Below are 230,846 nucleotides of genomic sequence, written 5' to 3'. Positions count from 1 at the left end.
GTACAGTAATTTGGACTTCAGCATGGAATAGAAAAGGTATCATTGATATCATCGTTATAATCAGAAATTGTGTCATTTAGTTTACTATATGAAACTTAATAGTGCGAAGCTTGTGGATTTTTTTTTTACCGCCTTCTTAGTTTTCTACTAAAATTACGTACTGCTTATTGATAAATTAGTTTCCTTAAGTTTAGTGTGTGAGGAAAATAAAATCTATACAGGTTTGTTATAATTTTTATAAAATAGATTTGTAGCAACATATGGCGAAATGTTCGCTCGACCCTCCTAGAATCAGGTTGTTATTATTACAGATAATAATAAAATATATTTCTGGGTTGATTGTGTCGACTTTGAACTAAATCGTCCATATGATCCACGAAATAATAAAGGTAACTATCATGTATAAAATTTCCCGAATAAATTAAATGCATCGCTTTGGATAAGCACAATTGTACATAACTGGGTGAGGGGACATGGAATTAGAAACAAGTATGTTCTGTATTTATGTTTTAAATTTTTGGGAAATGAATATATTTTGCATGCTATTATCTTGTGGGACTGAGGTCCACAATCCATTTTCCTTTCTTGTTTCTGCGGAAAAGTAATGTTCTTAGGTAGACTTTTCAAATGTAAAATTTAGCATCGATTTGCTGTCGCAATTATTCTTAAAATTCTCAGAGTAAATTGCTAGTGAGGCTTTTGGTAAGTGCAAAGGTCCTTAATTTCATCATCTGGTATTAAAGCCCATTTCATTCTGATCATTTCAGACAAAAAATAATAGCACTCCAGTGTTTGAACCTGTTCAGAATTTGTCCGTTCAGTTAGGTGTTACGTTGAAATTCAAACTGGATCCATCTCTCCACATCAACTACTCCACGCTAATTCTGAAGCTGTGTTTGGAGAGACCGGATGCGTAAGTATTACATCATTCTCATTGAAATAGTAATTGAAACCACGTATATTCGCGATATAAATTATATCTGAAACTAATATAAAGTAAACTCTTAGGATCTGACCATTTAATTGAAGGGGGAGGGGGCATATATTTTGGGGGAAAAATACTGCGCTGAAATACTCTGAAGAAAATAAGACCTTGCTACATCCATTGTTTTAGTTGAAAAGATTTATCTTGGTGAAGGCAAATTGTATCCTGATCGGAAAGAAAATGCCAGGCTCAACGCTTCAGAAAATTAAATGGTCGCCCCCTTATAATGGAATTGGGCAGAAAACTCCATTGTGTTCGAAGTGATCAAAACAGAAATTGCTTCAAACAAATACTGAAATATAAGGTTTGCATAATGCTTTTTAATAACGACTGCTTCCAAGGATATATTGACGTGACCAATATATAACATGCCCGTAGTAAAAGAAAATATAGGAGGAGACGGAAGAAATAGTGAAGAGTAAGGTAAAACCATAGGGAAGTTGATCACTTGTATTTTTCAATCTTCAGACTTGACTAATGTGACCACACTCAATCTGTACAACTCTTGTCATCTTTAGACCAATTGGGACGAAAAATACTGGACGGGAATCATATGGTTTAAAAAGACAGCTTGAAGACCTATCATTTGAAGCATTGTTTTGTATTTCCTGGTAGACTTTCATGTAGACTCTGTATTTTGGAACAAAACAAAATTCGCAGTTGGTTAGTGCTTCCGTTATCATCATTGCTTCTCACATTCGTGTAGCAAGTGATTTTGTGTAGATTCGGATAATGTAGGCGATTACCAAGCAGTAGTTGACTCAACCATGTCAAAGTTTTTCTTTCGTTCTGTTTCCTTTTCAGTTCCCCGCTGTGTATATGGTCTGACGTATTTCCGGTTCGGTGGAGTGACTTTCAAAAGTCAAAGACATGGTGTAATGATTGGATTACAAGAGAAAAGACTCTTCCAAATATAACGCATAGTACTTCATCATGCCCCTGCGTGTTATCTCAAGCAGAGCGAGATATCGGACGCTTTGATATAGACCCTTTCTGTGATAAAACTAAGGATGGAAATTCTTTGAACTGTCTTTATTATCAAGGTGCTGAACAGTGCATGCAGAGAAATTTGCAGTCGTAAGTATATTGCAATTTTATTCTTCCTGTCAAACAAATTAGATTCCGCTGAAACGAATTTAGAGGAGTGTTATTGTTGTTGTGGGGTTTAACGCCATTTTTCAGCACACTATAGGCTATACATGGCGGCCAGTATTAATGGTGGAGGAAGAACCCAGAAAATCCCCAGAAAGAACCACCGATCCTCGAGAAGCTACTGGCAAGCTTTCTCACATACCCACATTGGCCGAATCCGAGTCTCGAACCCACGCAGACAGAGGTGAGATGGCAGTGATCCGTAACGAAGAGCGCTATAGACCACTCGGCCACTCGTTCACTCGGGGCCCCTTAGAGGAGTGTGTTGCAAATAAGCAAATGTAACTCAGATAAACGTGACGTCAGTGATAACATAACTTCTTGTATGAATTAAGTTGCGTTAAAATGAATATGGTATCAACACCTTCACAAATCACCTATAAACTTGTAGATTCCGGCGTAAACATGGACAATCCATTAAGACATGTTGGTCAGCTGAGAGATTTCAAAGTAAGAAAGGACAAATAATGACCATATATGAATTTATTTATATATAAAGAAACTTTTATTTTGCTCTATGACGAAGTTTTCGCCATTAGTACAGTTTGCATTTGAAGCATCATACCTGAAACATTTCATTCAGTGTATCGAAGGATATATATCATCCAAATATATGTTCTGTTAAAAAGATGCTCCACTGCCTTTCTGAACGGATACTTGATGTTTAGTATCATTGTCTTTGGACCCGTTTAGCTCATTTACATAATAGGGTATACTCTTTGGAACACACAGACAACTAACTTTATGCTAGAACTTGATTACGTTAAATTGGGTACAGCGTATTACGTGACGTTGTCTGAGAACTGGAGTCGTCCATGCTAGTCCTGTACATTGATCGTGGTACAGTACTGTGTAAAGTTTCTAACAGTTGACACACTATTTAGCTTGCAAAATGATGTTCTGCCCAAAAAGAACCGTCAGAGTACCTTCGCAATATTAGTACACATGTTTGTCAGTGACGTTCTCAAAAAACTCCTCACCCGTGAACAGTTTGTTCATGCGTCCTATTAATCTTCACAAAGTACTCGCAAAGTTCGCAAAAGTATAGCCGACCAAGAAGAGTTGTAGTGATAAATCCGCAAAAGTAAAGCGCCTGGAACATGTTTAACATTGGGTAACTACAAATTTAGTTGCCTCCAAAAAGATGGTTTACAGTGGGATCCATTTGATCATTTCTTCATTCTATTACAGGCCGTCCGGTGGCGGGGAATCGTGTTGTTATGACACAAATGGAGAATTACTAGACATTCGTGCTGATTCTACCGGAGGATTTCAACAACGTTATCACTATAGAGCTCAGGGAGGAACTGATGACATTGTGCCTTATTTTTCTTATTTTGAAGAAGACTTTCTGCCATATCTACATTGTTGTCAGTATTCAGAAGATATGGACCTGTGTTCTAAATTTTTGGAATTCAGACCTCCTAGTACGTGCCAAGGTTATCAGCCACCAACTCCAGGTATGTACGTTTCACCTATACTCTGGATGTTGAAATTTCCGCCTCTGTTCTTTTTTTTTTTTTTAAAGATACGGGTTTAAAGAGACAAGTAGAATCTATAATGCACATAGGTGTGTGTGCGTGTGTGTTTTGATTTTTAACGTTGCTTTAACAATTTAGTCACATAGCTACGATGTCTGCAGTGTGGCAGTTTATAGTGATGTCTAGCACTGGGGCATCATGCCACAGACGTAGCATCATGTCCCATCCAGTCACATTATCCTGACACCAGGCCGAAAAGTTCCAATACTAACCTCTTAATTACACTGGTGTAAGATACAAAAACCACATCTGATGGTCAGGATTCGTGGACAAGAACGATGTCTTGCGTAGGGGGGAGGGGGCAGAAATATTTAAGTTCATTCTTGCATGTCCCATGCACAAAGTTTCGACAACTCACAAAGTATTTATAGCATATAATTGACTTATCGGCGACCATAGCGGTTGTATCGTTATCGAAAATATAATGTTTAAAAGGAGGAATTAGATATTTTGTTGTTTTCGTGGGGTTTTGCTTACCTTTCACGAGCATTTTCTCACCTATGTGAAACCTACATGGGGCGTTATTTGAAAATATCTTGCACGTAATTTTTGTATATCCGTTAAGCTATAATGATATATTCACTTTACTTTATTGATCCTTTATTCCTCATATAATTGTGCTGAAGTACTACTAACTGATGCTTGATTACTCCCCCCCCCACCTCTGTCTCTCTATCCTTTTTCCCAACACCTAAAAATATGTTTCCTATTGAACTGGTTTTAAAATTGGGGTAGGTAGGTAGAGATCGTTTCAAAAACATTATATATATATATATATATATATATATATATATATATATATATATATATATATATATATATATATATATATATATATATATACATACATACATACACATTCATACACTATAATGATTCGTACACATTAAAGTAAAGGGCTAATCCGGCTCATTTAGATGCACAACTCAGTTTTGGGAAATTTTAACGATAGTTTTATTGATTATTTTTTTTACCCTGGCGGAAAATTCTAGGGCCGGCAACGAAAAACAGCGGAAACATATTTTTTATGCACATTGTCTGGAAATTAAACCAATGTGAGAACAATATTATTGCTTACTGATTGCCGAAATGAAAGAAGAACTGTATATCCATTTACCCAGAATGTGATACTGCTTCTTGGTTGAAGCAAAAATCATTCAAAAATTATTCTGACATCGGATGAGTCTTTCATCGTATTTTTCCTTTGCAAATTAGTGTTTGGGATGATATTTAGTTTGCTTTGTTTCTTTAAAAAATGCATCAAATGAAACATGAAGTAAGTTCACTTTTAATTTGCCACATGTTTTTATGTTCTCGATTTAATACACATTCCTTTAGGAGACTTTCATGGCTGCCATTGTTTTTGCTGCATATCTTACAGGGACCGATTTGAATGCAGGTCAATTCAATGCAGTGAAACAGTTGATATCGTAGCACTTCATTGTACAAGATATTAGTTTTCATTGAACTAATATTATTATTGTTATTATTATTATTATTATTATTATTATTATTCGCGTCGAATATAAATTATAAGATAGCGAAACAAAGTTTTTTAAATCATTATACATTGTTTCCTTGCGCATTACTTGCTGGTATGTATGAATGACTGCATTACGTACTTGTTCCTCAGGAATTATCCGAATGTTTCGATTATCGGCAATCCTTAATTGGGTCTTGTGTGTGTGTGTGTGTGTGTGTGTGTGTGTGTGTGTGTGTACATGGGTCATTTCAAGGTACAACAACAGGTTTTATCCTGCCGAGGCCAATTAAAGTGCTTTGCCCAAGGACACACCACACTTGACGATCCGGGCTGATTCGATTCGATGGTGGTAATCGAACCCGCACCCATCTGGTTACGAGTCCAACGCGTTAACCACCAAGTCAGCTCAGCTCCATGTATACCTAATTTGGAACACGGAGTGACAGAAGCATTATGCATACGCGTCACTACTTGGCCCATAGAAGTGACCTACAATTTATAGATGTCAAGCACGTCTGTAACGTTTATATTTTATTGCTGTTCGACAATAAACATCACCTTAACCAAAAAATGAAATTACCCGGAGATCCCTTAGTGGCAAATAAATGGCATGGTTGTGACTTTCGTTTACAATTGCATTATGTAGAATCGCTTACAAGAGATCGATACATGATGTCTTCAGTAATTCAGCAGTACTAATATAAAAGTTTCGTTAAACAATTAACACGGTAAATAATGTCAAGTTAATTTCATTTATATGACAAACATGAAGATTTGAATATATGTGTTTCTTTCAAACTCTAAGGAGGAAACTATCCAACCTGTTCCGAATGATATAGTTTGTTGCAATAGTCCATATAGTGATGTAATACTCAAGTGTTATTTTTTTTTTATATTTCTTGTTAAATCTGCCTTTTCCTGCAGTCTTAATAAATCGTCGAGAAAACAAACTCTTTATCATGATGTGATTAGCTGTTAGACGTTAAAAGGTTACAGACATATTGATCGTCAATTTTTAGTTGGCGTCATTATCAGTTAAATATGCCGCCAGTTCGGTACAACACGATAATAACCAATATGTGAGTTCTTATCTAACTTTTGTTTAATACGGTTAAGCAGCTGCCTGGAACAATCATAATTAATATTCAGCATATGCTAACTGCCTACCATCAGACGACCGACAGATTTGATCTTAGGTCTTTCATGGATAAAACGTTTGAATATACATTCATAGAAGCGTGCTAAGTTTCCAGCCGCATTTTTTATTTGTCTTAACAGTAGCGTTTAGCTCTGCTGTTCATCGACCAGAAGGGCTTATGGTAGTCTTTTTTCCTTTGTCCGTTGTCTGTCGTCCGTCCGTCCTTTACTACAAGTTTATAATCGCCACTCCGCCTGAACTAATTGAAAAAATACCATGAAACTTTACACACACACACACACACACACACACACACACACACACACACTCTCTCTCTCTCTCTCTCTTTCCATGGTCTAGTTGTACCTCAATGAAAATGGTCTTGCTGGGACTTCCAGATACGGCCACCACAGCGGCCATCTTCACAAATCTTGTCGCTACTCATCCCGACTAGATGATCATAGAAACATGAGGTTTTACACACAGAAAAAAGCTCCTTATGATGTCTAGTCGGTTCTAACTGAAAGTAGTGCCAATATGTTATTCAGTTTTGAAAACCCTATTATTGCTACTCCATCCGAATCGATGGTTTTCACGGAAAGACTTTTTATTATGTCTAGCTAAATCTTTGTGAAAGTGGTGCTGTCTGATGCCCATTGTGACCACCACGGCAGCATGATCTTGACAATCGTATTATTGCTACTTCATCTGAATTGATGGTCGCATCAGCATGTGGTGTTCACGAAAATACTTCCTATGATTTCTTGATGGGCCTAAATAAGAATTATGCCGACCTGACATCCCAAATAGCCACCATTGCAGCCATCTTAAAGATCATGTCATCACAACTCTCCTTAAAAAAGTCATGTTTATATGGGTTTTTCGTTAGAGGACTTCGTATAATGTCATCATGTCATCACAACTGTCCTTAAACAAAGTCATATTGACATGGGTTTTTCACTAGAGGACTTCGTATAACGTCATCATGTCCAGTTGGTCTTAAATGAAAATAATGCTAATGTGACATCCAATATGGCCGCATCAAAAGTCTTGTTATTGCTTTTCCTGAATAGAAAGCCATATCTTAAAAAATGTTATCTCTACTCCTTTCCAAATGGATGGTATATCAACATGGGGTTTATACCAGTAACCTTCGTATGGTACCTAGTTGATCCCAAATGAAAATGGTGCCGATCTGATGTCAAATATTACTGTATTAAAATCTTGTTGTCAATATTCCTCACGAATGGATTATCATTATGATACAGTGTTTTCACCAAAACACTTCAAAACGGTGTCTACTTTGACCTAAATAAAAATGGTGCAGCTCTGACATCCAGTATGTGTAGAACAGCAGCTAAGATGAAAATCTTGTTATTGCTGAAGACTATCAGATGGTTCCATTACTCAACAGTTGAAAGGAAGAACTGGTCTTATCTTGAACTTGTGGAAATTCTGTCGCCCATTGAAGCATCAGTCGTTTCGAATTACTCCTGTATACGTATAGCACTGCCAGATACCATCCGACTTCAACCTTAAAATAAAAAAAAATGTTTTATCTTCTTTTGGAAACAAAATTTATAAGGTGCTCAATTGGACTCGTAGGTAAATATTATCTTAAAGTGTGAAAACCCGCACTGTTATAATGAAAATTGAACAAAATGACTTTTACCTTGTCTTATTTTAGCTTAGAACAAGCACCAGTCTCTTTTTAATATGAATATTTAAAATATCATAAACACTTTCTACAAAATATTGTCAAACATTTGCCTGATCGATATTAACATTTTGTAGTTCAAAAGCCTGCCTCTCTTTGGAAGAACACTCATTAAGTTCGTCCTTCAACTTTGGACTTGAGATATAGTACAAATTGGCAATGTACTTCGCAAGGTTAGATCGCCAAACTATCAGTTATTGTAGTTATTGGGTGGAGCCCATTTTTACATAGCTGTGCTTGCATCAGCATTCATAATGTATTACTTACTCGTGCCAGAGTATTTGTTGTAATTACAAACAGAAGAATACACACAGCACGGAAAACGTTTATATCATTCCTTCACAACAGGGTTATGATTTATGGATCTTTGTTAACATAATACTTTGTTTGAATAATTAATATATTAATTTTTCGAATAACATACTTATTCTAAACATCAAAGAAAACGATTTTAAAATTGTGAATGACTCTCGTCGATACGAATTTACTATTGTTTGCTATTTTAAAAAAACAAAGAATCGTTGCAAATTGTGTTGAAAACAAAATTACACCCAAGACTTTCTTTCCTCATAAGTATGTTTTCCCGAGTTTCTTAGTTCTTTTTGTTGCCCAAAAATGTAAGAAATACTTTTCACACAAAGAAATGGAAACCTTAAATAAATAAATCCACTTTGAACGGAAGTTATCAACTTGAAAGCATATCATATATGTTTATAAAGCTTGTGAAAACAAAGAACCCAAAATTATCTATTACATTACCTACAACTTGGTCATCACCCTTGAAGGATATAAATTTATATTTGACGAATGTCGCAACCCTGTTTTTTGTATGCCTGTACGCTCACTGAAGTTCTACCACCTCCTGCAGTTACAAAACCTTTTTATGGCGTGACCGTAGGGTAAGGAAGAAGCCTATCGATCTCGGGGCAACAGGTCAGTGGGCAAGGTCACTTTGACTGAAGAAAGAACAATCATTTCTCCACAATAACTTAAGTTCTCGATTACATGATTTGATCAAACTTTACGAATGGCTTACACATGGGGTAAGGAAGAATTCTATCGATTTGATATCAAACTTTATGAATGGCTTACACATGGGGTAAGGAAGAATTCTATCGATTTGATTTCAAACTTTATGAATGGCTTACACATGTGGTAAGGAAGAATTCTATCGATTTGATATGAAACTTTATGAATGGCTTACACATGGGGTAAGGAAGAATTCTATCGATTTGATATCAAACTTTGTGAATGGCTTACACATGGGGTAAGGAAGAATTCTATCGATTTGATATGAAACTTTGTGAATGGCTTACACATGGGGTAAGGAAGAATTCTATCGATTTGATATGAAACTTTGTGAATGGCTTACACATGGGGTAAGGAAGAATTCTATCGATTTGATATGAAACTTTGTGAATGGCTTACACATGGGGTAAGGAAGAATTCTATCGATTTGATATGAAACTTTGTGAATGGCTTACACATGTGGTAAGGAAGAATTCTATCGATTTGATATGAAACTTTGTGAATGGCTTACACATGGGGTAAGGAAGAATTCTATCGATTTGATATGAAACTTTGTGAATGGCTTACACATGTGGTAAGGAAGAATTCTATCGATTTGATATGAAACTTTGTGAATGGCTTACACATGGGGTAAGGAAGAATTCTATCGATTTGATATGAAACTTTATGAATGGCTTACACATGGGGTAAGGAAGAATTCTATCGATTTGATATGAAACTTTATGAATGGCTTACACATGGGGTAAGGAAGAATTCTATCGATTTGATATCAAACTTTATGAATGGCTTACACATGGAAGAATCCTATCAATTTGATTTCAAAAGGTTATAAATCAAGGTCATTGTGACTGAAAGAAAACTAGTCCAACATCACAGGACTGGACGAACTTTTTATGGATGGTTTGCTGTTGGGGTAAGGTAGAAACCTTTCGAGCTTAAGGTCAAAAGGTCCAGATCAATGCAACTGCAAGAAAAATAATGATTTATGCAACCAAAATGTGTGCTGCATTTATTTTCACTAAAGTTTGTGGATGACCTGCACGTTGGTTAAGAAACAATCCTATTGGTTTTGTGTTCAAAAAGTCACAGGTCAAGGCAATGTGACTCGAGGAAAACCCCTTTTTTTGCATAATATCTTGTTCTAGACCACGTACATTGACTAAAATTTGTGGAATGCTTGCATTTTGTGGTCAGAAGATCAAGGTCATGGTGGCTCATAGACAAATGGATGTTACAGAATAACATTTATTATAGTCTGGGTTCCTTGACCAAACTTTGGCTGTTTTACTCTTAGGTAAATAAAGAAACTATAGGTTCTGGATTCTAGAGGTACGAGGTCACGTTGTTAGTAAGTCCAATAACAAAATAATGGTTTCTGCACATTAACTTTAGTTTAAGACCGCATGCCTTGACTAAATGTCAGGTTCATTGCGATTTGTTGGTCAGTATCTTAATAGTCAGTCATGCTGAAACCTGCACAGAGGAATACTCAAGGCCGGGCGGGTGTATAATGTGTCGTTACATATATTGCCGCGCATCGACGTCATATAACGTGAAATTACGAGATATGAAATTGTAAATCTGTTACTGCTTTCTCTCTTGCGAACTGTTTTCATACAGTGTCATACACTGTGGACTCTACACACACTCCTTCAAACTCAGGAGATCAAGAAATCGCATTATGTTCAGTGTTCGCCCCCCCCCCCAATATGAAGTGAATAAAGTATTGGTGATGAACTAAAACAGACAACGGGTTCGAATCGGGGGTGGGTGGGTGGGTCCGGGTTTTCCGGATCCCCAGGCTAAATAAAAAAAAACTAATCACCCCCAACCCCCCAAAATAAACTTAGTCAAACAAACATGCAGTTACTTGTCACTTTATCATTTGACCATCGTTTTATTAATGCGCACGTTTATTGGGTATTATGCACACTTTGAATAAATTGACAAATAGACTTTTGATTGGGGGCCTCGAGTGGCCGAGTGGTCTAAAGCGCTCTCCGTTACGGATCACTACCATATCACCTCTGTCTGCGTGGGTTTGAGTCTCGGATTCGGCCAATGTGGGTATGTGAGAAAGCTTGCCAGTAGCTTCTCGAGGGGGGGGGTGGGGTGGTTCTTTCTGGGGATTTCCCGGGTTCTTCCTTCACCATTAATACTTTTGCTTTGGTGCTCTTTCGAGGAAAGCCAGTTCTCTTTTGATTATTTTTTTTTTGCCCCCCCCCCCCCCCATTCCGGCCCAACACTTGACTTAACCCGGCCCTGGACAAATTGATCGGAATCATACCTTACATATGGAAAGAGAAGTGGAATATCGAGGGTATTACTAGCGTGGAAACTATGTTTACTTAACACATTACATGGTATATTCTTTACTTCAGAAATGCTAATTAGAGTTATTTTAGGATGATAAACATTTCCTCATGCCAATGTGGGTATGTGAGAAAGCTTGTCAGTAGCTTCTCGTGGGTCGGTGGTTCTTTCTGGGGTTTTCCCGAGTTCTTCCTCCACCGTTAATTCTGGTCGCCATGTATAGCCTATCGTGTACTGAAAAATGGCGTTAAACCCTACAACAACAACAAAATTTCCCCATGACTCCGGGATACTGTACCTGGCTATAGTCAATTCTACCAGTTCCATATTGAACTACTGTCGTATGACCTCACAAAATGACACGTGAAATACTAGATCTTTTATTGCCTTCTCCATTTTACCGTTTCTTCTCTAGTGTTGTCTGGTAGGATAAAGTACTCAGTCAGACCTTCGGCTCGTGCACTATGCCCATCAGACAAAACTATTGGAGAACAGTTCCTTGGTAGAAGACAATAGTATAATAATATCATTTCAATGTGATGTAACTTGGTATTCGTTCATCCGACTAGGTGATTGGCTCGGCGTTTAACATTGCAGATCCATGTGTGTTTGTGTGATTAGGATTTTTAACGTAACTTTAACAAATTTTCAGTCATATCGCTACGATGTCTGCATTGTGGCAGTTTATAGTGATGTCTAACACTGGGGCATCATACCGCAGACATGTAGCATGATGTCCCACCCAGTCACATTATCCTGACACCAGGCCGACCAGTCCTAACACTAACCTCTTAATGTTGAGCGCCTAGCGAGGCAGCTGTTAGTACCATTTTTGTAAGTCTTTGGTATGATTCGGCTGGGGTTCGAACCCACGACCCCCGGACACTGTAACCACTAGGCCACCGGTGCGGTGCAGATCCTTTATCATGGACAGTATATACAATCATGAAACTGAACTGTGTTGGTTCCTTAAGATATGTTTCATATCATAAGATAATAAAATCAATCCCCGGATTATGCATAGCAGTGCTGTCCGACCCGCGGCCCGCGGACTGGTCTTAAATAGCCCGCCAGAGCTCGAGCAGCTGTATAGTTGTTGCTTTTCAATTTTCTGATGCGGCTCACAGTTTCAAGAAAAACATTTTTCAGTGACCCATGTTGTCAAAAAGGTTGGAAAGCACTGATGTATAGGATATTTCAAATAAAAGGAGAATAATTAGGGTTTAAAGATGTGACAAGAGGCTGGGGATATGGTTATTCAAAATCCAGTAGTTACGCCTACCGGTAATAGAACTCTGAACGTTGTAAAGTTGTGCATTCAAGATCTTACGGTTGCCATAGTACAATTCCATCTGCGGAGTGGTTCTTGCAATCATTACTTCAACTTTAAAGTGAATTTGACTTATTTCTTTTGTCCTTTTCCCCCTTCTTCTGTTACATCTTACCATCGTTTCGAATTGAGCGTAGAGTTAATCCTGCTGTGCCGATGGAAAAGATCACGTAACAGCTTTAATTTGCTTATAGGCTTTATATTACTTTTGAAACTATCTACTATAAAAATAATTTTACAAAATTGTAGCGAGAGTCTCTACCTAGTATTGCAGGAATGGCATGCTTTCTGCTTACGTTAGTTCGTAAAAAATGAGTTTCCAAGTGTGTAGCATGTTCCCATATAGTGGACATTTAGCGGTGACTGGTGGAAAAAATACACTCAAATCCTTATCACGTGTTTTAGACAGTGTCTGAAACATGTAAAATATTCAATATACGAGTTTCTCCAGTGGCCTGGAGTTGTCAATTTCAAGTTTGGTAACGACAGCGACTGCCGTGCTCATTTACAAACGATGGTTTCTCGTGTTGAATCGATCATTAAACTTTAAGCTGTTTAAATAATCCTTATATCCCATTTGTACCAGCATATATGAAATTAAATCACAACTAAACCAAACATTTTCAGCCCAAGCAGCCGGAGATCCCCACCTGGTGACTCTAGATGGAAAAAATTACACATTCAATGGTGTAGGGGAGTTTACTCTAGTCATGGATGCCAATAGAACTGTGACGGTTCAGGTTCGAGCGGAACAGGCCAAAGACAAAGAAGGTGTGAATATATAGCTACATATCTAGCAATTACCTCTTCCTCCCTCCCTCCCTCTCTCTCTCATTTTATATATATATATATATATATATATATATATATATATATATATATATATATATATATATATATATATATATATATATATATATATAGTTATTTACATGTTTTCAGATAGCGATTTTTAAAAGGACTAAGAGAAAAGTAGGAAAACAAAAGTTTTAAAAACATATATTGAAACAATTAAAGAACCTCCTATGAAAAAAATTGCAACTAAGCACGTTTTTTTTTTTGTACACCAACTCCTCAACGTTTCTGCAATGGAGATCTTAGTTTACTAGTCTGAATACCGTATATACTCGCGGTGTTCTGTTGGACTGGACTTTTAATAAGTGGACATATACGGTACGTTTCCAGGTTATTTTGTTACATAGCCTCACAAAGACAAATCATTGTAACCAAGCATAGATGTATTTCAGAAATCACTGCAATTTTGGTCCCATGTTTTTTCTTCAATCAAAAGCTTTATAACTACAGGCAAGCCACAAAACGCTACAGTATTTACCTCCGTCGCTTTGTGTGCGATAAACACCAGTGATGTCATAGAAATAAGGATGGCAAGCAACGGAGGAGCTGAAATATTGGTCAACAAAATACCTTTCGTACCAGAAGATTCTACCTCACAATTGAATGGTTGGTTTTTGTTTTATAATTTAGTTCTTTTTTAATTAACTGTTTTATGTTTCTGATATGCTTAACACAATAAGTTTTAAAGAAAAAATAATTTAATCTTAGAATCATTTTACGTGTTCTGGAAAAGGACCTGGATGAGTTCATCAGCTCGTGTCCAAGCCTATATTTTAACACAGTAAAATATATATAAACCATAACATAATATACAGCATGTTAGATTAAGGAAAATAATTGTTATTATAATATTATTTCTTGTTTCAGACTGAGTTCAATTTATTCCTTTGCTATATATTTTAAACATTTCTTGGGTATATTTTTCACATGTATGTTGTAGTTTAACTAGGGATAGACGGGTAGAGGTTTTTACATGATCGAGCTTCTCCACTATACTTTTTTCCGCTTTCGCCATCCCTCTCTCACCGATGTTTATATCAGACAAAAAAAAACGTTTTTTTTTTATTTTACTACCGCATGGGATGAGGGCAAACACAGGAAGATCAATTTTGTTATCTTAAACCCGGCCGGGCCAAGTATTTTTGAGTTGTGCAAAACCCGGCCTGGCCGGGTACCTTTTCATCACTAATTTTAACACATCATTTTTTCAAAATAACTTTCTTACTTGACCTTGAAATCAGAACGTGTTAATAAGTCGTTATCGAAATCTAAAATCAGGATAAAAGAATTAGCAATTAGAATGCTTTCAGTGTAATTAATAACCGCACTGCAAATATTTTTAAAAGTGATTGGAGTATTCTTTTTGTAGAATGATCACCAGAACTGGCAGATAAACAAATACCACCGGTTTGCATGTTCAGCTGATTGTTCTTCTTTTGATGATATTGAAATATGCTGCGTCTTTTTCCATAGGAATTTATTTGCAACAATCTGGCGACAATACGACCCTGTATAATGTGACTTTGGAGTCAGTCAGTTTTACAGTCTCTGTAGAAGTCACTCAAGATCTGCTGAACATAATTGTTCTTGTTGGCGAGGAATCATTCAAAGGTACAGTGTCACCGTTTTTGTTGGAAACGTAGGGATTAATTCCTCTCAGCGCTAATAGACTTATTGTTTGATGCGTGTGTGCGAGATTTATATTCGGGTAAATTAACAAAGGTTCTTAAATGTAAATTTAGGCCTCTAGTTATTATTGGCATGAGGAATTATTTTTTTTTTGCACACGGAAATCAACGCCCCTCGATCGCGAATTTAAATATTCACGAATACGATCAACGGCATACACGCGCAAAATAAGTGGTCGCAGAATATAGGTGTCAATTAAGTATGAATGGCACGCTTGTATGTAGGACCAAATTCCCATGAAATAGTCTTTACATGTGGTAAACGTAAAAATTATTGGTCTCTGGATCTTAAGACGTTAGATAGATGGTCCTTATTGAATACACAAATATGACGTTTCATTTTCAGCTTCTTTATCAAGAATGTGTCCTTGGAACATGATGTAGACCATTTGTCTACTATTGTTACAGGCAAAACTTGTATTTTGCTCGAATATATTTTGGGATTATTGTTTACTTGTTATATAGATTGCCCCAAACAAATACTTTCACATGACGTCAGAATAATTGGAGCCCAAGGCGAATTTTCTAGCTTTGTAGACCATTGACTTGCTAGTTCTTACGTCCGTCACAACAGTCTAACACTTACACAATGAAAACTAAAAGATAACAGAAAGAGGAAAAATAAATACAAAGTATAGAATGAGGGAAAAACGGAAAGATATCGAAACATTAGTTGCTACAGTGTAATGGATTAGTCAACGAATTAATTTCAAAATTATACAAAAATAATGCCATGAGCTGTGACAGCTAAAGTTTTGTTGTCAAACATATATGGAATGTAGCTTATTTTTTCATATGAATCAAGTATAGGATACATATCACGAGTTTTGTAGGATTAAATATCGGTTCTAGTCTCCAGTCAAACGAAATTATTTGTTTGCCCATTTAGTGAATACATTTCTAATACGACATGGACGTTCTCTATGCTTAAAGATAGCAAGGGCTAATTGTCAATTGTTTTTAAACAGGAAAACTTCGAGGCCTTTTAGGAAACTTCAACGGTGACCCATCTGACGATTTCCGGCTATTGAACGGCACTATCATTGCTAGTGATTCCAGTATGAGTGATATTCATTACATGTTTGGAGAATCATGTGAGTAAACTTAAATCTTTATTCAGCTAATAAGTTTTCTCTCAATGAAATTAGTTTAAATGGGAACGTTATCATTTTGTTTTCTGATTCTCCTTGGAGTGAAATTGGAAAGTGAATTTTACATTGATTACGCTCCTTGTTTGTATTGTTCTATGTAATATATGCTACATCGCAAATTAACTGTTGGTGTGATTACTTTCGCTTTCATTTTCACCAGGGTTTATAAAATTAACGGGAAACATAACCCCAGAAGTAGATCAAAAGGAATTGATTTATTATTTCTTAGAAATGCTTTCACTGTTTGCTTTATGGTTGGTGTTGTGGTTTTTTGTTTTGGGGATTTGTTGTTATTGTTGTTTTTATCAAGATATATCCAGTATCAATCAGTATTTTAGGTCATTATTGACTGATATTGCAGATGAAATCATCTGAAAGATTCAGTCAGTATTTAACATGTTCCTGCTGAAACGCGAACTTGATTATATTGTATTTTTATGTCTCTAATGTCAAAACCGATTTTCGTTGAATACCAGAGTTAGTGTCACCAATTCCTAATTTCGTTGTCGTTTATAACAGGGAGGGTGTTAGAAAATGAGAGCATTATTGCAGCGAATGGAGTCCAGACGGTAACGTCTTATCAGCCCCTTTTTATGGATGAACTTGGCGAGATGAACATCACGCGTACTGTTGTAGATTTGTGTGGAAGCAACCAACTCTGTATATTTGATTACTACGTCACTGGAAAGGAGTCAGTGGCACAGTCAACCAAAAGCTTCTCGTCTAAATTTGATGCTTTGAAGAAAGAGTTGAATGAAAAAGGTAAGCAGATACCCATTACGTGAAATCTCAAAGAAAATAGAACTCTTACATTTAAACGAAACACCAATCAACTTATCATTCGAAATAAACATCAATTAATATTCGAACTTTTTTAGATTGTATAAATTAATTCGATTTTGTTCGAATTAGGAATTTAATACCGTGGTAGCAACTCGAATATAATCAGATTTACTGACTAACAATCTGCAAAGGGAATGCAAATTGCTTCTGATGAATTATCTAGCAACGAGATAAACCCAATTCAGTTAGAAGCGAGTGTTTATTAAAATTGAGTAGATTTCTTTCCGAGAAAGTTACCATATCCCAACAGCTTTCTTTGATCTGAGAAAATGACAGAACCAGTATAATTTTTCTCTGTTATTTGCTACCCACAATGCTTATTTAATACCAGTTTTAACAGATTTATGGAGTTGCCTTTCTTGTACATTGAGTTGTACTGATGTCATTATCTTTGGAATTTCAGCGCGGTTTAATTCTGACGACTTTCATTACACAGGTTTTTCACTACAACAGCACATAATTACGAAGTCGGACAAATTAACGGAACAATTTGAAGCTGGAAATTTGCGAAACTTTTAAGCATGCAAATACCACCCTTTATAAGTATATGATTTTATAAAGGAATTAGTGCAATTTTTATATCACTCTCTTGTCAGTTGTCCGTTGTCCTTTCCTTCCCATACCTGTAAATGGCAACAGATCCGTCGATAGTTACAGCGTTGGAGCTTTGGCCAACTATTCATGCAATAGTGGAACTGAAATGGTTAGAGGGAGTGCTCAAAGGACATGTCAAGAAAATGGCACCTGGGGAGGTCAAGAGGTCGTCTGTGCTACAAACAGTAACTATTAACTATTTCTTTTTGCCTTATTTATTTATTGTAAACAGCTTTTCTATTCAGAATGATTTTTAATTATTTTATTTTACCGATTTACAGATGATAATTTCGTTATTATAAAAATGCACTCTTGATTTCTTTATATCAATACATAATGTGTTGCTACATCTGTTATTTAAAGAATTCTTTTGTCAAGAGTGTTTAATATTGCTTTAAATATAATAAACAAAATGATAATTATTGGTCAAGATAGGCTTGGTGCTAAAAAGCAGCCCCCCCCCGAAAAAAAACCTGTTCATTTGTTAAACGCTTAATCAACTTTTGTTATGTGCCCTACTCAAACCGGACATGTTATGTTATGGCATTAGTATTTCCTTCCGTCTGACCGTTAAAATGTACTTGTTAGGTCCATAATTTTGTAGTGGCTGGAGAGATTTTCATGGAAATCACCAGGCGGTCCGTCGCTTCCTGTTGCCCCTTGCTTTAATATAAGATTATGTCAAGGTCAGGTGTAATTATGTGGCTTGTAGCCTCCATAATGTCAAGGTCAGGTGTAATAATGTGGCTTGTAGCCTCCATAATGTCATGGTCAGGTGTAAATATTTAGCTTGTAGCCTCCTTAATGTTTGAATAATCACAGACATTGAATACATTTTTTCCCAGTTATATATCATTACAAGACGGTATGTTGCACTCCTTAGCCACGACCCTGTATTTAGGTCAAGGTCACAGCAAGGGAAAACTTAATTGTGTTACTTGTAGCTTTATCAAAGAATAATGTTTTAATCTTTGAGAGTATTTTATTGAGACTTCTGTGTGTCAGATACCGTGATCACGCGTCTTCTTGTTAGGGATATAACTTTTGAACCATTTGAGACATTATCTATCATGACTAGACAACTTGTCACATATTGCTGCCTCAAGGCTAAGGTCATGGCAAGGAAAAATAGCAATCAGTGGCCTCTTTACGGATATAAGTTTTGAACCAATGAAGATATTTTAATGAAACTGTAGTCTATTATATATCTTGACTTTTCAGTTTCTGGAATATTCACAGTCGTTCCCTAGACCGTAAGGTCAGGTTCACAACAGGAGATAATTTAAGTCAGTGACCTGTTTCCTAATGCATGTTATTAGATATTTACCCATTTAGAAATTCTGATGACACTATTCCCCGGTATATGTCTAATCATATATTAGTCAAGTCCCTACTTAAGAGGTCAAGGTCATTAGTATTGAAGAGGCTAAAGGACGAGAGTTAGATGTGCCGGTTGCTTGTTACATCATCTGTTCTGTATTGAAATTATGAAGTTAGAGGTGTATGCATGTGTGTGTGTGTGTGTGTGTGTGTGTGTGTGTGTGTGTGTGTGTGTCCCAATTGATAGCATTTTGTTATTTGCAATTACACTCTATATATCGTATTATATATGATCATGGTCATGATGATGATGTTACTACTATCATTATTGTCATCAAAACAGTTATCTTTTCGTCATTGTTGTTGTTGTTGTTGTTGTTGTGTGTTGTGTGTGTGTGTGTGTGTGTGATTTGGATTTGTAACGTAGCTGTAACAACTTTTTAGTCATATCGCTACGATGTCTGCAATGTGGCAGTTTATAGTGATGTCTATCATTGGGACATCATGCCGCAGACATGTAGCATGATGTCCCACCTAGTCATATTATCCTGATACCAGGCCGACCAGACCTAACACTACCCTCTTAATGCTGAGCACCAAGAGAGGCAGCTGTTAGTACCAGATTTATAAGTCTTTGGTATAACTCAGCCGGGGATCGGACCCACGACCTCACGCATCTGAGGCAGATGCTCTAACCACTAGGCCACCCGCGCGGTCATTGTTGTTGTTGTTACTGTTGATGTTGGTGATGTCATAGTTTATTTTTATATTTTCTTTTTTTACAATAGTCAATAAATCCGGTTCGGGAAATGACTACTTGACATACATCTACATAATAGTTGGATCCACTGTAACTCTGGTATTTGTCGTCATCATGTCACTTGTTATTGTCCGAATATGCTGCAAACGACGCAAGGGGATCCGAGAAGACAATACAGAGTGAGCACTAAGATTTTATTTATTTATTTCAGTTTCACAGATATGTATTTTCTCAGATTGTCTGAGGATAATTTGTCCCCGAAGAGATTTGTGCCTAACAGATCTCGGTTTTACACTCTTCTGAAATTTTTGTGGGTACTAATTACTAGAAATCGCAACTCTAGTTGCTGGATCATACACCTAAATTACTAGATTGTGTGTGTCACGTGATTTTCCATCAGATATATAATTTGCTTTTCTTTAAGCTTTGATGATCTGCAAGAAACATTACGTTTGATTGATTAAAGAAATGGAGCCGACCACCAGAAACTTCTAAGCTATATTACTATCAACATTTATTGCTATTTTCATCGGCATTGTTTGTTATAAAAAAAATGTTTACCATTTCAGAATTGTGATTCATGATATCTTCCCTCCTTCACTAGAGAACATTCCAATATTTCAAAACCCAGCTTTTATGGAGAGGTAATTGCATTTCATTCATTTATAAACATACCAGACGTATAGAAAAATCGAGTGACCTTTTAAAGTATATGACAATAATTTGGAATTTTGTTTAATAATTGCCTTGGTTTCATTTCTTCAGAAGTTAAAAAAATAGGCTTATGACATGTATTTTTTCTAAAAAGATTGTGACTAACCAGTCATATTGTAAATACACTTTTAATACTTTAGAATCTTTAGCGATCTAATTAAATGCAGCACATTGAGTTTTAGACTTGTATGAAATAGTCATCGAATCTATGTATTATGTAAATTCCAGTATGATAAGGTATTAAATAGTATGGCAAAATTCTCCTTAAAAGTGATATTGGGAGAAAATGAAGATTTCACATTGTTATTACTGTATGCATTTATTATTGTTTAATACTTGTTGTTATTACTGTATACATTATTATTGTTTAATACTTGTTGTTATTATTGTATTTATTATTGTTTAATACTCAAAGTATTTTCCCTGATTTTCACTTCCAGTTTGCAAAGGCTTTCTGAAGGCGGTGTTTTCCGGATCCCACGCCCCAACTATGTTGATCCCCAGATTTTCCAGGAGTACTTCTAGTCTCTTCCATCAGCTTCTAGGAACGATAAGCTCAGCCAACAAAATTTACATTTAGAAGTTTCATTATTTTCTTCCTTTTCCGATCAGCACTGTTTGCAGAGTATATGAAACTAATTATTACATAATCGCTGTTTTGGGAATCGCCGGAAAACTGTTTGTGTTCGGATGTTTAGATTCTGTATTCATAGCAAAATTCCGTTAAAAGGACGTGTATAGATTGCAACAACATCATCAGCAGAAATCGCTTTCAAGCGTGTTTTTCCGACTTTTGCTTTAAAAGCCTACAAGCAGATGCCAAGACGTGAAATTTTATATGTGTGACCATTCAGGGTTGATTTTGGAGAAAGATAAAGTCCATACTTAAACTAGTCGGATGTAAGCCTATCAAAGGCTTTTTGGTCATCCTACATTTGGACTTTTCCATAACATTGCAGTTTTGCAAATGTGCAAATTGTGCTCTATATGAACGCTTCCACTAGAAGGAGAGGGGAAACATATAAGTAAATACTGTTCGTTTAGAACGTTTGCTTTCATGGATAATATTCATTGGCAATGTTTATGATTTATGCTCTCAACAAGTATACATGCGTAGTTACAATTTATGTATATTTTGAATTTTTAATTGCAAAGAGCATGTATGGATATAATATGCACATTAAACTACGTTTGTGCATATTTCTAATGCGCTGTTTTGAACAGATTCATAAAATGGAAGCTGCGTTTGATTTCTTTAAATTTCACATAATTAATAAGCACATTGTACAGCATTCAGAAACAAGATAATTTCAAATGACAACATGTACACGGATATGCCACACAATGTAACGTAATTTACCCTTCAATGGTGTTATTTCAAGAGCATCTAGTCAATGCATTACTGTGTCTTTCATTTCAGTGGTGACATAAATTACCATATATTTTTAAAAAGTTCAAAGTGGAAGTGGACATGGTGGAAGAAATATTTGGAAACTGGAAATACAAATATTCAGGCAAATCGAACTGTACCTCGTGTAGTCTGAGTGCTTACATGTTTTGTATGCCCCATCTTCATCAACACTTGTTGCTGTTCATTTTCATGTTTATTCTGACATGGTAGGTTAGGCATAAAAACTACATAATGTTTTGTTTCAAGTCTGATGGAATGAACGGGTTTGATATGGTTGAGGGATACGTTGAGCAGTCAGGCAGAGACTTGTTCATATGCCATAGAAAAAAATCTTCCCTTCAACTTGGAACAAAACATGAATGCTGTTAGGTATTTATGTTATACCCCATCATTTACACTTTTCAAATAGTTGACTTTTCTGTCAGAATGGAATTCGCAATAAACTTTGTTTTATGTAGGTTCATTTTGATGCATCTATGAATATAAACCTTTTTCAAAATGCCTTAATATTTCCAGTCTGGATACATAACGCGAAACTACGGATTAAACGTGCTATCGAACGCCGTATCAACCATGTTTGAATACATGGATATGTAATAAGCCGGCAAACAGTGTCTTGTCAGCACTATTTTACGAATTTCTCTTCTTTACATACAGATGTTTTGTGAAAGAAGAATTTGAGTCATTCGTAGATATATATACATTATGCGTATGAGGAACAAAATATTCTTTTTAATAATCATTATCATTATGTTTGATAGTTATCATTCCCGGTTTCTTTCACTTTATTATCATTTTTCATCACATTTGATGTTCATTTGTATCTCGAAATAATCTACAAGTTTCTATACAAATATTTTTTATTTATTCGTTCACTTCAAATTTTGAATATTTGAGATCAATTGAATTCTTTATAACTATTTATATTATGTACTCAAAATGCATAATGTGGTACAGCAAGTAAATTTGACAAAGAGTATGCCTTGTATGCAATGTTTTGATTCACACCAGAAAGATGTTTCTTCTCTTTTTTTAAATAGTTTCTGACTTGTACTACTATGTTATGAATATCATTCACTTGTAAAGATGTACTGTCTTCATACACATAGCTAATATCGGTAAATTGTTATGTATGCACATTTTTCAGTGAATTATTTAATCATTTACAGACTGCTGAGGTCAATACGAAGTTTCATGACTCACTAAACGTCATACTGGCTAATACATATAAAGTTTACTAATTCCTAAAACTTTAATTGACCTCAGCAGTCTGTAAATGATATATAACTGTTTTGTTACATTATTTTTAAAGATGTTGATATTTAATTTTGCGTTGGAATTGTACAGTTTTATTTCAACCACAAGACGCGTAAGAGTTGATGTTATGGCGTCGCTTAAAAATCAGTGACGTCATACCATGCAACACAGGGCAATATCACATACCACGTGACATTGTGTCATCCAGTAGAAAAGCTCTCTTGCGTGAACTATGTGATAATTGCTTATTGAAAATGGCATTTTGCTGGAATTACATGGTGTGGATAGTTGTTGGTGATATAAACGAGGACTAAGATAATTGTGTAACAAAATCTCGGTACCGACATCTAAATAATGTAAGAATCAGACATATTAGGATAAAATTCGTGGATTGGCTGTAAACGGGTGATGTCGTGGGGAAAATGTTTATTGGGTCACATGGTCACCTTATCAGCCAATCAACAGCATTTATTTTCTTGGTACATTTCATTTCGTAGATACTCCTTACCCACGAAAAAAAAAAACAATCCTTCACGAATATGTTGGAATTTACTGTGTATTAAACTCTCTTTGTGAAAAAGCGCGAATCATCATACTGGCTTGTTAACAAATCTTACATACTAGTCGACAGAAATTATCGGACCCATATTGCTACTCAAGCATGAGGGGTTGCACATTTGAAAGAATCGAGATTCATTTCCGCTGTCAAACGAATACCAAAGATAGAATCAACATTTTTATTGGTAAAATATTTAATGTATGCTGAATAACAGTATTTACATCCATTAAGTGCATCAAGAGATTGCAAAACTAGGCAACATTAGTTTCAAAATCCGCTTTCGACCCACACAAAAAAGACCTTACTGTTGTAGTAAAAATGCTTTATATCTCTATACTTTTCAGGCCGACAACTCAAAGTTATTTCCAACAAGCGCCTTAATGACTCATTTTCGGACATCCCCATGACAAATGACGTTCCTTGTAATTGCTACAGGTTGTTCGGATGTATAGTTTTCTTGGGAGCATTTATCTTGGCGCAAGACAGTGGATGTTGTTCCATTCTTTCAGAAGCGAAACAGTTAAACATTGTTTCTGGCCAAACTCCTTGACATTTTAGGCCGGGTCTTTTTGTCAGATAAATGGGATCTTAATGATTTTAAGTTTCATGCATATTATACATTTTTTCATCAATTATGGGCTTTTCAGGTAAGTTTTCATTATCACATCATTAATTTGCTGCCAATTTTTATGAGACAAATCATGTATACAGTAATTGTATCACTGTGTTTACATAGTGCAATCATGCAATCAGATTAAAATCAATATTATCTGCACAAACAATCTTACAGTACCCACTCCATGTCAGTCTTCTTAGTATTAATAATTGGGCAAGTGAATATATCTCCATGGTGTTCAGTCATACATGGAGTATTTCGTCTAGTCCACATGTATCAGTTTTATTAGAAACTTTGACATTTGTTTCATTTAATGTATCAAATTGTTTCCCAAAGAGGCTTCACCGATGCAGAGCAACACAAAGACACAATTTGCTTCTTTCCGCATTCGAAGCTGAAGCCTCAAAAGAGAGGTGCAAGTCTCGTCCTGCCCAGGCGGGATCTAATAATGTTGTCCAAACGGTATATCGTCCTGACCTGACGGTATCAGCTGTATAACCTGCATAGAAAATTCACCGACATCAGTCTGGGTAAAATATAGTTGAAACTGCGCCCGGCTGTGGATTGTGTACTTCAGTCCGATATATTCTGAACCGATCCCTTAAGAAAATGTTGACACAATCGAAATGGTTACGTTATAATGTGCATCACGTACAAAAAAATATTTTTGGCTAACTTACAACGAAGTTATGCGAGCAACATTTTGTTTTCTTACTGATACAAATTTTGCGTTTACCCCAAAAGTGTGAATTCGCAAGCTATTTTTGTAACATTGATTTTAAGTTAGCCTAGTTTAAAGCTCCCAGCGCCGTCTAGCGTCCTAGACTTTGGGGCATTTGGTTTTCGTTTCACTTAGTTTTATTTCCCAGGCCAGCCAGTAGCATGTACGTGTTGCACGGTCGTTACATTATCTGGATGGTACCGGCTGCTGTAATGTGTGCGATTTTATTACGTTGTTTGTACTCAAACATCGGACCTGCACGTGGCGACTCAATGCATGTTTTGTAAATTCCAATATAACTTTTATTCGGTAATCATCAATTTGATCATATAAGAGTGTGAAAAATAAACGTTTCTTCTCAGTTTAAATGTGGGCTGGTACACTTTGGATTACGCTTGAATTCTCGAGCACAACCCATGCCCTCGTTTCTCGTACAAACGTTTGCAAATAGCTTTCAGTGGACAATCTCATTAGAGAGGTGTCATACTCGCTTAGATTTGTACAATGTCTACTGGAACAAAAGGGAAGATTTGCACATTCTAGGAAACGTTTACACAGTCCTGAAAACATTTACAGAGCAAACTGTCTGTGATCGTTTTACTTACATATACAGTAAGTTCACAAAATTATATATATATATATATATATATATATATATATATATATATATATATATATATATATATATATATATATATATATATATATTATTAAAGATTTCATTCAGGAATAGCGTTTTGAACTGAGTACACAACCAGCATGAACCGTAGTGTCTGACTCGTGTTCTCATTCATTTTGGTTTGCAATATATTTTCCCACTATCTGTCCGTGTTACATTCGTGATAGAAAACAAGCTATGGAATAATCATTCAAAATTAAAACCTCTCAATATATTACAGTTAGAGTACACAACATGTTAGTTTAGGAAACTGGTCTTTTATAGAACTATAAGAATTCAATATGTTTCTTATTTAAATGCACATTCATCATGGAGATAAACACATGTGTTCCATTTATGTTTTTGAAATGTCTGTTTTATAAATGTAACATCTTAATAAGTATTTTTGAGAATGCGTTTTCATATCAGTTGATATGTGTATATATGAGATAACGGTCTGCAAATATATATATAGCTGGTGTTGTTTGGAAGATGCATTAATGCATTTGTTGCAGTTTAGTATGTGAGCGTGGATATTCGAGCAGTTTATTTTATCTTTCGAATACGAAGAAACCTTTCTCGTTTTGTAAATCCTTAGTATTATACCAGAAATACTTGAATATTGGCTCTTTATTATAGGTAATTCTTGAATTGAATGCTTGCAAAGATAGTAAAGTATTTCAATGCGTTTATATACCATTCATTACATTTCTGTGGTAGTTCATAACGATGATTTCAGCTTTTCTTGTAGGCACTACTTCATCAAGTCCGATTTTATTGTTATTTCTTCTGTATGAATTTAGGGATAGTAATCGTTAACTTTATCTGTAGTTAGAACAGTTCCGTTATGATTGAAGCGTGTGCGTGGGAGTCTAGATTTGAGAAATAGATTTTGTATTGTTATTTATTGATCTGTAAATATCATTGCTGTATATGAAAATACAGAAAATGAAGTTTATCAGAAGATGTCTTTTGATTTTCTCTCTCTCTCTCCTCTCCTCTCTCTCTCTCTCTCTCTCTCTCTCTCTGCCCAGACCTTTTATCATGAATGCGAGTTTGCGATTACAAAAGCCTTTCCATATCAAAGAACTTTCTTAGCAAAGGTCCTTCTTTTACAAGGGACTTTCCATTAAAATAACATTTCCTTTACAAGGGACATTCATAAAAAAAAGACCTTTTCTTTGCAAGGGACATTTATACTAAAAGTCCTTTTCTTTCCAAAGGACATTGATACCAAAAGGCCTTTTCATTACCAGGGACATTCATACAAAAAGGTCTTTTCTTTACAAGGGACATTCATACCAAAAGGCCTTTTCTATACAAGGGACATTCATATCAAAAGGCCTTTTCTTTACAAGGAACATTCATACCAAAAGGCATTTTCTTTACAAAGGACATTCATACCAAAAGGCCTTTTCTTTACAAGGAACATTCATACCAAAAGGCATTTTCTTTACAAAGGACATTTCCCTAACAAAGGTATTTCGATTACAAAGACCTTTTCTTTACAAATGACAGTTCCTTAACAAGGGTATTTCGATTACAAAGGCTTTTTCTTTGCAAAGGATATAGTTCCTTAACAAGGGTATTTTGATTACAAATGCTCTTTCTTTGCAAAAGACATTGTTCCTTGACAAGGGTATTTCGATTACAAAGGACTATTCATTAACAAGGGTCTTTCGATTACAAAGGACTATCATTTACAATGGACTTTCCATTACAAAGACTTTCCTTTGATAACCCACTTTTAAATGGCCTAAAGTGTGTGTGCTAGTACAATTTTTATATGTCTTTGGTATGACTCGGTCGTGTTCGAACCTGCAACCTCCCGTATCAGAGACGGACGCTCTAACCACTTACGTCACGGCGGCTGTCGAATGGCCTAAAGTAAAAACTTAAACACGAATACACAAATTGTACTGCATCCACACCTTGATCTACCGTAACTTCGATACAAATTTGCATTTTCGTTAATGCCAACTACCAGCTAATGTAGATCATGTAAGGACCCAACCCGATAGGTTTGTACTACATGTATAAGACATCTGATAGCGACGCAAGTTTGTTTACCAACGTAAATAATCGTGTCATCTTGTTTACATTCGTTTTAAAATCATGAAAAAATATTTTTCAGAATTGCTAACCACACCATTCATTCACCCACACTATTACTTTTAGAATGAATCTTCATCATCATTCTAATGTGGGTATGTGAGAAAGCTTGCCAGTAGCTTCTCGTGGGTCGGTGGTTCTTTCGGGGGTTTTCCCGGGTTCTTCCTCCACCATTAATACTGGCCGCCATGTATAGCCTATCGTGTGCTGAAAAATGGCGTTAAACCCTACAACAACAACATCATCATCATCATTCATCTCCATATTAGTTATTATTTTGATATTTAAAATCAACTCTACTTAGTAATGCACAAGCAGTATAAATGCATACATTAGGAGAACGCCAATATGCTGCTTGAACCGCACGTGCATCACGGAATGCGCAAAGTTGTTTCGTTAGTATTTCATTTCCAGCCTAACCAGCGCTTAGACTAGAGTTGTGTCTTATTTTTATTAGGGGTATCTCAATTTTGATTCCTTTACTATATTTAGTTATCCTTTATATAGCAATATGAAGTTTTGAATGTCTTTAATTGAATTAATTTGCACGTCTGAATTGTAAGTTTGAATTAATTTGCTTTGGCCTTCGTTGGAACTATTTTAAAATACCACAAGGACATGTAAACAACAGACCATATAAGCTTGAAAGTTCTTCAAAATCAGTAAAGAACAAGTAGTAATGAAAAAGACCTGCTAATGTTTTACAAACAATGCCTCTTATATTCCTACTTTGCCGAAAGGGAATTGTTTCACTGTAAAGAAAGCTTGCTTATGTTTTGTTTTAAAAAAATTGAAGCATTACATTTTACGTTACTTTATTTTTTAAAATTCTTATCGAGATTTTTCATTATGATTAAAACAAAATGATGCACTTTGTGGCAGATTCATTCCTTGATATAATTATAAAGGCAATTTCTAAACCTTCAGGGTAGCATGGTGTTGGTTGAAATACACTTAATCAGATCTTTACGTTTCCTAGTTACTCTCTTGAATAACGGTATATCTGGTGTATTGTTAAGCGAATGAACGGTAACATTAATTTGATTAAATTCGCGAGTAAGTTAGACATTAATCAGACATTTGGTCAAAGTTTACTCCTCTATTTTTCTCCCCATGCTTTTCTGTTTAACCATTAAAATGGGACGTGAACCGACATACTTCTCCGATTATGAAAATGTTATTTGTCTCAACCATATATGTACATCGCTATAAATTGTGGATGATACTTAGATTCGATTGACAGAATTCCAGAGTAGAGTCCACAAGCCCCAAAATCCAAAAATCATGTATGGACGTAATAGAAAACATTCCAAGTCATAAAGCAAGTGAATATGACAGAACTGTCATCTGGTACTGTTACATATATCTGATTTAATTCATATTTATTTTAATTGTTTGTCAGTTTTAAATGTTTTATTCTATTATATGCTATTATAATGTAAATTTATTCACTGGAGATTTGACCTTGTTTCAGAATTTATAGCAACCTTCGTAAACAAGTTCTATTTTATTTTAAAAATGATTGGTTTTCGTTAGGGTCATTTTTGGTGAACGTGACATAAACACGATCATGTGCCCCCCCCCCCCCCCCCCCGTTCGATTTCGCAATTCAGGTTTTTCCATTATTACGCATTTGTTAGTTTTAATAGAGATGCTTAGAGAGATTTCTCAGTTTTGGACTTTTACACTGATGTCAAGTTAGTTTGTTGTAGCCAGATTTTGAGTTCAGATACTTTTCTTCAGATCAGTTGGATTTCAAAAGGATTAATTCTTTTTTTTATAGAAATATTTTGAGAAGTGCTCACACAGAAATTTTGGAAAGACATTGCTTATGAATTTGGATTTCCAACACCGGAGTGCCTATATTTCTATTTCTACAAGGAACTGTAGATAAGCACAGTACTGACTACAGCATACGTCATCGTTATCCATCTTGGATTTTCCATCAGGATTCGAACTTGAAATTATTAGAACTTTTATTACTAGGACTTTTGCAATTTAATTCTTGGATTAGTCTTTGATTATTTTTTTGATTTGATTCTTGAAACCGTAAGTTCTTCTCCTTCTTTTACTTTTACAGAATATTTCCAGGAAAATAAATTATTTGTTAAATTTTAAAAAGCTTATTGTTTTCACTCTTTCTGTGTTACTGTTTATTCGAGCCTAAACACGTAACAGTACTTAATGACACAGCTTCTACGATCAGTTAACCACTTTCTTCACTGTGTAATAAATCATTGATTTCTACGATCAGTAAGCCACCTTCTTAACTATGTAATTAATCACTTCTACGATCAATCAAACCTCTTTCTTCACTGTGTACTAAATCATTTATACGATCAGTAAGTCACTTTCTTCACTGTGTAATAAATCTCTTCTACGATAAGTAAGCCAATTTCTTGCGTGTGTCATACATCACTTCTACGATCAGTAAGCCTATTTCCTTCTACGATTATACAATCACTTTCTTCACTGTGTAATAATTATTTGAATAGCTGCTTCCTTGAGTTTGGAAGATTTGTTTTGCCTTTTTCGTTAAAATAGGGAACTGCACCGTACAAATTGTACATCAATATCACTTTGAAAATGTGTAACAAATATGAAAAGATCGTATTCAAATTTGTGTATAATTGTCTAAATTAAGATGCTTTAGCTTTCCAGTATCAGTCAGGATTCCGAACCTGTTATCCAAATACTTATCAGCTCATCGATGTTTATTATCTAATTTGCGCACCTCAAGACAACAATGAAATTATGTGAATGGTTTTCTGTGATATATATTTTTAAGACTCGCCCCGATTTATAACTCTGAAAATCTGAAACATCCCAACATTATACCAACGGTGAGCGGAACTATTATATCCGTCATGCAAAATTATCAATTATTGTAGTGTGCCAAATAATGACTTATTTGTTAAACGTGTAATTTAATCATTGCTGTTTAATTGTGGGAGGCACCTGAAACTGCATATCATTATTCGTATCGAGTACTACCATTATGTAGCTCGCCGCTTGCGTTAATTTATAAATCTTAATCAGCTATTATTTGCCTGCAACGATTGACCGGCTACTTCAAAGATCATCTCGACCATCTTATAATCTAAATTGTGAAATATACCAGAGCCGTTCTACGCTGTATTCAAGAAACTAGGGGATTTTCTAGATTGTATTCAAACGTACGTAAAAGAATCAGTCCTTACAATTGCAGTCATATCGCTACGATGTCTGCAGCGTGATGTTTAGCACCGTGGCATCATGCCGCATACATTTAGCATGATGTCCCACCCAGTCACATTATCCTGACACCAGGCCGATCAGTCATGATACTAACCTCTTAATGCTGAGCGCCTAGCGAGGCAGCTGCTAGAACCATTAGTATGTTTTTGGTATGACTTGGTGCGGGTTCGAACACGCGACCTTCCGCATCCGACGTGGACGCTTGTTTTCTCTCTTTACTATTATGTTTAATACTTTTCTATGTAGAGAGATGGCCATACCTAATTTGGAGAAATTGTTGCACGACACCAACTGCTTCATTAATACGGCAATATAAATATGTATCAGCTAGCTTCGTAATTGTTGAGCTTGTTCATTTTTAGCGCATATGATAGTAATCGATCTTTAATCGATCGCATCTGGAAGTTAAACGACGCTTTATTGTCTTCTCTGACAGCTATTATTGTGACCAGTATGCATGATTTAGCGATTCGAGTTATAGTAGTATATTTATAAAAATAAAGAAAAACAAATTGCAAGATTGTGTACGGTAGTCTTCTTATTACAAAATTAAACCCAGTAAATTTCTTTGTCTTGAGAATGAACAATTGCTGATTCGAAAATCCAGATTTCTCTTTTAAAAGCTGACTATCTTCTAAGGGATTCTAAAAGCAACAACGCTTCATGGTCACATGGTCAGTTGATGTCTTTTTATTATGTACGACACCTGCTTCTTTTATGATGGTTTGCCAGGTTCATGAAGGAGAGATTATCTAGTCCGTGATGCACGTGTTGCTTCCTTTATTTCTTTCCAATGGTTATAGATAACTAATGTGACGAAAACACTTCTTGTTAATCGACTTAGGAAGTCTACATTCTAGTGTCTATTGACGACCACGTGTGGAGGTTTCGTAACTGATAGGATTTTATAACCTACCTCAGAATATGGACTTAGGAAATCAACATTCTAGTCCTCGTTAAATATCGCGTGTGGAGGTTTCGTAAATGACATGGTTGTGTGTGTGTGTGTGCGCGTGTGTGTGTGTGTGTGTGTGTGTGTGTGTGTGTGTGTGTGTGTGTGTGATCTGGACTTTTAACTTAGCTTTAAGTTATTTATTTTTTATTTGCGGAGAGTAAAAGTTGTGTGGTAAAATTTGCAATGTTACAAAATTGCTAATATCTTACACTTTCTAATAAAGGTTAAGGTGTAACTCTGTAAGATATAGGGTAAAGATTCTGAAACCATAAAATTATAAGGAAAATAAAATCCTTAAAATATAGGTATCATTATTTTTTTTTAAAAAACATGTTGTTTATATTAATTGCATTATGTTGGAATGTCTAAGATTTTCTCAGGTGTCACATTGTCGGAAAAGTGCTACATCAAAGTGTAGAAACCAGTGCTCTCAACAATAATGTGCCCCAGTGTTAGAGTGCAGTGCCAGGGTACACAGTCTGGTCGGAGTTCACTCATCAGGAGATACGAATAGGACATACGTGTGCCCTATACGCCATCCACACACTACCAGCTCATCGCGTCTACTTGTAAAGAAACGACGCCACTCTGCAATAATGACTTTCATGTCATGAAACTCGTTTGTGTAGTTTTCATTCCATGTATTTGCCAAGCTGACACAAAATATGCTAATTAATACAATGCATAAAGTGACTTTATGGAATCTTCATTCAGATATGTGGGACAGAAGCTCAGCTTTGTTTGCTTTAAATGCTTTTACTTTAAATTGAATACCAATATGACTAGTAAACCAACACTAAAGGATGCATTTCCCCACATTTGATGGGAAATCATGCTTTTTTCGGACTTGGAATACGAATGGGTTGTCAAATGCAAGATTTTGTAATGCTTTCAGTGTAGAAAAAGGAACCTGAAAAATAACGAAATGTGCTTTTCAAAAATGCTCCAATATAGTTGAAAGATGTGATTATGACTATAACTTACATAGGAAAAATGGGGGCAGTATCCAGCAACCGGCTCGAGATGGTATTTTGGAATGTTGCAACTGCAAGTACAACCTTTTCTCCAGTTTTGGAACCGTCTGTATACAGGAACATATGATTACGATAGGAGGTTCGTAATTCGTTGAATATACTCCGAATAACGAGATAATTAATAATAGTTCATGGCCACGTAATATATATGCTCCTTCCGTTGCAAGTTAGGAGAGTTGGCAACATACGCCATTTTAAAGCTCAGGCCTTGAGGAATTCATAAAGCAATATTGCCGTTTTCATGAAGGTCAAGGTCATATACCAGAGGCATATGTCAAGATGTATATCCTGTTTCAGTAGCAGTTAGTGTAGACCAATCAAAATTTGTCTACGCAGTACCTTCAAAGATTCGTAAATATATCGTCTCTCCTGCGACGGTAAGGCTGCAACCACACTAAAACATGACTAAGTAACCCATTGTGAACTTGACCTGTGGCCACTTCATTCCTCTTAAAATATGTGGCAAATCTGTTAACATTAAAGGCATGGAAACAGAAGGTATTGCCGTTTCATATAGCCCTTAATAGTTTACCTCAAGAACGTAAACAACAATATATCCCGCAACGTTAACACTTCACTCCTGCATCCGTCTCTCTCAATGATGCATCGTGTACACTGGTGAATCTGGTTGAAGGTCCGATTTCTTTCGATAGACATTCGATATACTTATTTTCATAAAAAAATATAAGCGATTGACCAAGGTCACTGTCACCTTTCGACCTTCACACCAGCAACGATATTTACATCCAGTGTTAAACATATTTACTTTTTCTTATGTCAATTCAACCGTGGAAATATTAGACTTTACTGCTAGATTCAAACACTTTTACTGTTGACCACAAACCTACGGTATACATAAAATTTAGACAACAGCTGTCAGTGGCCTTGGTCTTTGGGCTCGTTAGTCGTCAGTCTACTTCTCCATAAGCGATGTATTTTGATCAAACTCAGATAATCATCCGCAAACGAAGACAGGAGATGTTGACTTTATAAAATACAACCAAGTTATATATATATATATATATATATATATATATATATATATATATATATATATATATATATATATATATATATATATATATATATATATATATATATATATAAATATATATATATATATATATATATATATATATATATATATATATATATATATATATATATATATATATATATATATATATATATATATATATTACACACAGTTATACCCAGATTCATGGGAGTTGGTGAAGTTATTTATCTTGATGTATACTACACCACCATCGTAAAAGTAGATCAATGTGACCCATATTTTATGTTTCAATGAATTGGTTTCAGTCTCAATAACTGCAAACACCAGAATAATCAAATTTTGTGATTGTAAGCATCTCTATTAGCGCCAGACCTTCAAACAAAAGTTCGTTGTGGCTTGCTTTTAACATTTACCTAGCTCGTGTTCAGTTTTTGCATTTTGCTTATGACCATATTTGGCGGATCGCCCCGATGGCTTTAGTGGTAGAGCGTCCGCCTCTGATACGGGAGGTCGCGGGTTTAAACCCGGCTGAGTCATACCAAAGACTTATAAAAATGGTACAGTCAGCTGCCTCGCTTGGAGCTTAACATTAATAGGTTAGTGTTAGGACTAGTCGGCCTGGTGTCAGGATAATGTGACTGGGTGGAACATGATGCTACGTGTTTTTTGCATGTTGCCCCAGTGCTAGACATCACTATAAACTGTCACACTTCAGACATCGTATCAATTTGATTGAAAATGTTTTAAAGCTACGTTAAAAATCCAAACACACACACACACACACACACACACACACACACACACACATGACCATATTGGTGTTTCATCTACTGCATAATACTACCTTATCTCAAATCACGTTCCATGTCGAGGGCATGTGTATTGATGACTTCGTCCTCACTGCGACCCATATTTCATATTTCACTGAGATTGGCTCAGTTTGTCGTTTTTATTGTTCAGGCTGTGATCACTAAACTAAGTGATTGTATACATTTCATTTTAGTACCACACCCGGACGAATCGGGCCAATGTGACCTATATTTAAAAATTTGTTACTAGCCTAGGTTAAGCTGGTGTATTGAGCTCATGACGACACTGAGTTCTTGGCATGCTGTCTGCGTACTAGTTTCTACAGAATCATGAACCTTGGGGATGCATCTTGATGAGCACTACTCCCTCATTTCATTTGTTGGTCAATATCGACCCCATTTTACACTTCACTGACCTAGGTCAAATTATACGTCAAATGTTATATTTGACGTTATTTCTCAGGATCTGTTCAAGCTAGAATCATGAAATTGATGATGATATATATGTACCCTCTGTCACTCTCACACACTTGTAATAAAAGAGGCTCATCGTGACCAATATTTCTTCTTTTACTGGCTTCGGTACAGTTTTTGTATTTAGTTCATGCTTTCACGAGCTCTGTTTGCTTACTGTTGTATGCATTCCATCCAACCTTGAATAATACAACTTAGTGAGTGGATGCACCTTGTTAAGTTATACATCCTTTTACCAAGAAAGGTCTCTGCGACCTCTATTTCATGCACGGTGACATTCTTCAATTTGTTGGTTTAAAGTTCAATTTATGTGCGCTGTTCATGTTCCAAACGTGAAACATAATCATTGGACGCATCATTGTTTCAACTATGCTCATAAATCCATAGAATGCGACTGTAACGTTCATTTTTGGCTTTAATAACACAAGTTAAGGGCTATTGGAAATGCACAGTTTAGTATAGGTGAGTGGTAGATGGTAGTCTGATTGTGAAGAAATGGCTAAAAGTTATGGTAATAGTTGTATCCCGTTTCTTCAGTTAAGTATATTGCACCATTTATCACTAATTGTGTGAAAGAATAACTTATATTTACAACAATTTCATACATTTTTGTCCACGGACTTTGATGCAGTGTACAGCAATATGGAGTCTGTATGCAGTGAAAATGAAATGCCACTGACACTTATGAATAATCCATTTAGTGGCAAGGAAAAGTGGATTTTAAATAAAACTTGGAGAAACTGAAGATGATCTCTTTTTCTGCACACACTGCAAATAAAATGGTTTCTTGTCAGTCCTGAACAAACTTGACAGTAGTTGCCAAAATAGAAAAAGGGTAGGGAGGCCTGTATCGGCCATAAGATGTATTTTATAATGAAGACAAAAACACAGTTCTCCATGCATTTTGGTAATAATAATGATGACACAATTTTAATTTAAATTATTATGATATTCCCCAAAATGAAGGGTCTGGAATATTCATATTCTCGGCCCATGTCCTTCTGTATATACTGAACTATCTATTGTACCACAACAGGTAATTTAGTTTTCTAAACTTTATTAATTATTGAATTTTGAGTTTAAATCTCTAACCACATTCTTGGTATCCTAATAATGGTTTCAAGGCAAAATGTGTGAAATTCAAGATTTTGATTTAATATTTTCTATTAATGTAGGCCACCAGTAACATTAAATTGTCCCATGGTATCCTTGTTTCTAAAGCATCCATGCCTCTGCCAATAACTGCACTGTACAACGATAAAAGATAATTTATCAAGCCCAGTGTTGAAATGTCATCAAAAAAACACCACAAAAGCTAGTTATTGATAATACATACAAATGTCACTCAATCACCACTAATATCTATATGCATAATTGTATGTATACGTGACAACTATTTTCCTATACGTGGCCCAGCCGAGATACCATACAATCCAGTGTAGAAAAGCACATTCACACATACATGAATACATGTCATATTCACCGTCCTTATACATGTTGCTCTTTGTTTGCGATTACTGACAATTGTGACAGCCACCAGAACTGAAAGTGTGTGTGTGTGTGTGTGTGTGTGTGTGTGATTAGGATTTTTAACGTAGCTTTTAGCAATTTTTCAGTCATATCGCTACGATGTCTGCAGTGTGGCAGTTTATAGTTATGTCTAGCACTAGGGCATCATGCCGCAGACACGTAGCACGATGTCCCACCCAGTCACATTATCCTGACACCAGGCCGACCAGTCATAACATTAACCTCTTAATGTTGAGCGCCAAGCGAGGCAGTTGTTAGTACCATTTATGTAAATCTTTGGTATGACTCGGCCGGGGTTCGAATCCACGACCTCCAGCTTCCGAGGCGGACGCTCTAACCACCAGGCCACCGGAGCAGTCTAGAACTGAAAGAAATACCATCTTGTAATGTATGTAACTGCTGATATGTCTCACCTGATTACTTTGTAACGTTGTTTAAATTTGTCTTTTTAAACTTTGTTTCACATTCTTGTTTTGCGGAAAGTGCCGTCTCACACCATTAGCGGAAATGCACACCAAAACTAGAAAAGTTCTTATATTTGCAAATAAATTCATGATACATCCCATCTATGCATACATAAAAGGTTAATTAAGATAAGCAGCTAATGACAAGTATCTTTCCTTATCATAAGACAGGTACTAAGAACGAAAGACTGATGATACTCGAAGATATAAACTTTGGCGGATTAATACTTACAGAAGTACATGCCGTGAAAGTTGTGATGAAAAGACGTAAAATGTAAACAAGCAAATCAGCCATTTTATAGTATGCATTTCAGGAAAGTTTTGCTATTCTCCTTGCTATTATAGCAACCGACCAGAACTGATCTTTGATAGCTACTGAATTGCGTGTATGCGTGTAATATGACTGTCAAACGAGGGACTGGGTTGATTGGAAGAAGACCGATATGGCAACCCCCATTGCTTGGCATCGTGATGTTTGCCAGGTGCTTTGTACACAAGGACAATGTGTTTGCAAAATGTAACATTCGTTGCATCTCGATGAGTCTTTCGACAACAATATAGCTACGATGCAATTGTTCAATACCATCTCAAGGCCGAGAACTATTACGCGTAAAATACAATATCATATTGCCTATTTTAGCTGAGATAAATACATTTTCAAAGAACAGAGTGTGCCTGAACGTTAAATAACGTTTTTAATAATATATAACTTTAAACTCAGTACGTACTATACGTGATATTTGACCATACCACACCCACCCACCAGTTAAGCCGATTCGTATTACCGATAGCCCTGAAATGTTTGTGTTTATGATTACATTGATTCATTCATGCTATACCTATATACACCCAAGCCTAATGAGAATGCTCTTTCTGACCAATGCAGTTGGAGATAGGAATACAATAGTACACGTTCCATCCTGACGACTATACATTGTATATTGCAATATGTTGCCCACAGCAGGTTAACTGTGTATTGTAAAGGTGAATGAGTATATGGATTATGCGAGCGGACTGCAGGCTGCATTATAGGGCCTTACCTGTAGTGGTTAATCAAGATAATTGTTAGAGCTGGGAATTACAAAAAACTTTGTACCGAGCTATACTGCGGTATTTCTGAACATACCGAGATACGTACCACGGTATGTAGCCATTATATTTGGGACCGACCATTTAATGTTCTGTAACAGGGGGCTGACACAGTTTATTTTTAAATCTCCGTCTATCAGGAGCTGTAAATAATATCTTGCTCTGACATATAGTAAAATAACAACATCTTATATCTATTATTGTATTTGAAAGAAAATAATAATTACCTAGCAGCAGGAAGGGCGAACCCACCTTTGTCTGAAAAGCGTCGAAACGTCGAAAATAAGCCTTCCTACAAATGATCGAAAAATACAAAGCATCGACAGATTTAAAAAAGCGTCGACACTTTACTGAGAAAATCTCTCCGGAATTTTTCCAATTAATATTACTCCATTGTCGTTGGTGATTTTTTCTAGTTTATTATGCACTTTGTTTACGCAATTACGTCTTAATTGAAGTCGCGCCTTCCCTGCTGCTATTAATTTATCCAAATATCTTATCAAGACCTACACGATATCGGGATCTAGGATCATATAAATTTATTGTTATAAATCCGTGCGGAGTAGCTTGCGCTCGTGAAAAGAAATTTCTAAATTTAATTATATCCATATCTCCGCTACACCAAGTTTGATGAATATTGCGCAACGTATGTGTGTCTACGCCATTAAATACAACTAAAACATTACAGTTATCCCTGATTACTTTCGGAATCTGTACGTATCGCTGAGTAACATATACCACATCAGTGTTTTTATGTCTTCCTCAAGAAAATATTCTAGCTGGATTTGATTGTTTGTCTAGCATCACATCATCGTATACAACTAAATTATTAATAAATCCATCTAGATCATCTACAGATGGTGCTTCATCAATATCGGTTATAAATTTAATGACATCGTCATCCAGTAATCGCGCGTTTTCATTAAAATCTTTAAGCACATCGTAGCATCTCTGATCATCAACTGATGGTGCTACCAAATACAACTTATCCCATTTCAACCATCTCATTATTAAATTAAGCAGTAATTGCGTCTTACCCGATCCAGATGGACCTATTATTATCATCCTAATCGAGTTCGGTAACGCTGGATGATGCTTGACCGGTTCTTGTTTCCTTGTCGCTGAGAAATCAATTATATCCATGTTATATATAAAATATTTATGGATCTATATTGTGCTAAATGTAGAGCACGTACTCATACAATCGACATAACAACGGTCAAAACAAAAAATAATAGATCGGCACTTACTGGTAAGTGTGGACGTTGTGGTACAAAGAAATTTAAATTTATTCCTGGTGATAAACAACCAAAATCAGATATTATTTGAAAAAAGAGCCAGAAAGCGAGGAGGTGATATTGCAGGCAAGTTAACAAAATTACCGGGAACTCCGTGGGCTAAATACCCTGGAGAAAAACATCTACCAGGATATAATTATTGTGGTCCTGGTACTCGACTTGATATCAGATGTGATAATCAGGATCAACCAAAACCAGGCGAGGAACCAATAAACGCTATTGATAAAGCGTGTCATGTTCATAATGTAGCGTATAAAAGTGAAAATCTACAAGACAGACATATCGCAGATGTGAAATTAATTCATGCGTTAAATTCTATAAAAAATAAAAATATAAGAGAATCATTAGCTAATTGGTTAGTAAGATCCGCGATGAAAGGTAAATTAGCGCCAAGTGCTGCTAATTAATTATAAATGGAAACGATTTATTATTCCCCAAGAGGATACTGGAAAGGTAACGCAGCAATTAGTAAACTCCCTGATGCAGCAAAAGTCACACGTGTTACCACTAAAAAATTGTTATCCAAACAGGCAATATGGCAAATTTACCTACCACCTTTGAAACAAATTCAGTAGGCGTATTTCGATGTCAGCGTCCCTAATGAAGTTCATCAAGCTGATATTCTGTTTTTACCACATGATACTGTACGTAGAAAAACGTACAAATACGCGCTAACCGTTGTTGATGTTGCAAGTAGATATAAAGAAGCAGAACCATTATTGACAAAGACAGCTGCTGAAGTAGCTTCTGCGTTTAAACGAATTTATCAACGCGGACCCTTGCAATGGCCACAGCTGCTACAGGTTGATCCTGGCAAAGAATTTCTTGGTCCAGTAACATCGTTGATGGAGCGATATGATGTCAAAATACGACGAGGACACACTGCAATTCATCGTGATCAGGCAATTGTTGAACGATTTAATCGAACGCTAGCTGAGCGGTTATTTGGATATCAATACGCGAAGGAATTTATTCAAGACAAGAGATCTCGTGAATGGATTGCAAGATTACCAAGTGTGATAACTGCGTTAAATAATGAGATTACTCGAACGACCAACATTAAACCTATTAATACAATTACAACAAAAAATATGCCAATACAACAACGTGATTTTTCAACGCAACCAGTATTAGGTAATGCCACTGTAAGGTATTTATATGAATCCTGTGAACTCCAAGGTGGTAAAAAAAGAGCGACTGATCCTATTTGGAGTGTTACCACACATAATATATCCACCGTGACAAGATCCTCAGGTAGACCAGCAATCTACAGATTAGATTCAACTGCTCCTCAACGTGGATTTACACGTGAACGATTGCAGATGATTCCTGAGGATACGCAATTACCACCGCGATCACTTAACTAGCACCCCTACGTCGATTACACTCAAGACAGGTGAACATGATATTTTCTCGTGTATGACCGCGACTGTTATCTTTTCTATCCACGGTAAATTGTCTTGGATTATTATTTGAATATCTCCATAACATCACACATTTACAACTTGTACAATGATTATTCTGTTGTTGTTTCAACGTACTGATAAATTCAACGTCGAGATCAAAATCGCGTTTATTTTTTTTATCAGAATGTTTATAACCAGCTAATTTTTTTCTTATTATATCATCATCAATATCATCACTAGTCACTGACTCGTCCAAGACAATTCTCCACAACTAAGATATTCTTCTGACTCGAGACACTGCGAGATAAACTAAGTTTGACCACTCGATACGATCATCTATAATCCAAACAACTGTATCAGAAATAGTTAATCCCTGAGATGAGTGAATCGTCATTGCATATCCTAGTGTCCACGGAGATTTGTTCAACGATAATGCATCTTCAACAGCGTTGATATCAACTGTGATAATATCATTTAATACTAAGTTCTGTTTCTCGGTCTGTCCTGGTATATCAACATCAATATTCTGCCGCCGTGTATCAGTTGGTCGATAACATAACGGAACTAGCAATGTTGGAAATTTTTCTTTATGTAACTGAAGTGTATCACGAACTATTTTTCTACTTGCCACTATCAAATCATTCGGTTTCCACGTCTGCAGAAAGTCGTTCATTGAAGTTTCTGAAATTATTCCACGCATTACTTCATATTGAATTTTATTCGGCTGTAGTCTGATTAATTTTTTAAATTCTCTTAATTCTGCATCAAGCGCTCTATGATCATCAATTATTTCTTCGTAATAATCAACGAAATATTTTAATCAATTATGTAGAGATAGTCCAACAAACGGTGGTGGTTGACCGCGATCGCCACACATTATTACAGCAGTATTTCTTGTTAATAACCAATCAAGAAATATTTTTAATGTTTCTGATGATACTGTACATATTTCACGCCATATTATAATCCTCGGAATATATTTTTCTCCCATCCTCGAAGAAGTCCATGCATCACCCTTCCATCGGAAGAAGCTATGATAAGTACATGATTGTACTCCTCATTGTTTCATTTCTCAAGCGAGTCTGTGTGTGGGTGTTAGCACGATCATATCTGAGTTCTGAAACAGTTCGATCGCTCGAGTGGTTTTACCCGAACTTCCAGGTCCGTTTAGATAAACCGTTTTATTTCTAGTTATTGGATCGTATACTGATGGTGCAGATGATAATTGTAGTGTTTGATGTTTTTTACAATAAATATCTTTAACCGCAACATCAGCTGATTCGGAATAATCAAGTATATTTTCATTTTTTATTCTCCACGAATCCCATGATGCACCAGTACCGATATGTAGTTGTTCTAGTAATCCTGAATATTTTTTATTGATATAAAATGAATCTGTAGCGACTCTGACAGCGAGTGTAGAAACTTTATTTATCATCGATAATAGATTTATCGAAACGTACGCGAGCATCGATGATCTTAAATGAGTATACTGAGGTGGCTCACCGTCCATATAACTTACACTTGTACCTAATTTAGTTCCATTTGACAAGAAAGCTATTTCTCGACTTATAAACGTGTTTCTATTCGTTGTATCAGCGATTATAAAATCTAACTCAGCATCATCCATAATCAGTCTCGTACAATGTCGTCTGTGATCATATGCTCCTCCTTGGGTGAACTTACCAATTATTTTTCTACCGAGATCTTTTGTAATTTTATTCTCATAATCGGTTATATCGGGGTTTTCATTATCAGAATATTTCTTTTGTTGTAGTAACCAAACTTCGGTTTGTTTCCGGTATGATATAATTGCTTCACTTACAATCAACAGTGTTAATATCGCACAATCAAGCATATACCGTAATAGTACTATTGGTGCCCACATTTTTTTCTGAAAAATGTTTTCCAAACCAGGTATAACAAATCGCATGGAGATCTATAGACATTTCAAATGACTCGATACAAGCAAATCCAGTTAAGTCAAAATCCGGTAATGGTCCATTTATCGATACTCGTGTCATCTCGTGCGTCGGATGACCGAATCGCTCAAAGTACACAGAACAATCTCCGTATCCAAGAAAACTTCCAGGATAACATGCAACCATATCAACCGAAATAACATCTTTATGATCGTATTTAGTATTCCACAATCCACCGTGTCCGTATTCGACACAACTCAGTAATATATCATTAAGAAAATCGGACCGAGTTGGTTTCCACGAATTTTTGTTTCTAGCAAAATGAGCCGCAACTGACGGAACAGTAAAACAGTTGCTCAGTAGTTCGTCAGTATCATCAGTATATTGCAGCGCAAGATTTTTCATTTTTTCGTGAAGAAGATCTGTTCGATAAATAACGCCATTCGGTCTTACAAACTGATCAAATTTATTTTTTTCTTCCATATCTGATTCGTCGTTAGAACTCTGAAACAGCCATACTGACACAGGATCGTTTTTACTTATCTCGTTAATAAAATCAAACATGTCTCCGCGGTAAAATTTAACAGTTCGATCTCGTGGAAACACTGTTACTGCGTTGGTCCACGTGTGAGCGTTATGATCAATGATATTTATCGGAGCTCCTCCTTTTTTATAATGTTTCGAATTATATAAAATCTCCCCTGTTATAGTTTTTACTGTTATTGGGAATTTTAGCGTTTTTTCCAACTTAGCAACATCATTTATTGTAGCTCCAGTATCCTTCACTAAATCAGCCCATTTATTTATTTTTTCACGTCGTAATTCGTCAGACCGTTTCCACGGGCAGCGTTTATAAAATGTTCTATTATTCGTTTAGCCACGCAGTTTATTTTTGAAAATTTCATCGGCGCCAGTTTATTAATGCTGGGTTTTTCATTTATCACATAGATTCCATAAATAACTGCTGTTACAGGATACGCTCGCTCATAATACGGTTTGTCAATACCAGCCAGCGCTCCTGGTTTGGAATTTCTACTCAGTATGACAGTTTTTTTTATTATTGTGGACAGGATCATATTTGTCACGGATAATCCAATTATCTGTTTCTGTTAACACGACAAATTTTATTCTGAAAAGATAACTTCCATCATCGAGCTGCTCAATAATAGCTGCCGCTCGTTTGTCATTCATCGTAGCGTCGATGATATCTTTGTCGCGTATAATCTTCAACGTTGACCAGACATGAGATGCACCATCTGCATGAAATTCTTTCTTGGCGTCGTGAATGTTATTGATCAAACTTTTATTTTTCTTATCAACTAGATATTTTACTGGTAAATCAGAAGATATCCTGTCGAGGTTGAATTTACTTGTTTTCCAAGGCTTGATTCTGGATAATCTCTCAAACTCATCCATGTTATATTTCAGACAAGTATTTAAATTAAAAAAATATTATATGTACAATGTCTCAACAGAACAAGTGCAAATGGTTGATGATCGGATCATTAACTCCCTGCAATAAATCCTGCAGGAAGGAATTTTGTGGACAACACTTGCAGAGTGTTCGTAGAGGTTGTTTAGGACCAATACCATGTCTGCGATGTGGTGTTGGAGTACGAGATAAAACACAGTTATGTGCGAGTTGTGGTGGTAAGAAATACAGAGAACTTAAAAGATATTATGATAAAAAAATAATGACCCTGACAGAGTCAATGACAACGCTATAAAATCCGTGGAGGATTATCTAACTAAGTTTTCAGGCAAATTATGATTTAAACAAATGATATTATTATAATGAACGGAGAGTTTGTGAAGCATCCTATAATAACAAACTACGAATCAAATCGTGATGGTATGATAAGACACTGTCGATTGAAAAAAACCAGTTGGTTTTGTTACTAATACTGGGTATCTAATGTTTACTGTTGGGAAGAAAAATTATCTCTGTCACCGATTCACATACGAGTGTTTCTTCGGAGTGATCAAAGATGGTCTTGTGATCGATCACATTGACGCAAATCCTCAAAATAATTCCTTATCCAATATGAGAATTGTCACTCAAAGTCAGAATTGTAGAATTGGTAATACTGGCTGTAATGATAAGAACGCCAAAGCAGTTTCATCCATAAATTTAGAGACTGGCGAAGAAATAATATTTCAATCAATGTATGCAGCTGACAAATATTTTGATATTAAAAGATTTTCAATACATTCTGTCACGGAAAATATAACCAAATCCGCATTCTCAAAAAATATAAACAGAAAATCACCATCCAATATTGTTAATGAGATAAATTATCATCACTATCAAGTAATTACGTAGAATTATATTAATTAACTATTTATTTAATTATTTATCTTTTTTGTCAGAAATCCTCACTCTTATACTACTTATTTTTTCGACTTGAGCGAAAGGGAGATAATTCTGTATATAGCTTTCTCCGTAGATTTCTGATTTTTACGGTCGTAATTAATCAATTAACCATCTACGTCGTAATTAATATCAATAATTATACTCGTAGAAAGATATTTATGTGTTTTTAGCTTACAAAATAGAAGAATAAACGTATTTTACATCGTACAATGTAGCGAGTTATTTTTAAATCTGTTACGAGAAATCGAGGCAGAACACGCTGTTAGTGCAGATATTTACAATCTGTTCAGAAACCGCTGTTATAATAAAGAATTATTTAAACTTTTCTGTAGGTAATAAAACGTTCGATGGTGCAGTGGTAGAAGATGTACATTTATTTTATCAAGGCAGAACACGCTGTTTGAGTGCAGATATTTACGATCTGTTACGAGAAATCGAGACTGAACACGCTGTTACATTTATATATTTACAGTGTGTTCAGAAACTGATCTGTAGGTAACTATAAAATATTTAATGGTGCATTGGGTGAAAAATATTCAATTTTAGGATGCTTTCGCTATTATGATAAAAGACTATTTTTTCAAGGCAGAAATCGCTGTTTTAATACAGAAATATATACAATCCATTCAGAAACCGCTGTTTTAATACAGAAATATATACAATCCATTCAGAAACCGCTGTTTTAATGCAGAAATATATACAATCCATTCAGAAACCGATATAATAACTTCTGAAACATATATTTGTCAGATGATTTCGTGGCCTATTGCATGCGTGTAGAATTACTGAACTCGAGGCCCGGCGATCGAGTCCCCATGGCTGACAATTGTCGGTGGTTACGCTTATTAGCGATTTTTATAATTAATTGGGGCCCCGCCAGTCCTCAAAACTCAACAGAAAAAGAGATACCCCCACCACCACGTCACCGGTGGTGGATACATGTTTTGTATCACCCACGGGCTGATTATGTGGAGGTGGGGTGGGGTGGTGGTGTCAAAATCTGTTGAGCGTAGGGAATGGTCCCATATATGTTTGCGCCGTCCTTAATTAAGATTGTCATTCATTCATTGTATATATTTCATGTACGCCCTGAACTCGCTAGAACACTCGATTAGGGGTTCATGTGGGGATTGTCATTCATAGTATATATTCTATATATGTTTGTGCCGTCCTTAATTAAGATTTATGTTTGTACTGTCATTCATTTATTGTATATATTTCATGTACCCCCTGAACTTGCTAAAACACTCGAATAGAGAGGTTCATGTGGGGATTGTCATTCATTGTATATGTTTGTACTGTCATTCATTCATTGTATATATTCCATATACCCCCTGAACTTGCTAAAGCACTCGAATAGAGGTTCATGTGGGGATTGTCATTCATTGTATATATTTCATAAATGTTTGTACTGTCCTTCATTCATTCATTCATTATACATGTTGTGCTGTCCTTGAAACATGCCCTCTTGAGCTCGCTAGAACACTCGACTAGGGGCTCGCATGGGGGGTCTGTGTTTTTCATATACCCTTTGAACTCGCTAGAACACTCGACTAGGGGTTCATAAGGGTATTATATGTTGTGTTGTGTATCCTCTGAACTCGCTAGAACACTCGACTAGGGGTTCATAAGGGGATTATATGTTGTGTCGTCATTCATTCATTCATTCATCATACATGTTGTGCTGTCCTTGAAACATCCTCCTGAACTCGCTAAAACACTCGATTAAGGGTTCACATGGGGATATTTTTTTATTTAAATATATATATACCGTATAATAATGAAAAACGAAAATATTAATTATTTCTGCTATTAAAAAATTGGAAAAAGATGGAATTAATATATCTGATGAACTAAATCCTGAAAAAATAATTTCTGATTTTGAAATTTTGCAAGAACGTAAGAACCAAGGAATACACACACTATCATCCGAATACAGGTTCATAAAACGAATTCAGGCTGCGATGTTTCAGTCGCTAGCTACTGAAGAAGATGATCAAGTGAAGGAATTCGTTCCTCTTTCTGCTGCAGCAGAAAAAATTAGATCGGAGTTATCCCACGAATACGAGGCAAAAAAAAATAATTAGTACTCGTATAAGACAATTAAGAAAAATTATGTCAGATCATGAAACGACCGAGCACGTGTAATATTTTATTTTATTTTATCAGAAATATTTTATTTTTTCTGAAATATTATTTTTTCTGAAATATTTTTTATTCTATCAGAAATATTTTATTTTTTCTGAAATATTTTTTATCAGAAATATTTTTTTATCATAAAATTTGATCATTTTACATCCTTCTGAGCACCAACTACCCCATCAAAATTACGAAATTGATTGATTTGCACGATTCTGAGTACCAACTACCCCATCAATTTCAGAAAAAATTAAAATATTTCAGAAAAAATTAAAATATTTCAGAAAAAATAAATATTTGAGAAAAAATAAAATGTTTCTGAATAATATATTTCTGATAAATAAAAATATTTCTGATCAAAGATCTATGGTCAAAAATCATTACGATAAAAGTCTTCAAGACAGAAATCATTACGATAAAAGTCTTTAAGACAGAAATCATTACGAAAAAAGTCTTTAAGACTTTACATGTAGGTTCACAATCAATTCCTCCCCAAGCAGGTCAATTAATCGTCCTATGTGGTCGGTGAGCTTGAAATTGATTCGTGACAAATACTGATTATGTGTACGTAGATAAACATGATTGGTTGGCTCTTGCACGATCAATCTCCCAGGAGATACTTGTGGTGTGAACGTGTATAAAATATATCCTTGTTGAACCTGATTTGACTTTCCAAGATCTATTTGATAGCTGCCATCGATAACGTCACAAACAAGATTGACTGCGATCGTTGATGTTATATTAACGATTCCTGGTGAAACATGTCTACCAGCTCCTTGTGGGTCGTTATTATGTCTGAGAACAATTGCTGGTGGTATCATCTTTCTCCATGCCTCAACAATTTCATGAAAGTTTTCGTTGATAACATGATTGAGAGATTTTTTTTAGTTCATCCACGTTATATCCGGGGAATTTATAATTCGGTAGATCAGCTTCTTTTATCGAATACGCGTTTAAAAAATCTTGTTTGTCCTTGCCGGTGTTATTAATTGTTACCTGGATTACTCGCGGTTGATATATTCCATGTCAGATACAAGCTGATTTAATAAATCCACGCGACCAATTATTTCTCTACATGAACTCGTTGCATCAAAGATACATTCTTGGAAATATTGCCGTAGTCGCTCTAGTTGTGTTTTGTATTCTCGGTTGATTTCCTCAAAATATTTAATGATATCATTTAGGTGAATAACACTACCCACACTCACCCCCACTGCATCTTCTTTAATTCTAAAATACCAGGATACATCACCTTCACTGTCGAATAAAATTAAGTAATCAAATATTGCGTCTTTTATATTAAGTAGATGTTGTTTGTATGATGGATTAATTTCATGATATGATTGCCTATCCGTGACATCATCAGACTTTTTCGGTTCTGGTGGTATTGGTTCTTCAGGTGGAGGAATTTCAGGCCAGCCTAGTACGGATCTTATCGATGATTGATAAATATCAACGGCGTAATCAGGTGAATGCATTTCAATCGTTGCTGATAAAGTTGGCTCATGAACGTTAATTGATATTTTTGCTTCTTTTCCTGTTATTGATTTTATTCTACGTTGAAGTTCTTCATTGATTTCCTCGACCTCAGAACTGCCGGTTGGTATTCCAACAACGACCCAATCAGGTGTTCCATCTGGTTTGTTTTTATTAGCAAATACAAGCGAATTATTTGCTGTTGTTCCATTAAATGATTTCGATCTGATGTTTGGCCAGCTGTAATATACTCGTAATTGTGCTAACGCGATTTCATTTGCACGAATCGCAGTTGGAAAATTAACACTAAACTCAGGATTAGTCGAGCTTACTGAGATCATTGTTGTTTTTGGTGGAGCTGTGTTTGTCACGATCTGCTGGAGTAGCTCTACTGATGTCATTATTAATACTCGTATCTTTAACACCACTATTATATATTTTAATTATTTCTGAAAACTCGAAATCAGAAATTATTCCATCGCTGAGGCTTGCTGATAACAATGAAGATAACTTCGAGTATGCGACCGTCGCTGTGTGTAATTTTATTATGTAATCGGATAATTTTTCATTCATGCAGGTGCATATTGTTTTGGCTACGATATTAAAAACACCTGCAATTGTTGTTGTAGCTGAAATAAAAATAGTTACGGCTACTGGTGCCATCATTGTCATTGTTGACAATATAACACCTGTTCCAGCAACAACAGCGGATACTGAATAAACAATCACGTCGACGATAACCAGTCGTCGTCGATATTTTTTTTACTTTTACCGTATATTGTTCGATGATATCTTTTAATTTTACTTGCCATTCACGCATTTGATTGTACCTTTAATGAGATGCATCGTCGATTGGGGCACTCATTATATTTTATGCAGTAACCAATTGAGGTGTTTCAGCTACAAATTCTATACACCACCAGTAAGATGTTGCAGTTAATTTCTTATCAGCTGCTTCCGGAATAAATGTTTCTTCGGTTCCCTTGTTTAATACAACAGACACAACTCCAAAAAACTTATCAGCTGAATGACGCCATGGATACGTTGTAAATATCTCAAATTTTGCAGCACTGAACACAGATAGCCTGTACACACCAGTGACTATTGCAATATATTTAATAGTTTTATTCTGTGTTGACCATGTCACAAATCCAGATGATACCGTGTATACGATGTTGGTAATATGCCTGGGAGTTATTCCAGGTGGAATTTTAATCAGACTAACTTTATTGACGATCTCAGGAATCCCCGCTACGATGTCTTCGAGTGTTTTTTTTAATTGTGTCGATGTTAGTTTTGATATCAGAGAGTTTTATATCAGCGGTGGGCGGAGTGCCAAAAAATTCCTCTGCGGTTTCGTTAATTTTTTTAAAATTTCTACGGAGATTTGTGAACGCGTTTACGTGAACATCATACTCGGCCCGCAACGTGGATAATTTACCATCTACGGTGTTATAGTTGGTGTCGACGTATTTTTTCGTTGCTGCGTCTTCGTCGGATGTTGGATCTCTCAAAACTACTATCTTATTCCCGTTCATGCTGAGTTCTCCCGTCATTGTGTCACCGGTGTTTCTTAAACGATTAGCAACGCTTCTTGCAATTTCATCTCTGATAGTTGTAAATGATATACTTAAGTCTCTGATTTTTTCCGCTGTCAGTAAACACAGGGATGTTATCCGTGACCGCACCGAGCACTCGTCGAACTATGTCATTCCATTTGATGTTACTCGTTTTTAAAACACCATATCGGTCCTGAAAAACAACAACTTCATCTCGGTCAACTCCAGCCAGGTTCATAATATCAGTGAGTTCATCTTTAGTCGCGTACTTTGACAGATCAATGTCATCGGATTTTTTCTTACTTTTTTACTTGTAGAGGAAGATCTTCCGTAAATATCAACCATTATGTAAGATCCTTGATCTGTTTAAAACACCTTGCGCGCAACGAAGCGGTTACTTGTATAATCATGCACAACTTTATGTGGCGGTTTGGATGATTTTGATATGGCGTTAAGTACATTAATTGTTTCACGGCCGCATATTGGCGGATCTGTCATTGTTTGTGTTGGTAGCGTTGAATACCAAACTTTTTTATGAAGTGGCTCGACATACTTGATAAATTCAACAGGTGGAGCTAATCCGTACGAATCGAAATAAACAATTCCACGTGGATCAATTGCGTATGATACCCAATGAGTACTTGGTCCTGAATTCGAGTCAAGATTAATAATACCCGTTTCGAGTTCATTCGCTTGTTTCGGTAATTGATCTCGCATAAAAACACCTCTAAAGGCAGATATTTTTAGTTGTTTAGCAGCATTAAGTAAATCAAAATTTGATGCTGGAACGTCTAACGAAGTGATCCTGGAAGCCTCAGACCTCTTCCCCAACGAGATCCTGGTAATCTTAGGCCGCGTCCCTTTTTGTATCCTTTTCCTGATGCTTTCTTTAAAGCCATTCCAGCAGCTGTTCCAACAGCATCTAACGCGGCCGCTTTTGCTACGACTGGAGCAGCGGCAGCTATTAATGCCGGTATTGCTGCAAGAAGTGGAAAAATACCACCTGTTTTAACCATGTCCTTGATGGCGTTCGGAGAAAGATGAAATTGAACTCCGGTTTTTGATTTCAGCGCTTTATTGAGATATTTAATCTGATTATTTGTCAACGATAATTTGTTTGGACCGCCACTAGAAATCTGATCTCGCTTTAGTGATATTTTTGTTCCGCATTTGTTGGCGTTTTATGATTGAAGTTTCTTCACCTGACCGGGAGTCAGAGCGACATTAACATGACTGTACAACATTTTTTTTATATAAATATCTTTTTCTAACTAACACGATTAAAGATTTTCCACTGGTGCATCAATGACTCTCATTCCACCGCTACCACCTTCAAGTAACATGGCTTTATCGCTGAGTATGACCGCGATTGCTCTATAATCAACACCACCTGTATTTAATGTTGCTTTAAGATGTATATCAACGACAGATTGTTTTGATAGATCAAGATGCTCCAGCGAAAAATAATAGATAGAATACAAAGTTCTGAAATCATGTTGTGATATTTGCAAACCGGTATCCACATTTTGATCACGTCCCATGAATGACATCAAACGATGATATACACGTCCTATATGATTTTGTTCATAATTAAGTTGTATATTCTCTGTTGGTTCTTGTTGTCCATTTATCCGTAAAGAAATATCTGTGATACCTAGTTTGTCAAATATCTTATGAGTACGTTCTTGATTATTTAATCGATTATATTCCTGCAACGCAATAAAAATATGCCGCGGTACAGAAACACCTTGTTGTGATGCTTTATGCCATGTAAACTGACCGTTAGTGTTACTTTGTATACTATCTGTGCTTGTTGTTAACATGACAACAGGGATTTACCACCTGTGTCCATGAAAGAAAGCAATTTTTGTTCTTCTGCGATCGTTGGAGTCATCACCGGCATCCACAAGGAAAATTTTGTTAATACTACTTTACCAGCATCACCAGCAGGTCTCCACAGAGCATCGTTATCATCACCCTTTCTTACAAAAACAACCGTGTGTCTAGCTCCAGAAATAACTTTTCTAACATTCCTACAAAATCCAAAAATATGCGATAGTGGAATTGTACATGAAAAACTTCTATTGGCTCCTAGCAACATATTTTTACGCGTTGCAAATCCCAAGTTGAAATCTGGATTAGAACCATGAACTATCAGCGCCACATCAGCATCATCGGCAGCGGCAGAGTGTTTTTTTCGGTCGTCTTATATTATACGGACTATCATCGGGGTTACCAGCATTATCTTTTACAAACATCATTGTGGGACCTGCTGATCTTGCATAATCATCAGAATATCTTGCCAATCCTATTATTGTTGTAGCAACGTCGACATCTTTCTGAATCGATTCAATATTTTTTCCATCAATCATATATGTGGCACTATCAAACAGTGCCATAATACCATTGTTGACAAAACCAACTTGTACTGCATCTCCGTAATTAGTATTATCCGTTTTCACAATTGTACCTTCTACCTCAATAAAAGCCGCAGCGGGTAAAAGGTATCTACCTGCGTCATGAACCTGTAGTTCAATTCTTCCACGTTGATCTGGTAATCGTGCGTCATAAGAATAAAACTGATAATCGCGTACAGACTCATCTTTAAGGACAGGTGCTTCCACGTCAAATGCTGTGTCGGACATGCGCTTAAACATTTTATTGTAATTATTTTCGTCTAACACGTTGATTACCGCGTTCGGGAAATTCCACTTCGGGAAGTTCCACTTCCGGATATTAAACTTGAGATATTATTTCCCGATTCACCGAGTCCCTGACCTGCTAACGCTGCCAGTTTTTGACTTGCAGCTTAATTTATTATTTTACTGACATCTGCGGGCATCACTTCAGTACTTGGTAATTTTACTGGTTGTCGTTTTCGTCGTATTAATCGTGCTAGTCTATCTTTGATCGCCGAGAACGCCTTACCAGCAACATTGATAATTGCACCAGGAGCTTTTTCACGAACAACATCGATAGCTTTCATCGATAATTGTTTTGCAACATGTACTACTTTTGGGGCTAATCTTCTAAATAATCCCTGAATAACATCACCAAGTCCATCTCTGTAAATTGCTCCGTAGACTGGTAGTCGTGAGTTTACTACTCTGACTGGTACAGGTCTACGATAATTATTATGTATGATCATCTTATCTTATTTATCATTTATCTAATCGCGGTGACTAATCATCAACGAGCTCATCAATAAGTTCCCGGTAAACATCGATATCCATGATGCCGCCGCGAAATAATCGCTGGCAAATATCAGCTGCTTCATTAATTATTTCTGGTGAATTATTTCCGGCACGTTTTCCTCCTATGAGAACTTATAACCGCGACACGTCATTGAGGATATTATCAGGACAAATAATATTACCTCCGAAACCACTACCAGTAGTAGGTACATCATGAAATTCTTCTTTTGGAGATTGTGATAGAGGAGGTTGTTTTTTCTGTTGTGGAGGAGGTTGTTTTTGTTGAGGAGGTTGTTTTTGTTGAGGAGGTTGTTTTTTCTGTTGTGGTGAAGGTTGTTGTTTCCTTTGTTGCTGCGGTGGTGGAGTTTGTGGTTTTTGCTGTGATAAAGGAGATTGTTTTTTCTTGTGCGGTGAGTAAGATTGTGTTGTTTTTAACGGTGTTGACAGATCTGCGGTTACAACAGGACTTGCAACGGTTCTTGCTTCAACATCTTTCCTAAATTGTGCAAATTCATCGTTGTACTTTGCCGTGACCCGCTGAATATCTTTATGTGTAGTAAACACCAACCATTCCCACCGATCATAAGTCAACGGTGATGAACCCGGTTCCAGGTAACGGTCACGATTAGCAAATTCACCTACAAGATCGACCGCGTTATCGTAATTTTTCAACTTGATATTTTTTGCCATATCTTCGCTGATTTTTGCTCTACCATGTCGGTATTTCGGCGGAGATTCGGCTTCAAGTGGCGTTTCTGGTGCATCTATGAAAACTTCTCCAGGCGGTCTTGTTGTAACTTCCCTGATAGCAGTGGCCGCCCTAGCGGCTGCTTCAGCTGATCTTTCAGCTGCGGCTGCTAGCCGCCTCGTTGCAAAATTTTTGTTGTTGAGCAGTACGCGCTAACGATGTAGTAACAGGTTTAAATAACTTTTTAGTGTCTTCTTCATATTCAATTTGTGCTTCCTGCTGCGCTTGTAGGTTTTCTCTAAATGAATCTCTAACTGGGAGAAATTTTTTGATTGCTTTTAATCGTTCTCGAGCTATCCTTGCAGTATGAGATTCCGGATGTGCCATTTTATTATAACAATTTTTTAATAGCAGCAGGAAGGGCGCGACCTCAATTAAGACGTAATTGCGTAAACAACGTGCATAATAAACTAGAAAAAAATCACCAACGACAATGGAGTAATATTAATTGGAAAAATTCCGGAGAGATTTTCTCAGTAAAGTGTCGACGCTTTTTTAAATCTGTCGACGCTTTTTATTTTTCGATCATTTGTAGGAAGGCTTATTTTCGACGTTTCGACGCTTTTCAGACAAAGGCGGGTTCGCCCTTCCTGCTGCTTATCTGGATATAATAGAAAATAATTATCTGGAGATAATAGAAAATAATTATCTTGAGATAATAGAAACTAATTATCTTGAGATGAAAGAAACTAATTATCTTGAGATATTAGAAAATATTTATCTTGAGATATTAGAAAATATTTATCTTGAGATAATAGAAAATAATTATCTGGATATAATAGAAAATAATTATCTGGATATAATAGAAAATAATTATCTGGAGATAATAGAAAATAATTGTCTTGAGATAATATAAACTAATTATCTTGAGATAATAGAAAATAACATAGCTCAAAAGAAATTCACAGCCGCCCTCCCATCCCCAAAAAGTAAATGGACGGAACCATTTAAGATGAATTTACTATGTTAATGTTAATCTTTGTATAACTTGTAACCTATAACCTGTAACTAAAGTGGGACGATTAAGCACACACTATTGCGGACACCCTGTGAAAGACATTGTTCAGACATTAGAGAACTTGTTGATACTGATACTTACACTATTATTGTATCAGGCAGAGCAACTTTGAGTTGGATGCCAAAAACCTAGTTAAGATATTTATCAGCGTTGGCCAGTAAACATAACCAGTTACTCAACAAACGAGAAAATATCTAGTGGACATGACAAAGTATGTAAAATTAAAATTACAAGACAATTGTTCTCCTGAAAATCTTGGTACGATTCGCAATCTTTCAAAGCAATATACGTTCTTAACAGTTACCACGGTACTCTGCGTTCTAAAACTTGCCACGGTACTCTTCGTTCTTTACGCAAGTAAATAGCTAAAATTGACGAATGTTTTGTTTTGTTTATTTTAATACCAAATCTTTCCAAACGTTACATTTGGCCCGACTATTTTTTGCATCATTCCATTTGGTGACACGTGCCAAATATGTAAATAAAGGATCATAATTATAATTATATTTGTAACATTCAAAATTAATTTGTGGCAAATACAATTATTTATAAGAAAAGTTGTGAAATATTTTGTCAGAAAATATGAAAATATACTGTTAATATCATTAGACTGGTAACAAAAATTTAAAATTATTTATAAGAAAAGTTGTAAAATATTTTGTCAGAAAATATGAAAATATACTGTTAATATCATTAGACTGGTAACAAAAATTTAAAATTATTTATAAGAAAAGTTGTGAAATATTTTGTCAGAAAATATGAAAATATACTGTTAATATCATTAGACTGGTAACAAAAATTTAAAATTATTTATAAGAAAAGTTGTGAAATATTTTGTCAGAAAATATGAAAATATACTGTTAATATCATTAGACTGGTAACAAAAATTTAAAATTATTTATAAGAAAAGTTGTGAAATATTTTGTCAGAAAATATGAAAATATACTGTTAATATCATTAGACTGGTAACAAAAATTTAAAATTATTTATAAGAAAAGTTGTGAAATATTTTGTCAGAAAATATGAAAATATACTGTTAATATCATTAGACTGGTAACAAGATTAATAACAAAAAAATTCCGTACATTCCTTACTGATGGAAACTGTCGAAGTACCGTTAAAGTGAAAAAGTACCGTGGTAAATACCAGGGAAAAAATATATCGCGGTAAACCGGGAAATGGTAGGACTGCGCACCTCTAGTACACATTGATACACCAACTATTTACTGTTGTACTTACTTCAAGGCTACTCAAAGCCTTTGACTTTTGTCCAGCAATGTCTGGCTTCTAGGGGTGGACAATAATAATAGCCTTTCAAGCAGATTGTTAAAACGATTTTGTAAAAAGAAATTATTTCAAAAGCATTCGTCTGTTTTTTTATCGACTCATTATTTCTACTTTCAGCACCGGCCATAGCAAACGCGGGGCCCGATTTGGACCATTTTGGTTGAGCCTACTGGATTTACGCGCGGGACCCCCTGTGAGCACGACATTTGGAAATAAGCTTTTAAACAAGTCTGATATGATATTGAACTTAAATTTTTCTTCCATCGCACTAAAATTACTTTCTCTCTAGATGTATTTTTAAAAATTACTAACGCGCGGGTCCACATCTGTCCAATCGGCCTAAGGCCGACCCAGTCTAATTTGTTATGATTATTTCGTTCGTTTATTTATTTTATTCCGTGTCACAAAAAGGTGGGTGGATCAGTAGGTAGGTAGGTAGGTAGGCAGGTACGTAGATAGGTAGGCAGGTAGGTGGGTAGGTAGGTAGGTAAGTTGTTTTACAATAATTTAGCACATTACTGACAATATAGTGTCAATCAGTAGTTACAATATCCAATTTTAAAATGATGAAAAGCTCAAAATGCAAAGATAAAAGATTGTAAAAACGTCTTTAATTTAAAAAAGGGAGGGGGGCTGAGATCGCTGTGCTCTAAATTTATTTCCTGCATGATAATGTTTACAGTTGCTACTGGAGACTAGTTAAAATAGAGGTAAACTATGTAATCATTGATCAGCATTTAACTGCATTACTCCTGGATTTACTTGGAGGCATCTTTTGAATACGTGCACACAAGTATGCACGAGCCTGAAATAGATGTATCACCCGATCTATTTCAAACTATCTGCCTGCTGAAAACATACAAATGGAGTTATCGTAGCTCAGTCATCCATCTCTCTTGACATTGTGTGAAAGGTGTTACCACAGTCATGCGTGCTTGCAAAATTGCGTCAAAATCCAGCTGAGCCTTCTTTTCAGGACCTTTAATTTTTATGAATATTTTAAGAAGCAATAAAACATAACGTGGAACACGCCAAAAAGCAACTGATCGTAAATACAAAAAAAGATGCGTATAGTGCAGTTTGCAAGACTTAAAACTGCGTATGTTATGTCACACAGTATTGCCAGTTCTGCCTCACTAGTTTGAAATATGGGATTTTGAAAATACCCAGATTAATTAAGTTTGGTTTTGTGGATTTAACGCCATTTGTAAGTACACGATAGGCTATATGTTGCGTCTAGTATATTTGGTGGAGGAAAAGCCCGGGAAGAACGACCAGCTCATCGGAAGTTACTGGCTGGGTCGAGACTCGAACCCACGCGGGTTGAGATGTGAGTGATCCGTAAAGGCGATCGCCTTAAGCCGCTCGACCACCTGGGGCCTTAAACCACTCGACCACCCAGGGCCCTTAGATGACTGAGAATCTGCACAATACATTTCTAAGAAAAATTACAAATCTCACGAAAAGCACGGTGCTGGAAAAATATATTAGAATAAAATATGAAACCAATGCTGACTGACAGAAGTGGGTGATGACGTACCCTCTAGTTTTGTGTGTCCTATTTTTGCACGGGATACAGTCATTTATCTGTACTCCCTTTTTTAATTGACAAAATTTTTTAACTATTTTGCACAATAAACAAAGGAAAACTTAAGAATTTAGTTTAAATTTTTTAAAAGTATTATGAATATACTTTTATGACCGATGTAGACAAAACATTCCCTAGAAGAGGAATATTTCCTTTCGTTTGTTTTTGTCATCATCTTTGTTTTGCTATTTTGTTTTGTTCTTTATAACAATATTTTAGTTCTGGTGCATGTTTAAATATTGTGTTTGATTGGCGTTCCGCTTTTATATAACTTTGTTCAGATAAGTCCAGTACCTAAACTTATTCTTTTCTCATTTTTTTATGCTACTGTTTGTTACGTATTTGAAATTTTAAATTGATGCATATCTACCATATTCGCTTGTATATTTTTACAGTGGAATTTTGTTACATGGTAAAGTGTTATTTTCCTGACATTGTTTAACACAGAATTCTATAATTATACATTAAATTGAAATTATGGTGCCTTTAAATTCTAGTTTACTTTATACTGTATGAATAATATATATCCAACCAAACAAAGAGGTTGATTCTCTCTCTCTCTCTCTCTCTCTCTCTCTCATTCATTGATTTTTCTACAAAGTAATCCCATCCTCCCTAGTATGAATACGCTAAATCAGCTAAAATTAAAATGTTATTTTTGTTTTTTCATATGTTACCCGCGTGTAGCTTGAGAAATATTACATGAATAAAGTTGTGCTGTGTTCTGTTCAAGACAGGTGGGCCAAAATCAAGGTGAATTTTGATTACGACTGCACAACAAATGCTCGTTAATATCAGACTTAATGAAAATGTTCAGACTAATATGAACATTAATGAAATTTTCAATCAAAATTTTCGAATGTTCTAGACTGAAGCTTTGACCAATCTCTGTCAGTTAAAAAATATAAAAAATGTTTTGTTTTCAAAAATATTAATACTACTTATTATCTCCATAATATACGTAAGAGCCATGTGTCCCCCCCCCACACACACACACCCCACTACCACCACCACCACCACTAAAGCATCCCATTGACCAGCCACATGACCTCGGGATGCAGTTCTGAAATACTCCTCACCTAAGATCTAACGAAGGGGTCAATTTGTCTGACGCTAAAACACCCCACAAACGTTAATCATCGTGCCCAGGCGACTGGAGAAAGGTGCATTGCCCAGGAACATGCCATGACGAATGAAACCGTCCTAATCTGGGCAGGACTCGAACCCACACCTTCAATGCGAAACTAACTATCAAGCAGCCTCGGATCCTCAGAATGTTCAGATAAGCGCATACTCCCTTAATAATAATAATAATAATAATAATATTATTATTATTTTTATTATTATTTGAGACAATGTTTTTGAAGTGTCTCCATTTAAAAAAGGGATATTGTTTCTCAGTATTAAAACATAATGATAAAGTTAATCTCGGTACAGTTAAGAACAGACAACAAAATTCTTTGCAGCGCGCGCGCGTGTGTGTGTGTGTGAGGGAGAGAGAGAGAGAGAGAGAGAGTTAATCCGCCATCGGACAAACCTAAATGTGCAAGTTAAAAAAAAAAATAGATCAAGTAAAACAAGCAATGTAAAATATGCATTCAATCCCCAATCCTTGGCAATGATATTCGAATACATAAGAAGTGCACCACTTTTAACGACTGCGTCTCCATACTTTCCTAAAGACATCAAATGAACCAGATAATAGGGAAAAGAAGATTACAGCCTTGATTGATAATGTTTGCTCTTCTTTTCTTTTCGCGACTGGCTCCGGTAGTATTTTAAGTTGAGAAAAACGAAACTTCAAGGAGACGAGTAAAAGCAATTAGAGACAGTTTTCACCGGATCGCGAAATGTAGTAGATTATGCGTGTTATTTTGGGCGTTCTCCGTAAACGCCTCAACTATGTACTGGAACAACAAAGAAAGTTATGCTGTGCGGCGAACCGTTCAGGTTTTCTTCCTCTCCACTGGGATTCATCACCGTATTTTTCTCTTTAAGAAACCCGAGCTTGCACTTTTATGTGTGAACTTCGTGTATTCTCATGTTAGTCGTTAATGATAGATTTACATTAGTTTGAATGAGCAAACTACGTCTTAGATAGTTTTACGTAAGATAACAAATATAAATACAACTTTAGAATAATCAACTACCCCCTCAAAAAAACCCCAAAACAACAAAGAAACAACCCCAAAACGAACAAAAAACAAACAAAAAAACAAAACAAAAACAAAAACAAACAAAAAAATCAAAACAAAAAAAGAAAAACACAAAACCAACATAATTTTTTTAAAAACACACCCACCAACCAAAGACGTCTAAAATGCACGGGCCGCTTGTTTAAAGTCAAGTTCGTTTAATATCTTGAACATTTCTAGATAACACAGCTTTTGGCACATTTTATAACTCTGTGATAAATTTTCACTGAAAATGAAGTCATAGCTGAAGATCAAAATAGAACTCACCAAATACATTAAACTACACAGGGCTGCTTCAAAGGGAAAATGTCTACCACGACATCTGTGGTACAAACAGCTGCCTCGCTAGGAGCTCAGCATCATCAAGGGGTTAGTGTTAGGACTGATCGGCATGGTATCAGGATAATGTGACTGCGTGGGACATGATGCTGCATCTCTACATCTCTGCATCATGATGCCCCAGTGCTGGTCATCAATATAAACTGCCACACTGCAGACATGGTAGTGATATGAATGAAAAATTGTTAAAGCTAAGTTAGAAATCCAAATAACACACACACACACACACACACACACACACACACACACACACACACTTTCATCCATTGCGTAAGTCTTCTACACTATAAAGACGCTGGATTACGCGATAAAAATGAAGAGCTTCCGAATGTTGCTAAAAATCCTTTCGAAATATAGGTTTAGTACTTTTAAAGGTGGAACCTTTTACTTATAGACATAAGTTGACGATTCGAAATCATACTGCACATCCGTAAATTATCATTTCAGTCAGCGTCGCTCTGAAACGGCCCCCATCAAGATGGGCGCTATCGCTTAACCGGCTTGAAGCTTCTGTTCCGTTTTTTAGTGCCGTTTTCATGATATTTGTGCTTGTTGGCTGTTTTCATCTTCGTTATTGTGTTTATTATGTATTGGCTGTTAAATTCGTATGTGTTTCTTCATCTCCTTGTTTTGGAAATGAGAATAATTAGACTTTTTCTCAGCTGTCTTGCTCCAATGTTTTTAACGAAACCGCCATCACGTGATACTTGCTAGTCAACCCGTTTATGCTATGACGGACCCTCATTAATTTCTTTAAATGATCACTCCTTGGCTCTCCACGCTACATTGTGCTCTAGACTAAACGAACTGGGACTGCATTCATCATTACCTAAATGTAAACAGAAGCGAAAAAAGAAACGTTGTTTCAAAGCTGGCCGGCGTAGAACAGGAAGAAGAATTCCAGTTATCTCCCTTATTTCGGCACAACCATATAAAACATTTTCGACCGTTAATTTAGATAACCTAATTCAAATCCCAATTAATTCGTCAACCTTTGTGTCATCTATCCAATAAATACCTCTGCGCATTGCATTATTCAATGCCCAGTCAGTAGGACCACCGGAAAAGCGCACAGAAATAGTTAATTTTATCAACGACCAAAATGTTGACATATTTTTTGTGACAGAAACATGGCTAAAAACATCAGGCGATGAACCCAAGTGTGCGGATCTAATACCCACTGGTTACTCCATCAAGTCGTTCCCCCGTAATTCTCGCGGAGGTGGAATTGCTGTCATCACAAAGAACTCCATGATAAAACATCTTAACTATACCACAACATTCAATTTCGACCACACATCGTTTGAACTAGTCCAAACCACACTCACACTGGAGCAAAGGTCAGTCCATTTTTTCTTCCTATACCGCCCTCCTCCTAGTAGAAAAAACAAGCTGGCTGACTCTCTCTTTTTGGAGCAGTTTCCGAATCTCCTGGACTATGGAAATTCGATAGGTGGCAACCTGATTATTCTTGGAGATTTCAGCTTTCACTTTGACTGTCCCGGAAATCCAAATACATCAAAACTCATAGATTCCATTAATGTTTTCAATCTCAAACAGTTAGTTAACCAACCCACCCATAAACATGGTCACATTTTAGACTGGATTCTTCATAGACCTGATGATGACATTCTACGGTCCTCCCTGGTATCCCATGACCTTGCATCAGATCATCTCTGCATTATATGCCATCTTGACGTATCAGTCCCTAACCTTCCACCTTTATCTGCTACTAAGAGAAACCTCCGTATGATAAATAGAACCAAACTAATGCACGACATCCAAGCTAACCTAACAACTTGTTTACCTCCTACCGCAGAGCAACTCGATAACCGTCTGCGTTCATTACTTGACAAACATGCCCCAGCTACCAAGTGCAGAGTATCAATTCAAAAGCGTTCTCCATGGTATAGCACTGTTAGGGACCAGCTTCGCACTGCTAAAAGAGACCGCCGTAAAGCTGAGAGGCTCTGGCTTTCCACCAGACTCACTATTCATAAGCAAATCTATGAAGTCGCTAAGAAGAATGTCACAAATATAGTCCATGCAGCGAAATCAGCCCACTACACTGCTAAGATCATGGAAAGTTCCAGCTGCAAAGAGCTCTTCGAGATTACTAACAAGCTAATGTCAAAAAACAAATCTACACCACTTCCAACGACGTTCTCTCCTGTCGACCTTCCCGACATGTTTGCAAATTTCTTCCGTGACAAAGTACAAACCATTAGAGATAAGCTTGACACCACAATTTCAATTGACTCGTCGTCACGATACAGTTGGGATACAGAATTTGAGCGGCAACCATTAGCAGCATTTGAACCTGTCTCTATGGATTTCGTACGTACAATCGTGATGAAGAGTGCACCAAAGTCATGTGAACTTGATCCAATTCCAACATCACTGCTGCTTGAGTGCTTAGATCCAGTATTGCCTTCACTAACTGATGTTATTAACACCTCTCTCTCATCTGGGGAATTCCCATCATTTTTCAAAACTGCCATTGTAAAGCCTCTGCTGAAGAAACCAGCACTGGACCATAACGATTTAAAGAACTACCGCCCAGTTTCTAATCTCCCATTCATTTCAAGAATCTTAGAAAAGGTTGTTCTATCCTAGCTTGTATCTCATCTAAATTCAAATAGTCTTTTTAGCAATGTACAATCTGCATATCGCCCTTGCCACATTACTGAAACAACTCTTCTGAAAGTAGTTAATGACATTCTCTCTGCGTTGGATAGCGGAAAGATTACAGTCCTCACCCTCCTTATTTGTCTGCAACATTTGACACAATAGACCATGCTATATTACTTCACCGTCTCCAGCATGTATTTGGCATTCACGATACAGCCTTATTGTGGTTCAAGTCCTACTTGGTCAACAGGACACAAATTGTATCTGCAAATGGAATACACTCCAGCCCAGTTGATCTATGTTGTGGTGTTCCACAGGGGTCTGTTCTTTTACCTGTTCTCTTCATTCTGTACACTCGGTCGCTTTCAAGTGTCATATATCATCATCCAGTGTTTCACCAATTGTACGCTGATGACACCCAAATATACCAATCTAGCCACCCAACTGAAGTTGATGCTACCATCCAAGGTGTAAAGAGGTGCATTTCTGATGTGAACTCATGGATGACTTGTAACAAGCTGCAGATGAATGATGATAAAACTGAGGCCATTCTGATCACAACACAAAGACTTTCTCATTCACATCCTTTACCTCAAACAATAAATATCAGCAACACCAACATTAAATTCACACAATCACACAATCAGTACGAAACCTAGGTGTTACTCTGGACAGTACTCTCACAATGCACCAACATGTCATGAACATATGCAAGGCTGCATATCTTGAGCTGAGACGCATCAGCTCAGTTCGCAAATATCTTTCAGTTGATGCCACTAAAACACTTGTGTGTTCATTAGCACTTTCAAGACTGGACTATTGTAACTCAGTTCTGCCTGGTTCATCTCAATTTCTACTCCAGAAACTTCAAAACGTTCAAAACACAGCTGCTCGGATCATACTTAGAGTACCACGATCAGAGCACACCTCCCCGCTGTTATGTAGCCTACAATGGCTATCCATTCGATCCAGAATCAAACACAAAATTTGTTCTCTGTGCTACATTTCACTGTCGGACTCCAGTCCAACATACCTTTCTGACCTCACCCATGTGTACACACCAGCAAGATACTTACGCTCCTCTTCTGACAATCGTATACTCATTATTCCCACTATAAAGACAAAGTCATATGGACAGCGTTCTTTTGCATACCAGGGCCCAGCAACGTGGAATGAATTGCCCACTGAACTTAGACACAAAGACACAGTGATCACATTCAGGAGGGGTCTCAAAACTCACTTATTTCGACTGCAAGAACAAACTTAAAGACCTAATAATGTTTCCTACCTGAAATATTCTCAGCATTTTTTATATTTTTTTTATTGCTTTTCTAATTTCGTGTTGTTTGTTTTTGTAATAATATGATTATGTTTTTTATTTTATAGGTGTTGTCTAATGTTGTAAAGCGCTTAAAGCTTCTACAGATTAGGCGCTATACAAAGTCCTCATTGTTATTATTATTATGTCATCTCGACCAAATGGTTAATCCAACGTCATGTCAACAAAATTCGTCAGTTTAATTTGTCTGTCCATAAGGAAACTACAATTGCATGAAAGTTATAAGACTGACACACTGTCACATTAGTCTACTGGCGTCGGATTCCGGTCAATGTGTATATTTCGTCGATTTACTCCCAAAAAAAGAACCCGGCATCACACACCATATATACAAATATTTTCGAAATGTTCCCTGTAAGACTTTTTAAAAAAAATTACATTTCCCAGTAAATGCTCAAGTAAACGCCAAAGTGTGATTACGGTGAGATTCGATTCTGAAAGCGTGATGTTTCACGAAAAACTTAGTAAACATGAGTTGCTTAAAGACAGTTAATCGAATTCCTAGCGAATTGTGTTGACCCTTCTCAGATGGACGTATGGCTTTGATGAGAATCTGTTTATGTACAACTATTGAAGAAATAAACAAAGGTTTGCGAAACTCCAACTGTCAGCTATATGAATTCCGTAAAAAATATTTTCCAGATACTCAGGAAAATTATTCTCCTTATTACAGATAATATTTATGTGAACAGATGCTGGGTCCATCGTGTCGCGGAGATGACAAAATCTTTACTCAATCAGCTGCCAGTCTGAAACAAAATAATGCAGTGGAGTTCATGATTTTCTTTCCCAGGTTAATCAGGCTAGAGATCGCCATCATTTCCAACACCAACTACTGGTTATAAAAAGACACGTAGCAAGAAACCGTTGCCTGCACAAAGAGGTGCTTTAGTGACGAAATATTTAGTTTAAAAAAGTTTCAGTTTGCAAAAGAACTAAAATGTGTGGGAAACGTAGAAAGATTATGTAATCGAAAAGACAAAGATTTCTGTCGGGTATCAATAGCTGAAGAAATCGACTAGACCAGCTTCTAAGCCTTCCTGCAAAGAATACATCAACCGATTGATGACTGAAATAAAACCACTAATGTTTTTTTTTAGCGCAGAGACTTTTTATTATATCTAACCTGCTACAGACATATCCGGCATTTAATACGTCAGATATTGGGAAGAGTGTAGGAATTTAAAGTAGATGAAATGAATTCTCGGCATTGCAAACATGTAAAAAAAATCAGCGTTTGATCTCGTCTGCAAAGAAACATCGATTTGTCAACAAATAGCCCAGCCGTCATAGAAACAATAACGGGAACTGTCTACGAGCCCTATTTAGTTGGTTGACAGGTTCGCAATAAATGTGTCAAGACGGATTTCACAAAGGCGATTTCCACCTTTGTATATTCTGTCCGACATTTTTTTTTTTTTTTTTTTTGGGGGGGGGGTCAACATCACTATTGTTAGAAGAGAAAAAATATTAAAATTATTAATCTTAAATGAACAGAAAAAGGCAGTTTCAATTTAGTAATTTTGTGGCAGGAAAGAAAATTTGCATTATGTTTATAGATTTAAGAGACACTTAGCCGAATTTGAAACAGTATGTTGTGAAATAAATTTTCTTTGGTTATGGTGATCATATTGGTTGACCAAGCGAAGGCAGATAAAGGGAAGTAACTCGTGTCCAAAGTTACTAATCTAGAAGTATCTATTCAAGTTATTTAATCGATTTCATTTTAGCGTTTCATCCATATCTGATAAGTATATAGTGGAATAAGTATATGGAAGGGAGGAAGAAACGAATCTGCCAATTGCAGACCTGTAAGCTTTAAAGAGAGAATATTTAAGGGGAATGGATATGATGAAGTACGAATGAGAAGTTTCCGTCCTTATAAAATCGACGTTGCATCTGATTATTATAGTTGTTTCTAGAAAATCAGTTGATGCTGGATGTGGAGGATACTCTAAGATTTAAAACTGGAACAGTCTACATTTAACACACGTTACATTAGCAATGCATTGTTCTGCATTCGTCAGACCGCTCCGGTGGCCTAGTGATTAGAGCGTCCGCCTCGGATGCGGGAGGTCGTGGGTTCGTTCACCATGCCGAGTCATACCAAAATACCAAAGAATTACAAAAAAATGGTACTAAGATCTGCCTCGCTTGGTGCTTAGCATTAAGAGCTTAGTGTCAGGACTGGTCCGCCTGGTGTCAGGATGATGTGTCTGGGTGGGACATTATGTTACATGTCTGCGGCATGATGCCCTAGTGCTAGACATCACTATAAACAGACACACTACAGACATCGTAGCGATATGACTGAAACATTGTTCAAGTTACGTTAAAAAAATCCAAAACCAAATTCTGCATTCGTCCTTCTTCCAGGCTACTCAGGTAGTGTTTTAATGGCGGTTTTAGACCACCGTTAATGATATAAGTCACGGACTTCTATCCACACTGACTTTGTGCTTATACTACAATAAATCACACGTGCATGCATGGGAAGAGGCGGACTGTAATTAGTGAAAGGTATCAATATGTGACAATACAAGACAACAAAGTCATGGGGAATAGAACGCGGTAACATATCATTATCCCCCCCCCCAAAAAAAAAAAAAAAAAAAAAAACGCTTTTATCACACTACTATAGTAGACACGTTTTTGAGATTGTCACATGACAAATACAATTTTTTATTTCAGACCACCGTTACTGATATACCTTTTTGTTTTACTCGACATTTTCTTTCCGTAAAACCGTTATCCCACATTTTCTTATCCGTGCTCGGAACTGTATGTGATTTTCGATCAAAGTCAAAAAAGTCTCGAACTCGGTCATGCTAAAAAGAAATTCTTCATTAGACAGATTACTAACTGTAATGAGACTTCTGTATGCTGCCTCGAGAAGTTCTGAATAATTAACACATTAACATCAAGTGTTTTAAACCCCGACTGACTAAATTCTCAATAGACAAAGTTTATACAGTAACCTAAGACGCAAAATATATTCACGGATGAGGGTCAACCCTCCGGTAAAACCAGAATATCTAGAACATCGTAGAAGCTATTTACGTCTAAAGTCACGGAGTCCCAGTCAGTCTGTAAGATTTTGGAACTACAATTTGATAGTTCACTGACCACTCGTCACCAGCAGGTACCTCGGGAGGTCTCCATATTCTCATAAGAATTCCATTTTAATGAAATAACAGACAGGAACTTCAGTGGCTTCAGTTTCACTAATGGCCCTTTGAAACAAACAGGAGATCTCATGATCTTTTTCCTGTTCTACGACAAGTGATTGTCGTTTGTCACCCTGATTAGAATAAAGAGGATGAGTAGTTAAACGAGGATCACTGTAATCAATAACTTCTAATTGATCCAAACAAGGAGTGAAAGTGACCTCATCAAAAGCCTGACCTATACATGTGTCAGCTAAAGAAATACCTTCCTTATCAACATCATTCTCAAGAGCTTTATTTGCCATAGCTCTGGTAACTGCACAAGCTGGGAATAAATCAGGGAATTCTTTTTCAATTGGATCGACTTTCTGATCCAAACAAGGCTTGTCAGTTACAAATGGATTAAACACAAGCTTGTCTCCAGCTAGGCAGTTGCCTGGTAATAAACGAATTCCCTAAACGGGTGAAACTTACACGGGCCCTGAGATTACGCCTGATGACAAATTTACACAATGAAGATGACTATTAACAAAGTCACTTTACTCCCTGAATAAGAACACTCTCATTAGAAGAAAACTTCTCAGATAACGCAAAATACCTGACAATAAAAGACTCTGAGAAGCTCCTGTGTCCCTTAACATTTAATTGGGATAGGATTGGCCGAATCCCCGAAGAGTGATATAGAACCCATCGATATGAATGGTTCATAATTCTCCATAATAAAATCAGACTGGGGTTCATTAGACCCAATAAATGTATTTCTTTCAATACATGACCGTGACCTTGATCTCTTAGAAATAAGAGCATTTGGAAAATGTCTGCTTTACATTTGTAGCATCCAGAAATAACGTGTTCTTTCTTCTTGCAATAGGTACACGTAGGAAGAGACAAGGATCTTTTATCAAGCTTATCAGAAGCTTGATGTTTTAAAAGTTGTGCCAGACTGAGATTTAGATGGGCTTGTATTAGGCTTAAATACTTGAATGCCAGAAGACTGTTAAGTGGAAGTCTTATTTACAAAAGGAACTTTATGAGTTAAAGAATACTCACCAGCAACAAGAACAACATTTTCCAAGGTTTCAATCTTATTTTCGTCAAGATAAGACTTAATGTCACTATGAACACAGTTCTTGAACTCTTCAAGTAATACAAGTTGTTTGAGACTTTCATAATTTTGTTCAACTTTCTTGGGTAAGCACCTTGTATCAAATAACTGCTTTTTTTCTCTAGCAAATTCGACATGAGTTTGTCCAGCTTTGCCGATAAGCTTCAGGGACTTACTCATACTCCCTTAAGATGCATTCTTTAACCACATCATAGTCACCACTTTGGTTAACTGACAGTGAATGGTAAGTATAATTAGCTTTACCAATAAATACACATTGTAATAATTGAGTCCAATTTTCAGCAACTTTTTCAAAACGAGTAAAATATTTGTCTACTTCTCTTTCTCTGAAATGGGGCACTAACCTATTATCCTTTGCAACATCAAAACTTAAATTTGTATTTGAAGTGGGAATGTGCAGTTCACTTGCCAGCTCCATTTCTTTTATTCTAAACTGATGTTCTCTCTCTTTCTTCCTTATCTAATTGTATCTGTTTTTCTTGTAACTGCATTTGTCTTTCTTTCTCTCTTTCCTGTCTCTCTCTCCTCTTTCACAAATTGTAACTGCATTTGTTGTTTTTCTTTCTGTAATAACATCTGTTCTTTTTCTCTCTCCAATTTCATTCGTTTTTTCTCTTTTTCCAATTGCAATTGCATTTATTTTTCTTCTTTATCTTTCTGAAGTTCCATCTTCCTCAACTCCAATCCCATCTTGTATTTTAATTCTAATCCTTTTAATTTTATATCAGAGTCTGATACAGACTTACTCATCGAAACCAAAGCACCTTTATCCTAAACATTCTTTTCTACCAAAAACTGGACCAAGATTGTTTTATTTCATGCTTCGTTAAGGAAGCTTTTGCCACATAAAGATCATATTTTCTGGCAAGTTGAATCAATTCATCTTTTTTGAAAAGATTCAATTGTTCCATGGTAGGATTTGAAAGAAAGATTTCCACTTTTGATAACAAAATTGATTTCAAAATCGTAAAAGAATACTTGGGATTGTTAAGCGATTTCAAAACCTAAGGGAATTCAAATTTCAAAAACTGACGTTTTCTGCAATATTTACCCAAAATTCAAATTCCCGGGACGAGCCACCAATCTTTTATGCTACGTGTTTAGGCTCTAATAAACAGTTACAAAGAAAAAGTGAAAACAACAAGCTTTGAAAAATTTAACAAATAATTTATTTCCCTGGAAAAACACTGTAAAAGTGAGAAAAAAGAAGAACTTACGGTTTTAAGAATCAAATTCAAAAATGATCCTAAAAATGACATATACTATAGTCAGTATGGTGATGTTGTGTCTTCAGTTCTTTGTTGTTCTACAGACAATACTATTCCGGTGTTTGAATTTCACAAGAAATGTCTTTATCCAAGAATTCTGTATGAGCACACAAGTATTTCCAGGAAAAAGAATTAATCTTTTAGAATGCAAATAATTTGAATAAAAATTAAAATGTAACTCCAAACTGGTCACAACAAAACGAACACCTTGACATCAAATGTTTTAAAGCCCGACTGACTAAATTTTCTATTAATAAAGGGGTTATACAGTAACTTAAGACGCAAAACAGATTCTCGGATGAGGGTCAACACTTCGGTAAAACCAGAGTTTCTAGAACATCGTAGAAGCTATTTACGTCTAAAGTCACGTAGTTCCAGTCAGCATCGATTTCACTATTATCAATCAAACATTAAGAATGAATTTAAAAAAAGAAGTTGTTTACTTGATTCTCGATCAAGTTCTGGAACGTGGTCAGCATTTAGATACAAAGTTCGGTGTTTACGACAAAACAGTCAGGTCAAACTAATTTCTGGAAAATATCAATTTGCAGTAAACAAAATTGCATTACTTTAACATGTAAATAATTTTTTAAAATTAAAACTTATATATATATATATATATATATATATATATATATATATATATATATATATATATATATATATATATATATATATATATATATATATATATATATATATATATATATATATATATATATATTCATCGTCGTGTCTGCATTTATGACTGACTGTGGCGAAAAATTCTCTGGTGATGGTGTATAAATCAACCTGAGATATGGCTGGAAAACGGAAATATGCACTTCAACTCCAAAACATCTCTCAAAACTCCATCCCGATCCTGTACTGTGTATTTTTCCAGCTTTTCAATTCCGTTGTTGATTTTAGCATTGATAGCTTTGGTGTCTTTATGGTTCAGGATTGTACTAGTACGATTGTGAATCCAAAGTGTCGCGATTTTAAATCCATCGTTGTCATGACTAAATATCAATGCGGCTGAAGAACAATATCCACTTTAACTCCTGAGGCACTGGAGTGATGTACACCGATATGATTGCTGAAATCCTATATTACTGAAGTTGCTTATTGTCTTTGCCTAGTTTGTATGTTCGTGGAATGATTGCCACATATTTTTCAAAATCACGATTGCGCTTGTGAAAGTTAAATTCGGGTGCTCGTAATTGAAATGAGCCAGGTGGACACTTCAGTAACGATATTATGTGTGAACCGATGACGTTCTGGTTCGCGACCATACTCGGTAGCAATATCAGATGCAATACATCGACGTTTTTGTTTAGCCTCGACCTCACGTGCAATTTCGGTTCGAAGGTCTCGTGGAGAAATCTGAATATTTAATTGTGTTGCAATTTCAAGAAGTTGTCTCACAGTCTTACGCGCTACAACTATAAGACAAAATAATGCTAGTATGTCAGCTTTTAACTCATTCGGCCCTGGAGGTTTTTATCGTTTTCGCTTGAAATGCGAGTAGGAAAGACATTTTGGGGACTATTTCTGAATAGATGGCAATACATCGACTTTCAACAGATTTTACATGAGACTAATGCCTAGTTGTATTATAATCGTCATTTTCCATTGGTTATTTTGCTTGCGCATGAGCAGAAGGGTAAAAGTTGGATTTTTATTATTATTTTTTATTATTTTTTTTTTTGCTTAATGGAATCATCATTTTCTTATGGAGACTACACTTTATTCCAAATGCCCACCTTATCCTAGTTTTTGCAAAGGTTCACCTGTCTGTGTGCAGTTCAGACTAGTTCAAATCTGATTTCAATATCACAATTAAGACATGGCCAAAAGATCTGAGGCCAAAAGGTCTAAAATCCGGACACAAAATCGGATTCCGTCCACGAGCGAATTTTAGGTGATAAAAACGGGTCCAAAAAAATAAGGTTTTCCCTACGTATTTTGTAATGCCACTAGAACGTCCAGATTTTTGGTATAATTGTAGAGCTATATCTGTCTGCATTTTTGTAATACCACCCACTTTGGTGTATCGTAAATGACCTTGATGCTGCAGAGCTCGGAAGTAGGGTACAGCCTCATCAAGCCTACAGGCGAGATTGGGGTCTGAATGACTTAATGCACCCCTTGATATTAGTATATTGCACTCACGTACAAAATTGCTTCATTTGTAGTACTATTGCAACCGGCTGTCGATGATCCATGACAAGCATTTGTGGTTGTAGTTGATCCTGTCCAACTATTAGTCCTAACAATATAAGTATGTGGGCTTTTATCGTTACGGTTTGGTATTCGTATTTCAATCTCTTGCGTGATCTGCTTCAGGTAAATTACAGTCTGCATGCTGCGTATAAGGAAAAAGCATTCTCTAACTGCAAATGCCGTCAATAAATTGTTTGAATTTGTTTCTACACTAACTGGATCAGAAACCGCAATCGCTTCAATCCTGGTTATTATTTCTTTTTCTTCTGCGTCTGTTTCCTCAACTGCGTCGGAGGTGTTTATACAATCATAAGTTCATCATATTTTCGTCGATGAAAGTAATAATAGTCGCGAAAGTACCAGTTAAGATATTATATTCACTTTATATTTCAATGTTGTTGTCATCATCCATTTCTTTATCTGTACTCAATGTTGGCGCAATTATATTTTCTTACACAAAGTCAAATATCGTCTTCTCGGGTTTTGTCTGATACTATTGGCTGGGTCTGCATAGTTGCTGCTCCAAAATAATTCCTAAGCTGATTCATTTATCAATTATATGTTTCATATTTGCTTGACAAAATCATATGACATCTTTTAGCCGTCTTTGATAAATCTCTATGATCCATTCAAACGGAATAGCGATTTCATCTTGTCAAAACACACACTCGACTGATCTGGTAATCTAATTACATAATTAGACAGACTCATATATTCTTTTAAAAAGGCTATACACACCTACCTGTGGACTTTTCGCCATTTACGTACCATGGTACAATTCTTTAATAAAACTTTTTTTCTGCCACAGTTGGTATTAAATGTTCTCTATTAGCATAAAAACATATTTTCAACAACAGAAATCATTCTTTGCAACAGAAAATACTCATACGCTGTAAAGAAATGTGTGGTATACCCACAATTATTAATATAGCACGGACTGACAACCTTACCATGTAAATTATTATCATAATAAACAATTGTATCTACTATAGTACTATGATATTGGTTTTGTTGGTTACTTATATAGCTTATAAGCAAAACATCACGCGGGACAGAAGGCCGTAGGAAACCGCCATTAACACACTACTAGCCACATACAAGTAATTTAGAATGGTGGACAAGTTCTGAATGTAACCGAAAAGAGAAGCTCCGACGTATGCTGAATCATCACTTAAATATTATCATGCTGTATGCAGAAAGGAATCTAAAATAATTGTTTCCAACTTCAAACTACATAACCATATGCAACAAGCACAGGTTACACTGCAACTATCAAAGCATGCCATCAGTTTGGGATTTTGCGATGTCTTGCTGAATGTACCATGCAATGGGATAGAAATTATTGTGGTTGTAATGGAACTCAAATTTTCTTGTTTCCTCTTGTTTCTTGTTTCCTCTCCTACTGACAAATCACCACCACAAAGATGGATCATTTCTGAAATGTAAAGAATGGCACCGTCTCTCTACTAAAAGATATTCTTAGGAGAAATTATAATTCTAAACTATAATGTTTTATTGTAGGACAGAGTGGCTGCCAAATTGTGAACGCAAGTTAATACCAAATGTAAAGCTAAAAATAATAGAAAATCTCATTTTAAGACATCACATCTAAGAAGTACAGTGATTTCGAGGCCAGGGATTTCTAACATAATTCTTTTTGTCTTCTTCGGCCAGTCATTGGTCTAGCAAGAGTATTGCTACAGTAAAGTTAGGAATATGCATTCAGTTTTAGAACATAAACCCTAGCATTCTGTGAACTTGGAAATCCTTGCACTCTGCTCTGTCTAAATAAACAATGAGTCTGTCACAGATGCAGTAGAACATTTTCATACGAATCATTATGAAACATATACTAAATACATGACATATTTCTGCCCCACCGCGACATTGAGAGGACGTGCAGCGTTACCTTTGGTAGTACGTCGGTTTGTCTCTCTGCAACTCCTTCAATAAGTGTTGCAATGAGGTTGGCGTTGTATACATGATGGTGGTACATCTATGCTAAAATGAAAAATTTCCTGTGCATGTAAATTTTCCATCGATTTTAATATGTCTTGCTGCAGATCATTCAGATTGTACTCTCCAATATGACGTCACGATCAGGCATGCAAATCAATAGCAGTCAATCAAGTCGTCAACTGAAACTGTGTTTTATCAGATGATAGAATATATGTACAAACATATTTTAAGGTTCTGTTAATCCTTGCTCGCATGGCTTTTGGCTGAAGCGATTCGAAGCTTTTAAGAAGAAAACTATTCTGTAGCAATGGATGATGCAGCTTTATAGTAAATACACAAATCAGACTTAGTGCAATGTTCTTTAGTCAGGAAATATTTAACTCGAACGGCAGCACAATAAATCGTATCTTTTTCACACTATTGTGTAATGTTCGAGAAAGCTTGTGAGGTAACATCCATAAGAAAAATATGTATTTATATCTTTCCACCAAAACGCACTATATAGTGTTGGCATTGCCAATACCCATTTTCCTTCTTCATCTTAATATTATTGGCATGGTAATGTAAACATTGTTAGAAAACGAAATCCATAGTCTGGTATCATCTGGAAAGAATGGTCGATTAGCTGACTGCATACAAAAAAAAAAAAAAAAACAACGTGTGTATCAGACACTCAGCGACCATCTTGGCCTCATTATAAGATTCTAGTATCGACCAACGTTTTACTGCGTTGTATTGAATTTCTAAGGATCCCGATGTTCATAATATATATTGCTGTTGAAGGGATCTTCCGGACAGAGAAGCATGCTAGTATGTCGCGTACAAAGATGCGACACTGTTATGTGGAGATACAATTCATTTGACAGATACGACAAAGTGTATTCGACCGTTTGACACACCTTTCATCTATCCTTTACAAAATGAATAACATATCACACATTCAACTGGATTTTTGGATGTGTTTACAGTTAGCGGCGGATGTTTTGATGTATTATCAGTCACTTAGCGCATCTGGAAGAACCGCCATCAGTGGAGTCCTTCAAAAGGTCTTCGACATATATCACAGTGGTTGGATATATACTCACATTTTACGTAGAGTAGATAATCTTCACCACCTCATTCAATGCAACTTCTCCTCAAGCCGAAATTTATTGTTGTCTACACTCTGTGCAATTACAGGACTCAGATTCATATAGAGTTGGTAAATGAAACGCAAGGAACCCATAAAGGCCTTAATTCCCTCATGTGTCATCATTCACTGGGCGAACATTGTAAAATCATTATTAGGCATATAAATACATATCTTTACAAAATCTTGTGTGCTCGCTTATGCTACCCGTAATACACATTTTCATCTGTAAAGCCTATTGTACGCAAAGAAAGAAAAATAAATAAATACATTATGAGTTTTACGGACGATATCATCAGTTATTAATCTCGCATGGACACTGGCCGGCCGCGGAATCCATGTTGAATTTCAATCCTTAATGGTGTCCTTCAGTGAAGTTCTATTACAGTGAAGTGATAATGCATTTCTGGATATGACGAGAGTAAATAATTTTTATATGGACATTTGTACAAAATACATTAATGTCAAATATCACGTTTTTTTTTTTTGATAATTTGAGTAAATTGTACTCAATGTTAAATTGTTATAAACCAGGATTTTTAAATCAACATCAGATGTTTTGTCTCCATTTATAATTTTCAGACGTTTAATTTCAATCGTGAAGATAAAAAATCAATTTTGAGTTTTTGTTGTCGTAGAATCCAAGTAAAAAATCAATTTCCCCTCACCCCCACCCTCTATCTCGCCTCAAATTTAAGCCTGTCTACTTGTCATTGTCGTCATCATTGCCTGTTTTATCTACAGTAGATTATTTCTGCAGAGAGGAATTGTATATATTTTCATTGGATTCACATTTGCTTGATATGAACTAGTTTAATTTTGGGGGATATGGAATATTCTATGTCTAAAATTTAGGGAAATATTATTACCATTTTTTTACGGTGGCCGAGTGGTCTAAAGCGCTCTTCGTTACGGATCACTGCCATCTCACTTCTATCTGCGGCGGTTCGAGTCTAAGATTCAGTCAGTGTGGGTATGTGAGAAAGCTTGCCAGTAGCTTCTCGTGTGTCGGTGGTTCTTTCCGGGGTTTTCTCGGGTTCTTCCTCCACTATTAATACTGGCCGCCATGTATAGCCTATCGTGTGCTGCAAAATGGCGTTAAACCCCACAACAACATAATCTGTATGATGTACCTAACTGTCGATAAAACTGAGAAAATTTGTGAAACGTATAAGACAAATCTCACTTTTTGTTTTACTTAAGATGTATTGTTTTGCAATTTATAATTTGTCAAGCTTAAACATTTCATTCCTTACAATCACCATTTTCTCCCACTTTTGTATACACATAATACATCTGGTAATGGAACAAACATTAACATTAGGAATTACACGGTATAATAATGGTAACCATGTGCCTTTTGTGGGTGAATTGGTGAAATGGCTTGTCAGAATTATAATCCCATGCACGTCATACCTCAGTTGCTAGCCAATAACAACACGACCTTCTGCAATTAAACATACTGAGTCTGCTTGTCTGTATAATATTGAGACATATGGCTAAAAATTGAAAAACATAAACAATGGCGGAAAAATGTTACCAGTGTGTTTCCAAGAATAATTTAAAGATTATATGGCTTATATTCATCTGGGCATTTAAAATTTAAGTGTATGACCTGTCAAGTGACAGAAAAGGACTATACTGTCTCATTAACGGCATTCAACAATCATTTATTTCTTGATTAAATGGTGCGACAAGTAAAGCCAGTCAATATCATTCGGATAAACTCTGACCCAGCCTCAGTGATATTCTGAGAAACCAAACAGATTTTATGTTATAATTGTGCCAGTAATTGGAAGTATATTTTTGCCAACAATATTCGGAGTACAAAAAAACGTTGCTGTCATCAATATTTTTGGTTAAATGTTGTTTCCTTCCTTTCTTTAAAACTGGGAATATAATAATATTTGTAAAGAATTCTAATCATAATCCAGTAAAACCTAAATGTTTTAGAAATAATCGCTTTTATGTCCTAAACATCCTCAGAGTAATTTCCATATAATGAATTTGTTTTCTTTGACGTGTTAAGGTCCAAATTTGACATAGGTAACGATTTCAAAATAAGTAAATGAAAAACTATATCCTAAAAATCAAATAATTGACGGCATTTTACAAGATGTAGATTGCACGTTTTTGAAATTACAGATAATTTTCTATGGAATGTTAGGTTATCCGATACGTTAACTGTTTTTTTTTTTTGGTCCTTTTATCGTTTTTTCTTCGTTTTTTGTGTGTGTGTGGGATTTAAGGCCATTTCCTGCACATGGTATACTGTAAATGGCCGCCAGTATATTTTGAGGAAGAAGAACACATGAAGATCCCCAGAAGAAAGCCCGACAAACGGGAATCTACTGGCTGGTTTTCTCACATATCTATGTTGGTTGAACTCAAGCAGACAGAGGTGAGATGTGTGCGCGATCTGTAAAGGCGTACCCCTTAAACCCTCTGCCACCCGGGGGCCCACGACACAGCACTGGAGCAAACACGTACACATTATCAAGTTATGTTTGGTGGTATAATGATAAAATATCATGCGTTTAATATCTTTCAATAGATTAAGGTATATAGGTTTTTGTCCGATATGTCTTTAGTGAGTAAAGACCATTGTATTTCTACTTTCTACTTCTAAGATATAATTATGGGGCGAAAGAGTATTGTTAACAAGATGACACTGGAATTAGTCCTTAAGTGGGTCATGTTCATTAATGCGGCGTACACCAAAGATTTAATTCCAGCACTGTCGTTGAATAATTGTAACCTATCAGCATCCACCCATTCGGCATTAGACAGCAGACACCACTGAAATGTTTCTATTCCAGAACGCCAGATATTTATATCTTTCCGCATGATACTTGAGACCTCTGTGTAATGAAACTGCACGTTTGCTTCTGACGTTACCAAATACAAACTGTTGTTAAAGATTTTTACTGGGATTCCCGATCCAGTTTCTTGTCCTAAAATGCGAAAAATTGGGGTAGTGCCATCAGTATTTTCTTCTGCACTATGAATATTTATCGACTGATATGTTCATTAAATGACAAAGACAAAAGATTTGTATATTTGCATTGGAAACAGCAAGGCACAGTCAACGGTCAATTTTGCTGGAACGGCCAAACAGCCAAAATCGAGACTAGATGGTGTTTGACAAGCTTAAGGAGGTGAGCTTGCGACTATCAGAGTTTCATGGGACGCTGTATATTAGCATCGATGACATTGATGACGATGGCAGACATCGCAAAGGTACCGAGATAGACATTGGGCACTGGGACCGCACAGAGCACCCTAAACGAACCATTGGTCAACTTAGGGTAATTGCGCTTTCGCTGTCAGAACAACAGTCGAATGTACTACTCTCTGTGGGTCTCAGACGCGACTGCTATTATAATGCTGACGTGGTATTTGGCGAAACGCCTTGGGCATAAACCTTTCCGTCGTTGTATGAGCAGAGGGTCACTCGTCTCACAAACACAAAAGTACGTGTTGGCACGCGTGTCGGTGACCTCAGAGTAATCAAGGAAACTGACATGTTCTTTGACATTGCGACAACAAGTTAGAGTCCGCACCCTCCCAACCCTCCAAATCAATTAAACTTTCATGTCACGCTACTTGCAAAGGAATTATAGTAATGTCACTATACCTGTAGCTCCAAGACCCACCAAATCACAAAAGTTATATAAAAATTATATTTGACCACTTAGAAGTGATTGAGTTTTCATTGCGGTTAAACGGCCATCAAGAGCCTTCTGAAGAAATAAAGCTTTACTTTGAAACCAACCATACCGCACGTGCATATCCCTATATGTGGTCGTATACGGACCAGCATCAGAGTAGTGACACTGGTGTGAAGATTTCACAACACGAATTCTGAAAATTTTACACGATTTATTACTTTTCATTGGAATATCTGAAGTTGTTCAGGCAATCCGTTGTAGAAATATATTTTCATGAACATGTACTGTTCGGTCTGTGCTAATTACAGATGTCATTCAGTGGTACTTTGCGATGAGACTGTTTTGGGAGGGTGCTAGTGGATGAATGATGTACAATACATAATTGAACGTGTTATGTATTCAGATAATAATGTCTCATTATAAAGTGAGGTCTCTCTTAGTGAAAGTCAGCTGGGAAAATAAGAAACACAATACAAATTGAATGTGGGTTCACACTGAAACTTTCTTTAACAAAATTAACAGGAAATGCTCCAGTGTGGTTGACAAAACACAATCCATTCATATTAGTCACACGGTCATGTAGGCATTCAACACCGACTATTTCAGTCATGGGTGTCATTTTTTAGAATTTGATTATACATACTTTTAAGTGGCAAGCAGTCACTTCATTCGGATTCGTATACATCCACATTCCTTCGGAAGGTCATTATTTTGACGCCCCGAGAGCTGAATACGGCAAAATCAATGTTAAAGTACGTATACTTTTTGGACGAAATGAACCTGAAGGTGTTTTCCAGTACAATCCGGACTGAATGTCGCATGCTGTGATGTCACAATGAAAGATACGCATACTGAGATACAAATTCGTACCACCCTTGATTATGACGATTCCACTCGACGCGCTCTTATTTTGACCCAAGTATAGTACATTGCCACCATTGTAAAAGTCCATAGCGAGAGATAATTTTCGTCTGAAAGTTCCTTGGTGACAGTTAAGGTGCAGAGCATTAAATATATAGGACTGAATAGACTTTTGTTAAAGAAAATTAGTGTTAAATTTTAAAAGAACAATTTATATTCCATTTAAAATTAGTAAATGCACATACATGACCTACGTGACTTGTACTATATAGATGATTAAAAAATACGAATTTATTTCTAAAGCTTTTTTATTTTTATACTTAATGTAATTCAGCTCACGCGCGCACACAGATACACACATACATCGATGAAAATCTGTAAAGAAGCCTTCTGATAAACTTTAAAACATGCAAAAGCATAGTCTTGTAATTTCTCAAGCAAGAACGCTATAATTTAGAATCCCAAGCTGCTGCGCACGATTTCTCATTATTTAGAATTACAAATTGTCGCCCAACTTAAATACGAAGATGTTGCGAGGCGATCATATCGACGCCATACGAATTAGACGTAAGTGACAGCCTTCCACACCAATGTCAACAAATTATATGCTAAATTATACGCAAGACATAATACACATAAGATGTAAGTGGAAAAGCCATGTGCTAAAATTGTGCAATCAGTCAGAAATGCGTGTCTGACATCATCCGCGCGCCATACATAGTAACCAAAATACACAGCGTGTATTCCCTGATGAATGAACGTTTAAATCACGTCAGTCGTAACACGTCTTAGTTAACTGAATAAACAATGGTACATTTAGACTTTAAAATTGCGTATAACATTCATAATGGTCTTAAACAACACGCTTTATGAACAGAAATGCATGTTGCGGTTGTGTTGCGAATGAAAATTGCTATGTCGTAAACTACAAAATTTTCAGATGAACCATACTGGTACAATGCTGTCGGCCATTTCTGCGCACTTAAGGTTTCCGTCACCAATATTGAAGCAAAATTCTTAACCGAATTCGACCGATCGACGAAAATAAAATACTGCAATGCTTACCATTTGAAAAGAGGTAATTGTCACCAGAATAATCCGTTCAAAATAGTATTAATTTTGGATGCACGGGATACCACCCCTCTGTTTTCATGACTCGCGATATGTCGGCCTATTCTGCGCATAGCTTTGAAAAGATGTAATATTTATCCATCGGGCTATGGAAATGAAATACATTACTTTAGACTATTTCTATCAGCATTTTAGTCGAATAATTAGGTCAGGTTTATAACTGGTTTTACAAAATTTATGAACAATGAAAAGGATGTAATAAGTTTACAGCGTCTCGTTTATGGGGAAAAATACCAAAGAATTGAGAAACAGATTATACGCCGGGTAATTTCTCGAGAATCCCGTTCTAACAGCAAGTTCACATTTTGAATAAAAGACCATTTTGTACGTGTGGGAGAGATTCTTACAAAATTGGAAACTTGGATTAAAATGCAGTATTGTTTTAAGGTATACATATCCATCTTTTATATAATGTATTTATTTTATGATTCTAAAAGATACATAGTAAATAGGATTTTCTGGGTTAAAAGTTCAAGTAGGTCATAAAGTGGGTCTTCATGTTGACATTTAGAAATCACATTTTCATACGCAGTTAGGGTAGAAACGTGGGATATTTTTTTTAACACTTTATGGATATCACTTTCCTTAATTAATGGAAAACCGTTCTTTCTTGATACAAATTGGATTTTCGACCAAAAATAAAACGTGATCCAATGTTTACAGGAATGTCGTATCGTTGCGCAGAATTACCCGACGCGCAGAATTGGTCGACACGGTGGTACAGTACAGTATATCACTATTCCCACCCTAAACAAAGTTTGGTTTCCAGATACTGAGTATAGCATTAAGTCTTATGCTCATTTGCATAAGCGAGTATTTGGAAAATCCTTTGCGTTTGATGAAATTCAGTAATTAAATAACAACATAAGGAAATCTTAAGATTCAGTATTAATCTTTAGAAAGCCAAATACTTGTCATCTGCAGATATTACATAACTATTATACATAGAAAGTTATCTGTTAAATATTCTGCTCTCTGATAAATATTACTACTCACCATTTTAGATCTTGTTTTCGTAGGAAAGAATCATGTTGACACACACAAAATGAATGCACTCCATTAGGAAAAACCATAGTCCTGATTATCCCCGCTGCTCTGTACCCTACACTGGCTATCCATTCGATCCAGAGTCAAACACATAATTTGTTCTCTGTGCTACATTTCACTGTCGGACTCCAGTCCAACATACCTATCTAACCTCACTCATGTGTACACACCAGCAAGATACTTACGCTCCTCTTCTGACAATCGTATACTCATTATTCCAAGTATGAAAACAAAGTCATATGGACTGCGTTCGCATACCAGGGCCCAGCAACATGGAATGAATTGCCCACTGAACTTAGACACAAAGACACAGTGATCACATTCAAGAGGGTTCTCAAAACTCACTTATTTCGACAGCAAGAACAAACTTAAAGACCTAATAATGTTTCCTACCTGAAATATTATCAGCATGCTTTTTATTTTTTTAATGTTTTTCTAATCTCATGTTGTTTGTTTTTGTAATAATATTATTATGTTTCTTATCTTATAGGTGTTGTCTAATGTTGTAAAGCGCTTATAGCTTCTAAAGATTAGGCGCTATACAAAGTCCTCATTATTTTTATTATTATTATTATTATTATTATTATTATTATTTAATGCATGTCATGAATTATATGAAAGAAAAGATGTTATAATCTTTAGAGATCCATCCATATCAGTTTAACTTGCATGCCATTGACAGTGTTTGATAGATATACGATTGGTCCATTTTTATGACATAAATGTGTTTGATAAATGTACAAGTGGCCCATTTTTTGACATAAATGTGTATCATTAATGTACAAGTGGCCCATTTTTGGACATAAATGTGTTTGATAAATGTACATGTGGCCAATTTTTGGCATAAATGTATATGATAAACGTACATGTGGCCCATGTTTGGACATAAATGTGTTTGATAAATGTACAAGTGGCCCATTTTTGGACATAAATGTATTTGATAAATGTACAAGTGGCCAATTTTTGTTTACATAAATGTGTTTGATAAATGTACAAGTGGCCCATTTTTGGACATAAATGTATTTGATAAATGTACAAGTGGCCAATTTTTGTTTACATAAATGTGTTTTTGATAAATGTACAAGTGGCCCATTTTTGGACATAAATGTATTTGATAAATGTACAAGTGGCCAATTTTTGTTTACATAAATGTGTTTGATAAATGTACAAGTGGCCCAATTTTGGACATAAATGTATTTGATAAATGTACAAGTGGCCCATTTTTGGACATAAATGTATTTGATAAATGTACAAGTGGCCCATTTTTATTTACTAAATGATGATAAAAGCTCATGAGAAAAAATTGACTATTAGTTTTAATAGTCGGCAAGTATTATAATATTAAAAAAATATTATGCATACAACTATATTTTAGAACTCTTGTAGTTCCCAAAATTAAACTGCATTGCCTTGGTAAGATGGAATCAGCATGAGCATAGTAAAGATTTAACTGCAGTCATGAACTTAAAAACACTTAAAAACAGTACTGTCCTCGTTTTACCTGTAAAAATCAAATTATGCAAATCAACCAAGGTGTGAGACTTGAATGTTGCCTGTCTGTAGCAATCTATGTTTAAAATTTTAATTTTTATAAACATTCAGTCTTGCTGAATAATAAATGTGCCGTATGTTTATTTACCTTAATGTAGCACAATTCTATTTTTATAACCTACACAAGACCATCATCCCGACCCCCGCCGTCATGAAGAGCAGTGAGCTTTTACAATAAATGCGCGTTGCATTTTCTCAACATAGAAAACAGTGTTGTGCTGAAAGACAGGAACCTGAAACATGCCGTTATTCCCGAGATGTCACGAAAAAAGTTTCAGTTCGAACGGGGATGGAACAGATCAATTTCAAAGAGTTCAAATGTTTAAATTTTGTATTAATTCTGATAACATCTCCTTCGTGGTCATTGTTTCCAAAGTATATTACAAATTAATGAAAAGAAACAGTATTGCTATATTTCGTTTCTCTTCATTCTACACTTTTAAGATTGCTGTGTACAGTGTTGTAATATGCGTAAGGTTTAATTTTAAACAAAAAGAATTTCCAATATTTTCCTCTGTTCTTGTTATGCTATTTAAGAAAACCATCTCAACAATTTACATTTTTCATTACGTTGATTTATACTTCTTTCTCAGTTATTTTCTCAAGACTAATAGTTCGTTTATAACACAAGTTTAAAAAGTTATAACACGCGTTCGATAATAAAGGTATGACAAGAGTTTGATACGTCAGCTGATCTGTAATGCTGACTATTTTAAACCAGAAAGTTTTTTAACAAATGGAACATGGTATATTAATGTATTCAGAGGAACTTAACAAAGCAATAATTACATTAGCTATCATAAAGATAAAGGAGTGTAATTAATGCAGATGGAATATTTGTTCATATTTGGGTGTAAATATCGTACAATATGCAAATTAATTAACATGCCCAATGACATTTTTTGTTTCTTTTTTTTTGTTGTTAACTTTTGAAACATCAGGTATCTGACGGTACATGCAATAACTTTCAGCATGATTTTTCTTTCCTTATGCTGACACATTGTAACAACTCTCAAAGTTGCTGGGGTCTTTAGACAACATTTCTGATTGCCACCAGAAATTCATATGGAACATCCTTCTTAAAACTAGTTTAATTCTGTTTAACTTTCCTTGCATCATATATGTAAGTTTAAAAGATCCAATTATTTCACAGATTCCGTCCTATTACTTTGGTTAGCCTTTTAAATCAATATTGATCCACGTGACCGGATGTAAAGTTGCAGACAATATGATTTAAAAAAGAGACTCTAAGAATATGCTCTTCAAATCAATAATAAATGGATACTCACAAATATTCATATTTGTTGTCTTCATCTATCAGTCACTCTTTCTATCTTAGCACCATTATACTCGTTCTTAACCAGAAATATGTTTATGTAATATACGTATACGAACACACATTCATTCAAGAATGTACATATCCATGCACCAGATGAAATGAGACAGACAGACATACTGACAGACAGTCAGATAGATGAGAGCCACAAATGTCCTATACGTGTATAGTGTGTCTAACATTGATATTTCTCCAAATTGTGTACTCTAAAAATTCTAACCGTTCAAGAAAATAAACTTAAAATAATCATCAAGGAGACTCGTACGTGCGCCTGTCTGTTCAAACGTGGAATTGCATTTGTGCATTTTGAAAAAGAAATATATCCTTCGTAGATATAACTCGTTATTTCATACAAATAGAAATGCAACAGTATAAATCAATAATAAAAGAACCTTAAGAAGTTAGAATTTTGTTCTCGTTGTCGTTCAATCTTCAATTTCAGTACCAGTGTTGACACAATGGAGACCACAAAGTCTGAAAGTACATTTTTAGACTATTACTCGAAAACACAAGCGATATTACAATAATAATAATAACTATAATAATAATAATATGGAGAATGATGACACTGAACATATGTTTGAAATGTGCGTAATTTATGTTTTATTTGGTATATCTTTTCCTCATGAGAACAATGTAGAAAAGCTTGAAGAATAGCATGGGAGATGACTGAAAAAATAACCAGACAAAATGGAAGGCTGGATACAAATTAGTGGGTTATCTCCCATTATAATAATAATAATAATAATAATAATAATAATAATAATAATAATAATATGATTAGTATCATTACTATTATTATAAATTATTATTATTATTATTATTATTATTTGTAATACAGACCACTGGCCCATGATACTTATTAAGACAGAGCTGAGAACAGAAGCTTATCTGCCATCTGGAATTCCAGCTAAGTTCAATATTATTAGTAAGTCTTTGTTTTGAAACAAAGAAAAGGGTTCTAGTCTTTTGCACCTTGATTTCACCAAACATGATATAAATCAAATGATGATAATAGATCTTAATGGAATGAACTCGATTATGATCGGCTGAAAAAAACTAATATATATATATATATATATATATATATATATATATATATATATATATATATATATATATATATATATATATATATATATATATATATATATATATGCAGTAAGTTTCTGATTACACAAGCGAATTGGAATTCATAATTTTGAATATTTTCATGTCTGTGCAGAAGATGCTTATCCTAATTATCCGTATGCAAAAATCGTTTTCTATATTCCGTTTTACATTAAATCTTTGAATATTTCCATATTTTCTGTTTCTATATGGTTAGTTTTAGTTTTCCAACAAACCAAATTTCTGAGCCGAGATTGGCAAAACTAATTTGTCTAAAAGGTTCCGTATGGCTAACAGATATAATATTGTAATTTGATAAAGATTTTTGTTTATATGAAATATTGCCTTATATTCTTGGCCTTTAGGTTTTTGTAGATGAGCTTGGCCTATATGTTTTCATAAAGGATTCTTGGCTTATACATTTTCATAACCGTTCTTCTAGTAGCAAAACAATACATCTTGGCCTATATGTTTTCATTAAACGATCCTTGACCTGTTTGTTTTCATAAACGATCCTTGACCTTTATGTTTTCATAAACGATCCTGTAGTAGCAAAACAATACATCTTAGCCTATATGTTTTCATAATCGATCCTTGGCCTATATGTTTTCATAAACGATCCTTGGCCTAGATCTTATCAAAATCGATCCTGTACTAGTAAAACAATACGTCTTAGCCTATATGTTTTCATAATCGATCCTTGGCCTATATGTTTTCATAAACGATCCTTGGCCTAGATCTTATCAAAATCGATCCTGTAGTAGTAAAACAATACATCTTGGCCTATATGTTTTCATAATCGATCCTTGGCTCATGTGTTTTCATAATCGATACTGTAGTAGCAAACCAATACCAAGACATACAAATTTAGAAACAATTTCTAAGTTGATAACATCCTATTTACAACGTATTTAATGTCACCAGTAGAAACTAAAGACCACTGTCACACAATTCTTTCAAATTGGAATCCTCTAATGCTATAATAAACATGTAAAACTGAGAAATTTTAATTTAGAACCAAACGTTATTGTTAAAAATATTTTACGGCAACTTGTGTCCATAGAAGAGTAACATAAAAATGCGAGATCGTTCAAATTCTGTTGTATTTTGAGTAAAAAGACAGTGAAACATTTTATATATACATATAAACAAACAAATTGACGCATACACATACATAACAAACCAGACACTATAGTATGTGTCAAATACAGGCAACCATGCATATTACATATAGGGAGATACAGAACGTGTCACAAATTGACGAATACAAATACATAAAAAAACGAGAGTTACAGTTTGTGTAAGATTGCTAAATGCATGCAGTAGGCGGTGTGTATGTGTGTGTGTGTGTGTAAATTATTATACGAACAATATTTGTGACATAGTGGAATCAAAGCAGTTATGGTCTAAATCTTACATCATAAGGAGGTACGCAACGTGAAGCGTTTATCAATAAGGGTCTTATCAACTAGGTATCAAATAGGTATGCATGGGTGACCATTTTCTTAAATATTTTCTACCGGAATTCTTTAAATATTTACTATATTATCAGTTTTAAAATATCTACTAAAAGTCCCAATTAATACTTCAAATGTTACTTGTGATTTCGAAAATTTTGATTGATGTAAGAAAGTAGATAACATTTGGAATATCAGCTCCAAATGTTATAGTTTTTACACATTTCTTATGACTATTAAATTCTTCTTTCATCCACTGTTCCAACTTGATGTATAAATGATTGACCTTTCTACGTTCAAATAATAAATGTACAATTGAAATATTCTCTAATTTGCAGCAAAATACATTTATCATTATTCAGTAGTAGGCTTTATGTAAACATTGATTTGTACGATAAAGTTTATGCAATGTTTTAAACCGAAAATCCTTCAATTTCAATTCATCGATGTAAGCAAATAGAGACATATAGTGAATTATTGTATCTGACATGTATAATATCAACCTGTTTATTGTAATTCTGGTGTAGACGTTTTTTGTTCTTCTTCCGTAATATGCTTATGAGCATTCAAGCTGTTTCATTATACCTCAGTCAAAGAAATGTTTCATACAAGTTTAAATGTTGCATACGGCGAGTTAGTAATATAAACCTAAAAAATAAAGTGATTCCTTTTCTGAAAAAATCTGAAATATATAAATGGATAATAAATCAGTCTATTCATTAACTGCACAGTGATGATCACAAACAAACTAAATCTATCGAAGTTATATGCGACATTACATTAAAAGAAAACAATGATCTACATTTTCATCCGTTATATGCCGTTAATCAGTATTTTCATTAGACATCAGACTGATCCAAAAGCATTCACATTCGTAATGGTCCAGTCTCTATTCCATTAGAGTTATGTCCCTTGATAAATTATCCCAATGGACGACCTTGTGTGAATTTCGACTTTACTAGAATTACCTTTTCTTTTCGACGTTAATAAATTCCTCCACGTAAGTTAACCAATCAAAAAATAGAGAGAGAGAGAACACTGATTCGTTACCTGGCGCAATACGGTATATTGCGTTACGAGCTATTTAACACTACACGCACGAGAAGTTAGCAGTGTAGAAACACTGCAGTCGAGAACATATTCGAATCAGGCGAGGGAAAACCGTGGGTTTCAACTATGGTCGCTCTATGTATGCTGATTTGTAGGACTCACGGTACTAATTCAACTCCAATAGTAAACATATAAAAGCACTATCAAATTCAAAATTCAATAACTTAAAATTTATGGGTGCTGATGATGAGACCTATAATTCTCTATGGACAACTAATCTTGGTGCAAGCTTATGCGTGGAGAACACCACATGAACCGCGGCATTTTGTTTATCTACATGTGCATGAAACACATGTAATTGACTCTGCACCAAATGAATCAGGTGCTACTTTCATTATTGAGTACTCCTAAGTCAAGCCTGTAAAAATACTAAAATTGCATCAATATAATTTTGTCTATATTTTAAAAAAATAAATATAGGATAAGCTCTCAAATTTTCATTATTGACCAATTATGGACCACCAACCCCGTAAATACTCTATTATTTGTTCACCCATTTCTAGACTGGTTCACAGTTCTTCCGTATAATTAGTTCCCTGTGTCCTATAACCAGATTTATTTTTTTTAGAAAAAGTTGTATTTTACTCATTGATATTGGAGCATAATTGTAAACAAGAATTGGCCATGCTTGTGCATGGATAATAGTGCATTAGCATTGTATGTGATACCAATGGCAATAGCTAAATTGCATCCGCATTACATGTTGCTGTGTTGCATTGTACTTATTAGTGGCTTATTCTTGCTATTACAATACATTTTTTTCTGCCTTTGTATCTTCATGTTATCTTTCTATGGCATGCATGCTACACAAAAGAAAAGACAAGCATGCTGACATCAGCAAGTATGACATCACCGGGTATCAAATTTCATGATGCATTGTATTTTCATCTCTCACTGGCTATAAGACAAGTTTTAAATATTTTAAATTTCAAAACTGCATTTCTTTTCTTGCTGACTCTCACAGAAATAAAATGCTGTGCATCCCTATTCATATCGATCAAAGAAAGCAAATAAGTGTGCCACATGACAGGTCAAAATGATAGAGGCCATTGCCCTTTTGTGACTAAAACAAATACGCACACGCATGAAGCATCAAGAGATGCTGACATTCCAAACTTATTTAAACTATCATCACATGTGATTCATCATCCCCAAATCTCAATAAAAAGGTATAGAAGCCAAAGAAAAGTTCCATAAGCTTTATTATACTGAAGAATTAAATAACAGAGTGCTACTTTTTAGTATAAAACTATGAGGAAGGGCGAGGAAGCAAATAATAGACAGAGTAATTTCTTCAAGCTTGGTAATGTTCCCCTCAACAAGGGGGAGAATGTGCATCAACCCAAAAGACACAGCCACTTGAGGTCTGTTACATAAAGACAACAAGAGACAAATTTGAAAAAGCTATCCAAAGTTCCTATAATGCTGACATTGATGTTGGAGACAGAAAGCCCATGTACAAACTGATGCGGCCCAAGCTAAGGATTAAGCTGGAGGTGGAGAAATATGTGGAAAACTTTGAGATGTCAAGACAAGTCCATATTTCTACGCAATATACAGACACTGAAAAACTTATCACTGTATAAACTACTTGTTATATTTAAGCAATAGAATTGAATTGCATATTAAAGTTGTCTAATACATAAATCTATACCTACATATACCCCAAACTCATAAAAAGCTACGAAAAAGTCTCAAAATCATTAATGTGGATACTTTCCACTCTAAGCAGTGTTAAATTACTTACTTTTTAATATAAAGCTGAATAAATTGCATAAATTATTGAAAAAAAGAGAAAGAAAGCAAACGTTGCAATCACTCAGTTACAGTCAAATGGGAGGGAGTACACCTTGATTTGGAAAACTAAGTAGCAAGCTCTAATTAAAAGCTAATGATTCATTACTATTACTTGATATTAAGTGCAGAGCAATGTTGGCTTTATAAATAGCTTTTGTTTCAAAAATGAAACCATATTTCTGATATGAAGCTTGCTTTCATCTATTCACAACAACATATCTGGTGAACAAAACACATATCGCTTAGTGCACACAGGATAAAATGCTGAGACGTGGTTTAATGTGTTCCGAGAGCACCAGTTCCAACACCCTGACTATAAAGGTTTTCTATCATGGGACTTGGTACATGAAGAGAAGAGGTCGGGTGTGGTGGGAGAGAACAATATGTTCACCATGCAGTTATACATCAAGAATATTTCAACTGTATGAAGAAATGCCGAAGAGAGGTTGGGAAAGCAAAACTACCTGTGTAAATAATGCAATACAAATAGGACTTTTGCAGACTTCTATTGGGAATGAAGGGTTGAACACATCCCTCCCTGCTCCCTCAACAAAATGGATGCAGAAAAGTTCCAATACTGTTTGCCAAAATATTGAATGTACCAATATGAGAAACATGCTGAACGTAGAAAAGGTGTCAAGGAGTTTAATTCTATGATAGAAAATAAGACAGATATAATTGATATTCAATGTGACTCGACATATAATAATGCAATTTACAGGTTGAGGCAATGCAGCATGTGCAGTTTTGTGCACAGTCCTTGATTTTTACAATGTTCTCTGCTTTGGTCTACTGAATGTGTCTCTAAAGTTAAATGATCCGTATTGATACATAAGTGATTGTGACGTAAGTGGCTTACATTTAAAATCTTCCCCCACCCCCTTTTGGGCAATTGTTGCACGTGTTAAATGGTATTTAACCACATAGGCCAATATGTGGGCACCATCATATTAAATTCTGTCATCAAGCCATACTATGCTCTTTTCCTCATGGCCTGAGCTATCTACTGCCACTGTCCATTGTCCAAGCAAACCCAACTACCATGGCATATTCGACGACTACTGCCTTTTTTGCTGTCTATTCGGTTACCGCTGCATTTGTTGGACCAATCCCTCTACTACCACTGCCTATGGTTGCCTATTAGAGTCCTGCCCATCCGAGTACATTAGGCGTTCGGAAAACGGTGTCTAGAAAAGTACACTGGGTCAGCGTGGCAGCGATGGACCAAACCCAACTATCGCTTACTACTTTGCCTACTTGCCTGTGTCCGGAAATGTCTAAAACTGCTACTTGAAATAAAAAACCTTGCTAGAAAGAAAATGTTTGGTTCAGCGAATTTCAGCAACTAACCGGATGAGCCAAAAGTGCTGCTTTGTATTTACTACATATACTTTAGTTGGCTTCATCACTGGAGTTATGTCATGTATGAATCAACAGATAACAAGCTTTCTACCTGATTTACACGCTCGAAATGCTTTTTTTTTAGCAGGCATGTGTAAATAACGTGACCTCGGTATAATTCTTTAACAGAGTTTTAAATTTCGCTGAATTGATATTTTTTATTATCAAGAATGAAATCGATAGAAAATTGACTTACAATAAGTGTGTACGTGTGTGTCTGCCCATCTAGTACCGCTGTCTGTGATCTTTATACCAGACGCAGAAGAATCTGTCGGGGTCTACATTAGGGTTTCTCCTTTTACAGTAGTCTGGAAAGTCAACTAGACCTTGACTTTAATAAAGCGTAGGCCTGATCCGCATCACTCCTGTGGCTCCTTCTAGAGAAAACCCCCAACAGCCACGAAAACCGCTTCATTATTCCTGCTCTCATAAAGTTGTTTTACCTATTCTGTCAGCATGGTTTGTAGCCTCGCTTGTCCATTCAAAAGGAAGGCTTCTAAAATAAGATAAACGTGTTTTCACATAAAAAAGACTAGGCTGCTTTTTTTCTCTCAAATATTTTGTGCACAAAACAGTAAAACAGCAAGACCAATATAATGGTTATTTCAAGAATTTGAACATTATAGATTAGTGGTTTAAATTAAAAATGATGAGCAATGGAGACTCGCAAAAAACCCACCCATTAATCCATGAATCCAAAATATTATATAGACGTCACTTAAACATTTAAAGCTAAACAAACTATCAAAGATATAGATACAAGTTAAATAAAAGATTCAGTAAATTAGAAATTGCTAGATTATATTGAAGAAATAAGACTTTGTGTATTACAATAATCATCCATTAATTCAGTACTTCAACTCGTTATTTAATTTCACTCGGATAAAATTAAAACAAGCATATATCAATGGTATAAACCCATGAAAATATTATCTTGAGATGAAGGTGACATATTTAATCCAGTTTTGTCATCAGCTTATATTACCTAGATGTTAAATATTTTATATTTTATTATACCTCTTAGCCCCCACCCCCATTGATTCATAAAAGTAACGAATTTATAACTATGAAAGTCTTGTCTTTCCGACAGAATTATAGCTAAATCATACATATATTCTAAACGTGGGCTCTAGCTGAATTGTTTTTTTAAAGCTCTGTTTTAACTAATAATTAATAGTTTTTGAATACTATACACACATACATGTATATATATATATATATATATATATATATATATATATATATATATATATATATATATATATATATATATATATATATATATAAAGTAGTAGGCTTATATACTATATCTGCTCTCGACTGTTACATAAAAAGTCTGTGGTGTTATTCATTGACTGGTGGATTTCTAATATGTTAGCAGTGTAGTGTTCGCATTTTGATGCTAAAGATTTTGAAGCTATATTTTACACTCAACTTTTGCGATAACCTCTTGATTTTTCATGTGACAAAAATAGTTATAGCTATGTTTGCCTAAGACGACTGCCAACATATTCTCAACAGATTATCATCTGTACAAAATCAATACCCTTTTCGATATAATAAAAAGAACTGAACATTTCACAAATTTCTTACACCAACGTAATCTGCGTCAACATACCAAAACGGTTATAGGATTAATAGCAAAAAGCAAATTAAGGGAAATAAGGAATCGGGTTACGGGAGTTTGACTGGAACAGGATGATGATGATGATGATGATGATGATGGCAAGGATGATAGAGGACGATGATGATGAAGACCATAATAGTCAAATTTAGTATGGTGACGATAACGAAAATTATCAGTAATACGAGAATATATTTTGAACAAAAGTTGTGTAAACGGTGAATTACATGTCCCTCCAATTCAAGTTATTTTGCAAAAACGGTCTTGATGACCTTGATTTTTGATTCCAAAAGTGAGATTATTTTCGGATCAGTCGGTTTGTGGAATAGGACTTGAATTATTTTGTGGAAACCGTATCCTTATTAGAATCCCTTTGATCATGACCTTTCACATTTTAACTTCAGCATCAGTGTCTGCCTTGTCCTAAATGCAAGCCACCAAAAAATAGCCAATGCATGTGTCACAGAACATAATTATGCTTGCGGGAATTGTTTTTCATTGTTCAGTTCCAATGACATTGAATTTTGACATTGTGAGCCCAATATCAAAAGGTTTGTTGCATTTCCCAGATACAAACTGCTTACCAAGTCTGGCAACAGTAGAACGACGGAGAACTAGTTCCATTGTGTGTAATCAAATTAGGAAATAGGCGGACAGAACATAAACAGCAGCTTAACATGATGCTTTTGGCTGGCGCTTGAAAGGAATATTGGTGTCAAAGGTTATCAGGAGTACTGATAATGATGAAATTAGTCATGCGCATCGCTTATGAATTGTTCAAGCTATTGAAAAACTGTTCAAAAATAAAAGAAAGAAGGCTTTTAACCTGTCTTTCATGAAAGTAATGTTGTTTCTAGATACGATGGCCTTGGCAACAACTTCCTATATTATGTTCCATAAACACAGTTCTATAAAGCTTGATAAAACCTACTATACCCAATTTAAAAAAGCAGAATTTCCTTTCGATATGGTTGGTATGAACATTACCTCAAGAAACATTGTACTATTATACTGGCAAGAACACCCTATACTGATAAACTATGTTTTAAAACATGGAAAAACACGTTTTGCAAGATGTTTCGTTCTGTAGCACTAAGGTTTATTTTTCGCTTAAGAAGGTTGTGGAAATCAAAATTGATTGACCAACCCTGTAATGTTAGGGGCAAACTTATGCACGTAGTTATCCTATTTCTTGCAGCATGCGATTCTGTACTATTTAAATTATCGCATTCTACCTCACAAGTGTCTCGCCCTCCGTTTTAGAAAAGATGAGCCAAACTAAAAGTTACTAAAAACCATTATGGCAGCAAGACTATTAAAGAACATCATCAAAGAAAACTTGAAAACGAACAAGACATTGCTTATAAACGCCAAAGCTTTTGAATGGTTAGCGTTAACCAATTGTTTTTTGCTGATGGCATAGTCAACGGTCAGTTATGGGGAAAAATTGTACCTAGAAACTAAACACTGGCCGATGTTCAAGGGAACACAACCAAGGATTTACGAAGACAACATAACATTTTGTTAAAATAGAAAGGGTTATTGGCAAATGAATTTAGAATCCATTAAAATAAATAAGGTTATTTTGTCTCGCTCTTATCACATTATCCGCACTAATGATACTTTCTCACTGATACTTAAACATATTTGATTAAAAGTGGAGCAAATACAAAACGAAAGGTTTTCAAAACAAAAAAAGATGAAGTAAAAAGAAAGAATTAATTTTGTCAGTGGCTTTTAACAGCATCCATGTTAATGTTACTGTTTACTTAATATTAAAATTCAAAGTAACGATATGTGCTAAAGTGTTAACAATCCAAGTGATATATTAATTTATTGGAATTATGACCCTCTCCGTACACAGTATGGAGAGAGAGAAGTCAAAACTTGACAAAATGACTTCGTCGAAAACAAGAAAGAGTCCAATGAGTGATACAAACCTTTAGGTTTTCCTTCTCTTAAAGCGCAGATGGGACGAATGAATTCGGAAAGTGGAGGACCTTCATTGCTGACATTATTTAGCTTTAGAAGAGTAACGTCATACTCTGTATAGAACTGCTTTAAGTACGCTGTCTTGTTTTCGCGGTCCTAGCTCTTCATCAGGTAGTAGCTGTGGTTGTAGTTTGAATTGATGAAGACATCAATGGGTTTGGTTCCTATTGCAATTCCTTGATTCTCATTCATGATTTTATGGGCACCCAGGTATATATTGACCTGTAGAAGATAACGAGAATCCTTACCAGATCTTCGAGGAAGTCAAAATCAATGCAAATAGTAGACTATGTCTTACAATAATGTTGAATTGAGTGTCATACCTACATTTACTGTAAATCCAAGTAAAGGTGTATTACTATGCAAATATTTATAAGACAATGGTATGGCGTGCTTATGAGAATTTTAATGATATGGCTTGCTTATAAGAATTCAAATGGTATGGCATGCTTATAAGAATTATAATGGTAGCATGATGTCCCACCCAGTCACATTATCCTAACACTAGGCCGACCAGTCCTTAACTAACCTCTTAATGCTGTGCGCCTAGCGAGGCAGTTGTTGTGAGCGTTTTTATAAGGTTTCGGTATGACTCGGCCGGGGTTCGAAACCGCGACCTCCCGCATCCGAGGCGGACGCCATAACCGCTCGGTCACCGGGGCGATCATATAAAAGGTATGAAAAAATGTATTTAGTTATCACACAATAGATACTGTGGAACTCCTACATTGATAACTGGTAAACAGAATTTCAAAATATGTGACTCTTTGCACAGAGATATTTTCTTGAGGTTACTGAAGAAATATTTAAGATGAGGCACGCAAGTTTAGGTGACAATCTGCATACAAAAATGAAGATCTTAAGGGAAAGGATATATAATGCGTAGTTTATCCAAGAAGAACAGTCTCTGCTAAACACATACAAAGTTGAAAACATCTTGAATATTTAAAGAATGAGCGCAGAATGTATGTTGTCCAAAAATGGAAAGATTAAGCTGAAACATTGAAAAGTTGGTACATATCTAAAAACATTATGCCATTATTTTAAATGGCAATGGAAGGATGATTCTTAAATAAGAATTTCAAAGTGCATGAAGCCTTTAAATGTTCGAATGATTAGAAGTTTTAGAATGTTGCAGCTGTGGGGAAAAGACGATGAAATCGAAAAACGATGGCCTATAAAATATGAAAAATAATGCCGCCAGAGAGAAAAAAATAAAGTACCTCCAAAACGTCACCAGGGTGCAAAAAAAAATTTTTAAAAAATGGTGCACATAAAACATGATAAGGCATCTACAGTTTACACAAAATACTAGATGTTTAATAAAAGCCATTGAAGAAGAAATGAACAGAAATAAAAATTTATAAAAATTAAGCTGATTGCAAAACTGTATCTCAGATAAGTTACAAAACAGACATAACAAAAACGATTACATGCCACACGTTTATATTTTGAACTAGATAAGAGATAATGAAAATTAAATGTCGATGGAATCATGAAGACATTTAAATTCTCTGGAATGGCATTCCACGAAAGTACAGGAATCGTGATATAGGCAACGCGTAACAGTTACAATCCTGCCACTACACAATCAACTATGCATTTCTCATGCAAACAGTTTTACCAATAACAATTTCAACAATCTATAATTCTTCAATGACAAATGATTACTTAAATATTAAGTAAAATCAGTCGAAAAGGAAGGAATCTCTACACTATATTAATAAAATAAAATTCGGTACACCTTTAGCAGTGAGCATATATACAGTTTGGATAAGATTATCTTAGCTTCTCGTGGGTCGGTGGTTCTTCACTAATTAATCAAGGAAACGGAAAGGCGAACTACAAAATACATGAGATGCAAACACAGTTTTCATCTGATTGGCTGGTAAAATTAGCACTTATGGCAATAACATAGGTCACCAGAACATGACCCGTAATCGGCCGCTGTCAGATCTTCATGTATGACAGAGGAGATCTGATTTATGTCAGATTGGAGCGTTTCCTAGTGTAAGTTCATTTACAGCAACAGCAGCTACAAGGATGCCCTGGAAAGCTTAAAATGCTGAAACTTTCCATGGGTTTGGCCCCATACCCATCTACATGCGGGATTTCGTCTCAAAGATCCATCCCATCACCAGATAAAGAAACTGAACACTATTTATAGATCTACCCCTGAAAGAATTATTTATATCGACACAAATGAGCTGCAATATTTTACGTTCTGAAATAGGTAAAGAACGGCAAATCTTTGTCTGACGTTTCAGAAATGCAAATAACGAGACCGCTTATATGAAAATAAAGAACATAATAACAAAATATGTTCACGCAAGAAAAAATCCATTTGTCCAGCATTCTGAAATAACCAATATATCACCGTGCCGATAAAATGAGTAAAACTGATGTTGCCTTGTAACATGTCTTGACGAAGTAGTGGACATTACTTATTAAGCCCTTTTTAACTTTGTCAAAAGATGCTGCAGTTGGACTAGGTGGAATACAAGGAGGAAGTAACAGACTTTTAAGAGAATTAGCTATCGACATAGCCACTCTTAATATTTGTCATTACCTTTGTTGTAGCCTGATCAGAAATGGTTATTCCCTTCTCTCTGAATAATCTTGTCAGTCTTTCTTCTAGGATTACGATATACCAGTTTATTTTATGCATTATTAGTTACTAATAATTGTTGTTAACTGACACTCTACATATTATACCAGTAATGTTTATATTATTCGAAATACCTTTGCAAAACTGATATCAACATAGTTACATACCCAACATGAGAAAATATCCATATATTTTAGAATGTTTGGGATCAAAAGTTCACATTCAGTATATCATATAGGATCTCATTGTATCTATAACACTGGTCTACAGCCAAAATGCTTCAGAAATAAATGAAGTCAAACTATGCTAAATATGGTTCATTGAGAACGAAAATGATGTTTAAAATTGTTGACTGACTCAAGTTTTAAAGATATGATACTGGTCAGTATATACGATCCTTGCCTTGGGAATGGCTGATGATAAAGTGAGTTATAAAGGAAAGAAATCTCAACTTAAACCAGAATGGACTAAAACACATCTTTGACTGGATACATGAATAAATCTATGACTGGGTTTGGACAGTACTTGCTTTTTAGGCAAAACAATAAATGATGCAATCTGAAACTGGTGTTGCATCAAACATGATATTATTGCATCATGTTATTCCTAGAAGTCATGGATGATGCAATTATAACTAAGCTACATCACTCTGCTGAATACATCCGCCCTAAATCCGCTCTAGAAATCATATAGTGTCGTGCTCTCTTACTTGTCAGTGTTTGAGTTTGCAAAGGGACACATTTCTGTTTAGCCAAAGTTAGCAGAGATGTCTCGTATTTGTGTTAACATGCAGATAACTCCTGCTATGTTTATGGTGAAGTGACTTTTGCATACAAAAGCGCAGTACTACCACCATGGTTAAGAAAGCCAATCACCCTTTATTTTGGCTGGAAAACTGGAGATCGGGACAAGAGGTGGGCCACACACATATGCTGCAACATTTGTGCAACAAATCGTCGCCAGTGGTTAAACAGAAAAAGGAAATCCATGCCTTTTGCAGTGTCATTGATTTGGAGAGAGACAACATATCATATCAGCAATTGTTAAATCTGCATGGTGCCTCCAATTGGGAAAGGTGTGTCAAAGACGAAAAAGTGGACTGTGCGTTATCCAAACATTCCATTAGCTATACAGCTCGTACCCCACGGAGAAGGACTGTCGGTTTCGGATACACCAGAACCATTGTCACTTGAGTCAGACGAGCAAGAGGAATACCTAATGGACATATCTGACACAAGTATTAGTGAATCAACCTTGAGTACAATTCAGATGGACTTGGATGAAATAAAGCAAAGTCTCAGAGGGAGCATTTCAAAAGCAGATTTCACATCTGCTATTGCTGACATGGTGAAAAAAGATGACCTAATAGAAATTGTCTCAACTATTGTGAGGAACTTGTTAGAGAATGTGAAGGAAGATCCGAGAAAGGAGATAGTTGTATAAAGTGAAAGGGTAGTAAAGGAGAGGACAGGAGAGTTGATGGATAGGGTGGATTCACTGGAATTCAAAAACCACCAATTGCGAGAAACATTACAAGAGGCAAAGAAGGAAAATGATAAAATGAGGAGTGACGTGAAAGATTCTGACAGGAGATCGAAGCAAGCAAGTGCGGCTTCAAACCAAATCGAACAATATTCAAGGAAGCTGAACATAACAGTTTTAGGGCTGGAGGAGGAGGAAAATGAAAGTCTGAGAGAGAGAATTCCGAAATTGGTGAAGGAAGTCACAAAGATTAATTTGGACAACAGAGACATAATGGCTGTGCATAGGATTCCAGGTCGACAGTGACAACCAAGGCCAGTGATTGTCAAATTCTGAAGTCTGGATTGTAAACTTCCAATTATCAAGGAATTAGACTGGTACAGGATGTGACCAGGATGAATACTGAACTTATCAATAAATTATCCAGGCGTCAAGAAATTGACAGTACATGGTACTTTAATGGATCTGTGTATGGTAAACCAAATCAGGAAAAAGGATACAATTTGACATATATGATGAAACTGATGAGAAAATTAGATTATAAGTGTAATATGCAACTCTGTGAACTTATGAAATTGACGGAATAGGTATGTGAACTTTCGTTTTGATACTCCTTTTTCTACTCTAATTTATTTTAATATTTTGTTTATAAGACACTTCTTTCTCTCACCAGTTTTGTCCTTAATTAATATATTTATTTATTCGCTCTTCCACTGTCATATCTCTCCCTAATAAATTCTCTCACTAGTTCATAAATCATCTTTCACTCATATACACTCATATACACATTTACTCAGTCGTTTACTCACCTTTTTCAACATTACTCTTCCACGATAAATTTCTCAGTCTCACATTCTTGCTCATACATTCAATCACCCACCACTTTAACCCTTCTTTTATTCATTAATTTGTAATTTATATTCTTATTAATCTGTGCCGTTTGGTTTACAAAGCTGTCTTAGCTCCGGAATGGTCTGTCAGAGGTACATAAGAGTTATCACAAATGGAGTTGCTTCACTTGTTGTCCATCGTATACTGTATCAATGTTAAACGCAGCCAAACCTACAGCATGTACTGTAACACCATGGATGATTTTAAAACGAAGGGATATTTTCCACTTGGTAAAACAAAAGAATGTATCTATAATATGCTTGCAAGAAACTCATAGTACAAAGAACGATGAAATATACTGGGGCAGTTGAATGGGGATACACATGTATATTTAGCCACTGCTGTAGTAATAGTGTTGGGGTTGCAATATATTTTAGAAATACTTTTGAATTTATAATTCATAGAGAAAGATGTGACAGTCAAGGGAAATTTATTATTTTAGATATTACAATTAATGGCAACAGAATAACCCTCGTGAATTTGTATGGCTATAATGATGATAATCCTAGCTTTCTAAGAAAGTTAAAGGAGGAGATTTTATTTTTTTGAGAACTCATCAGTTCTAATGTGCGGAGACTGGAATACTGCTCAAGACTTAGATTTGGATACTTATAATATTTTACATGACAAACACCAACAGTCTAGGGCAGCGATTCAAGACCTGAAAAACGAACTTGAATTAACTGATCCCTGGCGAAATTCCAATCAGGACTTAAAGATGTTTACCTGGAGGCAAAAATCTCCCTTGAAGCAAAGTAGATTAGATTACTTTATTGTATCGGATGACATTCATATGAATACAGCTGATGTGTGTATCTTACCAGGGTATAAGACCGATCATTCAGCTATTGTTTTGAGTGTGGCGTTTTCAACGTTTCCAAGGGGAATAGGATATTGGAATTTTAATGCCCAACTGTTGAGGAACATTGAGTATACTGATTTGGTCAAAAAGTGTATAACTGACACTGTAAATGAATATTATGTAGGGGGAAATAAAGATGGCTCTCTCCATGTTTCTCTTTGCTGTAATTACCAAATGTTCTTTGAAATTTTGAAAATGAAAATAAGATCTGAAACTATATGTTATACTATTAGGAAAACAAAAGAGAAACGGGGAAAATTAAAGAAAATTGAGCAGGAAATAATAGAAATTCAGGGGGGACTGTCGAATAACATAAATGGGGAAACTCTGGAAAATTTCGAGAGAAAAAAAAACAGAATGAGAGGAATCTAGGAAAAAATACATAGAAGGTGTTATATTAAGATCTAAAGCTAGATGGTATGAATTTGGGGAAAAAAGCACAAAGTACGTTTTAAATCTTGAAAAAAGAAACTATTTCAATAAGACATTAAAGGAAATTATTTTAGATGATGGGACAAATATATCTGACCAAATAGATATTTTAGAAGCTCAAAAACAGTTTTATATGGAATTGTTTAAAAGTAGAATTGCTCAGCTTGATGACGAGGCTACTCAAGAAACTCGAAATAGATTTTTTGATCACAATGTTAAACTTAGTTAAGAGGAAAGAGAATCATGCGAGGGTCTGCTTACAGTTAATGAATTCGGATTGTCTCTAAAACGGATGGAAAATGGAAAAAGTCCTGGCTCGGATGGATTCACTGTAGAGTTCTATAACTTCTTTTGGAAGTCGGGGGGGGGGGGGGGTATATGCAGATTAATAAATTACGGATATACTGTAGGAAAACTTTCAGATTTTCAGACCCAAGGAGTCATCACATGTCTACCAAAGGAAGAAAAAGACAAAAGATATTTTAAAAACTGGAGACATATATCACTTTTAAATATTGACTATAAGATTGCTTCGGGAACAATTGCAACTAGGATTAAAAAGGTTCTTCCATCAATAATCAGTGATACTCAGAAAGGATATGTGAAGGGTAGATTCATTGGAGAGAACACCAGACTATTATATGATATCATGGACCAACTTGAGAATGAAAACAGATATGGTTTATTATTGTTAATAGACTTCGAAAAAGCCTATGACTCAATTAACTGGATCTTTGTGAAAGAAGCTCTACAATCTTTTAATTTTGGTGATTCCGTTTGTAAGTGGTTTAAACTGTTTTGTAATGACTGTAATAGTTGTGTTATAAATAATGGCCATATCTCATCTTTATTTTTAGACTTGAAAGAGGATGTCGTCAAGGAGATCCCCTTGCACCTTATTTGTTTATCACTGGGGTTGAGATTTTAGCTATAACTTTAAAGCAAAATGTGGATGTACGGGGAGTAATCTTTGACGCCAGTGAATATAAATTGGGTCAGTATGCCGATGACGCTTTTATTCTTCTTGATGGATCTAGTTTTTCTCTTGAAGCAACTATGAATATCTTGCAAGGTTTCTTTCTATTATCTGGACTTAAATGTAACATAACAAAAACAAAAGCTATTTGGATTGGAAACAGGAAATTTTCTAATGAAAGACTATGTCCCGAAATGGGCCTAATTTGGTCCTCTTCAACCTTTACACTCCTTGGCACAGAATTTTCTCCAGATTTACAACAGATGGTGCAAATTAATTATATGAAGAAACTTACAAAAGCAAAACGAATTCTGGCAAGCTGGAGTCAAAGACATCTGTCAATAGTTGGTAAAGTAATTGTTGCAAAATCTCTTGTTCTGCCCATATTCATACATTTGTTTTCAGCACTTCCTAACCCATCAGCAAACGTCGAAGCAGAACTACATCGCACGTTATTTAAATTTGTATGGGGTGGAAAAGTAGAGAGAATAAAACGTGATATACTAGTATCCACAGAAAACGAGGGAGGACTAAATATGATACACATATTTTCATTCATTAGGTATAATAAGTTAAGATGGGTTAAAAGATTGTTGGAAAAGGAAAATGGAACGTGGCAGAACTTAGTCAATACAACTGTACTCAGAAATAAAAATGATATTTGGAATTTAGGGAGAAGGAAATTAGAAGAATTTAGTAAGTTCATTAAAAACAGTTTTTGGAGAGATGTAGTTTTGGCAGTATCTAATTGGAAAGAAGAACCGGAAAGTCCTAACGAATATCTATCCATGAGTATTTTAAATTTTGTCCCCCCTAAAATGATCTATCAATACAAATCCTGGACAGAAGCTGGTTTTGAATTTCTGAATGATCTAGTAGATGATCGTGGTAATTTAATTCCTTTTGAAAAAAGGAAACAAAAAACTCGAAACGATGATTTTTTGAAATACTTCTCCTTAATATCCAAAATTCCAAAAGCATGGAAAGATGCCATAAAAAACCATGTAGTACGTAATAATTTTGATAAACATGAGGATAAAATAATGAACTTGCGAAAACAAGATTCACTCAAGTTTGTTTACAAAGAACTTTTACAGGAAGCTAAAAGGCAACACACTGCGAAGCAAGAAACTTGGATGCAAGTATTTAATAAAAAAATAAGTAGTGAGGAGTGGTCTGAGATTTATAGCCGGGCGAAATGCTGTACCAAGGATACCAAGTTGATCTCTTTTAACTTTAAATTAATCCACAGAATAATCGCTACTAATGATTTTCTTAAAAGAATTAACATATTAGATGACAACAAATGTACTTTCTGTAAGAGTGAAAATGAAAGAATTAATCATCTCTTTTATGACTGCAGTAATACTTCACAGTAGTGGTACCGTTTTATTGAAGCTTTTGCACCTTTTTGCCCAAATATTGTACATCTGTCCCAAAAAGAAACATTCTTAGGAAGTGAACAACTGGACAGTTTGGGTAATTTCCTGCTTATTTTGGCAAAGTATTATATTTATACTTGCAGATTCAATATGAAAAATCCTTCTATTTTTGCTTTTAAGCAAATAGTTACAATGCATAAGAACATTGAAAAATACACTGCTAACGTAAATAAAAAAGAGGACCAATTTCTTCAAAAATGGACCTCAATAATGAACATGTAACTTGTCTCTGACTTGAGGGTAAACAGGAACAAAATAATGTAATATCACAAAGTCCATGTCACCTAGATTGTGTGCCATATGCATGTGTGTATGCGTGTGTGTGTGTTTTTTTTCTTTCTCTGTAGATTATATTTATTATCCCTAGATTATCTGATAACCAGAAATGTTTGATTGTAAGGTGACCTTGGGATGGTTCCCCGACCCATTGGTCAACCTATTACGGGGTTAATAAAAAAGAAAGAAAAAAAAGAAGTGGAAATGTAAGGTAAGTCTCAGGAAAAAGAAAAAAATAAAAAAAAAATATTAAAATAAATGTGTCCCAAGCAGATAATTTCTATGATCGTCTAATATTTGTGCCAGTACAAACATGGTACTTGGTTAGAAGTGGGTGTACCTGTTGCCCCTGATCAAGGTCGACCTGAGGGGCAATTTTACTACGAAAAATTCAAAATTCATTGCAATGTATATCTTCTTCTGTGCCAATTTTAAGTCACATGGGCAAAATGAAAAATGAAAATCAGCAAAGTGTTAAAAGGAGCATTTGCCTCTTGAGGAGTAACCCTTCATAATACACAACCCTTCATAATACACAACACTTCATAATACACAAAAGTATCGTCCTCAGCATGGAAAATTAACCAGTGAAAAAGCATATTTATTCCTACTTTCAGCTGTGATGGAGAGAGAGAGAGAGAGAGAGAGAGAGAGAGAACTGTGCAGACTAGCATGTATATATCAATGAAATGTCTATGTGGTTTTGAGCTTACACAAATACTTTGCCCTTAGATCTTCAACTTTTAGACAGATTAACCTTTCTACGCAAGTCCTGCCAAATAAATGTTACTTTGGGTTTGATGGGAAAATGATTACGCAAATACGGAAATAGACGGACAAACGGACACCAAATGACAGATAAATATTCATTTTTACAGACACCCATCTTTGCAAAGCAATACAAATCCAAAGGTATGTTGTCACATAACCACTAGTTCTTACAATCCAGCACCAACCCTTTTCAACCCAATGTCTCGGGGGTGGGGGAGTATGTTGCATGATATAGTATACCAATTAAAACATTATCTTACAATCAGGGATGAGAAGTTTCAGAGAATTTGCGGATTTCAGTTTCAGGGTCGTCTGGGTCATTTCTGAGATCGATGTAAATTTGCTGAGAAAATTTGCAGCAAGATCAATTAAATGATCACCGATTTACTGGAAGGTTCCGTGCCTGGTTATTGTTTTGAGGATATTATCAGTCGTGCGTTTCCTAATAATGAATTTCTGAGATCAGTCTAATCTAATCGGAATCACTTTGTTTGCTTCGACTATTTAGACATTTGAGTTGCACGAATGGTTTGATACATTTTACAATTTTGTAGAATCTATTCTAAAACCCTGAACAAACCCTGAAAATCTGGTTACATTACGAGAAGAAACATCGTAATGCTATTTTAGATACGGTGATATTTTCCGACATGCTGGCCTGTCTACTCAAGTCTTGGGAAACCCGTGGAGAATGTATAAGCTACAACAGATGTACGTCAAAAACTGAATAGACTAATATGTGAATAAATGGATAAATGCATACCTAATGACAGAAAACACCCACTTCATGGACCGACGTTCATCTTTACAAATCAATACCAGTCCTTAAAAACTAATGTTTAGTGGAAGGCTGTTTGTTATTGTAACTAACTGTTATGTATATTTAATTGGTATTGTGTGCTGGCGTTTGCCCCGGATTATATACTGCAAGGGTCATTTGTAAACAATGTATTACACAGATAATTTTTGTATCTGATTGTAGATTAAGTTTTATGTTAATTATTACATGTATTTAAACATGTTTACTTGGATCTGAGTTTAGGACATTCGGTTTCCCCTCGAAAATTCCTGATCAACCTGATGGATGCCGTGTTCTTTAGTGAAATATTAGTAAAAGACCTGCTCTTGTTTACAACTCAGAAGGTTCTGAAATTAACGTTTGATCCTCACCATGTTCCTCTTATTGTGTCAGGCTTTTATATTAAGGTAGTTTATATCATTATTATTTATTCCTGTCTTAACATTTGTAGTGATATCTGTCATTTAATTGTGTTTAAGTTAATATTTGAGATGATTTTTAAAATATAAACTATTCATTGGAATTGCAAAGTGTTCATCAATACTTTCGAACTAAATCACTATTTTGTGATTATTGTGAATTCATTTTTAAATATATTTTGGATTATATCATTGTGATATATAAAGACTATCTGCACATCAACACTATTCCGGACTATTGGTACATCAGCACTTTCAAGAGGGAATTCATTCGGAACACAACTGGACCTCATTCGGAATACTCTATACTTTTGTTCTTGTGATAAAACTTTTAGGACTATTTGCGATTTAATTCACAATACTATAAGTTCTTTTAAATGTTCACTTTTTATTCTAGAGAAAGATATTATTTGTTGAAATTTACAAAACTTGTTGGTCTCGCTCATTTTTGTTGCAGAGCTTAAGACCATAGAGTAGTAACAATAACATTCTACCTTTAAAATAAAAACTCGTTCGTAAAAACCAACACAGAAACTTACAGACCAGTGTCTATGGATGAATTATATGATTAATAACACACACGCTAGGCATATTACTATAGTTATAATCTATGTTTAGAACTGAGAAACCCTTAGAAATTCCAAATGTTCTTTTAGAATATATTTTTAGAACGTGGGATAATATTTAAAACGTATTTATTATGTTGTCAGAAAAGACAAAAGGCTCTTTTCACATACATCTTCAAATCGGAATTATCTAATGCTATAATAAATATGTAAACGAAGCGAGCGAAATGTTTGAATTTAGAAACAAACGTTGTTGTCAAAAATATTTATGGTAACTTGTGCCCATAGAAGAGTAACTTAAAAATGCAACGTAATTCAAGTTCTGTTTTGTTTAGAAAAAAAGATAGTGAAACATTTTACATACATATAGGCAAAGAAACTGGCGCATACACATAGGTAAAATGCCAAGAACTGTAATATGCGTCAAATACAGACAACCCTGCATGTTACATATAAGGAGATATATAATGTGTGACAAACTGACAAATACAACTAAAAAACAAAACTGAGAGTACAGTTTGTGTCAAATTGCTAAATACGGGCAGTATGCGATATGTGTATGTAAATTATTATACAAACAATATTTGTAACACATCAAAGTATATTTGTGAAATCAAAGTATTCCTACTCTCTCTCTCTCTCTCTCTCTCTCTCTCTCTCTCTCTTATATATCATAAGGATGTACGCAAGCAAAGCTTTTAGCAATAAGGGCCTTATCAACTAGATATCAAATAAGTAAACATATCCGACAATTTGCTCACGAATTTCCACTGGAATGCTTTACATATATATTATATTTTCACCTTTAAAAATATCTAGTAAAAATCCGAATTAAAACTTCAAATTTCAAAGGTCAATTCGAAAAGTTTGATTCATGTAAAAACAAATGTGTTATGACAGTAAGAAAGTAGATAACATTTGGAATATCAGTTCCAATTATTATAGTTTTGATAAATTTCTTATAAATATTAATTTCTTCTTTTATCGACTGTTCTAACGTAAAGCATAAACGATTTACCTTTCTACGTTCAAATAATACATGTACAATTGAATTATTCTCTAATTTGCAGCAAAATACATTTATCATTATCCATTAGTATACTTTATGTAAAAATGAATTTGTACACAAAAGTTTATTCAATGCTTTAAACTTGAAATCCTTCAAATTTCAATTCTTCGATGTAAGAAAATATAGAAAATAATTAATTATTTTATCTGAAATGTATAATTTCAAGCTCATTATTCCGTTTCTGGTGTAGCCTTGTCTTGTGTTTCTTCCGTAATATTCTTATCATCATTCTAGTTATATTTGCCTGTGATATCATTAAATATCAATCAAAGAAACGTTTCACACAAGTTTAAATGTAGCAATCGGCGAGTTAGCAATATATGTCTAAAAAATAAAGTGATTCCTTTTCTGAAGAAAAAAAAAAGCTAAAATATTTTATAGGATAATAAATCAATGTATTCATTCAGAGTACAGTGTTGGTCGAAACGAACTAAATTTATTGATGCGACATTACATTCAAAAAGAAAATAATGATCTACATCGTCATCCGTTTTTTGCCGTTAAACAATATTTTCATCCGAGATCAGAATAATTCAAAAGCATTCACATTTGTAATGATCCAGTCTTCAGTTCCGTTAGAGTTATGTCCCTGTATAAATTATTTCCAATGAGCGACCTTAGCTGAAACTCGATCTTTACTAGGATAGATGTTCCTTTTCATGTTACACTTCCTCCACGTAAGTTAACCAATCAAAAATAATTCGAGTGAACACTGATTCGTTACCTGTCGTAATACGGTATCTTGCGTTACCAGAGTTTGACACTACACGCACGAGAAGTTAGCAGTGTAGCAACACTGCAGTCTAGACCGTACCTGTTCGGCTGTAACTCGAATCAGGTGAGTGAAAACCGTGGGTTTCAACTAAGGTCGCTCTGTGTATCCCTATTCTTACCAATACAGATGATTGATTGGATTGACAAGTATACAAGTATTTTAATCTTTTGAGAGCTGTTAATACACTTTGATTCCACAATGATGCTTGAGTTCCATGGTTATTAGGATCCAGGCACTAATGGTCCACCTTTGTTCCATGGTTTATTAGGGTCTATCCAGTCGTTCGGGTCACTGCAGTTTCCTAAAGTATTCTGAATCCAGCCCGTGATTTTGTCATGCAATACGTTCAGATATATGTTGGAGCGAGTATTGCAATCTGCATTTTCCAAAGCGATCCCAAGTATGGCGAATTTTCCATCAATTTCCGCCATGTATGGGCCACCCACGTCGCTATTGCAGTAAAACCTATAGAAAGTGGAAAACGTCGAATTGAAAATTCAATTATGGCTCTTGCAAAACTATAATCAGCTATTGCCAGTGTTCAGGCCAAAAATGAATCCATTCCTAATTTTAAAAATTGATGCTCTTTTTCAAACTTTTCACCTATAAATTCCAATTTGGAGGGGTTAAAGCAAATAACGTCAATGATACCAATATTAAAATGTCAGCGATTTAATTTCAAACCCAAGCAGAAAAGAGATGGTGCAATAAACAAAAGTAAAATATGTAAGACACAGTTCATCTATTTGTCTTTTATCAGAAAAAACTTCCATCTAGCTCGAAATGCACACAGTGTCACAGGTTTTGCTTCTTCCTAAATTATGGAAACATTTATTAACTCAGGTTTTGGCCATGAATTTTACTGATCACTTGAAGGTTCTTATTTCTCTGAAGCAATACACATCAATTTGATTTGTTTGGTGATTATCCGCACTCAGAGTGCGCCGCTAATGTTTCAACAGCAATAGTCCATTTCATGCAGACTTCGGCGAACTTCGTAATTGCTCGGGAATTTTGATTTCGTGGCGGGTGGTCAGCTGACCGTAATAGCCACTCGATAGTTGGTGGGCAAAATATGGCGGCCGCTTCATCGTCAGTATCAACTTCTCTAACTACTTCAACATCGTTTATCGAGTTGAAAAATCCCTATTCAACAGCGATACTGCTGCAGATATTGACGAAATTTAATAATGGAACCATCCTGTCTTATTTTCTGGAAACTAGGGCGGATTTCAAAGCCATACGGGAGAGTAGCTTTGAGCTGTTTACATCTGGACATGTACATGTAAGTAAGGAAACGGTGTCGAAGTAAGCACATTTAATCCTGACAATCAAAGAGCAAGTAGTTCAAACTGTTTATATGCATTCGAAAGGTCACTATAATAAACTGAGTTTCATATGAGTTTATCATATTTCTTTTTGAAAGTCTGTGGATAATTTACATGTAAATTTCAATAATTTAATTAGCTCCACTTGCTGGATTTGGAAAAAGCCGACTATCGGCGTCACCGGTATTCGATCTCTATGATTTTCAAAGACATATACAAAACTATTTCTAATGTCACTATACTAGTACATGTAACACATTTTATGTCCAGTATGTATGGTTAATTGGATTTAAATAGATTTTTATATATATATAATGAATATGTCTAGGAAATTACAATATAAGCTTGTTTCAAGTTGCCCTCCCCCCTTATTTACATTGTAAATACAGGTATACAAATGATGACAATGTATTACATTTAAGTACTGGGTTGTGCTTATTTTTGAAACTATCACATTTATTGTTTTAAATTGTTTTGTGGGCAGGAGCTTACCCAATAACAAAACATTTTTTTTATTTGGGAGAAATAACCTGAAACATGAAAATTTTATTTTTGCCAATCGTAATGAACATTATTGTATGTTTATTGTCATCCACAAAAACATTTAAACGTGTGTTCTTTTGTTACAGCACATCGAGTGGAGCAAGATGAAATTGCAGTAGAATGCCGTTGTTTCTGCTCAGGTTCTAGCACACATGAAACAGTAATTATACGGAGTGATTCTAATGCTGAACTCAGTGGATGACATCATACATGCTACCTGCACATGTCCAGCTGGGTCTGATCCTAACTGTATGTGACAACATACCGCTGCACTGTGTGATGCACTGGAAGATTCTGTCAAGGTATTTGTGCTTCCTGAAGACATTACACCATTCACTGGTATATGTATCTTCAAGTTGAGACATAGTACTATAAATATTGGTACTCTAATTTACAAAGACATTATTTAACAATAACAGCAATGGTAGCAGAAAACATTTCATTCTCTTTAGCCTGTTTCCTAAAATTTTCCTTTTCTTTTTAGATAAACTGGAATAAGCCAAGGCTCGTTAAACTTCCAGTAGTTCCAATCTATGATATAGACTTTACAAGAAAACAGCATGGGAAAAAAAAGAAAACAGAACCTACCATTAAAAGGAGAACAACCGGAGACTTATAAGCTTAATAAAGTTTGCGACACTGAGAGCTCTTGTAGAATCATTCCTCTGTGAATTCGAGTAATGAAGTAAAGAATCCAACCCCAGTAAACAGCTGGTAATAAATACAGTTGCAAGTCAACACGATCCAGTTAAAACACTAGTCTCTGTAAATCCATTATATGATTATGTGGAAAAAGTACTAAAAAAATAGCACAGATTTATCTCGTTCAGACAGTATCACCACAAAATAAAACAGAGTTAAAGAATTGTTTAAAAGTCACCCAGGATGAACAACTACTTATTCAAGAAAATATTCTTCTACAAAGCAGATTGTCTGATTGGTTTACTTTTGAGACGACAGAGAATAACTGGGTCTGTTGTTAGTCGTATTTGTAACTTCTTTTTGTACATAAAGTCCAATCCCAACACAATTAGTAGTGCAGTACTGGAGCCATCTTCGTTTTCCTCAGCAATAATGAAATATGGATTAGATATGGAGCCAACAGTTATCAATCGGTATGTTGCTGAGAAAGTTAAAGAGGGTTCAAACATTTCTATTAAAACGTTGGGTTTAATGATAGATAAGGATCATGGGTTCATTGCAGCATTGCCTGATGGTGGAGATGAAGAAAATAACTCTCTTGTTGGTATTGTGGAATGCAAAGTAGCAGTAAATCGGAGCCACAAAACTGTTGGTGATAGTGCTAAAGAATCTGGGTACCCATTAAAATCAATGAAAATAGGCGAACATGGAACTTCAGTTGAAGTGTTTGCGTTAAAACCTAATTATGAACATTCTCTGCAGTCACTTGTGATGAATCTTTTTTTATTTATTATCTCCATAATAGGTTGACCACTGGGTTGGGGAACCATCCCAAGGTCACCTTATAATCAAACGTGTTGCTTTGTTGCCTTTTCTAAAAGATATTTATAAACAAACTTGAGCCTATCTGATGACTGCTGCCTGTGGCTGCCTATTCGGCTACCGCTGTAATTGTTGAACCAATCCCTTTCCTATTGCTTCCATTGGATGTCTATTAATAGACTACGGCTTATTCGCTTATACTAGGCCTTTGGAAAACGGACTTGGTAATTATACACTGGGTCAATGTAGCAGCAGTGAACCAAACCAAGCTACTGCTACCTACTTCGCCTATATGTCGGTCTCCGGAAATGTCTAAAACCGCCGCTGGAAATGTCAACCTCTTGCCTAGAAGAAATTTTTTGGTTCAGCAAATGGCCGCAACTAACCTGATGAGCCAAAAGCGCTGCTTTGCATGTACTACATTTATTCTTGCTGGCTTCACCATTAAAGCTATATCATATATGAATCAATAGATAACAAGCTCTCTACCTGATTTACGGGCTCAAAATGCTTTATTTAGCAGATATGTTTAAATAACGTTACCTGGGTATAAATCTTCAACAGTTTTAAATTTCGCTGAATTGATATTTTTTAAAACTTTTATTATCAAGACTGAAATCGATAGAGAATTGACTTATGATATGTGTGTACGTGCGTATGTGCTCATCTAATACCGTTGTGTGTGATCTTTATCCCTGGCGCAGAAGAATCTGTCGGGGTCTACATTAGAGTTTGTCCTTTTACAGAAACCTGGAAAGTCAACTATACTTTTGCTCTGATAAAGTGCAGGCCTGATCCGCATCACCCTTGTGGCTTCGTCTGGAGAAAATCCCCAACCAGCCACGAAAACCGCTTTATTTTTCCTTTTCTCATAAGGTTGGTTTACCTCTTCTGTCAACATGGCTTGTAGCCTTGCTCGTCCTTTCACTAGGAAGCCTGCTCCAATAAAATAAATGTTTTTTCCGTATTAAAAAACTAGGCTACTATTTTTGCAGATATTTTGTGCACCCAAGATACAGGTTATTTCAAAAAATTAAACATCAGTGACTAGTGGTTGAAATTAAAATTGATGAGCAACGAAGACTCACAAAACCCCCATCCGTTAAACAATCCATCCAAAGTAAATATAAACTTCGCTTAAATGTTTGAACCTAAACAAATTATCAAAGATAACAAGTTATCAAGATAGAGATAAAAGTTAAATTAAAGATTCAATAAATTAGAAATTGCTAGATTATATTGAAGAAATCAGACTTTGAGCATTAAAATAGTCATGTAATAATTTAGTACTTCAACTCATTAATTAACTGCACTGAGAAAAAAAATACAAGCATATATCAGTGGTATAAACCCATGAAAATATTATCTTGCGATAGAGGTGACATAATTTTTAATCCAGTTTTTCATGAGCTTATATCATTCAGATATTAAGTATTTTATATTTTGTTTTATCTCTTAGCCCACCCTCCCCATTGATTCATAAAAGTAACAAATTTCGAATTGAGTATAAATTCTTGTCTTTATGACTTAAATAAAGGTACTACATACAAATTTCCTAAATCATATAATCAAGCTGAATTTGGTTTTCTTTAAATACAAATTCTATTTGTTTTACATTAATTATTAATAACAAATTTTATTTAAAAATGTTCAAGTGACACTTATATTTAATTAAAAAGACTAGTAGGAGACAATATATTTGTTGTATCAAATTCAAAATTGTTATCATTTTCATACATTATATGGTTTTGGTTTTGTAAATTGTTGTATTTTTGTACACGGTTGCAATTTCCGTGTGATTTAAAAAAATAAATATATAAGAACTCATTTCTAATGCTTCAAGATGTTATAAAGCAAGAAACTGTGTTTTTCTTTACTCTTTTTTCTGGTTTTTTTCTTTCTAATTGGTGACTTTCAATTACGATACTGGATGATACTTTTGCACCATATGGGACTGTGTTTAAACAAATATTTGTCTCTGATTTTACCAAAGTTGCTTTTGCATAGAAGTCATAGATAACACTAATAGATTTAGCATATATTTTCGATTTCAGTATAACAATAACTTTAAGTGAATTCATCACGAGACTTGTGTAAGATTTATGTATTAGTATCTAAGAGGTTCAGATTTTGCATTCACAAATATCAAACAATTATCGAGTCCGAGAAAGAAAAAAAGATTCAATACTCTGAATTAAATAAATGATTATCAGGTCAAGACAGGCAAATTAAATTTCCATTGAGAAAAGTTCATGTTACACACACTGATGATCAGTGGCAAGCAGATGCCAATGATATAAAAGCTTGGAAAAATATAATCGATATACATTTATTGTAACAGTTATAGACGTATTTTCATGGCTGCACAATTAGACACACACGCACACTAAGAAGCATAACATAATTTTGAACACATCTGTAGAGAAAGAAAACAAGATGCATTACAATTGGATGAAGGAAAAGCATTCTATAACGAAGATGCAAATGCCTTTTTAAAGAGGAAAATGTTCATTTCATTTCTACATTTTCATAGCAAAATTCACCAGTAGCAGATATTTCACTAAACGCGAAAAACCACTATGTGGAAATATTTTAACAAAAAAAAAAGAGGAAAATAGAGTCTGGATAGGTGTTTTTCAAGATTTGTCGTTCATCTAAAGATATGATACCAGAGGAATCAATAAAACAGAAAAAAGGTTCAAACGTATAGATTAGTATTTTTGTGTACTTAAATCGAACAGTTGTAGAACACCTCAATGCAACTTTGGAAAGAATGTTAGAATTTTGACTTGTATCAATTTTAAGAGTAAAAGCTCTCATCTAAATTTTACAGAGTGTGATTTTAAAATAAATAGAAGAATATCAGGGGACAAACCGTGCATAAATTACACAATTTGACGCTGGCAAATGTAAGGGTACACTGTATGAAGCTTAATTATCGCCGTACACTAAACAGGAAGTATATTTAAAGTTGAACAAACTTAAAGAGTAAAATTGCCAATGGATAAAAATAGTTTCCAGTTAAATAGAAGGGATTTTGTGATATTTTAAAAGTTAGAAGCCCGTCAAAATATTACTTATTTCCTTAACATTATTATTCTAGATTATTAATGTTCGGCAAACATGGATAAACAGTTGCATAATCTAATATCCTATCGGACCCGTGAGATTTAGCTGAGCTGGTCAACCTTTTGGGGTTCCAAAGGGGACACCGTCATACCCATTTAACTTAGTTTAACACATTAACCCCTAGCGACGAGTTAACGTGGCAGGAGGTAGTAGCCTACTGCCTAGCTCTGTAGCGTCATGGTCATGCATGATACACTAAAGTGGGTGGTATTATAGAAAGGTAGACAGATGTAGCTCTACAATGATACCAAATAATTTGGAATATCTAGTTGCCCTACAAAATACAGATAAAAAACCTCATTTTTTTGGACCCGACTTTTTTCTACCCAAAATTCGCTTGTGGTCGGAATCCGATTTTGTGTCCGGATTTTAGATGTTTGGGTCTCAGATCTCAGGCAAACCGGTATGAATTGCAAACAGATAGACAAGCCTTTACAAAAAGTAGGATAAGATGAGCATTTGTAATAGAGTGGTCTCGATACAAAAATAATTTCTCCGTTTAGGGAAGAAGAAAAAAATCCAATTTTTACCATTCTGCTCATGCGCGAGCCAAATAGCCAATGAAAAGCGACGTTTCTAATACAACTAGGCAGTATGTTATTGAAAGATCACCTGGGATTTAGTGTTTTCGGATATATTCAGAAATAGCATTCAAAATGTGCTTCCTACTCGATTTTCAGGCAAAAATGACAAAAACATCCAGGGGTTAATGTGTTATAGAATTTCAAGCTATATTTTACACTCGACCTTTGCGATAACCTCTTGGATTGTCATCTGACAAAAATGTTTATAGCACAGTTTGCCTAAGATGACTGCCACCACATTATTGATAGATTATTATCTGTACAGAATCAATACTGTTTTCGATCGAATAAATATAAATGAACATTTTGCAAATTTCTAACACAAACGTACTCCGCGTCAACAAACCAAAAAGCGTGATAGGGTTAATGGGGGGGGGGGAGCAAATTAAGGGAAAGGAGAAGTCGAGATAGGGGAGTGTGAGGGGAACATGATGATGATGATGATGATGATGATGATGATGATGATAGCGAGGAAGATAGAGTACGATGACGACGACGATGAAGATGCTAATTATCTAAACGAGTATGGTGACAATAACATAAAAGGATCAGTATCATGAAATATATTTTATGCAGCAGTTGTGTAAATTACATGCCCGCCATTTCAAATTATTTTGCAACAACTGTCTTGATGACCTTGATTTTTGACAGCAAAAGTGATAGATGTTTTAAGTTCGGTCGTGGTTTGTGGAATAGGACTTGTGTTATTTTGTGGAAACGCTATCCTTATTAGAATCCCTCTGACCATGACCTTTAACCTTGTAACTACATCATCAATTAGTGTCTGCCTTGTCCTAAATGCAAGGCACCAAAAGTTACAGCCAATGCATGTGGTACAGACTATAATTAGACTTTCATGACTAGTTTTCCTTCATTTAATCCCAATTACATACATTGAACTTTGACATTTTGAACCCAATGTCAACAGTTTTGTTCCATGTCCCAGATACGACCTGCTACAAAGTCTGGCAACAGTAGAACGACGGAGAACTAGTTCCATTGTGTGTAATTAAATTAGGAAATAGGCGGACAGAGCATGAACAGCAGCTTAACTTAATGCTTTTGGCTGGCGCTTGAAAGGAAGATTGGTGTCAAAGGTTTCAGGAGTACTGATAATGATGAAATTAGTCATGCGCATCGCTTATGAATTGTTCCAGCTGTTGAAAACTAAAGGAAAGATGTGTTTTAACCTTTCTTTAATGAAAGCAATGTTGTTTCTAGATACGCCGCCTTGGCCACAAACGTCCTCTATCATGTTTTGTAAACACCGTTTTTTTTTTCTTCAAATTTGATAAACCTTACTATAACCGTTTTAAAAACTCACAAGATTGTTTTCAAATGGTTGCTATGGTTGTTACCTCGGACATAATTGATCTATTACGCTGGCCAGACAATTATATAATGATAAACTGGTTTAAAACATGGAGACAAAAGTTTTGCAATGTTTTTATTTGTCACTTAAGAAGGCTGTGGATATTAAAATTGACTGACCAACCCTGTCCTGTCAGGGGACAAACCTTTGCACACAGTTATCCGATTTGTGGCAGTATGATATACTGTACTTTGAATTAACGCATTATACCTCGTAAACATCTGCCATCTTTTTACAAAAGAAAACCAAAACTAAGAGAACCTTATGGCAGTAAGAATATTACAGAACATCATTCAAGAAAACTTGAAAACGAACAAGACATTGTGTTGTTGAAAACGTTAACGTTTACGAATGGTTAGCATTAACCAGCTGTATTAACTAATGGCTTAGTCCAAGGTCAGTTTGGAGAAATTAATTTTGTCTGCAAACCAATCGGGTGGAGTTCAAGGGAACACAACCAAGGACATATGAAGACAATATACCATTTTGGTAAAGTAGAAAGGGTTACTGGGAAATGGATTTAAAATCTATGTAGAGAAATATGGTTATTTTGTCTCGCTCTGATCACAGCATCCATGCCAATGATGCTTCTCGCTGACTCTTAGAAAATATTTTATTAAAAGTGAGGCAAATACAAAATAGAAAAGTTTTCAAAACAGAAATAAAGCAAGTAAAAAGAAAGAATTAATCTTGTCTTAGACTTCTTAACCATCCATGTAAATGTTAATGTTGCTGTTTACTTAATATTAAACTTCAAATTAAAGCAATGCACAGCGACGTCGAATGTAATGGAACAAAACGTTTCGCTAAAATGTTAACGATCCAAGCGGCAAACAAATTTCTTGTAACTACGACCCTTTCCATATACAATAAGGAGAACTCTTTCTCCATATTTCTTATTTTCTTATTGTTTTTTAACGCTATTTTTCAGCACATGATAGGCTATACGTGGCGGTCAGTATAACTGGTAGAGGAAGAACCTTGGAAAACCCAGGGAAGACCCATCGACCTACGAGAAGCTACTGACAGACTTTCCCACGTACCCACGCTAGCCGAGCCTTGGACTCAAACCCACGCAGACAGAGGTGAGATGGCAGTAATCCGGAACGGTGAGCGCTTTAGACCACTCGGCCACTCGAGGCCCCGAACTCTTTCTCCAACATGTGCAGCTGTTTGCCGATGACATTATATAACCGCTTACAGCTGGATCTACCTATGTATATACTCCAGCCACTGTATCTAATAGAGAGAGAGAGAGAGAGAGAGAGAGAGAGAGAGAGAGAGAGAGAGAGAGAGAAATGGGAACGGTGATTGATATGCGTTCGTTCCATAGGTCGTCTCTTATGTCCAATTAGATATTGCAGTCGAAAACAGGATTTTACGCCCATTCGACGTCCGTTACAACAGATCTCCCGATCCTAATATGTTTATCAAATCAAACAAACTCTACCTCGTCGGTTACAATGTGTTACCATGTTAAAGTATCTATATAAACTAGGTCAAAAGCTTCATAAAAAGACTTCGTCGAAAGCAAGAAAGAATTGAATGAGTGGTACAAGCCTTTATGTTCCTCTCCTCTTAAAGCGCAGATGGGACGAATGGATTGGGAAAGGGGAGGACCTCCATTGCTGGCATTATTGAGCTGTAACAGAGCAACGTCATACTCGCTATAGAACTGTTTGAAGTAATCTATCTTGTCATTGCTGTAGCTCTTCATCAGGTAGTAGCTGTGGTTGTAGTTTGGATGGATGAAGACCTCAATGGGTTTGGTTCCTATTGCATTTCCTTGATTCTCATTCGTGAGTTTATGGGCACCTAGGTATAAATCGATCTGGAGAAAATAATGAGAAACCTGTTCAAGCAAATAACCAGATCGTAGAAGAATGCTAAATCGATGTAAATTGTAAAATATATCTTGTAATGGTGTTGGATTGCGTTTCATACATACATATGCCATTAATCCAGGTAAAACTGCATTACACTACTATGCAAATAATTATAAGATTAAATAATGGCATGGCGTGTTTTTGTGGCTCTTTTAAGTAAGAATGATTAAAAATAATGCAGTGAAAATTTATTAAGAGACAAGGTACGTGAATCTATAGATTTCTAGTACCAGTCTGCACAATCTATAGATTTCTAGTACCAGTCTGCACAATAAATTAGCATGCAAATAACTGCAGTGATTTCAATTTTCCAGCATGGTGTTAATCACGTTGTGTACAATAAGGAAAACAAATCTCTATTTTTGCAAACTGTAAACAGCCCACCCATTATTTCGAAAAGAGGTTGGGAAAAGTAACATGTTCATCACGTGCTCTCGGCATCCAAATATTACAATCTACAACTATAGCTTTAAGTTGCACGCTTATTTGTCATTGACTGAATAGCAAACAAAACAATTAATTATAAATTTATAAAATAATTTATAAAAACTCAATGCACTTGTATATTCTGGAATCTATTCATGAAAGTGGACCAAGCTTTCAAAACCTGCACACGCAAGTGTGTAACCAATATTAGTGTTGTTCATAATTTCAAATCCAAATTAATAGACTGATCTGGATACTTTAAATGGTAAGACAATTAATGTAAACAGACGCTTGAAAACACGTATGCTATATCATTTTATGCTACTGAGAGAAATTGCTGCTTTCAGGCTGGCAAGTTTAGCTTAAAGCTCTTGCCAGAAATATAATCCACGTCTGCTTCAAAAAATATTATTTGTTAAAGATTGTATTGGCGCATGCGCCGAGCTATGTCAAATATTGAAGTTATTCTTATCCTCCTTGTTCCGTACAATCTTCAATTAAACAATAGAACTGAGTCGTCAGATGGTTCTCAGACCTGCAAAAATACATACATTTTAGAAATGAATTTAAATTCCTGATTTCAAACATCATTGGTCTCATGCTTTATTTATATGTTCTCGTGGGTGTATGTATGTATGTATGTATGTATGTATGTATGTATGTATGCAATCATGCATGCATGTATGTATGTATGTATGTATGTATGTATGTATGTATGTATGTATGTATGTATGTATGTATGTATTTGTATATGTATGTATGTATGCATGTATATAATTACGTCTTCTGGACTAGTAACGTTGCCGTCATCATCATGCAGACAGCGGGCGGCGGTCAGGAACCATGTATCGCATACGAGGGCACCACCGCAAGTGACTGGTTTTGAGTTCACAGATACCCTCGAGAACCATCCAAGCCATGGCCAGGCGCCCTAGAAAATAAAAGATTCGGGTAAACGTCTGCTACGTCTAAATTAATGTAGGCAGATTATCCTCTTTTCTAAATTTATTAATTTTATGCGAATTGTATAGAAATTTCTGAAACCTTGTACCATGAGCTGTCTACGGTTCAGATGCAAAGGTAATATTTTTAGAGTGGAGAAAACCGACTATATATTAATACGCGTATTAACTGCAGGGATTGAACCAGGGATCAAAACATGCCAAGCAAGCATGTAACCGCTGCACTTCCAGGGCACTATTGCCGTCTGTAAAGAACAAGCTTTTTAGGCAAAGAGCATATTTTAATCTCTTCTATCAAATTCAGATGAAAACAGCGACTCTTTTAACTAAAAACTTTGAAAATTATTTTTGAACAAAGCAAAAGAAGTATATAGAATGCATATTAATATATGGGAAGACACACATACTGAAAGTGACGGACGGGTATAAATAAAAAGAATGAAATAGAGTACCTCTTTGGCTTCTGCCACAGATGCAACTGTTTGGACGTCCCCTGCCTCCCCACAGAGTCTGAAATCTAACACGAAAATAAACATGTATCCACGCTGTATTTAATGGCGGATTTAAAGATTCTATTTGATCTGTTTCATATAGCCACCAAAGAGAGCGTGGATAAATCAAAACTGGAGTGGGGATGAGACAATGAGAGGAGTAGTGGAGAGACTGACAGACTGATACAGACTGACAACTTCATATGAGAAGACTGAATAGACTTAACAATATAATGTATATACCATTCTATGTTTTGGTTCTTAAGATGTTGGAGAGGGTCTCTCGAGACTTATGAAAGACTTGACGAGTTAAAAGTGAACTTAATAGATCTAGGTCCGTTGAACTGGTTTATCCCTTCTGTTGCCAAGTGATCGTTTCAAAAGCAATACTGTTCCTGTTATTCCTTGTACCTTTTCTTAAAGCATTATTTCGTTATTTATGTCAAGATTCATTAATATTTGTCTCGATGTTTATTATCCGCTGTTAGTATTATTTACTACTACTACTACATTCCTCGGATGCGGGTTTGAACCCCGGCTGAGTCATACCAAAGACTTATAAAAATGGTACTAAAACCTACGTCGTTAGGCGCTCAGCATTAAGAGGTTGGTCTTAAGACTGGTCGGCCTGGTGTCAGAATAATGTGACTGGGTGAGACATGATGCTAGATGACTGCGGCATGATGCCCTAGTGCTAGACATCACTGTAAAATGCCACACTGCAGACATCGTAGCGATGTGACTGAAAAATTGTTAAAGCTATGTTAAAAATCTAAATAAGACACACACACACACACACACACACACACACACACACACGCACGCACACACACTCTACTATATTCAATCTGCTATTCATTAGGTCCGTATGTATACCTTAGTAACACTGACGGTCAACCGAGAACATGAATCATTTTACTGTTTCCACTGTCTCAATACAAAGTAGACATAAACATCTGCATAATGTACTAAAATTTTACACCATTTCAGATCCCTCAGAACCCTTCTAAATGTAAACCTTTATACCCAATTTGACCTATCACCTTTTAAGCTCTTCAAGAAGTAAAAGGCATCGTCGGTGTCAATGACGGTCTAAGTGTCAATTCATGTGTGATCTTTATTTAAAGGTGCTTTTCCAAATTTACATCATCTTCGCTAGCCAAGGTTCCGATGTGATAGCCCCATCTACACCTTGGCGTATGGAACAGATATTTCTGTGCTTCGGGTCTATGAATTAAATTGGACGCGACGGCAAGCCACCGCATTCAATCAAAATTAAACACTGTTCCTACGTGATCGAGACAAGGAGAGCACACAGCTTGAATGGACTGATAAATAAGCAATCTTCCACTGCCAGCCCGTGTTTGTACAAATACTTTTTACTCATATGCACCTGTAATGACTTCCTTATGGTACATAGTCATACTTTCAATGTTAAACTTCCAAAGTATCCCTTTTGGGTCAATTGCCACCACCATGTTCGGTCCACCTGCAATGCACCACGCTATTGGTTAGTTGGCATTACATACCAAGGGAGGCAACTCATGAAATCCAATAGATGTTGCTAAGACAAAGCAAAAATACATCTATTCTCAGCCAAGATGTAGACAGAGTTAATCATATCGGAACCTTGGCTAGCGAAGATGAACTTACATATCACAGTATAACATTCTACTGCGGTAATCAAATCGAAAGGTTAACTTAAACCGGCATTTCTTCGTATAACATATTTCATAAACCTGAAAATGATCCAATATAATTTCCGCTGTAAGAGATCGTATCCGAAATGAGAATAAGTCCATTCTACAAAATGATTATGCCGTACGAATACTTTCCATTGCTTCCGGCACAAACATTAGGCCAATTCAATCACAAACTATAGGTTGTCATAATACGAGATGAGATCAAGAACACATCAGTGCAAGAGAACTTACCTTGCAGCCAAACGTGGATGCGATCTGCAGTAACTGTTTTTCGCGTAGACTATAAAAAGAGTCTAGTTCAACCAATCATGCTTTTCAAAATCAGTAATATGTCAACAGATTGCAAATAAGATGTTATTAAGTTGTGTTGACTTTATTACTCAAAACCAAGCTCAGATGCATAACTAGCACGGATAAATGCTATTATTAGCGTATTTACCACCAACTGTGAAGAAAAAATGCCGGTATTGATGTATTTACTACTAACTATTGCTTATGTGAATCACATTCTCAAATGGATAATGGATGCGGTGTGTGTGATTTGGATTTTTAACGTGGCTTTAACAATTTTTCAGTCATATCGCCACGACGTTTGCAGTATGGCAGTTTATAGTGATGTCTAGCACTGGGGCATCATGTAGCGTGATGTCCCACCCAGTCACATTATCCTGACACCAGGCCAACCAGTCCTAACACTAAACTCTTAATGCTGAGCGGCAAGCGAGGCAGCTGCAAGTACCATTTTCATAAGTCTTTGGTATGACTCGGCCGGGGGTTCGAACTCAGGTCGCTCTAACCACTTAGGCTACCGAAATGGTGATGATGAACGGAAAAGAAAGATTTTTCTGTCCTTGTTTTCATTTACACTAGTTTTATATCATGTAATAAAAAAAAATCAGCCGGCAACATCTTAACATCACGAAACATAACCCCAATTCAACCGAATCTTTGCGAGTCAAGCGAGTATCTGGATGAATTCAACTGCTTCAAAAAGTGTCCAGCTCCCGATCTAAACGAGAGCGCGATGGTTACGAGCGATTGTCTCTTGATGTTCACCTTCAATGCGTAAAAAATGCACACAATCAAACCCAACAAACTACCAGTGCACACCGTATTTACCTTTTTATTGTGTCAGAAATATGAACTTTTTCCTCACAAAACTCTGAAGTGCTCCACTTGCCTTTCTTGCTGCCATTATGTTTCTATAGGCTTCTACGCAGCATAGGTCCATATATATTATTCGCTACATTTTACAAACTCATACTAGGTAATTTTAGCAAGAATAGGGTATGCACACTGGATACGACGAACAAAGTCATGTGTCGGAGTTAACATATTTAGACACTACACTTATGTACGTAGCTAAAGACAGATAGGTAGGCATACATCCACATAACAAAGCAGACTTATTTTTCAGTAAAACTATACCTTTCTTCTCAGCTATAATATCAGCTACCTCAGCAAGGTCGTTAAAACTGTTGATTATGAAAAGATGCAGCTGCACTTTTTCTGACGCTATTTTAGATAGCTCTTCAATATTAACATTGTCCCCAATACCAAGCGCAAATATCTCATACCCATCTGCAAAAACAAATGGAAGAAAAGTGTCATGTATATGCAAGTAGTTAAGCAGATAAACAAATATATGATAGCGCCTTTTGTGCTTCTCTCCACTGGCCTCAGTGATTCTCTCGGTGTTTGCAAGATTCTTTCCAACTGTGAACAAAAATATCAACGTTTACAAATAAAGTTCTCCCTGATTTATTTCATTCTTTGCAATTACTACTTCCCATTATAAGAATAGCTTAAATAGTCTAAATGTATTCCTGAAACAATGCAAGGAATTAATTTATTCTTTAGTCGTAAATATAATTATTATGGTCAATATGTGTCAATACGCAGTTAATAACTTATATGTATTGAGGTCAACATTGTCCATCGACGTTGTTTGCTTGGTTTTACATGCCATGTCCAAGACACGTTTATTTAGTTCAAGGAGATAACCACTATGAATTAAGGGAGATATTGGCAAATGAAGAACGACTGTCTTTTATTTTCTCTATATGAGGAAAAAAATCTTTTGTTTATTAAACTTATTTGTTTTGCGCTCTATGCTGAGTACATGTACAATGTAGCTACCTGAATCACTAAGAGAAGTACTTATTAGAAGAAGCTGGGTTTATTGGTATTAACTAGACATAAGGACGAACAAACAGATTAAGTATTTTTAAAACATGTCCATTGTTCCAGCTGATACTATTGGTGATGTCAGTAATTGCCCTTGCTTAATAGTTCAAAGTGATGAAAAATACCTCTCTCTCTCTCTCTCTCTCTCTCTAAATCTCTCTCAGTCTAAAGGATTCTAAAGCTCTGTCGATTATAGAGTCTATTTCAAATGTTGTCACATGCAGACCAGGATGGTGTAGACTGGGTGGGTGGGGGTAACACTCGACGTGGTGACCCGACTCTTTAAACATGTTGTCAAAAAAATTAAATTCAAGTAAAGGCCAATTTAAATCAAGCAACATATCAGAGACCGATGCCAGTCAGAACTGAACTGAACTTCGCTAGCTGTTTGCTATGATTCTGACTACTGGCATCACAAACTGAATCAGACTGTTGGCATTCGAAACTGATACAGACTATTTGCATCACAAACTGATTCATGCTATTGGCATTTCAAACTGATACAGACTATTGGCATTTCAAACTGATACAGACTATTGGCATTTCAGACTGATACAGACTATAGGCATTTCAAACTGATACAGACTATTGGCATTTCAAACTGATACAGGCTATTGGCATTTCAGACTGATGCAGTCTATAGGCATTTCAAACTGATACAGACTATTGGCATTTCAGACTGATACAGACTATAGGCATTTCAAACTGATACAGACTATTTGCATCACAAACTGATTCAAGCTATTGGCATTTCAAACTGATACAGACTATTCGCATTTCAGACTGATTCAGACTATAAGCATTTCAAACTGATACAGACTATTGGCATCACAAACTGATTCATGCTATTGGCATTTCAAACTGATACAGACCATTGGCATTTCAGACTGATACAGACTATAGGCATTTCAAACTGATACAGACTAGTGGCATCCCAAACTGATTCATGCTAATGGCATTTCAAACTGATACAGACTATGGCATCCCAAACTGATTCATGCTATTGGCATCCTAAACCGATTAGCATTATTCTAACTTGTGTACTACGAACGAAGTTTCCTGCAGAAAACCATGCATTTTATTTGTTTTGCAGTGATATTATTGATGTGTTTCTATCATTTGGGATTAGACAACTCGAGCTGAAAAAGTAAGCACGAAAAAGAGAAAGCATATTCGTAATGTCTTTGGATAAGTTTTTACAGATCTACAGTCTGGAAAATTCAGTTTCATGAAAGAAACGTTCGATCACAGGAAAGTTAAGAATATGTTGGAAAACGAAAACACTGGATACTTTTCAAACTTGCTCAGACAAAAAGAAATCTCGAGTGTATAGGTTCAAAAGAGCTCTGTAGACTGAAATATGAAAGTGTTTCCCTCAAAATGAAACCAGACAATGGGTTACCAAATATTAATTGAGAGATACAATAACACTCATGACAGGTTAACAGACATGATGCCAGAAAGGAGAGAATTAGTAAAGGCACGAATTAATCTATTCAGTTACCACACAAAACATATTATGGAACGCCTACACTTAGAATAGGTGAACAGTTAGAATTTAAAAAAATATGTGAAACTTTGCAAAGAGATACTTTCCTAATTTTGCTGAAGAAGTATTTAAGATTTCGCAAGCAAGTTTATGTGATAATCTGTTTATTAACATGAACACCTTATGGGAAATGATATAGAGGGCATGATTTAACACAAAAGAGTAATATCTGCTAAACGCTGGATGACATATACAAAGCTGAAAATATCTTGAATACTTAATGAATGAACGCTTAAGAGTATATAGTCAAAACATGAAACTAGTAGAGTGAACCATGTAAAAGTCTGGACATCTACCTATCTGTCTATCTATCTATTTATGTGTGCATATATATATATATATATATATATATATATATATATATATATATATATATCCAACCCTGACATAATTCTTAATTATTTATATCAACACAAATGAGCTGCAGTAGTTTACTATCAGAAATAGGTCAAGAACTGTGAATAGCATTGCCTTGTCACACTTAAATATGTCAAGATCTGTGAATAGCCTTTCCTTGTCACACTGAAATAGGTTAAGAACTGTGAACAGCCTTGCCTTGTCACACTGAAATAGGTCAAGAAGTCTGAATATCCTTGCCTAGTCACACATTTTTAAAACAAATGGAAACAACAAAAACCTCTAATGGTACAGCAAATACAATAATATCAAAATATGTTCTGATAGGAAAGAAACAATTTGGCCAGCATTCTTGAACAACCATTATATTAAAGTATCAATTCCACCTGGTAGAGATGCTGATGTCTTGTAACACATCTAAAAAAAGCAATGGCAAATGCTTATTAAGTCCTATTTAAATTGGAGTAGGTGGATTAAATGCAGTAGAAAGCAAAAACAGGAAGTAACACACTCTTAATAGAATTAGCTGTAGACATAGCAACTCTTGATATTGCCATTATATTGGCTGTAGTTTGAGCATCCTTTGTCATTGAATAATATACAATTCTTTCGACTACAGTCAGACTACAGGATGTTTAGGCCAATAACTGTAATTTTGTCGTACGATCTCGCTTAGCACAATAACAATTACGACTTTTGTTGATGCATCGATATATATGCATATTTTGCCATTTCCACAGGCATCCAATGGAAGTAAATACTAGGGTTAGGCGGTCTCTTTGTTTCTTTTTTTCTTCAAAATTGTACTTCTTAAAACTCCATGATGTATTGTTTCAATGGTCTCTAGCAAATGTTCATGCAGGTCGGAATCTGCTATGTTCATTCTGCTAGTGAATGAAGCAGTCAGCGAGCGTTGACGCTGATCTGCCAGCTTATTACGAGGTGGCAGATAATGGTCGACTTTGTTTGCAGTTCGTTGTGCTCAATACGCAGACAACTCAAGTGTTTGTGAATTTTTATTACCTGGTTCTTTTTCAGAGATATTTGCATTTCACGACAAGAAGATACGTGATTTGCAATAATTCGTCCGATTGTGTTGTTGTCACGTCATATTCATTAAGCTTATAACTTTCATTCGTGGACTAATAATACATCTGAAATGGTATTGTCATTTTCTGAAATATTTTGTATCTCATAATACTGGCCGTTATTAGCTTCTTAACGTATAATACAATGTGTTTACCACGCTTCGTTGTCACACTCAGCGACGTCACATGGCAGGGTCTTTGAGTAATCCTAAGTCCTTCAATTTATGTGAAAACAAGAATCTTAAAGTCATGTTCATTTGACTTGAAAGTTATGAAACTCGTTGAATAATACAATATGTTTCTTGCTGCAAGCAGCCTGTGTACATTCGTTTCATAAATTTCGTGTCAGATTGACCCTAAAGTACGAACCTCTTTAAATTTCTAAAACAAAGCAAAAACAAAATGAAATTGTGCTAACCGAGATATTACAACAGTTCAAATCTCTAGGAAAGTTAACATCAAAGTAATATCTGCTTTCAGCAGGGCCAGCCAAAAGATAAAAATTCACTTCCTTCCGATTTGGCGCGCCATAAAGGCTTGCGCCCTGTGCGACCGTCTAGTTCGCCAACATGGTTGGGCTGGCCATGACACACAGTACTGTGTAGCAATGCAGGTTGGAAAGGAGTCGTTGGATACTGTAGGCTGTACAAAACGAGGTAATCAATGAATAATACTAACTGACTCTAGGGTACATCAATATATTTTGGAACCAACAGTTAACCTCAGATAACCAATGCAGCTAACTGAGGAAGCAGAAATTCACTATATCGGTCGTATATATCAATTGCTTAGAAATGATTTAAGAAAATTGGAATCTTTTTGAATTGCTTGACGAAATTCAACGAGTATCACATTCACATGCAGATCAGAAACAACATATCTTTGCCCAAAAGTTATATATATATATATATATATATATATATATATATATATATATATATATATATATATATATATATATATATATATATATATATATATATATATATATAATGAAAGAAACTAAACAAAATTAAAGTTATTTCTTAAACGGCGTCTAGGAGAAGAACATTATGACACTACTATTAAAGAAGAAAAGGGAATACCGATCGCTGCTCAAACTACAGCGAATGTAATGATAATATCAAGAGTTGCTATGTCTATAGCTAATTCTGTTAAAAATGTGTTACTTCCTCTTTTGCTTTATACTCCACCTTTCTCCAAGTGAATCATCCAGACAAAGTTCAAAAGGAATTTACATTGCCCACTGCATATTTCAGACCTGATAAATGGCAGCAGCAGTTTTACTTGGTCTTCATTCAAAAAAATGAAAAATAAAAGTCTTATAAAATTATTTTTGCCGGGTTGATCAAAAGCATACTGCTCCTACTTTGTGATGAATAGAAAGCGCCCAACAGAACTGTTCCTGGAGAAACCGGAAGCGGTAAGTATTCACATTTACATCGACTGCATAATTACCCATTTCGTGTAATAGCCGGTTCTTCGAATTTAAAAAGAAAGTAAAGATGCTAGTCAGTGACAACACAATGTGAAAGGTTTGAGAATAGGAAATAGGTAAGGCATAGAGAGAAAAGGGAGCTGATTGACATATCATCCCTTCACGTAGTAGGCTGACATAGTGTGATATGAAAAGTCGTTAAACAGAAACACTTGGGAGTTCTTAACCCGTCCGAAGATCGACTTAGAGTAGAGTTGGTTTTTACAATAAAAAAGAAACACAAAATTGCGTGATTTTAAACGCGATTCAGTTCTATATCCTAGTAATGGCCAGCAACTGATTAAAAGATCACGCGTCAGTTGAGCCTGGATGAGTTGTCATACTTATCGTTTCAAAACAAATGAAAGATTTCAGCATATCGTGTCTCTGTTATGTTACGCACTCAAGTCTCAAAAACGGAAACTTTTACGAGGGGAGAAATAAGACTTATTTTTCCTCTTTGCAGCTTATTTACTCAAAATGGAAGCAATTACAATACAAGTAAAGAAGAATTTAAACTCATCAGCTCAAGTAGCAATGGGGTGGGGGGACCGACAGAAATTTCTTTTTTACCCATCAATAAACCTCCATTGTGGAATCAGACGCTTTTATGAACAAGAGACAAACAAATTCTCTCGAACGACCTAATTTACACGAGACTCACAGAGCCACCATACTGTAATCTGCCCTGAACAAATTGCAAAAGGAAATGCGTGCGACTAGGTTGAATGACGTTGGATATCTGTTAAATCTTGGGTAATTGTTGTATTTTTTTTTTCCATTGCAATTGTTGGATCGCTTAGTGCGAAATTTGAAAGATTCAGAGGATTTTTCTTTTTCTATTGCAATTGTTGGATCGCTAAGTGCGAAAAAGTGTTTCTGGTTTGTTAATTTATAATCAAGCACACACACACCCTAAGTGAACCCCGGGTGCTTTAGAATTAACACCCTTTTTGGGGATCGGGAGGACCCAGGCAAGTTGCACCTGGGTTAGTTTTATTTTTATAAGTTTACAATTACCAATTTAAAGATATTACGTCTTTCTTCATAACATTGCGGGTACCAGCCACCCCCACCCCCACTATAATAACATCTGTTGCAAACGCTGACAATATGTCTATCGCGGTTTTTTACTCGAACTCATGAAGTCGTTTTCACTGGTCGATCGAAAGTTTGTCTGTACGCATTAATAAATCTGCCACCGGATTATTACAGATATACAGCGGAAATTAAATATGTAACTAAATTAAATAGACAGACATTAAACGTACACACGCATTTAGATCGTATAATTTATTATCAAGTATTCTAGTATTTTAAAATTTTTATTTAATGTAACAGGTACTGATTTCTCTAACTAGTATACAACTATCGATTTTACTTTGTAAAATCTAAGCGAGTTATTAATAGCTCATATGTATTTAGCGCACAGACACGTTACCATGTTGTGGGAAACCCTGCGTGTTATTAATAGCACATAGGTATTTTTTAGCGTAGTCCTCCACGTGACCAGGGCAATATCTAAACTGTGAGTATAATTGAAATTCAGGCAATTATCTGTTGCTGAAAAATTACGTTATGTTACTGTAACACAGTAAAATTTTGTATATCTACTGACATAGTGATATGTAATTAAATCGTTGTTGTTATAATAACAATGAGTGCTTCTGAGCTTACTATGGCATCGCATACAGCTAAATTAGCTCGACAGCGTCTAGATGCAATAAGGAAGTATCTTCCAGTCCGTGATTATGTAAAACATCAGCTACAACAACTCCAGGATGCTCATGTGGAATTTACAGAGGTTACATAACAGTTATTTAAACCAGTCCCAAAAGCCAATAAAGATATCCTTCCATCGTTGGATCAAGCTGCTAAATCAACAAACAAATAGCAAAAAGAACTAAAAAAAGATTCTCCGAGAACATCCAGCTGAAATAGCTGCTTCTCAATCACCATTACGTCAACCCATATATGATATCGAACTATTTCCTTACGAGGCTGACGATACAGACGATCAACCAGAAGTTATTCAACTAACACCTGAAGTTCAACCACCACTACTAATAGTTTAAACCGACATGATCGATAAATTTACTGAGGAAGGTATTAAGCTATCAGGGATAAAGAACAAATAGGTAACGTTGCCGTGTTCGCGTGGGAAGAAAGAAAAAATATATGATTCCTGAATATATTACAAATGTAACTCGTGTTGATTGGCGTCAATACACATATATATTTTGTTCGGTCTTGGTCAGATCAAAAGTGATGATGAAAATTTTAAACTTTTTAACAGGGTAGCAGATGTGTGTACTAGACAAGTGCAACTGGGAATGAAAAAACATGAAGAAAGGGAATGTGTGCTTGAAAATTTAGAAGAAGAGTGAGAATCAGTTGTAAAACCTAAATCTGAAGAAAAAAAAAAGAAAGAGAGAAAACCGAGTAAAATATCCACCCGGCAGCTTTCTTTAGAACCACAACCAGATTCTGACGACGAACTACCTAAATAAGCAACCGGAAGTGGCATTACCACTCGCGATAGACGTCATAGAAAACAAGGTGGTAATATGATCGCTGATTCGCCAGTGATTCAAGAAAAACTTTGTCCAAACAACATCCACAGTGAGTGATCAATTAGATCGGCGTTAACAAAATAACATGATTATACACAATGCCCAACGTAGACATGAAAACGTTAGGGTGATAAATTCGCGATTACTGGTTTATAAAATGATCTACTGAGATGAACTCGGCGATGGTATTAAAGGTTTATTTAGATTGATAGCGCCAAAAGCTATCCCAATTGCAAAACAATTAGGTATGAAAGCCATCGAAGTTGTTCTTCATAAGGGTATTTGCACTATTGATGATGAAGGCAGTATCACGATCAAGGACAGACTAGCACAATTAGTACGACCAAAACAGTAGCCAGTAAAACTGCCTAGCAACGAAGTTATGCCACCAAGTGTCAGCAAAAAATATAAATCAAGCCGCAAATAAACGGCTGAAAGAATTAGCTGCAGTGTCATCACCGACAAAACACAAGCATCCGCCGAGAGAGAACAAATATATCAGCAAGTCTAATAGCGGGAAGTGGTATGGCTCGACGGTAGTTTTAGACATTAACGAATATAAATAAAAATATTCAAGCATGTATCTGATCCAGCATTTGACATGGACGCACCGGTCCGCAAAGATGATTCAGGGCGTGATTATCAGTATTATTCTTATGATGCACGTGGACGAATCGAACTACAAGTGCAATATACAAACATATATTTCCTGCCTGCCGAGGCGTTCACTGAGATCGATGGTCAACTTTTAAAAACAGATAGAACAGCATACGGAATTTTAGATTGACTTGGTTTTTTAATGATGGTGCTATGGCGTTGTTTAACAGTGCAACATACATCATTGACGGAAAAACAACAAATTGAATCATGTTTCGAAAACGTTGACGTTGCCACGATGATCCTCGGCCTCGCAAAATTTTCAGATGATTATTCAAGGTCCGCTGCTCGGTCATTGATGTTTGCCAAAAGATACCACTGATTACCCTGAGAGCAATAACGTAATACTGAATGCGGCTGCAACTGAAGTTGCATCGATGAATGAAAACTTCAACTTGGGATTCTCAGCGCGTAGATCGATGTTAAAGGGCGCTAAGAATTTTATTGTGTAATTCAGCTGTCATATATCTTTGGATTGTGTAGAAATGTCAGAAAAGTTATTTTCGGTGCTAAACACACAGTGGTACTAGTTCGAAAACGCACAGACAACAGTTGATGCTGGTAAAGTGAGACTGACGAAACTTTCATTATGGATGCCAACGATGACGCCATCACTCGAAGAAAAGCATCAGCTGCTCTCTTTCATGGGCAACGTCGGCAAGTCAACGCTGTCAGGGTTGAATATGACCCCAGACAGTGCCCAGAGTAACGTTGTTGGGTTTTGTACATGGCAGATAGCATCACAGCAGGGAGCGTCAGCGCCACGACATATATTTATAGTGTTTAAGGAACGAAACCCAATGGTGTTTGATACTCTCAGAGTTAGTGAAGCTTCTCTGAGAATAAATGGACATCAAGAACCATCCAAAGAAGTGGTACAGCAGCTCAAGTTTCATATTGTCGCGACAAATCTGATTGTATTTTCTCACTGGCACTTGCCAATGGAACAAATTTAGCTGTATCGTTGTTCGTGTAAATCCTCCAATGACAATTCCGTTTCGCGTTCGAGTAATTTGATAAATCTGTACTCAACCACAAGTGAATATCGGCCCTCTTCACGTCGCTACTGCATCATCTCAAAATCTTCATTGATTTTTTTCAACATTGAGTTGAACCGCGAGACCATCTTGCTGTAATTGTTCGATCGTAGAGATAATCTCGTTAATGTTTTCCTGGTTCATTTTAACAAAGACCAATTCAATAAGACCAATTCAATATCATTTTCTGGATCGTGCAAGCTGATTTATGATGAATCCATGCGGGGTTTTCTGAGTATGTGCGAAAAAGTTTTTAAACTTACCTATGTCCATGTCGCCCAGACACTATGTCGTATGAATATTTCTAAGCGTATGTGTATCAACCCCGTTACAAGTAACCCAAAACTTACAGTTATCTCTAATTACCTTGGGAATCTGAGTATACTGCTGAGTAATGTAAATGACATCTGTGTTTTTATCTCTGCCCCGTGAAAATATTCTGGCTGGATTTGCTTGTTTGTCAAACATGACATCGTCATAAATCACCAGATTATTGATATTCCCATTAAGATCATCGACGGACTGAGCTTCAAGGATGTATGTTATACATTCAATAACATCGTCTTCAGTTGCTGCAGATTCATTAAATTCCTTAAGACCATTACAGCATCGTTGATCACCCACGGATGGCGCTACTAAATAAAGTTTGTCCCATTTGAGCCACCTCGTTGTCAGGTTGAGCAACAACTGAATTTTACCCGACCCAGATAGACAAAATAGCTCGAATGGAATTTGGTAACATTGGATGATGCTTGACCGGTGCTTGCTCACGTGTTGCTAAAATGTCAGTCACGTTCATATTGTACAATATAATATTTCTAATCATGAGTTTATATTGTGTTCGATCCAAGACAGTCACTGGTACAAAGGTTCTGAGAGCAACTACGTTGCAAAATAACATGCCAGCACTTACAGGTAAATATGTAAAATGCGGCACACAAAAATGTAAGTTTGTGACCTTGGATCGCTCTTCGATCCATGTTGGTGATATTGCTAAGGCACTCAGAAATACACCTGGAACGCCATGGGCTAAGCATCCTGGGGAACAACATCTTCCAGGATATAATTAGTGTTGTGCTGCAACTCGCCTTGATATTAGAATTGACGAAAGAAAGTCAACCCAAACCAGGCGAATTTCCTGTAAATGCGATTGATCAGGCGTGCCATGTTGATGATGTCGTGAACAAAACTCCAGGTCTACAACAACGACATATCGCCGATGTCAAGTAGACTCACACGCTGAATTCGACAAACACATAAACATATGAGAATTACTCGCGAATTGGTTGAAAATATCGGCGATGAAAGGTAAAATATTGTTGGGAGCATAGCTCCCAAAGCTGGCAATTAAACGTCAACAATTATATAATGGAGTCTATTTATTATAGTCCAAGAGGATATTGGAGAGGTAAAGCAGCAATTAAAACAACTTGCATATGCAGCATGTGTCACACGAACTGTAACCGCAGATTGTTTGTGAAGACAGGCCATATGGCAAATTTACCTTCCACTTCCCAAAACGATTCAACATGGACAGTTTGATGTCAGCATACCCAATGAAGTTCATCAAGCAGATGTCTTGTTTGTACCACATGATGTAAATAAAAGGCGCACATACAAATAGGTGTTGAGTGACGTAGATGTTGCAAGTAGATACAAAGAGCCTGAAATGTTATCGTCTAAAACAGCAAATGAAGTCTCAGCAGCGTTTGAACGAATTTATTGGCAAGGATGGAGTCATGCGATGGCCATAGTTGTTACAGGCTGATCATGACAAATATTTTCTCGGTGCAGTAACGACGATGATGCAACAACATAATATTAAAAGCAGACCTGGAAACACCACGATACATCCCTATTAGACAGTCGTTGAAAAATGTAATCAAACACTTGCTCAGCGACTATTTGGCTATCAGTATACCCAAGAATTATTGCAAGTTCAGGACAGATCTCGTGAATATGTTGTGAGACTAACTCATGTGGTGGCCGCGTTAAACAACGAGGTCACGAGTGGAATTAACACGAAACCTGTCGATACAATCTCGAAAAAAACACACACCACAACGAAAATCACCAGATCAGCTACAACAACCAGTGTTGGATAGTAAAGTAACAGTGAGGTATTTTTACGAACCTGGTGAACTTGATACTGGTTCAGCAAGAGCAACTGACCCCGTGTGGAGTGTAACAACACATACAATTTCCAGCGTCGTAACATCTAATGTGCAGCCAACAATCTATAGACTAGATCCAACAGGTCATCAACGTAAGTTTGTCCGTGAACAATTATAGGTAATTCTTGAAAACACAGTTACCACCAGATTGGATACACGCTAACAAGGGATAAACACTCTGAGGAAGAAAGATCCTCTGCTTTTGTTACATTCAAGACATGTCAGAGAGACATTTTTACGTGTGTGGCTGAGACTACTATCAATTCTGTTAACCGTAAATTATCTTACATCATTAGAAAAATATTGCCAAAATTATTATTGTGTTTCAGCAGGCGCAGTGATTATTATTTCGTTGTTTCAGCGTCGTGACAAATTCCACATCCATATCAAACTGGCGCTATTTTTATTTTTGTCATCTCTCGCATAACTTATCATTTTTTCTTCACGGCGTTAATAATTCCGGGTGACGCTGTTGTTTGTGACGACGGCTGTGGCAGAACCAATGCTGCTGCCATTGGCAACTTCAGCACGTAAAGAGCCGTGCGTAACTGAGATATTTTTGTTACTCTAGACACAACCAGAGAAACTAAATTTGACCATTTTGTGCGATCATCGACAATCCAGATATTGGTATCTGATATTGTTAATCCAAGAGACGAATGAATTGTTATTGCATATCCCAGAGTCCAGCACGATGTGTTTAACAACAACGCCTGTTGTACAGCATCTACTGGAACCTCGACGATATCATTAAGAACGAATTTTCGTTTTGTTTCCGTTTCTGAAGTATCAACAAGTATATTCTGACTGCGTGTCTGTTGCTCGTTATAATGGAACTAGTTGATCAGGAAATGTTTCATTGTGAGGCTCAAACAATTTAAGCTGAAGTGAATCATGGATGTTTTTTCTGGATACAACCGTTAAATCATTAGGATGTCATAGGTTCCAGAAATCAGACATTGGAATCGCTGAAATTACGGTACGCAGTATTTCACACTGAATTTTGTCAGGTTGTAATCTGTGATCGATGGACGAACAAAACTTCTTCATTGTGGCTAACATAGTTGATCAGCCATTCGTGTTGTGATTGACCTGTAAACTGAGGAGGCTGTCCATGATCGTCACACATTTTAATTGCAGTAGATTATGTTAATAACCAATCAAGAAACATTTCTAAAGCATATTTGGATACTGTACGAATCTAAGCCCAGATAATTATTCTCGGGATATATTTCTCACCCATTCTCTAAGGGGTCCATGTATCACCTCGTTGTCTAAAGAAACTATGATATGTACATGCGCTGACACCATGTTATCTCATCTCTCTGGCAAGCCGGTGAGTTGGCGTCAATACAATCATGTCAGAGTGTTTAAATAATTCTATCACACGTGTTGTTTTACCAGAACTACCTGGACCATTCAGATAAACAGTGCTATATCTCGTCATTGGATCTTTACTGACGGTGATGATTTTGGTTCTGATAAATTGACATTAAAGTAATAAATATCTGGTGTTTTAACGTGCGCCGACTCTGAATAGTTACGTATTTGCTCACGTTTTATTTGCCATGAACCCCAGTTGATACCATTGGTGTATTCTTCGATAGATGGCTCAATAAGGTCGGCCGCCATTTTTTGTCTCTCGGTTCCCCCAACTTGCTGCTGCTCAAGTCCAAACAATGCAACGTACAGTTACGAATCACCCTAACACGTGGTAAACATTTTATTCCTCAGAAGCAACACACAGCATGCTATACCAAATGCTAAATTGCAATATTTCTTTCTCAGTTAGCTCATTTGACATTCACTCATGTACATCCTACATGCTGTCGAAAATGAATAATTAACTAACATACCAGATCAGTGCCTTCAAAGAATCTTTTAATATTGTACATAAATGACGAAGCTTTTCTTTATTATTATGTAAGAATATCGATGATATACGAGTAGTGAAGTGGGATACCCTGGCGACAATGAGAATTAGCATTAAAAACACCCCTGGGACACTACAGCGGCAAGGGAAATTAACATGGGAATCTATTTTGGGACTGTTGTGCGACAAGGGGAAATTAACATGGGAAATATATTTTGGGACTGTTGAGCGACAAATGGAACAGGGTCGGGACCCTATTTTAATACGGTCCCGACCTAATGGATCTATGGAAATGGAACAGGCGAAAATTGAAACAGGGAGGGGTCTCTATCTTTTTTTTAAAAAAAATAAAAAGGGGTAGGCAATGAAAGTCAAGGTCTTTTCGAGATATTGGAGTGGCCATGAAAAGGGCCTTTGGTTTTCTTCTTCTTCTAATTTCTTCTATTTCTCCACCAGCTTCTTATTTTCTCTCCTACACTTTTTCTATTCTTTTCTTTCTTTTCTTCCTCCTTTTTCTTCTTTTTCTCTTCTTTCTTCTTCTCCCCCTCTTCTTTCTTCCTCTTCTCATTTTCTTCTTCCTTTTCAATTTTTTCGTTCCATACTCTCATCCTTATCCTTTCCTCTTCATCCTCCTTTATTTCTTTCAACAGATCACTGATAATTTCCTTTACTTTTCTTAAATTGTTGATCTCCATCTTCACTCGATGGGGACTATAAGAATAGTGATATCGTTTAGGTTAACTAACATTTGCTCCATCATACCCAAATTGTCCATGACGTCTTGAAATTTTTTCATTTTGTGAAGTTGGTTCGAAGCCATCCTCTTTTTCATTCTTTGTAGAATGGTGCGAACGACGAACACTATGAGTTCTTATACGAAAAGCGCGGACGTGAAGGAAAACATCACCCTAAGACAAAACTTATATTATCTAGATCATCACTTAAAACGCGCGGACGTGAAGGAAAACATCCCCTACTTTTCTCATTTCATATTATCTACTATTCACATACATACGGCATCCACGTAGTCTGCGAAAATGCCTTTCTGCGTGGGTCCCCCTTGTGGTATTGTTGTGTCTTGGGAAAGTGGCAAATTTCGTACACTTCTAACAGTTGGCATCCCATGTCCATAGCTTTGAACAATTCTACGCTGACCCACGTCCCCGTCAAGGCCCGTTCTTCCTGGGTGTGATGACAAGGTTGATCTTGGTTACACGTTTCGGCACAAGTACGGCACAAGGGAAACATCAGTTTGCCTTGGCAATGGTGAGGTAAGACGGGATGGTATAGGTTCGTGGGAGGCAAAACTTTGCACTTGATCAAACCTTCGTACTGTCGAATGTTTTTTAGGTCGATGTGTTCCGTCAGCAAATGTGGGTGCCCTGCAGGAAGTGACAATATTTGCACACGTAGGGATACAGCGAACACACGTCCAAGCATTTGATTTCTTCTCCATTCTCTTCCTCGACTTGGTACAGCAAGCATGTGGCATTGGTCTTTCCTCCGTACAAACTATCCCTCGGGTTCAGGGGTTCCATGAACTGGTAACTTTCCACGAGGCGTTTAAACTCGGGATCGGTTTTCAAACGGTGATCGTATTCGTGTTCCCATATTTCCACCACTTGGTATCCTTCCTGTTCTAACTTTAGGCGTCGCTGACAAGTGGCCTGGTACAAGTATTCCATGGTTCGTTGTAAAAACTGATTTTTAGTGCCGCGGTCAGGGTAACAGACGGGACATCCGTGAAACAAGCAACCGTTAAACTCGTACACGATCTTGGGGTTTTCTAAGTCCCAGCCATCGACCGAATGCGTTCCGATGGTCTTTTCGCCCCCTCCGTTGCGGCCATGCTGAATCCATTTGTCTTCCTTGTCGCACAAGTAATGTAACCAGCGTAGGGCTTTGACCGAGTATTGATGTTTGACATAGTTGGGTCGTTTGAGGACTGATGACAGCCACGGTGTTTTCAGGCATGAATCGTTGCCGATCCACCAAGGAACACGCTTTGGCAATGGTGCAAGCTTCTTTCAAACGATCGACCCCTCCGTGTTCCATGAACAGTTCTCGAAATTTTCCACAGCATCGCCGTAAAACGTCAACGTCGGAACGACAATACTTTAACATTTCTTCCTGAAAGTCGAAAGCGTCGGAGGCATGGACCTGGTACCAAGCGTAGAAAGCTTCTCGTTGTTCGGTACTCATGTTGTCGGGGTCGTAATAGTGAGCCTCAGGCAAATGGGGTAGAACGGCATGTTGATTGGCTTCCGTATTGAAAAAGTATGGAAAGTACCCTTTAGCCATTTCTGTCATTCCAAACGTTTTAGGCATTCGACTCAAAGGCATGGTCAAGTAACTCATCGAGTCTTTAAACTGCACTTGTCCCACTTGCATGAAAATGATTTTGGCTCCGTTTAAAGTGACTTTAGGACGCTCGGTGCCATGTTCCGTATAGTATCTCAAAAGAAACTGTCCATCGTATCCGGAGAAATTGTGAGCCATCACCGTGGCATGACGATGACAATCTCCGTAACGTTCGATGTCCTCTTGGCTCCACGTCTCGTCGATTGGGCCTAAGACCCATCTGGCGAAATCGACTAGCGAGTTCGGTCCCCGAAAGATTTTTTCACTCCCTCCAGGAATCTTGCTGCAGTGAGGGCAATGACTGAAAATATGTTCTTGAATGCACTTCTCGCACGCTCGATGAGCCACGCAGAAATTAGCAATGTGAATGCCAGTCTCTTGCATGCATTCGAAATCGAAAAAGATGAAATTGCCTTTCTTCTTGTGTCCATCCTCTTTCTCTGGTTGGGGTTGATATTTTTGCACGTAGCATTCATGTTCCAAGTCCACGATGTGGTGACAAATGTGCCATTTTTTCTTTCCTGAACATACGTGTGCCTTGGCATTATTGGTAAGTATGCCTTGTCCGCACGTAGGGCACAATCTCAGCAGTTGACAAGCACATTTCTTCTGTGAACCTTGCGTCTTCAAATGTTGTTGGTAACAGGCTAGACTGACAAACGTGCGCAGACAAGTAGAGCAATGCAGTCGTTATTGTCCTTCGCTCAGACAGGGTGGAGAGGCCAAACATCCTGAGCATTTCGATCCACGATGTTTGTGTTGCTCTCGATTATTATAACCATAGTCACATTTCTCACAGTAATAACCGTATCCCAGGAATGCGGTAATACTGGTAATGGTATCGAAATGGTCATCGTGATGATAGAGGTGAATGTATTTTCCATCTTTAAAGTCTTGGCCTCGAAACAACAGAGGTCCACGCACTTCTTGAGGGTGCACTTTCAAGGTGTAGCGTGGAGCTAAGACATCTTGCAATGTTTGCATTTCAGGAATGCCACAGGGTGTGTCTGTGGACAGGCCGGCTTGTTGTAACAGGAGTTCTACTTCACTTCGTTGTTTGGCTCGCTCCGATTTTTGAATAGTTTTCCAAGTTCATTTCCATTCTACCGTGTCGTTCTTGTTGGTATAGGTTCGTCCCACCACAATAGCCCTGGCTAAACACATCTGGTCTTGAGAATTGTGAATTTGGACGAGGCTACGCTTAATGCTACGAAGGTCGTTCACCAATAACATCTTTTTGCGTCCAGTCCCTTGAGGAGGAGAGACGTGGGTCATAAACAGTGTGGCTTTTTCGTCGGTGATGTCAAACTGGTCATTGGATTGTTGTACGTGTTGAATTTTGTCCATGACTTTGGAAGGGGTCAATTCTGCAGGGCTACTAAACTCGATCCAAACAGGGGATTTCAAGCCGTCGTGTTGTATGGAAAGTCTCAAGCGATCGTCTTCTTTGGCTTGACATTGTGGCTTGAGTGTGGTGAGCAAAGAATCCCACATCTCGGTGATGAACCCTTCTGCTTTCTCTAACGGTACGTCGGACTTGAAATTTTTAAACTTCACCGTGTAGGTGTAAGCCGTGGTTCTAAATTTTCTAGAGAAGCGCTTTTCTGTCTCTCCAATGTGATAGTACTTTTCAGGGTTGACTAAGGGTGGTGAACTTTGTTTAGAGGAAGACTCTCTGGGCTTGAATTCTGGTTCACTCATGTCCTCTTCAAAATCACTGGCATGAAGTTGTACCAAGACTTCAGCTCTGGTACGAGGCGATAGATCACGTTTCTGCCTCTTACTTTCTTCTTCTTTCTTCTCAAATGAATTGGATCGTTTCATCTTGTAGCAAAAAGTCAAATGACTAAAGTTTAAACAGCATGGACTAATTTATAGTCATAGCAGACCAGCGTATATAAAGGGTATGTGTCTTGTCCTTTCGCTATTCATTTCACTCTCAAACCGAGCACAACGATGGAAGAGACTACACAAATCGAACATTTCATCAGAGCGTTGCGAGGGGTCATTAGAAAATTTTCTTCAGACCAGTCGTCGGACTACTCACCTTCCTTTCGAGATAAAAGTCAAGATACTTGCTATATCTGTCAGAAGAAAGGGCATTGGTCTTCAGAGTGTCCAGACCGTCAAAAAAGAAAAAAAAGGTGTTAGAAGAGACAAAAGTCAAGATACCTGTTATCATTGTCAAGAAAAAGGACATTGGTCTCCAGATTGCCCAAAAAAGAAACAAGAGGAGTCAGAAGAAGAGAGGGATTCTTCAGAGGAAAAAGAAGAGGAAGAAGAAGAGGAAGAAGAAAGCAGCCAGGTAAAGAAAAAGAAACAGGAAAAGAAAAGAAGAAGGGAAGAAAGTGAGGAGGAAGAGGGGGAAAAGACTGTGACGGTGAAGAAATTTAAAAAACAGACTAAACAATGAGACAGAAGAAGTGTATGAACCTTTTAACGTGTTATGTTGTGAATTGTGAATTGGATCGTAAAATTTGTACCAGAATAGAAAGTCTATAAAACGTAAGTGTCTTTGGGTTTTGATTTTAAAATAAGAACCTAAACTCACACACTCATACACATGTACTATAGGGGTAAAATGGTTATTTTTGATTTTGAATGGATGTTGGCAATTGAAAGTCTATCTCTTTTCGAGAGACGTGGGTGGCCCTGAAAAGGGCCTTTTTTGGTGTAGGGGTGAGTTTAAGCAATCAACTTTAACTGTCTTAAGCCTTTGCCACGGCCAAGGCCTACTTCTGGACTGCGTACTGTTGATGATGATTTGGTTGATATCACTAAGGGTGGCACGGTAGGCTTAGTCAGAGGGTTGGAGTGTTTAGCTCGGGAAGGTCGTATTCTCTTCGGTCGTGATAAAGAAGTCTGATACATTTGTTTCAGACTTCTTAACTCCGCTAAAATGTCTAACAGTACCGTGACCGTTTGATTTTCACACCCTTGTTTCTTTGCTACTGCTACTTCTTCTTGTTGTTTTTTTCTTACCTCTTCTTCTTGCTGCTGTTGCTGTAGGAGAAAAGCTTGTTCCGCTTCCTTTTGTCGTTGTATAAATTTCTCTAATTCTTCTTTCTGTCTCTGTCTAAAATTCTCCACGTGCGGTAATGAAGGAGAAGGTGGCGAAAGTTCCGGAACAAATTCTTGCGAGGTAAGAAAATCCACAAAATCCCAATTCACCTCTTCTGAAAGTAAGTCCGGGTTCCCTTGGGTAGTCTCCACTGCTGGTGCACCCCAATTTATCGTTTTCTGAGTTTCCGTCATGTTGAAAAACTGTCGCATGGATTGACTGCACACAGGCGCTAGCGAATCTATATAGACCACGTGACGTCACAGACTGTTCTCTTCCGATTGGACGTGGGCTGACTGAATTTTGTAACGCGTGTTTGGATTGGTCAATGAACTCAATCCGTTTCAATCCTTCCTCTCCCTATAAATAATCGCAGTTCACTGCATTCATTCACCTGTTCTCGGCGCCTCAACATGTGGACCGACGTTCAATCTTCTACGCTTGTGTCTTCGATGATGTTCAGGACGGACATACCGATGTATGTCCGATCCAAGTGGACAGTTGTCCATAGGACCGACACCAGCCTATGGATACGAAGCGTCAATGAGGAGAGGCAAGGATGCCTCAAGAGAGTACTATCTATGGCCCTACAGTTAGGCGAAGCTTAAGAAGAAGTCACAGATGCCCTTTATGTTAAGGGTATATTAGCATAAACACAAAGGCCCTTTTCAGGGCCACTCCAATATCTCGAAAAGACCTTGACTTTCATTGCCTACCCCTTTTTATTTTATTTTTTTTTAAAATAGAGACCCCTCCCTGTTTCAATTTTCGCCTGTTCCATTTCCATAGACCCATCAGGTCGGGACCGTATTAAAATAGGGTCCCGACCCTGTTCCATTTGTCAACAGTCCCAAAATATATTTCCCATGTTAATTTCCCCTTGTCGCTCAATAGTCCCAAAATAGATTCCCATGTTAGTTTCCCTTGTCGCTGTAGTGTCCCAGGCGTTTTCGTAATGTTAAATTTCCCATTGTCGCTATATCGTCCCAGGGGTGTTTTTAATGCTAATTCCCATTGTCGCCAGGGTATCCCACTTCACTACTTATACGTTGTCTCGTTTAACCTTTAGCCTGTCACAAGGATATGCTGAAAATCTCGCACTTATAATTCAGTTCGGCTTCAACGAGTCATTCGTTTGGTGAACATTTAGTCCAGATAAAAGGCATGCATGATCGCTACAGTGACATTAATGGATTCTAGTGCTGATCTGTGTTTTGCACTGTGCTCTAATCATGTACAAGTTTCACTTTTTCCACTGCTCTGACTTGCTTACGGTCGTCTGACGTCATTGGTCTGACCAAAGTGCAGTAAAGGTTATATCTTGGACAAACAGATACAGCATGGTAGACAAAAGGGAACTCAGCTTTTTGCCGTAGTTTATGCAAAATGAGAGACAGACGTTCTCCGTCTTTGTTCTTACTAAACACGTTTGATGACATAACTATGCTGCATTTTCTCTTATCATCGGTCGAAACCAACCTTTGATCATAGAGCCAAGCACTCGTCTGGCTCCTGCCATCTCACAACTTCACCAACCGATTGAAATGGATGTTTTGTGGGTGTTTGTTTTTAAACAAATGGATAATCCCTACTATTACTTGTTCCTTCCGCATGGACAACTAATCGTGTTAAATGTGTGCAAAAAAAAAATACTAATAAAAGAACACAAATTTTCAATACACGTGTTTGTATTTTTCAACCCACGCTCGTTTTAGTTTTAACGCTTATATATTACACCTGTAAAGTTCACACCTTTTACATTTTGTGGCAGTCAATGGACAACAAGAGACTATAGTGGACATTCAGAACGCTTACCTCGAAAAAACTCTTTAAACTAGCTGGACTTTGGTCTTTTAAAGTAGTGTTGTCATGGAACAACAACACAGGATCTCGGCATATTACTATCCAACACAATATAAATTAAGTGATACCTGTAAATACAGTCTCTTTTTCTCTTTGTCTCTATTATAAGCACATAAACATATTGCCTCTGAGAAATATCATGCAAATTAATCTCTTACCGTTCTTTATATTTCCCGCTTGCACTACTAAGGTGTCCCCGCCTGCAGTTGATTTGCCATCTGTTATCACAAATATTGCCTTGTTCGTCTCCTTTCGAACTTTCTGCTTCATTGCCATACTTCGTACTTTCGACAGGGCGTTCATAAGATTGGTGCCCCCTCCCTGTGCCTGAAGTGTTACAGCAACATGTTGGTTAATCGGATATCTTGCAGACGTGGATTGTGCGCAATAGTTTTGCATGATTTTTTTTTATTTGTTCAAAATTAAGAGGAATGTGTGACTCTTACACTTAAAATAGGGCGTTTAATACTATACTTAAATCGTTTGACATCATGAACCCAGAGCGTTTGTATAACACAAGTCACCCTACCTTGCTCAACCCAAACGCAATATACAAGCATGCCCCTAGGGTCAAATCCAAGTGGTAAAAAGACACCCAGAGTTAGCTGCATATTTGATTTTCTATTTTCATGCCCACCAGTTACACGGTGGGAATCTCAATATTTATAATTTAATATACATGTACATCGAAAGACCACCTCCAATAATATACCAGTGTGTTGTGTGACACTGCAAATGCAAGAACGCGTATAAACCCCCGTCTTTTCTCCGAATACCAAATCCAAATCCAAATCCTTAGGGTTTGGTATGCAGATGGGGAATTATCAGTAACTAGTAAATTTAATGGAGGGTGAGGGTGGCTATTTGTCGTTCAAAACTATATTTTATTTCCCAAAGCCTCTTTTTTAATATATCTCAACATCATATTGTGCTACACATTTTTAAGTGCAGGCATGTGAGTATTAATTAATTTCAGTTGTTATTATATGACCATATGGTATAATATGGCTTATACTAGCCTGATGATATATACCAATAAATCATACCGTATAACATGACACATATTATCCTGATGACATATACCAATAAATCATACCGTATAACGCTACACATATTATCTTGATGATATATACCAATAAATCATACCGTATAACATGATACATATTATCCTGATGACATATACCAATAAATCATACCGTATAACATGACACATATTATCCTGATGATATATACCAATAAATCATACCGTATAACGCTACACATATTATCCTGATGACATATACTAAGTAACAGTAAAGAGTGAAAAGCAACAAGCTTTGCAAAATTCAACAAATAATTTATTTCTCTAGAATACAAAGTAAAAATGAAAACACAAAAATTACGGTACTGCGAATTAAATCCCAAAAATAATCATAGAATTACAGACACAATTCCTAATAATAACATTTCTGAATAAACTTTAGTGGAAATCCAAATTCAGACCAACGCTTATATGCCCGTGGCGGCCTGTGTCGTGTTGTTGTACCAACAGCCCTTGGTTGAAACACAGTAATATAATTCCAGATTTGAATTCACTATGAATCCCAGTGAATTTATCTAGCCAAGAATATAATTTATTATAAGCACTCCGTATTTCCAGAGAAAATAATCACTGAATTAAGTAATTTGAAGAAATAAGTTTCAGCAAACATGAACTTCTGGTCACAACTATAATACGAAATTGATTCTGCTAGTTCTTAAAGCAGGAATGAATAATCTTTCCAGTGACAAGATTACATATACCTATACAGTATTACCTAATGAAAAATAACCTTCTAGAAAATTTACAAATGTTTACAAAACAAAAATGTTAGATATTATTAAAACGTCTGTTACTAAAACTTTAATATACAACCTGGACAATGTCAGGTATGCCAGGTAAATTTTAGGTGATATCAAATAACCCAAACAGAGACCCAAATAAACATGTTTACTTTTTTAATAATGATCCTGATATTAAACCCATACTCACAGACAATATTGTAGCAGGGTACTAGTTTATGACATAATCAAAAAATCAATAATTCAGGTCAAGTAGAAAATAAACTTGATTTTGGACAAGGTAAAGTCCAACATACATTGTTACATTGTAATAGCATATATTGAATAAACAAAATAAAAAATTAACTAACAATGTAAATTAAATATACATAACACTTCTCTTCATAAATAAAAAGAAAGATTTATGCAAAGTGAAAGTGCATATACTATTAACATGTCATTTCCCTTAACGTGCCTAATGTCAATATTATATTCCTGCAACATCAAACTCTACCTTAATGATCTCTGATGTTTGTTTTCCATCTTGTCAATGAAAGTCATGGGACTGTAATTACTTATGAAAATAATCGGAGAAGTAGCTGAACTAATATAGACTTCATAATGTTGCAATGCCAATATCGAAGCCAACCATTCCTTCTCGATTGTGGAATAATTTATCTGGTGCTCATTTAATTTCTTGGAAAAAATTCACACTGGATGATCTACACCATTTTTGTCTTCTTGAATCAATACCGCACATCACTTGCATTAACATATATTTTAAGTCATTGACTGAAATTTGGAGCTGAAAGAACTGGTGCACTCTTAAGTATGGCCTTTAATTTATCAAAAGCCTCCTAACATTTTACAGACCAATGAAACTTGGTTTTCTTGCTCAACAAATTTGACAGGGATTCAGCAACTATGAAAAAATTGAAACAAAATTTCCGACAGTATCCCAGCCATACCAAAAAATCGCATCAGTTGCATTTTACTGATTGGCATCACGAATTCAGAGATAGCCTTGACCTTAACACATATAGGTTTAACTTAACCATGGCTAACGATATGTCCTTGAATTGTAACATATGCAAGACAAAACTAACTTTCGGATAAATCAGTTGTCTAATTTGCATCTCTGAGCCTGTCAAAGAATTCGGAATTGTCTCTAGGTGATCTTTCAAGGTGCTGTTGTAGATGAAGACATCTTCGATGTAAGCATCACAATTATCTAGACCAGATGTAATCAGTTCACTAAACGTTGAAAAGTACAAGGTGAACATTACATCCCAAACGGCATTACTTTATATTGATAGGTCCATCTGGTGTCATGAATGCCGAAATTTCCTTTGACGTTTCTGTCAGTGGGATTTGTAGATCCTTTCAGAAGGTCAAAAAACAAAATTGGTGACATATTTTGCATTTCCGATTTTGCAGTCATCGGTTCATGGCAATGAAAATGAATCTGTTTTAGTCACACTGTTCACCTTTCTATAGTTAGAACACATGTGGAAAGTATTATCTGGTTTTGGATCTAGTATACATGGTGAACTCTAGTCACTTTTACTCGGTACTATGAATTCATTCTCCAGCAAATACTGAATTTCGTTCTTCAAACCTTCTTCTTTGAGAGGATTATTCCTGTATGGCTGTTGTTTCATCGGTGTGGAATCTAGAATTCAAACGTCATGGTTGATTTTATTTGTTTGTTTAAGAACATCTAGAAACAAGTGCTCATATTCAAGCAACAACGGTTGTAGTTCATTATTTTCTTGTTGCTGCAGATGTGAAAGCTTCTGGTCCAGATTATTCATAATTTCAGAATTCTGAAGATTGGTTACAACAAAGTCAATAAAGTATGATTGCATTCCATCACTTAAATCCTCACTGTGTGGAACACGTACAACTAAATTAATTGAATGATTAACCTGGTTATCTCTATCAACATACTCCTTTAACATATTTATATGACAAAATTGTTTTTGTTTTATTTTCCCAGGAATTTGGATGATATAATTTAGATCAATTACTTTCTTTTCAACTGTGTAAGATTTGGCCTGAAGAGGTTTGTGGTATGTGCAGGAGAACAAGGACTATATCACCAGGCTGAAAGCTCCTTTCCTTTGTAATATTGTCATTCGTTAATTTCATTTTTGACTGATTAGAGCTCAGATTAGTTCTTGCAACTAAACAAGTATTTGACAACTTGTATTTAAAATTGGAAACATAATCGAGAAGATTAATTTCTGTATATTTATTTTAAAGCAGATTCTTTTCTTTAACAATTTCAATGGTCCGCGCACAGTATATCCAAAACCTAGTTCAAATAGACTGAATCCTAAAGACTCTTGAACTGATTCCCTAACAGCAACCAAAGCAAATGAACCCTTTGTACCAAACGTTTCCAGAATCAAAACAAGATGACTTAGTCATATTTTATAAAGTTTGATGAAATCTTTCTTAAAGACCCTTGGCTTTCAGGGTCATAGCCGAAGACTTGAATTGCTGGATGCCTAATTCTTGCATAACGTGCTGGAAAATTCCAGATATAAAATTTGATCCTTGATCAGACTGGACCGATTTGGGAAGACCAAATTGTGTAAAACAAACTTTATCAAAGCTTTATACTATTGCTTTAGTTTTAATATTCATCAAAGGAATTGCCTCTGGGAATCTTGCACATGCACACATTGTGGTCAACAAGTATTGATTGCCTGACCTGGCCTTAGGTAAGAGACCGATACAATTTACCAGTATTCTGTTAAATGGTTCGTCAAATACATTAATATGTTGCAGATGAGCCTTAAGTACCTTCTGATTGGGTTTTCCTACCAATGACAAGTGTGACAAGATCTGCAAGATTTAAAAACATCACATTTAATTTTTGACCAATAAAAGTGATTCAAGATCTTGTGGCAAGGTTTAATGATCCCGAAATGACCAGCCAAAAGTGTTCCATGGGCCAACCTAAGAATTTCCTGTCTGTACGATTTTGTAATTACAATTTCATTGTTCACCGACCACTTGTCACCAGCAGGTACCACTGGTGGTCTCCATTGTCTTCTACGGACCCCATTTTTAACAAAATAACAAACAAGTACTTCAGTGTGCTTCAGTTTCGCTAATAACCCTCTGAAACAAACAGGAGCTCACGTGATCGTGTTTTCCTGTTCGACGACAAGTGATTGTCGTTTGTCATCCTGATTGGCATAAAGAGAATGAGTAGTTAAAAGAGGACCACTCTGATCAATACCCTTTGATTGATTCAAACTAGAAGTAAAAGTGACCTCATCAAAAAACCTAACAATTCATGTGTCAACTAAAGTGATACTTTCCGGATCAATATCATAATCAAGAGCTTTATTTGCCATAGCTCTAGTAACTGCACAACCTGGGTGTAAATCAGAGATTGTTTTCAATAGGATCTACTTTCTGATCCCAACAAAGCTTGTCAGTTACAAGTGGATTAACCATAAGCTTATCTCCAGCTAGGTCAATGCCTAGTAATAAATAAATACCCTCGATATGTAAAGGCCACACTGTTCGATTGGCACAGGTCCTTAGACTAAATCTAATAACAAATATACACAATGGAGAGGAACATAAACAAATCTGCACTCTACTCCCTGAATAAGAACACTCTCATGAGAAGAAGATTTCTCAGAAAAAGGCAAAGTACCTGATTATAAAAGACTCCGAGAATCTTCTGTGTGCCTATCATTTGTAATAGAGATAGGATTGGTAGAATCACCCATGAGTGATATAAAACACTTCCACGTGACTGATTCAAAATTCTCCATTGTACAAGCAGATCGGGCTAATTTGTCCCAATAAATATGTTACTTTCAACACATGACCGTGACGTTGTCCTCTTAGAAATAAGAGCATTTGGAATAGGTCTGTTTGTATCCTGTTTCTTAATTTTCAACATGTAGCAATCAGAAATAACGTGCCCTTTCTTCTTGCAATAGGTAGATGTGGGAAGAGATATGGACTTCACATCAGTCTTGTCAGAAACTTGATTTCTAAAAGCTGGGCCAGTCGAGGTTTGGAAGTGCTCTTATTAGATTAAAATAGTTTTCTTTTCCAGAAGACTTCTACGTGGAAGAGTTAGTGACAAAATAAACTTTATGAGCTAAGGAATACTTGTCAGCAATACGAGCAGCATTTTCAAAAGTTTCGACCTTATGTTCATCGAGGTAAGTCTTAACGTCACTATGGACATAGTTCTTGAACGTTTCAACTAATATGAGTTGAGGTGGATTGATAGCCTTTTACAGCAAAGGGACACTGGCATGCCTGGTCAACATAGTAGGCTGTAACCAGATTAGTCCACTATTTAGGTTTGAGTTGTTATTTCAGAATAATAATTGTAGTAGGATTTTAGTAGGCTTCTACTATGACTGCTCTTGAAACTAGGTTTTAATTAATTAACAAATGTTGTATAAACAATTGTTCACGGCGAGTAAATACCTAAATTATTCCACGAATTTCATAAATTTCATTTGGAGTGATCATAAATGAAGGATTGTATTTATCTCGTGAGGAAATATTACTGATTTTATTTTACGAATCTGTCGGATAAAGTATATATGACTTTGAAAACACTCTTATGCATCAATCATTACACCCATGCCGATCATTGTGCCCATGTCAGCCGTTACTCTCATACCCTTCACATTTGATTACTTGCCTTACAACTCAGATAATGGCAGCGCCACTAAACTGAAACACGCTACAAACGTACCGAAAGTGTTTCCTTGTTCTTTTCTCTATATCAACTTGATTTTGATAGAATAAGTCTAAATTAAGGGATAAAATATATCATTAATTAATACCCAAAATATGTAAGAGTGTATTGCCCTTCTGACATATTTGGTTTTAGGAGTTCCTTATAAATTAAACGCAGCTAGATTTACTACCCTTGGATACTTTTCTTATCAAAGATGAGTCAGTTTCTAATTTAAAAGCAGATTGCTGTCAAAGTGTGTATTTTATTGTTGTGAAGTTTATTCTGATTTTATTTTATTTTTAATATAGTGATTGAATTTTTTATGATTTTATTTTATTTTGAATATAGCGATTCAATTTATTTCCTTCAAAATTAATTTAACGTTGACCAATACTTCAATGTCCTTGTCTGCTGCTATGCTCTTCAGGGACGTCATTTCAAATGTTTTCGGAGGGGGGGGGGCAAAACTTGATTGGAGGGGGGCGCAAAACTTGATCCATGCAAATATCAACGCGCTGGCTCAGGCTGAATAACAGATTAGAGAGATAGTAATAGCAGGGGCGTCATTTCAATTTTTTGGGGTGGGGGCAAAACTTGACCGGCTTGTTAATTTTCGTATATAGGCTACAGCAGTTTTACAGCATATGCAAATTCCGGGGGGGGGGAGCACAATGCCCCTCCTGCCCCACCCCCAAATTACGTCCCTGGTGCTCTTCCATGTTTTTTTTTTTTAAGTTCGGTGTATGACTTATCGATAATCAGTATCGCGTCACAAATGAAAACGTGTTTTCATATATCCAATCAGAGCAAGGGGTACATAGATACATAACGGACGTCCGTGTACAGACTGGACTTAAACTTCATATTTTTCCTGGATTCCTTTAGTCCTGAAGCTTGAAAATTAGTTACACACTGAAAATACACTACATGAAGGGCAGTAGCGAAACGAAGGATGTTCAAGCATGGTATGTAATCAAACTCCATGACGTCATGAATCCTGTAAGATTCGGATGGTCAATTCTTATAATTACTAATTAATATCAAACTAATAAGGAATCTCATTAAATAAATTAATTCTAAACTATATTGTAACCAATGTTTACAAATATTGTCAAAACACATATGCATTAATAATTATTTCTGTTATGAACTATGAACTTGTAGATTTCCGCGTCATTTGATACGATTTCAGTAAATGTAAATGTTGTTTCAATCGAAGAGAAAGAGTAATTATCATACGTGTTACAGATAGAACAAGTTTGATATGGGAAAATTAACATAAATCATATAGTAGTAATTTGATAAATCAATCTATCTTTAGATGTTATATCTCTGAGAAATGTTTATTTTTCCCTTGTATTACTTTATGGACAAAATTATGTCAGCACTATTAAAACATAAATAAGTAATAGCAACATTGACGAATAAAATTTGTCGGAAATTTTTTTAAGATTCTGTACGTCCTAAAAATTATCATTGCGTCTGACAGGAAATAATACTGATTAAGCTTCCCGGGACTCCAGATTAGTCCGGATGATTAGGAACTTGTAATATAGCTTTATCCGGACTCATGGCGGTAACGTTTGTTAAATTTTATTTCATACTTATTTAATCAGTATTTGAAATATTTGTTTCTGTATGGTTAATATAAAATGTACTGGTTTGTGGTCACGTGACAATACGTTTTGTCATGAACACAAGGTCAATTATAAAATGTACACGAATACGTAGAGGTTTCTTTGTTTGTTTTGTGGGTTTAACGCTATTTTTCAGCAAATTACAGATTATACTTGATGGTAAGTATATTGGGTTGAGGAAGATCCTGAGAAAACCCAAAGAAGAACCACGTACCTACGGAAAGCTACTGGCAAGCTTTCTCAAACTGGCTGAGCGTCAGACTCGAACCGATCCAGGCAGAGGTGAGATGTGTGAGTGATCTGTATAGGTCAACGACCTAGACCACACTGCCGCCCGGGGACCCAAATATGCAGAGATTAAACAATACGTGATTTACGACACTCTTTATCGTCGCTATCTTCGTAATTATTTATCAGTATTATCGTTTAATTTTTATGCTAACTGTCTTTGTCCATGTCCACGTTGTACTAATCACATCATTCTCATTTTATCATCTTCGTTGGGGGCCCCGAGTGGCCGAGTGGTCTAACGCGCTGTCCGTTACGGATCACTGCCATCTCACCTCTGTCTGCGTGGGTTCGAGTCTCAGATTCAGCCAATGTGGGTATGTGAGAAAGCTTGCCAGTAGCTTCTCGTGGGTCGGTGGTTCTTTCCGGGGTTTTCTCGGGTTCTTCCTCCACCATTAATACTGGCCGCCATATATAGCCTATCGTGTGCTGAAAAATGGCGTTAAACCCTACAACAACAACAACAAAAATCATCTTCGTTGCTGTTGGTATCGTCCCGTAGTCATCATCGCCACCACTACCATTGTCGTCATCAGTATTACTATCATCATACTCAGCATGCCTACATCTTTTTGGGTTTTAACGTCTAAACTTTAATAAATTTACCTGTATTTCGGATAGCTTCTGTTCAAAAGCTTCTATGGAACGAATGTTAGGATCATCCAGATCGAACAGAACTACAGGGGTTTCGGCGTAGGTAATCACCGCGACACGTGTGCCAGCATTGCCTGAATAGGTAAATGAAGACCACAGATGCATGGAATGCGCTATTTATTCGTGGGGTGACAGTCTTCATGCATTTTATGGTTACTACAATGAACATGGATCCGTCGCAGAAACAAGAAGACCATCCTAATTAATGATCCGTCTGTGAAGACAATTAGACCTACTTCTAAATGAGTCATCTGTGTGTGGAGACAGTAAGACTCTTGCTAAGTACCACACGGCAAAAATCCCTACCCAATTAAAAGATAATAACAACCCCATCAAACTTGAAGAGAATAAAAGCCCTTCCCTTTTAGAAGATAACAACACCCCATCAAATTAGAAGAGAATAAATCCATATCCAATTAGAAGATAATAACGCGCCCTTCAAATTAACAGTAAATAAGACCCAGTTTTAATTACCGAGCAGTATGTGAGGATAATCAGACATCCTTCCTAATCATTGACCCATATGTATAAACAACAGAAGCTCCTTTCTAAAAGGTTATCCATCTGTGATGGCAATATATTCCCTTTCCTAATTATCCATCTGTGATGGCAATATATTCCCTTTCCTAATTATCCATCTGTGATAACAAAGGACCCACTTGAACTAATGTCATAAAAGGGCTTTGGCTTTTTATATCCCGTGATACACATCACAGCACCTATTCCCTATGAGTTTTGTCCACAAGCCACACACGATGAGCACCTTGTGGACTATAAGCATTAATAATCCACGAAAGTGAAGTGGCCCAAACAAGTCACGCAGTGACGCAGAGAAGCATCCGGCAAAACCGACTGACACAAATTGTTTTTGTTTTTACTCGACTTTTATTGTTTGTAAATCGGCAACCGCACGATTTCTGATTTGTGATTGGATGTGATTTTCCATTTCCGCCAGTACTGTCTCGAATTCGGCCATGCTAATTTTATTTGTCCTCGATAGCCGCATAATACAGTTGACTAATCACGCTGAGACTACCTGTACCACTGCAAGCAGGTCTGAAAGGATACGTGTTCGTGAATGTAATGGAATCTAAATTGATTTCGTTGACCAACAGATACACCAGGATGAATTTTTCACTAAGATATTCACTGGTGTTCCTGGTAACATTGTTAATGCAGCCGCGATATCGTCATCGACGTTTGTTTAATGAATGTGAAGAATTTCTTTGTTCCATGTCGATCACGAGATCAAGTAATCGCAGTTCGTCCACTGCTTGTTTGAACTCGAGTTGGATTCGCAGTAGGTGTTTCTGCGCGACATCTTGCACAATATAAAGACATGATTGTATAATACAACGTACAATTATTCAATGTTATCAAGAAAAAGAAATTCACAGATGTCCTTTAAAAAAAAATACCAAATATTTTAAAAGCTCCGCTTTTATCGTCTTTGCGTTTCCTGCAACATCTTACCATCGAAGCATAATGATATATTTCCAAAGTCAGTTCTTGCACCGTCATTGTTCCAGATGGATCAAAAATAAACTCAATTGTTGTTGAATATGAGTTTACGATGGCTAAAGTGGGATTGGTATTATGTGATTGAGCCATCGGCTGATGATCCACTTTGCTATAATGTTCTAAAGGATTTTCTAAAGCGTTGAGTGACGAAGAGTCATTGAGTGGCAACATCGCTATTGATTTCTTTTCCACTATCGGTGAAACACCTACCATTGATGATTTGGATGCAAACGAAAACAATTTTGTAGTGCATGACTATCTGATGCTTGATCACGAAATCAATTCCGAGCAAATATGTTCACGAGATCGACACAAAATCCACCGATGTAATCTATCTGACTCAACAATACTCACATGTGCTTAAAATAATCCATGACAATCATAACATGTTAATGATATTTAGTACAATTTACGCGCATGCCCTTGCAAGAATCCATTGGGCATGGCTTGCCGATGGCCACTCATGCAGTTCGTGACATGTTTGAGCGGATCACAAAGGAACCCATGATGGTTTCTTTTTACTATTGTCTGGACTGGACCTTCCAATCGCGTGGGTAATTATCGTGCGGGTCAGAAAGTAAATGTGACTTACATGACAATTTAGCAATCAAAAACAATTATATAAAATGTCTGCCAGTGAAGTCATAGAAGAGTATGAGAACCGCCGCCGTCAAACTCGTGAACACCATGAATTGATTCGTAAAGTTATTGTAGGTCGTAAGAGTGTCGAAGATACACATGGCAGTTGCAAACACATGCTCAAAACTTTAACGAAGCTGAGAAGATCTTTAGAAATCCAATACGTTTCGCTCTTAGTATGCCCGATATATGGAAAGATTAAGTGGTTAAATTGCCATGAAGTACACATGATAAAAACCCAAGCTACATGTGAACAGTGGGATTCTTGTCGAGAAACGCTTGAGGCATATCCGATTGGAGAGGAGGACCGAGGTGGAGGTTTATGGCAATTATATAAGTCATGATTATGTACCTGTATTGCAAGAACCACCCTCACGGACTCGGAAAAACACACAGAGAAAGAAATTGGACAAATGTATCAACAACAACATGAATATGAGGAACAGAAGGATAAAGAAAAACGTGCATATCGTGAACAACAACAATGTGCATGATGAATAACAGGAAAGTACATTTGAAGAACACTTGAAAGAAAAATTTCTAAGACGTGCACATGCACCCAAAAGCAAAGTTACCTATGTCTCTCCACCAGAACAACTGTACAGGAACAAATGACAGAAATACGTGCAACTATACGCCAACCAAAACTCGTATCACCTTCTGCACAAGCACCAGAAAAAGAAGAACGTAAACGAATAAAACAGTATATATGGTAACAACCTAAACTTTCATTTCGCACAGATAAGAAACAATCCGACTGGATAGACAAACAATTAAAAAGGTGCCGCCAGCCACAACAAAGAACAGACAAAGAAAAAAACAAGGAGAGGGTGTGGTGGACTGTGTGACCCTACTGACCTGGTGGATCGACTGGAAACACTTATGGGATCAATTCGAGCAGACAACAACATACCCGAAATAATTAAGTATGCCACATCGATTTGTCAGTCACTGCTCGCCAATGATATTATGGACAAAAACACATATTGAGCACTGATGCATGAACTGATTGAAGATATCAACGATGTACACCACGAACGAAGTTTGTACATCGATGATGACTGCTGAACGATTGCGTCGCTGCGTGTGCTACGCGGAATGTATGCTGCGATGCAACAGGTCGTTAGAAATACAACCAAAAGCATTATCTCAATGACCATAATTTCATCAACTAAACCCGAATTCAGTTTGACTTTTTCTGCACCTCTTACTGGTGAGGAATCAATTACACTTGAGATCGCACTAGCGTTGCTGCGGTGTATTGCTGTCGGCTTAATATCCTATCACAGCCGTTTGGTAGTTTGCAAGCGAATAATTTATTTAAGTTTTTAACAGATACTGCTATCACTTAGCATAATACTGAACTTCCCTCTGGCGTCTACGACATGGAATCGATCAATGAAGAAATTCTACGAAGAATCACATGAATAGCCTAGAGACTCTGAAATTTGTGTACGTGCCAATGAGTTCGCACTCAGTTCTGTCACCGTTGATGAATCTCAGTCGTATGCGGTTGACATTGCACGGTCATCAATAAGATCAAGTCTTAGGTTGTTATGACGATACTTCAGGTGATAACGATTTTTACGTATGATATATCGCGCCTGATGTTGTGTTAGAATTACCTCAACAACACAAATCAATGCAACCTGTGATGCCATCAGCTGTAATTATAAATGCAGGTCTGAATCTATAAGCGTATTTGTTCAGGGTTATATACTGTTTGATTTTTCACCAACCATGGAACCAGGCGATTTGATAGCATTTACGCCTGCGGAACCACTGTACATTCAATGACATAATAATCGGCTGACAGATATCCGTTTTACCCTTGTGGATCAAGCTGGGCACGTTATAGATCTTCAAGGTGAATGTTGAAGATACAGCTGTACATTAGAGGTATCCCTGACATTTAAATAGAATAATAACAGTCATACGTGGACGTGTAAGACCCGTGCGTGTTGTAAAAGTGAGAATACCCGTTTACGCGACACATTATTGAACTGGCATAGGTGACGTTGTCCATGGATTGCTTACAGGCGCAACAAAGTTGCACACGGTATTGTCATCGCTCGCTGCACCAATCGCTAAACAAGTTGCACAGTGAGTCGTTGATAGCATCAACGCTGTTCCTGTGGATCGGATGATACAACTCGGATTATAAGTGGCTCAGTCGCTTCGAGATCGACTACAACAATAAGTGACTCTAGCACCACCAAAAGCGGTTACGTAAGGTAAGGTAACCTGCGAGAAAAACAATGGCGGTTACCGTGGTTTGTAAAATCATTAATGAAGCTACACAACAACAATTACTCAGATTCGGTGATTGTAAACCTTACAATTGGAAGTGGATTACGGTTGAGGATGTGAGTGGCAGTGGCTGTTTTCTCCGGTCACTTCTCTACGTGACTGGGTCGGGCCACTTCACTTTTGTGGATTATTAATGCTAATAGTCCTTGGTTTGCACATCGTGTGATGCTTGTGGGCAAAAGACAATGGAGTTAGAGGCTGTGAAGTGTATCAGAGAAAAAAGATTAAACCGCATTTATGACACTGCTATTGCTAATCATAAGAAATAAGACCCATCCTAACAAGAAAACAATAAGACCCACTAAAGAATGATCAGTCTGTAAATACCCTAATTAAAGACCCGTATGTGTTGAAAATAAGATCACCTTTGTTTAGTCATCTGTAATTGTTGACACTATGAATCCCTTCCAAATCAGTGATCTGTCTGTGCAGACAGTAAAAAAAAAACTTTCAAATTTATATCTGTCTTTGTTGAGAATAGGACAAGTTCCTAATTAGTGATCTGCCTGTGTTGACAATTAGACACCTTTCCTAATAAGTGATATATCGGTTGACTATAATTCGAGATATGTCTGTGTTGACAGTAAGATCCCCTCCCTAATTAGACAATAAGACCCATTCCTAATTAGTGATCTATGTTGTCAGTAAGACCCATTCCTAACTAGTGATATGTGTTGACAAATAAGACCCATTCCTAATTAGTGACTGTTTTAACAATGAGGCCCATTTCTAATTAGTGATCTGTGTTGAAAATAAGACCCATTCCTAATTAGTGATCCGTTTTGACAGTAAGACCCATTCCTAATTTGTGATCTGTGTTGCCAGTAAGACCCATTCCTAATTAGTGATCTGTATTGAAAATAAGACCTATTCCTAATTAGTGATCCGTTTTGACAGTAAGACCCATTCCTAATTTGTGATCTGTGTTGCCAGTAAGACCCATTCCTAATTAGTGATCTGCGTTGACAATAAGACCCATTCCTAATTAGTGATGTGTTGCCAATAAGACCCATTCCTAATTAGTGATCTGTGTTCACAGTAAGATCCATTCCTAATTAGTGATATGTGTTGAGATAACGACCCATTCCTAATTAGTGATTGGTGTTGAGAGTACGACCCATTCCTAATTAGTAATCTGTGTGCATAGTACGCCCCATTCCTAATTAGTGGTCTGTGTTGAGAGTACGACCCATTCCTAATTAGTGATTTGATTTGACAATAAGACCCATTCCTAATTAGTAACCTGTTTTGACAGTAAGACCTATTCTTAATGAGTGATCTGTTTTGAGAGTACGACCCATTCCTAATTAGAGATCCTTGTTGATAGTAAGACCTCCCAATCGATTATCAGACTGCAAAGTCAGGAAGACCAGCTTCCTGTTGAGTCACCGTTTGTGACAACAAGGGGACCCAATTCCTAATTAGAATGCAACTGGGGCCCTATTCTTACTAGAAGACAATGAGACCCGCTTCCTAATTAGAAGATAATAATATCCCCGTCCTAATTAGAAACAATATGACCCCCACATGTTTAGTGATCCGTCTGTGGAGACAATAAGACCCCTTTATATGTATTGATGTATCTCTGTAAACCATATGACTCTCTGTATATTTTGTGATCTGTCTCTGTCGACCATATAACCACCTTTATACTTAGTGATCTGTCTCCGTCGACCATATAACCACCTTTATATTTAGTGATTTGTCCACAAATACAATAAGACCCCCATCCTAATTAGAAGTAGATCCAAGAATATAAGTTCCCCCAAAATGTCAACTTGTCAAAACCACGAAAATGTATATCCACGAACATAAACGAAGTCATTGTACATATATAAATAATACAAGGTTTAACGGCACATTAGCACAGTACTGGCTATATAGCGCCTACTAAGTTTAGGTATCCCCCCCAAAAAAAGGGTATACAGAATAAAGATAAAGGCAATGAGGTTCATTCATTCAAATGGATTACCAGATTTGTTCCGTTATTTATTTATGGATAGATGGCTTGATCGCTTGATCGATTGATTGAATGATTGATTTATCCAAAGGTCGATGGAAATACAGTGCATAGGTTGGTTTGTAAGTACAGAGGTAGTTAGATAGATAATAAGTAAGAAATAAGTAAGAAGATTATTTGGAGATGGGGATAGATAGATAAGTAGGTGTAAAAGAAAATATTGATATATTACACGTATTTATAATACTGAGGTGGCTGTAATATTGATAAGAATCATAAAAGAAGTGTTGCATTATACAGTTCAATACTCACATAAGACGTTATGTAGCATAACTGAAACTATTTCTACTGAGAGTCCCTGTTTTCTGAAACCAAAAGGTGTGTGTGTTTGTTCACCTAAGAGCATCAATAAAGATGATGCGAAGCGCTCGAAGGAATAAACCATGGATATCTTTCTGATCTTCTGTTATATTAACTAATTTTTCTATGTATTATCCGACACATGGACAGATTCATTTTTTCATGTAGATAGATAGATAGATAGACAGACAGACAGACAGATAGATAGATAGATAGATAGATAGATAGATAGATAGATAGATAGATAGATAGATATATGTCTATAAAGGGCCAACAAAAAAGTATGCTTGTGCAGATATATTAAAATGGAGTCTAAATGTATGAGTGGAATGATATAAAGTTTTCATTAATACTGATCTTATATTTTGGTGTCTTTCATATGAAGGTTTCTGTTAAAAACGTTTTCACTGTCCATGACTATGAAGATTTAGAGACATTTGGCCCTTGACATATGTTATGAAAAACGTTCAGTGAGCTATAAAGACGTATGTCTTACCACCGTCTGGTTCACTGGAAATATTGAACACTTTCATAATCTGAACCATTAGTTTCTTGGATTTGTTCAGGTTCATCTCCGAAATACTACTAGATCTGTCCACTAGGAAGTACAGTTCCAATCCATTTTTCCCGGGGCTTAAACGGGCTGAAACAAATCGTAGTGAAACTTTGAATTATCGGAGCAATTTTTTTATATTTTTATAACGGCAATATGTAGCAGCAGTAGGGGGTGAGCAGAGAAAATGGCGGTCAGAGGGGGGCGGGAGAAAAAATCAGGAGAAAAAAAATACATGGAACCGTTGGAATGACCAACGAACAGTAATAAAACTTATATGTGACACATCACGATGTTTTTTATGTGCCATAAAATTTGAATATTTTTATTTTATATGAGCAAAATAGCAAAGGGGTGAAGACGAAATGAAAATGACGCAAAAACGTACAAGGCCTTGTTTCAGTAATCAATTCATGGGGTCTCTTCATGAGGTACCACTTGGTCAATTGAGTGATCATTTGCTTGGCCAATTGAGTCGTTACTTGATCAACTTTTTGTTATGTTTCTCTCAATGTAATCCTCGGTGCTTTTTATTTTGACATCTTCAAACGATTTTGTTATTTCAAATTATCTTTCAACGCACGATACTTTCTTCCACCACAAGCTACACATAACTGTGTTCTTCTCTTAACGCCAACTTCACAATTTAGACATGGTTTGGGCCGGTACTTTCACGTAAATGAAGCGCACAATAATAATTGCGACATTTTTTTCCACATTGAATAGCTGACCCCATCATCAGCCACTTAAAACTATGATATGTCTGATTTAACATTAGCAAAGGTCTAATTAGATGAAAGTTCATTTAGATATAATTGCAATGCCAGTAACTGGTACAGGAAAGTAACATTTCCATTAGTCAGAATGTTACCACGTGATCAAAACGAATTGCGTTCATTTCTGTATGAACTGTAAGGAGAACTACTTTTCCACTTCTATAAATAGAGTCACGTGTACAGCATAAGATAAACACCGCCAGTTAAGGCAGACATGAAGTAACCATTAAAGAAAAACAACATTCTAACAAACAAACAAAAAATAATTGAAAATATTTGGCTTCCATTGGTTGAAGGACTAGTATTATGATGACCTTATTGCGATCAATCTGGACATCCCAAGTGCTATAAATAGATCCTAACATAAAAACCACAAACATGTATTACTACGCTCAATTAAGATTTCTGTTTTTAATGATGCAAACAAAATAACATAACGAATAATTACAATTTCAATTATAAGAGTTTAACGTTGTTTTTTCTGAGTTCATCGTGGTATAAACTGTCAGTTGTCGACTCACACAGCTTACATAACGCCCTTCGGGCGTTATTTTGCTGTGTCAGTCGGCAACTGACAGTTTATACCACGATGAACTCAGAAAAAACAACGTTAAACTCTTACATAATGTATAAAATATATTAAAGAAAAGTGATCATTTTGCATGGGACGATGGAATGAAGCTAGATTACTGCAACAAAAGTATCAAGAGCTCAATGGGAATAAAATCACATTACCAACATCAAAAACAGATTTGAATCTCATAAAAAATACATTAGATCACTAGAAGCATCACACTATGAGTTTATAAGGTTATCCAAAATTGAGCCAGAGCACATCACCAAATCAGAATTTGACAGATTAGAAGGTGACAGAAATCAAATACCTCTGAGTTACACCTGCATGATTTTATCAAACAAGCAAAGAACGTTTCTTATCCCCAACATTTAAGATCGATGGCGATGGAACATTTATTGATTCCAAAATGGATGACAAACGAGCATCTGCTATCGTTAATAATCTTGTTGATGACAGCAAGTATATCTTCAGAATACAATTTATTGCTGAACATGTTAGTGAAGATGGTCCGACTTGGATTATTCGTGATAACTCGGCCTTGTTAAGGAATCATGGCGACATCACAATGTCGTCATAACAGATAAAAATCCTAAAGCACATATTTTCACCGGATATGACAAACCATGCTATAATAACGCATATCCGGTTTCCGCAGTTGTCTATGTGCTGTATCGTTTGAATGAACCAGACATAGCTAGTCTTGCTACAATGAAAACACGCATTTTAAATTGTGTGGCTCAGCGTATCATTGAGCATTTCGTAAACTCAAAGCGCGGTAACAAATTAACGGAATCAAGAACATAATTTTTTTAAAAATGGGAAAAATATGTCAATACAGCTGGAACTCGCATAGATGACATAGCTGAGTTATACAAACAATTAATGTTTCCGCTAACTGTAAAAATAGTAGCAAATGAATTTTTATATAACTCGAACAAATATAGAATACGCGGTGTTCCAATAACCATTATAGACCATAATTGGCATGCGTGGACAGAAGCAGTAACGAAATTTCCGAGGGAGAGAATAATACGATTTTATGACGGCGAACGCTACGAATAAATCTACAACATAAGTAAGCGTTACTCTGTATCGGTCTGGCTATTTCACGGAGATGACCCTGAGTCGGATGAATCAACATTTGACCAGTTTATTTTGCCGTCTGGAGTTCTTGATCGGAAGGATTCACTCCAACATGCTATGAAAAAGATTGCAGTAAAATATGACGGCGACAATGATGATTTACTCGTTAACTGTTTTACAGCGTCGTCCGTTGTGGCGCTTATAGCCCAACAAAATATATTTGGCGTCCAACTCCAAAAAAAAAATCATCGATGATATATCACAATCTTGGTTTGCGTTTTACCATAGTGGTCTCTGGAACACGAAATATAATCCATCTGATATGATCTCAGTTGATAACGTATCTGCTTATCCGGCGGTTTTTCTTGGACTTGGCGAGTGTCATCGTTATTGTACACAATGACAAAATAATCACTGCGCCTGTTGTAACACAATAATGTTGTGGCAATATTTTCCTAATGACGTAAGATAATGTACCGTGGACATAATTGATAAATGTCTCTCTGACGTGTTTTGAATGTAAAAGATGTAGAGGACCTTCGTTCCTCAGCGCATGTGATACTTGTTAGCGTTTTTTCTTTATTGGCGCGTGGGGAGATCGGCTATCTTCTGCGACGCCGTATCTAAGCTGGTGGTAACTGTGTGTTTTTAGGGATTACCAGTAATTGTTTACGCATAAATCCACGTTGAGGAGCTGTTGAATCTAGTCTATAGATTGGTGGCGGCGTAGTAGATCTTACCACGCTGTAAATTTTATGTGGTGTTACACTTCACACGGAATCAGTTGCTCTTGCTGAACCAACGTCAAGTTCACCAGGTTCATATAATTACCTCACAGTGTCTTTACTACCCAATACTGGTTGTTGTTTCTGATCTGGTGATTTTCGTCGTGGTATGCGTTTTTTTCTTCCCGCAATTGCATCGACAGGTTTCATGTTAATTCCACTCATGTCCTCGTTGTTTAACGTGGCAACCACATGAGGTAGTCTGGCAACCCATTCACGAGATCTGATCTGAACGTGCAGTTATTCTTGCGCATGTTGATGTCCAAAGAGTCGCTGTGCAAGTGTTTGATTAAATCGTTCAATGATTACCTGATCGCCATGTATCGTGGTGTGTCCACGTCTGATCTTAACGTGTTGTTGTTGTATAATCGTCGTTAATGCGTCGATAAATTCTCTGCTACGATCAACCTGTAGCAATTGTGACCATCGCAGGCAAAGATGTGGATAGAGTCCATGTTGATAAATTCGTTCAAAACCTGCTTAGACTTCAGTTGCTATTTTAGACGAGAGTGGCTCTGCCTCTTTGTGTATACTTGCAACATCTACGACAGTCAATGCGCATTTGTATGTGGAACCGTTGATGTTCGTCATGTGGGGAAAAAAATATATCTGCCTGATGAACTTCATTGGGTGTGCTGACATCAAACCGTCGTTGCAAAATCGTTTTGGTTTGTGAAAGGTAAACGTGGACGTGATTGACTTTTCAGCAACACGAACGTACGCACCAGTCAAGCATCATCCAGTGTTACCAAATTTCATTAGAGCTATTATTATTGGTCTATCTGGGTCGGGTGAAACTCGGTTGTTGCTCAACCTGATAATGAGGTGACTCAAATAGGAAAAAATGGGAAAAAACAATGCTATAATGTTTTAAGGAATTTAATGAATGTGCAGCGACTGAAGACGATGTTATTGAATTTATTACAGTAATCGATGACGATGATCTTAACGGGGATATCAACAATCTGGTGGTTTACGATGACGTCATGCTTGACAAACAAGCGAATCCAGCAAGAATATCTTCACGGGGCAGACATAAAAATACAGATGTCATTTACGTCACCCAGTGGTATATTCGGATTTCCAAGGTAATTAGAGATAACTGTAATTTTCGGTTATTTTTAACGTGGTTGATTCACATACGATTCGAAAAATTCATGCGACATGGTGTCTGGGCGACATGGACAGAGGTAAGTTTAAAGATTTCGCACATGCTCAGAAAATCCCGCATGGATTCATCACGATAAGTTTACACTATCCAGCAACACGTTATTGAATTGGTCTCGATAAAATCTTTTAGTAAAGAAATGCATTTGTTGTATAATGACTCAGGAAAACAATTAACGAGATTATCTCTACGATCGAACAATTTCAGCAAGATGGTCTCGCGGTTCAACTCTATGTTGAAACAATCAACGAAGATTTTGAGATGATACTGCAGCTACGTGAAGAGGGCAGAGGGCTGAGTATAGATTCATCAGATTACTCAAACTCGAAATGAAATTGTCGTTGGCGGATTTCCAATAACAACATGATATAGCTAAATGTGTTCCACGAGCAAGCGCCATTGAGGAAATACGATCATATTTGTCTCGACAATATGAAACTCTAGCTGCTGTAAATGTTCGTGCGAAGCAGCTACAACAAACTTATAGTGGAATCTATTAAGATTTCCGCAGAGCCCGCCAATGAGAAATATCGCAAATAATAAAAATGAGATATTAAAATAAAATTAACGCAAAAAAAATGTTGGGGTTTTTGTCATTGGTCGGGAGGGGTAGTTTATTGTGAGCTATTTCAAAGCGGACGATTTCATGGTGGGCTGTTTTCACGGTCTGTCAAGCACATACATCTAACAGTCAATTCTGCACCACATGTGTCCAATAAATTGCCATCTTAGTCGGTTAGACTAAAACGTATTCTTGACAGCTATGGATTATGATATCGTAAATAAACAAGATTAACTCGTACCGACACAATCAAATGACCCGGTTGGACATCCGGAGAAAAGCTGTAAAGAACATATCCCTGCTGGGCCTGCCATAATGCTAGCTACCATCTACTGGGTCACATACTAGATTTACAGAAATCGTTTACGTAATATTGACAATGCCCGGGGATACATGACGACCACCACCTGTTGGAATGTTGTTCTGTCAAAGTATACTTTGAGGGCCCCGTAACTTCTCCCATGCTGCATAGATCTTTGGAATACATTTGTCAATTATGTCATTAAAATTGTTCCTCATCTCGGCTTCATCTAATAACCCGGGTAGTCTGAACGTAGGCAATAGGTCTTAGGTTATCTTAAAATAATCAAGAAATAACTTTTTATAATCGGGATTTCTTCTGACTGTCCTGACAACATTGCCTGTTAAGTCCTCGCCACTCACCATAATCAGATGTCTTATTGTGGAAATGATTGTTTTTGTTGAGATCATCATTCGGATATTCAATCACATACTGCTCAAATAGCGTTAGTAGACTGCACTGTGAATTTTCATATTCTTGCATAATCGCGCTGGCATTTTCTTTTTATATTTGAGGAACTGGTATTCTACTATCCCAAGGAAATCCAGGGAAGAGTATAGTATATTCTGTTTCTCTCATATAATCGAAATATTCTGGTGAATAATCAGATTGCTTTGGTCGTGTTAGTCCATTATAAAACGGCGCTACCAACTGCCATCCCAGTATAGCTCTGATTAACGACTTACACATGTCAACGGCGTAATTCTATTGTGTGGGATTCATTATGGTATATCTTAAGTTACCAATTAAGGTATTTTCGCGACGAATTCTAGATACCACCAATATGTCGTTGCGGTTAGGGTTTTATCTTCTGGATAAAGTATGGATATTTCCTCGTCATTTTGATTTAACACAACTGAGAGGGCTCTGGAAAATATGTCGGTTGAATGACGCCATATATATGTCGTAAATATCTCACATTTAGCGGCGCTAAACAGAGAGAGCCTGTTCACTCCTGTCACCTGACCGGTATGTTTGCAGTGACCATGTTACTGATCCTGCGGCCACTGTCTATACCGCGGTGATGAGCGACCTTGAATCGTTTTGATATCGTCGGCGATTTCAGAGAGCTTGGCGTTGATACCTGCTGCATCTCCAAAGAAATTAAATAGGGTTCTATTCATGTTTCTACGAAAATTTGTAAACGCGGTTACATGATTAGTACATTCAGATCTGAACGTGATCAGTCTATCATTGATTGCCAGTAACAAAGTCGTCGTCGGGATGTTGTTGTTTTCCATGTACTTCTTCGTTGGGGTGTCATCGACTGATTCTGGTTCTCCCAAATTAGCAATAATATTTCGACTCATGTTGAGATCGCCAGCTATTGCATCACTGGCTTTAGCAACGCATTAACTGATCTCAGTTCTGATCGTGGTGTTGTTGTTAATGACGTATTTATTTGTTGCCACGTCATCGTCTAATTTTGGTTCTCTCGCCTTGATAATTGTATTTCTGCTCATGTTGAGATCGCCATAAATTATATCCCCAATTTTCCTAATACGTCCAGTAATATCTACCTTGATTGTTAGAATTGAATCCCTCGATTCTTTAATTTTACCGGTTTTACCAACAGTTTCAATAACCTTATCACGAACAACTTCGAATGCTTTCATACATAATTGTTTTACAATCTGAATAGCTTTTGGGCCTATTCCTTCTTTTTTTTTAAAACTTGAACAACATCGCCGAGTCCATCTCTGTAGATCATTTCATAAACCAGTAATCGTGAATTTATCACTCTGATGCTTTCAGGCCTGCGTTGGGCATTGTGTATAATCATGTTCCTTTGTTATCGCAGATCATATTGATCACCCACTGTGGTAATCGTCAGTAATTGCATCGATCTGCGACAGATAGATGCCATTGTCCATGACGCCACCAGTAAATAATCGCTGACATATGGCAGGACTCGGCATATTGCTGGCGGGTTTAAAACTGAAGTTATTTAGTGGGGGCCGTAGGCGAAGCGTTTGAAAGTCAACCGGAAAACGTACTGATAGCTGTCAATTTTCGCATATCCATCACCAGTCGAAACTGGTGGTGTTGCGGTATTGCACCACCTCGGATTCGCCTGGGGGTGGGTATGCAAAACAATTGTCAGAAATAAGTGCGTAACCTTTTGACAGAAGAACCTTAGCCTGCGCAGAATTTATGGACAACCTTCTAAATTTCTAGCATTTTGTTTCGTATCTAGGAATTCAATGGAGGGGGGGGGGGTATGTCCATGTGACTATAAAGGGGAAAAACCTTTTACCCACCCCTTTATGGTAAAAATAGACCGTAGAGGTAAAGAGCCCAAAAATAGCCAAAGATAAATATAGCCAGAAATACATGACAGATATAGCCAGAAATACATATGGAAAATCCAAAAGCAAAAATAGACCTCATTGAAGGGTACCCCATGAGGTCGAAACTTGGAAAAGTGAGAAAACCCAATGAATGGTACCAAATGAAGGAACTTCATGAATGGATATAAAATGACACAAACAAAAATAACTGGCAATGAATTGATACCTAAACTGGCACAGACAAAAACCTCAGCCTCTTTGGTCTATTCTTGCTTTTTGCTGCTTAAAATACTATAATAATTAACTATAAACAAGCCTTTCTTATAACGATTAGTTACTAAAACAAGGCCTTCTATACCTTTCGTCATTTTCATTTCGTCTTCACCCCTTTGCTATATTACCCATATCAAATCAATATATTCAATATTTTATGGCACATGATGTGTCACATATAGTTTATGTTACTCTTCGTTGGTCATTCCAACGGCTCCATGTATTTAATCTTTTTTTGCTGATTTGTTTTCTCACCCACCCTCTCTGGCCGCCATTTTCTCTGCTCACCCGCTCCTGCTGCTTATGTGAAACAATTCCCAGCTTCTGATATTTGTTCTAATATTGACTTAGGTAACAATGCGTTATAGCTTTTTACTGTGGAAAAAGGGCATAAATTGCACAGTGCTCCTTATATCTGACCTTAATAGTCGAACTTCCGAAACGTTTTCTCGACAATTTCTTTCCAATTGTTATTTGTCTGTGTTGTCCTTTCAGATCTCAGAACTGCTCAGGGCTAGTTCTCAGACTTGTTGCACCGTGCTTTGTCGTGTTTAAATAAGTTTTGACTAAGTAAATACTGTAAACTTTTACGAAGTAATATCTAAACAATTTTCTCACATTTCTGTGTATACTATTGTGTTTTCCAATGTAGAACACCAGTGATATATATTGCATACAAACTGGGCAACATTCCCTGATTTCCATTACTTAAACATTCTTTCAGAGTAATCAAGATAAGTTACTTGCAAAACATTTACGCACTAAAACGAGCAGCAATTGATATGTTTCCCCAAACTGGACGTTTTGTACTGATCGACCTAGTCCGAGTTTCCTTTGACCATTTCCACCCCATTTAAGATATGTTGACATTAATGTTGGGGTGTGGGGTCAGAACCTATTGCCTGTCAAACGTTTCGGTGATCGCATACGGTAGTCGCTTACTGGCGGGCATAGCAAACTGAAACGATGCTACATCGAGTCTTACTTGCATGAAATCGATAAAAAATATAAGTTATTTTCTCACAATTTGCCAGTGTATAGTCATTATGACTTTAATCCGCTGACAGACAGAACGAAACTACAGCGTTGATGAGACTGACATATTCGCCATTTACATTGCTTGTTACATTGCTATAAAAGACTCGCAACCTACATGTCCATGATATTAGATATCCAACAGTCAAGTGATATCAACAATAGACCTAACCGAATGTTTTGTACAGAATATTGGAAAAAAGTATATGAAAGTCACAAATTTTTTATAAAAAAAAAAAACTACATAATTCTCAACATATTTTGTTCTGAGAACAAAGACCTGAAACAAGATCTGTCGCAGCTATCTGAAGAAAGTCAGATTTATCAAGCATGGAGCACGTGACAACGATGTTTTTGTTAGAATAAATATCTTCAAAGAAAACTGCAAATTTCGATTACATAACAGTGGTAGATCATTCCTGGTTATATGATTCTATTACAAAAAGTATCGCATAATTGTTAAATTTTAGTTTTCTTTACGTTAAGTTTATCATTTGGCATGTCGAGAAAACAACATCAAATTATCTACTACTTGAAATATTAAACATTCGACTCAGATCCAAGAGGTCATGTGACATATATAATGTTTTTAAAAACTCTCCCTCACTTCAGCAGCTTCAAGTTCTATTAGATTTTTCAAGGTGGAATCCTACACATTGCCTTGTAATCTGGCCCTTTAATGTAAATAAGGCTATTGTTTTATTTTGCATTGGGGGTTGGGGCATGCTTTTACAAAATTAGAAAAAAAGTAACAATAATTACAAACGATATTTTAGTCGGGTTCAAAGTTGATATTTTGTACAAAAGATGTTGATGTATACTTGTGTATAAGGATATATTGCAACGTATCTGTGAAGACAAATGACGTCATCTCTTGACGTTAAAATCGAGTTGTTGTGGGGTTTAACGCCATTTTTCAGCACACGATAGGCTATACATGGCGGCCAGTATTAATGGTGGAGGAAGAACCCGGGAAAACCCCGGAAAGAACCACCGACCCTCGAGAAGCTACTGGCAAGCTTTCTCACATACCCACATTGGCTGAATCTTAGACTCGAACCGCCGCAGACAGAGGTGAGATGGCAGTGATCCGTAACGTAGAGCGCTTTAGACCACTCGGCCACTCGGGGCCCCTTAAAATCGAGACTGTCTCAAATAATGTTTGCTTAGTTGTACTTACAAGGCTTTTGTAACAAATTTTTAAGTCACAATAGTTCATCAATGTGTAGAAAAAAATAAAAATGTGGTCACATTCAACAACGCATAATCAGGTCTTAATATTTTCTCATGGTACCTACATGTCCCATTTGGACTGGTTTAGTTTAATAGTTTTGAGGTCTCTTGCTTAAACGTGTGACCGATGGACGGACGGACGAATTGACGGACAGACATCACCAAAGCAATATATCTCCCTGCCTTTTTGTAGTAAGACATAATTCATTGATGACATGCAACAAAACTAATTCTACACATTTCGACTCCATTTTCTGCAAGTCATTATGGGTAATTTTGTGAAAAATATATTGGATGATCTACTTTTTAAAATCAATGAAGACATTGCCGTATTCATAATGGCTTGCAGAATCCTTAAATTAACGGTTGTGTCAACCTTTAAATTGATACTATAATCTCGCACAATCTTCTGGTCTTGAATACATAAATCGTTCCGGGCACAAGACTTAGTTTTAGACTTAAAGGTCAATAATAAAATTACAACAAACTTTTTAACTCTGAGGATTCACAAAAATGTCCACATATTTAATAACAGAACAGGTGTAAAATTCAATAATCTTAATCATATTTAGAAATATTCATATTCCTAGCTTGTCATCAACTTTCAATGCAAGATTTAATATATGCATAACACTTTTATATGCATGTATGTCTGTGTGTATGTATGTATGAATGTATATACATAGGTATGAAAGTAAGTAATATATAAGAGAGGTTTTTTGAAACACTCATTCACACACACGCACACAAACACACACAAATATATATATATATATATATATATATATATATATATATATATATATATATATATATATATATATATATATATATATATATATATGCAATTTCTCGAGATACAAACCATGTTTCTTGTCATGTGGTTATCTCTGCAGTCATGTATTACAACATAAATTGTCATGGTTTATACCCATTTTAGTGTCAAGGTTGCTACATGTACCCGTGGTATCAGTGAAAGCATAGGCAAGAATCATAAAGTGTAGCGTGTTGGGTACAGTGAGGACAGGGACAAATAACTCTTGCTATTACATCGTCCTGAAGACGACTGCTTGGGAATTTTCTTCCTAATCCTCGGTGTATGTATGTATGTATGTATGTATGTATATAGGTAGGTAGGTAGGTTGGTAAGGAGGTAGGTATGCATACATGTATGTATGAATGTAAGCGTATATTAATAGCTGGTATTGTAATTAAAGCACCAAGCAAATTCACCTATTGATTCGTCCTCTCCCGTAGCGGTAGCTGCAGCATTTGGATCGATAAAGTTCTTTTTCAGTGACTTTGCTAGGCCTTTAACAGTCCTCTCTGTGCCTGTAAAAATAAATAAACAAATAAATAAATAAATAAATAAATAAATAAATAAATAAATAAAATGTCAGCACTCTAAAGTTCACTCCCCTCTATCGGGGTAAGAAAATAATACATATCGCTGCAATTATTACATTACGTCTATTTTATGTTATATCCACGGGTAAAGCTCTAATGAGTACGTGGACCCATCGACTCTTTTTCCTAATTATATACATAAGTAAGCACAGAAGGAGTCGGCCCAGTTCAGCCAAATTGTTGATCACGTTTTGTCACCTCCTAGCTCATTTTAAAGCAAAACACAGCACCTGCTCCTACAAAATCCATGGTATGTAAAGTGTGAATTTAAACAAACCATCCCTTGCTAAGCCAAAATACCGGGAATGATTTGAATCCTTCTATTCTTTCATCTGTCTAACCATTAGTAAAATTTTTTTAATTTTTTTTTTTTTAAACTGATATGCTGAAGTGCACTAAATATGATAGTAATGGCGCCCATACGAGAACAACGTGATTTTTTTTCTTCACCTTCCATGAACTCTTTTAGCGAGGGAAAACGTCATATGTAGTTAAATTTTAATTATAGCGACACATTTATTTGATAAATATCATTTGTCAAATAAAGTGTGTGTGTGTGTGTGTGTGTGTGTGTGTGCAAAACACGTAAATCAGAAAAGCGCACACACTCACGGACATCTTGTTGCGAACCTTAGGGCTCAGTGTACAAGGAAGATAGGGCTGAAATTGACTTTGAAAAAGAAAAATAAACTAGACAAAGGTGAACAAAGGAGCTGTTCGTGATAATAAGCCATCAATATTACTGTATTTATGTTTGTAATATGTAACTCACCAACGCATTCGGGGTCGCTCCCGGTCCAACGAAAATCGTCGTAACAAATTCTTTCATTTGAACCCTCCAGGACATACCCAGTATTGCACATAAACCGTACCCTCTCCCTTGGCTTTCGTCCTTCTATGAAGGTTCTGCCATTGCTCAACTCTGGCACAGGTGGACACATTTTCGATTCATCCGCATCTAAAATATAAATACTCTATTGGTTCAAATCTACCTAGCAGTAGCAGTAGCAGCAGTAGTAGTAGTGGTAGTAGTATTAGTAGCAGGAAGAGAGATAAATTTAGTGAATGAGATTTGTTACTGGTGTGTTTGGCAACATAATCGAAAAAATCAAACATTATTTCTTTTTCTACAGTAATAGCTAGGTCTTACTAGATAGTTTCGTAATTAGACACCCCCTAATTTTTAAGGTAGAAGGCATGAACCTAATTATTATAAGCGTAGCATTTGTAAATTCACACAGAAGCTAAATCTGTAATGTGGCTTTGATTTACTTTAAGTTAGGCTTGAAAATGAATTGACTTGTTTGGTGACTGCCTGCCCAGTTAGACTAGCAATGGAGATCAAATGCGTAACTTGGGCTGCAAATGAACAGCCGACTTGGCTAACGTATTTATGTATGTCTGCTACAGAGGTAAATATCTAAATATCAAGATGGCTGAGGGGTGATGAAAAGTACGCTAATTTGTTATAGTACTAGCGAACTTTAATCATGCATAAGACACAAACCGAATCTTTTAGCCGCCTTGTCATTGAAAATATTCACAATAGCTCTTTGCTGTCAAAAATGAATGTAAATTGAGGGGTTGGTGGTAATGTAGGTTCAGTATAAAAACCACCAATTGTATAAGGAATTAACTTAAATATCTCAGTCAAAGTCTGACAAGCTTGTTTTCTATGAAAATCATTTAGTTAGTTTTTATTTAATCTTTAATGTAAAATCATGCTCATTATTCTGCAATAGGTCATTGTCAAATGAAGATTCACCCCCAAAAAAGTCTAGTGATACCTAAGCTAAAATTTAAGTTTACGAGTTATTTGACAAGTAATAATTGCATACACTTTCTAGCGTCAGTGGTGTACGATTCTTAGTGAGACAGCCGTCGAACGGGTTAAGAATGAACTCCCTATAGGCCTTCACTCATAATAACTAGTTCTCTCTCTCTCTCTCTCTCACACACACACACACACACACACACACACACACACACACATCGATGTTTTAAATAATAAGCGGCTTAACACCTTGTTCATTTGTCTGTAATCAAATGTTTAAACTATGTCAGCAAAGATCGGTCGGTCAAAAAGTCAGTAAAAGTAGCTGACTCGTTCACTATCTACCTGGTCGGCAATCCCCGGAATGCACCCATTCTCCGTCCTTACAGGATACTCTGTCCCTCCTGAGGGTAATGTCAAGGTACATGTACGAGTAACCTGGGTCGCACTTGTATGTGTAATACTTCTTGGACTCGTGCAGGATAAGTTCTCCATAATCTAGCATCCTTGGTTTACCACGGCATCCGTTCGCTTGCACTATAATAATAATAATAATAATAATAATAATAACAAGAAGAAGAAGAAGAAGAATATATTTTTTTATATTTAAAAAAAAAAACTATTGTGAGATTCAAATAATGAAAAATCGTCCACTAACTGTCACAAGTCAAGGAATCCAGTGAATTATGTATTCGACTTTGCAAGAACCCCCCCCCCCAAAAAAAAAGGAATGAAATTTCAAATGCCTGATCGTGATGATTTTGTAATTCAACTGTCTGATTAAAATCGATATCTACTTATTTGACATGCTCTGATATAATTTTATGACATAACATAGTCAGATCTCCATTTTCTTTGTTTGTTGTTTCTTGTATTTTTTGCATCATGATTTATTTATCCGATTGATTTTACACTGCATTCAGTTTTAAGACCATTATTGAAGGCTATGAACTGAAGATAACAAATCTTTCTATGTTACAGTCTGTGAAAGGAAGGGATGTTCGTCTGTCACCATGAGCAGATGACATACAGAGAAGAAAATATTGTAACAAATCACAACATTTAATTTATGCCATGTGACTGGCTGGAATAATTACATATTGTACTGTTTCTGAATTTAACTCGCGTGCATTGACTATTTGATACCACAAAATCCATTTAGGACTCACGGTACTAATTCAAATCCAATGGTAAACATATGGAAACACTATCATATTCAAAATTCAATAACTTAAAATTTATGGGTGCTGATGATGAGACCTATAATTCTCCATGCACATCTAACCTTGGTGCAAGCTTATGTGTGGGGAACACCATATGAGCCGCGGCATTTTTTTAATCTACATGTGCATGAAACACATGTTATTGATTCTGCACCAAATCAACCAGGTGCTACTTTCATTATTGAGTACTCCTGAGTCAAGCCTGTAAAAACACTAAAATTGCATCAGTAGAAATTTGTCTATATTTTTTAATTGCATATAGGATAAGCTCTCAAAAGATATTTTTACTAAAATTTTAATTTTCATTATCAATTAATTATGGACCACCAAACCCGTATATACTTTATTATTTCTTCACCAATTTCTAGACTGGTTCACAGTTCTTCCGTATAATTAGTACCGTGTGTCCTATAGGATGGTGAACATCTCTCATGGACGGAAGGGCGGTTAATATTATAGTCTTACAAAATATTATTTTTTAAGAGTCACTTCCCTTGTAAAATGTCACTGCTACAATGTAGACGCTGTGGTCAAAATGCTATCGGATAAAGAAATACATAATTGTATGGAGGGACAAGTGGCAGAAAAAAATACGAAAAAAAAAACAGCAAATAATTTTAAAGTTATGAAAAGATGGCATGAAGAACGACTGGCGACTGAAAACAGTAAGAACTATAACAAAAGCAAACTTAGAAGTAGTAGAGAAGTTCTGTTTGCGAATAGTAACACATTAAAAAGGGACGGTTTGTGGAGACAAGTAAACAGGGCCGATTAATTATCAGTGGAATGAGAATTGGCAGGGTATTAATCTTTATTGTAGTATATATGTCCATTGATATGCTAGGCGTTTCACTCTTTACATTATTACTATTTTGACTGATACCGTTTACGCCACACTTGTGAGTTGTTTTAAAAAGAATATATAGTGGAATATTTCGTTGAAATATTTCTATTTATAAAACAAAACTTCCCATTCTTGTATTTTTTCAAGATCTTTAACACGCAGACAAGAGTTATATAAATCTTGGTATCAGTCATAAACTTTAACCTTTTCGTACAGTTGTATAGGCCAGCTAAATTACATTTGCATTTGCCTGAATTACTGCTTTATGTGTGTGTGTGTGTGTGTGTGATTTGGATTTTTAACGTAGCTTTAAAAAATTTCAGTCATATTGCTACGATGTCTGCAGTGTGACAGTTTATAGTGATGTCTAGCACTGGGGCATCATGCCGCAGACATGTATCATGATGTCCCACCCAGTCACATTATCCTGACACCAGGCCGACCAATCACAACACTAACCTCTTAATGTTGAGCACCCAGCGAGGCAGCTGTTTGTACCATTTTTGTAAGTCTTTGGTATGACTCGGCCGGGGAAATTACTGCTGTAATGGATAAATAATTATACAAGCCAAAAAATACAACTACTCAGGAATAGCTACGTTGATTTTCAGTAGATTAAACTAAACTGCTTGCCAATTAAAATATAGAGATATATTGTTGTTTTTATTATTATTATTATTATTATTATTATTATCATCTGGCATATATAATTTTTTATTATTGTTATTATTATTATTAATATTATTATTATTACCTGGCATATATTACTTACAGTGGCCCCGGGTGACCGAGTGCTCAAAGGTGCTCGCCTTTAGAGATCAGTGACATCTCACCTCTATCTACGTGGGTTCCAGTCTCGGCTCGGTCAGCATGGGTATGTGAGAAAGCTTGCTAACAGCTTCCCGCGGATCGATGGTTCTTCAAGGGTTGTCCCGGGTTCTTTCTCCACCAAATATGCTAGCCGTCAAATACAGCATGTCATGTGCTGAAAAATGGCGTTAAACCCACAAAACCAATGAAAACCAATATCGCGTATATGTAATTATTAGGTTTCACTTAGTATGGCACAGGGGAATCACAGGGAAGAACAATCCCAGAAGGTTTTGTACCACGAGAGAGACACAACAGCAAGAAAAGACCCCATGGATGAAAGGATCTGCAGTAAATTTATTCTCATAGTAAATTTATGAAACACCATGATACTAAAAACTGAACAACTTCAAATTTTTAATGCTCACAATCAAGCCTTATCTTACCGTGTAACCCCAAGCATGATTCTGTACGGAGAAAACATATGTCCTGCTTCATTGGTTTAACTATATGGCAAGAAACATGTGTTTTCACTACGCACCTAAAGAACCAGATGATAATGTGATTAATTAGTGTTCTAATGCAAAGTCTGTGAAAGTACTGAAATTCCATCAGTCAAACATTGTCTGTTATTTTAAGTTACAAATAGGATACGCTCACTAAAGAAACACTTTTACTAAAATTTTACTTTTCAGTATCACAGCCCTCCAAACCCATGTTAACTAAATTCTAGACTGGTTCCCATTGCTCCATATAATTAGTGTAGTGAGTCCTTTAATCGCCAGATCTATGCAACGTCAGATAATCCAGAAAGATATCCACTAAACGTACTTGTGTTTTACACCCCAAAAGAAGACCTCTGACAATGTGTCGTCCCGACTTCTTGACCAACCTCCAGACACTCAGTCTAGGTCAAAGGACAACAGCATCCATGGTTTGGTACAAAAATGTTCCACGCTGAGGGATACGCACTCAGAGAATTAATGCAAACAATCGCAGTTGATCTATCGGGTAGAAAGATTAACCCATCCATTAAGAGGTTACGAGAGGACACCATCAACGCGTGTGATAATGTGCAACTAACAGATCCCCATCTTCAGCAGCATATATTTCGACATGATTACCATATCTACACCTTGGCAGATAGAATAGATATTTTAGTGCTTTGTCCTAGCGACATCTATTGGAATTCATGAGTTGCCTCCCTTAGTATGTAAGGCCAACTAACGTGTAACAGTGGTCATCGTACGTCGACCGAAAATGGTGGAGACAATTGACCTAAACGGATACTTTGTAAGTTTAACCTCGAAAGTATGACTACGTACAAGAGTGAAGCCATTACAGGTGTATTTAAGTGAAAGGTATTTGTACAAACACGTACCGGAAGTGGAAAATTGCTTATTTATCAGTCCATTCAAGTCGTGTGCTCCCCTTGTCTCCATCATGTACTAACAGTGTTCAAATGTGAACAGCTTAATTTTGATTGGATGCGGTGGCTTGCCGCCGCATCCAATGAAATTCACAGACCCTGAAGCACAGAAATATCTGATCGATATGCCAAGGTGTAGATGGAGTTAACATATCGGAACCTTGGCTAGCGAAGATGACAGATCCCAAAAATATACAGACAATAAATCAGTATAGTGTTGTGTGTATCAATAAACAACAATAGATATCTGACATACTTGTATCTGGAAGTATTCATGTGAGGATGTCAGCGACAACTATCATAACGACAGAGGAAGTGGACTATGATATGAATGACTGACTGGATGAAATACTTGCCTGCATCGAAAATGTGGAGATGGCAGACAGTAAAGAAAATTGTGGATCTAACGATTTCAAAATAATTAACAAAACACTTACTAACTCTTGCAAATACACTTTATTCCGTAGCATCCAGCTGTGAATTTAATGTAACTCCTAATATTCATGGAAAGTTGTATCTTTCCACAATCACACTTATGGGATTTAGTGTATTCCTGCAATGCGTTTATTGCAACTTTGTGTCGCAACAGTAAAAAAATTATTTATTCAAGAAACGTTTCTTTATGAAGAAAAAATATTTCTCGTGTACTTAATCAAAGTTTTGGAAATCTTATTTTGTTTTCGTGTTAATTCATAGAAATAAAATAAATGCAGCCATACTGAAAAATAGTATGCATAATATAAAGGTCATAGTGACCTGTATAATATGAATTTGTATTGTACTTGTCATTGTGACATGTATAATATTAATTTGTATTGTACTTGTCATTTGTTTAACTTGTATAATATGTTTTTGTATTGTAATTGTCCATGCTATGTTGAAAAACCTGTACTGGACTCGAATCTAATGTGGCATTGCAAGCCTTCATATCAGATGTACATTTAATTGAAATATCATTTTATTTTTGGTCTAGAAAGGAACAAAAACTGGTATAGATAAAGAAAAATAAGTTGATGGAGGGAAGAGCATGAATATTGAATAACGCAGTCTTTTAATATATTTGTAATAAGTATATCCAAGCTAATTAGTTTTTAAACATGTTTAAATTATTAGGTTGCATTATCATTTTCATTTGAAAATATTTTACCTCTTTCAAGATCAGATTAATTTCCTGTTTAAAGGTCGCACTCTGGAAGACAATAAAATTCATTATCAATGCTAGAATTTCTTTAAATAATACATTTGTATCTGATATTTCCAGATTGTTCCATTTACCGGTTTCAAATGTATTTATTTGTCCTTCATTTGATTCCTGTAATATAGTTCCTCTGTGGCAACCTTACTAGGGGTCGACTTTAATACTACATATGGTAACTTTACTGTGGATATACTGTAAAACTGCATAGTTCCATAGTAAAGTTGCCATATGTAGTTTTATTGTCGACCCATAGTAAAGTTGCCACAGAGGAACTATGTTACAGGGATCAAATGAAGGACATTTGAAACTTCATATTTGTTCTCTTTTTTCCGTTTCTTTGTTTGTCTTGGGGGAGGGGTCATCTTACAGTACCGCTGTTAATCACACTTAAAAAATACATCCTTCTTCGTTTTCAAATTTAGCAGACGTACTGTACATCAAACACAAAATTGATCAGGGATATGAATATAATTCCAAGCAAGCAGCCCATCGTCCCTTAAATTTCCAACGCAAACGAACGTTTTCATTTCTGACAGGGAAAGATTAACTGTTTAAAACAAGCCTTTTTGTTGTCCCTCCGTATCAAAACTTTGCTTGAAGCCCATATTTCGCTGACAAGTGTCTCTGTGGGGTGTGGTGCAATATGCATAAAAATGTATGCATAGTATTTTATATGTCACAAAAGAAAGGAATAACGAAAGAGAAAACGAGAAAGAAATTCTCCGCCAACATTTTCGTGTAGCTGTCAGCTTCAGTTAAAAGGGTTAGGCAAAGTTCAAAGTTCAGCAACATGCAGGAAAAATCCTGCCGTGAAAACATTTTTACAACACGCACGAAGAGAAGGATATATGCGTCCTTGAAGGAGTGTGTATTTAGATAAGCGGGTGGGTAAGAGCAGTAACAGATGAGTAGAATAATGGATTAACGGGTTTAATATTTATTTACTATTAAATTGTACAGTTGCCTTAAAATTAATAGACTTGAATGCATATGTTTAGATATCATGGCCGTTTTATGTATGGGAATAAACTGAGAGCTACTTCACGGGACAAACATACAGAAATACAGACACTCCGCACAGAGAGAGAGAGAGAGAGAGAGAGAGAGAGTTATTTACTCACCGATGGTGGGTTGGACCAATACCGTAAAAAAGCAGAAACAAAAGGCAAGATTTATAATTGCCAAAGTTAGTCTGCTATTATCCATGTTTGTTTCTTTACTGTTATTCACTTGGCTGTTGTGTTTTTTTCTGACGCTGTCCTCGCTTGCTTCGTCTTCAAATCTGAGTGCTACTTCCTTCCTCTTGGGTCTTTTAATTGATTCAGTAGTTTGTATTTCTGCTTAGACAATTTAAATAAGTGTTCCAGGAAAAAGCATTTCACTCCTTCGTGCACGACGACGTACGTGTGTTACTGCATTTACGCAGCAAATAATGCTAACAGGTCAAGGAGTCTGTCTTTTAAACAATATGCCCGTTCATGAATCTTCACCCCTGCATCCATCCATCCATTTTCAATCCATTCATTCATCCACCGGAGTTGATTGTCCGTCTCTCCAAAAACTGCGTCACTCGTGATATGCATATCTATTGATTATACGCTCATATGCCATCTGCGTGTAGCCTTAGAAGATCTTCATTTTCTAAAAGTTCGTTTCTGTTCGGTTCTTTTCTGCTTTCCTCGGTTTTGTTCTGTTCCTATGCTATGTATGCGCTCATGTTTATTTCCCAAGTCTACGTCCTGATCGTTTGAACATCGCGTTTGCATGGTACAGGTTTTTTTCTCTCTTGAGCCATGAATAAACAGTTGGAGAAAACTCGACACCCTAAGTAATGAGAATGATCCAAGGTATGGTCCAGCTAGACTGAGTATCACAAGCTAACACAAGTCTTAAACAATTACATACTGTATCGTGTAATCACTGTTGTGAATGTTTTATTCTTATCCGTTTTGCTTCTTTCTTTCATTCACGTTTATTTGTAAATAGCGTCGGTACATTTTTTGTGTGTGTTTCTAAATACTGTTCAGTGTGTGTGGCCAAGTCTTAAAAAGTGTCCAATGTGTGTGGTCGAGTCGTTAAGAGTGTTCAACGTGTGCGTCCAAGTCGTTAAAGTGTACAGTCTGTGTGTGTTTCCAAGTCGTTGAAAGTGATCAATGTGTGTCGTCAAGTCGTTAAAAATGCTGTGTAGTTTTGTTATGATAAGCCAGATAAAAAGTTGGTATGTTTGATTGACAATCTTGTTTCTCCTCTTTTTTTTCTTTCTTTTTTTTTTCTTTCTTTTTCTTCTCGAAACAATCGTCCATATTCTACACATTTTCGGGGATATGCTGAATTTATTTGGTGGACAACTAGGTTTAAATTTGGTATAGTGATTTGGGGGACATAATGAGGCATGAAAAAAGTCTTAGCCAGAAGTAGTAGCATTTAGACATTAGGCTTCTTGTTAAATTTCTGTGAGTTTTTAAGTAGCTGGGCTGGGCCAAATATTTTGGATCTGCCCTTTGATCATGCGACCCAACGTCATGGCGGCCATCCTCTTATAATGTCAGCTAAAAGCTAGCGGCCATTCACCCCTCCGACAGATCCAACAGTTTGACACTAGGTCCATCCAACATTTAGTTGGAAAAAAACATCACTGACCTCTAACAGCTAATATTTTGACTAGCTCGTTGCTGACTGTCCAGTGTATGGTCATTTGATTCAAATATTCAATCAAAGCACCATCAGCCATGCCCTTCCAGTCAGATATAATATCGGATGAATAAGGCGGCTTTATTCCCGTTACCACCTCCATACGCAAGCGCATGTGTGTAGTACGGATCCTGCGATAGTAGCATGGTGAGGTAAGAGGGAGGGGCGGTATGGGGACAAAACATGTCACTATGATACAAATGGAAAAGTATACTTTTCGGCCGCATTGGATTGGGCTGGTACGGAGACAAATGGGAATTTAATATTAAAATATTCATTTGAGTTTGGAGTATGACCTTAATGGTATCAATGGAAAATGACATGTCGCCAGAACAGAGCTACCTATTGACGAGGCATAATACCAGTGGCGTGGCAACGGCAAAATTTTCAGCTACTCAACTGCATAGTACATAACGTCCAATGAGGGCCCAAACTTTCCATGAAATAACTCTTATTGGAAGGGACCCCCAAAACTAAATTTTGCGGGATGCGAGGGGACAAGGGTCAGAAATTCTTGCCACGCCACTGCATAGTACATTATATAAAATCTAAGTACTTTATGTTGACACTTACCCAGTCTGAATTAGCTTTAGTTGATTTAGTGCATACTAAAAATTTAATGACAAACGGCTGAAAATACTTATGGACATTATGCGTGACTGTTCCAGGATCTGCCATTGCACTTGCAAACAACGTGATGCGATATTCACACCCTTGCCAGCTATACTATTTGTCGGCGGCACAAAGGTATAGTCAAGTGTTACGGTTGGACTGAAATGCGGTTATACGTAAATTAAATGGCAGGCTGACACTACAACCATACCACCTCGCAACCATATTAGCATACAGACAAACTGATGTGTAAAGGGCAGGTCCGGCCCAAGGATGTGCGGTGCCCAAGGCGGTTGCCTCATTCGCCTTGCCCTAGGGCAGGCCTGGTAAGAGGAATTAAAGCAGGAGGTACAACAATGAGAACTAACACTTATCCTGACAGACCCATGCATGCTCTTCAAATAAACGCCCACCCTTCCATTAACAAATAGAAACAGAGAAGGAAAAGAGAGTGGGCGAACGGTCACTAACACGCACACTGGCAATCAAATACCAACAATGGCACTCAGACATCTACTCTTACGAACCAGAGGATGGAATGGTCACTAACACATCTAATGAAAATACAGCACCTGCCTTGATTATCCAACACACCCTAATAAAACAATTAAAGGAGGGAAAAGGGATTGACGGGATGGTCATTTACACACTTATGATCTATCACACAGACCATCTCACTGCCATACCATCACACATACCCCTAACGCCTCGTGGGGTGGGGTGGATTAGGAAGGGTACGATCACTCATACGAACACAAACACATAAACACCAATAGACTATTACACATTGAGATTTTAAAATTTGATTTTGGAACACTAACGTAGGCAAACAAATAGAGACATACTTTAGCATAAAACAGAAATTTGGGGCAAAACTGAATAGTATTATGTTTATAGAAACCCGATAGGACCTTAAAAGGGCCGTGGGAGAGGTAAAATATGTACAGGTTTGTTAACAACTGCCTCACCTCTCGACTTCTAATCTTCTCAACTTTCTCCTCTTCTCCACCTTTTGCTCACCAGTCATCCTTATTCAAACACTTTGATGTTGTCTTGCCTTTCGAGAGAGATTCTTATCCATATGGTGGTGTCCGTAATTGTGTTGATCGCTCACTTCCACTGAACATACACTGGGTGAAATAGCACCATAGATATGTGTTGATTATTGGGGCCCCGAGTGGCCGAGTGGTCTAAAGCCCTCTCCGTTACGGATCACTGCCATCTCACCTCTGTCTGCGTGGGTTCGAGTCACGGATTCAGCCAATGTGGTTATGTGAGAAAGCTTACCAGTAGCTTCTTGTGGGTCGGTGGCTCTTTCCGGGGTTATCGTGTGCTGTAAAATGGCGTTAAACCCAACAACAACAAACAAAATGTGTTGATTATTCGACACTAACCCACATCATGTTGGTTGACGCGAGAACGGCTCAGAAGACTGGCAAAATAATCCCCCATAACAGAATAAAAATGAGCTTTCGCACGTGGCCAGTGATAGCACATTATGTTTAATGTTCCTTCAATCAGAGGGCGTGTAACATGGTTCATCTATCGATATTAGATTATGGAAGGGTTTCAGCCTTTTTCAGCCAATGTGCCCTTTAAGTCCACGAATATCAATCAGAAGACGAAATACGTATTCCCTATTGCCAAAATACCCCTTCCTTTGCCAAGATCAAACTACTGTACGTACGGGTTCAACCATCCAGTGCTAAAAGGATTAGTCAATAGTAAAACATTGTTTTCCAACCAGAGAGGTCCATCTAAAAAAAGATTCTTTCTGCATAGACAAAGTCGCATGTGACATAGTGCCCTGCTTTGTCTTAAATTTAGTAAATGTTTTAATAAAACAGTAACCTTATATCACACAACTTAAAATTGTCAACATTATAGTTTTACTTGGATATGTGCTCACCTTTGCAGCTAGCAAGAAATGAAGCTGTCAAACAGCCCATTTAATATCACTATGCTGGACAGTTAAGCACTTTTTTCATTTTTTTTTTCTTTCTTCAGATGCTATCATTTTGGGGAGAGCAATGTTACTTTTTCCCGAAAATGGTTTGTACTGCATGATGCATTGTTAAATGACAATAATACGTTGTATTACATAACAGCTACCTCCGTATTAAGAATGCTTCGAATTGGCGCTTTATTGCATCCAAAGCATCGAGGATACTGACATTAACATTATTTACACTTAACATTGAAGTACCTTTACTAGCAAAAAAGGCATTAATTTCCTTGCTATTTACACCTAACATTGAAGTACCTTTACTAGCAAAAAAAAAGGCATTAATTTCCTTGCTATTTACACTTAACATTGAAGTACCTTTACTGGCAAAAAAGGCATTCATTTCCTTGCTATTTACACTTAACATAGAAGTACCGTTACAAGCAAAAAAGGCATTAATTTCCTTGCTATTTACACTTAACATTGAAGTACCTTTACTGGCAAAAAAGGCATTCATTTCCTTGCTATTTACACTTAACATTGAAGTACCTTTACTGGCAAAAAAGGCATTGATTTCCTTGCTATTTACACTTAACATAAAAGTACCTTTACTAGCAAAAAAGGCATTAATTTCCTTGCTATTTACACTTAACATAGAAGTACCGTTACAAGCAAAAAAAAAGGCATTAATTTCCTTGCTATTTACACTTAACATTGAAGTACCTTTACTGGCAAAAAAGGCATTAATTTCCTTGCTATTTACACTTAACATAGAAGTACATTTACTAGCAAAAAAATGCATTAATTTCTCTGCTATTTACACTTAATATATAAGTACCGTTACAAGCAAAAAAGGCATTAATTTCCTTGTTATTTACACTTAACATTGAAGTACCTTTACTAGCAAAAAAGGCATTAATTTTCTTGCTATTTACACTTAACATAGGAGTCCCTTTACTGGAAAAAAGGGATTCAATTTCATCTGCTACTTCTATTTCGCCCAGAAATTTTACTATTTTACACATCCATATTTTTATCAGATTACTGAACTTTATTCCCTTATTTGCAATTATTTCAATTTTTAGAACTGCTTAAGTTTGTTCTTTCATATTTGATAAGAATTCATCTTAGTCATTATGTTGGTATCTCCTGCTTACCGGGAGCTCAAAAGCTTTTGACAAGTGTTTCTTTAGAGTATTTGAACCAATCAGATTAATATAAAGTGATATATTAACATGTTGACATATCGAACATTTTTAATCGTACACCCTATGTTAAGTGTACCGACTATGTAATAAAATAGAATTCATAAATTTGATTATTAAGATACAAATCTCTCTTCTTGAAAGTTATAACACAATGACATATAACATTTATAAATCAATGAAGATTATAAATAATCTTAGACTTATAACTTTTTATTTGTATCTGCCAGTGTCTAAACGGTCCATCAAATGTATTTTATGCACAGTTTTCAATATTGTCATAATTCATGCACGTAAATTTAAAATATAAAAACTATATTTTAGTATTGATGATAAAAAAGTATACGATAAATAAATCTCTAAGAAAAAGTAATACGTTTTTAGATTCTTCAATATTTTTGTACTTCTATAAGTATTAGTTTTATGCAGATTGTAAATAAAATTATAACGCTCAGTTTCAATGTAATAAGTTAGACAATTTTCATTACAAATAAAGCACTATGGAAATAAGAAATTAACAAAATAATATAAACTTATTAATGAATTTTATATATGACCCTACACTGTAGTATCCAATATGTTTCTTTTAATAGATTATCCATTTCCGATTTAACAATATCAACTGACTTAAACGAAAATCGTCTAAACTATGGAAGATGTCATTAATGTATGTGGTTACGTAAGATTAAAAAAGATGAATGTATACAATTAATTATGTCAAATCTATTTTTGCTCATGCGTTTTCATGGGATTGTCCAACATATTGTATGCCAGACATTTTACAAGTTATCAAATATATAACATTAAATGCTGCACAGTTAATTTCAACACGCATCCTGAACGTTACCTTGGTATTGCTGCTACTGAAATGAGTATTTTCGGTAATGGCCGTCTGGGTCTGTTACATTCAGTTGACGAACGCTTCATGAATGGTGCCAGTCTTAATTTAGAACTAACAAGGAAATCTTTGAGGTTCCTAGTTCTTTAACAAGCCAAAGTATGACTGCATTTTTAATACTTTATATTAAAAGAAGACTGCAAAAGATGTCAATATTTGCCTATAATCTCATTCATATTAGGCATAAATCTTGATTCTACTGAATGGCGAAAAGGAATGACCTGGTCATACTGTCCCTGATTTGATATTTCATCGAATTAAACTGCGTCAGACAAGGTGCCTTTTCTAAAGCGGCATTAACAACGTAAGTTGGATATTTTCTGTTTAAACATGTTGACGTGAACATTAGCATCATCAATGTCAACGTTAGCATTATCAAGATCGGAGACATTACAAAAATATTCGTTCAATGACCATGCTTTTTCCTTATCGTTAAATGTGAATCAAAGTTACCCAGTTGATCTTTCTTTAGTTAAAGGTAGACAGATAGACAAATAATAATTATCTTTCATATTTACACTTGTTTACACAATTGCTTTTGAAAATTGGTTTTAAATTCCATATTTTTTAAATTATTGTAGAATATTTCTCTTGAATGCCTTTTAGATTATTCATTCGATTTTTTTCAGTTTATTATTTAGCCATGCTGACTTTAGTACAAACGGCTTATTATTCGTAAAAGATGTCTTGTTCTAATGACTTTCCTTATAAAACAGTCATACAAAAGGTTTATCATTAAAACGTTGTAATTTTGTGTGAATGCATTCGTAATGCAGCATTATTTTGAGACAAACTATTCAAGTTTGGGGACGGATCGAGAGATGGAGAATATGAGTTTGAGGGAGAAAAAAGATTCCGTCCCCTAAACAGATTTAGAGAAAAATATTCTTGTGTTGATAAATAGCCGATACGAAGGTATGCTAGTTTTAAACCAAAAATAACAGTATAAATATATTTATTTAAATAAAAAACATCCTGGTTCGAAAGAAAATATTCCAAACAACACGAAATTTCAGTGGTAGGTTCCCTTACGGCCATAAATCCTTCCAAATGCTTTGACAAATCAATTTGATTTGTCAATTTAACAAATTTAAACAAAGCAAGCACAGGGAAACTAAATTTTAAAGATGGTACAAAATCATATCCAGTTTGAAGAAACGAATGGGTATTTTTGTGGTCAATGATATATTTGTTAACGTTGATTGCTCGTGATTCAAAAACTTCATTTTCACCAGATGCAATAAAAATATGATCCATAAAGCAAGATAGGTCATCGACACATGCTTACGAGCGATTGAGAGATATTTCATTAGGCTCAGTAAGACAAGATAGGTCATTGACAGATGCATACGAGTCATGGAAAGAGATTGCATCATGATCAATAAGGCAAGATTGGTCACTGACAGATGCATACGAGAGATGGAGAGAGATTTCATCATCATCAATAAGGCAAGATTGGTCATTGACATATGCTTACGAGAGATGGAGAGAGATTTCATCAGGATTCGTAAGGCAAGATTGGTCCTTGACAGATGCATACGAGTGATGGAGAAAGATTTCGTCAGGATCTTTAAGACAAGATAGGTCATTGATATTTTGATACGAGTGCTTGAGAGAGATTTAATTATCCGACACAATTATAAACTGCAGCCATTATCATACAGCATGTGACTGGTTTAATCCTATTTACAATCGAGTCTACTACATACTTCAACTGAGAAAGCGACAGACCCTGTATGTGCAATATCAGTAATAAACATATTGAGTATAACACTATATAATGTAACTATACAGAGTATAACACTAGATGACGTAATTATACAGAATATAACACTACATAACTTAAATAAACATAGTATAACACTTGATAACGTAATTATACAGAATATAACACTACATAAGTTAAATACACATAGTATAACACTTGAGAACGTAATTATACAGAGTATAACACTATATAACTTAACTACACATAGTGTAACACTTGATAACGTAATTATACAGGGTATAACACTACATAACCTTAACTACACATAGCCTTACGCTAGATAACGTAATTATACAGAGTATAACACTACAGAACTTAACTACACATAGTATAACACTTCATAACGTAATTATACAGAGTATAACACTACATAACTTAACTAACTACACATAGTATAACACTTGATAATGTAACTATGCAGAGTATAACACAAGATAACGCATAAAAATACATCGCTGAAATACTGAATACCTGCATGAGTTAACATAAAAAGTTTATATCCTTCAATTTAAAAATCAATGTAAAAATATAAGCTCATATATAACCCAATACGCAAGTTTCATTTGTTTTAATAGCGAGATAAGACAAATCAGAAATTCTACCTGCGAATGCGTAATATGTAAATAAGCCAATAAAATATACATTCATGCTAAGGGCAATAATTTAAGCTGTAGCTAATGTAAATATGCCTTGGGCGACCAGTTAAACATAGACCAAAAAAAAATATGTCTTGGGCAATAATTTAAACCGAGGCAAATATAGTTATGGACAAAACATTAAACTCAGAACACACGTATATATATATAATTATAATTACAAAAGTATTAAATACATACAGTTACGTAAGGTTGAAATGAATATGTATTTCACAATATAGAATGGGCTATGTACACTTGTGTTTGTATAGCTCACTAAAAGGACACAAAAAAAGATGTAAAACCTTACATAGCCCATATACAATTAATGTTTTGTGTACGCTAACGATTCACAGATATACGTGGAGATGTGATTTTCGCGTGAAAATGACACAGGAGGTCCACATCACCGCAAGCAAGAAAATATGAGAATTGGACCCCAATCCCGATAACACTACGAAAGCTACAGAATCATATAAATAACGTTATTTTTTACATAATTAGTGAATTTTCTTAAACTTAACGTTTTATCTTTTACGTACATCGGTCCTCCCAACACAAAATGCTACGAATCTTAATCCGATAATCAAATTGCAAAACCAATCCTCTGAAATTATTATACGACAATATTCTTTATTCTCTCATTTATTCCTTAATTTACAGTGGTTACCTTTTAATTATAATATACGTTAAAGCTATTTTGACATAAATCGTTCATAAGATGGCTCCAAAATATGCAAATGATCTCCCAATTTTAGCTTCCAATATCCATTCACAAAATCTGCGATCTATTTTGTATTATAATTTTCATTGGTCTAAATCCAAAACAACTCTGTGCAAAAACATCTTGTAAACATGCTGCAGCAATGTTGTGGAATATCATTCAAAATGCTATTAAACAAACGCCAACATTCTCTTTTAAAAACGCTCGTCACATTTAATCTGTCTGGCTTAATGCCATTTTTCAGCATGGGATAGGCGATACATGGCGGCAAGTATAAACTGATGGATGAAGAACCGGGAAAAACTACTGCCAAATGTTATCACGTATCCGTGACTGGAACCCGCGGAGACTAGTTTTAATTGATAACTATACGTTGAATTTAGATTTTTAATATTCTGCATACACCGTATCTTATTTAAAATCTGATAGGGATGCTTTCCACAAAAATCATTGGTTACTTTTATTTGTATCTTTAAATTAGAAATTAATTCACTTTTCTGAAATTTAAGTCCGATAAAAAAAATGGCCAAAACAACTGTCCAGTAAGACCCCGAAAGCAGTAATATCTTCACAGCACGAATTAAAAGACCGACCATTGTGATGATCGGACCACGATTTTATTTCTTTTGTCAGAAATTACTTTTTGTCAACTAAGATAATGTATACAATTATTTTATAATCCAGAGCAAGATTATTTTGTGTCAAACTATTGTGGGGCTGGAATCTTTTCTAGAAAACAACTTCTAGCACACACACACACACACATACATACATACATACATACATACATAGACACACACACACACACACAGAGTCCTTAGTAATAAGTTAAAAGACGTCACAACCGCATTTGCTGGATAACTTTTATCGTTTAGTACATAACTTTGCTTAAAGCTTTTTGGACTCCGAAATCATCATCATCATCATCATTATCATCATCATCATCATCGATTAGTTTCGTGTCATTAAAAGACATCGATTTATACCTCCCCAACGACCAATCTGGACGTGAACTCACCCTTTGCATGGACTTTGGTTGGCTTTTCCGAGGAACTTCCCGAGTTTAAATTCACAACAGACCCGTTGCCATAGAGCTAATTAAGTCGGGCTTGTCACGAAAAAGTGACCGAATAACTAGAACAAAAGCGCGCAGATGACACGGCTTAACGACTATTTAAACTAGCCGTGATCAAAAGCCTGAATTTAAAACCAACTTGTAGAACTGGGCTTAGAAAGGTATGACAGCATATACATGTATCTAAAAATGACACGGTGTGAAAAACTTAACACTTAGTGGTTGGCCTCGTGGTGTGCATAACTGACTGTTAATTAGTCCCACTCACCCCCACCCCCTTTTGCCGCGGTCATTTAAAATTAATAGTTGATAGGTGGTCAATCATATCCGAAATTTTACCTGTCAATCACTGTTTCAGGGGATAAGATTTAGCCAGTCTGGTAATCAGATGCCAATAGGGGGCAACCTCGTCGATAGCAACCTCGTCGATAGCAACCTATTTCCGACTGAGCTTAAGTGAAAGTTTCGCTAAGGAAGGTTCACTCTCGGCATTTGATTATATATCTTCTCTATGAACGCTACCGACATTCCGCCTTTACTAGTTTATGAAGACCATCAGTACAAATTTCTTATATGGAATAATGTTGTTTTTATATATATTTAAATGTGTATCACATCATCGCTTAGCAGAAAGAAAATTCAAACAATGCTGATTTAGCAAGGACAGACAGATTAAACGAACCAAATAATAATAATAATAATAATAATGACAACAACAAGATTAATAATAATAATAATGATAATAATAATAATGATAATAATAATAATTGTAATAATAATAATGACAACAACAAGATTAATAATAATAATAATAATAATAATAATGACAACAACAAGATTAATAATAATAATAATAATGATAATAATAATAATAATGATAATAATAATAATAATAATAATGACAACAACAAGATTAATAATAATAATAGTATTCTTCTTCTTCTTCTTCTTATTATTATTAATAGTAGTAGTAGTACGACTCCGCTACTATCATCCTCATCATTCCCATCGTTTCGAAATAAATAAATAATTATCCAATATTAGTCTCAGCTGAGAGAGCCATTGCCGAGGAAGGATTTTCAGTTTTTGAAATTAAAATTAGTCATCGTCCGACATATTGCCTGCTAAAGAGGTCCATGAACGGACTGGCCCTTCTTCTCTCTCTTCTTTCTTCTGTTCTTCGGCTTCGAAATCGATGTCAGTTATACTGGTATCCTGATGTGTCCGCCATATTATATAACGGTCATACCGGAAGTACAATTCTATCATGCCTTCACCTAGTAAAATAAAATACGTTTAAATTATTCACTTTACATACTTAGATTTTTAACTTTGTAGTTATAACATGGTTTCATTTTAGTGTCCTACAACCAGAGATCTGAACTAGGGGTCATGTTATTTGTTTGATAGGTCTAAAAGAAAGGTGCTAAATAAACCTGAATGATGATATGAAAAAAGAATGTTAGGAGTGGATACGGGCACTAAAGTCTGCTTGGAATCCACATCAGCTCAATTTTTCTGAAACGGATTTTTGTTTCTTATTTTTTGACTTATTCGACACCTTCAAAAAAATTATAGAATTTGACAACCATTTCAGAAAAACTCAACACGTGCATCAATGGTATACATTAATCATGACAAAACTGAGCTATTTATTTTCTTAAATGTTTTTTATTTTTATTTTTTGTTTATTTTTTATTTTTGCTGAGGCGGGATCCCATTTAATTTCATGTACAAAAGGTATATATGTAATATATTTGTCATACATAGAATCAGAATCTGTGCTCCCGTGTCATTCTTCCGGTAATCTGTGAGCCTACCGGTAATATGTCGGCCTACCTGTTGTAATCTGTGGGCCTACCAGTAATATGTCGGCCTACCTGTAATCTGTGCGCCTGGTTTTGTCTTATTTTCGTTAATTTTTTGCGACGTTTTGTCCTACATATTGTCATTAACACAGCCAAATAAATCGTCAATATCTACTGGAAGGAAGAGAATCAATGCTTTTTGAAGCTATAAATGACTGGGTGGGCTATTATATATCAGCTATGCGATGTCCATCATAGTCCATGGGCCATGGTTTCAGGAGGCATCAGTATTATGTGCAGTCCATTATAATCCATGGGCCATGGTTTCAGGAGGTATCAATACCATGGACTATCTATCACAGCCCATGACTCATAGTTTCAGGAGGTTTCAAAACTATGTTATCTTTCTTTTTGCTTCTTTTTTAAATCAAGAAATCAAATCACTTTGTGTGTGTGTGTCACTTACTGGTCCCATTCCGGGGGGTTTACAGTCCTATCGAATGTGGGGAAGTCACTGAACAAAAGTCGTTCGCTCTAAAACTCTTACACTGTGGAGGACGTTAACATTTACATAACTTCCAACTACTTACACTGACATTTAGTTTTTATCACAACTAGAAACACTTTGTGTTGTCTGAAGTAGAGAGATGATGAAAAATCGCTGCTTCTGTGCGATGGGGAAACGTACTTGATATGTTTAAAGTTCACTAACGTCGAGTGTCCTTGAAACAGAAAAGAATTTACACTGTGTAAACATTACTATTTTCTAAAAGTGCATTTATCAACTTTTAAAATATTCCAAAATTAAAAAATATTATCGGTAAGTTTGGGTTCTTTCTTTTTTTGTTCTGCATTTGTATGTGGGTTTTCAATATGGCTTTCAAAAAAAAAATTCTTTTTAAAATTCTTGATGCAGTATTGTATGTACAATGTACATAATTATGTCTTGAGGCAGTACAGTGCGTGAAATGTACATAATTATGTCTTGAGGCATTACAGTGTGTGAAATGTACATAATTATGTCTTGAGGCAGTACATTGTGTGAAATGTACATAATTATGTCTTGAGGCAGTACAGTGTGTGAAATGTACATAATTATGTCTTGAGGCATTACAGTGTGTGAAATGTACATAATTATGTCTTGAGGCATTACAGTGTGTGAAATGTACATAATTATGTCTTGAGGCAGTACATTGTGTGAAATGTACATAATTATGTCTTGAGGCAGTACATTGTGTGAAATGTACATAATTATGTCTTGAGGCAGTACATTGTGTGAAATGTACATAATTATGTTTTGAGGCAGCACAGTGTGTGAAATGTACATAATTATGTTTTGAGGCAGCACAGTGTGTGAAATGTACATAGTTATGTTTTGAGGCAGTACAGTGTGTGAAATCGAAAGACTTATGACAGTATTGTGTATGAAATGTACCTGCTTATAAAAAACCTAAAAATAGGAGAACATAGAAATAAAATTATCTTAAATTTAAAACTGTTGGGTTAAATGTAAGAAATATAAAACGATATTTGTTCTTTTATTCTATTTTTGCCAAATTAAAGATAAAATGACGAAAAAGCACGTACACGGGTTTCCATATATTGGTGTCAGAAGAATTATCAAACCTTTAAACCCTGTCACCTTTGAACTACGTGACCCTGATAAGTCCCTGTTCAAACTAATATTTATCAGTGATTTCTTAGGTATAAGTGGCAAGTATCATGTTCCTATGTCTACCATAGTAATGGTTACTAAATTGAGAAAAAGCATCATCAAAATAGACCATTTTTCATTCATCATTATATGATAACGGACGGGATGGGAAGGCTTGTGCGAGACTTTGGTAATAACGTTAATGTTTTATGGAGGAAATGCGTGCTAATTACTCGGAAGGACTCTTGCTATTTAAACCTTTTTTTTTTAAAAAAAAAAACTAACCTCTGTTATTACAACTGAATCACACAATACTAACATATGCTAAGTTTTTCTTTTATAATTCCGCAACACTGGTCTTCGAGAACTTTTTAATGTGGGAAGGCACTGTCCAAAGTTTGCTTAACAACTCTCACACAGTAGAGAAAGTTAACATACATTGCATGACTTCTAGCTGCTTGGATTGGCATTTAGTTTTTATCACAGTTAGGACAGTTGCGTTCTGAATAGAACGATGATGAAAAATCATTGCTTATTTGTTCCATGGAAAAGTACTCGAGAGAGAGCACAAAGTACACTAATTATGTATGTCCTGGCAAATATATAAATGAATTTAAACAATGTTAGGTATAACTAATTTATAATAGTGCACATATCAAATACAAAAACCTCTCTCTCTCTCTCTCTCTCTCTCTCTCACACACACACACACACATACACACAAATATACTCACACACACACACGCGCGCACGCACACACACACATACACATACATCAGTACCATTTTAAATATTATCTCTAAAGTTAAGGAAGTGAAAATAACCATACAGAGATAACAACAGTCTATTGGATGCACGTCAGAAGCAAGGTCAAGATATGTACTCTCAAACCCAAATCATCCCCATCATGGAGACATGCAAATTAAAAAATTGGAGGTCCTATAGACCTGCACTAGGATGTAATTGGAATCTTAACTCAGATTTATTGTGCATTGACATAGAAAGCGATCAGGACTGGAGTGTGCACACATTTGCAAAATGTATGTTTTGATTATAACGTCAAAAGTTAAAACCAAAAAACGAGCTGAGCTATCATCATCATCAGCATCATCATCATCATCTATAGCTAAATTTAAAAACGTATTACCAAGTTTAGTATCTTCTGACGGCGACTCCACCTTTACTATATTTGGAAGTATGTGCCTTTGAATTATAGGGAGTAACTGAAATTAATAAATAAAGAAAGAATAAAGAAATTAGTAATTAACGGGAAAATATAAGTTCCAAAAAGGAGATATCTAATTTAAGCACCTTTGTTCTGCTTTTATTTTCTTTTATTCTTATTTTTTGGGGTGCAGAATCTATGCATACAGGTGTCCCGTTCTTTATATTAACAAAAGATTACAAGATGTTACCTGGCACAATATTATAAAGCTAGTGTATGCCGTATATAATCGCTTATAAGTCGAGACAACCGCAAACTACATAGACCGCGATCTGCCGTCGTATATTACGCTGGCAGATCCACGTTTATGTACTTTGTTTTTAATTGTTATTTTTAACAAACTGCATAAACCTAGATTTGCCGGTGCATTATGTGATGGCAGATCTTGGCATGTGCATTCTGCAGTTAGAATATATTTATAAACGAGTACATACTGTAAATACAAGATGTATAACCTGCAGTATTCCGACTTTCTACCGACATTTACATCAAATACTTTTTGAGCGTTTACCTGATATGGACTGTTCATTCCGTGTTGTTCAAGCATGGTCTCGAATGACTTCGAGAGACCTGTTCTTAGCGAAATTTCTCAGGGTGGGCTGTGGTGAGGACTACTTGAATGAGACGATGAGCCTAACTAGAACTCTTACGCTGAGTGCTTGCAATTTCACCGCTTACTTTAAGTGGTAAACAAACGCAAACAATCGTATTTTAAGGACATTGGGCTGCTGCCATTGCACCGTTTTGGTGTTATAACAATCGTATTTTAAGGACATTGGGATGATGCCATTGCACCGTTTTGGTGTCATAACAATCGTATTTTAAGGACATTGGGATGATGCCATTGCACCGTTTTGGTGTTATAACAATCGTATTTTAAGGACATTGGGATGATGCCATTGCACCGTTTTGGTGTTATAACAAGAGCTTTACATTAACATTATTGTAATTACTGAAAAAAAACAAACTGTAACAGAATAGCATCATTAGATTTTAAAACAAACTGACAAACTGACTGATAGATGTCGATACACAGACTGCTAGGTAAATAGATTGAGCGACAAACGACACTGTAACAAACACAGTGTTATTAAAGTTGAAACCTACTCTTCTCCCTTGATCGTTATCAACAAGTTTGCATCCCATAATATGTACGGCTGCTTCTTCCGGCGTTAGTTTACTTATGCAGCTACCTATTTCCTGCCAAAACCTGAATATGTAAAAATAGACATGGTCAAATAATGGCAGAAATTATAACCTACTGACATTTAATTCAATACCCAGAGATAAAATAACCCTTTTACCCCACATTGTCGATCTACCCCCACCGTCCATGTAACCCTAACCCCAACTGTCGATGAGGTATAATTTAAAGCTATTGACACATGTTCCCCCAAGAGAATTGTGTACAGCCTATATATGATAATAGCTTATTAACCCCCAAATTTCAGAAGCAATGATGTGAGTTATTCTGAACCCGACTACAACAGGCCTTACAGAGGTGATGTTTGCGTTCATTTGAACACGTCTTCCATAGGCCTTGCAGAGGTCGTGATGTGAGTTCGCTTGAACATGGCTTTAATATACCTTACAGATGTGATTCTTACAGATGTGATTCGCATGAAGGATTAAAGAAGTTTCAATTCAAGGTCTAAAGGTACACATCATCACGGTAATTATGAAAACGATGGAGGAAGCTATACAGTCTTTCGAGAAAATCACTCCAAATAAATCACGGGCAAGTCTTACTTCACAAATGCGGTGTTTTTGGCGGAGGACTGCCAGTACAGATAATAGATAACCATTAATATAACACCTTTTCATTGATGTTGGCATATTGATTTAGGCAAGTTATGTTATAACTTTACGGGGCCCCGAGTGGCCGAGTGGTCTAAAGCGCTCTCCGTTACGGATCACTGCCATCTCACCTCTGTCTACGTGGGTTCGAGTCTCGGATTCGGCCAATGTGGGTATGTGAGAAAGCTTGCCAGTAGCTTCTCGAGGGTCGGTGGTTTTTTCACGGAATTTACCGGGTTCTTCCTCCACCATCAATACTGGCCGCCATGTATAGCCTATCGTGTGCTAAAAAATGGCGTTAAACCCTACAACAACAAAAAATATAACTTTACGATATGGGATCTTTTATGAAAACAATGTAGCACATCAGAGACACTATAATAACAACCGTCTACTTCCACGTGATTTCTCAAGTCCCACTGCTTATACCGTGATTAAAATTTACATGCATTTTTTTTTCGCGAGGTAAAAAAGAATTTCATAGGCGGCCATATGTGTGAATGGTTGACGCCACTGCAGTGTACAGACAATCTCATATGGTTTATGAGTTTAAGTTTTCACATTTTCATTACAATCCATTATGTTGCTTTAAATCTTAATAGAACCAACAAAGATATAATAAAGATACATAAACAATTAAACCATAGTGACCCTTATCTTTTATACCGACCGAGTGTTACATTAAACCATAATGACCCTTACCTTTCATACCGAACGAGTGTTACATTAAACCATAGTGACCCTTACCTTTCACACGGAACGAGTGTTACATTAAACCAAAGTGACTCTTACCTTTCATACGGAACGAGTGTTACATTAAACCAAAGTGACTCTTACCTTTCATACCAAACGCGTGTTACATTAAACCATTGTGACCCTTACCTTTCATACGGAACGAGTGTTACATTAAACCATTGTGACCCTTGCCTTTCATACGGAACGAGTGTTACATTAAACCATTGTGACCCTTACCTTTCACACGGAACGAGTGTTACATTAAACCAAAGTGACCCTTACCTTTCATACGGAACGAGTGTTACCACTCGATAATGTAGCTTAGTTGTTTCGGAATTTCATAATTAGTATCTCTACAAATTACTTGATCCAATTTAACGTCTATACAGCATAAGTTTTATTTAAATATAGCTAAGTGACCACGGTTTCGTCCAATCGGAACGTTCTCGGTCTTTTCTATCGCATGATAGTAAAAATATCGGATGCAAATAATGGCCATTTTGAACTTCTCTCAAACCATGGTTCTTAATACATCATAATAACTTCGCCGAAGTCAAATGGACTAAATGACGTGTCAACGCTACCAGCAACGTAAGCAATAGCTTTAGGTAAAATTGCAGGAACAATATTAAAAATGAAAAGCGCGTGTATTTCCTTAATTTTTGTAACGTCAAGATTTATTTTCAACACATAGCATTTTTAAAATGATTCTGTTCTTTGCACATTTAGCCGGATGTTCATCAGACAAAAACTTACCAACTCGGGAAGTATCACCTTTGTTATATCTGAATTTCTTTCAGATGCTTGAATTTATTCGCCTCGCATCGGAAAGAGTCAAGTACGTTAAGAACGCGTTGCCACCTATGCTCTTCACAGACTACCTCCATTTGAAAGTATAATGTCACTGCCACAGCCCTGTAAATTTGGGAATAAAAAGCCAGCTGAAGAAAATCGCACACATTGGCTGCATCACACTCAGTTTATATTGTATTTTCTGCTATCTTTTACCTACCATGGATTTAATCCACAATGTGAAGATTTTGCCTAGTACAAAGAAGGAAATGGTAAAGGGAATTTCTTAATATGCACAGATGAAGCACGGGACTGACGACAGTACAAGGTAGCACGAAGAAGACATCATACTATACCGATAACATCATGACGAAGCGCATCTGAACCGCGTTAGGAAGTCTAGTTGTTGATACCTTGTTTCTGTCCGGATTTCATTCTGTTATCAGATAAAGAAGGTTGTGTCCAGTCTATATGCTCGTGCAATAATGCGCAGAGAGGAGGGGCTAAGGCTTAGAATACCCAGGGTTCAAACCAGCCTTACAGCAGCGATATATTGTGAAAGAGTATGGGCCGTGAGAAGAGTGTTGTTTCACTCTCTTTATCTTTTCCAAAAGCAATAGCAATCAAAGTATTGATAATACTTAAGCTGGTCGGTACTGATTAGTTGGGGAGTCATTGATTTTTAACGGCATTGTAAACACACTATTGGCTACACCATGACGAGGAAATGGGAGCTTGGTGCTTTTTCTAAAGACACACAGAAATCTAGGCTGGCCTGGGTGTGGATCGAACCCGCGACCCTTGTAGTACGAATCGGACGCTGTGCCAGCTGAGCTGCTGTGGCTTCCAGCAGGGCATTTAAACGTGGAGTGAGGAAGAAAGAGGGTTGAATACTTGAAATGCTTTGTGAATCTCATGAAATAATCTACATTACGCTCTGTAACATTTGTGTCTTGTAGGCAGCAGACAACATGCGCAATGTACCAAGTCACTGTATGTGTTTTGTAGTTTAGTTTTAATTAATAGAACTAGCAAAAAGGTCAAAGTTAGCCTACAAGCTGCCATGTGAATATTATTCGAATATGAGATGTCATGCGACTATTATTTGAATATAAGAGCAGCTGAAATATTGGTTAGTATGATAATTTATTCAGATATTTCTTTCAATTCTGTCGATTACATTTTGTGAAATGGCTGTAAATCAACGTTTCTCTCTTGGTATTTTCATACTAAATTGATGGCAGATTAATATCATTCGTAATATACTGAATGACCTTGATGCAGTGATTATTTCTGTCAAATGAGCGCTATTTGGTGTAATATCATGTACGAGTGTTGCTGTTTATAGAAATGGAGTCCATATTTGAAGGTGGATGGACATCATTTGTAAAAGACGGAAAAGACTTCATGCTATGATATGTTCTCTCAAATTTGTATAAAGTGAAAATGCATTAATGCCAACGTGTTTACATATTATTTGGTCAAATTTGATCCAGTAGTTTTCTTAGGAAGATGTTTTTACGTATATTTCTACTTTTAGCAACAGCAACCATTTTTCATTTTAGAAAATCATTTTTACATATTTGAAAGGACATTATGCAAGGGTGATTACTGCAAAATTTAGTCTGATTTTGGAAAAGAAGCTGTCCAGTATTTATCAATATTTAAAAACGGAGGCCATATTTGATTTCGGATCAGAATCACGTGTAAAATAAATGAAAATCATTTATGTCAATTTCTTCTGTCTTTTTTCGAATTCTCTTCAGGGGCTTTAGAAAAAATAATTTATTTTAGGGGGTTGTTGTTATTTTTTTTTGTTTTGTTTTTCGTCTTTTTCTTCTAACAGCAGCTATATTGAATGGGAGATCCATATAATTTGTCCAAATGTTTGTTTCTGTCAAATTTGGTCAAATTCGGTCACCATGTTTAACAACGGCAGATTTGGGATCATTTATACATATCTGAGAAAGCCTCCATGTCAGTGTGCTTACCTTCAATTTTGTCCCTTTTGTTCAGCTTTGTTTACAACAAGTCGTTCAAAAAGGAATTTCTGTTCTTAGTATAGGCGGCAATATCTGATGACGGATAAGTATCATTTGTATCAACTTGAGAGACAACCATGTCGGTATGAATCATATTCAGTTTGGTCAAAATGTGGAAATTGGATTTGGAGACGAAGTTGAAAACAGCAAATTTTGATCGATGGACATGGATCAGTACTCTCAGTTAATCAGGAGTTAAAGACTTAAGGTCAGAGCTACGGTTAGGACAGCTGTATCCATTGCGATGTTAAAGAAGCAGCTTAATAAAGTGATTGACAGGTGAAACTTATAAAAGTCAATTGAGAGGAAAAAAGGAAGGCCAATTTCCATAAAATTGTGAGCAACAGATGTTAGGTTTTTCACACCTTGCTTGTAACTAAGATTCCCCTACTTAACCAATCATAGTTCATGTTTAGCATATACTACCTGTCGATCCTTCGAAGCCCAACCGGATGCCTACTCGACCTTTGGGGTCAGATGGGTATGCTTACCGTATATTTATAAGAACGGCAAGGTATAAATCAATTATGAAAGATGTTATGACATCTGGTTTGAAAGGTAGTGTCATAGCTATTTTACAAATATTCATCTTCAACGTACAGAGTGAGAAACTTGTGAAATTTGCACTAAAACTTTCTTGGTCGTCTAAAATACTGTGAAATAGAAGAGACTAGTGTATTCATACAGTAATTTTTAAGTAGTAATGTTGCCTGTGTGTACTAATAGAGATGTTCTCTTCTGATAGAAAATGTATCACAGAAGTTCACTTCCAGAATAATGATTTGGTTTAGTTTCTTCTTTTACAGCATAGCAACGCAAGCACAAGTAGGTATTTTAGTGACCAGGGAATCTAATTAAAGTGCCTTGCCCACGGATACCCATAGTAACTCAGAAGACAATTAATTTTACTATATATTTTCTACATTTGTTTCTCAGTATTGAGCTTTCCACCGTGTGACAATCAATACAAATCATATGTTAATCTAAAATACATCAAAGATGACTTCACGGTAAAGTTCTTGTCATAGGTTCACAGGCATTTCTTTGAGAGGCTGGAATGTAAACAAAGCACTGCACAATGGATCACAGATTTCACTTCCGGATCATCCCCAAAACCGTATTACTCACTGTGCACTGTCGCCGAAACACACATAGACAACCACACCATAAGCTCATATTCTAAAGAATAAACAATTGCCTTTAAATCTATACCAAGAATGCCTATATCTACCTCTTGTATCACCACCAAAAGGAGACAGGAAAAAACCTCATAAAATAGACTGGTACTAAAGTACTGAACCGGAAATAGTAATTGTGGTCTGATTCCATATAGCCGATCTGAGCTTATTTGGTAATATGATTTCGAAACTCTGACCCTCTTGGTCTTGATTCTGGCACAATGACCACTCAGCCATGGCGGCTCCTACTTCAAAAAGATGAACGCGCTCAAATCAGCATCTGCGACTATGTTAATGCTTACTTCATTAATTATTATCAGCATGGTTTCGTTTTGTAATTTCATGGTGTTTGTTTTTGTAATCCTATCGTTGTTTATATTTTTATATGTGTTATCTAGCATTGTAAATTGCTTAGATCTTTCAAATCATTGCGCTGTACTAAGTTTGCATTATTATTACCATTATTATTATTATTATTATTATTATTATCACAAAACCATATTTTAGGAGGTATTCTGATACTCGAAAGTCTCGGGGGTCGGGGTTGGACCGTAAAGTCGTGGTTTAAAATTCAGACTGTTGCAGTGTGTTTTATTGTACAGTCAAGTGCAAAGAGCTACATAAAAAGAATAACCCTTAGTTTTTATTGACCTTAACTGCAGATGGCAGAAATTACACAAGGTGCTCAATGGTAAAAGACGGTGGTTGCTGAATAGAGTCATCATCTCGAATATGTGTCACCGTGCTCTCCATTTTAGCTATATAATAAGAATTACCGAGTTCTTGTTGGAATGGGAAAACTGCAATAAATACGTTAGGCTAATAAACAGTCAGGTGAAACCCTCCGTGGGTTTTTAACCCGTTCTGCCCTCTATTGGGCTGTTTTTTATTCACTTACTCGGAAATTGCAAGTCAAGGACGAGTGCTAACCAACCAACCCCCCTTCATTAGGTACTTTTTTAAAGTAAATTATTGTAAGTTCACTGTTCACTTCAGAGTACATTTTTGAACATTAGTTTGTTGTTCAGCTCTCTGTATCCAAATAAATAATCAATTTAGGACATATGGTAAATACAGACCAAATGGGGATGCAATGATACAATCCGAAAGCTTAAGGTACATAGGGCTCTCTGATGCCGACAGAAGAATAGAAAGACTTGCTTGCTTACTCCACGAGCCCATGGTAAGATTTCTTCTCCATTTTCTGCGGCGTGACTACACAGTTTCGGAGTAAATACATGTACCCTGGACCACCCTGTCAATATCAAAATAAAATTAGAAAGATTTATAATAACTTCATTCATATCGTTTTCTGAGAATTCTGCGAAATGTGCATAGGTATAATCCAACGAACTAGAATTAGAGCAGAAAATGCAGGTCACTTTTTCTCTCTTTTCATAATTGTGAATATTAAGTCTTAAAAAATGAATGTCCATATCATCTTTCAGGATGTCACAAGCAACAATACACGAGAAATGAGAGTGAATTTAAAACTTAATATTATCAATGGAGTGGAAAGTGTAACCTGCTTCTTGCACATGGTGAACAGACTATTCCAAGAGTAATGTATTAATGACTATACATACAATCGAATATGAGAAATGTGACCTAGGAAAACGGTTAACGTGATCACTAGAAAATTAAAAGTGGGTCACTATGAACTACTTATGCTTTAGTAAGAATACTTAAGACCTTAAGGGGGTTTTCCGGGTTCTTCCTCCACCATTAATACTGGCCGCCATGTATAGCCTATCGTGCTGAAAAATGGCGTTAAACCCCACAACAACAACAACAATAAGACCTTAAGAGAGCTAATCCTGATGTACTATAGTGTATCATAAGCCAGTATACTGACAGGAGAACAAGAAAACTAAAATTAACTACAAGTAACAACATGTCATCTTATAGATTTAGAGGTACTTGTTACATAATGTAAATGGGACATGTGGTTTTAATCGCAAAGCATGATAATTCAAAGCGAAAGGTTGGTGGCTCAAAATCCGGCAGCGGTGAAAGATCTGCTTCTAGATAAAATGCACGGAATAACTTATTACTAAAAGAATGAAACGTATAAACATTTCAAATAGGTAAATACACACTGAAACATTTCTATTATAATAAAATACAAAACGAATACATGTCGGAATATTTCTTGGTATTATCATATCATGATTTCGAAAGTGTCATCGTGGCACAGGTTCTAGGTGTGATGAATGTATACAGAGTACGTCATACGTTCAAATAATGTCCGTCACAAAGTTGTACTCAATGGTAGCTAAATATGTGTTGAAATATTTCAGCTTAAAAAGATAAACATGAAAACCTATATACATTATATAAAACAAAAATTGCAACCATCTCTTTAAACGTCATCCAGCTAAAAAAAGAACACAGCTGAAACGTACAAATAGACTAAAATTAAGCAGAATAATTACGAAGAGACTCATATTCTTTTAACAGAAATGTCAATGATTATAGAATTTACGGTGGGAACAAAAATATTAATATGAGTTTTGAATGACATTGAACCATATTTTATGTAGATCATCAGTTGAGAAAATTCGGCAATTTGATTCGGCGAAAGTTCAATAAGACTTAACGATTAGATTTATAAATAGACCCACTCCCGAGGGAAAGCAAGCGGAGTGTGGAAATGTTTACCATATAATAAAAAACATAAATATATTGAACATGGAAGCAATAGAAAATATAATTTAACGTTTATTCTATTGCTGTCATATAAAATTGTGACTGAATATAAGAGCAAATACAAGACTGAAGTCTGGACAATTGGCTATTTAACATTAAATGTTATCCCTGTTATGAATTAGAATTTCGAAAGTATGATGGTGCCAGAGGTGCGAAGTATGATAAGGTATAAAGAGCACGGCCTACGGTCAATCAGTGTCCATCACGATCTTGTACTCAACAAACAATCTGATGCTACATTGGTACATCGCATCTTCGGAGATTTGTGTGCGGAGGCCGCAACACCTATATTGATGACTATCATTAGCAATCAAAACACCTAAATGGGTTGTTGTGTCTCTTTCAAATCAATCCACGAGAAATACAAGCCAATGTTTTACAGAGGTACGCACTGCATTTAGATATTTTACGATGTATTTTCGTTAAGGTTGCAATGTTCGTGGACGACAAATCAAGATCTAAAAATGCTATGTTGTTCATGGAGGAAGACAAAATGCATTTTAAGTCAAAAAACATAAAGTAAATTTGTTAGTAAGAAAGAAATAACCGAGAAAAAAGTAATCATGAAATTTTTATAGGAAAATATATGACTCAGCACAAGCCGAATGGAATTATAATTTATTTTAACTATCCAAATACGTGTCAGTCATCATCAACATACTTAGAAAATGCAAGGATCCAGACAAAGTGACAAAAATCATACAGAAAGATGAAATGCATATCGTTCGGCACGGAGTTTACGATCGATAGTTTCACGAAAGAAGAAAAGAAATAGAAAATATAAAGACGACCATTTCTGAAGACAGCTTTATATTCATGAAAATATATACAGACAATGAAAACTTTAAAGACATGATACAAAACTTATGTCCGCAAAGCCATTTATCCATATGAATAGCTTTGAAACATTTAGTGTTTCAAACAGCTTTTCCAGAAACAGTAAAGTTATACTCATCACTAAATGATTCAAACATATATCGAGTGACGAATACATCTGAGAGTGATAAATTTCATACTGAGGAGTAACACTGTTAAAATAAATGCTTAATGTTAGAAGGATCTATCATTCGCCAAGCGAACAATCATTGATGATTACTTGTTAGCTTGAAAAAAAAAAGGAAATCAAATAAACCGAACAAATTTACGGTGGATTTACAGATTTATGGTGGATTTACATTCTTAGATTGCCTGCCAGTAGCTTCTCGTGGGTCGATGGTTCTTCCCTGGGTTTTCCAGGGTTCTTCCTCCACCATTTATACTGGCCGCCATGTATAACCTATCTTGTGCTGAAAAATGGCGTTAAACCCTAGAACAACAACAACAACAACATTCTTAGATTTACCTAATTGGTTAAAACGTTAATTGTTCAGCAATAAGCTGAATAAACAATACTGTGACAGAATGATTGTTTATTCAATCAAAATGAATATAACCAGTAAAAATATTGATTCGGGTCACACAATCACGAGATGTATTGTATCAAAGTGAGAGAAAATAAACCCAGAAGAATTGTATGCGTATGACCACAAGCGCGTTTCGCTTGATAGTATAAATGCATTACCATACGGTCGTGTCAGACTGTAATCGTGCCATGCTTGCAAGTATACGAATACATGAACTGGTATTCAATTCACATTAAACTTTTGTTCCTTTCGTTCTGTTTCAGCTTAGTTAGCATCTCTCTCTGTACATCATATGTAATGAGATTATTATCCATTAAGATAGTTTCCAAAGCTTCTGGTCCTTGCCAAAAAAAAAAGCACTACTACAAAAGCGTGTATGTGTCCTGAAAAATAAAAATATAAGAATTCGTTCGATCGAAGAATTGTACTTTTGAACTATCATCCAAACTGATATACCAAAAACGATAACCACTTTAGGCTAATTTGCATTTCTGTTACGCTTTATCGTGGTTGATTATTTCATGTTCAGATCCATAATGATAAAATAAGTTGAACAATTGTTGCTCTTAACAGATTATAGACTTGTAGGTGTTGAGGAACTGGCGTTATATAATGAATGGTTTGCTTGTGGAAAACATTAACTCTACTTGAAATGGCACAGTAAAGGTTATAGTTTTATTAGATACTGTTTGAGAGTTTAACGGCACAGCAGCATATTTCCAGATTGCGTTTTTTTAAAAATATAATCCTATGGTAATAGTTGTACTCGTCGATGATCACAATAAACTACTCAAGGTTGATTGCCTTAGCAATTGCCAGCTTGGTTATCATGTTATAAATGCAGTTCATCTTACTACCACCAGATGTAACTATTTTATTGTCTTTAAAACTTTATTGTAAATCAGTTTTTCTCCGCTTTTCTGGATTTGCTTAAACCACTCTCTGTCTTCGATCTATATTTTTCCTGGTTCCATTTTCCATCTCTCTATAGCTGTACACGTTGATGATCAAAATAACTTCCTCATTGCTATTTCACTGTGAATGACCTCTTTGCATATTTTACCATCGATAATTTTACACTTACTTATGATAGATGTTACTATTTCATCATGTTCTAAAACTGGATTTTAAATCACTTTTCCCGTCATGACCTTTGCAGCACAAGCAAAACCTGGAGGAGCAACTAAGCTCATTTATATTCCAGCTACAAGTAAACCGGCTGCAGAAACAGTTATACCGGCTCAAACTGCCTCCACGATTCTAAAGTTTGTGTGCTACTTTGTATTTCTCTCAAATAACTTTACAGAATTCGATCGATCTGACAAAATCATTCTTAGTCTCCTTAATTTACGTTATGACCTTTTACAGCGTCATTTTAGCATGTTTACAGCATAGTATGTCTCATTCACTGAACACGATTTTTTTTATATACTTAATTGTTACGTTTAAATGTCCCAATATTCATTTACAAATAAGTAGACTTATTTCGGCAGACGTACTTTATTCAAGTAGAGCTCAAGTAGTGTGTATTACAGCTACGACGTGTTGTTTACGAATGCTTAAGAGATGTATTTTAACTGATTTCACATTGTTATCATGGGTCTTGTCTACATACATCATAAGTTACATTATCTTGTAAACATAGTATTTTATTTGTAATCATTTGTGCGGAAATCTGGAAGATTAATCTTGCGCGTTCTCATGGTTTTTTTTTTTTTTGGTCTTTGTTTTTACTTCCCCGATGTTAGTCTGGGCATATGTTTAGTCCTGAATTTGATTGGTCAATAATTCTTTATTGTCCGATGATCGCAGGTGATAAATAGTAATTAGTTAATATATATAATGTAAAAGAAGGTCAGCGTTCACGAGCTTTGTCATTCACCAGTCTTTGTCAAAGACGAACAGTTCGAATTCTATTCTTGATCTGAAACGGCTCAACTAACTTTAAAGCTAATTAATGCATGGTAAAATTTCTAAAATTGTGTAATTTCCTAATACAACGGAGCACCTGGTCGGCCATCAGACATCAGGCAATGGAGCACTTGCTTCTTTATCGCTGATTAGTCTCACGATCATATATATATATATATATATATATATATATATATATATATATATATATATATATATATATATATATATATATAGTGTGTGTGTGTGTGTGTATGTGAAAGAGACATCTGGTCTTTGAGTGGTAACGTCTTTTCTTTTTTTAGAGTGGGATGGGGTGCAGGACATTAGGAGTTACCACTGTATTTATGATGGCATATTTGGACTGGCTTATATATAAATAAATATAAGAATCCGTTCGTCCCTAAGAATTCATTCTGTTTTGTAGGTGCTAAGCCATTTATGGAGTAAGATTTTGCCAGGGAAGGATCAGCCTGCTTTTATGTAGTCAGCTGTGAACTGGCTAATGATTAGCTTTACAACTTCTACAATATCCATATTTTACGCAGACCTATTGTAAACCCAAGTATACAATATCCATATTTGACGCAGACCTATTGTAAACCCAAGTATACAATATCCATATTTGACGCAGACCTATTGTAAACCCAAGTATACAATATCCATATTTGACGCAGACCTATTGTAAACCCAAGTATACAATATCCATATTTGACGCAGACCTATTGTAAACCCAAGTATACAATATCCATATTTGACGCAGACCTATTGTAAACCCAAAGTATACAATATGCATATTTGACGCAGACCTATTGTAAACCCAAGTATACAATATCCATATTTGACGCAGACCTATTGTAAACCCAAGTATACAATATCCATATTTGACGCAGACCTATTGTAAACCCAAGTATACAATATCCATATTTGACGCAGACCTATTGTAAACCCAAGTATACAATATCCATATTTGACGCAGACCTATTGTAAACCCAAGTATACAATATCCATATTTGACGCAGACCTATTGTAAACCCCAGTATGTGTTCCATATGAACAGAGTTTAACGTTGCATGGTGAATTACCGTTCAGGCAACATTTGTCTGAAGGAAAAAGCTATGATATATATTATCCCAAGAGTTCAAACATTTAGGATTGTAAGTTTTGAATTATATTTGTTGTTGTTGTTGTTATTGTTGTAGGGTTTAACGCCATTTTTCAGCACAAGATAGACTATATATGGCGACCAGCATAACTGTTGGAGGAAGAACCCTGGAAAACCCCGGGAAGAACCACCGACCCACGATAAGCTACTGGCAAGCTTTCTCATGTACCCACGTTAGCCAAGCCTGAGACTCGGAACCAACGCAGACAGAGGTGAGATGGCAGTGATCTGAAACGGTGAGCGCTTTTGACCACTCGGCCACTTGGGGCCCCGAATTATATTTGTTTTCTACGGTTTTAACAATTTTGCCTGATAAATGTTCGTGTGCTATTAGATATTCACTGTGGACAGATTAAGTGAAAATCAACTTATTAGTTTGCAAATTCTCCAAAAATCATGTTTTATGGTTGACCTGGTGGCAGCTTAGATAGTTTCTTTAGAAGTATAATGTATTCACTTGTGATGAGATTTAAGTGCTGCATATGGGCTAATAGAGATTCATGTTACACTAGGGATATGTCTGTGGATAAATTCAAAGTTAAAGGTTTATGGATTATGTAGAATTGTGTCCTATATTTCTTCACTTGCGTGATCTCTAACAAATGTTGTACAGGCTTTGTTATTTCATCAGCTTTAAAAACATAGACGATGATACTTTTTGAAGAAATGAAAAATGTACCTGAAAAACTGCAACATCGCTTATCAGATAAAGACAGGATGTTTGCTTGAAACTGATGAATAACGGATATACTTCATCGAGTGGTTGAAAAATTCACTATTAACCCTTTTATTATATTGAGTGTTATTCTTCAGCAAAATTTGCTTTGAGTACACTTCTATCCTTTCCAAATTTGTTTTTATTACACTTCTACCACGTACAAACTTGTTTTGAGTACACTTCTGTCCCGTCCTAACTTGTTTTGAGTACACTTCAATCTCGTCCAGACATGATCTGAGTAAACTTCAATCTCGTCCTAACTTGTTTTGAATACGCTTCTATCCCGTCCAAATTTGTTTTGAGTACACATCTCTCCCGTCCAAACATGATTTGAGTAAACTTCTATCCCGTCATAACTTGTTTTGAGTACACTTCTATTCCGTCCAAACTTGCTTTGAGTACACTTCTATCCCGTCCAAACATGATTTGAGTACACTTCCATCCTGTCCAAACTTGTTTTTATTACATTTCTGCCCCGTCCAAACTTGTTTTGATTACACTTCTATCCCGTCCAAACTTGTTTTGAGTACACTTCTATCCCGTCCAAATTTGTTTTGAGTACACTTCTCTCCCGTCCAAACATGATTTGAGTAAACTTCTATTCCGTCCAAACTTGCTTTGAGTACACTTCTATCCCGTCCTAACTTGTTTTGAGTACACTTCTATTCCGTCCAAACTTGCTTTGAGTACACTTCTCTCCCATCCAAACATGATTTGAGTACACTTCCATCCTGTCCAAACTTGTTTTTATTACACTTCTACCCCGTCCAAACTTGTTTTGAGTACACTTCTATCCCGTCCAAACTTGCTTTGAGTACACTTCTATCCCGTCCAAACTTGTTTTGAGTACACTTCTATCCCGTCCAAACTTGTTTTGAGTACACTTCTATCCCGTCCAAACTTGCTTTGAGTACACTTCTATCCCGTCCAAACTTGTTTTGAGTACACTTCTATCCCGTCCAAACTTGCTTTGAGTACACTTCTATCCCGTCCAAACTTGCTTTCAGTACACTTCTATCCCGTCCAAACTTGTTTTGAGTACACTTCTATCCCGTCCAAACTTGCTTTGAGTACACTTCTATCCCGTCCAAACTTGTTTTGAGTACACTTCTATCCCGTCCAAACTTGTTTTGAGTACACTTCTATCCCGTCCAAACTTGCTTTGAGTACACTTCTATCCCGTCCAAACTTGCTTTCAGTACACTTCTATCCCGTCCAAACTTGCTTTCAGTACACTTCTATCCCGTCCAAACTTGCTTTCAGTACACTTCTATCCAATCCAAACTTGATGTGAGTACACTTCTATCCCGTCCAAACTTGATGTGAGTAAACTTCAAATTCGTCCAACCTTATAAACAAGATGCATTAAATCTTGATAGTGGCATTGTTGATTTTTATGTTCAACTCATAAAATATCTCGATCACCTCTGAATATTATTGGAATTAATACAATACACGTTTGTGCCATCTTTTAGATTCTGGAAAGGAAACCTCAAACATTTTTGATTTACGTTATGGTTTATTATGTACGTATATGGATTGCATATATGCTAGAGTTTTTGTGTCCCCATACGTCGTTGTTTGTAATACTCATCGTGCCATCGTTTGGTGTGTACGTAGACGTAAATTTGCTGTATAGTGCAGCCTTACTGACGTACGCCTGTCACCCTTTATTTATACTTATTTTTCCTATATACATGTTCAAGTTTTTATCTTGAAAAATGTTTTTCACCTCTGAAGAGTTTCGAACCATAACCCATTCGCTTTCAATTAGTACGCATTAATTCTAAACGACGCGTCCCTTATAAACTATGTAACATTTACTTACCTGTAAAATTCTAGCAGACATCATTCTCGTCCTTGTACTTCCATCTTACTAGGCTAGGACATTTTTAATTGTCAGTTTTCTTTTCTAATTTTTTAAAATTTATTTTTAATGCTCTCGTATACAAGATAGTTAAACACAAAACAACCTACAAGTGGCCATGTTTTTTAAAATACTGGTGGTTAACGCTGCTCAATCTAAATGCTAGAAATTAGGCTTCATATTCCTAAGCGTAGATGTCAGAAAAATGGAGCTAAATGGAGAAAAATTATTCGACGAATACGTTCACAACAACGATAATATTGTCAAAATGTGAAGTATATGTTTCCCATATGCTTCATTTTCTAACGCAAGACTATGGCTATACCAATAGTTGAACATAAAGTGGCGGTTGTAAAAAAAAAAAAAGAAGAGACTATATCAATCAATCATCATCACTATTATCATCATTATCATCGCCACCACCAATAACAAAGCCATCAGAACCGTCAATCTTTTTTCTTCTACTTTTGTCATTATTATTTGCATTGTGGTAGTCGTTGAATGATTAATCCCTAAGTTAACAACAGGTAACTGAACAATTGTTGATTTCAAATCCTAAAAGAGAAGAATAGGCCAGCATGAATATATAATCATACACACACAATAATGCACAAAGAATTCTCACCTGACAGAGTATGAGTATGGACTTGGCTTTGCATCCTCGCTTGTGTGTCTCTAACTTCTGTTGAACAGCCGCTACAATAAATTGTATTTATCAATCAGATTAATTGATATCTGATTAGTATCACGTTGGATCGTATTGATATCTACTCATTATCACATCGTATCAGATTCACGTCTCCTCAGTATCACATTGGATCATACTGATATCTACTCATTATCACATCGGATCATATTGATATCTACTCAGTATCACATTGGATCATACTGATATATACTCAGTATCACATCGGATGATACTGATATCTACTCAGTATCACATCGGATCATATTGATATTTACTTAGTATCGCGTCAGATCATATTAATATCTACTCAGGATCACATCAGATCATAGGTTACACAGAATAATAATAATAATAATTATAATAATAATAATAATAATAATGAGGACTTTGTATAGCGCCTAATCTTTAGAAGCTCTAAGCGCTTTACAACTTTAGACAACACCTATAAGATAAGAAACATAATATTATTACAAAAACAAACAACATGAAATTAGAAAAACATTATAAAAAAATAAAACACAGAACATTCACGTGTATTGGCGAAATAATAATATCAAAGAATATATAACATCTGGTTAAATAACTATATCAGAAAAATACAGCTAACACAATTACGTACTAAAGTGAGAGGGTATTTGCAGTGAATACTTACAGATCATGTCCCTGAATGTCCATGCTTCATAGTCCTGCAAAACAAGTGGATCAAGAAGTTTGCTTTCATCTTCTAATAGATAACTATAGGAACAGGTCCAAGGGTAGCTCTCATGTCATGGTATGTGAAAGAGTGATTATCAAAGCGAGGCCGGCGGTTCAGGCCGTCTTTATTTTTACACTTTTTCTGCAGCTTTAAGACTTCATTTAAACCTTCAAGAACATTTTCTTTTTAAAAAAACTGTTTTACAATCCAAATAAAATCTAGTGAAAACTTTTAATCTCCATTGGTTTATATTATTGCCTTTTCAGATAGACATCAAAGTACGTAACAGCTTCATATCGTGCTGCAAGACGGATCTAAGGTTTGGAAGCAATGCTAGAGTTCTTGTATAAAAGATTCACGCCTGATGGCATGCTTTTCATATTTGAACCCATAACTTTACAGACGGATTAAAAATGGGCATATTGATCAGTTTCCATCATAACACGCATCATCATCAATATAATTATAGTCTCCTCTTCATCATCGTCTTCGTCTAATTCCACTTCAAGGCTTTTACCCTTTCAAATACCAATATGTGTGTATTTAGATTGCAAATGATAATACATCTATGTCGCCTTGGAAAAGGTTTTGAATCATTTGATGAAAAGTCGCTGAGTTATACAACGCATTCATACTTGGGATTCATTGTACACTAGCCGGAAATAGGCCGAATGTATGTATACGAACGAGGAAAATAAGATAAATATAAGCATATGAAATGTACATGAGAAGCAATTTACGTATGGACGGATGTGATCGCGAATACAACTGATTGAACTGACAATCTACAAACGTGATAATGCGAGAAATTGCAATGAGTGTGCTTCCAGTCGGATAAAGAGACATGAGTGATTAATTGAAAGGTCGACAGTGACCGACATAACGATGTAACACTGCATCCAGGTTATAAGATTTTTGGGTACTCCTGTTTAGCTTTTGGTTACAAAGAATAATCCAAGATCATGTAGAACAAACATTAAATGTATCGCCTTAAATAAAATAATAAATGAACATGCAGTTACTGAATGTCGATGCAATTCCATGCACTTAAACATTTAGCAACAGACTTAGGTAAACCAGATAATCATGGGAGACAAAGGCGATCGACTCTCGAAGGGGAAGGTGCAGTGGGTCTCGAAAGATAACTGCACCTTCTCCACCTCTTTCTGAGTGAATTAAAGAATGTATTTGAAATGATCTATGTAAATGGGAGCGTAAGTTAGGGAAGTACAAGACATGAGTTGCTTAAGCCGGGACGGTGAATTAGATGAAGTGTGAAGTGTTAACCTTCGGGTGCTGAAGGTCTCAAGTATCGTCAGGTGAAAACGCAATGCTAGTTCGACTTTATAACGAAGGTGACGAGAGACGGTGAAACAGTGACTTAACTTTACTGAAATAATATATATATATATATATATATATATATATATATATATATATATATATATATATATATATATATATATATATATATATTCCTGAAGGAACAATTTGTATGTTTCCCAGAATTATCTTAACCGTTATGATCTCTCGCCTTCGCTTAGATAGGTTAACCGTCGGGATAATTCAACAATGGGGAAATCGTATCAACGAATACTGTAGCAGACATCACCTCATGAACATATTAAACAAATTCTGGAATTCCGCTGTAATGTCAGCAAACGTATCAAATTTCATTAGAAAATAACACTTGCAACTTAACTATATTCAACAAACCTAGTTTGAGACATTATAGATATAATGTGCATAATGTCACCCGATGTTTTAGTTCCGTCTGTGCTGGACAAGATAATCTTGAAGTTCTCCCTACTGACTGACTTCGACTGACTTTTAAAAAATTTACGTCGCATTCGCCATATGGCATGAGCGACGGGTTAATGCCCGCACTGCGGGCTAATTAATTATCGCGGGGGAAGGAAAAGGATCCTCATCCCCCAGCGCATGTATGCACACAAGGTGTGTTCTTTAGTTAAGCCAACAGTTCGTGGGATAATAAAGTCCCAAACGACCTGTCTGGAGGGCTATGATGAGTGGGAATTGACCCAACACACTCAGTCTGATAAAATGCCTGTCTACTACGGTATGAGTCGTCAAGTTTGATTGGGCACTTCTTATATGACGTCACATCCGGTTCCAAGCGTACACGCTCTTCGGGGCACCTGATTTCTAGGCGAGTGGGAATCGGCCCACACACTCGTTTATAAATGTCCGAGTTGGCAAGGAGGGAGACACCGAAACGCCAGTCAGAACATTCCTGAAATGCCATAAAATTATAACTGTTAAATTATGCCCAGTTAGCTATATAATGGGTAAATCCTACTACCAATTATGTGTAAGCCAAAGTTGTAATTAGAGCCACGCTAATCAGTTACAAATTTTCCTATCATTAAATTTTTAAATCCAAAAGTACATAGTGTACATATGACCATTTAATTTAAAATTGTAAACATAGGACTAAGAGACCAGTTACATTTTGTACAACCATGTTGGGGCAATTGGTTATTAATTTGAAACAATGAATAAAAAGGTCGTATTTGATTAAAAATATCATCGAATTGGGATTTCAAGCCAAACTGAGATCCCTTGGTAAAGAGGCAATAATTTATTAGCCCTTAAAAGGGCTTTAGGACGGCAATCCAAATGTATGGCGGAGGTCTTCGTCTTCCTTAGTTTCCGCCGCACTTCGTGGTTCGTCGTAACGATGCTCAGGGAATGCCTCAATCCCATGAACCTCAGTTGTTCGGCTGCGGTTATCGAATTTTGGTGGAACGCATTGTTGTAGAATTGGGTGACGATACGTACCCCGAACTGGGGGCCCCAAGTGGGCGAGTGGTCTAAAGCGCTCTCCATTACGGATCACTGCCATCTCACCTCTGTCTGCGTGGGTTCGAGTCTCGGATTCGGCCAATGTGGGTATGTGAGAAAGCTTGCCAGTAGCTTCTCGTGGGTCGGTGGTTCTTTCCGGGGTTTTCCCGGGTTCTTCCTCTACCACTGATACTGGCCGCCATGTATAGCCTATCGTGTGCTGAAAAATGGCGATAAACCCTACAACAACAATGCTGGGGTCTCGGTTTCCTGGTGGTTTTTTGGTATCTTATGGCGATGTATTTAACAGCAATAATAAAGTGGATGGCCTTTTTGGTATCATTCAAGCCTGAGATCCATCAGTCGTTGTGTATCTGGGTCAATATCCTCGTCCGCGACTTCACCATTAGAACCAGTATCTTCTTCTCCATTCTTACTTTCCTCTTCATCTGTTTCAGCTTCTTGTTGTGCAAGGATTTGTGCCTCAGCTATGGCTTTTTCCTAAGCTTCTGCTTTCACTTTGGCACGCTGCCTTTTCTGTGCGATGTCTAGAAGGGAGATTTCTGTTTGGGCTTCCACGTTCCTGGTGTTTCCCTGCCGTTGAGTTGTTAGAGTCTGGGTCGCAATGGAGGCAGTAGTCAACTGAAGAACCATGCAATGTTCCAAGGATCTTGGTTTTTCTGTCAGAGGTCCAGTCACCACAGTTGGGTGGTTAGTATCCCGTAGGAGGGCTACCTTTCTCCTCTCTTTGTGTTTTTTTTTTTAAATTCCTGTTCCTTCTGCCATCACCATATTTATGTGGGTCAATATCTTGATTCGTCACCGCACTCTCATCCCAGACAAGTAATAAAGTTGTTCTTTTTGTTTAGGCTCTCAGGCTCCAACTGGTTGCTTGTGCCTTACCAAGGGCCGTAATGGCCCGTAGTGGCGGGGTAGGTATTGCACTTGCTGACAATACATGTGCCTCGCCCCTGCTTGTGTTCTTTTCCATTGAGATCGGCATACTAGCTAATATTCCACGCAACTATTTAATCCTCTCCAGTACACTTACGTGGTGATAGTTATAGCAAAAGGTCATGTGACCAATAATCAATCAGTCTGCATAGCGCTCGGTGACCAAAAGAGTGCAAATTGCGGATTGGTATGTATTGACAGTGAGTGCACGGTAAAACATTGGAATTATGCAATAAATTGACAATATCCTGGCTAAATTATACACGAAACAAGTTAATTTTATTATATGGTAATGACTAACAATATAAAATATGCACAAAATAATTACACAATGTTACAATACGTACCGAATAAGTTTATCACATGGGGTGAAAGCATCGTGAAACAACAAATACCGGTACACAATGCAGGTAACAACATTCCCCTGCTACAACACTGAAAGACATACCCTATATAAGTACATTATGCATATATATATATATATATATATATATATATATATATATATATATATATATATATATATATATATATATATATATATATATATATATATAAAGCACATCTTTCATCTAGGAAATGATGCATAGTAGTTAAATTGTTAAATCAATTAGTAATGGAGGTAATGTTAATTACATAGCCATACATGCATGGACATATACAAAAATTCATTAAAACACGGACTTTAATGTAAAACATACAGAAAGACAGAGGGAAAGGATGCCAAAGAAGTACTTACATAGTAAATAGGTAGTATGTGTTCATCTTTGAATGTTTTCTGCAGTAAGGTATACTTGGGGACTTTCGACGACACTAGCTATTAAATCAAAGTAACAGTTAAGTATTAGGTTCAAGTGTTTTCTCATGGACAACAATTCATCTAGCTATTGTATATTGAGGTACACTAAAGTGAAACCCTTGCATACCACACTCTATAAACTGAACCATTGCCCCATCCCTTGAATTCTCTCTGACATTTGGATGGTTATTGCTTTTGTCTGTGGTTTTTTTTTCCGGCATATCAAGACATTTGGATGGTGTTTGCTTTTGTCTGGGGTTTTTTTTCGGCATATCAAGACATCTGGATGATCAAGACAAGTTGGTTATTACGTACCTAGGCAATCAGAGTAACGTACATGTTTTGCTCAAGCAATCACCATGATAGCCAACTCTGGCTGATCCCATGGTAGGATTGGAACCCACGACCTTTCGGTCACATGTCCGCAAAGTTAACCATGGCTTGGAAGAGTCATACAAGAAATCATGCTTGTAAACATGGTATCAACAGGGTCCATTAAAGTTATTATAAATTATGCCCAAAAATGTATAATAATTAACATTTTCGAATTCATAAAATGATGCTTTATTCAATATATCCATCAATTAACGAACCACATTTGCTTCTTGGTTTATAGAAATTCTGCTTCTATTTGCAACCATGTTTTCTGTCCACAACTTGTGCATCCGAATGGCCCGTCAAATGACTAAGTAAGGTAGTTCTCGATTACTCTTGTATAACGACCATACCTCTGCTAGGACATCAGTGATGTACATATATAAGACAATGCAGGGTTAAAACGCACTCATCATCAAATATTCCAGCATCTTGATCACTAGCTAAAATTAAGCTATAATACAGCGGCAACACTTGCCTGGACCCCGATGATGGGAAGCATTATAATCGTGAAAAGTTGGTCACAGTGCTCCATTTTTTGTTTTGTAATGTTCCTATAAGTGTCCATTATACTGTGAGAGATGCCGCATAAAATAGAAACTGAAAGTCAACATACTTTAAACTGAGCATTCACTGTACATCACAAATGAACGTTGGTGTGATACTATTCTAACTGACCAAGTGCCTACTGCGACTGGACAGAAAGGACATAATCTTACCACCTGGATCAAAGTATGCAATTAACTCGAAGCTGGTTCACATTGTGGTGTTAATTATCAACCTTACACATTGTGAATTATTTGGTATGAAGCTTAGACAATTTGAGAAATACATTTTACCATGCCTGTCAATACAAACGTTTCGTAAAACACAAGCAGTACCGATTTTTGAAATATTATGTTCGCCATAGATGTTAATGCAGTAAAACATTATATCGAATAAATTAATACTTCGAATTAAAAATCTCGACTTCTGATTGGTGTACACCAGATGTATATCAAAAATGAAATTACAGACAGAGTAATATAAAAAGACACACAAGTGAAAGGTTGATTTTTTAATGCCGATGAGAGAGAGAGAGAGATAGAGAGAGATTGTATCTGCCTTCTATTGACACTCCATAACTAACTTATTAATTACTGTTTATTAATTACTGTCTGCCTTAGCTATTAGCGCTGCTGATTAATGCCCTCGTAACAGATAAAGTTCGTCTATTCAGTTCTGTCTTGTTGCTATTAAAACACAATTCTCGAGTGAACGACGCTTCCTTCCGTCATTCATTTACATGCCTAGACTATAAGATCTGTTCTTTTGTCTCATCTTCTGAACTTACCGTCATAATGTGTTGAGATTATCCATACACACACACACACGCACAGCAATGCACATAAACGTGTTGAGATTATCCATACAGACACACACGCACATCAATGCACATAAACGTGCATGCAAGTCCTCTACAAGTCTCTTACCGTGTGTGGATTAAAATTTGCTTCAATAATTCATTTTTCTCCTTTAAAGAAGCATGTGGTCTTTGATTTAAATAGTTACTGAGCTGTTTATATTCCTTACTATATAGAGCTACCAAAGATGACCATATTTTTTCTATTACGTCATCACTTGCATTTAACCAATAAGACGCCCCAGTTTGGATTTGCTTATTCATTTTGGAGATGCGATTTAGTTGGTGTATATCCCTTGAGGACCTTTGAATTTAAGAACACATAAAGCACTTCTTGAGAACATTTTTTTTAAATATAGGATCCTAAATACTTCATATATAGCATGATAGCATTGTTTGCATTTGCAACATGCACAATTAGGGAATGATGGGATGCCTCTATGTTGCTTTCATGTACGGTGCCTGAAATTTCTTTGAATGTTGCTCCTGTGGAAATAGTACATGATCTGGGCACATAGCTGACCATATTGGTTACTCCTCTGTGCTCGAAAAATCAGCCTGAATTAGTCTAAGGTACACTGTTTATAACAGTTATTAAATTAGGGAAAAATAATTTTATCAGACGAGACAATACCAGCTTCTGAAAGTGCAATGAATGCATTTAAAATATATAAAGAGTAAAAAGGAATTATCTGGGTTTTTGTTGTTGTTTGTTTGTTTTTGTTTTTGTTGTTTGTTGTTGGGAGTTGGAGTTGTTGTTTACAATTTACCTTTGAAATCCAGGAAGTGAAAATGACCAAGCGGAGCTAGTAGTTTTTTTTATTATAGGTGCACGTATAGAGCAAGGCCAATCTGTTTGCTTGATAACCCAAATTACACCCATCAATCATATACCAAAATAAAGTGACGTAAACGTTCTTTTTACAATATCTAAGTGATACAAGATTGTTTTTGAACAACCAGGATAAGCAGTGAGGAAAGCCTGGGAAATACTTTTTTCTTTAAAACTCTAACTCCCTATGCAAATTACGAAACTGCAGAGCGTTACCAAAATCATGGATATGGAGAAGACACAATTTGGCATGAGAAATGTTAACTAGTATGATAAATCTGTCTTGGCGTGTCTCAAAATGGTCGATAAGAAAAAAGAGTAAACCGAATGTTTTCACCTACCGATGTAGGGATATTAGTCAATATTTTAAAATCATGGATATCTAAAATACACAATTTGGCAAATAAGTGTTAACAACTATAACACGTATATTTTGCAGGGTCCCAAGATGATCAACAAGAAAAGAGAAAACCAAATATTTGGCGGAGTCTCAACGCCTAAGGCGAAAATAAAAAAGACATTGTGAGGCGGAATACCCCGACCCATTGGTCAACCTATTAGAGGGTTAATAAAAATTAAAATTAAAAATAAGGAATGGAAGGATTACGTACAACTCGGGTTTTCACTAAAAAGTGGAAAGACACAACTTGGCCTGTTTATAGAATATAGTCAGACAATCTTTGCTTCCTCTGAAGGCAAGTACAGGCATTACACAGCTAAGGTAATGGTTCTTACTGATGTATTTTACATTATGAAGGTCAGACAAGAGTCTCCAAACCGACTTCTTTTGTCACAAGTCCTTCAATGCAAATACATGTTTCCTAAATGTTTTGAGAATAGACAGAAATGTATAGCACTTTTCTGGCACTAGATCTTTTGCTATCTTTTATGTCCTTACTCAACACTATTCGTACTCATGTTAATACAAAACTGGTACAGAAAAGTGCAATTAAAACCTAACTAAATTAAATGTTTATGGCGGTGTAATGTTTCAGTGCGACGTGCTACTAGACACTTCAATCACTATGTTTTCGTAATGTTTTGATGGTAGTACATTTGGAAAGGCAATGCGTATTTTGAAATATTGCACAACTTCAGTTGTTTTTTACTTTATGAAAAAATCTGCAAACTTGGATATAGTAAGAATTTATATATAATTTATTTTTATCCAAAATGTTATTATCCTATAACATAAAGTGTTATTTTTTGTGTAATAATATAAGCACTGTAAAACCACTCGTTTTGTAGTTATGTTAATTTATTAATTATGTTATTTATAGTTTCTTGTGTGTTTAGCATTTGTCCATGACTGTAGATTGTAAGGGTCATTTGTAAACAACATATTAGATAGCTAATTTTTGTCCATGACTGTAGATTGTAAGGGTCATTTGTAAACAACATATTAGATAGCTATTTTTTGTCCATGGCTAAGGGTTGTACTTTAAGACATTATTTGTAAACATGTTAACATGGCCGTTTGACCTTAGAAAGTTCTGGAAACGAACTTGGAACTAAAATCTTGGTCATCTTCTTGTGTCTTAAGCTTTTTTGACAAGTTCGGATAATACAAATTATTCATTCTCTGGAAACAAACTTATAACTAACATCCTGGTCATCTTCTTGTGTCTTAGTTTTTAAAATAAAATAAGATTCTGATAATAACAATTATTCATTAATATCTTAATATTGGTCTGGAATAACTTTGATTTGTTTTAGATATAATTTGAGCGGAATTATTTCTTGAAATTATTCATTGGAATTACAAACTGCTAATTGACTTTTCGGACTGAAACACTACTTTCTGATTGTTGAGGACTGATTCAAACACCTTTTGGATTATATCATTGTGAGACATGAAGACTGTTGGCACATCATCACATTCAAGACAACTGGTATATCCGCACATTCTAGATTTTAATTAGTCAGAAACTCCATTGAAATTCATTTGAAACACTCGATAGTTTTGGACTTGCCATAGAAAGTTTAGGATTATTAAATCTGAGATTTATTTCAAAATACTGTACGTTCCTCTAACATTTTTAATTCTTGACATGGGAAATAAATTATTTGCAAAAACGATGAAGAAAGAGAAGAACCACCCGACTTCAACTCTTCTTTTGCCATTTGACTAATATTTAAACATTGCATATCGTGTGATACATCATATCGTAATGTTTCGGTTCAGTTCCTCACTAAATAACTACACCTACGATCTGGAGTGACATGTTCAGTTATCCTTGTATGATATATACCGTCTTTAGTGACGTGTTCATTTACCCAAATATTAGATATACCGTCTCGAGTGACATGTTACGCTACCCTAGTATGAAATATACTGTCTTGAGTGACATATTCAATTACCGTAGTATAAGATACCGATAATATGTTTAACTCACAAGTCTGTGATACAGACCGATCATATAAGCATAGCAATGTACAAATGACCGAAAAGAACACTCTTAACTGTCGTTTTGTCTCTCTTATTCTTGACTTTGATCTTATCTGGTTGAGATTATATCAGTTTATGGAAGAAACAGTACGAAGCGAGTATAAATACATACTATTTTGTGCAGAACTTGGATATATTTTGCTACACCTTGCTGAGTTATCGAGTTCACAGAGTCCAAAGAAGAAGAAGAACAAAACGAAGCTCTGCTTCTAATGTGTAATAACAGGTTAAAAAAAACTAATTTTAAAAAGTGAAAAGTTTAAACGACTTACCACTAAACGAGGAGAGGTAAAGCTTGGACCGACAATCATTCTTTCCATGTGTTGCTCTGATAGCCATTTTGTCCTTTGGATCTCAGACTGAGCGTTGATAATTTCGTCCTGCATGGCATTACCTTGACAATATATATACATACATACATATATATATATATATATATATATATATATATATATATATATATATATATATATATATATATATATATATATATATATATATATATATATATATATATATAAACTGTCCATGACGTCCCATGTCACTTTGTAACTTCGACTATAAACTTTTAGCCACATTAAACTGAAAACTTTGCACAATTTTTAAATCCCGTGAAAGGTTACCAAACTAACACGATTAGATTTGACGAGTCATCACCAGTAAGAACTTGCCAAAGCTTTGTATGGTACACGCTAAACTGCACTTAGAAATATGACACTGCTGTTAGCAATTGGGAAGACAATTCCTGATATTGACTGTGCTGGAATGGAAATCCTTTACAACCATCTCGCAATAATAAACTTATGGATATAAATACTGCGAAACATTATCGTGCATATCGATCAGTGTATCCAAAAATAATTGTGTATATCGATTAATGTATGCAAAACATTATCGTGTATATCGATTAACATATGCAAAACATCACTGTGTATATCGATAAATGCATGTATGTAAGTATCCACCTTTCTCTATTTATGTCTATCGATGTGTTCTAAATATATTTACCCATTTTCTGATAGGCTGTGTGCCTATTTGTCTCCTTAGGGTTGCTCTAAAGATAATATCAAATTCTGAGATAATGGCGGGTATAAAGTGAAATTGTTTGCATTTGCAATATGCACAATCGAGAGAATGTTGTCAAGTCTCTGTTACTTTCATGTGTTGTGGCTGATATTTCTTCGCATACTGTACTTGTGGAAATTGTACAAGAAAAACCTGGAAAATTCTTTTTGTTTAAAAATCGAACCTCTATGCAAGAATATAGAGCGGCACCTGATATTTTAGCATTTCTGTCTGTCTCTGTCTAGGTCTTTAGACTATTTGGTGTACGTCTATCTCATTTGAGTAAGTCTAAATTTCCGCCCGAAATAACAACGATAGTGCACTGGTTGCACGTGGGCAGCATTCGCTGTTCATTAAGGATCTGTATTTTATATGGCGCAAAATATAATTTTTGTCAAGGTCATCGTTTGTACATCTATCTGTATTTCCTCACTTAATTTAAATCTGAATCCACTTTAGATCTGATTAGTTAAATCCTTAATAATAATAATAATAATAATACCTTGCTATAATACGTAGCCACCATGTCATTACTTGCGGTCATAATTTTGTCTTTATTTCGGCTGTTTATTTGCTTGCTTTAGCTCAGTTATTGCTAGTTCCAGACGGATCGAAACTTGATACTCGAGTTTAAATAGCTCTCAAACGCGCTTCATACGTGCATGTAACTAGAGAGATGATGTGGGTTCATTGGCAACAACACATACGCACATACAAACACCAAGTTTGGAAAGACAGCTGGACGTTCAGAAAATTCAATTTTATGTGAGGAAATAATGTATGAATGTCTCTTCGTTCAGTAGGGTTCCATTTGTAATCAAACAAGTGTTCATTGCAAATAAAAGCAGATACTCTAGCAAGTTTGGAAGAAAATGCATCCTCATTAGCATGTGCTTATGCATAAGTTGAAGAGGCCGCATCCTTTTTCATTCAAACTAGGCCATTATAATGTTACAGCCCGATTCCACTTCAATACGTCCTGTGCAAGCCATGGTGTAAGTATCAAAACTATTCAACATGAAAAGAAAATTCACAAGAAGCTATCATAAACAAAACCCTTGACTCTTCAAAATGCGTAGACAGAAAAATATCGCTTTACTTCTTAACCGCAATACGCAATTATTTTATGAGATTGAAATAAAAATTAGAAAAAAAATTAGGTTTTAAACTTGTTTTAATCGCAAGGGAACGTGTTATCGTTCATGAAATGGAATAACTTGTATATGGAATAACTTGTTTATGGAATAACTTGTATATTATAGTAATCAACTATATATAATAAGTTTGTCTTGGTTTTTCTAAATTGCATGAAAATCATTCAGCATCACAATATCAGAGCCAAAATTTATATCAATACATTCATCTATCCAGACAGATACGAAAATCAAACTAACAAAAAAGATTTGCATAAATACGTACATATGAAGTGACAAACAATGGACAGACGCGCATATACATGCATATGAAGCAAACGTACACGAGTATTTACGTACATTCAGGCGTAAGTGGCCTCTACAAGTTCCAACGATTGTCTCCACGGTATTTATTTCTATAATGTTGCATTGTTTTATACAATGGTGATCTCTGACAAGAACTTTCCTGTGGGGGGACGATTATAGTACGATGGTGTTGTTATTTTTAATTTTTTTAAGTTGATAGTTGTTTTTATCCATTTTTATATGACGGAAATATAGAACATGTGTGCGTTACTTTGTTTAATTAATGTTTCGGGCGTGGTCTATTATTCACACCCACCCAGAGCAACGAGAAAAACAAATGATAAGCTATCAAGATTCCGAAAAAGATCTTTGAACTCATCAAAATCGCTTTCAGTGCCATATGCAATGTTTCTACTATAGTACCTGTCATGTGCAAACTACACACACATGCATGCATACATACATGCAATGCATGCATGTGTACGTACGTACATAGATGCATACATACAGACAGACATGCAGACACACACATATACATAAAGTAAACTTGATAAGGGCGCAAGTACAAAACAGTTGGGGCGGATGATGGGTGAGGGGAAGCCAGCGCACCACCCACCCACCCCACCAACAAACATTACTTTGGAACAACGGGAACATTTCCTAGGGTAATCATTCTCTTCACATACATGGCTAAACTTATACAATGTAAACGCTTAAAATGCAGGAGTTTCCATAGGGAGTTCCGTCACACGGACTACTCGCAAATTTTATTGCATGCCAACCCATCCCCGACATGATATTTCTGGATCCACCCCTATATTGTATGTGCATAAATATGCATATGCATGTAGGGGTGCTTATTGCCCGGAGTCGGTTAAGGTTGAGAGAGAGAGAGAGAGAGAGAGAGAGAGAGAGAGAGAGAGAGAGAAACAGACAGAGATTTACACAGCTTAGAAGTTTCCTCTTCTTGCAGTTGCTGAGCAGAAACTGGATGTTCCGTCCATGGCTTTCCGCGTGATTCGCGTTTTTCTCGTCGGTTGGCTAATCTGACGGACTTATCTTCAGAATCTTTGGTCTTCTTCGACACTTTTGAACGCTTTCCTTGCCTGCAAAATTGCATGATTTACAATCATAGCAAAATGTAGTTGCTCCGATATAGTCTGGACAAATCATTGAGACAACAGTTTATAAAGAAGAGGTTTGGTGCCATTTAGTTCTGAAATAGACGAACGTTTTCTTAATTTAATGAACCACGAACTTAGTGTCTTTATTATCAGTCATTATCTCAAATATTCACCCCATCGAAAGATAAAACTGAATGATTGACTGACATGGCGTCCAGAAACACATTCTCGCACTTTTGTATCATTAAAGACAACTAAATCACCTGGCGTACATATAACTATTTCAAATACGGCGAGTTCATATATGTGTTAAAGTTGTCGAATGATACAGATTGGTTAAAGCACCATAATTCAACATACGCTAGCAAAACATTAGGTAAGTTTCGAATTTGCATCCGATTCCATTGCATAGTATCTGACGAAAATATGTGTACATGAAAAATGTTATGTACCTGTACCTGTTCTGTTCTGCCATTTGTAGATGTAAGAACTTGTAGACTTTTTCAGATTGACCAATGGTCTTGTCAATTGCTTTGTGCCCGAGTCCTTCCGATTCTAAAACTTCTCTAACCCTGGCTGGCATAATAAAGTCAAGGTCATGGAGGGCATTGGCATGGTCTCCCTGGACATGACTGCCATGATGACAGTCGAGTTTGGGCCCTGGTATTCCACCAACTTTTGTCTCTTTAATGATGTAACGGTCACTAGAAAGAATAAACTGCTTCGGTATTTTCTCAGTCCGAACTGCTCTTGATTTCTTTCCCGGGATCATCTCCGTGACAGTGTACTAAAATTGACACAGTTTAGGTAAAATAATCGTCAAATCTAGTAAGAATGATAAAACCCCCTTTACTTTCTATCTATAAATTAATCCAAATGCGCATGCAAGTGTAAATTATTCAATAATTACACGCACGGCTTTTACGATTTTTAAACTTATACTCGGTATATAATTAAAATGAAATCCAAGCGTTAACGTAGAGAGTGACGGTTACAATTTCAAATGTTTACTAAAGAGATCATCAAGCCTGCACTGTATCTGTCGTTCTCTGGTCGTAAATCACTAATCAGTAATGTCGTTTCGTGATACAGTTTTAGTGGGATTTTGATTAACCAATAAATATTTCAGAACACAGCCTTGCAAGAACGTATATGTATAGAGCGCTAGATAATCGATCCATCGACCTGAAGAGTAGGTATTTAGGTAGACTGTAGGTACTGACAAAGTCAATAGGTCATGCAGCATCTCTGGCAAAATGTATCGGTGGTAAGGGAATGGGATGTGAAGGGAATGGGGGAGGGAGGGAATAATAGGAGAAAAGCAACTTCCGGTCGTGGAATCGCGAGATTCTGTTTATGCGAGAAGCTGTGTAAACTCAAAATTAAATTATAGCTATGAATCCCACACACGTGTCCATATCAGATTGTACGATTGGCTAAATCTGTCAGAAACAAACTAGCAAAAAGTAATTAAATAAAAAGGACAATGGATTCGCTTACTTTCAGCACCATTTCATACTCCCGATTGGAGGTGATTAAGGGGATGATAATATTGAAGTATTGACGTTGATGTCAATATTAAGGAGAAGAAATAAAATTTCTTAAATCGGGATTAGTCGACCATTAGGTGACTAACAATGGGACCCCTCAATAAAATATCAGATTATTGATCCAAGATCTTTGATAAGTAAATAAAGGAAAATGTTCCTTCAGGACAGCAGCAGACCGGATTTACTGAGTCCTCTAAGTTTGCTCTAAGATTCAGACACTAAAATAATGCTCACACCAAATAACCTCATTCATGATTCGCTACACCATTTCAGCCCTAAAACACAGCTGCATATGTATTTATATAAGAGACTACAAGCGTGATCCCTGATTGCCAATTTTGAATCTGACGGTTCCCAGATAGCTAATTGAGCTACTGCTAAACATTTCGTTTTAATTTTTGGGTCTTATTTTCTTTACGAACTATGAGCTTTGTTTCGTTGGTTAAATGAAGTTCGGCCATCAGTTTCAAGCTAGAGAACAAAAGCCTCAGTTGCGTTGGTAAAACTGGATTTTGAACTGGATTTCACAACAGACCTATATGCAAAATACGAATCTGAAATCCTAAAAACGTGGCTGTACTTTCAGCGTAGATGGTTAAGTCACGCGTATATTTAGCCCTTGCTTGAATATAATGCTATAGATAAGTGAAAGTAAAGTACGACTTAAATGCAACGCATAAAACTTTACAAAGGCAAGGCCTGAAGTACAGGTCCTTTATTCCACCAGTCTATACGTAAGGTTTACAGTTGGTTAATCTCAAGTCACCTCAAACTTCAGCCACTTCAGATTACTGGATTCTGTACTAAAGTTTACATCCAGACTTAGCTTCTACTTGTGATATCCAGACTTTTCAAGCTTCAAAAGCTCAGGCATTTTCAACACCTATCATTTCTAACGAGGTATTATGAGATTGCGACCTACTTGCAAGTGCTAATTACCTCCAAAATTGAAGAGTTTGACAACATAAGTGCTCCAGTGACGCTGTGGAAAAAAAAAAACGAGTTAGGGCGCTTTTACAAGACTTTTACTTAGTAAAGATTACAATCAAGAAATAGGTCAGTTCATCACAGCAAAACAGAGTAAAGTGGTCAAGTGTGTGAAACTATTTAGTTGGACTAGAGCGATATGAGTGTCCGCCAAGCTGTTATACAAATACGTTAATTAAATTGCTAGATAGCAGAGCCGCTTTACTTATGAGCAGTCGTGCTGATCGATGACATTGTTGAAATCCAAGGCTGAATAAATGTAATATAAATCTGACAAAAGTCTTGCGGGTCAAAGTTCAAGTATTGACTCGTACATGCATATGAAGGCCAGTAGGTACTGTCAAATGCAACCATTTCACGTTTATACAGACTTTC

At 36.1% G+C, this 230,846-nt stretch overlaps 3 protein-coding genes across 3 annotated transcripts in view; 1 reads left to right on the top strand and 2 right to left on the bottom strand.

Annotated features, from left to right (window-relative positions):
• LOC149778510 (sushi domain-containing protein 2-like) overlaps positions 1 to 26,793 on the top strand; it is a 103,679-nt gene extending 76,886 nt beyond the window's left edge. Inside the window, exons 7-18 of the mRNA XM_089939393.1 lie at positions 768 to 913; positions 1,790 to 2,062; positions 3,329 to 3,597; positions 13,316 to 13,459; positions 13,994 to 14,149; positions 15,017 to 15,154; positions 16,200 to 16,325; positions 16,902 to 17,144; positions 17,822 to 18,004; positions 19,928 to 20,078; positions 20,469 to 20,543; positions 21,054 to 26,793. Coding sequence (XP_089795519.1) covers positions 768 to 913; positions 1,790 to 2,062; positions 3,329 to 3,597; positions 13,316 to 13,459; positions 13,994 to 14,149; positions 15,017 to 15,154; positions 16,200 to 16,325; positions 16,902 to 17,144; positions 17,822 to 18,004; positions 19,928 to 20,078; positions 20,469 to 20,543; positions 21,054 to 21,138 — 1,989 coding nt within the window. The 3' untranslated portion in view covers positions 21,139 to 26,793. The remainder of the gene's footprint in view (positions 1 to 767; positions 914 to 1,789; positions 2,063 to 3,328; positions 3,598 to 13,315; positions 13,460 to 13,993; positions 14,150 to 15,016; positions 15,155 to 16,199; positions 16,326 to 16,901; positions 17,145 to 17,821; positions 18,005 to 19,927; positions 20,079 to 20,468; positions 20,544 to 21,053) is intronic.
• An 80,545-nt stretch (positions 26,794 to 107,338) lies between these two features.
• Positions 107,339 to 182,129, bottom strand: LOC149778509 (complement factor B-like). The gene is made up of 13 exons (XM_089939392.1): positions 181,870 to 182,129; positions 175,590 to 175,781; positions 174,243 to 174,428; positions 173,297 to 173,395; positions 161,923 to 162,069; positions 154,589 to 154,710; positions 145,684 to 145,852; positions 124,697 to 124,849; positions 121,527 to 121,591; positions 120,894 to 121,043; positions 119,361 to 119,631; positions 113,390 to 113,651; positions 107,339 to 109,845 (listed from the first exon to the last, which is right to left on the bottom strand). Exons 1-13 carry the CDS (start codon positions 181,952 to 181,954, stop codon positions 109,602 to 109,604), a joined length of 2,145 nt encoding a protein of 714 aa, XP_089795518.1. The 5' UTR covers positions 181,955 to 182,129; the 3' UTR covers positions 107,339 to 109,601.
• A 10,890-nt stretch (positions 182,130 to 193,019) lies between these two features.
• Positions 193,020 to 228,865, bottom strand: LOC149778508 (uncharacterized). The gene is made up of 10 exons (XM_089939391.1): positions 228,387 to 228,865; positions 227,756 to 227,916; positions 224,579 to 224,700; positions 219,189 to 219,266; positions 214,646 to 214,679; positions 213,931 to 214,001; positions 204,702 to 204,787; positions 198,096 to 198,198; positions 196,911 to 196,986; positions 193,020 to 193,578 (listed from the first exon to the last, which is right to left on the bottom strand). Exons 1-10 carry the CDS (start codon positions 228,704 to 228,706, stop codon positions 193,400 to 193,402), a joined length of 1,230 nt encoding a protein of 409 aa, XP_089795517.1. The 5' UTR covers positions 228,707 to 228,865; the 3' UTR covers positions 193,020 to 193,399.
• Positions 228,866 to 230,846: the final 1,981 nt, after the last annotated feature.

Source organism: Sinohyriopsis cumingii, chromosome 17 (assembly GCF_028554795.1).
Source record: "Sinohyriopsis cumingii isolate HCF-2022 chromosome 17, ASM2855479v2, whole genome shotgun sequence".
Taxonomy (NCBI): Eukaryota; Metazoa; Mollusca; class Bivalvia; order Unionida; family Unionidae; genus Sinohyriopsis; species Sinohyriopsis cumingii.
The sequence above is the reverse complement of the archived record's forward strand: the minus strand, read 5'-3'. Positions and strand labels throughout refer to the sequence as shown.

Excerpts from the sequence above, each read along its gene's own strand:
- LOC149778509 (XM_089939392.1), bottom strand. The coding sequence starts at position 181,954 with ATGGATAATAGCAGACTAACTTTGGCAATTATAAATCTTGCCTTTTGT. Across the intron at positions 174,429-175,589 it reads TTCCGGGGATTGCCGACCAG|ATGCGGATGAATCGAAAATG; the intron begins GTAGATAGTGAA and ends TTTATATTTTAG. Across the intron at positions 162,070-173,296 it reads GGGAGAGGACGAATCAATAG|CCCGTTTAAGCCCCGGGAAA; the intron begins GTGAATTTGCTT and ends GATTTGTTTCAG.
- LOC149778508 (XM_089939391.1), bottom strand. The coding sequence starts at position 228,706 with ATGATCCCGGGAAAGAAATCAAGAGCAGTTCGGACTGAGAAAATACCG. Across the intron at positions 214,002-214,645 it reads GACATTCAGGGACATGATCT|CGGCTGTTCAACAGAAGTTA; the intron begins GTAAGTATTCAC and ends AATTTATTGTAG. Across the intron at positions 204,788-213,930 it reads CCATACTCATACTCTGTCAG|GGTGGTCCAGGGTACATGTA; the intron begins GTGAGAATTCTT and ends TGATATTGACAG.